Source organism: Diadema antillarum, unplaced genomic scaffold, assembly GCF_040938485.1.
Source record: "Diadema antillarum isolate AM-2024a unplaced genomic scaffold, OU_Dant_1.0 scf00000037, whole genome shotgun sequence".
Lineage (NCBI taxonomy): Eukaryota > Metazoa > Echinodermata > Echinoidea > Diadematoida > Diadematidae > Diadema > Diadema antillarum.
The window spans coordinates 1532543-1770767 of NW_027270926.1; the positions used below are offsets into that span (position 1 = coordinate 1532543).

General features: G+C 39.2%; 7 protein-coding genes across 7 annotated transcripts; 5 read left to right on the forward strand and 2 right to left on the reverse strand.

Moving 5' to 3' along the window:
• Positions 1–12121: 12121 nt before the first annotated feature.
• Positions 12122–20362, reverse strand: LOC139709094 (sodium/nucleoside cotransporter 2-like). The gene is given in 11 exon segments (XM_071621059.1): positions 12122–12252; positions 13201–13381; positions 14922–15098; positions 15542–15592; positions 15594–15711; positions 16201–16457; positions 16799–17014; positions 17200–17391; positions 18647–18788; positions 19558–19835; positions 20270–20362. Coding segments are annotated over 11 exon segments (1836 nt in total).
• Positions 20363–38386: 18024 nt separating this feature from the next.
• LOC139708762 (solute carrier family 28 member 3-like) lies at positions 38387–48260 on the reverse strand. Its single transcript, XM_071620710.1, has 10 exons — positions 48172–48260; positions 45835–46118; positions 43841–43982; positions 42858–43049; positions 42064–42225; positions 41232–41488; positions 40647–40815; positions 40276–40452; positions 39238–39418; positions 38387–38512 (listed from the first exon to the last, which is right to left on the reverse strand). Exons 2-10 carry the CDS (start codon positions 46080–46082, stop codon positions 38439–38441), a joined length of 1602 nt encoding a protein of 533 aa, XP_071476811.1. The 5' UTR covers positions 46083–46118; positions 48172–48260; the 3' UTR covers positions 38387–38438.
• Positions 48261–97688: 49428 nt separating this feature from the next.
• LOC139709115 (fibronectin-like) lies at positions 97689–143482 on the forward strand. Its single transcript, XM_071621079.1, is given in 6 exon segments — positions 97689–97947; positions 98574–98602; positions 98604–98841; positions 141296–141562; positions 142230–142496; positions 143163–143482. Coding segments are annotated over 6 exon segments (1380 nt in total).
• On the forward strand, positions 109973–138564 carry LOC139708680 (fibronectin-like). Its single transcript, XM_071620616.1, has 24 exons — positions 109973–110093; positions 112186–112290; positions 112994–113161; positions 114201–114425; positions 115415–115684; positions 116550–116801; positions 119225–119473; positions 120152–120445; positions 121295–121552; positions 122470–122736; positions 123988–124230; positions 124678–124959; positions 126024–126254; positions 126931–127212; positions 128037–128303; positions 128694–128999; positions 130639–130881; positions 131567–131851; positions 133558–133821; positions 134534–134821; positions 135490–135747; positions 136421–136672; positions 137214–137477; positions 138257–138564. Exons 1-24 carry the CDS (start codon positions 110066–110068, stop codon positions 138562–138564), a joined length of 5889 nt encoding a protein of 1962 aa, XP_071476717.1. The 5' UTR covers positions 109973–110065.
• A 3770-nt stretch (positions 143483–147252) lies between the features above and the next one.
• LOC139709126 (fibronectin-like) lies at positions 147253–175757 on the forward strand. Its single transcript, XM_071621090.1, has 28 exons — positions 147253–147367; positions 148208–148474; positions 149078–149335; positions 149867–149957; positions 150435–150616; positions 151695–151943; positions 152615–152878; positions 154169–154414; positions 155641–155910; positions 156360–156611; positions 156862–157140; positions 157839–158078; positions 158728–159021; positions 159740–159982; positions 161088–161318; positions 162024–162239; positions 162680–162958; positions 164060–164305; positions 164921–165211; positions 165746–166012; positions 167450–167731; positions 168427–168684; positions 169976–170257; positions 171646–171873; positions 172570–172845; positions 174406–174666; positions 174988–175263; positions 175732–175757. The coding sequence occupies exons 1-28, from the start codon at positions 147253–147255 to the stop codon at positions 175755–175757; spliced, it is 6669 nt and encodes a 2222-aa protein (XP_071477191.1).
• Positions 175758–178258: 2501 nt separating this feature from the next.
• On the forward strand, positions 178259–186167 carry LOC139709137 (tenascin-R-like). Its single transcript, XM_071621101.1, has 7 exons — positions 178259–178544; positions 179631–179906; positions 180751–181026; positions 181368–181646; positions 184512–184754; positions 186063–186108; positions 186140–186167. The coding sequence occupies exons 1-7, from the start codon at positions 178259–178261 to the stop codon at positions 186165–186167; spliced, it is 1434 nt and encodes a 477-aa protein (XP_071477202.1).
• Positions 186168–187671: 1504 nt separating this feature from the next.
• LOC139709147 (receptor-type tyrosine-protein phosphatase eta-like) lies at positions 187672–226558 on the forward strand. Its single transcript, XM_071621109.1, has 36 exons — positions 187672–187966; positions 189455–189709; positions 190739–190820; positions 191962–192179; positions 192704–192973; positions 193873–194142; positions 194760–195032; positions 196500–196766; positions 197271–197355; positions 198434–198624; positions 199141–199431; positions 200651–200744; positions 201631–201791; positions 203048–203305; positions 205062–205352; positions 206256–206519; positions 207015–207158; positions 208570–208713; positions 209588–209866; positions 210899–211047; positions 211422–211551; positions 212216–212358; positions 212956–213124; positions 213737–213880; positions 215128–215353; positions 218842–218912; positions 219552–219645; positions 220569–220862; positions 221324–221405; positions 221964–222054; positions 222640–222707; positions 223245–223379; positions 223909–224031; positions 224969–225117; positions 225796–225940; positions 226476–226558. Exons 1-36 carry the CDS (start codon positions 187672–187674, stop codon positions 226527–226529), a joined length of 6399 nt encoding a protein of 2132 aa, XP_071477210.1. The 3' UTR covers positions 226530–226558.
• The last annotated feature ends 11667 nt before the right edge of the window (positions 226559–238225 follow it).

A 238225-nucleotide genomic window follows, 5' to 3' on the forward strand; every position in this document is an offset into this window, starting at 1 on the left:
ACATTTTATGATGACTCCCTAAATGATGATTAGGATCAAAGTAATCATCAAGTCAACCAATTGTTTTATTAATGAAAGTCCCCTTTCTTACTTCAAACATTGAATCAATACCCAAGATTCTTCCCTAGATCTGAGTGGGACGTTGAAAAGTCCTTGGAACATTTGTAATACTTCCGCTATGTATACGTTAAAAAATACTTCCAAACATACAAAATCAATCAAACAATATTTACCTTAGGCCGATAGAAGTACCATCACGCGTGCGGTAATTTAGTAAAATAATTCACCTGCAGTATACTGCTCAAACGGAAGTCTTGACTGCTTGGGACGGAGGAAGCGAGCGAGAGCTGAGTTAACGTAACTGTCGCTTCCAAAAGTCGAAAATCGTGGGTTGAAGAGCGAGACCTCCAACACTCCTTGACGGGTCTCGGAAGCAGAGAAATCTACTGTCGTTCCCCCACGGTCGCGACATGGAAGAGCTTGAGCGTTTCGCTGGCTGGTCAAGTCGCTCCGCTGGAAGGTGCGCCAAATAACCTCCGACTGTTCACGGCTGGAAGACTACACCTCTGCGCCTCGACTACAGCTATGCGGAATAGCTACGTCGAGTGGTACTCTTCACCACAAACGTCAACGGGTTAATTGCAATAGTAAGCGGAGCTGAGGTGAAGTCATGGATCAGATTTTTATGTCCTCTCTTCATTCCTCCACCTTCTAGGTATCCCCCCCCCCCCTCTCTCTCTTTCTCCCCCTCCATCTCTGTTCTCTTTGCTGACGGTGATTGAGAGTGGAAGTGATACAAAGTGAAGGAAGTCTGCCAGCAGATGTAGAATGGGCAGAGCGAGTACACTGGAATCAGGGAGGTGGAAATACACCCGGTACAGACTTAATATCACATGGTGATTATAAAAGCGTTTTAACCATGTAGCTCCTTGCTTGAACAGATGAACTCAATTTCACTTCCAGTCCACCACTGTTAACCAATAAGAGGACAGTTTATGGAATGTAAAGTTTGCATCGTCTGATATCTATCTGTGATTGAATAATCATTTCTTTGCCTATCTATTTTCCTTTACAGATTTGTTTTGGGTTTTTTTTCGCAACATGGTTGTTACATTGTATGTTCTCTCATATTTAAGGTGTGCTTAAATCGATTAAGAATTTCTTGATAATAACATTCTTACATTACACCTAATGTTTGTGATACAAGTTAGAGGAAATAATGAATAACACGGTGACACATGCAACCACTGGATAAAAATGTAACAACCTATCTTGATTACCCAGAAAATCGACGTTTGACATGTTTGATAGTCCCATTATACACTCGACTGTATAATGGGAATGTAGGGGCCTACACACAATATAATGTGCATGCGTGCACGCAAGCTTTTTATTGTGCAGTTTGCACAAGAACTTATAGAACTTATCGAAGTTGGTTTTACCCCTTCACCAAATCTCAACATTAATCAATTTATTGAAAAATTCGCTTAGAAACCTAAAATTTTGTATAATATTGATGAGTAAAGACACTTTCTATTATCAAATTAAATACCAACTAACACTGCAAATAACATAAAGTCTGATCCTTTATCGAAGCTACTATACGTAAAACAATGCCCACGGTCATCTATACGTTTGAGATCGGCATTATTCTTCAAGACATCCTGCAAGAAATTAAAAGGACATGAAAGTAGGTTCTATTATTAATCTTGGACACATTGAAATAGATTTAAAGTAAATGAAAGAAACAAAAAGAAAAGGAAAAAACAGAAGCTGTGTTTACCAGTGTTTTACTCGATGATCATGCAGAAAGGTAATTGATTACCGCATCTACTCTCCTAATCCGACCCCCTCTCCTACCATGTAAGAAGTAATTCTCAGGCTCCGCAAGTCCTTCTGCCACTGACAGATGGAGTAATTGGACAGGTGTACACTTGACGCGTGACGTCACTAATGTCATCTGCAAATGGGAAGAGATTTATTACGCTTTGTGGCGCGCGGCACGCCGATGACGGCGTCGGACAAAAGCGCGCGGGAAAAACAACAACGACAACATACTACAATGAAGTGGGAGTACAAGTTAATGTAAGTCTTTGGCCGTCTGCCCCCTCCTCTCTCTCCCCCCCCCCCCCCCCCCGTCATTTTCTTTCTTCATACTCACTCTTCTTCCAATATCGGCACATTCTGGGTGTGTGTCCTAAACTTCTTTTCGGCTTCTAATACAGGAAGACAAGCATTGTGGAAGAGAAACTATGATTTAACGGGCATGAGCGAAATAAATTCACGTCACACGGGTTGAAAGCGTTCAAAACCAAGACACCTTTGATCAAAAGATTCTGCCCGATCCGGCTGACCGTCTATCTCCTTTACGACGTTTTGTGAATAAGTCCATGCTTTTCCTCCTTCCCTCTTCCTACTCTCTTTCTTACCCTCCCTCTCTCTCTCTCTCTCTTTACCCATCTCTATTTCCTTCAACATCGTTTTCTCTGTGCAATTCTAGTCTTCAACCAAGCCTAGGAATAAACCGAGAATTATGCATCCCAATTTTCTTCCTTCCCATGTTTACAGCTATCAGCTTTGTTTTGATCCCGTTAGTCACCCAGTACATCCATACACCTCTATTGTGCTGCCAATATCCTCTTTTCATCCCCCTCCCCTGCACATGAAAGCGTACATTGCCTGGTGAGCTTTTACTTGCCGTGGAAGATTATGCATTATCTTTCTCCTTTTCTTTCTTTTCCCTCCTAGATCGCTGAGGCTCGTTAACCTTGCCCAGCTTTCTTCCTCTTCATCCACATTCACGCCATCTATCTCCGACGATCGCGCCCCTGAAAAGGAAATTTGAATGTTTAGAACGAGCTTCATCACCACTAATTCTTTGTTTGGTCCGAGTATTAGGCTCGTTTACAGATGGGGGATCACCCCTTTGTATTGAGAAGCGCACGGGAATGGAAGTCTTGGGGAATAACACACACACACACACACACACACACACACACACACACACACACACACAAGGTTGAAAAAAAAGGTTAAAAAAGGAAACCGAAGGGAAGCATTGACCGCCGAAAGTGACATGTCATTAGCAGGAGGAATGAACAATTTGTAACATGGATCGGTCAGTTTGTCAATTAAACCAGGGAGGTGAGAGGTTCACCTCCCTGATTAAACCTCCGCTGCGTCGAATGACAAATGATTGCTATCGTCACCTCGTCTGCGCCCCAACACTCGAGTATGTGTTTCAGAAAGTGAATAGAGAAAGAGATAGACAGAAAGATAGATAGATAGATAGATAGATAGATAGATAGATAGGCCAATGGGAAAATATATTACAAGACGTAAAAGCTGAAAATTGTGCTCGTCATCTCCCCTGAAGCTTCCATACATTTTGCTTTAGGATTATTACATGTTACAATGCAGTAATTGCAGTGGAATTTTGTCGACTATAATAGAGCTCATTTTAGTTTCCTATTGTGAGTCAAGTTGTCAATTACATGTAAGAGCATGCATGTCTTTTTGAATTTCCAATAAACAATTAAGTCTGAATATTTGAAAGCCTATCTTAAAGGGATAGTGCAGTTTCGGTTGAGATGGGGCGTCAGGTTTCCAACGTTTTTTTATGATGATTTTTTGAGATACAGTGTAGTGATAAGATCATTCATGAAATATGGAAAGGCAAATAAGAGAAATTCAACGTTTATTTTATGAAAATGTGTTTTGAAATGGCTGAGATATCCAAAACAAAGCGATAATCATAAAAAGGTGGGACCCACCTTTTAATTAAGATTGCTTTGTTTTACTTTTTTGAGATCTCAGCCATTCCAAACCCGATTTTCATCAAATAAACTTTGAATTCCTCTCAGAATAATTGTATGCTCTAGTAGATCATTTCATAAAGTGATTTCTAATTAAAGTAACTCACAAAAAGTTAAAAGCTGAATCCTCACCTCAACCAAAACTATACCGTCCCTTTAAGATAACAGAGGGACTCCTTGAGACGCTCAGATCAAATCCAGATGATAAAGAACTATTTCAAGAGTTTGATCGCGAAATAAGTTACCTCTTTTCTTGTTAATGGTGAGATATTAAAGCTGCTAAAAACAGATATTAAGAAATATAAGAACTTTTTACTCATAGCTATATTTTTTACTCATAAGTTCACGAATATTCCTTGTTATGTAACAAGTGAGGTATGGCCGGAAAGGTTTAATTTTCGTCTGTCTGATCAAGGACTTACTTTAAAATGTTTAAAAATGACGCTTAACTTTTTTTTCGATCAAACTCTTCATTTCTCAGTATCCAATGTCATGTATTTCAAACTAAAATTTGCCAATTTTACAAGTGCAATATCGCCTTTTCAGTCCAAATTTGTGATGGGGCCTGAAAAACAGAGAGCAAATGATTATGTCAGTGACTTTGCAATCTAATCCGTTACCTCCGACATGTATCAATCCCTATATACTGGTGTACGCGACACCCGTTACCAGTGGGTTAAAATCCACAATATAACCTCATTGTTAAAGGGATTGTACGTGTATAGTACAATATCGATGGGGATGGATATTTAGATTTTAGAGGTCCTAGCAAAAGGTGGGAACAACTTTTGATCTAATTTCATTTCATTTATTGTTTCTGCATGGTACGATTAATCAACAAATCACTTTCGAAAACATTGGTTCACCATTAATCATGGCTAACTTTGCACATGAGAAACCAAAATAAAAAAAACCTTCGTGAGAGAAAGCAGACTTATGATAAAAAATTATTAAAAAATCATTACTTTTATCAGGACCACTTTATTTTACTCTGTTTTTCGATACCTGAACCATTTCAAACCGATTTTTATCAAATAAACTTTTGAATCCTCTTCTAATTGTATGCTCTTTGATATATCATGTAAGTGGTTTTTAATTTTCTCGCAAAAAGCTAAAATCTGAATCCCCATCTCAACCAAAACTATACCATCCCTTTAAGCAAACTGTAATACAGTGTACTGGACACTGATGTGAATACACTGTACGTGTAATTATTTGTTAGGGCATGCGTTCAACTCTATTGCACATACCTCGGTATGATGCGCGTTTATGCTCGAGTTAGGGTTGACTTCAGAACAAGAGAGGATTTGACACTTTCATTTCATTACTTTAAGACTTTATTTGTTTTTTTTATGACTTATTTTTAAAAACGGTGTGGTTCTCTCGGGTTATAACATCTGGCAGCGTAATGGCTGAAGACATTATCAGGACATGTAGAATTAAAACAAAAACAAAAACAGTCAAACAAACTTTGTCGGCAAAACAACTTTGGCAAGTAAAATTGATTCCACCGAGAGAAGCAGGCAAACAAATTCACTCTTTTTTAGAGCTACTAGCAATAACAATAACAACAACAACAATAACAAATCACTCAATATATGACATCAACATGGCAACTGTGAATGACAATTCTCAATTCAACAAAATCTGCATTACATTTTTTGTTGTAACAACATCATGGAAACAATCAAGAATAGCAGTCCTGATTAGAAAAGATGGCAATATGATTTTTCGTCAAGAATTTTAGTCTAACATAATCTTTGTAATATACCATACCGTATGTCTAAAAAAAATACAACAGGACCTTCCTCAACGATAACTTTTTTAGACAGTAAATCGAAAATACAAAGAACATCTGATTGGCGTCAGTGGTCAAAGAGAAATGAGGAACTAGAGTTCTGTCCATTGTGTTCACACATTAAAGGGGTATTCCAGGCGATATTCATAATTTCACAAATAGTACATAAATCGACAGCTCTATGTATAGATTTGTGGAATTTATTGTGGTCCTTGAGCAGAGAAACAATACTCTGAAAAATCTTAAACAAATTACACTGAACAGTGTTGATGATATACTGTAGAAGTCTCACATATTTCAGAAATGTAGCAGTGTAATTCCATTACAATACCACTTGCTTAACAAGGTCACTTGTGTCGAATTTATGCATACCGTCTTCTTTTGTTCTGCTTCCTTGAGCCCCAACTCATGCATTCTTATGGCGAGGCTGCCATGTCATCATCCTTGTTCATTGCCATTTGTTGTAAATTTTGAAAACATTCTTATTCCTCAACCCAATCATTATAAATTCTGAAATTCTGTACTCGATATGACTAATGTATAGTTGTTCAAATGGAAAAGTCTGAAAAATCATCCGGAGTTCTCCTTTAATATGCATTTCCCAGAGCGTCCAAGTGCTAAACTTGGAAGAAACAGACCCATGACATGCTTTACAACGATCCACATTTCTCTGTGACCACTGAACCAAATTGAATGGGGTTGTCTGCGAAATATAGGTAAGATGTTACATTTTTAGATCCTAAAATAGCATTCAGACAGTTTAATCATATTGAAAGTTATCAATGCGGAAATCCGATTGTAATTTCTTTTTGGACATACTGTTGGACATACAATGTGTACCAACCAAATAAATACATACTTAGCGACAGCAGAGAAACGAATATAGATGCGCAAAACAGGAAACAGACACTAATGAATTCGTAACAAGTCACCATACAGCTGTATTACTTTATGAAAGTCGCAGACAGCTGAAAAGAAAAACCCAGCGAAGTTTAGGTTTTCTAGAGAGTAATCTTGATTAAACTAAAATACATGTATGAAATTTGTATTTGTTAGGTAATCTAAAGTTAATAATAATCTTTGCAACCTCTGGTCCATATGTCAAAGTCTAGAAGAATGCTAAAATGGTTAAATAATTATGTGGATTTCCTTATCTTTTGCCATTGCATTTTTTGTTCCTTAGTGCTGTCATCCATTACCAAATCAATAATTACATGTATAACATTATTCTATCAAATAATAATAACGATAAAAATACCATAAAATACTGATTCAGTATCAAGAACTTACACAGAAGCTCAAATGGCGGATTTCATTACACCGAGAGAGATTGACGAAGGTGGCTAACCGCAAAAAGGTACATCATAGGGTATAATCAGAAGTGATACAACCGTACTGAAATAAAATAAATTTTTGAATGCTCAGTTTGAAACTAACATATAAAGGAAACCAAAACCCAAAGAAAAATGTGGATTAAGTGAAAGCGGCAACATTAGTAGAACACATCTGTAAAAGTTTAGGAAAAACCGGACAATCGATGCAAAAGTTTTCAAAGTTTTGGTGTTGGAACCGATGGATGAGGACGGAGGTTATGATGTCATGTGTGGACAACAATATAAAGAAAATATAAGGGAATTCCACCAAAATTAAATTTTCTAGCAATATGAAAGAGCACTTGACTAACCGCTTTCAGAAAGCAGGGGGAATAATTGCTACCCTTAACATATTGTATGTCAGTATCAAGTTGATGGAATGTGTAATTTTCACGAAAAATGATTTTTTTTTAACTTCATGACATTGACACTCAAGTTTTGATATGTGAATCCAGTCAAAGCTGTGAAAGCCACTGATTTTCTTTTTAAATCTCCTACAAAATATGAATTTCATATTTTTTCAGTGTACAATAATACACAAGTGACAAATCACACAAACAAAATCAGGCCCGTAGCCAGGGGGGGGGGGGGGGGGGGGGTGCGTCGGGTGCGTACGCACCCCCCAAAATTAGGTCCACTTTTTCATAATAACGGTTTTTAGCAATTCACAAAATAACAATCCAAATAAATATAAAGACACATTATATGCTACGTAAATGTGGAAGAGTACGTTTAACAATGTTAAAAATAATTGTACGAAACTCTTTTGTTGTATGAACCATCGGATCGTCCCCATGCACACAAACGCAAATGTTATGTATCAATTTGTGCGAGCTATATTGGCACTGCATGCCATGGCCCTTGGCGCGTGTGACCGGTGTTTTCTTTTTCCACTGGCCGCCCGAGTACGTGCGATTCGTGGATGACATTGAGGATTTTTTTCACAGGAACAGAGGTAAGTGGATGAAAATCTAATAGCCTCAAGTTTACATATATGATAAAAATTAAAGAAATTTCCTCGAAATTACTATAATCGAAAACCTGAGACATTTTATATCTACGTCTCACAAAGATATAGTACATGTATATACATGTTGGCATGATAATGCCTGGGGATAGATTATTATGTCAACTATTTTCCATTATGAATGCATGCTCCAATCAAATTGTGAAAAGGTGGTCATGAATTAGCATTTCTTACGAACGATCAGGAGAGACAAAACAAAATGAAAGGCCTGTCTTACTCCAGTTCTCGTGTAACACTCATTGGGCCATTATGCATGCCTAACGAATTATAATAGCTGCTTTTTCTAGCCCTTTTGCTAGTACCAACATTCGAGAAAAGATCATCTATCAAATAACTGTACGATCTCCGTGCATAATCTAATGCTTTTAAACACACACTTATTCATATTTTTCATAAAAACACAGGTAATGAGCCGGATTGGGTTAAAATTCTCACTTACAGCTTTGTAGAAGTCTGAGTCAACAGTATCACACAGTACTTCAAGACGTATTAGTACAAACGATTTCTTGAGCCTGCACCGTTTCAGGCTCTGTTCTGGATACGGCGGTAGAAACTCAGTCTTTTTTGTTGTTTATTTTATCATTATTTACTAATCTCTTTTCTAACTTACAGGTAGCGGATTTCTTTGCAGGCCGAATTCGGAAATGTACTGTTGATTATTACTTATACATTTTCTCATGTTGTGACAGTTCTATTGGTTCTCATTTTAAAGTGAGCCAAAACCTAAGAACATTTTCACTTATAATTTCCAAAGAGTATTATGCAGGCACGCAAACTCATTTTAGTTGTATTTCATTTAAATGTAATGGGTAAGAGGGTATGAGAGAGAATGGAAAGTGCTGAGCTATGAAGTAAAATGGTAAAGTAAAAAGTTTGTCAGATAGTATTACAAAAGCCTGAATATTGCAAGAGCTCCGGAGTAAAAACAGTCAGTGAAAAACCCTATGTATGATAACATCGTGAGAGCGTTAGACTGCATTGTGACGCATCGTTATCTAATTTACATTCTTTATTGATATATTTTCATAAATATCTCAGGTAATGAGTCGGATTGGATTACAATTCTCACTTACAGCTTTGTAGAAGTCTGAGTCAACAGTATCACACAGTACTTCAAGACGTATTATAGTACAAACGATTTCTTGAGCCTGCACCGTTTCAAGCTCTGTTCTGGATACGGCGGTAGAAACTCATTCTTTTTTGTTGTTTATTTTATCATTATTTACTAATCTCTTTTCTAACTTACAGGTAGCGGATTTCTTTGCAGGCCAAATTCAGAAATGTACTGTTGATTATTACTTATACATTTTCTCATGTTGTGACAGTTCTATTGGTTCTCATTTTAAAGTGAGCCAAAACCTAAGAACATTTTCACTTATAATTTCCAAAGAGTATTATGCAGGCACGCAAACTCATTTTAGTTGTATTTCATTTAAATGTAATGGGTAAGAGGGTATGAGAGAGAATGGAAAGTGCTGAGCTATGAAGTAAAATGGTAAATAGGAAAACATCTGAGCACTAAGCCTGAGGTCTGAATATTTAATAAATAAGAAATAACCATTCCAGTATGTATCTTAGTGTGCACAGTAAGACAGATCAAATCAAATAGGAAAACATCTGAGCACTAAGCCTGAGGTCTGAATTTGCACTCAACTTCTTCCAATGGCTAACGGATGTTTAATTTTTGAATTTCACTGACCTCCAAATTTCACAAAGAAAACCTTCTTAGCATGATGGTTAATATGACATTTGACTGATATTGGAGATGTTTGCGAATCGGATCTACTACCTTTGATATTATTAAATCTAAAATGATTATTTGAAATTTCGGAAATGCTGGAAATATCCTACCACAAGGAGGCAAAATATAAATGGTTCACATTTACAACTCATTTTGTTTTAAAAATTTTCTTATTTATTTTCGTTTTTGACAAACTCGCATACCAACGGCTGATATACTGTATAGTAAAGTCAATGTTTCATCTTCCAAACAGCATCCAATGGGATGGAAAACTCCAACTGAAAGTCTGAAAGGTGGACACCGTGACCATACTCGCTAAAGAAAACGCGTAATAGGGGTCGTTTTTTCTCACGGATTAGATGGAAAGTGTGATGTACGAGCGTATATAATCAAAGGGTATCAAAAAGGCCGAAATTTGGGAAAATGGTATATTGTTCAATCATGACTTCTTTAGGGTGCAGGAAACATTTAAGGAATACAGGGGAAACTCGGTATAACGAACACTGCTATAACGAGATATCGGTTATAACGAGGAAATTTTCTCGGTCCCAAATTTCCTTCCACACAAGTCTATGTAAAATGCTACTCTTATAGCGAGATCGGCTATAACGAAATAACTGCTATAACGAGATAAATTTTGTGACTTCCAAACAAAGAAAAACATAGTAAATCAAACCTGCTATAGCGAGGTAAAGCAAAATGCCTTCGGTAAAGCTATACTTCGCCTGTGCTATCATCTTCCGAGATTGTAAAGCTTGATGCGCCAAAAACTGTCTTGTACACACATAATCATTTTCTTCAATGCACTCCAGCTAGCACTGCATGTTGTACGTGTGAAGTGTGTGTGTGCACGCACACGTATGCAGAAAGTGTGGTGGGACGGCCATGTATACATGACATCATCATGACGTTTAGCGGGTGTGAGGCAATCTGACGCTGTGATTGGCCTTCTACTTAGGGAATTCCCCGTCTTCACACACACGCAGTCATAGTATACAGAACGTGTCACATACACACACAGCATTGTGCAGACCATATTCAAGCTTTCCACACAACACACACCATACGATAACCATGCACATACCAATCCACAGACGATCTTGATACAATCGCAAGCTATATAAATTTACAAATTCAAACATCTACAATTAATAAGAAACACATTCTTGATATTGGATTTCCTTGGCAAAAACATCTTCTTACCCATAAAGGTGAGTAATTCCCTCACACACAATATCAAGTTTTCAGTATTGATTGAAATATGATGGGCAGCCCCACATGTGCAAATTAATGTCATTATTTTATGCCTTCTTTTATGCCTACCCGGTACTGATATGAGATATCGGCTATAACGAGGAAAATGACTCGGTCCCGACCATCTCGTTATATCGAGTTTCCACTGTACTTGTTTTAAGGCCCGAAAAATCATATGATCATTACTCGTTTAGGGGCCATTTTGAAAGTCCATGTATGAGCATGGTGTCCACCTTTTAATTGTCACTATGTAGATACCCCTCCCGGGACAGTATCAAAGGACCGTTTTGTTAATTAACGCAATCCCCCCTTCCTTTAAAAATCCTGGCTTCAGGCCTGCTAACGCGGGTATACAATAGAAAAAATAAAAGTTGGAACAACACCAGGAAAATCACTATTCTCAAATTTTGCGGCGCGCTACGCGCGCAGAGTCTCGAACACAATTAAACTTTGCAAACTTCGTGGCAAAATGAGTTTTTTACTATTTAAACAGTCAAAATCCACAATTTGCGGCGCGCTTCGCGCGCAAATTCTATACAACTTTTGTAGTTCGGTCGTCCAAAGAATAATATAATATATATATATATATATTATATATAATAATTGTGTGTGTGTGTGTGTGTGTGTGTGTGTGTGTGTGTCATCACTGGTATTGGTACCGAAGGTCCGTTTTTTTAGTGACCGCACCCCCTCTTGAAAAATCCTGGCTACGGGCCTGCAAAATGCATCACAGAAGTAGCATGGAAAGCTAAAAGAGTCACATTGCGTTCCATTTTTCTACAAGTAAAAAATGACGGCAAGACAGCAAGAAAACACAAGCAGTTCCCTGACGTGGGTATATGCACTGGCCTCGGCAAGATAAGTAATGAAAGGCACTGTTGTAATTTATTCACAAGACGACATCATGCCCGGGTATTTGAAAGAAGACGCCAAATCTCATACGTCTCATGCGTACAACGTTAAATTCAATATTGCAAGTTACGTGCACAACCCAGCAGTGTCCTTCTCTTCTTCCTTTGTCTTTCTCGTTATTTTATTTATCAGGAGACTTCTCAGCGTATCCTAGGGGAGAAAACCGCCCTTCAAGAATCTCAGTAATGTTCCGATCTGCTATTAATTCATTTCATTTTGGGAGGACGTCCTGCATATCACTATTAGTAGCCCTATAACGTCGTCATCGCTAGTGTCGATGTTTTCGTTCCAGCCGGTGGTCCCGCCCGTTTCGTCTGGTACGTACAAAACGCCTACAATGGGGATAGAAATGAAATTCCACACAATATTAAAGTCGACTTTCAAGAAAGAGAGCAAAATCAGACCAACAAAATGTTAGAGATTTCGTCATAAAATGTACATTAGATGATCAAAATGTTATGAAATTATCGTCACCAACAAAAGTAGTTTTAGCCAGTGTATATGCAAGTTCTTTGAGATGGTGATGTCACAACTGTGCACAAAAATATCATATTATGAATCATGTTGTGGATCAATGATTAACACAGCGACTACAACACTGAGATCATCACTGCTTGTTATTGCAACAAAACATACATTTTGTGTTATGGACATTATATTCCTTTTTTTTTCCCCCATTTACTTCATGCCCAAAAGGAAATTTAGCAGAATGCACATTTCTAGACTTGTGAGGTAATAACGTCACACACCACATTTACACATGTTCTTGCTTTCTTGAAAACGTTTCGTGTACATTTTGTGGCCATGTTGTTTCAGTGCACTTTAAAAACAAGAGTTTGCGTGTTCATAATGTCATGTGCTTTTTTTTCAAATTTATGACGCCTATAACATTCCATTTATTCTAACAAAGCAAAAACTTACAAACAAGTTAACGAAGTAAAGACAGAAGACATGTACTTGCTAAAACATTTAATAGAGTAGTGAACATCAACAGAAGACGTCAGGTCTTTTAACGGTTTATTCCGGGCCAAGGTTGATAATTATAAAAGGATTTTATGGGAAGTAAGACAATGACACTACACATTGCTACAGAAGACCGTGAACATTATACGAGAGAACACGCAAGATACGAATGCATGCATTCCTGAAGCAAGGACATCGATAGTTCTATTACACTTGAAATTCCCCATTCCGAAGTGTTGCCTTTTCATTTCTTTGCATCTATTGCTACCATTTTACTTAACCTCACCACTCATAAGCAGCTTCATTTGTCAATTTACCTGCAATGCACGCCGTCGTGAAACAAGCCGCAGACCCCGCGAAGAGGGCCCTTACAGCCAACGGGGCAAGTAAATGCCTCTTCTTGGGCAATAGTGGGGTAAGAACCCCAAGAACAACGCCGATCGAGGAAATATTGGAGAAACCGCAGAGGGCGTATGTTGCAATTACCTCCGATCGAAGCTAAATCAGAGGCAAATCAAAGACATCATATATACCAGAAAGAATAAAAGAAGAAAGTAATTAATTCACACTCCCGTTAACTATTAAAGCTGGTGTAGAATCAGAACATAAAATTTGGAAGATTTCTTACAATACCAACACATAATGATCATTTTAATCATTCATAATCATTTCAATGTTATCATTCATTGCTGATTTTGCAATATACCACCCTTGCCGAAGGTTAGAACTGTTGAAATGTTAAAAAAAAATGCTTAATGATATGGTTCTATTGACATAATTTCTGCTCTTTTTCGTAAAAAAAAAAAAGTGGAATAGAAAGTGCACAATACTTCGTACAAACCGACGTGAGATTGTATATATACATATGAATACGTTCGCAAGCGAATTCGGTCATATGACTGCCCGCGTGATCACGGTGCCTCGGAACAATATGATGTTAGATTTTAAATCCGCATAGTTTTCTAAGTTCATGTTCCATTTCGTTTGTTTGACTTGATTCTCTTCATTAACGTCAACTCAATTACGGCGGATTGTAATGTAAAGTATCGCAAAATCTAATATTGCCACCTACAGTTCACTCAGTAAGGATGGCGGATAACTTTTAGTCGTCATTTCAAACACGTTCACTCTTTGCTGCCAATGACATGTCTGCACCAATCGTTGTCAATACCTAATCAAAATAATACGTGTATACTTCGGGGGGGGGGGGGCGGGGAAGATATCTCAAGAATTTTCCATTATATTTCCTGATTTGACCTTTGCCTGTGAAAGAAAGGGACCGTCTTGTCTTAATAATACAAGAAAAAAGCGCAACTGACGAATCAAAAATCGATTAAAAAAATCAAGCGTACAATCCTGTCTATTTTCGATATCCTCCCCCAGCCCTCTTCTCTATTAATTTGCTTTGAGTCACACTGGATAAATAAAGTAAACTATTTAGCATAACAGCTTGGCTTTGGCTCTGTTCGCTATATGAGACAAGTGGCTACTGCATGGTTATTATTGCCTTTAATAAATGTCATGGTGAAGTGCTGGCTATACTGTCGCTTAGTGCTTGTTAGGGTATCTCACAATTTTTTTTTAGGTTACTTGTGACATGGTTAATTCTCTGTACGCAAAATCATTTGATATTCACAGCAAAGGTAAGACAGGGAAACACCAACCAATATAAAAGTTCTACTCTGAATTTACTCAAGGTTAAAGGGATGGTATAGTTTTGGTTGAGATGGCTGAGATACTCTAGTACAAAGCAAAACAAAGTGATCCAAATAAAAGTATTTTATTAGAATCATTTTGGTTACTCTATTTTTTTTTTTGGGGGGGGGGTATTTTAGCCATTTCAATATCGATTATAATCAAATGAAATTCTTGAATCGAATGCTCTTTAGTTTTCATATGCACATGATTTCTAATCATGTCGCAAAAAAACCCACCTGAATCCCCATCTAAAAAAAAAAAAAATAAAATAAAAATTGTACCAACCTTTTAAAACGAATAACATTTCGACAAGAGTTGAGAATATGAGTGAAAGTCTTACAGACATGATTGGGCCGGATCCTGTAGCCCTGTTCTCAATGTAGTGGCCCATCTTCTCGTAGGCGACGAGCTCGTTCAAGAGCGTCTTGAGACCGATGAGTTCGGCAACGACTCGGCAATCTCCCCACTCGACTCCCATAACGAGCGCGAGAGGCATAAAGGCGTACGAGCAGATCCACTGACAATGGAAAAAACAATACCCAGAACAAACAAAATCAAATAAACAAACAGACTGGAGGCAATTCACTCAATAAAATTCTCGTGATGAACTTTACAATCTTCCCTGCTGGAAAGAACACAGTGTTCGCGATGTGTTCACAAGGTTGACAACATGATTGTATGTGAAAACGTTTTTTTTTTTCTTTTCTTTTTACAGAGAGTTCAGATAGTAATATTTTGTTTCACATACTGTGAATTGATGATTCGCAATGTTAATTGTATTCACATTTGCTGAAACGCTCGAAAAAAAAAAGCTGCATACAAATGAAAAAGTTCTATTTATAAGCACATTCACAAAACTGACGGTAACAACTTTTGCTACCAGATCGCAGCTCTTGCATTCCGTTGCGTCACATGATTATTCGAGGGCTAGCAGCGTTCCGCGCAGAGCCTTGGATATACCTGTAGTGTCAGTCCTGAAAATCCAACCAGACTCCCGAAATATCCAAGTACCTGCGTTGACGAGCGCCAGCAGCGACAAGAAGGCAATCAGGTTTGCTACAACATTGAACACGACGGGCAGTCCGAGCGTAGCCCCGTTTGCCGCTGCTTCAATGACGTTGCGCTCTTCCCTGATAAGAGCAGTGAGGTAAACAATGTTCGTATGATTAGCTCTTGAAAATTACGTGTAATTTGCGAATTATTCGCACACAAGTACTAGAGTACACCATTCTATCTGGTAGAGTTTACATCATGTTTCCATACGCATATGCTACTTTAAAGGTGGCCTTTTGGGGTATTAATCGATAATTGACATGCACATCAAGAACAAAATAAAAAGAAATAAATAGAGAGACTGTGGGGGGGGGGGGGGTGAAAGGAAGAGAAATATTGGTGTGGAAGACAGGTGCATGAAGAAACTTTCGTGTTTTGGTTTTGACGATATGAAGGATGGGTTTACACTGACGATAAAAGGAAACTTACGATTGCTCACTTTCATATGAAATTTCACAAGAGCCATACGTTCGAAAAAAGAAATGTAAATCACACAGAGGTTTCAGAGAATTAAATGTAATCGCACACTGTATTCGGATGTCACCTAATATTTTTTTTTTATTCACCCTTTTGGTATTTTAACATCATCTTGCGTCACCAGCTTTGATTTCTCCGTCTCCGGGTACATGAGCTTCGCCATAGCTAAGGCGGCTGGGGCCGACATGACCGAGGCCGAAATGAGGTGTCCGGCGTCGACGCCGTAGTGAATGTATGCGCCAAAAACAGCGCCAGCTACTGTGGCCATGGACCCAGTCATGACAGCATGAATTTCAGAACTCGTCATTTGGTTCAGATACGGCTCGACGCAGATGATGGATTCGCTCTGTTGAGAAGGTCCGAAAAAGGATACAAAAGGAATACTATGTAATTTTCAGCATAGGTGATAATGTTACTCGAACAAGAAATGACGACCGTGTACTAGTCAGTATGATGATTGATACGGTCATATCTACTAAGGGTATAGGCCTATTCTTCAGTGTAAGGACTATTCCCACCAGAGGGTGCGAAAGCATAGTCATAACGCGAGCATGATATCTTCGTTTACTGAGCTGACAAGTACATCGTATAATTAAGCTTTATAGATCTATGACGCTAACACTAAGACAACGCTAATTAGACAACACACACACACACACACACACACACACACACACACACACACACAATGGTGTTCTGCATGTACACGAGACAGTTGTGTCCATTGATCATGAACTCACTGTGCCCAGGAAAAATGTTTCCCGCCGCACTCAAAGACTCGACTGCCGTGGTCTTCATTGTCCGCTGCATCAACCAGGCCATTTTCTGAATTATCACCTGCATCACGCCATAGTAGTACAAGATCTTGACGATGCTGCCGAAGTAGAACAGGATTGGCAAGACCTGAAAACGAAATGCGTACAAAAATGGATGAGTTCACGGCGGAATTTATATGAAAATGATTATATGATATAGTCAATGTTGTAAATACACATAAAAACAGACATATTTTCCCAACTTTTATGATAAAGTGGTCCATTACGACTCACGTGTCGAACTTATTGCATCATAATCTTCGTAAAACTCACCCCAAAGGCAAAGTAGTGACGGACGTAATCTTCGCCAAAGACGAACACCGCCCCCGCGTGGGAAAAGCCGTAGACCTGAATGATTATGTCTTTAAGCCACTTAAAGAGCGCCAGACCTGGAGGAGTGCGGAGGACGAAGAGGCCCATCAGAAACTGTAGGACAAGACCCCAGAGCACTGGCCGCCATTTCACCTATAGGAAAGGCACTCAAGGTTTCATCATTAGTGATCAGTTTTGTGCGTTACCCCCCTGAACGATTACCCCACACCCATTCCCTCACTCCAACCCTAATCCTTATCATGCTGCTTATCCTGAACCTACTCCTGAATCTAACCCATATTCTAACCCTAACCCTAACCCTAATTTTCACTCTAACTCTATAACCAACCGGGGAAAGTTGTCCTCGGTGGGTAATCGTCCTGATACCATAGATGCTCTGGTAACCAGAATTGCACTCTTAACTGTACGAGGTGGAGGGATACGTAAATATGCATAATCGAGTTATTTATTATCTTACAACCACCAGTGCAATCAATACTTTTTAAAGGTCCAGTTTACCTTTGGTAGCAGTGATTTTAAAAATGTTTAAGATATCACATTTGATGCATAATTGTAGGTCTGTTGTATCACAAAACATCCTACCATATACAATTTTCACAATAAAGCCTAAAGGAGATATTAGTATTTTTCTCAATAAACCATAACTGTACACGGTTAAGTCTGGAAGGATTTTTATTATAACTATTGTTCATATTTGTGTATCTAACAATACTTAACATCGATTATGCTGGTTCAAATTTTTACAGTCGTTTTTTCTATCCTTAACTCACATTCTAAAACTATTTTAGAGCACCAATGCTGGGCTTTAGTTTCATCTGCAAATGGTAAATTATGCCTTTAAAGGGATGGTACAGTATTGGTGGAGATGAGAATTGGGCTTTTAACTTTTTGCGAGATACCAAGAAAATACTTATGAAATAGTACAGAGCATACCATTTTAAGAGGAATTCAAAGTTTATTTGATGGAAATCCGGGGCCCGTTTCATAAAACTTGTCATCAGTGACAAGTTGTCACAGATGTGACAAGCTACTGAAATCCTTGCATCTGATTGGCTGAGAGCAAATTTGTCATAGAAATGTGGCACTTGTCACTGATGACAAGTATTATGAAACGGGCCCCAGGTTTGGAATGACTGAAACATCTAAGAACAAAGTAAAACAGAGCGATCGTAATAAAATGTGGGTCCCACACTTTATTAGAATCGCTCTGTTTTGGATATCTCAGCCATTTCAAAACTAATTTTCATCAAACAAACATTGAATTCCTCATGGAATTACATGCTCTTTCATATTTCATAAGAGGTTTCTCATTATCTCACCAAAAAAAAAATGTTAGAAATCTGAAATTAGGTCTCAACCAAAACTATACGATCCCTTTAAGGTTCACCTTGTGAGGGCGATGTGACGAGATATAGATGATGGTAACCAAGATGAGTAACCCTGACAGCGACACGAGCTGTATTGGTCGATCTCGTGTCAGGAGGTATAGAACAACAACAAAACCTAGCGATGCCAGAACCATGACGAACCTAGAGGCGAACAAGGAAAATGGAATTTTCATGTGATCATTCACAGGTCTGCCAACATTCCCATAGCAATCAGGGAGATATCTGTGTGTCTTAAATGCATTTCAAGGGGCGAAAATAATTCCCAAATCAAGGAGATTTTAATATTCTCTTATTCAGACATGAACAGATCTTGACATTTTCAGGGAGACTCCTGCAGAATCAGGGAGACTTGGCAGCTGTAGTCCAAGTTGTAATTTTATACTTGATTGTTATGATATTTGTTTGAATCATGAAAATCAATAAGAACATAAATACAAAAAACCCCTCTGCATTCCGAGTTATCGTAATGCGAACCATAACGATAATAATTGATGATAAAATTGCTAGTTATTAATGATTTTATATTCACATCATTATCGATTCCACAGGTCTATAGTCATAATCATGGATATCAAAACTATAGTAAGCCTATCACTGCCCTCATCGTTTAAACACTGTTATTGGCCTGATATTATCAACTGTTACCTTCTCTACAGAATTGCCACCTCCTAGTTTACTTCGGTCTTTCCCTGTCTGTTATCATGACTAATGCAATATTTATGGGGGGGGGGGGGGGTTGTATCAGTTAATAACTTGTGTCATTTTTGTTTTGCTTACTCCTGTAAGTATTAAATTCTACGGAGAAATGCAAACTCAGTTTACCAAGCTTAAGGACTTTTTTTTGGGGGGGGGGGGATACTCTGCACGATTATTTCTTTAACTACTCTAGATAAATGACTACATAATTCACCGTTTGACGAAGCGATGTTGAGTCACGGCGCAAGCCGGTTGCACGCAGCGCTTGTAGAGAAGGTCTCCGAATCTATCCCGGATGAGACGATAGGCATACGCTACGACAGCCAGGCACGTGATGATGAGAAGGGCCGAGGCTTTGTCGAAGTCGCGCAGGCAGGCGAAGATCAGGTACACAATGTAGAGCCCGAGCACGAGGCACGTCAACACTCCCTTGGCAGCTATCTTGTTGGTTTTCAGAAAGGACTTCGCCTTGCGCGTCACGTGGTATATTTTCTAGGGATGCGCAGAATAAAACCAACATATAAACTGAAGCTATCAAGTGATCATTTTAATCCTAGATTTTAATTTCGTTACCCAATACATCGTAGAACCGTATTGATTAGCAGTGTAATTCTAATGTAAGAATGTGAAAACAAATTTGAATATGCTTTCAACACAATTTCAATATGAATTCAAATAATGCTTTTTACACAATCTTAAAGTAAGTTCTCAAATAAAAACAGCAGTTGATATCTACAGATTTTGATCAGTTCTAAAGCACTTTACACACACACACACACACACACACACACAACGCTCTTTTGACGTATAGATCATGAATGAGGCGCTTCAAGAAAACGACAATAAAAAAATAATGTTAAAAAGGAAGGCTAAAGTAGCGAAATATTTTTTGAAGAACAGAAATATTCTCACAGCCCAACATCTACTTTGGAGGTCGTCAACGTCGTCGTTGTCGATATCCTCATCGTCTTCTTGGTCACCATCATTGTTTGCCACCCCTCCTTGTCGGTCGGGATCATCTTTGCTGTGGTCGTTAACCACTTTGAGGGTGATGGTTTCATTTGCGACGTCGTCCTCATGAGCGTAGTCACAGTCGCCACTCTCATTGCACTTTGGAACATCGTTAACGGTTTCCATTTTGATGCAAACTTCGGCTATCCTGAAAAAAAAAAAAACAAATCAGCGTAAAAAAATTCAGGTATAAACGAACTATTACAATGACAGATGACTTGCCTTAATGAGTGCAATTCCGCCCATGATCATACATGTTAGTTTTAATGAGCAGAGCAAAATTTAACAGTAGAAAAGTACAAGTTCCCTCAAACTCACGCCTGATACATCAGAGTTGTAGCATGTCAATGGTGATATCATTAGCGACGAATTGATTATGCAAAGTAGCAGAGATGATGATGCCATAGCATCAAGACTACCATTGACCTGCTCACAAATCTTCACCCCCATTTTTCCCACATGAAATAGAATAATAAAAACGTGTATTCTTCACACCAAATAATTATGTTTCGGTGTGAAGTAGTAAAAGGGGCGAAGGAAGAAAGAAAAGGAGTTGAAAGGTCAATACTGTACCAACACACGCGAGGCACAAGATGGGAGGGCTCATCGAGAAATTTTGTATTGAAAGTGAAACGATTCACGATTTCGACAAGGAGAAAAACAAGAGACCCGGGAGTCTCGCGCTCACCCGAGTATCGCAAATTCACCTTCCACGCATTCTGGCAGACTCTTATACCGCACTACATTGCAAGCTTGAAGGGCGGGGGCATTTGCATATTCCATCACACCGGTAAAAATACCTGTCATGTACACTGTACTTAGAAAGCTTGGCTATGCGGTTTAAAAATCACTTTAATTCTACAGAAAAAAAAAATATTTGTAAATATTCCTTAATTTGGGGGTTGGGGCCCCCTGGGGGTCCCCAAGTGGGGCATGGTGCCCACATTAACGTATTGAGATCCTATCCTCGTAGGGATGCTACCTGCCGAGTTTGGTGAAAATGTATAATGATGTGTTCGAGAAGAAGATGAAAATGTACAATTTAGGCCCCATTTGGCCCCCCCCCCCTTCCCCTGCCAAGGGGGGCACCCCTGATTCCGTCATGAACAAGCCTGTAACTACATTCATCAATGCACTAACTCATATAATAGTATCAACTTAGTTCTTTCACATTTGGTTCTAGAGAAGATTTTTAAAGATCCCTTAACGGGGGGGAGGGGTTGTTGGGGCAGTTGGGGCACCGTGCCCATTTCAACAAACGGGGATCCTATTCCCCTGGGCATGCTATCTACCAAGTTTGATGAAAATCGGTGATGGGGTTTTCAAGAAGAAGATGAAAATGTAAAAAGTTTGCGAACGATGCACCACGGACCACGGACGAAGAGCGATCGCAATAGCTCACTTGAGCCTTTGGCCTAGGTGAGCTAAAAAGGACTTGAAATTAGAGAGTACAAAAATATGAATAATTATGCTATATAAGAGTTTATGAGAAAAATGCCTCAATTTGAATGTAAGAGTATTTAATCTTCAAGCCTCTTATTTAAGAGTCATGGTTATGATGAAAATGAAACTGATCATTATGACAAATTATGCGAAGGACGAGAATGATAAGAAAAGAACACATGTTATGATAAATGTAGTCCCTGCACATCTTTTCAGCACAAAACCCCTTCTCTCCCCCTCATCTTTCCCACCCACACTTTTGGCTCTTTAAATAAAAAGGGGAAAAATGGGAAGGGGTTGGCGGGGAGGGTTGCCCTACCCCCAACCCCGCATCCCCGCACCTGTGTAAAAGCAGTCTCGACCTAGAAGTTACTAGCATACAAGCCGCATCAAGGTGGCTAGAAAAGTACAGTTTCTCATTTACACGTGACATCTGATATAACGTTTAATGATGCTTGTCCCTCGATGACACCTGCGTCAAGAACAACGAATTTTCGTGTATCACTTTCACATCCACCTCCAAAACGTAAACTGGTCATCACAAGATAAGCAGGCGCACCTCACAGTGGGAGGATACCTCACCTCTTTCATTTTTCAATTTCCTCATTTTACCATCTTGGTACCACTGCTTCAAAATATCATCAAGTTTTTGTTTTGTGTGTGTGTGTGAGTGTGTGTGTGTGTTTTTTTTTTTTATTATAGAGATGTTATGGTTTGTTTCAATGGCTAATCTACCACTACCTTATGAAAAACCAGGCACATGTTATGGAATGAGTTTGGTACACAGAATATGTAGTACATTACTCAACAAGTTTTTCTTTTACGTGTAGCTCTCTTTTTCAACAACACAATGATTTAGAAAAAAAAAAAGAGTCCCATTGGATTATGAACCTCCTATTTTTTCTTCCTTTTTCAAATGTATGTTTATATATTTTGTTTATACTGATTTGTTTTGATTTACGATATATGGCAAAAAATTGAATTAAATCGAACTGAGATTGCTTTTGGAGGATTTGAAGTTCAAAATATTCTTCAAACGTATAATTTTTCGTAGCAAAAAAAAAAAATGTACACAATAATAGTCATCGGTAAAATGTAAGACCAAACAATTATTTTTCCAATCAAAATATTGATAAGCAGTATCTCATTTTTTTTTTCGCACAGGGCGCAATTGATTGTTGTTTTTCGTAATTCTTGAATTTGAGTTCATATTTTCTCGAAGTAAAATTACTTTAAAGTGGCCCTTATGTTCATTCAAGGGTTAAAGAGAGATTATGTCTGCGATGATGCGTAGGAACCAATCTTTGCATCTAGTTGTTCACCCGTGTTGTCAGAATTATACATATACACGAAGATTCCACAAATATTCAAACATTATGATTGACATAAGTCATCAACGTATCTTGCGGAAAGAACATAATGACAACGGAGTAGAACAAATCTGTCTCATTATGCTGTCAAAATAAAATGACTTGAAAAATATGCAAATTTTCGATATTTCTTTCTGAGTTTGGGGGATTTAAAGGGACTGTACGGTTATGGTTGAGGTGAGATAGCTTTTAACGTTTTCGGAGGTATTCAGAAACCACTCTATGAGATGTCAAAGAGCATGCAATTCTAAGGGGAATCAAAAGTTTATTTGACGAAAATCGGTTTTGAAATGGCTGAGATATCCAAAAACAAGGTGAAACAAAGAGATCCTAATAAAAGTCGTGGCCTGTCGCCTTTTATCATTATCACATTTTTGGATATCTCAGCCATTTGAAAACCAATTTTCATCAAATATACTTTGAATCCTTCTTAAAATAACATGCTCTTCCATGGTCCATAAGAGGTTTCTCATTATCTCACTTAGGAATGTTATAAACCTGAATCCTCACCTCAACCACTACGGTACAGTCCCTTCAAGGAATACACTAACGATTTCCATCTATGTTTGTTTAGGGTTTTTTTCTGTACAAAATAGGCAGTGAAACTGAAAGTTGCCAATTTGGTTGATGATTCTCCAACTGCACAGATTATCTAGGATTTGATTAATAACACAAAAGCGATCAAAATCTGACCATCAGTTTCAGGGGTGCCTATATCCTATTATCTATCGTTCTAGTGTTTAAATTCCATTCAATCATTATTTTCTTATTGTCATTCTTATTAGTGTGCATATATATAGGGCCTATGGACATTCCAAGTTTGCCCAGTTTGTTATACAAAACCCTTCATCACAGGCATCTCTGATTAAATAATTGTATTTCCCTCGTGGTTTATTCAAAAGCCCTCCCTGGATTGCCTTTATTTTACTTGTTTCGTACCAAAAAAAAAAAAAGTGAAGAACTGCTACTTTTCTTCACAATGCACCAAGTTTGTTGAGATGATCCCGTCATATACAAGTGGGGAAAACCGGACCAAAAAAGCCTAAAATTGAAGGCGATCCCTACAACACTCTCTTTGAAAATACAGTTGTATCAGGGAGGTGGAAGAACTTTCTTCCACCTCCCTGGTTGTATCTTTTATCTCGGAGCGAGCAGGGGAGAGTCCTTGACCACTGACCTATTACATTTATGACCACATCGCTCCAGCCGAGAGCCAAAAGGGTAGTAACCAGTAGTGACTCACAACTTTGCACTGCACACTTCAAGTTTCTGTGCATCGCTGCATAGGCAATGAACTATCACATAATCTGCAAAAATCTTACAGTACAGTTTCCTGTGGACCTGAGTGTAGTACGAAGTAATAGCTCTTAACAAAAACGTAGTTCTACTTCATTATTGTGACATACCATGCACAACCCATATACACACTGAGTGGCTATCGGTAACTCACCTCCAACACTATACTATAAATTTATAGACATGAGAGTTACGCTGGTTCTTTGTCTGTCTGTAAGGGGGAAAGGATTATGTTCTCACCGTTGCTACTTTTCTAGCACATAATTGGCACTAATTCTCAACTACAAAGATGTTAATCTCATCTAGAAGCCCCTTTTCTAGATAACTATATAGGCCTATAACATTTCTTCATTATGCTAATAACGGCTTAATGAATTCCATATCATTTCAATGGTTTTCTGCATTAACTTTATATATACTACACATGCACTTTCACGAACTATTTCACCATATTAGTCAATGATCTCCATGCAGCCCACAGCAGTCACCAGCCTTCAACATACCGACTCATTATTGTAGTTATTCAATTGGAATTGTACATGAAATCAAATACCCGTGTGGGTCTATGGATAGAAACTTCCAACGACGTACCTGAAGGATGAAGGAGAAACAGGCAGAGTTCACGTTTACGAGCATCACGAGGCAACGTGTGTCACACTTTAAGACCGTAACAAATGTGACCTGCTGGTACCTATCTCAAGATGACAGAGCCCCGCGCAGCGAGTGCCGCTGCCTTTTCTGCTGACTGCCCACGAGTTCTTTCTACTGATTTCTTGGAATAAGCAATCACTACTCCTTCCGGTCAAGTTTTCTTTGTACAAAAAAAAAAAGAAAAAAATGGGGGCGGGGTTCCATGGGATCAACACTACCGGAGCGCTCACCTAATGTCGATGTGGGTCCGTGTATGTGATTTAGCGAACTTCAATTTGAATGTATAACTTGAGTCAAGGCATTTATGAAATTAGAGCTGGTCTTTCTCACTTCTCCTTAAACAAGAACGTTTTCGAGGTCTGCGAACGATACCGGGAACAGCGGCGGATCGGGGGGGGGGGGGGGGGGGGGTGGCGCATAGGGCCCTCGCCTCCCTTTAATTTTTCTTAGAATAAAATGAATAAAAAGTAAAAAATGAAAGGGGGCGCGTGCGCCCCCCTTTAATTTTCGATCGTAGTGACAGCAGAATATTGCGCTGAAGCGCCGATGAAACCGGAAGTGGCGGGAGAAATGAAAAAAAAATGTCAGCTGATTAAACCCGAAAGTGGCAACAGAATTGTTTTGCACCCCCACCCCCTTTACGGAATTCTTGCATCCGCCTCTATCTGGGAAATCGGTTTCCTGTGTCCTTTATCTCTGAGGTACATCAGGTTGTACATTTGTGTTAATAGTGTAAAAGTTTCAAAAAGTTTGTTTTCTGTTTTTTTCTTTAATCTGTAATTTTTTTTGGGTATATAGAATACCCCCATTCCACACAGATTTTCTCTCATCGGTCACTCATCGGAAGCAAACTTTTTCGCTTCCGGTCACCAAACACAGGGTATAGGATCGCAGTTCGATGAATCAGACTTGTGTTGGTGAGTGTCAGACATGTCGGGCGATGATCAGATGAGGCAAGATAGTCCGATGAGGATCACGCGCGACATGGCTGACACTCATCTGATAGTCGACCAACCTAGTCGGATTCATCAGACTACGATCCGATACACCGAAGGGTAGCCGGAACCAACAATCTTCGCTTACGATGAATGACCGATGAGCTCTAGAAAAAAAAAATCTCTTTGGAATGGGGTAGAATCTAAAAAGAAAACAATCACACAGGAGTCTACTATTTCAACGCAGTAGAGATAGATACCTTCTTATAAGTACTTTATTCCTATAGATGTTATCATTATTATTATCATTATATTAAAAAAAAGAGAGCACTGTTAGTACTATACTGGTAATCATATTTTACATTACTATTTTAATGACATTGTGTTCTATAAAACAGCATTTTTGCTGAAGTAAGAGTATTATACAGTAACTTTGTTTAGCTAAACGGAGTCAATTTCACAGTATAATCTGGGTTGATATGAAGGATTTCAAGAATAATCGGCTCATGCTTTCTTCTGAAAATTGCGTCGTCATAATAAAGTCTATGATATAAGGAAGCCCAGTGGAATCTAGGTCGTTAGGTATGATATTAAAGGAACATTGCAAATGTTTATAATATTTCCTTTGACTGTATAGGTACACGATAGATTCAGCACGAAAACCCGTGTTGTGAATTGGAAAGGCTTGCAATCCTACCAGGGAGATGGATCCACCTAGGATAGTGTATTGAACAGACACGGTTTACACAAACACAAACGCACATACACACACACACACACACACACACTCACATGCATGTATGTGTGACACAAGTGATGGTATTTGTAGCCTCAGGTACATAACTCGGTTTCTAAAATGAGCATTCGAGTGATTTAAGGCTCAGGAGATCACAAGATAGGGAGGTTTTAGCTTAATAGATTCAAAATGGTTCAGGTTGAAACTGGTTAAAAATCGGTACAGTAAAGGTAAAAACTGCTTGCTGCTTGCATACTGAAAAAATGTTGTAACAGCCAGGTAGCTTACGAAATAATATGTGATATACTTTCGCTTACCCTTTCTGTCAAACGGCCAGGATACTTTCGCAGCTAATTTTCAACTGTATTCTGAAGAACGGAGCCTCACTACGGACATGAAGGAGCAGTACTGTATATAAACAGACTCGCTTTCCCGCGCTTGTTCCCACCAGTCGAGTGTGTACGCCGCGACAGAAAGTGCATCATTAATATCGGCTGGCAAAATCGGCGTGCGTGCGCACTCAACGCAGTATGATTGGGATTCCCCCACCTGCTGTTTGCGATATGGGTGAGCCAACGAGGTCATGTTCAAGCAATATTTCGAAATCATCTTGCTCGACAACGGCAGAGAGTGAAATTCCGCGAGAGGAGGAAGCATCTTCATCCTTCAAAAAAGGAGAAGTCGATTTTTGTTTTTTGCGAGATTCAGAGAGGCGGTGTAGCCTTGCACGTGTGGTTGCTGTAATTTTGTCACGTTCTCATTTTCAAGACGTTTACCGACCCCGGTGACTTCATTGATTCCGGAACCAGCGAGAGCTTTTACGACGTGATGATCAGGAGAGTGTGTCCGCTGGAATTTTTTTTTTATGAATCATACAGGTCTGCTTTCTCTCTTTCTTTCTTTCTTTTTTAATGATACTAAACTTTGTTGCATTGTAATTGTTTGTCACTGTTTTTCTTATGAGCATTTCTTAAAGGACAAGTCCACCTCCATGTGAATTGAGTGAATGCAACAATGTTAGTAGAACACATCAGTGAAAGTTTGGTAAAAATTGCCAGAATTAGTATTTTGCACAGTCCCATTGCTGGATGAGAAGACTACTACGGTGTATGATGTCACATGCGTACAACAATACAACGATATAAAGAAAATATAAAGAGAATTTCACAAAATTTTACATTTTGAAGAAAGTGCGCATTTACTCGACTAGTCACTGACGTATGTTATAAGGGTAATAATTATCCCCCTGCATTCAGAAAGAGGCAATTCAAGCATTCTTCTATTATGGGAAAAAGTGAAGATATGATGAATTTTCCTTATATTTTCACAAGCAGTAGTCTTCTCATCCAGCAGTAACTGAGCAGAAACTTCAAAAATTCATAACTTTTGAACGGATTGTCCCATTCTCCTTAAACTCTCACTGATGTGTTCTACTAATATTGCTGCATTCACTCAATCCACATGTTTAAAAAGGTGGAGTTGTCCTTTAAGGAAAATGAATTCAAGTAAAGCTGAGCTGTATAGTTTTGATGCGGCGATGCGAAACTTAGAAAGAAAAACGTCATTATTAATGTCAATTATCCATATAATCAAATATAACGATGAAATAACGCAGTACTAGTAGATTTCTGGCACAGTAATGTCCATAGACTAATTTGATCGCTTTATACTTGACAATGTATCTCAAAAAACGGATTTGCATATTCAGACCTCATGCTACAAGTAGGACAAGAAACTGCCTTGGAGTTCATTGGTTCGTTGTATAGGCCTAAATTTCGCAAATACATTGTATACAGCTGTACTTCTCTTTCAATTTCACATTATTAGTACAGAGTATCTACAAATAAAGAGATGAACCCAATGATGTCATAGTATCGTCGTTAAAAAGACATTTAGGCCTTTGCGAGTATCACGAATTTCAGTAAGTCCAAATGCTACAATATAATAGTCAAACCTGTCTATAGCGGCCACCCGAGGGAGACGAGAAAAAGTGGCCGTTATAGACAGGTGGTCGTTATAGACAGGTTCTTGAACATGCTTTTTCTATCGGAGAGAATTGTTTTCAGTGGTTGTACATGGCAGATGGCCGCTTTTACAGGTGGTCGCTTTAGACAGGTGGTCGCTGAGACAGGTTTGATCGTATGTCTTTTTTTTTTTCTTTACTGCTCATAGTTGGTATGACCATGCGTTTAGTAATGTAGTAACGTTTGATAACACCCAATAACAGTCGTAAAGAACTCGTTACTGTCACGTGCAAAACGAAAGCTTAATTCCTTGGCCAGCAAATTTGCACTTCACCTCGGTGAGTGGAATGTCGTTTGATCTCATTATTGTTTCAGTTCCCTGACTGAACATCTTTTCTTTTCTTTTTTGGTCAAGTCATAATAATGATAAACTTGGCTATATTTTTCAAATTCATGAAATGTAGTGCAATTTATCAATCAGTTTCAATGAAAACATCTCGACGGAAGAATTTCATGAATTCGAATAATTACGCAGTATCCTCTGCATGCTATAAGGATTACCTCCAAAATCGATAACCATATTCCCCTGCGTAACATAAAAAATAATAAGCAAATTCCAAGACTCCCGTGGATAACCCAGTCTATATTACGATCTATAAACAGGAAAAATAATTTGTTTTATAAATATAGATGTAATCCCACTGAAAAAAATAAGAAAAAATATGTTTCATACAAAAACACACTCACCAAATTATTACGCACGCAGAAGAAAATGTTTTATGTGAATCAGATAAGCAAATACAAAAATGATATTAAAAACACATGGAAAACATTAAAGAATGCTATGAATACATCTAACAATTCATCTAATATTTCTGAAATTCGGTGGGGCAATGCCTCCAGCAACACTCCCGCTGGCATGGCGGAAATTTTCAATGACTTTTTCTCTTCAATTGGAAAAAATCTTTCTCAAAATATTCCTCTTTCTAGTAATCTTTTAATGATTTTTTAGATACACCTAACTCCAAAACTATATTTTTTGACCCAACGTATAAAGAAGAAATAATAAAGATTGTTGCCAATTTGAAAGAAGGAAAAAGTCCTTGCCATGACGGAATTGACAACTATTTGATAAAAAACATAATTCCTCAAATAGTGGATCCCTTAGTACACATCGCTCATCAACTCATCGCTTACAACTGGCCATGTGCCAAATAGCATGAAAATTGCGAAAGTAATTCCTATTTACAAGAAAGGGGAGAAGGATGATGTCAATAACTATAGACCCATATCTCTATTATCTTCTATTTCTAAGATTCTTGAAAGAATAGTTTATATCAGGACAATACGTTTTCTTAAAACCTGCGACATATTCTCAAACTTTCAATTTGGATTCAGGGAAAATCACAGCACAACACACGCACTACTTGCCCTCATCGACAAAGTCACACACGCACTCGACACACTTTCACACACAATAGGTATCTTCTTGTACTTCTCCAAGGCCTTTGACACGATTAACCACGAATACTTCTCGCCAAACTGTCTCATTATGGAATACGTGGAAAGGCCTTTAGTCAGGTCGCTTAATGTCAAAATTTGGGCTTACCGTTACAGAGCGGATAAAAGCACCAACTTTGGAGAGGTGATCCCTTAGGACATAGTCATTGATATTAGAGTAGGAGCCCTCTGGAATTTTTCGATTTTTAGGGTGAAAAAGCTGAATTCTGATATTTCTTTATAATGTAATATAATATACTGTATTGTGTAAGTAACAGTCAGCAGATACAAGCATCATTTTTTTTTTTCACACGGATTCCTTGAGGACTAGTAAACAATATTAGAGTAGGAGCCCTCCGGGATTTTGGTAGAAAAACACTAAAAAGATCAAATTTCAAAATGGCCGACACTTAATTGGCAAAACCTTCACTTTTCATGTGATATGGGAGATACGATGACAATATATTACATTTGTTTTTGTATTTTTGGTTTATATTATATTCTTGTATAATGTAAAGTCTCTGAGCTGCTGGGGGAGGGGTAGGGCAAAATGGGTGGGACCCCCCCCCCCCCTTTGTATAATCAAAATGGTTGTTCGCTTGTTCTTTTGCGTGTTTTTTTTTTTCGTTTTGCTCTATACGCGGGGGATAAAAAACATTAAATTTGGCGCACGGATTCCTTGAGGACTAGGAAACAATATTAGACTAAACACACACACACACACACACACACACAAGATCAAATTTCAAAATGGCCGACACTTATGGCAAACCCTTCACTTTTCATGTGACATTATTTATAGATAGGTGATACAATGACAATATTAGTACATATCTTTATTTTTGGTTTGGCTTAAAACCTGAATTTGGACATTGTGGTAGGAGCATTGTTTATAGTCTTGCGTAATGTAAAGTCTCTGAACGGCTGGGGGAAGGGTAGAGCAAAGGGGGCGGCCCTCAACTTAAAAAGTGGTGGTTCGCTTGTTCTGTTGCATACTTTTTTATCGTCTTGCTTTATACACGGCGGATAAAAGCATCAAATTTGGTGCACGGATTTCTCATAGTAAGAGTCCTGCAATTTTTAAGGAACACACACACACACACACACACACACACACACACACACACGAAATCAAATTCCAAAATAAATCAATTCACAACAGATCTGAGCTCATATGTTATCACATTCCCTTAGTCAGGTTGCTTAATGTCAACATTTGGGCTTACCGTTAGTTAGAGCGGATAAAAGCACCAAATTTGGAAAGGTGATCCCCTATAGGACCTACTCATTGATATTAGAATAGGAGCCCTCCGGAATTTTCGGATTTTTAGCATGAAAATGCTGAATTTTGATATTTCTTTATAATATGATATATATACTGTATTGCGTAAGTAAGGGAATGTGATAACATATAAGTTCAGATCTGTTGTGAATTGATTTATTTGTCATGGAACTGAAAACATAAAACCAAACTTGAGACCACGATTAACATCAAAGTATCTGAAACATGGAATTGGTAGAACTAATTACTGATCAAATATCATATACATATATTATATACTAATCAAATACAATGTATACAGTTTAAACAGACAGAAGATAGTTTCTAAAATAAACAGTTTTCCTACTCAGTGGCGGATCTGGGTGCATGGAGGCGCACCGGGCAAACCCCTTCTATTCTTTGTTAAAACAAAGAAATAAAAAGAAAAAATGGAGAGGGAGGCGTGCGCCCTTTAATTTTGTAAAGGCGCCCCCCCCCCCCCCTCACGGAATTCCTGGATCCACCCCTGCTACTCCCATGATCTGAGACTCATTTTACACTGAAATAATTGTTCAGTGCAGTAAGATTTATTTGTGGATACAGTGCACTCCCGTTATGACGAACGCGGTAAGAATTTTCGTAACAACTAAGTAAAAATCAGGTCCCAAAACTCTCATCTTTTGCCCTTATACCTCTCCCCCAGTATACACAAGAATATGATGCTCTTAACGCAATGTTCAAGCCAAGGTTCTAAAGCAAACCAAAATACAAAAACAAATGTAATATACTGTTATCGTATCACCCATATGACATGAAAAGTGAAGGTTTTGCCAATTAAGTGTCGGCCATTTTGAAATCTAATCTTTTTAGTTTATTTCTACAAAAATCCCGGAGGGCTCCTACTCTAATATATTGTTTAATAGTCCTCAAGGAATCCGTGTGAAAAAAAATGATACTTTTATCCTTTTTATACTTTTATACTTTTCACTAGCGACCTGACTATTACCTACGCAATACAGTATATCATATTATAAAGAAATATCAAAATTCAGCTTTTTCACCCTAAAAATCGAAAAATTCCAAAGAGCTCCTACTCTAATATTGTTTAATAGTCCTAAGGAATCCGTGTGAAATAAAACTATGCTTTTATCGGCCGTGTAATGGTAATCTCACTAAGCAACCTGACTATTACTTACGCAATACAGTATTTATATCATATTATAAAGAAATATCAAAATTAAGCATTTTCACCCTAAAAATCAAAAAATTCCAGAGGGCTCCTTCTCTAATATTGTTTAATAGTCCTAAAGGAATCCGTGCGAAAAAAAAAAATATGCTTCTATCCGGCGTGTAATGGTAATTTCACCAGCCGACCTGACTATTACTTACGCAGAGATATCTTATTATAAAGAAATATCAAAATTCAGCATTTTCATCCTAAAAATCGAAAAATTCCAGAGAGCTCTTACTCTAATATTGTTTAATAGTCCTCAAGGAATCCGTGTGAAAAAAAAATGATGCTTTTATCTGCCGTGTATTGGTATTTTCACTAAGCGACCCGACTATTACTTACGCAATACAGTATATATATCATATTATAAAGAAATATCTAAATTAAGCATTTTCACCCTAAAAATCAAAAAATTCCAAAGGGCTCTTACTCTAATATTGTTTTATAGTCCTAAAGGAATCCGTGTGAAAAAAATTATGCTTTTATCCGTCGTGTAATGGTAATTTCATTAAGCGACCTGACAATTACTTACGCAGTATATATATATTATTATAAAGAAATATCAGAATTTAGCATTTTCACCCTAAAAATCGGAAAATTCCAGAGGGCTCCTACTCTAATATTGTTTAATAGTCCTAAAGGAATCTGTATGCCAAATTTGATGCTTTTATCCGCCGTGTAACGGTAATTTCACTAAGCGACCTGACTACTTGGAGTGGTTCACGAGTTACCTATCAGAAAGATCCCAATTTGTACATGTCAACGGCTTTGACTCTCAAAGTAAAAACAATTGCATCTGGTGTTCCACAAGGGAGTTTATTAGGCCCATTGTTATTCATTATTTATATTAATGATTTTCATAGATCCTCGGAGAAACTATCATTCATATTATTCGCGGATGACTCTAACCTTTTTTTTTTTCTCACCCTGACCCAAACATTTTAATAAGAACAGTCAATGAAGAACTGAAAAAGGTTATACAATGGATATACGCAAATGAATTGTCATTAAATATTCAAAAAACAAAAGTTATGCTTTTTAGTAATTCTTTAGATAGCCTCCCAGGCAAAATAACATTTGATACTACTCCCTCAGAAGAAGTTTCTTCCTTTAAATTTCTTGGTGTTTGCGTCGATAACAAGCTTTCATGGAGGAATCATATTGATAACATATGTAAAATTATATCACGTAACATTGGCGTAATGAATAGATTAAAATATTATCTTCCTTCATCTGCATTATTAACTCTTTATTCTAGTTTGATATTACCTTATTTAAACTACGGGATTCTTGCTTGGGGTAATACATATCAGATGTTACTTGATAAACTTCTTTTACTGCAAAAGAAAGCGCTTAGAATTGTTTTTAATTTACATACCCGAGAACATACAGATGCTTTGTTTTCTGACCATAAAATATTAAAAGTAAATGATTTGTATGTGTTTCAACTTGGCCAGTTTATGTTTAATTACAACAGTAACTTTTTACCTAAAATATTCCATGATTCATTTCAACGAAATAGTCATGTTCATAACTATCCCACGCGACGATCCGACGAATTTCATCTTCCATTAATGAGAACCGCACATGCCCAAAATACATTTCTTTATATCGGACCCAGACTTTGGAATAATTTAGATAATAGTTTAAAAGATTCCCCCAAATTTGTTACATTTAAATACAAACTCAGAAAATATTTACTTTCTACTTATAATCTTAGATAATTTAAATTGTTTTGATTCATGCTTGAGCCTTCACCTGTCCTGATGTCGCAGCACTTGGCGTGTTCTGTGTGCAGACTTCTCTTCTTTCTTCTCTCCTCTTCCTTTCCTGTCTTTTGTTCTTCGTAGACTTGTATTGTTACCGTCTTCTCTCCTCTCGGTACTGTCTCGCGTCTTACAGTGTATACGTGTGGGTAATCGAATGTGTGTACGAACGTGTTGTCCTTGTCATATTTTCCCGGTACACGTGGTTCAGTGAGCAGTGTCCGGGCACTAGCATTGGTATTCTATATTTTTTTCCCAACCGGTGTATCTCAGAATAATTACATGTATATTGTTATAGAATAGTATATAATTTACTCATTATTTGTCTAGCGATCCACGTCCGACAAGCTATGCTTTTTAGTGGATCACTATTTTCCATAATCGAATTTATTTTCCGCTCGCCCACGAAGTATTTATACAGTGTTTTCCTAAATATTGTACATGTTATAAAATAATGTTGTTCTATAATTTGTCTCGTATATATATTACATGAATCTTTTGCAAACGTTTGAACAATATTTCATTACATGTATACTTTGTACTATGTTTTTTTTTTCGATGATTGGAAATAAACTATGATTGAATTGAAATGAATTGAAATTGATTAGAACCAACACTTGCTGTCGGGCGGAAGCTCGGTGGTCTAGTGGAGATGACGCCTGTCTGGAGATCAGGAGGTCGTAGGTTTGAATCCTGTTCGAGTATTATACCCCCATGATTTTTTATCATAGCTACTACTAAAACAATGATCAATTCAGTGTTTATTTACGTCGATGTAGGGCAATTTGCAAATCAACTGGCTTATTTGGATTAACTAATCCAGCGACGACTTATGCTCTTCACAGTTATACACAAACATACACACGCTCATAGTAATCAGACTCAATGCACATATACACCACTCACAGGCACATACACACACACACACACACACACACACACACACACACACAAACACACACTTGTAAACAGGCAATACTAATAACTGCATTGCCCATGTTTCTTATGATGATTCAAACGTAAGCTCTGCTTTATTCATTGTCCTCTGTGATATGCATAAACAACATAACTTTGTAATATAAATCTGGGTAAATATACACACACTATCAACATTTTCATCCAAAGTAAAATATTTATCTCCCTGCCACTTATCAATGTACGCGATAAAATCTATAGGTCTGTTGATATACATTAGTCGTGAAGTACGTTTATTATGTACTGAATAATTATTGTCATTAATGAAATGCCAGTCATACAACTGGACTTCATGAAAATATGGAACAAAATTCCTCTATTTTAATAGTTATAGTTTCTCTCACTATTAGTTTGAGTTGAGAGTACAAAGGTCCAAACATATGCAAATTTCAGTGGGCCTGCATTCTGTTTTGCTTAGACGAGAAAAATATATACATATGGCAGTTATTGTACAGTCGAGTTTATCTTTCGTTCCAAAATATCTAATCGGATGTCGAGCCAGACTGACTTCCTGATATCAAGAATAGCAAAATCCAACACAAATCTACGTGAGCCGAGTAAGCTCATGATGATGGCACCATCTGTACGATGCAATATTGTAGCTTGGACAAAGCGGTAATGATGTCAAATGTCCAACCAAATACCCAACCAAAAACCAACAATAAGCAATACCTATAATACAAATATTAAAGGGGAAGGCTAGTCACTGATCAGTGGGAATAAGTGGGTATGCTTGGAAATGATTGTTCCAATCCTTATGGGATTCATTCAAGAGTTCATTGTATATCTATTGTTGTGTGAAAATGATTTGCTTTAGAATGGTCTCATATTCAAGTAATGTGCAGTTTAATGCTTCCAGGTTAGCGTCCCTGGTCAGTGACGGAGCATTAATCTGCACATTACTTGAATATGAGACCGTTCTGAAGCAAATCATTTTCACACAACAATAGATATACAATGAACTCTTGAATGAATCCCACAAGGATTGGAACAATCATCTCCCAGCATTTCCACTGATTCCCACTGATCAGTTACTAGCCTTCCCCTTTAAGCAAAATTGTAATGATGACGCTACAAGTACAAAAAAAAGTTGCAATATTATTCAGCGCGGATTTAATGATGCAAAAGCAACTTCTACCTTATTTGAGCGAGTCTCTAACATCTACCTGAAAAACACTCTGGAAGTAAGATTTACAACAAAGGATAGTGTATTTAAGTCTCTCTGCAAAGAAAGCATAAGCAGCGCAAGTTGGTGAATGTGAGTGTAAGAAAAAAAAAAAACGAAAGATGAGTGTATACCATCACAAAGGTACTCAAGTCGTTAACATTGCTCAGAAGCATTCTCTTCAACATTATCATTTCGAGAATATAATCGCAATTTTATGTTGTTCTCCATTCATTAGTTTTGAGTGCATGTTCTTTTTTTTTATGAACAATGCATTCTTATTCTTCTCATAGAAATGATATTTCAGGTAACTCACATTTGATTTCTCTCTCTCTCTCTCTCTCTCTCTCTCTCTCTCTCTTACTCTCTGAGCCTTCTCAAATCTTTCTGCTACTCAAATATGCCCGTAGTCATGTTAGTTAAGACTTTCATACAATACTGAAACTTTTTCCGTGACCTATTTACTTTTTACGGCAGTGAAATTATAATGTAGTCAACATTTTAAACTTGTACTTTCGAAAGGTTATAATGTCATATATCGTAGAGCAAGTTAGTGATATGTGTGATGATTAATTCTCACGATTAATCTAACCATGAAAGAGGAGGTTTATCTCTCTGAAAAAAATCGAGTGAAAATATTCACTCTTAAAGGAGTGAATACAAAAAAGAGTGAAATTAGAGTGAAATTGGAGTGAATTTTGAGTGAAAATGTTCATTTTCACTCGTTTTAGAGTTACGTTAGGGATCACTCCAAAATCTTCGAATGATCCCTGAGGTCACTCCAAAATGTGGTCAACATCCTCCTCCGACCAGCTATGGATAAGTTATTCGAGTCCTATGTATATACAAGATATTATGCATTTCAAATACGTATAATTTGCATTCAATATCATATTTGCTTCTATTAAGGAACACCTTGTGCAAGCTTTTGGCTTGTCGGGAACAACCTTTGTTATTAAGTATTGTTTGATTTACTAGTAACTGCATTTCAATTTGAACATTAAAGGTGCACTGACTCGGGATTCAAGAGGGCGCTATTGATGATCTCCGCAATTTTCATTACGAAGATCGACGATGTAAAGTAAGGTAACCGAGATGGGTTAACTACCAATCAAAGAGAATAGCTATAGCCAGCAAAATGTGTCTCTAAAAGATCGGTATGTTGTCCAATCAAGAGACAAACTAAGGTTGACACTTTGTATTCCGATTACATTGTATTCGATTCATTCTGATCATTCCGACCAAACTTCACAACTCCATTAGAACGTGCGGAACCCTTACGTCGCGATAAAGAAGACTCATGCAACAGCGCCCTTGTTTCCTGATGTGATGATTATAAATTGTGTGTTCAAACTAATGATGTAAGAATTGAAACTCCAGTCTGCACTAGAGAGTCCAGTCTGAACTCCTAACTTCCTTTTATGTCCAATCAGTTACTGACCGTTGAGCTTAAGGAAAAATATTAGATCCTTATCTTAGTGCTATTATGTTATAAGCAGGTTTGTTATTTTGTGATTTATGACACGTTTGTGGTTTGAGTACACTGTGGTCCATTTCTAATCGAAGTGCCCTACCCTGTTTTCAGTGCAGTGGCTTTAACCTTGACCTTCATAGATCTTAGTGTCTGTAGCCACTTCCTTTGGTTGATGAGGAACAGTGAGGGAGTTTCCCTTATCCGTTGGCTACACGTAGCCAGCCGGTTACACGTAGCCAGGAGTAATTGGCAAACATAGATGTTTCCCCATTACTCATTGGGATCATCCACTTCCAATCCTCTTCCTGTTTGCGTGTTCAGTATAAAGTCGTGACTTCTGGAATTGAGGTCGAGTTTGTCGGTAACACCTCCTCTGGAACATAAAGTATGCCTGTAAATACAAAGAGATGGAAGTTCTAATTGAAGTCGTGAACAACTGTCACCTCCATCCTCCTCCTTCACTGGTAGGACTGGACGGTTTCAAATTATGCAAAACGTCCTGATAAATTAAAGAAACACAAGTTGGTCGGAGACGATTCACAAAGTGAGTTTGCGCTGCTGATCAACACGATGTGTTTCAATTCCTTCCTCCCGCAGGAAACTGCAATTGCGGATAGTACGGTAGCTAGCACCAAGGACTGAAGGAGGTACCTCACTTGCTGGCACCTTGACAGGATTATTTAATTATACTCGTCCTCTATGCCTTCACAAGCCTAATACATTTGTACAGACAGCAATATCTTACGTTACATCTCAAAGCTTTCGAAAAGCCTACAACTGCTGTTATACAAAGCCAAACGCAGTCCCACAGCAAGAAAGGAATGGCAAAGAATTAGCTGTCTTCAAATAACCAATATTGCTTCCAGATTCCCTAATCTCTGGTAGAAAAAGCTGAGGATCTAAGCACATTGTGCTGATCGTAAAGTATCACTCTATTGTTTCTTAGGAGAAACTAAAGTGCATGGCCATGTCGTAAATTCATAGAACATGTCCTTTTTGTTGTTAGTCGAGATTTGTACAAATAAGTGTTGTGTCTCCCTTGGTATGTATTGGGTGCTTGATAGATAGTCGTTACCTATGTGGTACTTGGTACACTCCTATACCAGATGTAATTACCTGCAATGCAAGCTGTCATAAAGCAGGCCACCGTGCCAGCAACAAGGGCCCTAATGGCCACTGCAGTCATGTCCTTCTTCCTCTCAGGGGCCATTGGAATGAGTCCTCCGAGGACAATGCCTATGGAACCAATATTTGCGAATCCGCACAGTGCGTAGGTTGCAATGACCTCAGATCGTTCCTTTCGCGGCGAGGGAAACAAAGGGGAAAAGGAAGGAAAATCGGAGATTAAATCATATTTAGAAAGAAGTCATCATTCGAAATAGAACTTGCAAGACATTTCAAACACGAGCAACATAAAGTCACGCTTTGGATTTTTTTTTAGCTGTCTTCGCAATGATGAAGGAAAGGAGCAAGAAAATCAACAGGAGGCAAGAATATTCCTCAGACCTTTGTCCGTTATAAATTTGTATCATTAAAAAGGCGTCATCACGTTTTTTCAACCTGCAAACACAAGCGGAAAGAAAAGCCATAATTCCTCATCCCAATCTTCCCTTAAAAAAAAAAAAAAAAAACGGTTCCCAAGGCAAGGCATTCACTCGATAGAGCTTGAAAATTGTCATCATGGTTTCGTACCAATAATTATTGTATTTTGTGTTACATTTCACATATGAATTCATGCTTTCATGCCTTAATATTGGAGCATTGTATAATAAACTACTTAGGGCTGATCAACATCAGAAAAGATAAATCACTACTGTCATCAGGAAGCTCCATATCCCAATATCTTTATGAGAACTATTCTTACTACTCTTAAGAACTATCAAGTCGTACTTTTTGATCTGTGTAGATATTCTAACAATGGTTGTTTAGAATTATGTTTTATTCTTCAGAAGCACACTACACACTTCAAAATGATAACAATGATTCAAATAGCGATGGTGAAACGACTGCAGTTTCTTGCTTGTTTGCTTGTTTGCTTGTTTGCTTTTGCTTGTGTTTATGAGCATGTATTATTTGCTCGCAGATTCGGGGACGTGTGTTAAACACCTTAGCTTTTTTTCCCCCCCATTTTTCTTTTTTCAGGTCGCCTCCTACCGACAAGGTGGGTCCTGCTCCCGTTTCCCTGTTTTCGATGTACTGGGCCATAACTTCGTAGGCATAGAACTCATTGACGAAGGTCTTGAGGCCAATCAACTCGGCCACTACGTTGCAGTCCGCCCACTCGACCCCCATGATGAACGCCAGGGGCATAAAGACGTACGAGCAGATGAACTGGAATATGACAAACACACAACAAGAGAAGGGGAGAGAAAAAATGAAACTAAGGACGTTCTTATATAACGATGAATGAATATGAACGCAATGAAGAAAATTATTATGCATTTCCATTCACTGTGTATTTGACAGAGTGCATGGAAGTGTAGTCATCATTGCTAAATATCAAACTACTTTCGAATATAATTTACCTCAAAGGTTAGCTGAGGGTATCCGACGAGGCCACCGAAGTAGCCGAGCAGAGCGTTAACGAGAGCAAGAAGGGAGAGGAATGCGATGAGGTTGGCGGCGATGTTCAGGACGAGTGGGATGGCGGCCGAGGCTCCAGATGCGGCTGCTTCAACCACGTTGCGCTCATCTCTGTTTACGAGTTTCAACAAAATATGGGGGAAGAAAGGAAAGAACCAGAGCGAAATGTTACAGGCATACGTATCTATGCTACTCAGTGTTCTCATGGGAAGAAAAATGCTTTATTAGACCATGCATTTTTCTTGTCTCATTCATTTCCGAATAACATATAAATGACGAATAACATATGCACGTGAAGTTATCACAAGATATTTATTGCACTTGTGCGGTAGAGCTTGGAGAAAATTTCTTCCTCTCTATATTTTGTTACAGATGTAACGATATAGTTAAAAACAGAACAATTTATTTTTTGCATGTGTCACATGACTCTCAAAGCAATACGTGGGACAGATTTGTTTACTTAAATCTACGTGGATTGCTGTTGATGTCATTCCCAGAGGATCTAAATTATTTTGTCGTGACATTACCCCTTCGGGAGCTTAACGCCATCTACTGAAGTGTGCTTGGATTGCTCCGTCTCCGGAAAGAAGAGCTTGGAGATGGCCAGAGCTGCCGGGGCGGACATCACGGAAGCCGTGATGAGATGTGTGGCGTCGATGCCGTTGAGGATGTAAGCGCCAAGCGTGCTGCCCGCTACGGTGGCAAAGCCTCCAGTCATGACGGCGTGAAGTTCAGATCTTGTCATGTCTTTCAGATAGGGCTTAATCAAGAGTGGCGCTTCGGTCTGATAGCACGGAAGAAGGTAAATAAAATAACTTTGAACGGGATCAAACGAAGGAGTAGAGAGAAATAGCGAGAGATGAGGGAGGGAGAGGGGAAGGTAGTAAAAAGAAGAAGAACTGAGCAGCGCAAGAGACCAAAGAAGACGTAGACTTTGATCAAACATGTCAAAGTAGAGGCAAAAGTTATCACTCCAGTAGTTGTAGGCAGCAGTGGTGATAATAGTGAAGCTGTTAATTAAGGTCATAATTACACATAAATTGATTATATGCTCCAAAATACCAACTTTTTCTATTTGCATTAATACTTCCTTTTATTCGACACATCAAGACCCTAAGCATTACATCTTCAAATGTTTTCATCCTGATTTTGGCTTATAGTCATAAAGTTATCACAAATGATCGTACGCCTGTGCTTGGTTTGCCTGTCCGGATGTAATGTGTAACTCAGCCATGATTATAATAATGATATGAATAACAATGCTAAGTAATTATCTTTAATTCGTATCCATTTTTCCGTTCTTTGATCGAATTACGTGATAAATCTCATTTGGGGATGCAAGTTGTCGCTACTGGTTACCATGCCAACAAAGATGTTGCCTGCGGCGTTCAGGGACTCGGAGCCCGATGTCTTCATGGTTCGCTCCATGAGCCACGCGACTTTCTGTATCAGGACCTGCATGACGCCCCAGTAGTACAGCACTGAGATGACACTACCGAAGTAGATGATAATCGGCAAAACCTGAAAGAGTCCGCAACGACAGACACAATCACATTGTCAGTTGATTGTGGACAGCCATCACCAAAGGTGCCTTCTCTCTTCTTTCCTTATCCTTTTCCTATCGTTGAAGAGTATGACAAAGCTGGCAACATTTGTATATCCCCTGAATTTTGCAGTCCATTATTTTCTGAAAATATCTGTCAACTACGTTTTATTGAAGTTTGACCACAACAGCTATATACAGTGACGAAGCAATTTAGAAGCCCAAAAATATTTTTATATTCAGATTCATTTCGTGTGTGTGTGTGTGTGTGTGTGTGTGTGTGTGTGTTAAGATTTCCTGCTTGTCATTAAAGCAGATCTTATGGATTGCAAACGGTATAATGCAATTTTGAGATATTTTGCAACTTGAAACTTTTAGAAATTTTAGAAAGCTATATCTCGATTATAAGTATTGCTTTCGTGACCTTAGAAACGATATCGTTAAGATTTGCTGCTCCTCCTTTCAATAACAATAAAAATTTGCTGTCTGCGATGTTCAACCATGCATGGTTGAGATTGGTAAGGCGTGATTAACATCTTTCGATAACTTGCACCCTCGTAGTCGCAATAGAGATTGGTAGAATTAGACTGGCAGTAATATGTTGACTTACCGAGAAGGCGAAGTAATGCTCGGCGTAGTTATCGCCAAAGACAAAGGCGGAACCAGCGGACGAAAAATTTAGAAAAGCGAAGACGACATCACTCAACCATTCAAAGAGGACGAACCCCGGATATGTTCGCAAGATGAACAAACCCAAAAGAAATTGTATAGCGAATCCCCATAACACTGGTCTCCACTTGACCTAAGAAGACAAAGGTAATTGATCCAAAGCAAGAATTAAAAAAAAAAAAACTACAGCGTGGCTGATACAGCTCAAGCTGCTAATGTGGATAAATACCCAAAATAAGTATTAAAAAAAATTGATTATTACTACAATTTACTACTCACGAGGGGACTACATTCTACAAGCTAGGCCTCTTAGCAGTCCCTTCCATTTCTGACTTTTTTTCTTTGTTACGATTCAGTTACTGTTGGCCCATACATTTCTTTATCTAAAAGTATGTTTTGCCTCATTGCAAAAAAATAAATAAATAAATAAATAAATAAATAAAAATAGCGTGCATTTATATCGCACTTGAATATGCAAAAGTCATATTGTACTTTACTTTGTCTGTATGCAAATGTCATATTGTATACTTTCGTCAGAAATGAAATGAAATGAAATGAATGAAGTGAAGTAAATAAAGGACTCCAAATACCCTGTGATACTCATCTCCACTTGCTGGGACTTAGTACTTGTTTGGTAAACAGAAACGAGCCGTAACTTGTATAATATAAGGAAGGGTTCCTCGCTACGTTAATTATCATGGGTGCGATTGTCAAAACAAAAAAATGGGAACCCCTCTTCAAACCTGTCAAACGTTTGATGCAACCAACGCAGCCAATAGACATCTGTTCACAGTCTTCGGAAGAAACAAATATGAAAGTTGCATTATTTTCTGTTTGTGTGTGTTATTACATACTGCTATCTGCTGTCATGATATTCTGGGAGGATATCATTGTTTCTCTAAGAGATCATTCCGAATGACTCACCTTACTTGGATATTTGGAGAAGACGTAGGAGAAGGCGATGAAAAAGATAAGACCGGCAAACGATATCAGATTTTCAATGTTGTCTCGCGTGAGGAAATACAGAGCAACTGCGATTCCCGCCACTAAGATAAGATATATCGGCCTGTGGAAAGAAGGCAAAATGGTGAAACCGCCGTGCTTGTATCATCTTCAAATTTGTGTAATAAATATCGCTCTCTCGAAGAAACTGAAGAAAATGGTGGGCGCATATAGCTTAATCAATACTCTCTTTTTTACTAAGTTTGACCTTGAACTCATTGATTGGGATTCGGTGTTCATAACTTGCATAGTTTAACAACCATTGTGGACTTCTATCTCTCATATCTGACAAACTCTTTGCTGGCGGAATCGAAATTTTGCCTAAGTTTTCAAATGACATTGACATAATTCTCATAACTTCCGTTGAACTCCCCACCTACTTTCCCTACTGACCCCTTACTAACTAATAGGCCAATAGTATTAGTTTTAACCTGGACATTTCCGGTAACAAGCTGATTTTTTCAGGATAGCTCCAGGAATGTGTCTAGAATAACATACTTAAAGTCCTCATAAATCCTCTTTGAGCGTTTTCTGCAATCCAAGATGGCGTTCAAAATGGCCCCATTTCCTTTTCAACCAGGTATCCTAAATACAAAATTTGAATGTCTTAATATATGTTTTGAAGCATGAAGAACTCAATAAAATACGTATTAAGAGATGTTGACGCACACAAGTACCGTAAACCAAGATGGCCTCCAAAATGGCCTCCATTTTCTAAAATTCTTATAATTGTTCAACCAGGTAACTCAAATACAAAATATATATTGAGACACTTAAGTGCGGATCGGGGTTACTGCATGAGTTCCTAGGTATTGAGAAAAACAAGAAATGGCGCCATTTTGGACACAATTTTGGATTTCTGAAAGTGCTTAAGCGCTTTATGTGTGTTTCAGAATCTCTGAAAAAGTATTCTATTTGGTTCCTTGTGACTCAAAACGTATATTTCGACATTTGAAGTGTGTACAGGTGAAATCTACTTGCAAAGTTATGAGGGAAAAAAAGAGGAAATGGCGACCATTTTGGACGCCAATCGGTGGATTAAGGCACTTGCGTGCTTCAACAACTCTTACTTTGTATTTCATTGAGTCATGCTTCAAAACATATATTTAGGCATGAAGGTAATAGAGATGTTTAGGAAATGGCGGCCATTTTGGACGCCATCTTGGATTACGGTACTTGTGTGCGTCAACATCTCTTAACCCTTTCTGTGCCGAATTCTGAAATCCCTTAGTACACAGGCCACCAGGTTCCCGTAGGGAATGGGTTAATATGTATTTTATTGAGTTTTTCATGCTTCATAACATATGATTAGACATTTAGATTGTTGAAAAGTTATAAGAATTTCAGGAAATGGTAGCCATTTTGGACGCCATCTTGGATTGCGGAAACGCTCAAGGAGGATTTATGAGGACTTTAAGTATGTTATTCTACACATATCCTGGACCTATCCTGAAAAAATCAGGTTGTTACCAGAAATGTCCAGGTTTAAGCCTATTTTGACCTAATGCTCTTGGACTCTAAAGCATTGCAGGCATGAAAATGGTGATTGGGCCAGTCGGGAGAATATATCCTTAATATAACAGACTCAACATTACTGATGAATTCAAACCCTTAAAGGGGGACTCCACTTATGCTAGAATTGATTTTATTAACCAAAATAAGTAATAGCGTGGTGATTTCTAGGCAAAATACTTAAAGCGTTGAAAAATCAGAACTTTCATATTTGGTTTAACAAGTTGACATTTCCCCTGTTCTGTTCGTTTGACAGTATTCTTCTTATTGATATTAAACTAGAACGTGGAGTACAGGGAGTTTGGGTTGAGACCCATCCACCTGCCCATCACAGGAGGGATCCCGTCTATTTCATGTTTTTATATGATTAATATCATGTCATGGTACTTGAAACAGAAACATACCACTCGAGATATTTCCACGATTCATCAATCTTCTTCACCGTGGGCTGTATGACGTGCTTGTCGATGTCATCACCCCGCGTGTCTCGTATGAGGATGTAGCAGTAGACGAACACGACCAGGCCGGTGATGATGAGTAAAACGAACACGGCGTCGAAGTCGTAGATGCAGGCGTATATGAGGTAAGCGGTGTAACCCAGGAGAAGTGTGATTAGAATGCAGTATCTCACCAGAGTCCGGTTTGTGGTCATGGAGCCCTGTATGATGTCAGTGTAACCGTAGATGACCTGCAAACAGAGTTAATCTGATGATCAGCGATAGAAACTCAAACGATGATGGACTATTTCCCATGACAACTTCTGGAATAATGATGTTAATATTAATCCAGAAGTTGTCATTTCATAAACATAATGCTTATTAAAAATCATCAGAAATATATATCGAAGCATTTTATTTTATAGACGCACACCTCGAAGACCACAGGTTCACTGTCATCATAGAACTGTGAACGCATCCGTTCAAAAAGATCTTGGATCCGGATCATGATCCGAATCGCCACCAAAAACAACAACAACAACAACTATTCACCTGTTATTTTCATCACATAAAGCAAGACCTGAAACCTCTTAAAGATTCCTTCATAACTTTTTGAGTTACTTTTTGCCTGCAGAACACACACACACACACACACACACACACAAACAAACACACGCACAATCTAACTTAACAAACGCCCGCAAAGACGTAACGGGGCGTAGGTGAGAACAACTCAAAGTGAGGGACAAGTCAAATGAATAAATTTCTTTGAATATCTGTCGTCTCATACCACAAGCTTTCTGGATACGAAAACGAATTTCTCGTACTTACAATCCATTAACACCATACCAAAGATGTGATGTCAGCATTTGCTGACAATTATCACGTAAACGATTCATCGATAAAAGAATGTGTTCGTAAAATTTCAAACAAATATTGTGGACCTGGTACTATTTTATACGCAAAACGTGGGAAAGCGCTGGGTTTTTTTTTTAAATCTATTCTTCCCTGGGTAATGGCAGTTTTCTAGAAGGCCAAGGTGTTAAAATTTAGAGCATTCATTTTGTTTCCTCTGAGGTGAGGTGGCGAAGAAAACGGATACTGTGGGCAATTATTTTCCAATCACTGCATGCATGCTGGCCTGATTACACTTCTCATTATCGTGACACGACCTTTGCTCCCTCGACAATTGCTCCGGTCTTAATTTCTCTATAAAGGACTAAAGGTTATTTTAGCGCTTATGTTGTGAAAAGGTTTTAGGATTTGTATAAAGTTAGGATTAGGATTACGGTTAGTATAATTACTAGGATTATTGATATGAACACTGGCCGAGTTATTTCGGCCCAGCAACGACAACTTCAGTGCGCTGGTTCTCCCTTTTAAATTGAGAATTTCTATATACTTATTGATCAATGTATTTTCACATTATATACATCTAATCTATTTTATTGTAAGCTATTTTATTGTTTGTATTTTGTTTTAATGTTCATGACATTTCTATCTGTATATAACATGAGCAGGGCCCCTTGGTAGAGCAGTTAACCAACTGAAAGGGCTACCCTACTAAAAGAATATTGAAATAAATGAATGAATAAATAATCTTTACTGTACCTGGAATGCAATCAAATTTTACCAAACTAAACCAAATGAACCTCCTCGACGCGTGATGATACGGATTTGCAAAGAACGGAAAAGTCAGTAACAATAGCGAGTGGAAAAATTTCTTTTTATTCCACAACAGAACGGGTGAAGTTTGTTAAGTTTCCGGAGGTTTGTTTATCCGAAAATAAAGTAAGGTTCGTTATTCCGAACTACCTTCGTTCGTTTGTCGGAAAATGAAACACAAGTGAAATAAGGTACGTTATTCAGAAGGTTCGAGTATCCAAAAATAAAATAAGGTTCATTATTCCGAAACACACAAATTCCCAATACCCATATGTTCATTGATCCTAGAATAAAATAGGTTCTTTATATTCCACCATTGTGGAGTTATGTCATTCCGAAGGTTCGTTAATCTAAAAATGAAATAAGGGTCGTAAATCCGGAAATGAAAAGAAGGTGCTACGAACGAACCTTCGCGATTACGAACCTTATTTCATTTTCGAACTAACAAACCTCCGGAACAACGAAACTTCGGAATTACGAAGCGTATAATCGACAGAGCAAGTGATACTACGATACTGTCATTGGCAACGGCAACAAAGCTGCATATACTTAGTCATATTTGTCTCTAATGGTCCGGAGAAGTAAGATTATTGTACATAAGCTGTCGCGTGAGTTCATGCCCCATTGAAATCCACTTACTGCCCAGAAACGGCTTTGGAGATCCTTGTCATTGTTGTTATCGTCGTTGTCGTGTTCACCATCGGTTTCACCATCTTTGACGACACCGTTGATCTATGGGAAACAATTGAAAGCATACATAAGTATACTAATACACAACTAGTGCTAATGTATAACTGTTAGTAAATTTGCTTGTTTCTTTGTTTTATCTGTCTGAACACGGGTAAACAAAACCCATCCCCCCCCAAAAAAAAAAAGAAAAACAACAACAACAACAACAAACAAAAAAACAAACAAACAAAAAAACTCGCTCTCGGTCGTGAGGCTGTTTTTCAGCAAGTCCGTTTAGGCCCACATGTATGCAGAGATGAACAAAGATAACGCAAAAATGAAATTCAACATGGTGACGAATCTAAACCAAAGTGAACGTTCATAAATGGTTTCACTAAACCTGACATTTATTGCCAAATAATGAAACGATAAGACAGTATCTTTTTATAACTACTTCTTAGATACATCCAACTACACTTCACAAATAAACATTTATGTGTTAAACCAGAGTTTTTGATAGTTTGCAATTTAGCCACAAGGCGGTGACAAATTATAATAGAAAATGAATTATGTGGAATCATATCAGGTGATCAGACATCGGGTAATATCACGATTCAACATAATAGAAAGCTAGCAACGTTTACCACGTTACAACGTTGTTGATATCTGTTTATATATATATATATATATATATATATATATATATGGGTTTTAATCTCATTCACTTCTGTTCGTTATTGATCAGTGACTACCAGGAAAGGCTGGTTGACTATCAGGTAAAGTCTGATTGACTATCAGGAAAAGTCTGATTGACTACGGGAAAGACCGTTGACTATCAGGAAAGTCTGATACAGTATTCCATCACGGACAAGGCACAACTACTGGCTGGGATGTCTCTATGGGGGCCGGAGGTGTGAGTTTGCGTCAGTGAAAGACAAGATGAGGTGGGTCTCTGAACCGTTTATCTTCGTGATAGTAAATCGGAGCATGACGTTGGCAATGTAAGTCCATTGAAAAGCTATCAGGGATTCATTTTTGTCATGTTTTTTAACACTGATTTCATCCTTTCATCTTTGGCTGTTCGTGGAGGGAACCAGTCCATGGATGCGTCGTTGCTACGCCAAACGCGCACATACACACTGCGCGGTTACCATGCACTGTGGCAGCAACTACCAGACTAGACGCATTTCATCACAAGCAGGTTAGTTTTGAAATCCGTCCGACCAGGAGCAGACGTATTCCCTTGTGTGTATGTTCTGCTTCAGAAACGGATTTTATTCTAACATCACATCGCATCCTGGTCGCTGATGAAGAATGCGATGACTAACCTGTTTGGTGTCTTGTTTCTAAAACATGCGCTTTCCTCGCCAGGATAAAGCGTTTTAATGCCATATTGGGTTTTAATCTCATATATATATATATATATATATATATACACTTGGTGATTCTATCCTTCTATGAAGAGTGCTCGATATCCTCAAAGGAAGAGCTTTAGACAGAAGTATTGCAACAAGTTCACTCGGTTGACATCAGGTTCATCCGTATTTTATTGCTACTCGGAGTTTCATGCCACCTTCATTTAGGGGCAATCATCAGGCAATGATTAAATACATCCCAGAAATGCATTTGGATTGAATTAACGCATTTTTAGCGCGTGATACCAAAACAAAACAAAAACAAAACAAAACAAACTATACGCGCCTGGACCATAGGGACCAGTGCGCACTTAATCATATCCATTATTACGTATATCGGGCAATGATTAAACCGTTGGACAATGCATCGACACCATAAGCTTGTGCGCTATGACCGTAGTTACCAGCGCATACTGAATCACATTCATTATTACGCAATAATAATAATTACAATTGTTCAATGCATCGGATAGACTTGACGCGCTTTATAGCGCGTGACACAATAACAAAGTAACAAAGTAACAATAGAGGCCAGTGCGTACTGAATCACTTTCATTATTACGTATGAGTAATAGCATCTGGAAATGTGCATTGATGTAAAGAAAGCCCAGGTGTATACATGCATCAAATTAACCAAATATGCGATGAATTATTAAACAAAATTGTTAAGAGTTATTAAACAAATAAATTGCAATGAAGATAGTTCACAATTAGATGCAGAATACGGAAAGATGGATTATTGCGGAAATCCTTCAGTAAACAGGAGGACACGGCGATTTCAATCTAAGACTTGAAATTACAGATGTAGAATTTATTTTCATGGCGGCACTTCGACACAAGTTCTGGTCTCTTGTTGAGTAGCGTTTGCTTACTTGCGTTCATGATAAGAAGCTTCTCGGTGAGACATAGGTCGCACCTCTTTGACTCGCTGGTGTACGGGAAGGCATGGCTGGCGATGGACCATTCGATGGTATACGGTGTGCTGTTCTGGTTCAGGTTCCAGATGAATTTGGAAAGCTCCGTGCTGTTCTTGTACCTTTCGTGCCGGAAGGATTGGAGGTGGTTGTTGTACCTGAGCTTGAAGGGGGGCTCAGTGACGCCGATGTAGGTCATTCTTTCGTCTGGGGTTATGACCTCCGCGTTGTAGATGAGATTGGTTGCAAGGCAATTCCCTTGGAGTGGACAGAGGTCCTTGTTCCGGCAGTTGCACGTTTTCCTGTTAGATTTCTTGACATCTTTCATGGTTTGCGAGTTGTGATTTTTGATGATGCTGCCGACATTCATCTACGACAGCAGTATAAAAGAATCTCTAAGTTTCAACACTTTTACTTTAAAATTAAAGAAAATGCTTATTAATTCTTATATTACTGGGGATTTGCATTCTGAAAGCTCCTAACTGATTTCTCTTGCTGCTAACGCCTTTATTTTGTTTACTTTATTTCATAACCATTATGTTATATCATTCATATGAAAACAACTTCCTGTGTCCTGCATCGACCCCCAATACTCTTCTCCTTTGCCCTTCCCTCTGTCTTCCTGTCCCTTTCTATCTCCTTTTTATCCTTTCCACGTGTATGTAAGAGAGCTGCTTTGTTACTGTGTTATATGTGTGTGCCTTTGAGTGCGTACTCGTTTTGTGTTCTGGTTCCCGTGGATTATGTTAAAATGTCTCGTGTATTACTATTATAAAGCGACTCCGAGGGGACTGCATTCTACAAGCTTGGCTTTTTAGCAGTCCCCTCCATTTCCGACCTTTTCTTTGTTATGATTCAGTCACATTTTGTCCTTGTACTTCTTCTACCAAAATATGTTTTTTGTTTCATGTAAACAAATGACGTGTATTTAAATTTCATTTGGACATGTAAAAGTTACTTTGTACTGACTTTGTGTATATGCAATGTCATATTATATGGTTTGGCCGGAAATGAAATAAAAAATGAAATGAAAAATGAAATGAAATTTGATGCATGTATACACCTGGGCTTTCTTTACATCAATGCACATTTCCAGATGCTATTACTCATACGTAATAATGAAAGTGATTCAGTACGCACTGGCCTCTATTGTTACTTTGTTACTTTGTTATTGTGTCACGCGCTATAAAGCGCGTCAAGTCTATCCGATGCATTGAACAATTGTAATTATTATTATTGCGTAATAATGAATGTGATTCAGTATGCGCTAGTAACTACGGTCATAGCGCACAAGCTTATGGTGTCGATGCATTGTCCAACGGTTTAATCATTGCCCGATATACGTAATAATGGATATGATTGAGTGCGCACTGGTCCCTATGGTCCAGGCGCGTATAGTTTGTTTTGTTTTGTTTTTGTTTTGGTATCACGCGCTAAAAATGCGTTAATTCAATCCAAATGCATTTCTGGGATGTATTTAATCATTGCCTGATGATTGCCCCTAAATGAAGGTGGCATGAAACTCCGAGTAGCAATAAAATACGGATGAACCTGATGTCAACCGAGTGAACTTGTTGCAATACTTATATATATATATATATATATATATATATATATATACATATATAATATGACATGAATAATTAATTACTCATGTCGACCCTGAAGAAGACGTGTGTATGCGTCGAAAATCTGGTTTGAATAAATAGCACTGTTGAACTAAAGTGCATTACTTCCAGTACTTCGTCATCTTTTGTGTACTGGTACCAACACACGGACTACAAACATCATATCATACTAATATAGGCCTATATATCTATATCTATATCTATATATATATATATATATATATATATATATATGTATATATATATATATATACATATATGTATATATGTATATATATATATACAAGTATATATATATACATATATAAAGCGCATGTTTTAGAAACAAGACACCTGTTTGGTGTCTTGTTTCTAAAACATGCGCTTTCCTCGCCAGGATAAAGCGTTTTAATGCCATTTTAGGTTTTAATCTCATACAAGTATATATATATACATAAACATATATATATATACATATTGTAGCGCCCCACGTCTGATTTCAGGCCTGCTAGTATTCAGATACTCCTTACCTTTAAATGCAGCAAGTGTTATTTGTACAGGATGAATACTGATGTAAGCTATGCATGATCACTTACCGTTGACTGTAGATGCATCTATAGGTATTCCCTTAGTGCAGTCGGTGCAGTCGACGTGATGTAGACCTATATAGCTAGTCTTTCTGGCCATCCTTTAGAAATCAATTGTTATATATCTGTAATTTAACCGAATGAGGAGCATCCCTATATAAATTCTTGTAGTTAGATAGCTGGATTTAGGATGAATGGACGGCCCCATGTTGATATGACAAGCGTTAGACGGCAAATGAATACTGTACAGTACTTGAGCACTACGCGCAGCGCGTATTGTTCATTCATGATCGTTTCCGGAATGAAACTCATTTACATACGAGCTGCATTTGGATCCGTCAAACTTACTCTTAAATGTTTAAAATTGTTATCATAATGAAATAGTAGAATTTGAAGAGAGGCAAATGATATCAGTCAACGGCATTTTGTTATGGCTACGGAGATATATGTATGTTTTCCTATGTTAGTGTGTAGTGATTTCAGAATATGAGATTTTAATGTCATAAGTGTACGGTTATGCCGGGATTCGTGTCCGCGGAGAATGTGCACTGAATGAATTGGAATACGTTGTGTTTCTCGGATATTTTCACCTTTTCGGCTTATTATTGATTGCGCGGACAATAAGAAAAAGGATAATGTACATGATATTAATAAAAATTGTATTTTTTTTTCCAATGATGTATATCATACATCAGGTCTAAAGTTATATTTTAAGATAAAGGCAATATTATGTCATTAAAATAGTACGGAATTGGCACGGATTGCCATTTTCGGGCAAGTGCACGCATTCTACGCGGATCGCGATCCGCGTAGTAGGGTGTTTCCTACTACGTCCGCAATAAGCGTATATAAAGGGAAATTTTTAGTGTGAAAATCAGAAGGGGATGGGGTTACCGCCGTGAGCGGTCAAGGTGTAAACAACCCAATAAGCAGTCTGCCGACTGACATAGTCCAATGTAAGGAACAAAGTTAACCGCTGAGAGCGGTCTTTTATAATTATAGTTCAAAGAATAGTTTAGCCCCCATAATAACTTAAGATATAGAAAGACAGGATCTTATAGTATGATGAGTATTCCATAGAGGTAGTTTGATTCTGTATATGATGTAACAGTGGCGATAAATTGGTTTGTAAAGATGAGTTAATAAATTGATGTTTAGTGTTATTTCACTTTGAATTCAAAGACAAATCTCTTCTGACTTTTTATTAGTGTGATTAAGTTACAAACATTCTGGTATACAACCTCTGAAACATCTTACGCATTCAGATTTCCCTTTACTTCAAGATCATATATTTTGATCGAAACGAACTTATTCATTTGGTGGATAGTGCCCCCTGTTATCTTACGAGAATTAGCTTCAAAGATTAGTTAAAGTCTTTCCGCTCGGGACTTAACAATCTTACACGATGAATCCTGACAAACGACAACACAAGACAGAACACGATACAACACTGGCCAAAGATGGTGTAGGCTACACTCTCGAACCCCCAATAATGATGAGCGAGGAGAACAACGGCTTGGACGACGAAGTAGAAGCGGGGGGCCGCCACACGTTTGGTGTCAGGAGTGGGATGAAGATAAAAGGGAAAAAGAGAGAAGATAAACGTGAATCCTCGTCAGAAGAGTCATCCGGTTCACGTTCCTCAAGACGAAGTTCAAAGAAGAAACGAAAAGATATTCAGCAAGAGATTTTGCTCCAACTAGGTCAGCTAACCAAATTGATGGAAGAAATGATGCTCAAGTCATCCGAAAATTCTGACAAAAGAAGAACAAGAAGACGTGCTGGCTCCTCAACTACTACAGAAGAAATGTCAGATCAGTTGCCAAGTACTGACAGTGAGGTCATTTTCAACCAGAAAGGAAACAAGATAACCTCACTTCACTTGCAAAATGCAAGTCCGACAAAACAAAGTAAAGAACACGAAGCAAATCGCCAAACAGGTCAAGAGAGATCTGTCAATGAACTAAGAAGAGACGAATCATTCTACGAAAATAACCAACGCATCAAAGAACTTGAGACACCTTACACTCGAGAAAGCCCTCAGAAGAAAATGCAAGAACAAATCAACCATCGACCGAAGATTATGCCCGACAAATATGACGGAAATTCAGACTGGAAGGAATATGTGTCTCACTTCGACACATGCCGTGAGATTAATGCGTGGTCAGATGATGAAGCGGCAAGATACCTCGCAGCAAGTCTGAGAGGACCCCCTCTACGACTTCTTGAAGAACAAAGAAATGCAAAATGGAGCTATGAAGAAATCAAAAGGAGACTGTCCACAAGATTTTCTTCTGCGAAGCAGGCAGAAAGTTATCTTCTCGAGCTGAGAAACCGCAAACGACGTCAAAATGAATCTCTACAGGAACTCGGAAGAAGTATTCGAGAATTGACAAGCCGGGCATACCCAGACTTCGATACCAAAGGTGTCGACAGATTGGCGAAAATTCATTTCGCTGATGCGATCATCAACCAAGACATAAGAACAGGCATTTTCCACGCAAAGGCTGAAACACTCGATGAAATGATCCAAGCAGCAATCACTACTGAAACATTTCTTCAAACTGAGATGCACCGCAGTGGATGGAAACGAAACACACACAATCGCGTACTAAACTCTGGAACAGAGTCCCCAGCTCAACAAAATATCGAAATGTTGATCAACAAGTCAGTTGACAAAGCAGTCGACCAAGCTGTGAAGAGAATCGAACAAAAACTGGCACAAAGCCCAAGTCAGCCCCGACAGAACAATTCTGAAGTTAGCAGTCACACAACAAAAGCCGATGCCCAGTGTTTCTACTGCAACAAGAAAGGACACTTCAGAAGAGATTGCCGACAGAGAATGATCGACTTTCAGCAGAATAACAGAAATCAAGACAGGCTGCCTCCTCAGCCTCAAGGACGAGAACGTCATGGACAGCTAAACGACCGATGGTCGCCCCACAGGGCCATGGTGCGGCCAGATGGAATAAATTAGATGAGGCCCCCGAAACACATGCTTCTAGTAGTTCAAACAAAACTAGCTATGTTCCCAGTATTGATCCAAGCGTTGAAGGTCTTTTTGTCCCTGCAGTAATTCACGGGAAAGAATACAAATTTCTGGTGGATACCGGAGCTACCGACTCGTATGTGTCTAGAAGAGTGTACGAAAGTATCAGTCAAGACAATAGACCGCCATTAGGAAGTGTAAATAAATCAGCTAAATTAGCTGACGGCTCTCACTTACCGATATATGGTCAAGCTTGTTTTGAGTTAACTATCGGTCCAAATAAGGGTAAGAGGAAAATGTTGGTAGCAGATGTCAGTAATGATGGAATCATTGGTCTAGATAACTTAACAGACATGGGAGCCAAATTAGATCTGAGTACGTTTCAACTAACCACTCACTGGGGAGTGGTCGATTGTAAGAAGGAAGATGGTGAAGCATTCTTCTGCCGTATACAGGCAGTTGAAACAAGCACAATACCAGCTGGTCATGAAATGGTAATTCTTGGTACAATCAAAGAAAGAATCAAACCTGAAACGCTTGGATTAATAGAGTCTGGAACTGCTAGAAATCAGTTGTCAAAGAAAGGATTACTAGTAGCTAGAACACTAATTAGGACGCAAGAAGAATTAGTGCCAGTTAGGATATTTAATCCCTCGAACTCAAACAAGGTCATCCAGAAGAATACCCCCATTGCATCGATGACGCTTGTAGATGAAGATGATGTAAAAGAAGAACTAGAAGATTCTCCACTCAAAGATAGGGAGATACCTGATCATTTGATGGACTTACTTGAAAGAAGTACGGAAGACATACCAAGCCAGTACCACCAAGATGTGGTGAGTTTGCTCATTGAATTTCAAGACGTCTTTTCACAATCAGACAGTGACATTGGAAGAACTGATATTGTTCAGCACAAGATTGACACAGGAACACAGCGACCAATCAAACAGAGACCACGTAAGCATCCACTAGGACAGAGAGATGAAATTAAGAAGCAAGTTCAAGAGTTGTTGAAGAAAGGTCTCATAGAACCAACCGACAGTCCATGGGCTTCAAATATAGTACTGGTAAAGAAGAAAGATGGAACTCAGAGATTCTGTGTCGATTACAGGCAGCTCAACGCAGCTACAGTTAAAGATGCTTACCCCTTACCTCGAATCGACGAAACTTTAGACGCACTGTCTGGAGCACAGTGGTTTTCAACACTAGACCTGGCTAGTGGATACTGGCAAGTAGGACTAGACGAAGATGCTAAAGCAAAGTCAGCGTTCTTAGCAGATAATGGATTGTACACTTGGAATGTAATGCCATTTGGTCTCTGCAACGCCCCCGCAACCTTTGAAAGACTAATGGACAAAGTACTCGCAGGACTGCATTGGGAAACACTTCTGGTCTACTTAGACGATTTGATCATCTTTGGAAAGTCAATACCAGAAGAAATCAGCCGACTGCGACAGGTATTTCACCGACTACGACAAGCAAACTTGAAGTTAAAGCCAAGAAAATGTCACTTATTCAAGACTCAAGTATCCTACCTCGGACACGTGGTGTCAAACGAAGGCGTTTCAACCCAAGAAGAGAAGATAGCAGCAGTCAAATCTTGGCCCACACCTAAGAATGTGAAAGAAGTTAGAAGTTTCTTAGGTCTTGCATCTTACTATAGACGCTTCGTAGAAGGCTTTGCAGGTGTCGCTAAGCCGCTTCATCAACTGACAGAGAAGGGTCGTGCCGGACAGTTCGTATGGAGTCCTGTCTGCCAGGCCGCATTTGATGAACTTAAACGAAGATTGATAACTGCACCGATCCTGGCATACCCTAGTCCCGAAGGAGAGTTCGTCCTGGATACGGATGCCAGCAAGGAAGGAATAGGTGGAGTTCTTTCTCAAGTGCAAGACGGAAAGGAAAGAGTCATTGCGTACGGTAGCAAAGTTCTGAGCAAGGCAGAACGAAATTACTGTGTAACTCGAAGGGAACTTCTAGCTGTAGTCACATATCTCAAACACTTCAAGCAATATCTCTACGGAAGACATGTTAGAGTTCGAACAGATCACGGAGCATTACGTTGGCTCATAAACTTCAAGCAACCAGAAGGTCAACTTGCACGATGGCTCGAGGTAATCGCTGCATATGACATTGAGATAGTCCACCGAGCAGGCAGGAGTCATGGGAACGCAGATGCCCTGTCAAGGAAACCCTGTCGCCAATGTGGAAGAGAATCTGAATGTGTGTTAGATGAGGAACACACAAGTCACACTTGTGTCATTCAGATGACAAATGACACCGAGAAGGCAGAAGTGAGACAAACCCAACTAGAAGATGCAAACATCAGACCAGTATTTGAAGCTGTGGAGAAGGGTACTAGACCAACGAAGGGAGAAGCTTCCTCGTGGTCCTTCAAGAGTAAAGTGTTACTTGAACATTGGGAGCAATTGGAAATTCGACAAGGAATTCTGTATCGGAAATGGGAGTCCGAAGATGGAAGGGAAGTGCGGTGGCGACTGGTGTTGCCGAAAGAGAAAATAGAAGAAGTTCTGAAAGAACTACACGCAGGTTCCTTAGCAGCTCATTTAGGAACGACAAAGACGTTGAAGAGTGTTCAACGGAGATATTACTGGGTAGGGATGAAGGCCGACGTGAGGTCGTTCATACGGAAATGCTCGGCGTGTGCCCGACGCAAAGGCCCAAGTAAGAAGAGAAGAGCACCTCTTCAGCAAAGGCTTAGTGGAAGCCCAATGGAGCGAATTGCGCTCGATATTCTCGGACCGCTCCCAGAAACTGACGACGGAAATAGATATGTGTTAGTCATAGGAGACTACTACACTAAATTTGTCGAAGCTTATGCGATGCCTGATGAAACTGCAAGTACAATTGCGCGGATACTAGTTGAAGAATTTATTTGCAGATACGGGATTCCGATGGAGATTCACACTGATCAGGGAAGACAGTTTGAATCCAAGTTGTTCAAGGAAGTCTGCAAATTGTTGGGAATAAAGAAGACGAGAACCACGCCATTTAACCCGAAGTCTGATGGAATGGTGGAAAGATTTAACAGAACTTTGCTGAACATGCTAGTCACAATGTTGGATCCTGAGAAGCATCAACGTGACTGGGATAGACATGTTCCCTTCGCAACAGCAGCTTATCGAAGTACAGAGCACGAGACGACGAAAGAAAGCCCAAACATGATGATGTTTGGCAGAGAAGTACTTCATCCCTCAGATCTCTCTCTTGACTCGCCAAACCACGACGAAGAGACTGATTATGCCAAAGAACTACGAAGTAGAATGGAAAATATCTACTCGAAAGTAATGTCCAACAACGCAAGAAATCTCAGACGGCAAAAGCGGAACTATGACAAGAGGATAGCTGGAACTTCATACGAACCCGGAGGTTTCGTCTGGTTAAAAAATGATCTAAGGAAGAAAGGTGTCAGTCCTAAGTTATCCTATGGATGGGACGGACCCTACAAAATAGTGACTAAACTATCTGACGTCACGTACAGGCTTCATGCCACCCCTCGTTCTAGACCGAAGATAGTACACTTTGACAGGACAAAACCGTACGATGGACCCATACCCGACGACTGGGTACATGATTTGATAGAGGAACGTGTAACTTCAGGGCAAACATGTGGTTCCCAGGTCCAAGGTTCTAGTGTAGAGGTTGAAGAAGTTCCCCAAATCAATGATGAAACCTGCAGCCCCCCTCGTTATCCGAAAAGACAGAGAAAACCTCCAAAACTACTTCTAATTCTAAGTGAAAGGACTAGGAATGGTTTTGAATTAGAAGTATTCATTATGGCAAACAACTAGAATCCCAAATGGAGTGCGTATTCTCCTGTTACGCTGGATTTGTGTAAATTTTGTTTTCTTTATAGATGCGACCCAAGATGAGCCCACCGAGAGCAATTATGCCGTACTGGAATTGCCGGTATTGCACCTATAAGACGAAGAATCGGGAGGTTATTAGAGCCCATGAATCGTCACGACATGGAGCATTTGAGCCCAGAAGGAGGGTCCGAAGCCCTGCAACGACCGAAGAAAGACCACATCCCGCGCCGTCGAGTTCCAGATTTCCGCCCCCTCCCTTTCACCCCACCGTTCGACGCCACATCAGACGTCTGACTACACCGGACCTCACTAATATGAGGAGAAAGCCCACGAGACCCCTGCCCCCTCATCGACGACCCGTCATCAGATCCCTAAGTCCATCACCCCCACGTGTCGTCGAACGGACATCAACACAGCCCGAAAAGGAGACACCCCCGCCCCGACCAAGTTCCCCCGGTCATTCTCCAACCACCCCTCCCCAAGTCCAACCCATGGAAATGGAAGCCCACGTCGACCCAGCTGTTCCAGAGGAGGACACACTCTCTTTGGCGCCTCCCGAACAGGCAGCAGAATGTACCATAGACGACATTTCCACAGACTCATTCAGCACGGTTAGCACTCAAGCTGGGTCATTTGACCAAGGGACGGACGCGTCTACCCAGACCAAACACGGGGAAGAAGAGGAAAGGATTCAAGATATAATGGACCGCTGTAGGCGTGTGTGCCAGTCATCTGCTCGAGGGTCGGGATATCACCGCCAAGCCGAATCCCACATGTACTACCAAGCGCTGGGATCGGGAGAAGGCATTAGCCGGACAGTGGAGACCCTACACCTGCCGGACGGGAGCTTTTATACCCGATACTCCTATCAAGTTTCTAAAAGGGCGGAAGCGAAGCAAGGGACCTCGCGATCCTAGAGAAGCGACGGAGTGCATGATACCGGCGATGATCTTATTATCGTGTTAAATCTCATGCATATGTTGACTGTCTTAATTCTCTTAATATCTTCCTATTCCTTCTCCATCTTTCTTACTTCTCTCTCTTCAATGAAATCACATCATATATTATCGTGTTAAATCTCATGCATATGTTGACTGTCTTAATTCTCTTAATAGCTTCCTATTCCTTCTCCATCTTTCTTACTTCTCTCTCTTCAATGAAATCGCATCATTAATATTATCGTGTTGAATCTCATGCATATGTTGACTGTCTTAATTCTCTTAATATCTTCCTATTCCTTCTCCATCTTTCTTACTTCTCTCTCTTCAATGAAATCGTATCATATATGAAAACATTGTAACGCCACTGGTTAATGTTTATTGAGTAGGTTCTACTAATTGTAAGTTTCTTGAGTATTGCTCTTTCGTGAAAACAGTTGAAGTTTCATCAAAACGTGTCTTCTTTGTAAGATGGCACACGTGGTTATATTTACGGGCAGACACAGATGCTACTTTTCGCAGCTCCAGTTTGAATGTTGATGATTGCAAGTGCTGATATTGATGATGAATGCATTGGCGGATGCCAATGATGTTGATGATAACACCTGTACATATAATCGTATAAATATTTCTCAATTCAGTGAAGAGAAGCATCTATAGATTCTCGTAAATGCCAGTTACCTTTTTAAATAAATAAGTTCGTTTTGACATTTTCTTAAACTTTTATCGTTGTTATGAATGACCATTTGACGCAAAATTGAGTATACTCGAGAATGTAGAATCTGTTAATATGCATGTTTAAGAAATGCGAGGACGCATTCTTATGGAGGAGGGGGCAGTGTAGCGCCCCACGTCTGATTTCAGGCCTGCTAGTATTCAGATACTCCTTACCTTTAAATGCAGCAAGTGTTATTTGTACAGGATGAATACTGATGTAAGCTATGCATGATCACTTACCGTTGACTGTAGATGCATCTATAGGTATTCCCTTAGTGCAGTCGGTGCAGTCGACGTGATGTAGACCTATATAGCTAGTCTTTCTGGCCATCCTTTAGAAATCAATTGTTATATATCTGTAATTTAACCGAATGAGGAGCATCCCTATATAAATTCTTGTAGTTAGATAGCTGGATTTAGGATGAATGGACGGCCCCATGTTGATATGACAAGCGTTAGACGGCAAATGAATACTGTACAGTACTTGAGCACTACGCGCAGCGCGTATTGTTCATTCATGATCGTTTCCGGAATGAAACTCATTTACATACGAGCTGCATTTGGATCCGTCAAACTTACTCTTAAATGTTTAAAATTGTTATCATAATGAAATAGTAGAATTTGAAGAGAGGCAAATGATATCAGTCAACGGCATTTTGTTATGGCTACGGAGATATATGTATGTTTTCCTATGTTAGTGTGTAGTGATTTCAGAATATGAGATTTTAATGTCATAAGTGTACGGTTATGCCGGGATTCGTGTCCGCGGAGAATGTGCACTGAATGAATTGGAATACGTTGTGTTTCTCGGATATTTTCACCTTTTCGGCTTATTATTGATTGCGCGGACAATAAGAAAAAGGATAATGTACATGATATTAATAAAAATTGTATTTTTTTTCCAATGATGTATATCATACATCAGGTCTAAAGTTATATTTTAAGATAAAGGCAATATTATGTCATTAAAATAGTACGGAATTGGCACGGATTGCCATTTTCGGGCAAGTGCACGCATTCTACGCGGATCGCGATCCGCGTAGTAGGGTGTTTCCTACTACGTCCGCAATAAGCGTATATAAAGGGAAATTTTTAGTGTGAAAATCAGAAGGGGATGGGGTTACCGCCGTGAGCGGTCAAGGTGTAAACAACCCAATAAGCAGTCTGCCGACTGACATAGTCCAATGTAAGGAACAAAGTTAACCGCTGAGAGCGGTCTTTTATAATTATAGTTCAAAGAATAGTTTAGCCCCCATAATAACTTAAGATATAGAAAGACAGGATCTTATAGTATGATGAGTATTCCATAGAGGTAGTTTGATTCTGTATATGATGTAACAGTGGCGATAAATTGGTTTGTAAAGATGAGTTAATAAATTGATGTTTAGTGTTATTTCACTTTGAATTCAAAGACAAATCTCTTCTGACTTTTTATTAGTGTGATTAAGTTACAAACATTCTGGTATACAACCTCTGAAACATCTTACGCATTCAGATTTCCCTTTACTTCAAGATCATATATTTTGATCGAAACGAACTTATTCATTTGGTGGATAGTGCCCCCTGTTATCTTACGAGAATTAGCTTCAAAGATTAGTTAAAGTCTTTCCGCTCGGGACTTAACAATCTTACACGATGAATCCTGACAAACGACAACACAAGACAGAACACGATACAACACTGGCCAAAGATGGTGTAGGCTACACTCTCGAACCCCCAATAATGATGAGCGAGGAGAACAACGGCTTGGACGACGAAGTAGAAGCGGGGGGCCGCCACAATATAAATATATATATATATATATATATATATATATAATACATATAGGGGTGGGAGGTGGAAGAGTGGTGTACATTATATTTGTACGAACATTGGGGTTCGAATAAAGGGGTACTTCAATAAAAGGCATTTTCGCATGATTCCTACGTAGTTTTCTCTTTCGCGTCCTGATTCGTCTTCGTCATGATCGCAGGAAAAAAAAAAGAAGATCAAAATGAACAGGATGTCAAACCGCAGGTTGTTTGTTTTGTTCTGTTTTTCCGAGGAAGCTTGTACCAACGCATCAGTCATCACCTCAAAAAAAAAAAAAAAAAAAAAGCCGAGGCGAACATTGTTTGACATCAACGATAGAGCTTACATAGGCGAAAAGCAAACAGACCAAGGGAGAATCAAATATTGTCTGCAAATTTCTTTACTTTTGTAAACTTGATATTGTATGTTGGACCTACCACACACGATCATCTCTGATCATGCTTTTGTGCTTAAACAACTAAGCACACATTGACAAACCCACATACCACACCAGTACAAGTAACTGATGCAATTACACTATAAATCTTATACCTGGAAAGTTATGAAATTTTAGCCTTGTAATTTTTTTCTGACCTGCTTTCATTTTTCCAAAAGAACTACTGTTGTGACATAATCAATCCCAACATGAAGGAGGGACTTATCATTAACGCGAGACTGAAACATACTTCACAATGGAATTTGAGGCAAAAGTAATCAACGTGATTCAGGCATTTTTTTTTTCGCGCGTATTGATAACACAGATTATAAAATGAGTTCAAGAATGTAGCCAATAGGAAGCGCTGAAATGAGTCACGTGTGCTTTGGTTACTCAGTCCCATTGCACTGCGTGTTAAATCCTATTGCCGATCGTCTGTGCGCGCGGAGGCTCCTTTGAATTGCATGCATACGCGCTGTCAATCCTGTAAACAACTTCTAGTACGGACTGCCGGCCGGCCGGCCTTTCTTCCCTTGTGCATAACATGCTTGTGTGGCGTACGTATCATACGTACAGTGTACAGTGCACAGTAGACCAAGCGTTGTGGGACCGGACGCGTACATGGAGTCACTTTGAAGGGCAAATCCAACGATTTACAGAGACTCCAACTCTCCCGTTTTCGACGGGAGATCTCCCGCCGAAAGCCCATTTTTGCACAATCTCCCGTTCTCCCGTTTGAGATTTGATTTCTCCCGCCCTGGCTCTGTGTCTCCCGGTGGAAAGGATTTCTTACTTATTTCTATCGTATGTTGAAAAAACAAGCCTTTGATAGCACCAGAGAACATCTAGAATCCTAGGAACTTCGCGCTTCTCACACATCAACTTGGAGTCTCCCGTTTGCTAGGGGTTTCAGGCGGGAGAATCTCCAGATCAGAAGGCGCTTGGGTTGGAGTCTCTGGATTTAGCAGGTTAATTCTCACGCCGTTTTCAGAGTATGTTGTCTAGTAGGCCTATATGAGGAGTCTATATCAAGTCTTTAAGGTAAAGGGGGCATATTCTATGTAAAATAAGTAAGTTTTCATGCGGGAACTAGTGTCCGGAAACCCAACCCCCATCATACTTGTGCGGGATTTCCGAGTGCGACGTGCGTAAATGTTTGGGACGAACATCTTCGGACGTCTTGACCCCCAAAGGTACGTGAAAAACGCTGAATTTTCGACCCATTTTATAAAACAAATGATGCACAGGATTATTTCGTGGCGTTCGCCTCGTGCATGTTTCACAATTGTAAATACCCTCGAGTGCACTATACGCCTCCACTAACGCACTCTATCCTGTGCATCATTTGTATAACAATTAGCGGGCAGAACTTTACCCGAAAGCGTGCAATGAACCAGCGTACTAATGAAGGACGAGGTTCTAAAGTCTTCAGTAGGGCTATCTGGTGAGATAGCGGGACTGAGGTTTCTGCTTAATGGTGTACATAATGTAACAAACACACCAACATAAAACACACAAAGCATCACTGAAAAACGGATCTGCTTCTGTCGCTATCTCTCCTATTACTTATCGGTCCTGTAGAAGGTTTTTGTTTTATAGGAGTTCTTCGCTGAATTGTCAATATAAAGCTGCTAGCATCGAGTGTAAAGCAGTAAATATCGCAAAGGGCTTTTAAACTTCACATGGCCTTTAATTCCCTATAGTGTACAAAGGGAAGGCTCTTTATAATTCATGATGTAAATTTGGCTGTATTGCATGGTATACAATATTATTGCCCGTGTGTAGACCTACCTGTAATATAATCTGAGATATAGAATCTAGGTATTCATGTTTCATATCACGTGTGACTATCAATCTTAATCACCATCTTGAAATTTTCGCAAATTTGATGAATTTACCGGCATACCGTTTTCCTTCCAATGCTGAAAAAATATATATGTTTTCTGTTTGTATGTTTGTTTGTTTGTTTGTTTTTGTTTTCGCTTTCACCTCAGACAAATTCAATCTAATTAGATTAAATTCAATTACATTTATTCGGAATATTTCTGCATTGAATGTTTATCACAAATAATATACAATCATCTCTTTTTCTAACACAATAAAGCATGCAGTTTGTACATCCGAACGTAATTGAAATTTACGCGTACGATTGGCTGTTAACAGATTGAATGAAAAAGAAAAAGAGAACACGTCGATTGTGAGCTACTCAGGATAGTGAAACAATCTGACTGAATTGTAGTACTTATTGGGAATGTGAACGCAGATAAGCCCATAGCTTGACGATGTGACAGCCTTTAAAGAAAAATCAACAACAAAACATTCATCATGTGTACTTATCCAAAACACAAGGGAAAAAACAGACTGTCAGCTAAAAGGCTAAAGCAAGCTCTTTCAAAATAGTTTCTTAGTATTAGAGGACAAAAGCACTATTATCGTAGTATCGTTATCTTTAAATCAGTCAGTGTCATATACCAAGGGAAAAGCATATCAAAGATAATACTGGCCGAATAGGATATAAGTAGCTAAAATCCTGTCTGTTAATGCTCTGAATGTAAGCATATTCGTAAGCGCATTGCAGCATATAAAACGATATATACATGTATATAATTGCTGTATAACGAGGGGCGTCCTAAGTTTGTAAGCATTCTTTGCCTCATCAGTGCTATCATGCGTTTGAGTGAGAAACAATAGTTTGCCACGGCTGGGAGCAAAGTACAGATAGTGTGTCAATGTTGAGGTAGTGTGTAAATGTTATCCTATACAGAGATTATCCTTATACGGATATCATACTCACCTTTCCGTTTGCCTTGGTGGACCCGTTGGAGGGGAGGGGGGTTATTGCCTTCCCGTTTTGCTGGTGCGATTCTTCCTCAGGCTCGTACGTGCAGTTGATATAAGCTGCATTTTCGTCAGTATCATCCTGTGTGGATTATAAAGAAAGAAGAATCCATACCCATCCACAGACAAAAAAATTCCATCACCATGAGGGGTTGGGGGGGGGGGGGGGAGAGACATTACAGAAATAGTGATTTCTTTTATTTTTCTCTCTTTCACAGATGTACCTGCCTGAGATGAGGGAAAAAAAAACAACACATAAATCAATCATCCGCATGAATGAGAACATTTTTATTTTTTCCTGTTATTTATGAATATGTGCGTGTGTGTGTGTGTGTGTGTGTGTGTGTTATATGGTTGTCCCTGTATCAGGGTTGTCCCTGTTGTTGTTGTCATCGTTCTTTTGATATAATAGAAATTTCATTTCCTGTTTTTTTAGTGTTTGGCTAAATTGCTCACAATTGCATATATGAATTCTGCTTGTTTGTTTTGTAGTTAAAAAGGAATGATCGGATAATTCATTCTATTTCCTCTCTTCTGTTTGATATCTGCCTTAAAATGAATTGAATGATTATTCTTGTTTTATGGATTATGGATTATGTCTCATAACTGCAGGAATATCTACATGATTTATGACAGATGTTATGTAGAATGTGTGTAATTTTTTTTGAATTGTTATATTCTCAAAGGAAATGGAATTAATAAAAAGATCACTGAAAAAAAAATAAGAACATGATGGGGGAGGGGGTGGTGAAGAATATTCTACAAAGACTCATTTCATGTCAATGTTAATTAAAGTGTAATAATTGTCCCAGAAGCTATTCTTAACAAACAAAATCATTACTTTCATTTTTAAAGTATATATGTCTTCTTTGAATGCTGTGTCATGTTTTATTTATAGTTACGTATGTATATACCACTGACATTATTGAACGAAGTTCTTAACCCACACATAACACTCCACCATCCTCAAATACAACTCTACCCTAGCTCGCTCAAATACACGCAAATTATATCCAAAAAAAAAACACCGCCATACAAACATTATGAGTACATTAACATGTTATGAACTTGAATTCCGTACAAGGAAAGTTAAGCCAACTATGATAGGAAAGAATTTGTAAACATTATTGTAGTCAATTATTATGTGAGATTTCTGTGATACTCGATGCTTCCGTTTTCACAGAGCTGTCGCCTTAGCCGTCTTTCTGTTTAGGGTGAAAATTCTCATTCGACCAACTGGGACAGCGGAATTATAATAAAGCTTCTATATTTGCTCTAGACTTATGGCCTATATTTTCATCTGATACAAAATAGTAACTTTCAAACTCTGGACAGAATGATTCTCAACATGTTTTTCGAAGGCGATGACTGAGTTCCTATTTCGTCCTGTTGGTCACCATCTATGTTCTTTGTCCACTCAGCATTATTTTACAGTCAACTAATGGTAGAACCTGCTCCACAGTGTATATATGTACAAGCTATATAACTCGGGTCTTTCCGCTCTGGTCTTGCACATAAATACCTTCAGTTTTGATGATTATAAACTCGTATAGGCCTACTGTCGATGAGGTGGGGGGAACAATGTTTTGAAATAACCAAAACAAAAATTTTGAGGTGAGAAATGTTGAAATCAAAAGGTGTCATGCCTCATCCTACTCTCCCCCTCCCCCAAAGGAGAAAAAAAAATTATCCTTTAATATTGTTCTTTTTTCAAATCGAATTAATTCTTTCTACCTCGCCTATTGCGTTGATGCTTATGTGAGTTGAAATATTGTCCATTATTATATCGCTATTTCAAGTCACAGTGATTTTATGAAGATCAAAATATTTCTATAACATATGTGTATACTCATGCTCATGTATGTACAGGTGTGTATTTACTGCACTATATTGTTGTACAATTGTTTGAATTAGTATTTGTTTCATGCCATTTCACCTACTTGTACAAATCGCCATTGTTACTTCACCATAATTTTGTATCATTTAGATATGGAAATATATGAAATGAAATGAAAATGAAGATGCTGAAAATATGTCTGTACTATATACAGTAACCAGTAACAGTAGTCCTTTTTCCTCAATAAAGCATTGTTACTTTAGTGATACATGTGTCATAATTATTATTTTGTAACACACCAGAAGACACAATGTTATGATTCTTTTGTCTACTTTGACAACTTGACAATTCGATATTTCTCAAAGTTATAAGCAGTATCTTTGAGGATGAAGTATCAAAGTTGTCAATTTTGGTCTTCAGCAAAACTTGTGGCTATTGGAAGTTGTGTCACATATACAAAGTCAAATGAACAATAATTTCGATAAAAACACAGATGAAATTAAACATGGAAAAGAGCTGACCTTCATTTTCTAGAAGAAAATACCATATTTATGATTTATATATGTATATATATATATATATATATATATATATATATATACATAGCAGACGTGTTGTTGAGCAGGCAGGATGTTCAGTGTTGCATAAATGTGCATACACAAACTCACTCTGAGACATGCATGGAGAAACATACTTGAAAACACACACTCACGCCAACACACGAAAACACACAAAGTTTTCATTATTTTTACATTATAGAATGAATACATTAATTGCCATTGTCATCCCTGTGCTTTCCATCTTTAAATATATACGAAGACTATTGGGGTGGGGGGCTCTAAATACCTTGCCATCTGCGTTGCTGTTGCTGAGGTCGGTATTGACGTCTGCTCCTCCGTTGATATCAGTTTGAGTCACTGCGGTATTCTTAGCCTGTGTCGAAAAGGAGAAATATAAAGGACAAATCTTCAATACATACATTATTAACTTTGTTGCAGCTACCGGCCCTCTGTAAAGTTTAGGCTCATATGACATTATTGTCCAAGATGATTTAACCACAGCCACACGTAATCAGTTGCCTCTTTAGGAGAGCTTGAAAATGAGAACTCCATCGAAATTTATATCTTTTATGTCCCAGTTCTTGCGATTATCCTCCGGTCACGGGTTACGTAAATGATCTCCCCCTCATATTATTTGTATCATTGATAAGAATGAGTATACAATTTACCCGAGGTCATTAGGACTTTCTGAACTATAGTGAGCCGTTGTACTGTCATATTCACTACACTACTTGTTTCCAACAGGCTAAAAACTCCTATTCCTTGAGAGCTGTTGCTCACTGAATTCGGTCCCATAATGCATGATTTTGATTTTGCTGAGCTAGATTTCTTTCCCAATATCTTATATTTTTACGCTACGTTTTCCTACTCCTATTCCTTATAAGCTGTTGCTTAGTCAAATTCAATCCCTTTAATGTGTGATTTTGATTCTTGCTGAGCTACATTTCTTTGCCAATATCTTACGTGTTTCACAAACGTATAGTGAACAGGTGCCAAGATTACAAAGACGCCAATAGCCAGTTAGTTATAATGTGCTTCGGTTAGTTTAATCAAGGAGGTACATATTGTGAGTGATATCTCGTAGATTTTTACCGATGTATTATCAAACACCATCACACATTAACACATGAACAAACACGCATACACACCAAATGCAAATTATTTCTGAAAAGGAATCACCCTAATTGGTCAAATTACATTACTTAACTGTTGGACAGAGACATGTACCTGAACATACGAATGATATCAAATGAACCAAACTGCGATGTGGATTCCCTCTCCCCTTTATTAAAACACACACATACACACAAATAGATATAGAGAGAAAAAAAATATTGTTCAATGAAAAGAGAAACTTTAGAAGAATAAAAGGATTTAGTCAACAAAAATATGAGATAAATATCAAAATACACATTTTCTGTACTGTTCAATTGTTTCTATTTATGCGAAATTTTGTTAATTGTTCTTATCTGGAAATACATAACCATAGTCAGAATCACCATACCAAACCCCGTGTTACGCCGTGCAAGCTGTACTATATGCATACGGGCTCTCCATATATCATATATATTACACAAACACTCTCTACACGCCACTAGAATTTATCCATAGCTCAATATTATTCAATCAAGCATATTGCACTCCTTGCAACAGTAATTCATCTACCCCGATGGGTATAGGATACGGGAAGTAGACAGTTAATATGATTTTTTTTTTTTGACAGCAAGGGTGACAGATAATCAGATAGTTGACTAAGAATCGCTTCCCACTGGACAGGAGAGAGAGAGAGAGATATTTAAAAAATGCTTATCACATTAGGTCATATCGCGTCAATCATATCCATTATCAAAACACATTTCCGGTGATGAATGGATACTTGACGTTTGCTTTGTTATGACGGTATATCATGACGAACATTTAGCGATTGCACAGCAGAGAGTCTGATCGCACGAGTACTCTGGGTAAATAAATAACAAGATTATGATGCAAGTTGCCAACCTTTTCGTGATATCGCAAATTGTTTATACTAGTATAGGCTTATAACCATGTGTTTTGCCTGTTTGTTTTTTTACGGGACATTATTTGTCTATCATTCAATAAAAGACAATTTCTATCAAAGATATCTTGTCATCAATGCACACAAAGCTGTGCATGGTACATTATCACATCATGTCACGTATCAACCTATGTTCCTCTCGTATGATATCTGTATTATCAACCCTGGTTTGCATACAAAGCGCTTCAGCTTTTGAAAAAGTTTTTAATCTACCATCCATCAGTCGGGGTTTGAGGTAGACTGCAATACTAATTTCTCACAATGATTATTAAGTAAAATATATTTCTAAGCCACTTTAGACTGTCACATCCGAATCAGATGAATTGTAAAAGCAATCGGCAATGTATAAGAGAGCTCGTGTAAATAGTAGACCAAACCAGCCTCGAGCCAGAAAAGAATTCTTATACCTATTCAATATCCTTCTTGAAATGTGCATTTTAAAGGGACTGTACAGTACTGGTTGAAGTGAGGATTCAGCTTGTAACGTTTTGCGAGATATATAGAAACCACTCTATGAAATATCAAAGGGCATACAATTCTAAGCATTGCTATAAGTGGAATCAAAAGTTTATTTGATGAAAATCGGTTTTGATATGAATAAGATATCTAAAAACAAGGTGAAACAAAGAGATCCTAATAAAAGTCGTGGCCAGTCAATTTTATTAGGATTGCTTTTTTTTGGATATGTCAGCCATTTTCAAGGTCAATTTTCATCAAATAAATGCTGAATCCTTCTTAAAATTACATGCTCTTTCATATTTCATTAGAGGTTTCTCATTATCTCACCAAAAATGTTATAAACCGGAATCTTCACCTCAACCAGTACTGTACAGTTCCTTTAAAACCATATTTTCTTCTCTACAGCTTATATAGCCATACACATTGATGTGGTCCAGATCATTGTAGCTCACCTCATCTAGAAAATTAGAACACGCCATTAGGAAATAGACGAATGACAAATGATCACGTAATATGCACTTTATTGCAACATCCAATCAAGACCATTCTACACATGACCTGAAGCCGTAGGAATATGAACAGATTGAACATGGTGTGAGTTTGGTGTTTTCGTCCATTGAACAAACAAGAGCACAAGAATAGATTAAATTCACTTATGTTTGAACTTTGGACATAGAATTGAGACTTGTTGTTGAGTCTTGCACTCATGATCCTAATCTCGTGTGTTTGGGGACGACGCCCCATGAATGAATGCAGTGTGAAGATGTCTAGATCATGCAATTGATCTGGAGAGTTGGATTTGTTTGTTTCTTCATATTCCCGCCTTTCCTGAAGACATTTTAACCCTTCTCATCAAGCTAGCTCTCCCTCGCTATATAACTACCTGCATACATATATGATTATTATATTTGCTCATAAATAGACATATTTTACATGATAGGTCATCATTTGTCCATACTCATATAAATGACAGCGAGGTGCAGGCAGAAAAAGAAGAATTAACATACTATAGAAAGCTAAAATATTTACTTTTTTTTTTTCATTCATACGGGTTTACATATTATCTTTACTACCAAAGCGACTCGCTCTCCTTCGCTCCGAACATGGTAGATATTTATATAAACATGTATAAATATATATACACGTTATGTTTCGTACATTAACATATTATTTTTTTGGTGTTTAATTGAAATGGGTAAATGAAATGAAACGTTAGATACAGCATCCATTATAGTACACTACTGCTATTTGGTTTTCGTTAGACTATGTTAATAATATTCGTGCGGATTTAGTAGCTTGACTGCATAAAACTTTGTTATTGATTAAACTTAAACTAAACTTGGTGTTTCTGTTTAATCATCATAGTTGTCTTTAAATCACCTTTACAATAAAACGTTTCTTCCCCCTACTCATGCTAATTCACTGCATAAACATGATAAAACAGTTTACTCCAGCGTGAGGGGATAGAGAATGCGATGTGCAGCCATTAGCTCGATGGTCGATGACACCCATTTCATCAAATATTAGATATTTAAGCCTACTATGTCGAACGACTAAATGAAAAAAAGAAACTGATGTGCTTTTAATTGTTTGCTTGGACATCAGTGTCTAAACCGATCTGATTCACAATATACACCACAAAAGTATATCAATATTGTCCATGTCATTATGTACCCGACTGTGTGAAATACTGTTCCTGTCTCATGGGATTTACCACTTCTTTTACAATAAAAAAGAACATCTTTATCAAAGAAAACATAAATAGCCTCATTTGAGTTCGGATTACACGTTGCATAACGTTCATGACGCAAATCTCTCGTTTGAAGAGGCTACACCCCAGTAAATAATGCCAGTGCATATCTTGGCAATCAATGACTTAAAGTCAAAGATATAAAACACCTGTTTCTTGACCCTGGCCTAATCTAAGCATCAGTCATCGCCACAGCGCCACAGGAGGGGGGGGGGGGGCACCGCGAGAGGAGGAGATTGTTTTGGTTTTGGCATGGGCCATGTAGCTCCATGGTGCGTGTGTGTGTGTACGTGTGTGTGTGTGAGTGTAGACATTCAGCGTATGCAGACAGAGCATGCCTGTACTGTAGTGACCGGAACTATTGTCATTCCATTTTGCTCTCCCCTTCTCCCTCCCCCATCTCTCCCCCCTCTCCCTCCCTCTCTCCCCCTCGCTCTCCCCCCCTCTCTCTCTCTCTCTCTCTCTCCCTCTCTCTCTCTTTCTCAATGATCCAGTCAGCAGGCTGATTGTAACCAGGGAGGTAGTCTCACCTCCCCGTTGTAACTCACTGCCAAATAGCACATTGTCAGCACCGGCAAACTGGCAATGCTCTCCTTCTTATTCCTGTATTTTCGTTATTTACGGGTCGATTTTTTTCGTTCGAAATGTAAAATGGATGACCATAGAATTTCTCAATAGAATATAAAATTGAAAACTTTAGAAAGGATAGAGAAAATTGAGTTCACTTTGAATGGTCTGCCACAGGCAGATATCCTTATCATGCTCTTACGTAATACGACAGCTGCTGGAGTCATCAAACCCTGGTTTGGCCTCCAGGTTTGTCACGCCTGAGCAGAAAGTTTATTTGCAATGGACAAGTCCTTCGACTCCCAACTCCCAAACGACAAATATACGCACCCCACTTTGGGTATGCCCCAGTTGGGGACTCGCCTCAAACGAGGGATTGACGGCATGATCGGAAATTTATATTCACTAGACTATCAAAGTTTCTTAGTGATCGTGAGTTAACACTGAATCGTGAGCTGTTAGTATTTTTGTGTTAATAAGCTTTCTACGCAGGCATCTGATATTTTCATACAAAGTGCGTTTGGAATACAATTCTCTCACCTCAGAAGATATATTAATGTAAGCTCTTGTTTGTCGGATGCAGCGTTCTGTCGATTGATGGTTATGTTTGAACATTGATTTCTGTTATGGGTTTGTGCGGCATTAAATTTTTTGTTATTATTATGTTGCGTAACATCGCGTGATGGGTTGAATAAATGACGAAATTTTGCTGTAGGTATACTCACCTTCATTCCGATCTCCTCGCTGTTATCATTTCCTCCGTGGTCGGACATCGCTCACAAATAGATCCCAGATCTGCTTAATAAGATAGAATTCAAACCTCAATGAAGATACGAACGTCTGGTGTCATTTACCACTGTTCCCCGTATGTTGACGTTTATGAGTCCCGACGCCAGGTCCCGCGCTTTAACATTGCCGTGAAAACCGCGCGAAAACACCAAGCTATACCTGAGCAAAATTGATTTGGACGTCTGAAGAAACGTTCAAAATATTTTTAATGTTTCCTGTTCACTTGTTTATAACCTGTGTACCGAGCACGTATCCTCTATAAGCCTAGGAATTACACTGGAATAGCTAGCGGCTGGATAGAAGCTTCAATAAAGCGTAGCGATTCGTAAGAAAATGATTCCTTTGAGTAGGTGGAATTGTTCATTTGAGTTTCTTGTTTATCCGCAGACCATTTGCTTACATCAATTGGTTCTCTGTATTCAGTACACTGTTCTAATAAAACGGAGGATAGAGTGTACAGTCAAGAACTTTTCGTTTACATTTTGACGACTCCTTTTGTTCGGGGACTTCTTCAGCAAAGTACGAAGGTCGGAGCCCAATCCTTTTGACAAAGACTCGACAGGGGCGTATCAGCCTGATCAGGGTGCATCTAAGATTACTGAAGTGTCTCACCTTGCTGTGCAAAGCAAATAAGTTTTGTGCTTCTCCTTCTCCTTATTCTCTTTCTTCTCCTCCTTATAATTCCGTTTTATTCTCACTATTCTCTCTCCTTCTCTTCCTCTTGTTCTCCGTTTTTCTTCTTTCTTAGCTGTTCTTTTCGTCTTCCTCAACTTTTTGTATCTTATTGTTTCGTTCATCTCATCCGCCATGTCCGTCTGTCCCCTTCTCTACACCCTTCTTCTTTTCTACTTCTTCTATGACTTTTTCCTTTTTTTTTCTTCTTCTTCTTCTTCTTTTTCTTCGTCTTCTTCGCCTCCTCCTCCTCCTCCTTCTATTCATCACTTCTTGCTGTCATTCTTGTCTCTTTTCCGGTATAAGTTTTCTTATTTCTTTTGATTTTTTTCGTGTTTATTCTTTATTCGTCTCCAAAATTTTCACATTAAAAAAAAATAGAATCATACCTTACGGGGGTGCGATGTCACATATGAACTCAATAATATACACGGCAGTTTTGTCACAACTTTTTGTCAGTTTCATAATGAATCAGTTCATTAACGTCTTCAAAAACCTGAGTCTCTTTGCACAATTCTATGTCATGATCAATTCCACATTTTTAGAAGCATAGCTTACATGTGACAGTGTCATTATAATACTCTATACGTGCAATAAGAAAAATGTCACAGTACCACTGAGCAGGCAGCAACCCCCACCCCCACCCCCCCCCCCCCCCCACACACACACATAAGCTCTTAAAAGAGAAAACAGGACTTTTCGCGGTGGCTGCCAACAGTCTGACAGATCTGTGTGATGTTTTTTTTGGGGGGGGATGGGGGAGGTCGAATTGTATTTCTTCAAGAAAATGTATTTCTTAAAAAAAACACGCACACACACACACACAGACACGCAAACTAAAGACTGAAAAGGTATAGTGTGACAAGCACGCCTTTATAAGTGCTTACTTCACGTTCAGTTGTTCAAGTTCTTTCTGTAGTGGTTTGTACGAACGTTCGCTATATCACACGTAAGCAGCGGGCTGTGCAGCGCTCCTCTGCTAATGGACGAGTTCACCCAATTATAATGATGTGTGGATTGAATGAATTTAGCAATATTAGTAGATCAATCAGTGAAAGTTTGAGGAAATTGTAAGATCTGTTCAAAAGTTATGAATTTTTAAAGTTTCTATGCAGCCATCCCCAAATAAGGAGACTACTAATGTTTGTGATGTCATGTACGTATATAACAATATAGAGAAAATACAAAGAATATTCTACAAAATTTCATTTCTTAAAAAATCCACACTCCCTCGACTTGTTACTAGAACGTGTTGAGGATAATATTATTCAAACCCTGTTTCATTTTGCTAGAAGTATAAAAATATGTTGATACTTTATCACTCTCCTGCTGTGACGGCACAAAATGTAGTTTTCTCAACCGGCGATCGACGGCGGCACTGAAACCTTAAAAAACGATCACTTTTGAATGGATTGTCCGATTTTCCTCAAACTTTTACTGATGTGTTCTAGTAATATTATCGCATTCACTCAATCCTCACATTAATATCTGGGTGAACTTGTCTAGCAAGTTGAGTTTAAATGCTGATTTCATTACCCTAATTTGTGGTGCACTGTGTATGCGTGCATGTGTCATCGGTGTTATATCAGGTAATTGACAATCTTCGTGTAAAAAAAAAAAAAATCATGATTTATTTCGTTCAAAGATGAATCCCCCTAAGTGCGTAACAGTCAATATAGGACATTGTGTATGTGTGCGTGTGTGTGTTGGGGGGTGGGGTTGTGAGTGTGTGAGTTTGTGTTTTGAATTGTATTTGCATTGTGTTTTTTTTTTTCTCGTTGTAGTTCATGTTACACCCAGATATGCGTTGAATCATGAATGTTTTCATTCATATACATCAAGAAAAAAACAAAAAAGTGTGTGTTTGCAGCTCAGCCAACTATTTAAAGTTGATGATATATATATTTTTTTTTTCAAGCGTGCATGCTAATAACTCGCGAACACGTTTCAGAAGGAAACAGATGAACACATGTAGGCATGGTATAAGTCGTATATTTGTAGTCGCACCGGCGTAAAAGAATGCTGCCTATTTTTACCGAACTTTCAAAGTACAGACTTATAGATCTTTAAGCTACCGAAAAAACTGATAATGTTACGCAATTTAGAATGCATGAAGTATTTTCTTGACCATGAAGAAGTCATTTATTCTCTCGTCTTGATTATACTGACTATCGATAAGGTTAATATAATTCCCCTTATATTCTAAAAGAGAGAAGTTAAATGCTGCCATAAAATGAACCTATTTCAAGATTTCGTTATATTTTCTTTTGTAAGAAAGCCTTCTAAGCTTTGCTTTCTGATGTAATTTTGCTTGACGTAAAGCTGCACTGCCAGTTCATGATTTTTTGTAAGCATCGTCAAACCGAAGATAATAACAACATTAAACTTCTGTCTTTCTATCTAAACCGAAACAGCAGATGGCGCTCTGTGTATTTACAGATTCATTGATGGAGCAGAAAACCCAGATGTATGCGTATAATGTGGGTTGAGTGAATACAGCAATAATAGTAAAACTTACCGGTGAAGGTTGAGGAGAATCGGACAACTTGTCCAAAAGTTATAAGTATGTAAAGTTTCGGTGCCGCCAAAATTGTTGACTCTAGTCGTTGTAGATTACGTCAAAGTAAGAGCAGTGTCAATCAAAAAGAAAAGAATTAGATACTGATTATTGAGATAAGACGATGTTCATAATTTCACATCATTGTAGTACATAAATTGACAGCTCCATGTATAGATATGTGGAGTTAATTTATTGTGGTCCTTGAGCAGAGAAACCAATACTCATAAAAATCTTAAACAAATTACACTGAACAGTGTTGATAACATAGAGCCTCATATATTTCGGAAATGTGGGAATGTAATTCCATCACAATATTTCTTGCTTTACATGCTCAACTGTGTGAAATACACTGTATATGCATGCCATCTTCTCTTGTTCTGCTTCCTTGAGCCCCAACTCAGGCATTCTTATGGTGAGACTGCATGTCATCATCCCTAAAATTTTTCATTGCAATTTGTTTTAAATGTTGACAACATTCTTATTCCTCACCTCAATCACAATAAATTCTAAAACTCTGCACTCAGGATAACTGATTTATATTTTTTCAAATGTAAAAGTCTGGAAATCATCCGGAGGTCTCCTTTAATAAGCAGTGATCAGTGTGGTCTATACTGGTGCGCAAATGCTAATGGCGCCCTCAACAGCTCCCGCAAGTGTTGGGTGACGAAGGCACGTAATGGCAAAGTGTACTATAGTGTACATGACTTATTCTTTCGTATAATAATGGCCTTGTTTATCATATTGCATCGCAGACGTATATTGTAAGATGTTGCACTCTCATGCTAATCAGGCCCCCTCGAAGTGAGAGGTCACCGTTTTGAGCGCATTTCATAAGATAAATGTATATCAACCCCTACAACGACTTTACTGTGTTATTTACAGGCAAAAAAGAATGTGTACGGTACGTAACTACTTAAGTAGGAAACGTAACTCGGGAAAAATCGACTGGACATGAATGATACTTAGGCCTATATAACTACTTGAAGTGTGCATCGTAACTCAGGAAAACTTGGTGAACATGAATGAAATTACATTCGAAACAGAGAAAAAAAACAACAACCCAGGTATCTGTTATCCTTGTACTGACGGGACGTCCTTGCATCGGTCCTTAGGAGATAATAAGCGCTGATATAAGGGGAGGAGGTTATCAAAAGTTGCATGGACATCTCTGTGTAGCTCATCAGTCATTACAGTGTAGATAATTTTTCAGTCTTTTAACCTACCACGACACACTTATGAAGATTTGCATTAGCCTTACACCACCACGGTACATACACATCAACTGATTTCTATTAACGTGAACCATACCATCACGGTACACATTAGATGATTTTATTTCTTCGTAACCACCAAGGTATACACAGTATATTATGATTTCTGTTTGTTGTATAACTTGCATAATAGCTCGTCTTAATAGAACATATATGTTATTAATTCAATGTTTTCGACTTCCTTGTTGCAAGGCCGACAAGACCGCGTGATGTCAGTATCCATGCACAAAATGACACCGAACCATATGAACACGCATGGGAACACAAACTCAATGTCGCAAGATCGGCGTTTGTGTACATTTCGAAGCGGAATCACGTGACCATGATGTAAATCACGATGAATAGACAACTTGGCTTTGTGCACCTTTCTGCGTATGAATGCAAAACACGCTAAAGAACTATGAGCATTGTTTGCTACCCACAGTTGTGGAGAATATTCTGCCATTGTATATTGTGATTTAATACTAGCATGGGCGTAAACCATACCATATTGGAGGTCAGGTCAGAGTATGTGGTGGTGTAACTGATTTTTTTTCTGTTTCATATCGGTTGCTCATTTACTGTAGATAGAAGTACATATTCCTATATTATTGTAATGAAATTAAAGGTGCTTGAATATGTGCTTTTCGTGAGAAACTGACATAGTATTATAGCTGATGAAGGACTACGACAGAAAGCTCAATCAAATTAAAGAGAGAGAGAGAGAGAGGGATTCGTGTAACCATAAAGATAAGTCCCCATGGCCTGAAAATATGCACATGTTCATTAAAAATACGTATGGTAATCAAATGTTCCAAACATTACGTCACTGTCATGACTGTCATTCCATTTTTTTTCTTTGTTGGTTTTAAATTGATAGGCCTATCTTTTTTTGTTTACAAATCATTTCATCTTAGCTCGTCTACGGAAGCAACAATCATCGCAAACCCATATATCCAACAATCAAATTAAGATTTTGTGTGTTCTCTCGAACCAAAAATGTTGATTCAAAACTTTAAATACTTACATATTTTTTCTTTAATGATAGAGGAATCATAAGATTATGGCATAGCAACTCTCCGCACCGGATACGACATAATACATTTTTTTTTGTTTTTTTTTAACAAAATAAAAAGAACGAAACAATCAGACAGAGATAACAAAGACGGTACTTGTCTTGATAATGACGGCTGAGTTTTTTCTTCCACATTCCAAGCATATTTTAAGCGTTATCATATTTTCGGGGGCTGAGCGTGAAAAGCTTGGCAAGTTAAAAAAAAAGAAGAAGAAGAGATATTTGCATGTGTGTTTGTGTGTATGGTGTGTTTGTGTGTGCGTATGTGTGATTTAAATACTTTGATACCAATGGGGTCATGTGTCTGATAAATCTCAAAGGTGGCAACTTCGTCGGGAGCGCCCTTTTGAATGTCTTGTGGAAACCAGACTAATATCTTCATTCTCTATTCCTTCTCTCTTAATACAAATAAAGAATCAATTCTCCTTGTTAGCTTTAGAATCTTCTCCATGACCTTGACGATTTTTTATGGTGATATTTAATAGTATAACAAGGAACTTTACAACTACTGATAATGTGTAGCGTATGGGTAAGGATGCATGTGTCAGGGATGTGAGTGATCCGTACAAGTTCGGTGATGTGACTACTGTTTCTACATTACTCAGATCTAGATTCTCACAATGAGGAAGATAGAGTATTGATCCAAATTATAAAAACGATTCGGGCATTTGCTTAAATGATTCGATCAGTGGGCATACATGTCCTTTGAAAAAACCGAAGGATATCTAAATAAAATTCACGCCCTGTAACAGAGCACAAACCCCACCCAGTGGTCGTGTGTATTTGACATTACATCACGAAACAAACAGTACATGTTTCGCCATGCCCTTCGGCTTTGAAACAAAACCATATCTTTAATTGACAATCAAACTATCATACGAACAGATGATTCTTTCTCTCTTGCTCCTAAGGCCGTTTATACAACTGTCCTGTCGTTCATCTCATCGTTTCTCTCGCGCAATGGTTTGGAAAAATCTCTCTCACCCCCTGCCCTGCTTGGTTTCATACTGTAAACCCTGATGCACCAGTTTCTTAGAGTGGACAATCTATCTGTTTATCTATCTATCTTTCTCGTCTACATCTATTTATCTATCTATACCATCTATCTATCTATCTATTTATCTATCTATCTATCTATCTATCTATCTATCTATCTATCTATCTATCTATTTATCTATCTATCTATCTATCTATCTATCTATCTATCTATCTATTTATCTATCTCTCTATCAATCTATCTCATTTATCTATATGCCTATCTATCTACTCACCTATCTATTGTATTATCTTCCAATCTAGCAATCTAGGAATCTATCTATCTATCTATCTATCTATCTATCTATCTATCTATCTATTCATATATGTACTCACCTACCTATTTATGTATCTTCCACTCTAGAAATCTATATATTTTTAATAATCAATCAATTTATCTATCTATATCTATGTACTCACCTATCTATCTATCTATCTATCTATCTATCTATCTATCTATCTATCTATCTATCTATCTATCTATCTACATCTATCTATCTGTCTGTCTATCCGTTGGTCTCCATCTATCTTTGTCTATCTCTTTCTTCTTCCCTCTATTCTCTTTCTCCGCTGAATATATAGAGTCACTGATTTCCAACGTTGATCATATTTGCATGGTATGTAGGTATTCATTCAGAATCACTTTGAATTCCACCGAATTTATTGAAAAGAAAATATGTTTGGAATGCCATTGGGGTACGCTTCTCTCCTTTTATATTCTTCGATTACGGTTGGGTAAAGATTGTTTGCTGCTATTATTCTGATGACTGAAACTTGTCATGTTCATTTTACTGCTACATGTATATTTCAACCAGCCCCGTGTCGACTTATGCATTACTGTTTTTCCTATTACTATACATGTACTATATGTGCTACCGTTACTACTACTACTACTACTACTACTACTACTGCTACTACTACTACTACTACTACTACTACTACTACTACTACTACTACTGACTACTATTACTACTGCTACTACCACTACTACTACTGCTGCTGCTGCTACTACTACCACTACTACTACTGCTGCTGCTGCAACTACTAGTAGTAGTATACAGTAGTACTATCAGCATTATTTCATTCACTGCTTTGTGATTTTGATTCTTCTGTTTTTGTATTGAGCGCTGCCCCTATATTACAACTAAATGTATTTTGGTTACTGTAATACGAATTCAATGCAGTGATTTTTTTTTTTGCCAAATATTGATCTTCAATAATTTTCTTGACTGTAACTTTTTCGTATTCCTTCTTCAGTTTCAACGTATAAAAGCGGATATAAGTATCAAAGAGTTGGAGAGCCAAAAAAACACACACTGAAGAGATATAAAGAAAGAAAGCGTGTGAAATTCATTTTTATACTGTTTGAGCAAATGTGACTGTCATTACGCCGTTAACATTTCCTATAAATTTTTCGTTATTGTTTTATTTTGTTGCGATGCAGTGAAATCAAGAAGAAGTAGTCTACAGATACCCATAAACACAAATGTGTTGGCACTTGTGAAGAAAAAGACTGGAAAAACGAGAGTGGCTGCGCATTGCAGTTTTTAAAATGAAATATGTTTGAGATGTATTTATGGATCAGGGACAGATTAAGGTTTGATGGTCCGAATGTTACATGTAAAGATCTTTCAGTTTTGCTTTATTAATGCTGATGCATACTTTCTTACTTATGAGGAGTTTTTTCTCACAATTAATGACATAAACACATACGTTACACCCGAATCGGGTTGCTGGTTTTACGGTCGAACTGTGACAATGATATTATAGGCGTAGTCGGTCCCTCCTACCATCTAAAATGCATGCAAAGGGAAAGATTTCACAATTATGAATCACGCTTAGGTGTTTTTTTTTCCTCTCCCTTCTCTCGATTCCAAATACCTTTGCAAATAATGCAGTGAACCATGGCAGAGCTCATTCTGTGCCTCGGGTCAGAAACCTTAGAATATGTATACAAACCGACCGAATATGAAATTATTATCTGCATTTGTCTGACAACAATTGATGGCAAGGCTCAGCATACCTGTTTATTACAGCAGCTGAACTCGTGTACAAGGAGTGAGTGTACACGGCATGTATGAGACTCTACGTGTTACTTGAGCCTCCCGCTTACTCTAGACGGAAGTGCATGCACGGATTTTTGACAATCAATTGAATCCTATTGCACCGCATAGCGCACATGACAATAATACATTTAGTATTCGATGCGCTCAGTTCCGCATGCCTTTGTAATGTTAACTAACAGTAGCAGTAATACATAATCATAGTATGAACGTCAGACACTATCAAAATGGCGGATTTCAGTCCATGCGAGTGATGGTGATGGGGCACAATTAAGGAGATCCCTCGGCATTGTCGATATTGTTATCATCCCGGGTCACAGATTTAGCACAGCAGTGAATTCAATTTCCTCAGCTCAGCATCAAATGTAAAAAGTTTTACAAAATTTTAACAATGTTTCTGGAAATCGCAGGACAGCTATATAGCTGAACCAAGTGACCCAAATTAAGTACAAAACCTTATAAAACGTAGGTATTAAAGTGAAATTTGGTTTTAGAGTGCATTGTCTTAGTTAATTGTCAACGGCATAAACTGGCCACTTCGGAGAAGGAGAGGGAGTTCTGGTATAACAGTTTCTCCAAATGTATAGAAATGTCACATTTTGCATCTCTTAGTGTGATAGAAGGTGATGATCGCCAGTAAATCTTGTACTAAGATAATAATTGTCTACTTGTTTGTTTGTTTTTATCTTGTTCAGTGGCAATTCAGCAATCTCCCATGAGGTGTTCACGCGAGCAAACATACACATACAGATGTATTCTACAGTAAATGACATAACTTATGAAATTCTATTACACTGAGTTTATTGAAAGTCTATAGTCAAATTCCAAAAACCACGGCAGGCACTCCCAAGTTAGTAAAGTTTTATTGGATGTTCTTACTTTGAGAACGGAATGCCGAAATCTGATTCAGCTTATATACTCTATTGTGAAAATATGCTCGCCCATTTTTTTTTTCAATTCCATCAGGAAAAAAAAATCTGAGAATGAACAGAAGTCATGGTTGAACGAAAATAATAATGCAGTTGTATGCCTGGGTGAGCGCTGTGGCTTTGGTAATGGCACGGCCCATCCTGTGGTGTGACTAGAATGTGTTGTCTGGCGCAACTACATCTATTTCTCGTTGCAGTAGTCAGGTGCTTCGGGCCCCACAACTAAGTTTCTGGAGGCCAACACCTACTTTTGAAGAAGCCAATCTGGCATTCGGACTACACTGTGCTCTGGTGCAGTTAACTTCTCGTGGCCTACTAGTAGATAGACGGATTTACAAAAAGGATAAGTTATCAGAAAGAGGGCATTTCGGCTTTCAGACACTTCAGTTTTGAAGTGAGAATATTTTTCACTGGAATATATTTTGACCGTGTTGATACCGCCACGCCCTGCTAAAAATACGTGGTGTGACGACGCAGCGTACGTGTTGTTGGAAGTTGGAGTCCGGTGCGAAGCAGGCAAAATGGCGACCGTGACGAGCATGCCGCCATTTTCTCGTCTTCTCATGATGACAGCCATCATACTCGGACTATCAAAATGCGCAGTAAGTTACATGAAATATCCAGTTAAACGAGGTTTAATAGCAAAACAGATCAGATGCGCTGTAACGTAGAAGTTGTTTAGGAAGTTTTGGACACGGGAGTTAAAAGCACAGCTGGGGAAAACGGAATACTTTAAGCGGATGGGAAAGATTATTTCTATTTATCATTTTACTTCTTGCAATAGTAGATAACATCAGGACAAGGAAAGAAGTGATGTTTGCAAGTTGACAAATCACTGGAAAATATCGAATGGGAAAGAAGATGTTATGGCAGGAGTGCGAATTGCTTCATGAAATGAGAGGAAATTTTAGGTTCGTCTTGGTCTAAATACAAATCGTAGTGTGTGTTTCTTCACTTATCATCTCTCCTTTTTTCTGATACACAATATATATATATATATATATATATATATATATATATATATTCATTGATTTTTACGTTCGTTTCGAGAGCATTTGTCTTAAAGTAAGCATTATTGTTTGGACTATTACTATGATGATGGCACTACACATTCCCTCCACCACATTGTCAATAATCACTTATACCGCGATTTCTATTATCTTTACTAAAAATTATTTCTCATCGCAAACATTGTGTGCCTAGGCTCGTCCTCTGCGATGATATTTATTAACATTTTTACTGGCTATGTATAACAGTGAAAATTTTGTGACATGCATTCCGGCATACATTATTTATCCAGGCACAGACGACTTGCAGCTTACATATTATGACTTATACATACAAGTAACTTCGAAACTTCGCATCTTTAGTGAGAGTAATTGATGGAAGTCCCTCTGAAAGAGCAAATCAAAAATATATTCCATTTACATGATTGTATAAACAAATGCGAGTTACAATGAAAATGTTGAATTTGAGAGAATGAAAATGTATCTGCATTAAGCAAAATCTTGAACGAGTATTACAAGATGTTATGCTGTAAAAAGCCTCTGAAATAAAGCGATGTCATTTCTATTTACCACAGTAAGAGAAGGATGTTAATAATGTACGTCCATGTTGTTAAGTCGACGTAAAACATTGTATCAAATATCAAACTATCGTAATGGCATTGAAGAAATCCTATTGTAAATATATATTGCTTTTCGACGACGCTCAGATTATTCACGTAAACAGAAATACGATTAGGGTTATTATCATAGGCTCATGATACAGTACTCTCCGCATAATCGGGTACGCTCGGGCAGAGCGTTTCTTACCCGATTAAGCGGAGTACCCGATTAACAGATGAACAAATCTCATTCACAATAGACACACAATGTGTATCTACATGCATTGTACACTGCACCAAACACCTCCACTGTATGTTTATAACACGCGTGCTTGCACGGCACATTATACATAACTTACACTTGCTCAGTCACGAGCAATAGACACTCTTTTTATGGACAAATATGTCTTCAGAAAACTTTTTCGTTTGACTATAGACTCCTCGCTAACACGCAGGCATTTTCTGAAATGACCACATCTCTTTGCGTGCACTATATAGTCACGTAGAACGTCCGGGTTACTAAATTTTCGAGAAGTGACTTGGGAAAAGCAAAATTATGGAGCTGGTGCATGGCCTGACTTTCGTTGCAAACTTCTCGTATTGTGAATGTTGTTGCGGAGCAAGGGAGGAGCGCAAGTGTGTTCAACTCCTGTCTGCCTATGCAATTATGATCCATGAGTGCCAGCTGCATTTCTAATGTTCGTTTTCGTGTGGCAAGTCGGTACGGGTACATGTGTTTTCATGACTTGATCAATCACTCCCCAAATGATCGGTCTTCTTTGCAAATTAAACAGAGAATGCGATTTGCCGTGCTTGACACGCATGATTTCTTAAAGTGTTATATCTGCGATAAAATGTGGGTAGAAATTAGATTACATGAAAATTATTCACCCATTTATGCGGAGAGGCAACCCGATTATCAGGTTATTTTAATGTGCATTGGAACTGATTCTGATATTACTACCCAATTAAACGGAGTACCCGTTTAAACGATACCCGATTACGCGGAGAGTACTGTATCTCTACAGCACTATAACATAACATCATGTGATGTCACTGCGAGTATCTCATCGAAGAAAAAATTGAAAGGGAAGTAGGCCTACATACACGTATAAGGTTTATACATGGGATTTGGAGAAACAATTACAACAGATACGTAATGGGGATTTTAACACGAGAGAAATATAAGTATAATGCTCTGCGATAGATGATCTATTGCTTGCATAAGAAAGATTAAATAATCGACTTCTGTGGGATGAATATGGACGACGATGAAACCATATTTGCAGGCAAAAAAAAAAAAATCTTTCTGAGCTAGGTTTATAACACCTTTTTCGAGTTTTTTTCGCTGTGTCATTTAGTGACATTATCCTGGTCAAATCGTCATCATATCACATCATATCATAAGTCCTGCAGCGATACTGCATGTCACCACAGAACAAATTGTCGGTGTTGCCGATAAATCGTGCGGAGAGCAGAATTTATGCCAGTGGACAACTTACTAATATCCTCATTATTATGCTCAAAGTGGTTTCCGTCGACGTTGCCCTGACTAAGTCCCTCTTAATCTAACAATGATTTTTAGATAATCGAACCTATAGCTTTTCCATCCTAGAGCCCGAAAATGGGATGGGGGGGGGGGATCTTGAGGGTTGGTTTGCTTTCCTTTCAATCAGTTGGTATCTTTGGGTAGTGCTGGATCAGGAGTTCCCAAGTCCTTGATTAGAGAATAAACAACTGAAATAGAGAGGAAGATGAACGCAGTGATAAAGAGATGACTAGATGGATGGAATCAGTAATTTTACTTTTAACCTTGATGTATTTCCCATTCATCCCGAAGCTCCAAATTTTAACAACTTTAACAAGTCCTATACCTGTCAATGGAATTATTCTCATTTCTTTGATTAGGTCTTTGACAATAATCCGTACACTTGAAAACCGTAGATCATCGCACACGCAACACACCCCAGGCCAGTAACTGGGGGAGAGAGTTCAAGGGGGGGAGGGTTCGACCAATCCGCATCCTTCCCCTGCTCAGTCGAGGCGCTGCATTTTTATATATTTACTGTACATCATTTTCTCACCTAAAGTTAATTGATCAGTAAGGGTGAAAAAAAATCACACCTTAATTACAGAAATTTCCATAATGTTTCACCGGAATGTGCACCGGTTCAAAATTCCATACGTCACCAATTTCCATTAATCTGGTATTCGATTCCTAAGGACATTTATTCACGTAATAGCCTGCCATCATTTAAGAGATTTTAGAAAACACACTCTTTAACAATTCACACAAAGCCATTCTATCATGATGGTTAGGTTTTTTGTATTGTTCTATTTTGTTGTGTTTGTTTTCCGTCCATGTCTACACTTTGTACTTGTAGATTATTTTGTGCATACTCGTATAGAAGGGTACTAACGTTACAAAGCTTTTTTGACTTTATTCAAGTGCTCTGTGGTTGCTGTTTTTTTCCATTTTCAAAGATATGTATATGTAAGTGATCGATTATCTTTTTTGTACGGAATTGTAGAATTTAATACTGTTGTATTTTTCAATCAGAAAATGAGATGAATAAACGGATTGAATTGAATTGAAAATTGAATTGGATAGTTGAATTTCAGTTTGATTTACCTCAAGATACTTGTCAACTCTAGCTTGAAGGTCGACGGAGCAAAACGTAAATTTCTGATGTTAAATAGACAGTATAGCCCTACATGCAAATTATTTCCCCCACGTTAAGAGGTCTTTACGTGTGATTCATAGAAATATAATACCTTCTACATGAGAAAGTTTAAACAATTTTAATGGAAAGGAGGGAATAAAGAGGCAAACAAAGCACTAATGCACGACATTGTGGAAGTTAAAGTCACGGCATCATGGCGGCCATGTTTGCTGTTCCAGTTAAAAATCTATAAGAGATTACTTCCGGCCTTCTAATCAGGTCATTGGCCTGTACTTTCTCCTACAATGGCACCTCGTCGTTTTGACCCTTTCTGCTCCGTGTCAAATCAGGACGATGGTAATACATGTACGCTGTTTATAGGCGAACATAAATCATAACGTTATGCAGAAAGACTCCGTCGAAAATGACGCCTGGCCATCGCATATTTTGAGCTGCATTCGTTTCATTTTTTTCCCCTATATCTATTTACTCACAATAGATCGGAAGCAACGTTTTTGTCGTTACAGACAAGACAAGCTATAGTCTCAGTCTACTGTGGGATGATATCGGAGGTTCCTCTATTGTGAGGATAACATCCCAGGCCGGAGGTCCGAGTCTGGACTATAGTGTCAACGTACCCACAGGTACATACACAGCAACGCTCGAACACCTGTATCCCGATGAAGGGTATGACATAAATTTGCGTTTTGGAATTGGATCATCTGCTGGCGTGATTTCTCTCGTCATATCGGATACAACCGACGGTAAGAGAATACATCAGTATATTATGTTAAAAAAAAAGAATACATCAGTATTTTGTTAGTCTGTTTTTCATGGCATGTCAATCTATTTCGCACCTGTCCTCCCTTCGCCTCCTCCTTTCTATCTCTTTTCTTCCGGATTTGTGGATAGATGGCTGAGTAAAATTATATTAAACTTGCTGTTTTCAGGAGTAAATCAACTTCATATTTACAGTGCAGTGCATGTAGCTGAGAGTCGACGATTGATTCATAAAAGCAGCAGTATAGACCTATCCTTCCCACATTAGTTAACTCGAAAGTGTCTGCAACGGTCATTCACTATTCCCATTTGCATATTGTGTGCTTATATTTGTACATAATTGCTAGGTGATTTGCCTAAGATTTTGACTTCGATCAAGGTAGCTCAGTGGGGCAAGAATTCGGTTACAGTATGTTATTCTGAAGGTTCGCTTTTCCGGAATTATGTTAATGGAATAAGGTTTGTTATATTTCGGAGATTAATTCATTAAGCCGAAAAGTGGGAAAAGGGGTTTGACATTCAGACATGTCTGATGTTTATCCTATTGAATTATTGTTAGACATGTCTGATGTTTATCCTATCGTTAGACATGTCTGATGTTTATCCTGTTGTTAACAGGAAACGAAGTAAGGTTCGTACTTCCAAAGGTTTTTTTTTTTTTTTTTTTTTTTGTACGCACCTTCTTTTCATGACTGGATTAACAAACTTTTGGAATAATGAACCTTCGAAAAAAACAAATATAACCCTTAAATTCATTATGGTCATGTGCCCTTCTGCTGTCAAATTGTGATCTCTTTATGACGTTAATAATTCCAACCAGCATCAAAGCATTGCAACAGAAAAACAAAAATCTTAAATTTAATATCGAAATGTGGTAAAACTATTGTAATGAAATATTTTACGCGTTCTCAATATGGATATCGTACAAATCATAAATGGTACTTTCAATTATCGTGAAATTCTTACTTTCGTTAGCAAAGTTTTCAAAGTTGTCGATCTTAGACTTCTCCAATACAACGTATAGGCTTTCGATACCATCGGCCACAATATCATCCTTCATAAATTAAGTCATACTTTTTAATCAGACTTGATTCAAAGAACTTAATAACATTAACGCTTCACAATTTCCCTCTGCAGCTTATCAACCTTTGAAATTCCCATTGGAAGTCTTATTGTCCCTCTATTATATTTTTGATATGACATATATATATATATATATATATATATATATATAAATTATATAGATTTTCAAATTCTTCCTATTCGCTTCCGTTTTAAATAATCTGTTAACAATTCATTTTTTTTATTTGTTTGGTAGATGTACAGTGATTTCAGAATAAGATAGATCATCAGAGGGGATCACAGCAAATAAGTTATCATAAAACCCAGGAAAATACAATATCAGTTTGCAGTAATGTATTTGATAATTAATCCAGTAACTTATTTTCCTTAATAACACAAACTGCAGATGAGCAAAATTCACTATAATTTCTAGATTTAATTCTACCCTCGTGAAAACTGCGCATTTTTGGTGAAATAATGGGAAAGCTCTTATGAAATATGAAAGAGCATGTAATTCTATGAGGAATTCAACATTTATTTGATGAAAATTGGTTTTGAAATGGCTGAGATATCCAAAAAGAGCAATTCTAATAAAGTGTGGGACCCACACTTCATTACGATCACTTTGTTTTACTTTATTTTTGGATGTTTCAGTCATTCCAAACCCGATTTTCATCAATTAAACTTTTAATTCCTCTTAAAACGGTATGCTCTGTACTATAAGTGTTTTCTTGGTATCTCGCAAAAAGTTAGAAGCCCAATTCTCCTCTCCACTAATACTGTATCATCCCTTTAATGGCATTTGTTGAAAAAATTCCCGAAATACTTGTATTTTCTGTCAACAAAATCAAAGCTTGTTCCCCTTCACATTCTTTAAACAATTAATGCTATTATCTGATTATGCTCAACATTTTTACGGCATCTCAGGTACGGAGTATTTGCGTGGGGAAACGCATGTTTGTCGCATTTACATCGAGATTTGATTTCCTTTACGAATGAAACTATTCTTCGTATTTGTTTGTCATGTTTCTTCCAGATAACACACTAACTAATACTGTTTTCTGAAAACAATGTTTGTTACATGAATGATCTATCTTTTTAGTTATTTAAGTTGGGCCATTTTTTTAAAATAAATAAAACAATAATTCTTTACCACACGTTTCGATTATGTAGATAAAATCCTTAAATACCTAATCCGTTATAATAGAACGAATGTAATTCACATTTCTTTGATATTTATTTTCTTTTTTCAAATATACCGTTTTTGTTTCAGCGGCCGCATATTCTGGAATCCTCTAAATAACATAAAAACCGCTCCTATGTTTAACAAGTTCAAACAGATATCAAATTCATGTGCTTTTTTCTTTTTAAAGTGAATGAAACCAGATATGGATTGAATGAATGTGGCATGCAATGTTAGTATAGAATTCAAAAGTCATGAATCTTTATAGTTTTAGCGCCATCATCTGTTTCCTTCTTTTGATGCTGCCATATATGTTTAGGATAATACAGTTGTCTTTTGCTGTTGTTGTTTTTTTCTGAATGAGGTATAAGTCGTCGAGTCTTTTATCATTATTTTGCGAGACAAATGAAAATGACAAATTCTTGTTATATTCTCTTAATATCGTCCATGCGTAACGTCAAACAAACTTCATATCCAGCAATGGACAGCGGCACCATAACTTTAAAAACTCATAATTTTTAATCGGATTGTACGTCTTTCCGAAAAAAAAAAATCACTGATGTATATTGCTGCGTTTATTCAATCCACATGCGAATTTGGGTTTCATTCTATAGATTTATTAATTGTCAACTAAGGCTTATCATTGTTGATACAAGTTGGTATGATAAGATTTTTGTTCTATTCATATATAAATTGCCTTTTCCTGACTGGACCCAGTCTTTTCTGGGCTGTGAAGACCATGGACCACTTGTTTCTGTCTTGTCAATTCATTTGATTTAATGTATTTCGTTTGTTCATATTTTGTCTGGTAAGTTTTCGTCCCCCGTCCATTTAACTGCCATAATTTCTTGCAAACTGTATACATGCAGAGAGCGCCTTTTCCTCCGTAGCTAGTATTATTATTATTTTTATAGATATCATCATCATTGATTATTATTATATAAGTGTTTTCTGAGGGTCCCGGCCGTACCGTACAATAGTGGGACCCTCCATTTCCATTCCCATCCTTGTATTATGCATAATTACGTATAAACACCTTAAAGAAACGAATATATGTTGTTACTCATGATCACATTTATTTTGTTAATTTAAGTTTTTTAAATCATAATTCTATTATGCATTGTATCTAATTTTCCCTGTTTATTTAATGGAAATGAAAAATAAAGTTGAAGTTGAATTATTATCATTATCATTATCTATTTGCAATTCAGGGGTTGCTTATATTTTGATTTGACTTATTTTCTTTAAGGGACTGCAATATCAACAAGCTACCTTATTTACCCACCATTAGATAGGTCTACAACTTTAATCAATTCCATATGAGGTAGTTTTAGCGTTACTACCTGTATCACATGCAACGGTTCACTTACAGAACTAAATTAATGCAGTGTATTTGATATATTTTGTATGTTTACAGAACTTTAAATTATTATTATTTATTCGGCATTTGCAAAACAATACAAGTGATAACAGAGAAACAGAATAAACAAACAAAACACAAGAAAACAAAGTGTCAGGCTTTCCCTGTTGAGCTTCCCGAAGGAGCCGGGTTGGAAAAAAGCAATCAAAATCACTATGACCCTTGGGCCTCTCCAACCAACTTAAGGAAGCACATCAGGGAATTGTTGAACATAAAAGAAAAGAAATAATACAATTTTGAATTAAGCGTGTACACCAAGGGATTTTTTCTTCATACAAGCAAAAAATATAATTGTGGCAAATGGGTATTCCTTCCACCCCCCCCCCCGTAAAAAGAAAAGAAAAAAAAATCCAGTATACAAAAAAAAAAAATGTTATCAGAGTACATCTCAACAACAAATATCCCCTCTAACTGCACTGCAGTGTATGAAGCTAGCAAGTATCATCAACATCCCCCAAACCATCTTCAATACACAGTAAATATAAAAATAATTTCAAAACTTTAACTTCATCATTACCCTGAGACTACATAACCCAGCACTTTCTTTAAAATTCCCTTGTGTGGTATTACATACACCACTGTGCAATATACATTATATATCAGACGCCAAAAGTCATAAATACAGTAATATCAAATAATGCAAGGCGTGAATTAAGGCATAAACATCCCCCCAGAAAAAAACTATAAAATTACTAATCAGTTCATGTTATATATGTCTTACACAAAAAATCTGAAACCCACAGACAAAGATATAACTGGGTCGCAAACAAAACTGAATATCAATCAATATTCTGTGTTTTATGGCAACCAAGAGCAATCATGATAAGAAAAACAGCAAAAAAAAAATCACAATTATCAGGTAAAATCAATCATAATCCTCCTTTAGACATGTCCTGCAAATATTTTGCGTTTTCCATTTATGTAACATAATTGAGGAGCGTTTTATTTAACCTCCATGAAAAGAAAGGATACATACATAATATAATGTATATATATATACATACAATGTATACATGATATCAGATATGGAATAACGTGCGTGTGCGTGTACTCTAAACATTAATGTCAGTACAATCTAGAGGTAGTGTTTACTTTTCATTAAAATGATTATGTGGCAGAATTTTCTTATACAAGGTGGCCGAGAAAGAACGGAACACCTAAGATTAATTTCAGCAATATTGTTGCAAATATGTCATTATTTTGCATACTATTGGAAAAACCATATAATTATTTTGATATCACTCTACTGTGACATCCCACATAGTCAAGGCGCTAATTCCTGTAACAGGCTTAATTAAGGAGTTCGTTCAACCCACCCCGCAGAAAAGGTTTGACCAGACAAGGTGGTAGATGGGACCTCTATGAACATCCCCAGGTAGTATGTGGTTCCAAATTGTGATGTCAGTAGAATTTTACTGGCCACTTTTCATCATGATTTGTTGGAACAAACGTAAAAGAGTCTGCGCACGCCAAGACTATTACACGCACCACTAGCACTGCTACAGGCGCCAGTGCCAGTGCTGCGTGTAATAGTCTTAGCGCGCATATACTTTTTCTTCGATAAACAAGGGTTTTGCCTGCAAACTAACTTTTCACGCCAAGCTGGGTTCGGTGTAGTGTAGTTTCTAGCTGTTTTTATTTCGTCTTTTTTTTCAAGAGTTCAAGCAAGCCGAGTGAGAGCGCATACCCGGTGATTGTGACGACCGAATCGCAATCACTGGATGTGTGCTCTCACTCCACTTAGCGCAATATATACAGCGGGCTTCTGCATAATACACAAGCTGCAACTCAGAGAAATAAAGACGAAAAAACGGCTAGAAAGTAAGACTAGGGTCGGTAAACGCTTGTCGCTATATTTGGGGCACTGAAAACGACAAACTCACACAGTTTTTGCATTTATTTCATGAAGAGTTCATCAAAACTGCATAAAACTATATATGTACATGTTGCTAGAGATGTCATCCATACAGTGGGATTCATTGTAAGTTATAATATTGTGCATGGTTACCATGGTAACCGGATGCCTAAAGGTGACTGGTAACCCCCAAAATGCCTCCTGCTGCTGCAAACATTGTTTTTTTTTTTTAATCTTATAGATGCAATAAAAAAACACACACTTTTTTATTGATTTTCATTAAAAAAGTTTTCCTTGTTGCCATGGCAACCAGTATTATCCAATCAGAATTTAGTTGGCAATAGCTTAAAAACTAAAGCCAATAATTTCAAAAAGCTCAATAAGCATGTCCTTCCTTCTGCATAAAGTGTACGACATATATGTGAAGAATATTTTGAAGCATTCTCAAGTTACAGCAAAATTTGTAAGCAAAGGCATAATAAACGGCCATTGAAAGAAAAATATCATTTTCGAATAATAAAATGCATGAAAAAGTTGCATCCGTCGTACTTTCAACACAAATTTGACTTCAAAGCATAGGCAAATGTATATAGTTTTTAATAATGTATGGACACAAATTTCCCTTAAAAATAAGATGAATACAGAAAGCAAAGCCAATATTCTATAGTAGCTCTTTCGAGTATTTACAGAGCGATGGTTATTCAAAACTATCCTGGAAAAGAGCAGAGGAAAGCAATTGATTGTTTATGTTCTGAAAGGAAGTTTATTCAAGAATACCGATAAATTCCTTTCTACAGAAGGAATATACACGTGCGCTGGATTATCCATCAAAGAATTAAGCGTACTTTTGTGTTCGTTAGCTATTGTAATATATATATATATATATATATATATATATATATATATATATATATATATACACTCAGCAAAAAAAGTAAGTTCCCCCCTAACATTTTTGGATATATCTCAAAAAGTATTTTACGGATGTTCATAATTCGAACGGGAATGGATAGGGAATTTCATTACTCGTAACATGAATGGCATATAATTGCCACCAGATATCATTATTGGTGTAAAAAATCGCATTTTATGTCAAAATGCATGGGGAAAAAAGTTGCACTTTAGGCCATAGAGAGCATATTGTATACATTTCCTATGTAAGTTATCAAATGATCTTTTTAAATTGTGTAATTCTCAGGAATTTCTACAGGTACAATGTGCTTCCCTATTAAACAGATGTTATGCATACTTTTTGAACAATAGGCCTTCTCAATATGAAAATATTGGTAGAAGCCATGTGATTTGTAATTCCAATTCAGGTTTATCACATTAATGTGCCTGTGGGCATTTTGCATCATGCCCTCAAGTTGTAGATTAGTTTGCTGAGGGAAATGGCATCGAACGTATGGAGTGGCCTGCAAGATCCCCTGACTGTAATCCAGTAGAGAATCTTTGGGATATCATTAAGTTGAAAGCGAGCAAGAAGTTGAAAGATGACACTTCACTGCAAGAATTTCAGCGCATCTTGCAGAGAGCATAGACCAACATGAGCGGCGCCAAGTACAAACTTTAGTTAACAGTTTGAGGAGGAGATGGCGGCTGGTCATTGCGGGTGGTGGACATATCAATTATCAAATACTTCACTACATGCTCATGAAAAGAAAGAGATAGAGAAATATGCAATAACCCATGCTTAAATGTTCAGAATCATGAGTGATTGTTTGATTATTTGTGTAAAAGTCATTGCAAATCACTAAAGTGCAACGTTTGTTTCCATGCATTTTTCACACCAATAATGATATCTGGTGGCAATGATTTTCCACTCATGTTATGAGTAATAAAATTCTTTATCCATTTTCGTTTGAATTATGAAAATCGGTTGAATACTTTTTGAGATATATCCACAAATGCTAGGGGGGAACTTACTTTTTTTGCTGAGTGTATATATATATATATATCATTCTATGTATATATATATATATAAAGAGAGAGAATGAAATGAAATATCATGATATGTAAATTTTATTCAAAACGTGCAGTAATGAATTAATGCTGAGGAGATAATGAGGGAAAAATCTTGGGCGTCTTTTCCCTTTTTATCCAGACTAATTTTAGAGTGTAGAGCTCATCTTCAATGAGTGATGTGCACGAAAGGCAAAAGAAACAAACCTGTCTAAATTCCAGATATTTTTGGGAGTTACCAATCACCTGTAGGCATCCGGTTACCATGGTAACCATGCACCATATTATACCTTACAATGTATCCCATTGTATTGCTGACATCTCTAGCAACATGCTCATATATAGTTTTAAGGCGTTTCGACGAATCCTTCGTGAAATAAATGCAAAAAACTGTGATAATTTTGTCATTTTCAGTGCCCTAATAGCAACAAGCGTTACCGACCCTAGTCTTAATTTCTAGCTGTTTTTATTTCGCCTTTATTTCTCTGAGTTACAGCTTGTGTATTGTGCAGAAGCTCGCTGTATTGCGCTAAGCCGAGTGAGGGTGCATGCTCAATGATTGCCACAAAAAAACGGTTCGGGCGTCACAATCGCTGGGTATGCACTCTCACTTGGCTTGCTTCAACTCGGAGAAATAAAGACGAAATAAAAACGTCTGGAAACTACACTACACCGACCCCAGCTAAGCGTGAAGAGTTAGTTTGCAGGCAAAAACCGATGTTTGTCGCGGAAAAAGTCTTTGTACGCTAAGACTATAACACGCACCACTGGCATTGGCGCCTGTAGCAGTGCTAGTGCTACGTGTAGTAGTCTTAGTGTGCGCAGACGCTTCCTCGAAGAATATGATCATGTCGCAACTAAAATGGCCTGTAAAATTTCATTGATACCACAATGTGATATCACATACTACCTAGGGGTGTTCCAGAGGGTCCAACCGACCACCCCATGCAGTCAAACCTTTTCTGCGGGGTGGGTTGAACGAAGTCATTTTTTTCTGTGTCGCTGCGCCTGGACTAACAAGGTTGCAGCCTTTTCACCCAGTAACAACGGCACGTAAAATATACCAAAAAATTGTATATATTTTGATAACGTTGTAACGGATATTTCAATATTCCTCGAACTCTCCCGATGTGTCTCACTCATTTTCTACTTTCAGCAAACACGCGGCTATGTTTTAGCGTGCCACAAGAACACTGCATAAAGTTTTCACAGGAAGGACATCCACTACGCAATAACCCAGTAGAATAACCATGCTCCCATGAATACATCTGTTTATTGCTGCAGGTGTGAGCATGACTGTCAACATTCTTACTCCAACACTCATCACGATCGAATATGACGTGCCAGGAAATCTCGGCCAGGGTGAATATATCATTGAAATAGGCCGCAACGATACGTTTATCGCTTCTACCACTGTAAACTCCGGTCCCCTCACGGGTTCTGCGTTCTTCCAAAATTTTCCCAACGCAGCGCCGGGAGATCTGCTTTATGCACAGTATGCTTCTTCCTCCAATCCGGACAATGTACTGAACAGAATTCGCCACCGCATCGGTAAGAAATCTGGTGTTCACAGAATGAATGACCAGTGGATCAACAAACTCGTGAACATTAAGTGAAAAATAATAGCCAACTAATTAAAAATATAACAACATCAACAACAACCTTGTCGTTTGGTGTTTTGTCTTTTTGTTATAAGTTATTCATTCAAATTACCATTCATTCGTCACTTCAGCCTTCTTTTGTTCAAAATCATGTAGATATTTGATGGCTAGAAAAAAAACCTTCTAAATTATACACATTAGATTAAAAGTCCTGTCTCCTCTCTAAATCGGCATTGAAATATTGTCCAATTCTGTGCAGATCTGCTGAACTTGACTAGTTTCATCTAATCTTTTTCGAATGCAGTTTTGCAGTAAAATTTTAGAGCTGCCAACTGAATGTTGACAAGATTATAATTTCTGTAGCAATTACATCGCTTGACCTTAACGGGTTAGCGGTTTATATATATATTATATATCTGTGTGTGTGCATGTTTGTGTGTATGGAGGAACTATGTATGTGTGTGCTTTTGCGTATGTCTTCATTTCTCTAGCGGCATATTATGTATATAATCTTCGTATTGTTAATCTTATCTTCTTGCTGTCGCATTAGTTTGTTTATTTGTTTTTCATGCCTAGCTCCATCGCCTCCCAGGAGTGTCGTCGTTCAGCCCTGCCTCTTTAGACTCTGCCAGCGTTTCTTTCGAATTACCCTCGACGGGTTCGTACGATGGTTTCCGGATCCGGGTCAATGACGTCTTGCGGATGACACTCTCTAGCAGTGAGACCTCGGCAGTGATAGATGGCCTATCGCCGAACACTCCGTACACATTCACCTTGACTTCCTTCATCGGTAGATTTAGTGACGAAGAGGAGAGCACGGTCGAATCAGCAACGATATCTTTAGGTTTGTATAGTGCAGCGATCATCTAAAAAAAGATGATGCAAGATTTCCTTAGAGATGTCCTTTTTTTTTTGTCACCTCCTCTATTTAGGTGTATGTGTTTGTCACCTATGTTACTGCTTCGTGAATACAAGTAAAACTGCCCATACCTATCCCATGTAATTTTCGCGCATCATCTCCCATTTCTCGCCCTGACCTGCTTATAATTTCATTTAATTACTTTTTTTAATAAGAAAAAACTATAAAATTTGCAGCAACCTACAAGCGTTACTAGGCATAACTTTGCTTCGCTGAGGCTGCAGGTCGAGGTGAAATAGAACTGGACAATTAAGGTATACAATTAAGTATTATTTTGGAGTTCTATAGTCCAATGCTAGTACATCAATAGAACATGCACTAACTGTAATAGTAACATAGGCCCCCTTAGGCGAACCTCTTGTATTTTCCGAAGGTCAATAGGCTCTTTATACTAGATCTACTGATCGATTTTCTTCAGATCTAAACTGCAAAAGTTTCTAACCTTTAAATCCACAAAATGAACTCCAAAATCAAAACATCAGCTCTTCAATGCTGAAGCACTCTGAGCACCAAAAAACTTGAAACTGATGCTGGGAACATTGAAATGCAATCCTCTATTTATCAACACAGGATTCACCGTGTTAAGATCAACATGAACTTGAACTATACCGAAATATTCACACGATCACGTGACGCAATCTAACCAATCACAACGCATTTCACACTCGACCTGTTAATAACATAGTATAATTTTGTTCCAAAGATATCACCCAGAAACGGGATTGATTTTTAATATGCAGTTCGGTTGCTAAAAACGTTTCATATATACTAGTGGAGTTCGAAGTCACCGGAAGAACAGATGACGAGTTGGATTTGCTTTGGGGCAATCCGGAAGGAACTTTCGACGGACTACTGATAGAGTACGGCAGCTCAGATGAGACCAGCGTTACCCCGATTGTGTTGTCAGCGAGCGACAGAACGGCAACGATCCCAGTCCTGCGGGGTCGAATCTACAACGTCACCCTCTTTAGAACGAATGGCGGCGTCAAGGGGTCGATCGTTACGGCTGGATTCTTCCCTTCACGTAAGTCTCACACTTGCGGGTAACCCGAAGGAGAGATTTTCAAGCTTTCTGAGATGTATGGTCAACCTTTCAATCGGCGGTGCATTGTCGGGGTCTGGAACAAAATTATAGGAAATCATTAATAACTAGTTTTTATAGATAGCGAATTTCACGCTTACTAAGTATCTCAGTTCGCTTTAGAGACTATTATATTAAAATAAAATGCCCCTTTTTCTACTTAGAATGTTGCACTGCGATTTACATCTGAAGGCCCACCACTTCCATTTTCAATTCATGCTCATCAGCGCCCTGTATAGAAAATAATGATAATGCGACTGATAAGGTTTAATACCCTATCGTGAAAAAGGTTTAATGTATGACTAAACTCTAGAATTCTGAAGGTGGGGTACATGTATACCTATCAAGGTAATCTATGACTACATAATACTGATAATACAAGAGTAGAAAAGTGCGTCATATCCATGTCAATGATACTTCCAGATATAATAATAATAATGATAAGAACTCATTTACCAGAGTAGCCTCATCAGTGTTGCCACTGCTCTATCAGAGGGTTCCTGCCATTATTATTATCCTATGTTACTATAGATACGCATTAATACACTTAGATCGAGAGGGACATGGTACCAAAATCTTGGCGTCAGAGGCAAAGTGGCCATACAGCATTATAACGAATATAATCCCTCTTAATGGTAACATATATCACACACATAAAAAAGGCCCGAATTCACGAAGGTGGTACAAATGAAATCATGGTTTAAACCATGGATAAAAACCATGGAGCGCCAAGTGTCGCACGGAATATTCCGTTACGAAGTTGGTCACTTCGTCGACAAAAATCCAATGACAGTTTCGTTAACGAAATTATCATTTCGTGGAAGAAATGTTCATTTAGTCACAAAATATCGTCATTTCGTTATAAAATCATCATTTCATCGACGAAAAGATTGATTTCGTAACGAAATATACCATGCGACACTTGGCTCCATGGTTTTTGTCCATGGTTTAAACCATGGTTTCATTTGTACCATCTTCGTGAATTCGGGCCATTTGTGTATACCCGTGTTATATCAATAAAATATGACCGTGTATGTATTTAAAGTGTACGTAACTATCTTGATTTACCTCATGTGATGCTTCTGAAAATATGCAGAATTATGTGACAATTATTTACAATTCCAATTTGTTAATCATAGTGCCAAGCCATGTCGACGAAGACACAATGAGGGTCTCCTTTGATGACTCTAACGTCACACTGACGTGGCAGAGCCCCGACGACGGAAGCGTTGACTACTACGAACTAGACACGGAACCAGATGTCGGCTCCTTCAACGTCACTTCCGGAGAGGAATTCACGATCGCATCACTCGATCCGTCCACTACATACACGTTCACCCTCACCTCAGTGTTCCGCAGTCTTCAGTCAACCCAACAGTCTTCAATAACTTTCAAGACGGGTAAATATTAAAAAGCTCAGAGGTAGGATTGCATGCGAGATATTACATATTACAGTATTAAACCATAACATTACTTCTTTCTTCCCCCTCAATTCGCCTACACGCCTATTATAATTAATAGATATTTCATCATATAAGTTCTCATTGCTGTTCATAAAGAAGAAAATAATAGTGTTAGGACTGTCGATTCATAGTGGTGTGCTTAACAATGTGTTCATTTCAAATATTCGCTTTGTATGGTTGAAAAGAAAAAAAAAAGCTGTACCTGTAGTACACTCTGAATGCCTTTTATAGATTTTCCAGGCCAATTTTATTCTTTTGTCATTCAATTTCGGATTATAAGCATTTATTTTCGTTAAATTTGCTCAGGCATTGAAATGCCGTCATGCCGTCATTCTTCGTTCAAATTGACAAATTCGGCAGCCGATTTCGCATTGGCACAGTTAAAAATAATAAATTGCATGCGCATATTTTATCATTTTTCCGCAATGATTGGTATATACAACTGCGTCTCCACCTATCACCAGCTCTTTCCAACTATTCAAAGTCACATAATGAGCAAACAAATTCATGAAAGGAGCATTTAGATTAAACCTGTACGATGTCCATGAAAAAATGCATTAACTTGTACTGATGTTGGTAACTAAGTGAGGATCATACATGTTGATGCAAATATGCTAATTATGTACAATTTAATGATATTCACAAATCATAATGATCGTATTATAAAGATGTAAATCCGAGATAAAGAAAGCCATGTAATGAGATGACGAAATTAGGATTTTATATTGAATTTTCATAACATTAATGACTAGCAAAAGGAAATAATTCTGGACGGTTAAATAATCAAATGGTTATAATAATGATGACAGCTAAGATAAAAGTCACAGTCAATGAAGACTGGACATTATCACTATTGACGGATACGTGCATGATGATATTGAATGCTCATTGTGAAAATCACTTGCTCAAAAACGAAAATGAAAGTGTGTTTCAATGCTTATCGAGTTCATCGCACTCGTAACTTGATACATGAAATTGAATGTTTACACCCAAATTTCAAGTTGTAAGCACTTTGACTGCCTAAAAACGAATTTAAATGCATCAAGAGTGAAATCGTTTGACGAAAGTCACTTCATCGCTTCAAATGTACGAATTTGAATGTACATGATATATAATGAAAGTGAATGATAATTTCACGAAATTGACCGGGAAAACCAAAATTAGGAGATAGAATTTTGATCAGAGTGGTGTATAACCTGTGAATACACTGTCAGGACGGGAGTGATAATATAATGAACCACCCACTTATAATTATTGTATACCTCCTGAACTATAGACCGAGTCGTCTGACTTAACCCATCAAACCGCGAAGTGCCTTGCAAAAAAAAACAAAAAACAAAAAACAAAAAAAAAACATATAGGTCTAGGTCTATACTTCGGAATTTTCTTTCACTCATTAATACTATACTGAAACCACTGGCTCAATTAACTTGCCTCATATTGGAGAAGGTTATACAGTATGTCCAAAAAAAAATACAACGGGGCCCTCCGCAATGATATCTTTAAAAATGGTTCATCAATCTAAATACAAATTCAGGGTATGAAACCATAACTCATTGCCCACATCTTACAGAAAATCCCACTCGAGTTGCTTCAGTGGTCAAAGAGAAATACGGAATTTTGTAGGGGATGTCGGGAATCTCTTCTGTCCAAGTTCTGTCTACTATTAAAAAATTAATCATATTGGGCATTATCAATGCGAATATCTGATTGTATTATTATTATTATTTTTTTTTTTTGGGGGGGGGGACCTTCTTCAGTAAGTCGCCCCAAAAATTACAATCAGATTTTCGAATTGATAACACCAGTATAATGATAAACCTGTCTAAATGCTACTTCAGGGTCTTAAAATATAACATCTTAGCTCTATTTTGCAGAAAACTCCATTCAATTTTGTTAAGCGGTCACAGAGAAATGTGGATTGTTGTAAAACATGTCATGAGTCTGATTCTTCCAATTTTTGCAATTCAATGCTCTTGTGTGTGAATAATAGACAGAATTTGGACAGAAGAGATTCCCGACATCCTCTACAAAATTCCGTATTTCTCTTTGACCACTGAAGCAAATCGAGTGGGATTTTCTGTAAGATGTGGGCAATGAGTTATGGTTTCATACCCTGAATTTGTATTTAGATTGATGAACCATTTTTAAAGATATCATTGCGGAGGGCCCCGTTGTAATTTTTTTTGGGACATACTGTATTATGTGTAAATGCAATTGGTTGAATTCAGTAAATCCCGAAATCAGAAAGAGCACCCTTAACACCAACACAAACTCACGCACTATGCCATCTTTAAATATTGTGTTAAATACACAGCAAATGTGATCTTCAATCAGTAATGAATTAAGCAGTTAAGAGGCCATTTTAATGAATTTCTGCGACATCATCGAAACGTAGCCTAAATGAGAATGGTGACTAGGATTACAAATATTAGCATCATATGGCGAGCATGTAATCACTGACACTCAGTGGCGACAGCAGATTACGGAAATTTTAAATTCGATAGCAATAATCATTTTACATTATGAGTGATACTTTCAAAGAAATGCATATAGGCGCTAGGCAGCCTTCAATTTATAAGCTATATAACTTTCCTTGATATTGTGGCAATGATACGTTTAGTGCATAGTTGCAGGTGTTGAGAGTTCACCTGTATTTACGTCGCTCCCCCCCCCCCCCCCCCCCCCCCCCCGCGCGGGGGCATCCCACGAGACCGACACCCACGAGTCATACGGTCCACGAGACCGACATCAATAAAAGGTCCATGAGTCATACAGCCCACGAGTTATACGGCTCAGGAGTCATACAGCCCATGAGTTCGACACTAAGCACAAAAGGCTCATGAGACCGACACTAGGCAAACACAGCCCACGAGACCGACACTAAACAATAAAGGCTCACGAGACCGACACTAAGCAAAGAAAGCCCACGAGACCGACAGTATAGGCAAAGAAGGCCCACGAGACCGACACTAAGCAAAAAAGGCTCACGAGACCGACACTAAGCAAAGAAAGCCCACGAGACCGACAGTAGGCAAAGAAGGCCCACGAGACCGACAAGATAAACAGCGCCATCTACATGTCAATTACCTGTACAGGGTGTTCCATGAACGGAAAAATAACATACTGGCGGGTGCAATTTCGTCACGCTATCAAGTGAAAGATGGTAACCATCTACATATGAACGACATCAAATATGTATTTCCACATACTTCCAGGGGGGCAGGTCTGTCAGGGAGCGACATTGTTATCAATCAGAATAATAGAATTGCATTCTTCATGCCCTTCCCCCCCCCAAAAAAAAAAAAAGAAAAGGAGAAGACCAAAAAACACATGGTCAAATGAATTGATAAAAGAGGACAAGAACGATGTATGGATTAATTTTAGAGCTTTGATAATGCCACCGTGCTACTTTTAATAGGCTTTCCTAGTTTCTAGCTAGAAGATCGACAGGATGTACTTTTTACCTCTTCTCTTTCTCTATTCACTATTTTCTTAGGCTATATTAGATATTCTACCCCCGTGGTTAGACGTTTTGGAGAAAGATCTATTTGTAATTTTTCTCTGTAACTATAATGTATGTAATTCAACTGATTAAAACGTTTTATATCGCAGGGAATCACCTCGATTTGTGGCTTGTGTTATTCTCCTCCAAAACAGTACATTTTTCGTGAAATACAATGGCTGTTTTCATGGATGCATCTTTTTTTTCCGAATCCGAATCGAATCTGTATATATTATATAGGACCTATATGAGAAATTGTCATTTTTTAATCATTTACTGCCATCACATTTCGTGATATTTTTTTTCCTTGATAATCTGATTCGTCGAGCCAATGCAGATTAACATCATAGTACAACAGTATCTCATAAGATCCCAAAATTCGTGAAGTATAGCTAAAACCACTTATCTCTCATCAATTCAATGTATTGTATTTGCATTAAAAAAATGTATATGCTTTATTTTCTTACTAATTCGTTGACTTGTATTAAATTCTTGTCTGCAGCTCCACCTTCTCATCATGTTATTTAAGTGATGTTAATTTGCCAGTTCTGTGACGAGTTTTCCACAAGCAACCACCTACAAGAATAAAAACGTAATGATTTTGGTAGCCACTTTGTTTATACAGATTACATTGAATTGCACTAACAATTTTTCTTACAAGCCGTTTTTTCTCTATTCAACCCATAAGCATACTCGAATCATGCCGATTTTTACTCTATAAAATGCCTCCCACTAGAATATAATAACAATCACCAAAGGCAGATCTCTTTCTCTCTCTCTCTTTCTCTCTCTTTATTTGGGGGGGGGGGGCTGGGAGTAGGAATTATAAAAGAGGTAAAAGGGTTAATATGCAAACGAGGGTGTCTTGGCATCTTTAGTTAAAGGGATAGTACAATATTGGTGGAGACGAGAATTGGGCTTTGAACTTTTTGCGAGATACCAAGAAAACACTTATGATATAGTACAGAGCATACCATTTTAAGAGGAATTCAAAGTTTATTTGTTGAAAATCGGGTTTGGAATGACTGAAACATCCAAAAACAAAGTAAAACAAAGCGATCGTAATAAAGTGTGGGTCCCACACTTTATTAGAATCGCTCTTTTTTAGATATCTCAGCCATTTCAAAACCAATTTTTATCAAATAAACGTTGAATTCCTCGTAGAATTACATGCTAGTTCATATTTCATAAGAGGTTTCTCATCATCTCACCAAAAAATGTTAGAAACCTGAAATTAGGTCTCAACCAAAACTGTACGATCCCTTTAATGTGGAAAGATCTGTTGCACACTTTTACTGAATTTTGTTTACTTTTTCTCACAAACACACACCCACGCAAACACAACTAAAGATCCTGATCATTTCGGGGGGGGGGGGGCAACTGATGGGGTAACACCCTGGCAACTTTTCTTTTCTATCTCTCATATCTTCCTTACGCCATTATCAGGACACCCTACACAATGTATTGGTCTATAGGTGGCGCTGTTCATCCTGTCGGTCTCGTGGGCCTTCTTTGCTTTGTGTCGGTCTCGTGAACCTCTTTTGCGTAATGTCGGTCTCGTGAGCCTTGTATGCGTAGCGTCGGTCTCGTGGGCCTTTTAAGTGTAGTGTCGGTCTCAAGGGCTTTGTTTGCCTAGTGTCGGTCTCATGAGCCTTTTGTGCGTAGTGTCGGTCTCTTGAGCCGTATAACTCCTGGGCTTATTTTACTTGATGTCGAACTCGTGGGCTTTATTTACTCAGTGTCGAACTCGTGGGCTGTATAACTGGTGGGCTGTATGACTTGTGGGCTGTATGACTCGTGGGCTGTATGACTTGTGAGCTGTATAACTTGTGGGCTGTATGACTCGTGGGTGTCGGTCTCGTGACGTGCACCCCTCCCCGCTCCCCACCCCGGTGGTCAATCAGGCATTGTGCTTGTTCCAGATTCTTAATCGCGGGCTTTTGCAAGGCCTGGTAAGCCATCAAAATTACACCCTATATACCACACGAGGGGCGCTTACCAAATTAATTATTTTTTGAAGCAATGTTGTACTTTTGTTTCACCCGAATAAAAGGAAGCAATCAATGAAAAGAGGGTTTAACATTTTGAAACTTAGATCGATATAATAATTAAGAATTTTGTACAGAGCAGAAAAGAAAAAATGGTACAAGAAGAGTGAGATTGAGATTGGTTGACGCCAAATAGTTTTTCAAAACTTAATAGTTCAACTGTCTTCTGTCAAATTGGAGCTTAAATATCTTTCTAATCTGGACCAGATTGTATTAACAATCTCACACAAAAAAAGGAGAAAATTCTAAATAGAATCCTGATCATTTTTTGCATACACTACATAGGAACTTAGTGTCAGACCTCCAAATTTTGGATAAAAAGTCATTTGTAGCAATGGCTTTATGAAAAACTTTAAAATAAAAAGACTTTAATTGAGTTTCCACAGTACACTTGAAGCTACGAGAATGAATACGAGACCATTCATCTTTATCCAAATTAACATCAAACAAATTATTCCAAAACTGAAGTTTATTCCCAGGCACTTCCACAGACTCTTGTATGGGATATGCAAATTTCGGAATCTTTTTAGCCTGTAGTAATTTTTGTAACACCAAATCATCATGGGTCTCTAATAATGAGAGACCACAAATCCCCAAGGAGTTATACTTCCTCTTGTCTTTGATGGGGATATCAAATTCTAAAACTAAATCAAAAATTCTTTGTAACGGTTGCCACATACTATATCCTGAACGTGAACAGAAAGAATCCCCCTTTTGTACCAGGACGGATAATGAAAATATGGTTTTGTTTAACGGCGGAAGTCCTTGTTAAACCAAAGTAAATCTTGCTTATGCAGTTCTGCCAAATTCATGGTTTTGACGAATTTTGTTTTAAACTTATACCAAGTTCTAAGAGACTCTGCAAGTTGCAATTCATTTTTTTTTTCAAAAAGCCTCCAGGGCGAAGGCCCTATAAAGAGAATATCAGTATCTTCAATAATATCAGGCAGACAAAGTAACTCATCATCTTTCCAAGCCTTAATAACTGAAGTATCCAACAGACGTTTGGTCCACGTTAATTTCTGTGCAAGGGCAAATGAACGTACATCAACCATTTTGACACCACAAGAAGAGAAATCATTGCAAAGGAAGGCGCCTTTAACCCTGTCGTTACCACCACTCCAAATAAACTTAAAGGGGCATTCCGGACGATTTTCATAATTTCACATAATGTAGTACATAAATCAACAGCTACATGTATAGATTTGTGGAATTTATTGTAGTTCTTGAGCAGAGAAAAAGTACTTTCAAAAACCTTAGACAAGTTACACTGAACAAAGATGATAAGTTCACTCGCCGCTGGCTGTCGTCTGCTCAATAAACTGGATGCTGCTGCATGTGTACTAGTGTACAGGGGAAACTCGGTATAACGAACACTGCTATAACGAGATATCGGTTATAACGAGGAAATTTTCTCGGTCCCAAATTTCCTTCCACACAAGTCTATGTAAAATGCTACTCTTATAGCGAGATCGGCTATAACGAAATAACTGCTATAACGAGATAAATTTTGTGACTTCCAAACAAAGAAAAACATAGTAAATCAAACCTGCTATAGCGAGGGAAAGCAAAATGCCTTTGGTAAAGCTTTACTTCGCCTGTGCTATCATCTTCCGAGATTGTAAAGCTTGATGCGCCAAAAACTGTCTTGTACACACATAATCATTTTCTTCAGCGCACTCCAGCTAGCACTGCATGTCGTACGTGCATGTGAAGTGTGTGTGTGCACGCACACTGATACATGCAGAAAATGTGGTGGGACAGCCATATGTATACATGACATCATCATGACGTTTAGCAGGTGTGAGGCAATCTGATGCTGTGATTGGCCTTCTATAACTTAGGGAATTCCCCGTCTTCACACACACGCAGTCATAATGTACATACAGAATGTGTCACATACACACGGCATTGTGCAGACCATATTCAAGCTTTCCACACAACACACACCCATACGATAACCACATACCAATCCACAGACGATCTTGATACAATCGCAAGCTATATAAATTTACACATTCAAACATCTACAATTAATAAGAAACACATTCTTGATATTGGATTTCCTTGGCGAAAAACATCTTCTTACCCATAAAGGTGAGTTATTCCCTCACACACAATATCAAGTTATCAGTATTGATTGACATAATGATGGGTAGTCCCACATGTGCAAATTAATGTCTTTATTTTATGCCTTCTTTTATGCCTACTGATATAACGAGATATCGGCTATAACGAGGAAAATGACTCGGTCCCGACCATCTCGTTATATCGAGTTTCCACTGTACTAGTAAACCACAGACCTCAAAAACAGGAATGCCAAACACGGACCAATGCCACGGCGCGCGCGGTGCGGCGACCCTGCGCCGGCTTGCGCCCGCCCCGCCCGGCCACCGGGGGGTAGGATGATGACCTGGCTCTACTGATGATGCTGCACTAAACTAGGATTTTGGTCGCATAACGAACAAGATTTTTTCAGGCACGGGAAGTTTGAAGCCCAAATCAACGCATCGTCACAAGCAAGATATTGGGCAGCAGGTTTTGTATGACCCAAGCAGCACAGCAGCCATGCAAGGACCCGTGTTTATTTAAAGGACGGAATTCATAGACTTTTGTATATTAATCGAACGTGTGGTCAATTAAACCACTTAGTGACTTACAGTCAGGCCTCAGTGGTTTATGGTTCGGAGGAACCGGTACCCCGCGGGCCCGCTGGCGCTCCTTATGAAGCGTTGGGGCTGGTCGCAGTTAGGTTCGGAGAGACTTGATGCGCATGGGAACGTACAGCCGGATGGGACTGAATTGTGAGGTGGCAGTGGGCTTGCTTGACAAATAATTAACGTTACTGACATTTTGGACGCCGACTTTACACCCACGATGGCCAGTATTGGAACTCTTGGTGTAGAGGACTACACAGTCACAGACAGAAAGATCCGTCTGTCCGAAGGAGTCTTTACTCCTTTAGTTTTATTTACCGTATTTTTTTTTTTAACGTTATCGCCCTTGACTCACAGTCACAGCAAGATACCGCAGTCTTGCCTATTAACGTTAGATGTACGGGGGATGCTCCATAAATTATGGTATGCCGTTGGTTTCCTTATTCAATTTTATTTAATGTTTTCAGAATCCACTTCAAATTTTATCAGAATTTCACACTTTACAGAAAAAAAAAATCATTTGTCCTTACTTATACAACTCTAACGTTAACAAGTTAGGCTAACATAATGTTCTTTCTAATAAAAGTCTCTTGACTCTGACTGAGTCTGAAATGTTCATTCTTCAATGAAAGTTAGCTAGAATATTACTGAAGTCACACACAGCATAATTACCATAATTTAAAGTTGATCTTAAAACTTAAGATTGAAGGAAATTCTTTGTGAAACACCCCCTGCGGCCCTGGGAGGTGTTTTCATAAAGCATAAAGCTGTTCTAAAGCTGGATGCATAAAGGCTCGGTAGTTGCGGGGGTGGGGGGGGGGGGGGGGGGGACACTGTTGGATCGTTCCAGTTGTTCTTAAGTCATTTGTAACTTTTGAGAACATCTTCATGAAACACCGCCCACAATGTCAGGTCTCTGGCTTTCTGGCACATCTCGATCTTTCAGAGTGTTGCAATCAGATGTGGGCTGATTGATAGGTCGTTGTTGCAGCACTCAAAGCTAAATGTCAGTAATGACGATGTCGTGCAGCTGCTCATACAGCGTTGGTAGGATACACTACATTACAACTGTTAGCTTGATGTTCACATGCCTATGAAATTTAAAGTTGTTTGAAAACATTCAGAAAATGGACCATGTTGCACTGATTGTTTTCCAAAGTTACTCCTGTAGAAGACAGAAAAAAAAAATGCTTTGTGTGACAATTGAAGCATGTATCTATTCCATAGCTCAACTCTCAGCAGCATTTATTCTGCTCTTGACAAAAATACACTGTAAGTGAATTGAAGATCAGGGATGTGAGAGTTGAATCACAATTAATTTAATCTAATTTCATAGTTTTTTTTTTCACTTTCCCAAAACCCACTGAACAGACTTTTTGACTATTCAAATGCCAAATTAATTGCAATGTGAATGTTTAGTTTATCAATATAATGTGCACTTCAGACTTTTTATGTAGGCCTATTTGCTTCAGATTTTTTTCAGACTTTTTTATTATTTTTTTTTACAAGTAAGCTGTAGGCCTACTCTCGCACGGCTGCAGGATAAAAAGTAATATCAGGGAGGTGGGAAGAGCCACCTCCCTGGTAGTATAAAAATGGAATCAGTAATATCACATATCAAGTACATGTAAAATGGGTTTTGTAACTCCATGTGATGACATTGCCACAGCTACGTATTGCTACTCTTCTGCTCCATTATTTTATGCATGGCTACTATACATTGTAAACTTGGCATACTGTTTGATACCGGGTACTTGATAGGTTTGATGGACTAGAAAATTATTTGTTATATTGCATGTATGCCCAGTGCTGTGTTGGGTCATCTACAAAAAAAAAAACCAAAAAACAAAAACAAAAACAAAAACAAGCAAACTAAACAAACAAACAAATTAATAACAGATAAATGAATGAATAATTCTCTTAGGTCCCCACAAAAGAGATGAAATATTTTGTCATGTATTTAGTGATGTTGGATCTTGGATACTGGCATACTGTTTGATACCGGGTACCGGTACTTGATAAGTTTGATGGACTAGAAAATTATTTGTTATATTGCATGTATGCCCAGTGCTGTGTTGGGTCATCTATAAAAAAAACAACAAAAAAACAACAAAACAACAAAAAACAAAAACAAGCAAACTAAACAAACAAATGAATAACAGATAAATGAATAAATAATTCTCTTAGGTCCCCACAAAAGAGATGAAATATTTTGTCAAGTATTTAGTGATGTTGGATCTTGGATACTTCAACTTTGAACTGCAATGTACTCCCAATTGTAGCTGCCAAGCGGGGCAAGCTGCACTGACCTGTGAGATAGTATTAGATGTTTGATCTGCTCAAAAAATGAAAAAGATATGCTAGTGTGAATTATTATGATCTGCATTATTTCCTTCCAGGAGATTGGTGAGGTTGGTAGAAAAATGCATGCACTAGATTATATGTAGCTATATAATTAAATATGATTTATATTTTTTTCTATGTTTTCTTTTGATACCGGTCCCTATACCAATAGGACCCATTGATCCAGAGGTTGTTAATGCAACTGGCTACTCTACCAGTGCCCTTGTAATGTGGAGTGCTGTTCCTGCTGCAGACCACTATCTTGTGGAGATAAAAGGTAAGAAACCATGCCCTACAACATTACTCCACAGAATCTATTACAAGACTACACCGAGGAATTCTTGCTTTCAATCTGTTCATCTAGTTATGAAATACTTAGTAGATACAGAATCTATTACAAGACTACACCGAGGAATTCTTGCTTTCAATCTGTTCATCTAGTTATGAAATACTTAGTAGATACAGAATCATAAGGAAATGGTTTGTAATGAATCTGCAGTGTGACTAGCTCACATTGTCTTTACTGTATGTAAGTTTATTTGAGGAGTCTAAAATCCATTGATTTTCCTTGCCAAGAAGTTTTAGAAGGACTTTTATGGAGGCAATTCATGTTTCACTGTTCATTGTGTTTATGAATTCTGGCAATGTGAACATTTCCGATGACACATTCTTGTGATTGGTTGCGTGTTTGAAGAAGAACTCTTGTCTAGATTTGAACTTTAGCGTGCATAAAGTATAGGATCATGCGCTGTGAAATTATTTCATATTTGATTAGTCAGGGAGACACGGGAAGACAATAGCATTTAAAGATTATTGGTGCAATAACAAATGAATTGAAAGTGAACTGCTAGTAACAGGGCGAAGGCCTACATCTGAAAAATAACAGACTCAGTTCTTCAGAATGAGAGTGAGTTTCTGACTTAGAATTTAATTACTATAATAGCATGTAACATTCTCTCCTCTTCCTTCACCTTGGGCAGAGTCTGCAAGATCGGCAAATGCCCTGTTTGCTATGAACTCCACCGATCTCTCGCTTCTTGTGGATTCGCTTGAGTCAGAGACGGCCTATGTCGCTTGTGTCACATCCATTGATGTCGATGGCTCTGATTACCTGGTCGGCTTTGAAAACTGTGCTGCATTCTCAACAAGTGAGTGCCAAGCTATTGATAAATCTGCAATAACCTGAGTGAGAAGATTTGCAAGAAGGGGGAATCTCTTGATGCACCTTGATCACTGAGCATCTGCAGATGGTGTGATTCTTACGGAAATTTCTCCTTACTCTTTGCCTCCCATTGAAACAAACAAAAGATATCTTAGAAATGTTTATGATGAGAAGCGTAAATGTATTAGAATTGACTTAAATCTGGCACTTTTTTAAAGTGATTTTCTCTAAATACATACACATTGGTACAATTCTATTATACCTTATATCATATTAACAGACTAAAAAGATAAATCGTCCATCATGTGGCAATAGGATTGCATATCTTAGCCTTTATGACTTGTTTTTGGTGATTGCTCAAATGGAGAAGGAACTGTTGACATTCATTGGATAGACCATGGACTGTCCTTAATGAGGTCATGGTTTGTATCCTCAGCTACAGTTGTTGTACTCCTAGGTCAGGCACTTTAGGCCTATCCTCTTTGCCCTGTCAGAGGGGGTTTAAAGCCATTGGTCCTGTGGTTGGTTGTTTCTTTAATAATGGTGACATGAAACAAATCCTAATGCAATGTCTGATTAAAATCATTCAATTGTGCAATGACCTTAATTGATGTGGTGATATAGCTATTTCAGTCATACTGACAAGGATACTTTTTATTGAAATGTGTTGAATTACGTGTCTCTCAGAACATGCAGTTGATTTTTTTCAAACATTTCTATCCCGAGAATGCACAGCATCTTTCTTGATAATGCAAAGTAATCTCATGAATGGAAGGCACTGTGAAACATTTTTCAGTTGAGGTACTTTATCTGCATGTCATGAACAAAAACATAATTCTTGTATTACTCTGACTGTTAACCTGTTGAGGAGGGGCTAATTTCGCTGCAACACGCATTTCTCGCAGACACCTGCCCGAGTATACTTGGGACTCGTCTTCAACGGGTTAAATGCACATAAATGTGCTACTGCTGTATCTTTTGTATCAACACTTAGTCTCCATCCTGAACAATTTTCTCAATCTCAGTTGAGCGCTATGCCAGCGTCACCCTGCGAACAACAATGAACATCACGATTGGAAATCTGACTATGGGAGACAGCGTGCGGTACGCACTGGATGGAAGCCCTCTCGACGAAGTGATGAGTGATGCAGGATCTGCAGAACTCTACAGCGGCATCATCCCGGGAACATGCTATGACCTTGAGATTGTAAATTCTGCTAGAGTTGTGGATCGCTTTGAGGAGTGCACAGGTGAGAACATCTCCCATTCAGTCACTTGCATATCTCTTCCTCTGTTTCTTCTCCACTTGGGTCCGTAAAACTGTAGATCATGGAAGGAGAGAATACAACATTCTGAAAAAATCAGCCTGAAACAGTGTGATATTTTGTGATTTAAAATTGACATTGTTTGGAAATTGGCGCAAATGCTGGAGTACTTTCTTTGACAATTAGCACACATGCCTGAAATATAAGTTACTGTATACTGTACATGTACCTACCCCATATTACCTGTTGCTTCACTATCGCCTTCCTGTATCTTGCTACATCTGAGTGAGCTTGCATTTCTACAGCTGGGTCAAGTGTGGATTACGAATTGCTGAAAAAAAAAAGCGTCACAAGTTAAGCCTAGTGCTTGAGCATGTGAAGAGATAAAGTTGTCTTACTTGCATGTTAGGGTTGGGAAGGGATTTGATAAGATTTGTAAAATTGATTTATATAATATGAAATTGGAATTTGCACAGATGTTGACATCAAAAGCATCACTAGATCAAAGTGCTACTAATTAACACCTGCAATGTGGTTTTAGTCCCGAAGTGGGGAGTCAGGTTTATTCGCAAAATAGGCTGTGAAAGTGTTGTTATTTTTGTGAGAGTAGCCTCACCAAGCTTCTCAATAAATCTGCCATCAAATATATTTCATAATGTGAAAAATGTCATGAATTGAAAACATTTCAGTAATAGCTTTCACATGATTTCTTGTGCCTTTCCTATGCTGCAAAGCCTTGCTTGACAAACTTCTGTTTTATGATTGTATATTTCTCACTGCATTCTCATTGCTTCAAGTCAGTTGAGATGACATTCCCATTACTCAACAGATATACCAATTGCACCATTTATAATATACGATTCATAAATGACATCTTGCCATTTCTGTCAGGCCAGTAGTTCTAGCATGTGCTTAGTGTGACTGTAAGTGCTCTGAAGTTTACTACAAGTACTCATTCTGCTTCCTTTTTCTAGTGCCTCAAGAGCCGACTATAGTAAGCCTAATGCGTGTTACACCAACTGACTCTACACTGGAATTACAATTTACGGCTCCTTCCACTGGAGGCTACTCTGGATTTATTGTGCGTTACTGGACTGATAGCTTCACTGCCCCCATGATGGCTGCAAATGCCTCAGAGCCCATCACAATCTCTGGACTCCAGCCATTTACAGTCTACAATGTCACTGTGAGAACCACGTTTATGGGCTTGGAGAGTCCGCCGGCATTGAGGGAAATATCAACAGGTACTGACGAGATGACTGACCTTGTGCAAAGCAGGATAATGTAATATTTGTGTGGATTAGATTACCCAGGGCTGCTCATCGTCAAGAGATGACAGTTGATCTGAAGAGATGTTGCATAGGACCCTTTGGCTTACAATGTATTCATGATCGTACAGAAAACTGCCATGTATCTTTGAAATACAGCCCAGGGCTGCTCAGGAATTCTATCCCCAAAATTCAGCTTGCATATTTGCAATCAGAAGTGTTTTACACAGGCTGGATAACTCACTCCAATATCAGAATGTAATGTACAGTCAATGAAAGGTACTTTTTTTTAAAGGCATAGTTTACCATCTGCAGATGAAACAAATACCCAATATTGGTGCTTTAAAATAGTTCTAAAATGTGAGTTAAGAATAGAAATGACCAATGTAAAAATTTGAATCAGTTGTTAAGTATTGTTAGATATACAAAATGTGAACAAAAGTTATGATAAAAATGTTTTCAGACTAAACCGTCTACAGATATGGTTTATTGCAAAAAATAGTGATATCTCCTTATCTTTTAGGCTTTATTGCAAAAAAAAAAAAAAAAAAATATATATATATATATATATATGGTAGGATGTTCTGTGATACAACAGACCTACACATGTATGCTTCAAATGTGATATCAAGAACATTTTTAAAATCACTGCACAAAAGGTAAACAGGACCTTTAACACTCAGCTAACCAAAAGCTCACTGGGTCTTGTAGGTATTTTTTCCCCAGAGGAAAAAGTACTTCAAAGTCTTACTTGAAGCAATTCATATACCATGGAGTTGTTACATGCTGAGAACTTCTTGGATACTAGAGGTGAACACTGAGATTTTGTTTGTCTCCACAGCACTCAGTCCTGTGTCAAATGTAACTGTGCTAGAAGTGGCATTTAGAGAAATCACCATCAAATGGACGGAGGCCCCTGGGTTTGAGATGTATAATGTGTGGGTTGACCGCAATCTGGTTGAAAGTGTCATCAACTCAACAAATTACACTATCACATCACTGGAGGCTGGCACGCAGTATCTCATTTCTGTGCAGAATGCTGCTGAGGATGATGAACTGAGTAGTGATAACACTACTATCACTGCAATGACAGGTAAAATGTTTGAAATTTTATTTCATTCATAAGGCTGACTGGCACTTCAATATTAACTGTCATGTTGACTTAATCCTGTAGTGTATTCTGTGAGCTTCTCAAGATAAGTGCGTGTGTCTATATTTGTATCATGTGGATGTATCTGAACATAGCAGGGTTCCCGCGGTCATGGAACACCGGGAAAAGTCTTAGAATTTTGACGATGTTTTTCCTGGCCGGGAGAAGTCATGAAAAATGCAAAATTATAAATGGGTAATTCCATGAAGTTGGGGCAGTGTCCATGTACAATATGCATATTTACTAGATTAGTCAGATAGCTTAATATCTCAAATTTCCTGTACACAGTTTCAATTTTAAAAGAAAATTACAAAATGTATCACGATGCTACGCGGTGTCCTTTTTTGTTACATTTGGTGGACACCGCGTAGCATAGTGACATATTGTGTAAATTTTCTTGTAAAAGTAAAACTGTGGAAAGGAAAGTTAAGATATTTAGCTATCTGACTAATCTAGTAATTATGCATATTATATCAAATTTTGGTCAAGCTAATTGCCTTAATTTGTCTTTTAGGACCAGATTTTAACTATCACGATGCTACATGGACACGTCACGATGCTACAGGACACCGTTACATTTTTTAAAGATAACTTCATCAAAATTGAGTCTGAATGGCACAAAATTTCCAGGAAAATGTATGGTCTCAATACAAATGTAAAGCCTATAAACAATATATGTATAGCATAATTAGTATCGAGTTATGCTAAAATGTAACACTTTGTGCCCCAAATATATCCTGGCAAAGTCATGGAAATTGCTAAGTTTGTATAGTATAACTTGCCTTTTAGTGATTTTATGTTATTTTCTTTTTGAGGAAAGCATTTTATTGAATAGAATCAGACCAACTTGTTTGCCAAGGACAATATTTGTGTGGTATACACAACACATTTTACATGGATACTACCAGCCTTTTGACAAGGCCTCATGGCTGAGGAATGAGACTAACACGCCACACCAAGCACTGTGAGGAATGGGTGAACATGACACACAAGGCCTTTAGGAATCTGTTTTTTTTTCCCTGCCACCTCGCGCAACGTACATGACTCGGAGCATGACTTATTCATATATTCATAAGTCGGACCACAGTTGGTATGCTAATAGCGATGTGTCAATGTTGGCAATGCAGGCAGCTACCGCAGGCAGGCAGCGCAGGCTTGATACGGATGAGCAAACCACTGACATGCATACTTATGCATTATTCATAAGATGCAACAAAATTGCAGGTAATGTGGTCGCTGATTGGCTGCTACCTGTTTGGTAGCAGAAATGTGAGAAACAAGGGCCATGGAAGGCTCAAGATAAGAAATTCATGTCAAGTTTCAAAAGGCCTTGAGGCAGTGCCTATTCGTCTGGCGTTCAACCGTTCTCTCATAATTTGTCTCTTTTTCAGCCACGAGGCCTTGCCAAATGGCTAGGATACTACATATATTTGTCTAATCAATTTCCATTTAATTTACGCAGACTACTTATGTTTTCATGAAGTTACTATCTGAAAAAGGGTCCTGGATATTTTGAAATTTTACATGGAAAAGTCAGGGAAAAGTCATGGAATCTAAATTTGACATAGTCTCCCTCTCTGACTTGGACAGTGTCATTAATAAAATGTCTCTCTTTAAACAAAAATAAAATGAAGTAACAATAATGCATAAAAGACAAGAAGTTGTCTCCATGTACAAATAGGCTTCAGTCACCTGACTGGAAAAATAATCTTGGGATGCTGTTTTTAGGTTGTCTGTTTGCATGATATATTACTGTTTTGTACACTGTATAAAGTTACTGTATAATTTGTACATGAAGGGTTTTTCTTATGTTCTGAGATTGATTTCGTTATGTATAGTAAGCATCTTGTTTTTGTTTGTTTTTCATTCGCTATTTCATATGTAAGAGCGCCATGAGCATCATCATTGATGGACTTTCAGCGCTTTATAAGAGGCCACTATTATTATTATTATTATTAAAAGTGGTTATTTTGTGTGACCAATTTTTAACGTTTGGCCAGTTAAGAAGAGTTTCACATGTTTTTAATTCCGCGGAATCAAGACATCAAGTATTGGAACATATGGAAAGCAAAAATATTTGTGTGCTTTTATTTTTGCGCTAGTTTTTGGTTGCGCAAAATGCGCGAAAATTTCAACACTGCGAAAATTTCCACTTTTACAGTACCTTTTTAATACCCACTGCTCTGACTCTTGATTTGCTCTGTTTACTGTAGATCTTTGTTGCATTGGCTTTGTTCCACTGCTTTTATTTGAAACATCCATTGCTAATGAAATAAATTCTTATGTATTTAGAGGAAGACTTAAGTACTGTCCCTCTCTGCAGAATTGCTGTAATTGATTTCATTGTCTTTGTCCTTATCTTGCAGATGATATTGCACCAGGCATTATTCTTGTGTCTGAGTCTGAAGTGACACCTGGAATTTTCACCCTAGATTGGGCAAATTATGGTGACAGAAATTACTTTGTCATTGCCGACCCAAATGTAATTGCCAGCACAGCTCCCACCAAGGACCCCACTGATGAAATATCCTTTTTATCAGGGGGCCAAGAAGTGAACCTCACTGTCATTGACATAGACACCAATGAACTTCTCGCCAGCACAATAATCCGAGTCAGTAAGTACAAGAACAAGCCTTATTCAAGTCAGTGGTCTGTACCAGGTCAAGGATAACCTTCCTGTGGTGTTTACTATTTACTGAAATTGAAGCTTCACTTCTGTAATTACATGCGTACTGATAGATGATTTTTGATAAATTCTTTCTTATTTTGTCTCAGTTGCCCCTAAATTAAATCTTTACATATCTCTGAAACTCAAAGGAATAAGGTAATTTAGCGCTTTTTTAGTATTTGGTAACTGTAGTTTCAAAAATTTTCTTGCAGATGTGGGGATGGGCATGGTGGGGGAGGGTAAGCAAAAAGGAGGTCTCATTTTAACCCGTTGAGGACAAGTCACGAGTATACTAGGGCAGGTGTCTATGGGAAATGTGTGTTACAGCAAAATCAGTCTGTCCTCGACGGGTTAATTTTCTTGAAAATGCTTGGTCCAATATACAAAGATGAGCTAGAGATCTCTGCATCTCTTGACTTTTTTCCTTGTATGATTTCTGAAGTTTGATGTAGGACAGATGACACAGTAGAAATATCCCTTGGTTATATTTGGTTTTCAGTTAACCTCATTATATAATTGGACGATGCTGTTATTTTATTGTCGCATATTCTAGGAAAACATTGTCTTGTATGATTGCCTCCTTTGAAAATCAGAAATTGATAATGCTCATGATTTGTGTCCACAGACCCCGACCCAGTACTGAGTATGAATGTGTCGGACATTGACATCCTGTCAGCAAATGTGTCATGGACGCCACCAAGCACACCACATGATGCGTACGAAATCTACGTCACGAGAATCTCTACCAATAAGAGGGTTCTTGCTGAAACAGTGGAAGATTCCCAATGGGCTGTTGTCATGAATCTCATTCCCATGGAAAACTACAACATCGAAGTCGGCACTGTTTTGTACGCGACAGACTCCTTTCCGCGTCAGCGAAGCTATCCTTCCCAGAATAAACGAGAGGACATATTGACATGTACGTGTACAGGATTTACACAAGAGAAAAGCTTTTTAACATTAAAATAAAATACAGCATGTAAATATAACAATAAGTTCCTGGTGTATAAATGTGTTATGCTGAAATCGTATCACTGACAGATTGAAGTTCCTTTTGTACATGCAACAGGCTGATACCAGCAAAGTTCATGTGGCATAGGGTTTTATTTCTTTGCTAATGCAAGTGAATTTTTATGCTTGATTTTTCTTCCTTTTTGTTTATTTGTTTCTTTCTTGTGATGTTGGATATAATTTGAAGAAATTATTATCTAATTTTTTCTCTCAAGTGTACAGTACATGGTGAGCTGTCATAAATTTCAGTCATGCGGAAAAGCTGTTTTCCTGCAATCTACAGTATGTAATACACAATATTTAGTCTTGCATTTTTACATGAAACAGATGTTGTCTGTGTATTAAAGTGAAGGAATGAGATATTATATGGACACTTACAGAACATGACTGGTGAATTGACCACTTAATTATTTTGTGTGTAGTAAAAATGCTACTGTATATCTGTGTTCACACTGAGATGAACCATTCACTCTATCCGAAGAGATGAAATAATCAGATTCGTAGAGACGATCAAATGCTGAAATGCAAGGAAGTGGTACAACAGGAACATGTGCTGATTTAGATGCGAGAGTATGATGCTATAATAGGTTTCATGAATATTGATTGACTGAGCAACCTAGAAACCATACCTGAACGGAGCAAGGTTATTAAAAATTTGTTTTGATAGTGTTAGATGAGGAAAGGACCTAAGAAAACAACAAATCTGCGTGTCAGAGTTAATGTCCCTGTAATGCTAATTTTGTCTCTTTCACGGCAGTGGGACCAGAACGAGGAGAACTTATAGTGGTAGAGTGTAGCTCGGACTTCATCCAAGTGGCATGGGGACTTGATCCTGATGTAAGCTGTCAGCACGATGCTACAGCTACCTACCTCACAGGAGATGACCAAGTGTCCGCCAGTGATATAGACCCTGTAACTCGCATGGCGTATTTCGTCGGACTAAATTCTGGTTCAAGATACAACATATCTGTCACAACCTGCTCAGACTCTACACTGAGTGTAGAGGCGTACACAGGTGAGGCTTCTTGGATTTATATACAGTGCACTTTAATTTTCCTAGGGCCACAATTTGAAAGGCAAATGTCAAAATGTTATTTCCAGTTTTTATTTTTCAATGCCATATGTTTTAACATTTATCCCATGTCTCTGAATTTTGTGAAATGGAGCTGCAAAGTCAGAGCTGTCAGCATGAACAAGATTGTTGAATTCTTCAAACAAATACAAATTTGCAAAATTCTTTGTGTGTCCAGATTTACTATACAACAGATCCAGTCCAGTGGCATGGTGACAAATGGTATCATTTTCCTTATGACAAGATCTCCTAATCAGTATTTTGCAGACTCACTGAGAAAATATATGTCGGTCAATATTTAAGATGATTATATAACCTGCTTTGATGTAATGTCATGACGATTTTGCAATCTTTAGTCATGGGTTATGTGTTGGCCATCATACTATCATTCTCATCTTATTTTTGAGGGAGGAAGAGCAAAGTTCAGAGGCAGATGACTTACTTTTTTATGTAAAGGCAAAGTATTCAAGAAAATCAAGTTGTTTAATATGAGAGCTGAAAAAGGGGTTGGAGATACAGATTGCAAACACTTGTGTTTATTTATTCATTTACTTATTTGTTTGTTTTGTTTCAGTAGGGTAGCTCTGTCAGTGGCTACAAACGCAGTATTCTCAGTCCCTACACGATAATACTGTACATCACGAAATACATACACCGTAAACACATTAAAGGAAAATAACATAATATACAATTACAGCACACGTACAACATGGCCAGGTAGTTGAGTATTACGGAGGTAGAAAAATACATTTAACTTCATTGCTGTTGTAGTGGTCGACCAGAGAATATGGAACAAAACCTTTGCACACGTAATGATCAGGACAAAAATCATTCATAAATGCCTCCACTTTTCCCCACAGCCCCCCTGGCACCTGCCTCAGTGTTCATTGAGTCCAATTTCACTGCCATCAGTTTGTCGTGGGATGAAGTATCTGGAGACAATATCACGTATGACATTGAGCTGAGCGCTGATGTCTGCGGAGGGATCTCAAGAGAGATCTCCAGCCTCGAAAGCTTGGAGTATGTGTTTACAGATCTGCGACTGGCCACAACTTACACAGTGTCAGTTGTGGCAAAAGCAGGAGACGTAAAAGAGGGTGATCCATGGACAAATGAAACAATGACAAGTAAGTGAATGAAACTTCAATTCTTATTTGATGTTAAAAACAAAAAATATTCCTTCTACCAGCTGTCTACATAAAGTTCATAGTAATGACTTCTGCTCTGAATTTAAAAAAAAAAGAATCATACATTTTCTTTTAGCTCATTTTTGATATCTGAATAGGGCTCAGAATACTTGCTTGTATTCAAGCTACCTTCATGTACAGTGCACATTCTATGAACAATAAGCAAATAGTGTTGAAAACATGAGTTTCTGTGTATGATATAATGGTGAGAATGGGTGGGGCTATCTCTGATGTACATGTGGGTAAATCAGGGAAAATGAACTGATGATTTTTACTATGTACATATGTACAGCTGTACTTGATTTTATATCAGTTCACTCTTGATTTTCACATAGAGATTTCAATCAGTTCTCAGTCAGTGCCGATGTGTGGCCTGACCATGGCAGACCTATAATATTTGGTGATCACCATTTTCATCCCCAATTTCTGCTTTGCAAATTTGATGAGTGAAAGGAAAGTTCCATAGACATAGATATATGTTTGACATAATAAGTGGTGACATGAAAGACACAGATGCAAGCAAAATCGTATACGTGGAATGAGATGACCATTCAGAGGTCAGCAATAAGTCTATCACATTGTTTAAAAGGCCTGATAATAGTTGTTTTGATCACACATGTCTGATGTCTCCTGCCTAGAAGTCTACTTGTCACTTGTTTTTTCAGGAAATATTACCCAAAATATGAGTTTTCATGCATTTGAATTTGAATTCAAAAATGTTTTTCCATGTAAATTGAATAATCAAATTATAAAATATGACCATCATATAACCAAATTCATCCATATAACGGTCACTTTATGTCAGGAGGCTGACTGATGTTCAATAGGTCATAACTTCCACAACGTTTCCAACTATTGCTACAACCGTTTTTCTTCTTCTTCTTCTTCTTCTTCTTCTTCTTTTTTTCAGTGCTTGCTTAGCAGTCACAGACAAAAAATTGAAACCAAAGCTAAAACGTCCAAGCAAAGTCTGCCTCACCCCTCATCCTGTTTGTGCATGTATTCAATGAATGCTAAGAAGATATACGGCACAGAGTTAACAGTAAGAGCAACGACACACACGCATATTTGATAAGTCAGGGAAAACCGTGGCAATGAAATTGTGGCTTCATTTTGAACGGTTTTTTGATAATTCTATCATGATTTGGTGTGTTTTCTTCTTTTTTTTCTCAATCATTACCTCGGGAGCAGACTCCACAGGAGTGATTCCTGGTGAGGTAACCGTCACACAAAGTTCCAAGGAAAATCCTTCTGTCACAGTGGTGTGGCTCAGTGAAGCTCCGGGCTATTCTCTCTTGCTGAATGGTGTGTCGCTTCTCAGTGGTACATGCGCTGATCCCAGCATCCTAGAGTATGTAGCTACTCCATCCTCTGGCCTCAATTTCACCTTGCGTGCTGATGGAGAACCTCCTATTGTTACCTTCTTCACAACATGTAAGTTTTCAGAAACCCTTTTTTGGGCAGTGCTGTATGTATTGCATCATATTGTACAAGATTTTTTTTTTTTTTTTTTTTATAGTCAATTCATGAGAACCTCTCAATATTTGTTTTATAAACCAGTGAGAGTTACAGAGTCATTGTTACAGTGTCTTGTAATGTTTACATATAAATTTAGCAAGGAGTGACAATATTGTGATATCGTGGTGCAGAAAGGACTCAAGATAGTGCAGTTTACTGATAGTACCAGTATTGGTAAAGTTGTTAATACTTATGATGCATTGGAGTTTGTTTAAGACCTCTTGTTCAAGATGATATACATTTGCATGAATTTCCAGCTTGTGTTGCTTTTTGTTCTCAATTAACCGTTCTGCTTGTACAATGCCAAGATTGACTCATTTCTTCCCCCCTTTCCCTTCCCATTTATTCTTTTTTGCCATGTAGATCCTGATCCTGTGGGAGGTCTTCGCATTACTGAGACTCAGCCTACTTCTGCCACAGTAGCATGGAACCCCCCAATGGTTGGGGATGTGGACGGCTTTCTTCTCATGCTCACATCCTATGAGGGTGATGCGCCCGAGCAAGAGGAGTTTAGGGTGGAAGCCACCATGACTTCTTACACTTTCGATGTAAGACCTCTGACAAACTACACCATTAGGGTGCAGTCGCTGCTGTTGACCCCCGAAGAGCTGACCAGTGCGGTGCGATCAGAGGAGATTATGACACGTAATCCAATTTCTGTGTTTTGCAATAGCCTCTGTCTTTCTATCTCTCACTTTCTCTCATATCTATCTTTTCATCTATCTCTCTATCTATCTATCTATCTATCTGTCTATCTATCTATCTATCTATCTATCTATCTATCTATCTATCTATCTAATCTATCTAATCTATCTATCTATCTATCTATCTATCTATCTATCTATCTATCTAATCTATCTAATCTATCTATCTATCTATCTGGTATATTGAATGTGTTCCTTCTATGTGAACAGTGGGTCTAACCAGACTCCGAGATATTTGAAAGTATCAATCATCCAGTGTCATTCAGTCATGCTATGGTACATTTTTATGCCTCCGCCACGAAGTGGTGCCGGAGGCATTATTTATCTGTAGATCAAAGCAAAGTTGTTGAAATACATTATGTACTCTGTATTAGCAGCATAAAGGTCAAAGGTCTAGGGCAATTTATTAAGTTCTATTGCATGGATGTAATGTTTTTGGACAGGCCCATTTCAGACATAGCGCACATCAAGGGTTATACAGTGTACAGTGTATGTCACCATAATTTATAAACCCCGAACTGTTTTCACAACAGCTATACCATGGTAGGTACTCAATCTGGTAATATGACTTTGTACATTTGTATAATGTCATGAACTAGTAGAACAAGAGTTTGTCAGAAAGCTGTTACTGGTTGATTGTGAGAATTGCCAATTGGATGTGATGAAAATTTGATGCGCTACTCATCTTAAAACAAAAGGAAAAGGAAGATATATCAATGTATATCAGCTTTTGTCATTTCATCATTTTTTCCTAGTCTTAATTTCAGAGTGTTCATATTTGCATTTTCTGTCATGTAAGAAACATAGATGCATACAGCGGTGTCACTTGGACTTTGCTGAATAAGAATCTGCAGTTCTCATTGAATGAATGTTAAGTGATAACAGGGCATGTGTTGTCAAGTTGTACCTGAACACAGTTATTTATTCTGACAAATTTCATACAAGTTTTGTACCTGTTTGTTTGTTTGTTTTTTCTCCATCATTTCTTATATTCTGTCTGTGCAGCCTCTTTGAATTCAAGCACAGTGATTGAAATTGCCCGAAATGAAACATCAATCTGGCTTATTCATGGTGGGTCATCTGACAGTACCTTTAACATCACTCCATCCGATGGTGCCCGTACTGTTCCGGGAGACTTCAACCGACTCTCTTTCTTTGATTTGACCCCTGGGCAACCGTATCACGTCCAGATCTTGTCGCAGAATACAGTCATTGCAACATATGAATTTGACCTTGGTAAGGATGATATTACGCTCCTTGCAACAAAGCTTATGATCAGCAGTCAAGTACACTTGTACGTCTAGCTGTTAAAATGACACCTACCTGATACACGTTTGCAAAGTGCATTGTGTACTGTATGTATATATATGACTATGATAAAGTGACCCTATTAATGTATCTGCTACATCATCACTGGGGTGACAAGACCTTGTATCTCAAATTTTGGTTAAAATTCCTTTTTTTGATAGTTAGATAATCAGTTAAGTGATGTCCTGTCCAAATCCTAGCAGACTTACCCCCAAAATGAAGCCGCCATGTCATGTCAAAGGAAAGGCTTTCGTATTTGATATTATGTAATAATATGAACATTTGACATTTTGTAGCTATGAGGTCTTGTTGCCCCAGCGATGATTTATTTTCTGCTGATTTGTCAGACTATTTATGATTTACCTCATTGATAGAAGAGCATGGACACCATCTTGAGTGTGCTTATATATGTGTGCGTGCAACTGCATGCATGTTCGGGTGTTTATTTGTGTGTGTGTGTGTGTGTGTGTGTGTGTGTGTGTGTGTGTGTGTGTCTATTCGTTTGCGCTTGTATATCTGTCAAATGCACTTCGGACAAACTCTTTCGTTCATTACACTTTCCCTCTTAAATCTCTCTATATCTAATGCATCATTCTCCTTGTAGCTCCAACGGATCCTATTGTGGACGTCACCGGTGTCACAGCGACTTCAGTAATGCTGTCCATTTCACCAGGGCCCAGCGTCGTCCAGGAGTACATGGTCAACTACACGTCTCTCTCGGATGACCCATTCAGCTGCGAGACCGTGATGACCGTCAGCGTGACTGAAGAAGAAGCGGCAAACTACACTCTCTCTCTGCTGCATCCGGACCACTCCTACCAGATTTCAGTCAGGGCGGTTTCCAGGACCACTGAGAGTGGGGCCACCATGGTCACAGCCACCACTGGTGAGTGATCTCCATGGATATCATTTCTTTCCCAACTTTTTAAGTGCTGCCCCAATCGAGCGCATACAGACACGTGATAGCATTTCATCTTGCTTATCCGTTTAAATACCAGGGTTAGATCATATCTGGTTTGCGTCAGTATTTTTGGTAGTGGAATAGCACTTGGCTTAAACTAGAATAATGATAACAGGATAAATGAAACATTCTGTTGTGTTTTCTGCAAAGCCACTGTAGAGGAGGCTATTAGTCTTTACATCAAATTTCACACCTTTCCAATGGAATACTCCATACTTGCACATTTCATTAAGCAGTAGTGTATTGTAGTAACTGGAGTCATGAAAGTTTTGTAATTGATTATTTCACTTGAAAAATAAGGTATTCTATGTTTTCACTTAAAAAATAATGAAACAGCAAACCTGCTGCTGAACAACTTGGCTCTGTTGGAATAAACATCAAACAATTGAAAATGAAGTTTTTATTTGTGTTTTGCAAAAGCAGAATTTGTATATTCTTTTTTTTTCCCCAAAAAGGATAGGAGATTTCATAGCAGATTTTTATCTTTCACAGCTCTTTCTGTACTATATCATTAAGAACATTTCAAGTAGGGTCTGTGTCTTCATCTGCTGTTTGCCTCTTCCATGATTTTTTTTTTGAGAATGACGAAATGTGTACAATATCCCTATAAGAAAATGTGCAAGCAGCATTAATCATGAACCACAAAAGAAAATCAAGACTTTTCCGTTTAAGGTCATGTTCTCTGTCTGATGCTATGTAATATTTCTAATTAGTATCAAAGAGATGTTGTGTTTCTCTCTCTCCACTAGATCCTCTTCTTGGCAATGGATTTACTGTGGTAGAAAGGAGTGTGGATTCCATCACACTGGCGTGGACATCAAACTCCTCGTACGATATATCTGTGACTTCCTATTCAGGTGGAGGGACATGGAGCACTGTGCAAGAGTTGTCCTTTACCGACTGCAGCTTTTCAAGAACACGAACATTTAACCTCAGCATGCCAGGAACAACATACGTTGTAACATATCTACCACGTGGAAATGATGTCGGTTCATTCAATATCACTGTCCGCACGGGTAAGTGTTCAGACTTTTTTTTTTGTGATTAGTGGGTTTTTTTTTTCCTGATCTAGTTGCTATGTTCTTTCCAGTACTATATGCTTGCACACAGATTGTTTTACTGCCAAAAGACTGAACAAATATCTTGTTTCAAGCACAATCGGAACAATCTTGAGTTTATGATTCGAGACAACATTCATTGTTTATGTCATTCAGTTACTATGAGTTTGTCCTGGCCCTTGTCTAAAATAAATTTCAAAACACTAATTTGTATCTGTTATGCTGGACAGATGCATTTAAAGCTGTCCATGCTGATGTGAGATTTGTCCAGTCTGACTACCCCTAGACCTTGCTCGTGTCTATAATTTGTTGTCTTTCACATCATTGTTTTCATATTTACAATTCCAGATCCGGGGCCTCCTATGTCACTGATGGTAAACAATGTGACAAGAACAAGTGCTTGGTTGTCATGGCAACGTCCAGCAAGTGGGGAGGTGGACTCATACAAGGTGACGATAGTTTCATTGAATGACAGCCAGTACTTGCCCCCTGGAGATGTGCTAACAGTGAGTCCAAATGGGATCATGAATGGCTATCTACTGGAGGGGCTGATACCATCTGCTGACTATGATGTGAGCGTGGAGTCTGTGCTGGATGCCACAGAGCAGTTTGAAACTCAGGAGAGTAGCGCAGCAAATGTGTCTTTTACCACAGGTGCGTACCGTGTGACTTACCAACCCTCGATATGTCCAGCATTTACACGCAGTCAGCCAATTGAAAGTAACCACCAGGCTCAAATTCCACGAAAGGTCATAGATTAGGCTTCTGTGCAATGTACCAAAATCTGTCATTTGGGTTGACCGACTTGAATTTGTAAAGTTTGTATTATCTTGGAGAGTAATTTTTTCCCGATGTACTGTCAAAATTTGGCAGCTCAAAACCAAGCCAAAATTGAAATATTAGCAGTTTTTCTGGATGATGCATTTTCAGACAGGTGCTGCTTTCACTGTGAAATAGAATGTGTTTTCAGTTGTACTTCTGCACACCACGCCCGAGTGACCTTAATCTGTAAATCCTCTTTCTCCCTTTCCTATGAAGCTGTATCTCATATTAAACTCTCTCTTGTTTCAATCACGTTTTGAATGAGTGAGGATGGTCCAACTTTTACAAGCTCTATATCATTTTAAAATTAAAGCTTACTCTTTAAAACTATGTCAAAAATGGACATTAGCTATGGCCTACTTTTTGTACATTTTGAGCTCGGCAGAGACAAATATTCTTTAATTACAAGATTCAAAGATGTCGTGAATACGTGAGTCAGCGGGAACATATACACCGCAGCATGCTGGGAGCGAAACAGCTGTTGTTTGTGTTGTCGTTTTAAGACCATCACATGACTACTGTGTCCTGTGATGTGATGGTAATTAGGTGCCCTGTCACAAGATGAAACCTACATGCAACTATTGCAATCTGTGAATGATCATATTTATTTGTTTTTGTTTTTTCTAGTTCTAAGTGTCGTGATTCTTTTGTCTGCTTCAGGTATGATCTGAGGACTGCTCCTTTTGTTATTGAAAGGGAGAATAAAGAGTCTTCCATCATAGATATGTATGTAATTTGCAGATGCATATTTACATATGACAGTTTGATACATACTGTATACGCTATATATTTCGCAGGGGTTTTATTTTCGCGAATTTCGCGAGTCGGGAGCTATTCGCGAAATTAACAACACGCGAAAATATTACCTTCCAAAATGAATCCCTTGCCTTGATGATACGAACATTTCAGTACTAGAATACCATGTCACGGCTTACCGAACAGACCAACTGGCTAAGCTTGTTTACGCACGTCCACGTCTACTTACGAATACTGTAGAGAGCCAATCCATTATCGCAAGGGGACCACTCGTCAGAAATCTAGCGCGATGGACTTAACCACTTCAAAAATGTTGAATTCTAACTTACTAGTTCGCAGAGTTTGGCAAGTCTTTTTCATGCAGTGTATAACTAGAAACTAGTCATTCATATGCTAGTAAGTTGAAAATTCACACTTTCTTTGCCACTTCATATTTTCTCTGGTCCCCCAATCGCGAATTTAACCACTCGCGAAAATGTGTGACAGCGGCAATTCGCGAAAATGTGTGTACGCGAGAATTATAGCGTATACAGTATTTATTGGTAAGTTAGGCCATTCCTCATATTTTTTGTGTTTGTTCTGTTTACCCATGGCTTGTCTGTCAAGGTGAACTCTTCACCAGTTACCTGATCTTGTTATCAGGAGCATTGCATTTTATTGCGTATTTAATGTGTTTTGTTGTTTTTTTGTTAATATCTTATCTCTAATGTTTCAGAGGATCCCAGAGAAAATGAGGTCCTTGTAACTATGACAACCAATGACTCGATTGAGTTCCTGCATGGGGTCAACGGAACAAGGTTCACCTACAACATCACGCCATCTGACGGTGTCACAATCTTGCCCGATCCAAATGACCCCTATCGAGTGACTTTCGAAAATCTGCAGCCTGGCCTACTGTATAGCGGCTTTATCGACCCCGGCGATGGCAACATTGTGCCGATTGATGATTTCCGATTGAGTGAGTGCGGCTCCTGATGTGGAGGCAGATTACTGTAAAATTTACTGATGTACCTGGCATGCACAGCACTTGGCTCAATTACAACTGTATTCGTGGAGAAATGCGAGTGGATAGTAATAGAACATAAAATGTGATCAATGACATCTTTAAGCAGTCATGGTGATAGGTGCTCAAGATGCAGTTTTTGTTTTGTCATCTTTCTATGTCACTAGTCTAGTTTTTAGAGCTGCATTCAAGTAGAATTATCTGCCCACTAGGATAGAATATTAACAATGCAAAATACTCTCTTTGACCAGATAATTAATCAAATTTGTTCTACAAAACTTGCTCTCAGGTTTTGTCAGCTTCTTTTAAAACCAAAACATAGTTCTCATATGCCTGCAGAATTGTAGATTATTGGTCTACAATGTACAAAATATGATGCTGTTATAACACAACTTTGGTTGTGTAGTAGCTAAAATGCAAGATATCAGCCAAAGCAATAAGTACATGTACTGCAGATTTTAGTAACTTTCAAGTTCTAGCACACTTACTCCATTTTCTCCATGCCTTTACATAGCAGGGTTAGTTGTATGTGAAAATGTATTGTTTCGCGATGTGTTAGTGTCACAACCTCTAGTTCAGTGTGTATAATATACAAGTGATTTGATATTTGACACAAGATTTTATCAAATTCCATTCGCAGAACCTTCGACTCCAACGTTGACCACCCTGTCAACCAACATGTCACAAATCGAATTGGGTATTGACCCTGGACCAGGGTACCGCGATCGCTTCAACATCTCTTTCCGGAGTGTGGTACCCCGAGAGGAATGCGTGCACGAGGACAGTGTTGTCCTGTCTGCCTCCACAGAAACCTATACCTTTGAAAACCTTGAAGGGGGAACATCCTATGTATTCACTGTCGTCTCAGAAGCTGGACCTCCTGTGCGCACCCACAGCCTTGAAGGCACTCAAGTCGAAAATACGAGTGAGTTTATCTTCTAGATATTCTTGAAAATCCATATGTCTTGTTTGCACAGAGTGAGATGACACAACCTGTGGTACTTGTCTTATACAGTGTACAGCATGATTACACAGATGACGCTGTGGGTGGAACATGTGGTGCTGAGCCTGGCACTTGTGGCACCGATGGTGCCTAACCCTGTGCCAAAGGTGCTGTACCCTATACTAGTGGTGCTACGTGTACATGTATCTCATATGGAGACTGGAGCCTGACACTTCTGGCACTGATGGTGCCTAACCCTGTACAAAAGGTGTTGTACCCGGTTCTTATGGTGCTGCATGTATCATATATGGGGACTGAGCTTGGTACACGTGGCACTGTTGCAGGTGTTTCAATCTGCATGCTGGGGGCTTCATGATGCAGTACTGTACAGTACATAACACTCTTGATTTAATGCATGGTATAGATGTTACCCAGTAGATATGATTTGCTGAATTTGCCACATGATGAATGAATTGCCCATGCACGCATTCACGGACTCACTGTGGAAATTTTCAAATACGGAAAATTTATGCCATGTCATACAGAAAAGTTTGCTATGCAGCCTCTAGTAAATGTAAACAGATGTTTATTAGTAATATCTGAGTGACAGAAATTCTTTGACAAAGAAGAATTCATGAAGTAAAGAATGATAAGAAAAAAAAAGGCAGAATCAGCTTCTACATAGTCTCAATCTGTTGTAGAATAGCATGGAGATGCAAATTTAAGGGGATTCTCAAGAAGAGTGTGTCTTTTGTGTCCAATTTGGTTAGGTGCATACATGTATATGTAAGTATATATATATATATATATATATATATATATATATATATATATATATATATATATCAGGGCTCGACACTAACGGTGGCCCGGTGGCCCAGGGCCACCAAAATTGAAAGTCGGGCCACCAAATTTCAAAAAAGGGCAAATTTGGTGGCCCGCCTCGGGCCACCAAAATTTTTTGAAAAGTATGTCAATTAATTTGTAACTTTTTGCGCCGGAAATTAGCAGTTATATTTGTTTAAAGGATGGATGAAAGGGACTGAATGAGTGCCTGAGAGTGAGTGTTGCGAGTTGTTGAGGTTTATCTATGAGTAGATGTATGTCCAACTTCCAATTCTTACTATGACTGGATAAAACTTAGATATTTGACTCATTAAAAAAACAGGACTTTTAATGTTTTTTATTGTTTTTTTTTCGGGGCCACCAAATTTTTCTCTCGGGCCACCAGAAATTTGAAATTGAGGATTTTGGTGGCCCCATCGGGCCACCAAACAAAAAAGTTAGTGTCAAGCCCTGTATATATATATATATATATATATATAGTATATACATGTACGTGTAATTGCTTTTGAGGAATATATTTTTTTGATTAAAATCCATATATTAACCTGCTTGTTCAACATGTGATGTCAAGATTAGGGAATGTTTTAATTTGCTATGCTGTTGTTGAACTGACCATTGGTATAAAGACAACAAAAAAAGAATCCCCCTCCCCCGAGCATTTTCATCTTTAGATGTATTGGCAATTTTCTGCCTTCTATCCTAATGTGTTGCTTTTTAATTTTTTTCAATGAGAAAAATGTCCAGTTTCAAATACTCCTTTAAATGGTGTCAGAGTTCTGTTTTCATGATCAGATTCCATAAAATAAATGTTGCTTCAACTCTCTCTGTCGTTATTATGGTAGCTGTCATCCCTCAGGATACCTTTACTGTCTTGGACATCACATCTGACAGCGCTAGCCTAGCATGGGTCAATGGTCAGCCAACACCATTCAACATCACCAGGGAACGGAAAGTCGGGAGTCGGTACGTGCCCGATGGGCTCTCCCAATACGGCGACTGCGACATGTCATACGTGTTGGTAGCAGAGCCCCTAGAGTCAGCTACCGAGTATCGCTTCATGTATGTGCCACAATCTGGCAGCCCGTTTGAGGTGGAGATCAGAACGGGTAAGGAAGGGACTACTATTAACTGGAGGGGGGAGGGTGGATGGAGAGGGGGATGAAATGACTCTTTTAGTGAAGGGTCAATTGGGAAGAATGGAGATGAATTGAAATTGACTAAAGGAGGGACAGTTTACCACTCATGTCCCATTAGTGGTAAGGTCTTCATAAATAAGGATTAATTTCAATGCAAAGTGAGGGTAAATTTCAATGCATTTTTTCCTACTTTTTAGACAGAGCAAGGCACAATTCCTATGGCCAATATACCAATTAAGTTGTTCACATTCACTAAAAAAATATAAAAATGCTTTACCCCAGCCACTTAATTCAAGTCACATCAGCTTGTGAAGCCTGAGCTGTGGGAATAAACAAATTTTTAAAAAAGGACATTTTACTGTGAAAATAACTCAAAGTGATTACAATCTACAGCCAACCAGTAGCGTTCACAATATCAGACAGTACAGAGAACCTCAGGTTAAGTATGATTTTTAAAATGCTAGACCTTTTCAGTAATTTTCATTGGAGAATGGTGTACAGTATAATTACATGCACTTAGAATTGTCAGGAAATCGTTTACATGCTGTTCACATAACCTCTTTATGTATGTAAATGTGAGACTCCACCTATTATCCATTGAGTACAATGTAATAATAAATGCATAATAACGATATGCCATCCTGTGAAACTCAAATCTCACTCCTGGATTTCCCCTTTGCAGACCCAGAGTCCATATTCAACTGCTCTGTCGACACCACCGTCTCCAGCTACACCCTCACCTGGACTCCAGCCCCGGGGTCCAGGAACGACGGATATCGGGCGAGGATCACCGACCAAGACGGTGATGTCCAGGAAATGGTTGTACGACCCGATGAGGAGCTGGAAATTTTCAAGAATCGGCTCCTTCCGGGTACGAACTTCACCTTTGTCATCAATGCAGTGCTCGATGCAACTGACACTTTCTCTGCACAGGAGGCCGCTGTGCCCTGCCAGATCGAAGCTTCGACATGTGAGTAAATTTGTTCTGCATTTGAATTGCTTTGTTTTTGCTGCTGATTTGTAGTGTCCCTGTAAAAGATGAAACATTATGTGTGATCATTTTTCTTCCACCAAGCCACTTCTAGTGTATTTTACTTGTTGCTCTGCACACATCCTATTCTCTCACAAAATAAATGCAGTTGGTTTTGTGCTACTAGTGAAGCATAGCATTCATATATATATATATATATATATATATATATATATATATATATATATATATATATATATATATATATATATACCATGCTGCAAAATATTTCACATTTCCAGTATTTGCTGTTTCTAGAATTAATAGTAGAAACAGGGTAAATTTCTTAGAAATCATCCAAAACTTCATATGCATATTTGAGGCCTCATGGAATATCAACCCATGTTTTCTGTTTACTTCCAGTAGGTTTTGTGATGCACAGTCACATTTGATGCAGAGAACGCATTTGATGTAAAGAAGAGCACAGTATATAGATGGGAAGCAAACTTGATATCAATTCATTGATAGGTGGAAAAAAAGGTGTTGAAAAATATGAGAAGTTAATTGTTTTATCTCATATGATTGTGAGCTTTAGAGACATTGAGCAGTACTAGATGGATTTAAGTATGTCCAGTTTTGATAATCTTGTCAAACTCTCTGTTTTGCAGTGCCTCTGTCTGAAGGCGTGGCGATACCGATTTCCGTCAGCACTACAAGCTTCATGCTCATCATCGGTGACGCCAGAAACGTGCCGGGATTCCAGCGTTATGAAATCACCACTGATCCTCCCATTAATTCCGCAGACGTCACAATCGACCAGACTACCAGCATGGCTACTCTCGAAAACTTAACACCAGGGCAGCTGTATAATGTCACAACTCTGGTACTGGGCACTGACCTGGTGAACTTTTTCCTTGAACGAACAGGTACAAGTCAAGGAGTTGCGTTCCGGCAGGGCTTGATACTAACTATTTTCGTTGGTGGCCATTTTGGGCTAACAAAATCATCAAATTTCATTTTTGGTGGCTGAAAAAAAGAGGAAAACATTATAGTAATGAAAACTATTCACTGAACATCAATGTAATACAATAAGCCATGATAATTATTTGAAAACTTGCAAGGTATGAGAAGAATTTTAAATACCACATGTTGCTAAGAAGTAGGATAAAAAAGAATGAAGTGAAATTATTTGATTAAGCATTAATATGTTTAGAAATCATGATAATTATGTGAAAATATGCAGGTATGATGAAGGGTCTCAAATACCACATACTGTGACAGAGTTTATTTAATAGTCTAACCTACAATTTTGTAAATGCAACCTTGAATTGAGGCACATATATGATATTTCCATGACATCACTTAGTAATGAAATTATTGTATTCAACGTACGGGTATACTTACATCTATTTTTAGATGGGTATGATTTGGCTGTGAGTAAAAATATACCTTGCAGAGAAAATTGGGTGGAGTATACCCCTATGTCACTTGCTGATTAGGATGGTGTACTGTTAAAAGATTTTTAAAAAAGAAAATGTGTCATCATTGTTAATTAGTTGCTGCTTTGTTTCCTTCTCTAATATACTTCTACTCTCATAGTTCCTCTGAGTCCAGCTACGGTTTCATCCACCACCACTGCTGCGACTTCTGTCACTGTATCCTGGGCTCGCCCGGTGGGCGTCTTTGATTTCTTCCGCGTTTCTGTCAACCCGACAATGGACACGGAAGAAACTTCTGCTACTCTTACTGATTTGCTGCCAGGCACAAACTACACAGTCAGTGTGGTAACCGTCAGTGGCACAGGTCCATACCAGCAGATTAGCAGCTCCACAGAATTGAATATAACCACCCGTAAGTTATCAGCATCACTGTATTAAAATCAATATCTATCTACTAAAGTATGAATATTATTATTGAAATGTGTGGGAAACAGTTGTAAGCTAGTTTTTGTGTATTTTCTTTTTCTTCTCAAATTACATATTGGGGCACACATTCGTGTTGAAGCCAACTTTATTCTTTGAAATAGTATGGCCCTCATTTCTGTGCCTTGGCCATGTGAAATATGTGTGAGGTGCATCTTACACATAGTACTGGTACTTCATATTATGATTTTTAGTTTGTTTTGAAGTTAATTGACACCACTTGGTATGAATTGAATTGTAATATCCCGTGACATTTTCTGCACAATCCAACGTTTTGCACTTGATATGCAAATCATGATGTAGGGAGAGAGCATGTGTATCATTGTATTGAATAGGTAATTTGTGATGTTCAGTAATCATGTTAGTCTCCATCTAAGGTATTATAGAAAAGATTTATCCAGCTCAATGCTATTAAATAGATGTTTTGTTTTTGTTTTTACGTTTCTTTGTGATTTTTTTTTTATTCACAGAGATGCTGGGACCGAATGAGCTTGAATTCATTAATGTGATGTCGACGTCATTCACTGCTCTGTGGGGAGATTTTGCACAGACGTATTTTGTGGTACTAAGAGATGACAATGACATTCAGGCGGGCGTCAATACCATCAGTGACCAGATGGTGGACATTCCATCAAATGACCTTTCAGCCGGCATCTCTGCAGCCAGTGTCTACAGCCTTGAAGTGTGCAGTTTCCCTACCCTCATGCCTTGTGTTAATGGCCGTGTACGAACGAGTGAGTGTGTGGTGCTTGATTCATTTCCTATGATAATCTGAGAGATTACTACTCATTATTCGCAAGCAGTGTGAAGGAATGCAGAAGAGGTGGAGTAAACATCAAAACGATCGGGTCACTAACTCTTTTAAACAAGAAAATGTGCTCCATGTTCAAATTGATGTTTAAGTGTAAACATGGAGCCAACAGAACAGTGAGTTTCCCTTTTCACGCATCATAGCGGTGATAGTTTTCTCAATGTTGGACCGTCGCAAAATGCCTGAAAGTAGAAAAGTCTGCTAATTTTGGACTTTTTTGTGGTTACTTTTTCAAAGTCATTATAGTCACAGTCCATGAAGTTATGTGAGTCAGATGCGGTATTAATGTCACATCCTGCACAGATCAGTGGTATAGTTGTGAGGTATTTTGTTTAATATCTCAACAAAAGCATCAAATCCTGCGTGTTTCCATGTACTCTGATGGCAATATCATATTGAGACGATTTTATGACATGGAATCACTCTTCCTGTAGCCCATCCCCCCCCCCAAAAAAAAAGGGCTACCAAAATTTAAAATAGATTCATAAACCAATTTTTTCTGCATTCAGCGGCTGGCAATCAGTTTTTCAATGCACAAGTATGCAAAAAGTATGTTACCTAGACGTCCACCTCTCCCACTCCCTCATTTGTCTTACACAAAACGTGCAGATTGTATATTTGTGGATGAATTTATGTTGCTCTAACTCGTTACGAGACCGTATAAGATATATGAATGGCATACACACCTTTCCATGGTCACAGATCCGGAAAGCCCTCAGGAGCCCAGATCGCCCCTCAAGAGCCCGTTTGCCCTGTCCTTTGAATGGGATGCCACCAACACCTCCTTCACGGGGTACCGCGTCTACTATCTGCCCGTGCCCTACCGCAGGGAGCTGGCTCTGACGGTTCCCCGCAACTCCTCCGAGGGCAGGATGTTCAGCCAGGACTGCCTGCGGCCGGACACGGAGTACACCTACGAGCTGGAGACGTATCTAGCGGCCACCAATGAGTTCAGCGTGCAGTCGAGTGATGAGGCTCAGTCAATCACTATCAGAACCAGTGAGTTTTAACGCTCTAAATCCTGCTAGGTCATCATAAATGGCACAGCTAGTCAGTCTTTGTAAATGATAATGATGATAGTATACAAATGATGCACAGGATAGAGTGCGTTTTCGCCTCGTGCATGTTTCACAATTGTAAATACCCTCGAGTGCACTATACGCCTCCACTAACGCCACGAAATAATCCTGTGCATCATTTGTTTTATAAAATGGGTCGAAAATTCGAAAACTAACAGCATTTTTCAGCGTTTTTCACGTACCTTTGTGGGTCAAGACGTCCGAAGATGTTCGTCCCAAACATTTACGCACGTCGCACTCGGAAATCCCGCACATACCGTATAAGTATGATTGGGGGTTGGGTTTCCGGACACTTAAGTTCCCGCATGAAAACTTACTTATTTTACATAGAATATGCACCCTTTTACCTTAAAGACTTGATATAGACTCCTCACATAGGCCTACTAGACAGCATACTCTGAAAATGGCGTGAGAAATAACCTGCTAAATCGTTGGATTTGCCCTTCAAAGTGACTCCATGTACGCGTCCGGTCCCACAACGCTTGGTCTACTGTACACTGTACGTATGATACGTACGCCACATGTTATGCATGCACAAGGGAAGAAAGGCCGGCCGGCCGGCAGTCCGAACTAGAAGTTGTTTACAGGATTGACAGCGCGTATGCATGCAATTCCAAGGAGCCGCCGCGCGCACAGACGATCGGCAATAGGATTTAACACGCAGTGCAATGGGACTGAGTAACCAAAGCACATGTGACTCATTTCAGCGCTTCCTATTGGCTACATTCTTGAACCCATTTTATAATAAAATTTATTAATGGTTCAATATCATTTTTTCAAGGGAAAGTAAAAGCTAAGATAAAGAACAAGTGAAGTAGAAAACAATGAACAAGTACATCCACATAGAACAACAGTAGACAATTATATGTGACCCACTACAACAAAATGATCCTAAAGTCGGGTGAGGTTGATTATTTGAAAATTGCATGACACAATTCCCTAATCTTTCTGCTTTAAAATGATATATAACACATCTTATAAAAATAATCGGCTGTGGAGATATCGATGTTTAAAAGAGAGCATGTCGAGACGTCTGGGAAATCACTGTTTCGAGAAAAGCGCCCTAAAAGTTCTCCTTGCGACGCAATCACGATCAAGCGACACGCAATCACGATCAAGCGACACGCAAGTCAGTATTCACCTCCAGACAATAGAAGGTAAGCCCTAGCAACCCCCGAAATGCTTATTCAAACACAGCGTCAGCGGTCTCCTCACCGACCAATCAGTGACCAGGATGCCAGGAGAAGCGGCTGGGCATAGCGCACCCCGCCAGCACGCACCAGTCAACTGGGCAGTGTACGAGCTTCATGCTTCGGTTAGCGGCAAGCAGCAAACTGACCAATGAGATCACTCTGGTCGTTGTTAGGGGCAGAGCCTGTCTGTAGCGCTCAATCCAAATGTTCGAACCAGTTTCTGCTTCGTTGAAACGCCAAAAAAACATGGCCCAGAAAAACGCTATTTTTTTGGTCTTTCCTTTCATCATTTTGCTTCAAAATTTCCACAGATGATAGAAGACATGTCAGACTCTAATAATATGTCAAATTTAGAAAATCGTAAGTTTTGACCAATTTTGATGCTCTGACTTCAAACTCGATTTTCACGGCTTTGACCGTCCGTGACTTTAGGACCATTTTGTTGTAGCGGGTCACATATGTAACAACAATTAAAACTACTACCACTACTGACACATAATGCACTGCCTGAAAAGGTATGTTTAAGGAGTGACTTAGTAATTGGCGTGTCAGATGCAGGTGGGGAGATTGTTCCATAGTGTAGGGGCAAGCGGAAAGAGAGGCAAGACAGGAAATCTATTGGTGTCCCCCCCCCCCCCCCCCCAGGACTTTATACTGACAAGGTATTCATTTCACCCCTTTCCCATCATGACACTTTTAGTACTTTTGATCCAGTTCTCATGCATTATTCATACCTGCCAAATGTTCTTATTAGTAATGGGAGCATTCCAATTATGTAGGAAAGGAGAAGTTTCATTCAACCTTGAGTCCCTAATTTTGTCAGCACCTGCTAATGGGGAAGTATGGGTAATAGATGAAAGTTCCTACTTTTGCATCATATTCTCCAAGTATTCACATTTATAAGATTGTGGGGTTGACTCAGATGCATTATTTGTGGCTACAAGTACACTATGTTGGATAAGCCTTGGATGTGCATTATTATTGTAAGAAACAATCTGTGTTGAAACCATAGATGCAAAGTTTGGGTCTGTCATCAAATTAGTCTTTGCTGTAGTATTGCTTCTTATTCTCATCTGTTTCTTTTACAGCATTTGTATATGTGATACAGTCAGAAATATCATTATTTTTTTTAAGGTGTCGATTAAGTATGTACATCAGAACATTGTGACGTAACAGAAAGATAAACCCACATGATTACTGCAAAATATCTTTGAATGTCACATTGTAAGTATTTTTCTTGCATAAGTGGTCAGCCCATTCTCAGTTCAGCTGTTTATAGGATATCCACATGACCTGCTGATATTTGAATAGTCATTACATAGTGTTTAATTTTGCTCAAAGAATTCCTTATCTATTGCTTTCAGTTGATGACATATTTGACTCAACACATCTTTTTAGGTTTAAAGAATGGTATCCTTACATATGTTCCACATCTGTGATCTTGCATGCAACATCTTGCTTACGTACAGGGCCGTACTCATCAAACGAGCCTCACATTTTCGACACCACCAACACGTCGCTGACGGTCATCTGGGTGAATGCAGAGACGGACGGCAGGCAGGTGTGTCTCACAGAACTGTGCAGCACTCTGAGCAGTGGCTCGCCCAGCTGTCTTCCAACTAACTCGACGTGTCCCATCTTCTTCACCTTCGATGGGCTGGTTCCGGGCCGTCGTTACGTTGTGTCGGTTGAGCTTAGCAGTGGGGAGACGGAGGACATTCTTTACACCCAGACTGGTAAATCAATGCCTGAAATCCCAGTAACCATGTCTTTCATTTGATGCTGTGCCTTTGCTGTTATCATTTCAACAATTCATTGTCAGTGTTTCATAACAGAGAGTTACAAATTCTCTTTCAATTATCGTCTCTGTTGTTCAGATGTAATTGTTTCAGTTACCAAATTTCAACAACCTCTTCATTCCAGCTGGTTCCCAAATTGCCCTACATCAACATAAATAAGTAACAAAATTAATTAGTGTTTTAATAGTAGTAGCCATGAAAAAAATTGTGGCCATTCATACTCAGACAGGATTCAACCTACGACACCCTTCTTTGCTGAATATTTGGAATATTATTGATGAAAGATGAAATACTTGGTCTTTTTGTTAGGGGTTATTATTGTATCTTTTGTTTAAAATGAAATGCAAAAAGCGTGCAAGCTGCCCGCATTTTTATTTAGTTTATACTTTGGAAGTAATTCACATATTTTGGATTAAATTGTAGGTTCTATAAAATTAGCAAGCAAAAATTCAGCTGTACATTTACCTCCCCCTCCACACACACACACACACACACACACACACAAACAAACAAACAAACACAAAGGAAGTGCTGTACATACACAATGTGGGGTAGCATCTTTTGATGTCAAACCTTGATACCGGTATTCATTGATCTTTTGCAGAGCCAAATCCTCCGGATTTCTTCAACGTGACCTCTTTGGGATCTGACAGAGTGCAGGTCCTTCTTGCCCCACCCAAGGGCGACTTTGACGGCTACATGCTGACATTTTCACCTGACAAGGGCAGCGTCACTCTCTCACCGGAAGAGACAGAGTATACCCTCGATGGCCTTGCTGATGAAGCCACCTACACCGTTGAAGTGGTTACATTCACCAGGAGTGGACTTCTGCGCATTGAGAGCGAGCCAAGGTCCCTCAACGTTACGACCAGTAAGCTTTTTAAATTTTCATAGTTTGAAGTGATTACTCATACCACTTTGGTCAATACAAACAGCAATATCTCTTCATCATAACGATTTTATAACTACTGAAACCCTATTATGTGTACAGCTGTAGTTTAAAGAAAGATCATACGTTGTATCTGATATAATTTCCTTGAGGCTATCCAGACCTGTAGGTGTAGTCAAGGAGAGCTCTCAGTGCGTAATATTTAATTGAGATTTCACTCGTTGCCAATGTTATAATCCTTCAGTGTTAGATTTATTTAATCCTTGAGATAGATGACAGAAGTTGACTCCAGTAAAGATTTCTCAACAGGCAACCAGGTTGATTGAGACTCTTGTAGGATTATCTGTTCAATGAAATTGATCCATTATATCATACAATTTGCCTAAATTTATGCCAAGGCGAGAGAGAATATCCATGGGGCTCCACTGTGTAAACATGAATGAGGGAGTCGTGCAGAGGTTGGCAGTACATGTAATGGTATTAAGCTTAAGATAGTGCAATGCTATCTCGGCAATTAATTGCAGGTGATTATGGAAACTGACATTCAAAAACCACAATCAAGAATGCAAAATGAAATCAGATAACAGCATGTAGCAAAAAGAAAAAAAAAAATGATTTCATTGATTGTCATTATTTGTGTATATGCAGGTCCAGCTGTACTGAGTGCAGCAAACATCATGAGCACAGAGCTAATCCTCACATGGTCCTCGGATGGATTAAATGAGAATGCACTGCAGTACTTCCGACTGGAGTATTCCTCGATGGTCAGTGGCTCACGCACCATCCAAAAGAATACGGACCCAAACAACGACTACTACGCCTTTGCCATAACTGGGCTCATCCCGGGCGATCTCGTGACCATGGTCCTGAGGGCCGAGTTTGGTAGCGGACTAGTTTTTGTCGATGAAATCACGCGACGCACTGGTGAGTCTCCTCATTCTTCCAGACTGGCATTTCGATGTCACTAAATCTTTTCATTGTGTTTTTTATATGTGACCGTGCACCTCAAAACGAACATAAAGTCACACACACTGATTTTGCGCGAGGACTGAAAATAAGTGAAATGGGTCAACCTAGCCGAACTTGACTTTTTCATATTTTCTGAAAGAGCAGGTCTTCTTTTACATTATGGTAAAATTTGGTATCATAAAACGGGCAGGAAAGTGTGTTTTTTAGCAGTTTATCTCGAACATTTTTGGTAGAATAGTGTGATTAGGTGTGTCTTTAGAATCCCTTTTTCATTTCTGAAAAACCTTGTCCACACTCTTCACTTTCAACTCTAATAACTTTTGAAAGGATAGTGCTACTGCCTTGAAAGTTGGCATTAATTATGGACAGAATGTGTTAATGAGGCGTTGTTAATTTCAGTTTAATCTGATAATCCCTTCATTGTTGTTACTGTGGTGGTTTACTTCCTGTTTTTTGTCCCATTCATCACATAGCCAGCACGGTTTGGTAAAGATTAAGCGCTTGAATAGACACTGTACTTCAGAGCCTCTTTTCTCAGTTCACACTTTTCCTGAGTTTGTGCTTTCTTTCCAATATTTAGATAGGTTAGGAGAGTCCATTTGATTTAAGTTATACATCATTATAAAGCTTAAAGTCTGCTCTTTCAGAATATGGTCTTAACTAAAAATTCATGTCTGGCGACTTTTTGTTTGTTTTGAGGTGCAGGGTCACATATACTAATTATGCTATTTATGAATGAAATTAGAATTTGGCTGTAAGTCATTGAATAAAACCCCCAAGCTTCTTTTTTTTTTTTTTAGACTCTTTTGGGGAATATGATTGGATGCACATCGAAAAAAAAAAATCGGTATCAGTTTTGAATTCTTGTGTATTCTATTGTTTTAAAGGGGATGGCTAGTAACTGATGAGTGGGAATCAGTGGGAATGCTGGGGAATGATTGCTCCAATTCTTGTGGGATTCATTTAAGAGTATGTTATACAGTCAAACCTGCCTTAGCGGCCACCTCTCTATAGCGGCCACCTGTCTACAGCGGCCACTGAAAAATCCCCCCGAGAGAAAAGCCATGTTAAAGACCCTGTGTATAGCGGCCACCTGTCTAACGCGGCCAGCGGCCACAAATTTTGTTTCCCGCGGTAGATTTTAACCTGTCTATAGCGGCCAAAAACCCGATGGAGCCGTAGCCGAGCTGATAATTCAGGGTGTTTTTCTGCTTTTTAACCGTGCCAGTCATTTCTGGGCAACATTCAGTGATCGCCACCGTTGCATTCATCACTTATTCAGTCACAATAATGCACTAATTCATGACTGTGCACATGCTACATCTAGTGTACTGTGCAACAATTTCATAAACACCGGCATTGTTCTATGCATGATACACACGTGTGCATACGTACACACATAAATGTACATACATGTATATACAACGATGATACATGTACATGTAGGCAATGCACACAAAGTTGGATTACCTGTCTGTAGCGGCCACCTGTCTATAACGGCCGCTTTTTCCGTATCCCTTGGGTGGCCGCTATAGACAGGTTTGACTGTATATCTATTGTGTGAAAATTATTTGCTTCAGAATGGTCTCATATTCAAGTAAGGTGCAGTTTAATGGTTCCAGGCTAGCATGCCTGTACAATGATGGGGCATTAAACTGCACATTACTTGAATATGAGACCATTCTAAAGCAAATAATTTTCACACAACAATAGATATATAGCATATTCAAGTAATGTGTAGTTTAATGGTTCCAGGCTAGCATGCCTGTACAGTGATGGGGCATTAAACTGCACATTACTTGAATATGAGACCATTCTGAAGCAAATAATTTTCACACAACAATAGATATATAGTGTACTCTTAAATGAATCCCATAAGAATTGGAACAATCATCCCCCAGCATTCCCACTGATTCCCACTGATCAGTTACCAGCCATCCCCTTTAAAAATTTCTTATGTATTTGTTTTTCTTCTTTTCTTTCATTGTTTTCATGATGGAAATTGTAGGTGACACTATTTCAATAATAAATAACATGAAATTAATTAATTTCAATCAGTAAAAGTCAAAATAATGATGCATTTATTAATTTTGGCTTGACACAGTGTTTGCATTGGATTTGTACACAAAATCATACTTTTTAGTAATTTGGATCGGACATGGACTTATGAAATGTTACGTAACTATGGTACCGCACACCCAGGTGTCACAAATTTGGTCTCAAAAGTTGTGCAGGACTTCAATGAAAATAGTCTTGAAACGCTGTGTCGATGGCTTCTCGCTTTCCAGACACAAATTGTGTGAAACGTTAAACCTATGAAAGTACATATTACTCTTCTGCGCTGTAAGAATTTCTGATGAGCTTGAACAACATCCACCCAGTATTTTTGGATATATGCCAGCAAAGTTACATACAATGTAAATAATAGCAGTGTCTGATTGATGCCAAGATAAAAGTAACTGTGTTTTCAATTTTTCAAACATCAAATCTTACTCAACAGAACCTGCCGCTGTTCCTGATGAAACTTTCACGGTCGTGCCTGTCGACGACGTGCCAACATCCCTCAGGGTGAACTGGCGTCCACCTGAAACAGGCCGTTTCCGGGGCTATCGCATTGAATACTCGCCCTCTGATGGGGATCAGATGTCTCCCGTGGAGCTAGGGAGTAGCGAGGAGGAGCTGACTCTAACTGGGCTCCAGTTTGAGCAGACCTACAAGATCACCATCACTGTCATCATGGGGAGAGGGGGGACGTTCCAGGAGAGCGACTCCCGCTCCGTCACACAGAATACAAGTACGTTTCATATTTCTCAGCACCATGCATGTTTCTATACATTGTACTTGTTCATGCTGTAATTGCCAAGTGAACCTTTTAGCACAAACATCAGAGCTTTTTTGTACAGCAGTGCTTTCTTTTATTGCTTCACATTCAATACCCAAATTTGCCTTAGCAGACACAGGCTTGTCAGAAATGTCTGCCCTTGCATTTACAATAAATGAGAGGTGCAGAAAGCAGTGATATAGATCATTCTACAATTTTAGCTTTTACATGTTTGTGAGGGGGCATGGAAAAAAAAAATTGAAACAAAAATCACAGCTATTGTATACTGATTTGTTGTTGACAGCTCACTACTCACACTTGTCCACAAAATTAATCTTTCAGTCTCAGGTTTTAGCCCGAGACAAACAGTGAGCCATGCTATGATTGAATCTAACTGGGTAAAGTTTGATAGATACAACTTGTAATTTTGATTCATGGCAGCAACCATGCTAGCGTGAGGAAAATATCCAGTATGGTCCTTAGTGGCAGCATTATACAATTCTCTGTTCCTCACCTAGGCTGTTTCTCCAGACTACTGTGGGTAGCTCCAGCGGTTTGATCAGTGGTTATGAAAGTCATCACTTCCTGTGATATACAAACTTCATTTCTTTTTCTTTCATACAAGCAAAGCTCTAAAGATTTTATTTCCATTTTGCTCACACCACAAAAGAGAAAACTCTATTAAGGCATGGCTCTTTATACTTTAATGGGATATAGGAACACAAATGCCAATTTTCAGAATAGTTACCTTTGGCAGAAATTCTAGTCACGTCGCCATTGCATTCTCTACTACTTTCGACTCTTGCAGCTATGGGGGCTGAAAATGAGGTCAACATAAGGGACCTTGATTCCACCTCAGTGGAATTTACTTGGTGGGGTGAAGGGGAAGGAAATTTCACGGTGAGTCTCAATGCCTCTGACTGTCCTGGAGCAGCAGTCCCTGCCCCCATGATGAACACATCACGTTACGCCCAATTCTCCGGGCTGACGCCGGGGGCTACCTACACGATCACAGTTGAAGAAGGCACAACTGCTGTCATCACCGATGAGGAATTCATTACCGGTATGTCACTGTACAAATATGATTTCAAATGTTGGTTGTTTTTTTTAAATTTTACCAACCTCCAAAACCAACAAAAACCAACAGTGACTTCAGGTAGGTAATGGGACATTACCAAAGACAATTATCTTTCTTTTGTATATTACTAAGTTTTGTCGTGATTGAGAAATAGTTCAGTCATAATAGTGAAAATATGCTTGTAAAGTGGTGCATGTATATTGTAACAGGAAGCTTCTCCACTGCTTTTGTTTTTCCTCTCTCTCTTTTCCTCCCCAGCCACTTGAATTGTGTTGCTTGTTGCCAATCTTGATGCAATGTTCTTAATCATTGCCTCGCGTGATCCAGAAATAGTCGCTACAATTGTGTGTGTGTGTGTGTGTGTGTGTGTGTGTGTGTGTGTGTGTGTGTGCAGGAAATGTATTGCAACCCATTTGATAGGGGGTCTTGATGTGATCGGCAGTGATAGAATGCATTCTTTGCCAAGGTACCAAGTACTATAGTAGTAGATGTAGCCTTTGAAGCTGTGAGGGTTGTATTCTGATGCCTGCAGATATGCACGAACATGAAATTGAATAAATACAAGACCCATTACGAGACAGTAATGCATTTTTTTTTATTTGAAACCAGTAATCTAAGTCTTCAGTTTTTTATCCCTGTCGACTGCTTGAGCTTTCATTATGGTTTTCCTAAAATCTTGCAAGTCACATGAAGAAATTCCTGAGAAATGAGACCCATATGCAAATGACTGACATTGTTCATCACTCTTTGTGAAGTGTATTTTATTCTGTCACCACAAGTGTGCCTTCATTCCCCCCCACTCGCCTTTTTCTTTGTCAACCACAGTACCGGACAGAGTGAGTGATATTCAGGTGCGCTTCATCAACTCCAGCGCTCTCACCTATTCGTGGACTCCGCCCAGCGGTTGCTACGACCGAATTGAGGTCCGCTACTCGCCCGACACCTGCACCAACCCCTCCCCCATAGTCCTCGAGCAGGCTGAGAGCAGCCACACCCTGACCCTGCTGCAGGCTGACACTGACTACGACATCGCGCTCGTCACCTTGGAGAAGACGGCTCAGAGTGAACCTTTTGACATCAGGCTGCGCACTGGTATGCAAATACTTTAGGCCTACAGCATGTGTGTGTGTGTGTGTGTGTGTACATGCGCACACATTTGTGCGTGCATGTAAGAGTACACTGTCTCAGAAGTTTGGTAAATCTATCTTGATCAAAGCAGTTGCGAAGTGTACTCATTGATTTTGATAATCAGAAAGTAAATTGTATGTACATGTACCTACACAAGATGTGTTTGGAGTTGTTGAAAGCATAGGGCTTACTTAATTAATGAAAAAAAATGAGGTTCTTTGAGAAATTTGTCACCAATCTTTTGCTGTTTTCCTATTGAAAGGCTGTTTGCTTTGTTATAGGGTGTTTTGTTGTAGATGTGCACGTACTTGCACAGTGTATGCATACTTATACATGCACAAAGGATTGTATGTTTCAGGGTTTGAATTTTAAAAGCATCACTGTGCTTGACAGTGCATAGAAACTAGATCGGAGTTCTTGTGGATTCTATTTGGTATCGAGAGTCAATATTCTAGATCCCTGCTAGCCAAGAAATAAGTTAGCAGGATTCCTGCATATTATCATAATGAAAATATGCACATGTACATCGAACTAACCCTATACCCTCGTTGCCTTGTACCATTGCAGCATGTCCTGAGGCAGAAACCCTCAACGTGGGTGAGGTGCGGGCTGACAGCATCGCACTGACTTGGGGGAACACGACGAATCCAGCGGCCACTGCCTTTACCCTCGTGGCCACCCCCGAGGGCATGGCGCCCATCTCGGCCGAGCTGGACCTCTCCGTGCTGGCCTACTCCCTGGAGGGCCTCATGAGCGGCGTCCGCTACACCATCGTCCTGTACATCAATGGCACCGACGTCAGCGACTCTGTAGTGCAGACCACTTGTGAGCCCATTTACCTTCTGCTTTCCTACCCACCCACCAAGACCCATTGAATGTTATGTCTCTGTAAATCTGTCAATAGTGACATATGATATGTCCTTTTGCTGCATTGTATAGGATAGGTATTGTGTTTTGTCAAGCATAACTGAAGACAAACTGCAATTAAGCCTCTTTGAAAATCCAACAGTAACTACAGATACAAATGCTCATGAAGTATTTTTCTCTTTTTTATCCCCATAGAAAACAAAAAGGCAGATTCAAACTTTGTGTCCTAAGTCATCTGTGTTTTTAGACATCATTGTATGCCCATAACACAAATTTATGAGTAGCTTGTATCTTTTAGTAATGAGCTACCAGGGTTTTTTTGTTATTGTTTGAAATTGCACTTGTCTAATTGATAAGCAAGCACCCAAAGTCAGCACGCAGTGCCTGAGCTTTTGATTTTACCATTTCTGATGTCGTGACATTGCTCATGCTTTATTTCATTATGTTTGAATTTAACACCTCCTGGCATCTGACAACGTTCCTCAACAGGTCCCAGTGAAGCCCTGAATTTGACGGTGGCTTTCTTCACCCAGACGTGCCTGTCATTCTACTGGCTTCCAGCCCGAGGAAACTTTGACAGGTATGCAGAGATCAGCATTTTCTCTCGTACGACAACAAGCACATTCAGAATTATCCTTCATGTCATCTGTGTAGGGCATCTTGGCAGCTCAGTCTGTAGCATGTCTGCCTTACAATCAAATAATTTAGGTTTGAGTCCTGGGGAATCTTGCTGAGCTGTGATATGTGCTACATATATGCCATCTAGAAAGAGGCAGAATGCTCCATTTGAGTGAGCAGCAGTTATCTACTTGCATCTTAGCACTTTAGTAAGATGTTCAACAGTTTCAAAAAAATTGCAGAAATGTATGCCGACACGTAGATGTCATGATAAAGGAACAATGGCTTAACCTTTCAATCATTTTTTCCTTTTTTTTTTGGGGGGGGGGGTGGGGTGGGGAGAGGGAAGGGGAATAGAGTACTACAGAGTGGTCTGATTTTTATGTGCATGGCTTTTATTAATCCTTTCCCTTGCTTTTATTTCATACCTCATGTGCAGTTATGAAATCTCAGTCAAGTATGGCAACCCTCCCGTCATAGTCGAGGAAAGGACTATCAGACCAGATGAAGAGCTCAGCCTCCTCATAGAGAATCTAGAGCCCGGCACACTGTACACCATTAGTGTTGTCACCACCGTGGATGGAATACAGGGAGAGCCTGCTGTCTTAACACAGAGAACCAGTGAGTACTATAAAATATGATCATATTTTCGCAGCATGAAAATTTCGCGAATTGGAGCTAACGGCCTTTCTCGCAGCATGAAATTTTCGTGACTTTAGTACCACTGGCATCCAATGCATGTTATGTAGACAAGAACTTTTACGTGCATTTTAATTTTGCGAATGTTGCCGCTCGCGAAATTTGCGAAATTCAAAATGCACGCAAACATTCCTCGTTTTACAGTATTAGAAATGGGTCTTATGTTGTATGTTGCGTTATGAAACTAATCCTTGAGTTACCTATGACAGTTTCATTCCATTAACAGCTGAGGAGGTTACAGATTTATATTATACATGTACATTGCTCTTGTGTGAATTTCTGTTCATTGATTAGAAACTATAGGGCATAGCAGGGGCGGATCTAGGAATTTTGTAAAGGGGGGGGGGTCGCGCAAAGAATATTTTTTGTGCTACTTCAGGGTTTCATCTCATTTTTATCTTTTTTTTTCTATTATTTTAACAAAAAATAAAGAAGGGTATGTACCCGGTGTGCCCCCCTCTGGATCCGCCACTGCATAGCCAAGCTGTAGGGTAGTATGATCCGATTACTGTGAGTTGATGCTGCCATCGTGGCCAAGATTTTGAGGATAGCCCTCTTTTTGTTGGCCCAGACCTAGCCCAGACCTGTGGTATACACAGTCCATGAAATATGACAAGTCATCGCATCTTTGTCCTATTTCTTAACTCTGTTCACACCTCAAACTTGTTGAGGATGGGCTGATTTTGCTACAACACGCACTTCCCATAGACACTTGCCCAAGTATACTCGAGACTCGTCCTCCATGGGTTAATAGAATATGTGAGTGAGTGTTACTGTAATCAAAGTGAAATATTGCTCGATAAGCCTTGATTTTTTTCTCTCCCTCTCTTTGAAAATGCTTGCTATCGTGGAGTAGGGCCTGGAATTTGTTTGAATGATAAAGTTTAAAGGATACAAGAGATTGACTCGTGCTGTAGAATATTGGTCAGCTTGAATATGAATTCTAAATTCTCTGAATGGCAATTTTGTCTTCTCTTTTATGCTTGCCGTGCAACACCAGTTGAAAATGTGGTGATGGTGGAACCTGTAGGTGACACAGGCGTCCTTGTCTCTTGGGATCCCGTGAATAGCGCCCTCTACTACCTCCTCACCAACATCCCACCTCTTCTCAACGATTCCGTGACCAACACCACGGCATTGTCCAAGGAGTTCTCTGGCCTAGCACCGGGCAAGAGATACGCCTTCATCCTCACCGTGCAGCTGGCTAACGGGCGAAGGGAACTCCTGGCCCAGACATCATATACCCTTGGTAAACACTCTCCAGCCTTCTTGAAAGCCAAAACTAAGAAACAAAGCAAAACAAAGCAAAACCACATTACTACTACACCTCCCAAATTAAAGCATGAAACTTCTTTGCATTTGTCTTTAAAGGTTATTTGTAATTTGGCAAAGCAACTTGAATAGTACATTACTGGACTTTGTAAGGTGCAAGACCTACGATAACATTGTTTGCTTGATAATCATGTACAAGAGAGGCACAGATATTCAATTGTCTGTACATAATTTTCATTATAATCCTTATTGTGCACAGACACTTGCCAAATTTTTTCAAGTTTTCTCGCTTAAAACATTCAGTATTCTCTCCCAAATTTGACGTACCGTGTACTTAGAAAGTAATAGTAAGCCCACTTAGGTGTATCACTGTGCCTGAATTGATCTAGAAGGCCGTGGTGACATAGGGGAGATCAGGTGTTCTCTTTGTATTGACAATTAATTTCCAGACATCTCTGTAGACATTTTTCCATGTGGGAAGGAAGGCATTTCAGTGTGGAGGTTAATCAGCCAACAAAACACAGTAACTGTTAAAAACAGGTGTATTTCTTTTCCAACTGACTCAGTTGATGTACAACCTACGTACAGTTGTAGCTGTTATGAACATGCATCTTTTCTACCCCTCCTCCCCCTTTTCACTCTCCGCAGCTCCATCGGGGCTCAATTGCTCAGTTTCTTCTGACAGCATGTTTCCCACCGTCCTGCAGTACAAAATATTTGTAGAGGCGGGCGTCTTTGATTCCTACGAACTGGATATATCGGATCCCACCCCACTGGGAGCTTACACCGGGCCGAGTGCGGCACTAGTGGTCATTGATGCGAAGTTTCCACCCGGCCAAACCTTTGATGCAATGTGTTCAGTCTCAAGTGGAGACGTTGACTCAGAGATACAGACTGTGCAAGGAGCTACAGGTAATATGCAGAGGATGATTCTTGTTCTCCATAAATGTATTCCCCCTCGAATGATATCTCCCTGTAGCCTGACCCATTGAATATTTTACGGTTGTACTTAACCCTAAAAAGACTGGGCTATTTTGGTAGCTCGAAAGACTGGGGGGGGCTCAAAGGCCCCCCCCCCCAAGATCTCGGCCGTGGATCGCGCGATCGCCGCGGAACTTTGCACAATGGTAGTGTGTGATGTAATCTAAAAGATCGTGTTTTTAAATTTTCCAAAATAGACTTCTTTTATTTTATTTTGATTAATTATGATAATTTATGCAAGAAATCAGAATCTTTCATCTAAATCAGTAAATAAAGCTCCAAAAGTGCTCATTTTTGGTATAATTAATCTTTGTGGCATTCTTAGCAAATGTACTTGAAAAAAAATTTGGTATCAAAATTAATTTCTTATTTATTTTATTGTTTCCGAATTTCTTATGTATTTCTTTGTTTTTTCGACCTTTCGTTTTTGTTGTTTTTTGTAACAAAATTTGTCACAGACACTTTTTGAAGCATAATACTCCTAAAACAAACTAATTTTAGCCATTGAGAGTAAAAATAAGCATATTTATATGAACCATGTGAAAAAACTCAATTTGCATTGACTTTGTACACAAAATCACATTTTTTAGCCATTTTTGGCCTCACGTGCATGTACAAAAAGTCATGTAACTTCAGAACCGTACCCCCAGGCGTCACAAATTTGGTGTCAAAATGTGCGGGAAACTTAAAAGAAAAAAGTCATGGAGCATCGCGGCGAGAGCATTACGTGTTGCAGAGTAATCGTGCGAAATGTCGAGGCCTCCGAGCCCCCCCCCAGTGCAGTTAGGGTTAAGCTAATCTAACTTAATCTAACGATTACAATTTTGGTTAATTCTTTGTCTTTTGTTGAATCAGGACAGGGGCAAATGTTAGCTAGATGGAAAACATTGGAAGTGTCTTTCAACTTTTTTTTGTTACATTATATAACATAATAAATGAAACGTGCAGCTGGCAGGGGCACTCATGGTGTAAATTCAGATCAAGCAAATAAAGTAAATTCACAGGCAATATGACTATAATTAGCTTTTTAAGGGGTCTGAAGTTTCATATCTGTGGATGAGAAAATATGTTTTTTTACAGTTATATCGGTATGTATTTTTATCTTGTTACTTTCTGTTATATATGGAATACCACTCCAGACAAAATGAGTAGAGTAGTTTTGATGTGTAGATGTGGAGGCACTGAATACATGCAATTTTACTTCCAATTGTGTCATCGCAGATGCCATAGCTCCAGAAACCCTATACGTGGATGAGATAATGCCAAACTCAGTGAACCTCGTCTGGGCGGATTACACGGATGCAGAGAACTACCTAGTGCGTCTAGGCGATGAGTTCCGCACATCGCAGCAGACGTCGCTGAATCTGACCGGCCTCATGCCCGGCACGCAGTACGAGCCAGAGCTTCTCGTAGAAGTGGCAGGCATGAATGACTTGGTTGAGGTCGATTCTGCCACCGTCATCACGAGTAAGTGATATTGACGTGCATCACCCTGTTGATTGCAAAAGACACAATAATTCAGTGACACTCTTCTGACATTGGCCCTTGTGTGCCTTCTATACTTCTGTTCTGTGCACCTGTGTGTTACCAAGTCTGTCTTCAGAAAATAATGCTATCATGATTGCAGCCCATTGACTTGCCCACTTGTCAAAGACAACATTAACTTCCTTGAAAAAAGAAATATTCCTTGCGAGCTTGCAAATATAAGTGTATTTCTTTTTAATATTACTATTACTACTATAACCACTGTAGTAGTAGCATACTGCTATTAAATATATGTGCTTATACTTTTACAAGTAGTAGTAGTAGGGATAGTATCAGCAGGAATGGAATATGGTACCACTGATTGTTGTGATACTAACACCACTGCCTCACTGTGCCACTGTTGTGGCTGTGTACTACCACATTTAGTAAAGAGTATTTCTCCTGCTACTATTTCTACTACCACTGTTACTACTACAGGTGTACAGCCTTTACATGTACTGTTACTTGTAACACTGCTAGTGCTACTTCTACTATGGCTGTTACTCCTGCTACTATGACTACTACTACTACTACTACTACTACTATTACTACTACTACTACTACTACCACCTCTACTACTACTTCTAGTACTAATGATAATAGTAATGATCATAATACTATACTGCTACATGTAAATTTACTGATATATACACTGTACTACTCCAGCCGTTTTTGTTAGTGCTACTATTACCGAAACTACCACCAATCCTACTCTGTACTTCTGCAACTACATCTGCATTAAGCTCTTTTTTGTAGGTATTGTTTCTACTCTTACCGATGCTGCTCTTACCACCTCTACTGCTTCTTTTATGACTATTACTGTGTTACTGTTACCATATACTACTTCTATTCCTACTACACTGTACAACTATTTTCAATTCTTCTTTTACTTAACACTACTATGCATACTACCATAATGACAGTTGTGCAGAAACTGCTTCATGTTGTACTTTTTGTTGTTGTTGTTGCTAAACCTTTGTGCTACTATGTACACATCTACTGCTGATATTACACAGGAAATGTATTTGTGTAAGTTCCATTGCTACTGGCTTCTTCTGTAGAAGCTACTGCAAATGGCAGCAATACATTCCAGTGATTGGAAATACAATCTCAATGGTGGGATTGTGGATCTGTCACTTTGTATTTTTCTGTCACATTGTTCCCATCAGGACCGGAGCCCGTCAGGTTCTTGGCCATACAGAACACCTCTGACACGGCTGTCACCCTGCTCTGGAACCCACCTCGGTCCAACTTCACGCACTATGAGCTGTTCGTTGCCGGCAAGCGCGAGTTCTACAGCACCGACAAGACAGTGACAGAGTACACCCTGGAGTACGAGCCCAACGTTGAGTTCATCGCCACGCTGTACACCACGGTGATGTACCCGGGAGGAGACCGTGTGATCTACAGCAGTCCGACATCGGTTAATGCCATCATAGGTGCGTGTCAGACGCAAATTTAAAGATGAAATGCAGCAAATATTTCTTATCTTTCCACCATCGTGTTTATCATGTTGCCTCTATGTTCCTAGATAATAATTGCAACCACCATTTAATCAAAACTAAGAAAAGAATTAGACATTGATTCATATTGAACATTGTCACTGCAGCATTTCCGAGGTATGTTTTCCAGGTAAATCAACTGAAGAATTGGTTTGATAGGATCCAACAGATTTAATGAAATGTCTGTAAGAGAGGGACATTTTTGCATGAATTTTTCCAGATGGGTGCTGGGAGATTTGATGAATCTATGACAAATTATAGCCATGGCATTTTTAGGCGGACTCATCAGTAAGCATTTAGGCAGTCTCATCATTAGGAATTTAGGCAGACTCATCAGAAGCAGAAAAATATTGTTCATCATTTGCATTTTATTTGTACATCCATAGATCCCTTGGAGCCCGGCACTATCATGGTAACACAGCTCACGCACACTTCCATTGCTGTCACCTGGGACGAGATAGCTGGCATCACCGACTACATTGTCACTCTCACCGTGGCCAATGGCACCCAGCTTTTTTCAGACATCATCCGCGGCACCCGCATGGCCAACTTCACTGGCCTGCTGCCCGGACGAGAGTACACAGTGCGAGTGGGGCTGCAGTGCGCTGATGATGTTCTGATGCTGAGAAAGTACACCGGTGAGTCTATTATAAATTACAGACAGATGCTAGACAGTGTCGTCCATCTGTAGGGGATCAAAATGTACTAGAAACTTTAACCATGTCTTCAATGTATTTCATGCAAAGATTGCATGGTGACGTAAGTGACTGCAGTGCATTGTGGTGACTGCAGTGCATTGTGCCTGTCATGAATTTGATATCAATTTAGGAAAGGTTTGACATAGGTTCATGTTTTATTTTGTTCCTTGTATTTCATAATCTCACTCAGTCCCACTTCAACCAATCTGTGCTACATTCGCCTACGTGGAGGAGGAATCAGTCACTGTTCAGTGGAGGCGGCCTGCCGGCGATCTTACCGGATATCGCATCACCTTCTCCGATGGCAGCGGTTCTCCGCGGACAGAGTTGGTATACGACAGTGAGTCCCTGGATTTGGAACTACCACTCACAGGTCTGACCGATGGACCTTCAGTCGTCGTCAATATTAGCACCATCGCAGGCGTCGGTCTTAGCCAGAGTGAAAGTAATGCAGTCTCCATCAGTCCAAGTAAGTCACAGCCACTTTTCTTTTTATTCTGAGGATGCCATGAGTGGTATCCTTCCTGTGCATGACACATGACAGCATGAATGATAATACAGAGACACCAACTCCCCCGCTTTTGCAAAATCTCCCATTTTCCCGCTTGAAATGATCTTTCTCTTGTCCAAACACCTTTTCAAAACCTGGAATTAAATTTTCACACATCCAAGGTGATCCAAGGTCTAGTGTCAATGCTGTGATGTGTATGTTATATGAAAGTAAGTTTTATATGACCAAAATATATCATTTGAATTATTGAATTACTACTTACATGTACATGTATTTAGTGCCATTGTACATATATGTTGAAAAGTAAGCCCGAAATATCACAAGAGAGCATCTAGAATCCTAGAGCTTCCAGGACCTTTGACCAGGCCCTGAACCCCGGCCACAAAGGACTTCGCGCTCGTGATGTGCGCAAACACATCAAGTTACATATATAGTCTCTAGTTTGCTAGGGGTTTCAGGTGGAAGAATCTCCAGATCAGAAGATGCTTGAGGTTAGAATTCTCTGGAAAGATGAGATTAAAAAGTTTTCCATTCTAAGAAGTGGTTAAAATTGTCTTTGCACATTGGTTGCTTTATTTGCTGCATACAGTCAAAGTGTGTGTGAAAACATGCTGATATCGTTGGCACAAATTTATTCATTTGACTCTTACCACCAGGCTCACTAGGCAGCTTGTTCAACATCACCAGTCTGACCAACTCCAGCGTTGCCTTTGGCTGGGCTGACTTGTCCGATGGCGCAGAGTACGAGGTCTGTATCCAGCCGGCTGGTGGCAACCGCTCCTGCCTAAACGTCACGGAGCGATACGCCGAATTTACTGGCCTCGTTGCCGGTGCTACCTACACACTGTCCGTTGGATGGGGCTCAGAGTGTGACATCTCACTAACCCTTAACACAGGTACAATTTTTTTCTGCTTTTGAGCCTTTTCTTTACCATGGATGAAGTTAAAATATTGTACTAGATGGCAATGATGTTTGCTTTATGGCAGTGGTCTGGCAAAATATCAGTCAGTAGTCAGAAACAATAGCCATGTCATAGAAAGCTGTTATGTGTGTGTCTTTGCCTTATGCTGCTAGAAACAGGCACTTGTTTTAGTTTTCAGATCCAGGTTACCACTTTATCTGTCCATGAGTCTATGTCACTTCATTGTAATGATAACAATGCATATAATGGCCTTAGGTGTGTCATTGAAAAATAAGGATATTCCATGTAGTAGATTAGGATTTAGATCATGAGGTGAAGAGTGAGAGATGAAAGGTTGATATTCTGTAAAAAAATCTTATTTCTGACAGTAATTCAATGATCCTATAGGGAAATGGGATCAAATCTACCATTATTACAAGCCAGACAGGGTGCTGATCAAGCTCATATTGAGAAATTGCACTTTTTTTCTTTTTAATTGAAACATTTTGATGTAGTATTGTTATAGTTTGTCATATTTTTTTGTTTTTTTAATCACATACTGCATGTTTTTCAAATGCGTGTTATTGGCTACTATTACTATTAAAGTCAGTGACGGTTTTTCGACATGTTTGTCATTTTCCAGTTCCTAATGACCCGATTGACCTGCAACTGACCAACGCCACCTCTTGTGCTGCCGAAATAATGTGGGGCATCCCTGAAGGGGTGTACAATTATTTCGAAGTCACATACACACCCAGTGATGGAGTCAATAGATCTCCAGAGCGTATTTATTCTGCAAACCTAGGGGATAACGCCACCACTGTGATGCACCGATTCGAGGGCCTTTCACCGGATGAAGAGTACAATGTGACTGTCACCATAGTGACGGGGGCCGACGACGTGAGGGGCAATCCCGTAGACATCAGTTTCAGAACTGGTATGCAGATGATTCTTTTTTCTTTCTTTTTTTGGAGGGGGGATGTGAGGGAAGGATGTGGCTTTTCCCTGATTTATGTAAGTTATATAAGGCAGGGCTCGACACTAACGGTGGCCCGGTAGCCCGGGGCCACCAAAAACGCACGTCGGGCCACCAAAATTTCAGAAATGAAGCATTTGGTGGCCTGATCGGGCCACCAAAAAAGGTTAGATGTTTGCCTTTGAGCCACCATAAAATAAAAGTTAGTGTGGAGCCCTGTATAAGGTCCCAGTGTAAACTCCAACCACTTTTGCCATGTAATGTTTTGTTTAATTTCAGATCAGGGAAGTGTAACCTATATATATATTTTTTTTTTTTTTTTCTTGGGTCGAGGGAAGGAGGTGGCTTCTCCCTGATTTATGTAAGTTATATAAGGTTCCAGTGTAGACTCCAACCACTTTTTCCATGTAGTGTTCCGTCAGGAATCTCAGATCAGGGAAGTATAACCTATATTGACCTCGGCCACTTTTAGTTGCGCGTTCTTTCTGCAATCTGCTATGCCTCTTGGCATGTGCAGAATTTACAAATTATACACGTCAGTATTTTTTAGTTTATACACAATGTGACTAAGTCAGGGCAAGCAGATCCTGATAATGGCTGAAATAATCAGGTTCAAAAACACCAGGGCACTTGTTTTAAAGTCTTCATTCAGCAATTATTCTTGTGCTCTCCTGCTCAGAACCATCTGCAACTGGGACTTTTGAAGTCACCATGATCTCCACGGATACCATCATCGTCTCCTGGGGCAACGGGACCCAGGAGTACGTGTACGTCAGCTACAACGGTGAGGACGGCAATGCCACCTGCAGGGACCTGGCCAATGACACCAGCTCCTACACGGTCATGGACCTGTTTCCCGGCGAGAAGTACTACATCTTTTTAGATCAGAGCGGTATATGTGAGACAGTGGAGCAGAACACAAGTGAGTCCACACCTTTTCTCACATGGTCCCATCTCTCCCAATGCCCTTTGTTTGCTCAAGTATACTTATACCCTTCTGTCAGAATTCAATGTCATATCTCTGTCAATAGAAGTTTATTTAACCTGTTCCTTACGGGAACCTGGTATACCAGGTTCCCGTGAGAGCAACTGATATACGGGAACCTGGTATACCAGGTTCCAAATATGAAGACAAGAGTGCCTGCTTTAGTGGCCTAAATTCATGTTTCTTTGATAAAAAGATTAGAGTTTATTCTATCAGCATTTGTTCTCCTTCTGTTTGAAAAATGCATATTTCACAGTATTATGTACCTTTTTCCTGATGTAGTTTTTCGCTTGTTCTGCTGTAAACTCGTACGAACATGTACATAGCGATGAAGGCTGAGATCAGTTAGATATCTGGGTTCGCTGACCCCAGTCACCTCATTCAGGTACCTGGTTTTGTGTAGAACAAAAGATTCTGTGAGCTCATCAGCGCACGCTCTATTCATACCTCGCACCCGATCAATATTTCCATTGTTCACTGGCACATGTAGTAGACTTGCGGAAGGAATGGGTTAATCCTGTCATGCTGATCATATCTTTTTTTTTCTGTTGCCTCTAGGAATGAGAAGATTTCTCATTTGTCTTTAATAGATCAACCCTTTCCCCTCTCATATTCTATTTCCTGGCATTTCGTGCAAGTTGACATTTCTGTTGTCTTTGGTTCTCTTTCTTACTTCCTTCATTGGAAAACTGTACAGATGTTCTTCACTAATATTTGTGCATGTATGCATGTATGTATATCAATATGTTTGTTGCTTTTTCTCCCATATTTCCAGCTTTACACTTAAGATTGATGCTTTGGGGCATTCCCCCCCCACCCCCATATACATGTGTACTATCCCTGCACATATCACTGGAAGGTCAAAATATGTGTGTATCTGTGTGTGTGCGTGTGAAATGCCAAAGACAGAATGGTAGTGCAAAGCAATTTACCCTGAAGTCTGTGTGTGTAGATGCACCGCAAAGCCCTTTGAGAGCAAAACTATGGGACATTCTCACAACATGACTTATTTATTCTCCTGCTTATCTTGTTCATCATCCAGGGCCCCTTCCACCCCTCAATGTCAGCACCGTCTCTCGCAACATCTCAAGCCTTGTCATTGCCTGGACCCCTCCCGGCAGCGATACCGTCTTCGACCAGTACCGTGTCTCGTACGAGCGCGAGGATGGGACAGACGATGGCTGGACCCTGGTAGGATACTATCCGGAGGAGGAGACGCAGGCGTACGTCGAGGACCTGTCCCCAGGAACGGACTACATCTTCTATGCGGCACGCACTAACGTGCATGATCTAGTTTTTGCAAGGGCGAGGCGCGCTGCGCAGCTAAGGGTTTATGACGTAACAGAGGCGTCTATATTGGGAAATTGGGCGATTTTTCAGTGGGTGGAAATCACTGATCCCTCTAGGATAGCAAGATCATTGGTGGAAAGCAACTACTTGGCAGAGGTCTGCGCTCTCAGAGGTCTTTTCTAGTTTTGACTCATGTTTTCATTTTGACTCGTGATTGGATTTCAGTGTATTGGCATGGTAACAATGAATACAGCATTGAGAATTCAAAATTCATGTCGCGGTAGGGTGTACATAGAACACAGAATGATAGAATTTGGGGAATAATATGATTTGAAGACTGATCAATAGTATAAGTGCACAATTGAAATTGAGGACCCTGTACACTAATTCATCAAACAAAAAATTCAATTCCTGCTAAATGATGCAATCTTTAGCATTGTAATTGAGTGAAACGTGTAATTGATGCCATTACTGCTGAAACATTCAGTGATAAAGATCGCTTATAACACTGTCATTTCAATCGATGAACAATATAAAACTGCTTGCAATGTGTGTCGGCTAAGATGTTCGCTAAGTTTACACTGTGCGTGAGAGTGTATTTCTGTGTGTGTTGTCTGTGAGCGTGTGCATGTGTACATTGTAGGTCTGTATCGTAACTCTGTGTGTGTCTGGCTCATTCCTCTCACAGTGTCGGTGACAGGCAGTGTCAAGGTGTTCCACTACAACACCACAACTATTGCCTTCTCCTGGCCCAATGTTACATACGCTAACATCTCTCTCGTGCCAGACGATGGCAGCATTAAGTTGCTGGAAGGTAATATGAGCGCCCTCGCCACAGGGCTGGTCCCCGGCCAGCTATACAACATCTTTGTGTGGACGTTACAACCCGCAGAACAGAGAACAGGTATGTTATGATGTACATTATTGTGAGCTATTTTCATAGTCTATAAGCAAGGCATATTCATGGACAGTGCAATCCCTTTATAATGAATGAGGATATACCAAAATTTTTATTGCAGCAAAGTTAAAATTCAGGTACAGTTGAAATTGTTAGTATTCAGATATCTTGGTATTAAGAGATATTGATTTGTATTACACATGTAACCGAAGTGCTTTGTGTCAGCCCTCTATATTTATTTATTAACATTCATATTTTTCTTCATTAGCCATGTTTATTCAAAGTTTGCAAAACTGTGTGTTTGCTGTTGGATGACTTTGCTGCATTTTCAGTATAAAAAGGTCACATATTACCTTTTGCCATTCATTGTCATTATTACAGCAGAGTGTATATTTCATGCTCCCCACACTACCATGTTTATTTATTTCTTTTTCGTCTGGCACCAGTTCCCCTCCCACCCGCCACCCTATCAATCTGTGAGAACGCCACGACTGTCTTCTCCATCTGCATCATGTTCTCCCCGCCCATGAGGGGCGAGTACGACTCCTTCCAGGTGCTCTACACCACAGACTACGATGACTGGGAAGGGTCCGAGATCATAGACGACATCATGGGCAACACTACCGTCATCGACGATCTCAGCCCGGCCACGAGCTACTGGATCCGGGTCAGGACGCGGAGCGGGATGGAGCTCAGCACGGCAGAGGAAATCCATGCATCCACTTGTGAGTGCTTGCTGGCTTTTATTTATCAATCATCCGTAGAGCATTTTGCATCGTTATTGTGCAACAGTTGCTGCATTGGTTATACATGTCTTGTTTGTGTTGTTTTTCTTCCTATTCTTTCTTCTTCTTGTTTTTTGTAGCAACCTAACATATGAAATGTATGTAGAAATTAAGACGTATGCATGTATTATATTATGTCGAATATGTATTTCAGTTATGTAATTCTATTGTGTTCTATGTGTGTGACTTTTTAATTCACAAAGTGGCTGAAAAACAGCCATCAGGCTCAGCCCAGTACCATGACCAAATAAAATGAAAGCTGAAATCAGTGAAAAAGGTTCAAATTACTTGTTAGACAGCTGTCTCAGCAAGTAGGACAGTGATAAAGTGTAGTAGTGGGAACAGTACTCTGCATGTTTTGTACCTAAGCATTTCATGTTTTAGACACGCCTTGTCCGCTTAATTCTATTCGATCATTCATTGAAAATGGAACTAACTTGAAAGAAAAAGCAGAGTTGCACACAGGTTTCAAATACGAGGGTTTTGTGGTCCACTCCAGAACATAACTGAGAAAAAAAAAAATTAATGAATATAAACATATTTTTAAGAGGGGTTCAATGTCGGGTTTTTTTTTTTTGTATGCAAACAATTGAGTTTTACATGAGACTTTTTGTTGAACTATTGATTGCATCAAGTTCTATGGTTTAATAGCAAAATGTGTACAGAAGAGACTACGTTTTGTACATGTGAAATTTGTATGGAATGATATAGACTGACAACATGAAATTGCTAATAGACTGCCTTTTTTTTCTGTGAAGGCCTCATATATGTAGTACGAACATAATTTCACAATTGGAAGCTGTTTCTGTGCTACAAAACAGAGCAGAATGTTTCTCTGTCAAATAATTCAGGAAAAGCTTCCAGGGAACTTTTTTAACAGTGGTTTGAATAATATTGTAACGTTATGTGATGACAGAGACTTTTGTCTATAAATGTAATCACTTTTTCTTCACTTCTTTGTGCCCTTGAATTCTTCACTCTCTTTCTCCCTATCTCACTCACACACACACACACACACACACACACACACACACACCTCAGTGTCAGTGGAACTGGGCAAGGTAGAGTTCCAGAATGTGACCCACTCGTCCTTCCGAGCGTGGTGGCTGCCCATCACAAACTACACGGGCAACTACACAGCGGTCGTCCAGCCTGGCAATGTCACGGCTGTTGTGTCTGCGGAATCACCATCAACCTACTTGTTTACAGGCTTACCATCTTCTACTGTGTTTGAGGTGCAGGTCCGGACCACCATAGGACTAAACTCAACAGGCAGTGTCAGAACAGGTCAGTATAACTTCATTAGAATATGAAGTTATACTTAGAATCTTATGCCTTTTCTTTTTGATGCCAATCTGTGACTTAATTTTGTTGTAAAGTGCTGTGAAATCAGTCATTGACTGTGTAAGAGCACTATATTCATGTAAATGATCCGATTGTATTGTATTGATTGTATAATTATGTATATTTTATCTCTCGACCACACCCCCTCCCATTTTTGTTTTTCAGAACTACATATGTACCACTTAAACATAGTACACTTCCATCGTGACAACTGAATTGAAGTCTGTTTGCTGTACGACAGTCAATGTTTTTTGAAGCAGATTAAAGACAATGTGCACAAGTTTTAGAGTGAACCAGTTACCACCACTCCCCCCCCCCCCCCATAAAAAGATACCATAAATCTTTGTCTGTATTATAGAAATCTGTAAATAATTGTTTAAAAGATATATAGCTGAGTGTTTCTTGGTTTTGTATTTTTTTTAATGATTTTGCGTGGATTGAGCATGCAATCAAAATGGGTTTGTTTGTACATGCATTTCAACAGCTGTTCTTATTAATCAGAGCTATTGTCTATTGTTGCTAATTTTGTTGATCTGTTTGTTCACATTGACGCTGTAGGACCGGCACCTGTCAGCAACGTGCAGCTTAATGCTACCAGCCCCATCTCGCTCGCCGCTGGGTGGAACCCTCCCGACATCATCACCAGCTTCAACGAGCTCAGGGTGGTCCTTGAGCTTGGGGGCGAGGAGGTGTTGGCCGTCCAGACTCCGGCCAGCGTCACCAACTACTCCTTTGACTGCCTGCAGCCCGACACCGAGTACACTCTGAGGATCACCTCCATCCTCTTGGCAGATGGCCCTTTCGAGGGGCAGGAAACTGAAGCAGATGATCAACCCTCAACAGAGACCGGTAGGTTGCGATGTAAAATCATCCGATTTAAAGAAGTCGTCTCATGGCCTACCGATATCGGTTACAGTGGGTCAAAGACAAGTAGCATCACAGACAGCTTGTTCATTTGTTCGATTGCGTGCATGCGTTTGCATGAATGTTGGAAGAGAAAAGACATTCTTCGTATCGTATCTCGTCATATTGCAAGTCATACTTTTGGGCAGTTAGTCTGTTACTAGTGAACTGCATCTACAAAAGTGATCAGTGATATTTTAGTAATCTGCACGGAAATGTGAGATGCGTACGTTTGTGATTGATGGCGAGGTTGTAGTTGCCTTCATCTCATGGAGTGTGAAGTAAACGATGATTGTATATACATCATTATATTCATATCTTTCTTCATCTTTCCCCGTTTCTTCATGTTTTCTCTCTGTATTTCTATCACTTTCTCTTTCCTGTCTCTTCTTATTGCCTGTCACTTCCACCCCCTTCCTTTTGTTATATCTCTCGCCATCTCTCCCTCTCTTTCTCCATGTCTATTTTTATCTTTATCAGACGAAGCGGAAGACGAAGAACATCCGTATGTCTATGCTACAGGTGCAACTAGCCTCACTCTGCACTGGTCCAAACTTGAATTGCCCGGTCACGGTCTCTGTCTTGTTGAGTACTGCCGCCAGCTCCTGGACAGTCCCCGCTGCGTGGTCAACGGCTCGGACATCTGCAGCTGGGAGGTGGAGTTTGGAGGTTTGGATCCAGGACAGCTCTACCTCCTCTACACCACCATCAACGGCACTCTGACTGAGTTCGACACCGTGCGCACTCGTGAGTATTACCAGACTACGATTGTGAAGTGACACTTTGTTTGTGCATGTATCAGTGTTCATTTGAAGAATTGAGATGAGATATGGATTGTGGCTGAGGTGAAATACAGTGTGAAGACTTGTGGCAGCCAAATATCTGATAGTCTGAAGTAATAATAATAGTAAAAATGATGATAATGATAATAATAATAATAATAATAATGACAATAATAATAATAATGATAATAATAATAATAATAATAATAACAATAATAATAACAATAATAGTAATGATAATGATAATAATAATAATAAAATCTAGTCTTTACATAGTGCATTTCACACTAAATTTTAAGTATCTCAATACGCTTTATAGACTATTATTACCCCAGTTACTGGATATATTATTTCCAACCAGCACTGACAGTGCTCACTCTCCGCTCCCTGGGGAGCATTCCAGCCAGTTGCAGCCATTTTTCAGGCTCCGACATACTGATCAACCAACATAAACTTTTTCATCCTACCAGATACCCATTTACTGTATACTTCTGGATAGAGAGCAGCAATGTGGATAAAGTGCCTCGCTGAAGGGCAAACGTATTGGGCTTTGCATGAGCTTGAACCCACGAGCCCATATCACGCTCATGTGATTCAGAGACAAGCGCTCGTATCTACTCAGCCACGACACCTTCACAGAGGTGTCATGGGAGACTACTGTAGAAGTGGAAATTTTTGCGGTGTTGAAATTTTTGCGATGTTGACATTTTCACGCATTTCGTGCAACCAGAAAATAGTGCGGAAATAAAGCATGTAAATATTTTTGCTCGCCATATGTTCCAGTAGTTGATGTCTCGATTCCACAGAATTATAAACATGCAAAACTCTTCTTAACGGGCCAAGTGCAAAAAATCAGTTGCGCAAAATATCCACTTTTACAGGAGTTGAGACAGGATGAGTCCCGATGGGATCGCTCAATTGGACTGGGCATTGATTTAGATTTGACGAGAGGAAGCGATGTGATCTGCCATGAGGCAAGATGAAGAATGAATTTGACTCGAGATATGGCATAAAGATGAGATATACTGATGTATCTATAATTGAACAGAGTGCATGATTTGCAGTCAGATACTGTATGAAGTACCTATTGTCGTGACTAACTAGCACACAGAAGTTGTTATTTGCTGAACCTGTTTTCAATTGTAATAAATAATCAGTAGGGGAACAGCAGTAGCAAAGAAAGTTAACTTTCAATAACCAATCACAAATGCTGAAGGACCTTGTAGGTTGCATTGTGAATCATTGTGTGACTGACCAGCAGGCAACAGGATGCAGCCAAGGTTTGCATAGAATTATAAATTTGGTGAAGTGAAGGTTGAAGCGAAGTGATACCATTGGTCAATTTTCTGAATGTCACACTACTGCATGTATACCGTGACTCTGCCTTGCTTTTTTCATACAGGGCCTCTTCCACCGGGATCAGTGTCCGTCACTGCTGTCAACTCGCGCCTGATTCAAATCAGGTGGACTCCGCAGCCAAACATCCAGATGGTCAGGATCTCGTACTATGAGACCGAGGGTGCTGGAAATGGGGACACCTTAACAACGCTCAACGATGGAGAGTACGACATCCACCAGCTTGACGCCAGGACGGAGTATACTGTGGAGCTGCAGAGTATTGGTGGGCAAGGGGGTACAGAGAATGCACCAGACAGCAATGTTGTTAGAGCTGTTGCCGAGACGGGTGAGTTGGTGGAATCTTTCATATATTTGAGTGTAATGAGGTATGGCAGTCCAGTTTTTGTCTGCTTGAAAATGCCAAATGCTTGAAGGGTTTCACATATTCCACATATTCCTATAAACATTAACAGCCCAACATTCCACCATCCACATTTGGGATGTGTATAGCTAGCAAAATGACTACTTTGTGGTATATCAATGTGGGTTTAAGTGCATAAAATTTGTGGTTGCAGAATTGTGTGATACCTACTATGTTTGGGTCTATGGGCAGATGCAAAACCTAATTACACCACTGACCAGTTTCCATTATATCTGAACAGTTCCTCTTGTGACGAGATGGTGTTGCTTGTTATTTACCTCACTTTCTTCTTCATCTGTTGCTGCTTATGACTTCTATTAGCATTGTTCGGATTCATCTCCACAAACGAAGAACAAATCTGAGGTTTTCTCAATGAATAATTGTAACTAATTGTGGTAGAGTTTTGGAGACTCTGAGAAATATCAACTCTGCCATCTTGACACTCTTGTTCAACATTTCTTCAGAGGCATATAGCTTGTGAAGAAATGACTCTGCCATCTTGTCACTCATGTTCAACATTTCTTCAGAAGCGTGCTAAAATCCATGAAACTGTCGTCTGACCAGCCCAATTTGTAAACTGGTTAATCAAAGGCCCGACTCATTGTCTTTCGTATGTGCAGCGGAGCGAGTTTTAACAGATCTGTCGGTACGCCCCGACTCCATCACCCTCCTGTGGAACGAGCAGGCCGACCCAGCCGACTTCACGGACTACCTCCTTGAGTGGGGCAGCAACACAGCGATGATCCCTCAGGAGGCGGATTCCACCTACGCATACACCATCTCCGATCTCGTCGCGGGAGAGCTATACACCTTCTCCCTCTACCTCCGGCCTCTTGTGACTTACCCAGCACCACTAGAAGTGGTGACATTACGTACAGGTATGGGGAAAATTTTTGACCTTTTCCACACACAAAAAAGAAGCCCCTTTTAGAGTAAAAAATTTCATTCTGGTCTTTAACCCATTGATGACAAGTCTCGAGTATACTCGGGCAAGTGTCTCGGGGAAATATGTGTTGTAGCAAAATCAGTCCATATTCAGCGGGTTAAAAGTCATATCTCCCACAAGTTACAAATAGTTATTGCATGTGTTCATATTCCATGGCCTTCATGTAACTATTGCTAAAGCATAGCAAAAAGATCATGTATTACACTGTATCTGCTTTACTGAATATTCTGTATTCATATTCAAATTTTGTTGACAAGACCAAAATGGAGGCAGATGTTCACATTTTTATCATGTTTTTGAAAGACGTCGTCAAATTTGTCACCAAATCTTTCAGGTATTCGCTGAAAAGATTCATCTGATTGGAATATCAACTGGTTGAAAGTTCATTTTGTCGCAATCAGTTACCAAATACCTTTGCTTGATGAGACTTTCACCTTCTGGATCTGTAGAAGGATCTGTATCCAGTAGGCAAAAGTCTCATCAAGCAAAGGTAATTTGCAACTGATTGTGACAAAATGAACTTTCAACCAGTCTTTCAGGTATTATCGTGAGGATGATAGACTAATATTATGTTTTTGTACTAGTGGGCACCATCCCCCCCCCCCCCCCCCCCTCCTGTATGGGCCCCCAGGAAACTTCAGTGTCCCCAAATCAGAAAATCTTTTAATCTTCTTCTTTAGAACCAGAAATGCATTGCGTGAATTCACTTGTGAGGGTACATTCAAGTTTGTTTATTGCAGATCCAGAGGTGGGGCCCCCAGTGGGCCAGTACCAAATTAGGGGCTAATTTCACATTACCATGTTCTTAAAAATGCATAGTCAATCAAGGAGACAGACAAAAAGAATGTAGATAGGAAAAGGGATAAATAGATAATAGATACTAGTAGGTTGATAGATAGATGGATAGGTAGAATGATAGATAGGGAAATAGATTAGTAAATGTAGTTTGATATATAGATGGACAGGTAGAAGGATAGATAGGGAAAGACTGATAGATGGATAGGCAGAATAATAGATAGGGAAATAAATGAATAATAGATAGACAGATAGAAGGATATGTAGATAGATGGAAAAATAGATCAGAAGGTCAAACTTTTTTATACATTTTTTTTTTAATGTTTACACAAGGCCAATACAGTAGGTAGGTGAGTATGGCATATAAATGGCAAATATGGCCTTCAACCAATGTTCTGCAATGGTATGATACAACAATTTGTTTTCAGAGCCCAATCCTCCGATGAACTTGCGGGCACAGGATGAGATGCTCTCCTCCTTCCGCTTGGTGTGGGACCTGCCCGCAGAGGGCCTCTACCGCGGTTTCATCGTGGACATCGATCCACGGCCCAGCCTCCAGGACCTCCCTGCCACAGTTGGCGCCGACATCACCAGCTTCACGTTCGAGGGACTGACCCCGGGCACGTCGTACACGGCAGAAGTGACGACCATCATGGGGTTGGAGGGATTAATGCGGACTAGCGAAAGAAAGCCTTTTAAAATCGAAACAGGTTTGTGGTGAACGGTCTTCATTGTATCTAAAATGTCTTTGTCTCTCTGTCAGTCAAACCTAAATACTCTGCAAACCAGTCGTAACTATCCTTTTCTATTTAGGGACATTTAAATTGGGGGGGGGGAGGGAGAGATGGAGGTGATGGCATGTATAAAATCATTATGCTTCTATTCCAAGAGTAATGGAGAAAGTATAATGCAGGGTGTGCCATCCAATGGGTGTCTGTCTGCCTATCTCTTTGTCCTCTCATCTTGATTGTAGCCCAACTTACCTGTTATCAAACAAATTTTGAATGTGATATGATTCAAAGTCAGTCAGTCAAGGGAGAAGGTAGGTAGAGAAGGGAGAACATACATTTGTGTAGTGCATATCAAAAAAATGAAGGATAATCCAACTTCAGACACTACTATTTCATAATTTCAACTATGGAGAGTGCAATGTTGGTTGGGAGGAAAGGGGAACTCTTTTTCTTTCCATTGGTACTTAATGGCATGCATGACTGAGCATGTTAACTTATAAATACAGCAATGACAAGTTGCACTTTTTCCAAGTTTGAGTATTACCACAAACGAACATTGAATGTCTTACTGACATGGATAAGATCTTTCACTGAGAGAACAAATGAACAAGCTTGTCTGCATGAACTGCAATTCAGGGTTTCTCTTACCATTTGTAGTTCATAACCTTCAACATGGCCTCCTGTCCAATAGCCTGGTCCCTCTGTCAAAAGGCCAACCCACAAAGTCCATTTTTTCCTGTTCATATTAAAGGCATGGTCTGTTGCTGCGAGCTAGGTGTATGTCTTTAGTATAAACAGAGAGAAATGGACTGTGTGAGTTTGCCTTTTTTGTAGGAGGGACCAGGTTATTGTACAGGATCGATACTACAAGTGTAAAATTCAACGTTTATATGCAGGCAATTGTTATGCTAGAAGGTATTCTCCAGTGAGACTAAATCTTAATTAAGTTGCAATTGCAAGTGACATTGTGCTGTCTGCTTGGTGGATGTATGAAATAGGAAAGAATAAAGATCACAACCACCAATGATACCATTTATTGAAAGCAACTGAAGATTTGAGGCAAGATCATTGCTCTGAAACATTTTTTTTCTTCAAGTGAAATGAAATACATTGTACAGGGCAGTGGTGGGTATGTACACTGTATCGTTTCCCTTTCCCTGGTAAAGCATTACCGTAGAGCAACTGCTTCTAAGTAATTTATTTTGCAGTGATGATTACCCAGAGCACTTGTGCACAGGTACTAAATATATTACAGTGTAATGCGCCATTCCGTGTAAGCGCCATTCTGTGTAATGATGATGTGGTGTCATAATGGTGATGATGTACGGTTACAACAGGGTTGTCCTCTAATTCAACCCATTTCATAGATTCTGGTCCAGGAGACGATTTGTACCTTGTCAGTATTGGCACAAATGAGGCTGTCGTCGGCTTTTCTCGGCCTATTTCGGACTTTGACTTTGATTGCCCCATGTGTACACGCCAAGCATCCGACAGTCGCCTGAACCTCACCGAACTCGAACCAGGCAGGAAATATGCACTGGAAGTGGAGTTTAACGACACAGCTGTTGTAACAGGAGAGCTGACATTCACCACAAGTGAGAGTTTTTTTTATCTTAGACTCGGTTCAACTAAACACTTTGTCTATGAGGATAACACAGCATTCGAAGATTCACACTTCTTTTTGAAATGTTATTTATTTATTTATTTTTTTTTTTTGGCCACTGCCACTTTTGTGGATCCAGTAGCCAAGTAGAGTCTACGCTGTGCTGGTAGAGATAAAACAGTACTTTTCAGACAACATTTATCAATGCTGGTTGTTTGGCTGATGGCACTGTGTGTTCATGTACCATTCATCTGTAATGCTTTCTTGGTAATGCATACTTTGCATCAGAAAATCGTCATAGTTATTATACCGTAGTTTACCACAAATGTACCAGAGCACACATGATTTTATCTTTATTCGTTTGTTTGTTTGTTTGTTTTTTGCATGGTTTGTTTGAGGGTCTTTGTTTTGAGGAAAATCAGAATTTTACACTTTTTTTTATCCTAGGTGTTTCTGCAGAAACAAATGTGTTATCCATCTTCATGTGGGAATGATAGGATGTGAGGGTTGAGTTTCAAAGGTAGATTTCGCTTTGGGCCAAATGTTCTTTTGGCTTATAGCTGGCTGTGACTGTTACAGATTCTAACTAAAATGTTGTCTTAGGGTAGAAAGCAGCCAGGGAACTTAATTCCAGAGTACAGCCTCCAATGTGTGCCAACTGTCATGACCATTCTTGTCTACCACCCAGTACCCGAAAAACCGAATTTCCTCCGCCTGAGAAGGACTGGTCCGTATTCCATGGAGTGGGAGGTGGACACTTCCCTTGGCGGCCAACTCTATGACCGGCTGCAGGTCAGCTACAGCCCAGAGTCCATGACCACACCCTCGCCCTTTGACATCAGCCGATGCGATGACGGCCTGTTTGTCCTGGAGGGTCTGCAGCCTGACACAGAATACCAAGTCTCGGTGACTGCAATCGCAGGCAATGCGAGAAGTCAGCCCCGCACTGAGTACAGATTCACGAGTTAGTATATTATTTCATCGTTTGGCATTCATATGCACACTTCAGTTCATTTCAGTTCAGTTCATTGTAAATCACCATCAGGTTGACAAAGTTTGCATTACAAAAAAAAAGAAAAAATACATAGTTTCAAATATGACAGTAGCAGAATCATGAGAAATACAACAGTGGGCTTGTTGAAAGTGATTCCTCTACAAAAATATAATGTACATGTAAATAATGTACATGTAATCATTTATGTAGATATAGACGACCTCTGATGCAGAAGTCTCATAAATGTATGTCGTAGAATCAATGGGGAAGTGATAATGGGTCTAAGATTTATATCTGTGAATATTCAGTGGGGACCTGAATTTGATTAGCAGCTGTTGGCATTATGCACACCTATCACACCTCCAGTTCATCTGACCACGTAACTGAGGGTGATGGACTTATCATGTTGCCCTCTGGGGCAGTGTTCTAAAATCCTTTCTAGGAAGAAATTTCTTCCTAAGTCGTGATTTTTTCCGAAGTGGTATTCTGAAAATCTTCCTATTAGAAAGATTTTCAGAATAGTACAGTGTAAGTGTCTTCCTAACATTTTTCCTAAACGTAGGAAGAAACTTTAGAAGATTTTCAGAATACCACCCCTGGTCTTCTACTTTTTGAGATCACATCCATTTTGGTGAATATACATGTTGTCACGTGGGTTTACTCAAATAAGGATAACTTCACACATGCCATGTACAGTTACCTCTCAAGGTTTATTTCCTATAAAATTCGATTCACATACAAAAGATTATTTGACCAGTCCATCCATTTCTATAACAAACTCGTCCTGTCAAATCTCTAAATTCCAAAAATTGACCCAATGTAGGAGTCAGTGTCAAAATCTCACTTTTACTGTTTTAAAACAGCATCAACCCCTTAGAAATTAAACGCATCAGTTGACTCTGTCTTGACTTCAAACCATTCCACTCAGAGGTCACTGACCTAACCTCAACTATCCCCACTTAAGGAAATTCAAACTTAATTCACACTTTGACTTCCCTTGGCTTAAATTCCGTCTCATGTATACAGGTCATATGCAATGCTGTTTCTGTTAAACAAATAGGTTTGGCTTTACCTCTGGTCCACAGCAAGTCCTGAGCTGACTTGACTCTGTGTGACCTCTCTGATTCTGAGTCAATCCAAATTCAATACACCTGTATTACCAAGTCTCTATACTGTGTAGTGTGGACTTCACTACACTGACATACAGGTTTCAATCATTATCATGTTAATTAGTTTCACCATCAATGGCACTTGAGCATGTTCACCATCAATGGCACTACTCATACACAATACAGGTGTTTACTCCTGGTTGCAATCCGATAAACATGTGTTTGACATACTAGTCTCATCAACTTATTAAAGATAAGCAAAACAGAGCAGTGTGGATTTCAAAATTGTCACTTTCACTGTGACACATGTAACCAAAAAGGTCTCTCCTTCTTCAGTTCATGCAATAAACTTTTGTCTGACATTTACAATTGAATTAAAAGATACTCTCACTTGTCACTATCCCACATCCCTTGCGCACAGCCTGCCCTGAGCCCGGAAGGCTGCACCTCGTCAGTGTGGGTACCGATGCGGTCACGGCTGCCTGGGGCGCCAACGATGCCGCAGAGGACTACATGCTGTCAGCACAGTTGAACGGCATCTCGGTGCAATCCCTTTCCCTTCCCATCACCTCGCTGACTGGAACACTCATGGGCCTAGCTCCAACAACATCCTACATACTTCAGCTGTCAGGGACCGTTGGTTCAGTGTCCAACCGACTTGATTCTCTAAACTTTACAACATGTGAGTTCTTGCATAATACAGAACAGAACAAACAAATGTTATTTTTGTTGTTGATGATCGTTATTATTATTGTTTTGTATTTTGCTTCTCATTGGGTTTTTGTTCTTTTTTCATTGTTGTTGTTTTCATGATAAATCACATGCACAAGAACTTTCAAAGGAAATGAACAAAGTCAGGTTTGTGTTGCAAGATCCACTCACAGAAAGAAAGAAAGAAAGATATCTTCAGGTATCTCTCCATTGGTATCAGATGCTCAAAGAGCAAATCATGCATCAACATACATAGATTTTAATCTGAATGTGTTTTCATAAATACCACCAGTGCCGAGTGCTCCCGGAGCCATTTCCTTGGAAGCCTTCACCCAGACCAGGCTAACTTTCAGCTGGGATGCTGCCGCCAACACTTTCGATCGTTATGAGATCTTCCTGGTGGCGAGTGAGTCCACCGCATCCCAGCGTCGCGTCGGGACCATGGGCCCCGCTGAGGAGCGCATGCTTGAGGTCGGCGGACTACAACCCGACACCTTGTACAATATTCAGATCTATGCTGTGGCCGGTGATCAGCGCAGCTTGCCATCAGAGGAGGCCTTCAGGACTGGTGAGTCAGAAGTGACTAGAGCGCAAGTCGGAAATATTGAGTATTTTCACATTTTCAATTTTAGAATGTTCAATATTCAGTGGAGATATTCAATGTTTCCTATATTCTAATATTTAAAAATTTTATATTCAGAGGAAATATTATTTTTTTTTCTAAATTGATAGTGGTTCAAATATTACTCAATAACTTTCTTCAGTTGACTTGTTTTATATTCTTGAAAAAAAAAGGAATGCAGAAATAAAATGAAGTAAAGAAATAAAAGATTAAAAAATGACTACCAAACAGGCCAGTATGTGATGTCAGTGCTTTACTGTAAAAATTTATAGAACATCAAGATTTCGAAGAAGCATATTACTCTACAGAAATCAGTCACTAGGGCCAAGAATTCATCACGATTATCCATGTTTTGTGGGGGTTCAAAACAAATGCACTGAAATCACATTAGATGTCCTTGTCCATTTGATGCAGTGGTTGCAATTGTGTGTCAAAGTTGACCTCAATTTGATGTGTAGACTGTTCATTATGTCATAGAAATTGTGTGTTTTAATAGCTGTTATCTACTTTAAATTTTGATTCCTAAACTGTAGCTGACGAGATCCTGGAATTTGAAGACGATGGGTCTGCAGTGGTAGTAACGTGGGAGGAACGGGCTGATGCCGTGTCCTATGAAGTCATCTACACCACCACCAACCGAGACACTGTGCCCAAGGCACTATCCACTGTGTCTACCTCTGTGCAGCTAAACAACACAATACCTGGTGCCATCTACAGTTTCATGCTAGTTGCTCTTGCTAACGATGACACTGAGACGACAGTTGCCATATCTGACTATGTCAAAGGTAAGTTTGTATTCTTAATTTTTTTTCTTCCCCTCAAACTTTTCCTTAAAAGCTTACCACACATGTACATGAATATTAACAAGTTGTACCAGATTCATATCTTAGCGAAATTCCTCCTTCTGATATTCTGGTATTCAGAATGGAATATTAGAATATAGAATGCTTATATTCAAAGTTCTTATTACATTTTCTTTCAATCAGCACCACTGAAACCTTCCAATGCCTCCTCTGTCATTCACGTTGGGACCACTACAGCCGTGATTAGGCTTCAAGCGGGTGAGGGAATATTTGACGACTATGTCGTCACGGTCTCCTCCCCGACTGACAGCTGCGATGCCCGACAGCCGGTCTTCACGTTGCCCCGCGAGGCCTGCCCGGAGATACATCTTTTTGACCTGTTTCCCAACACGCCGTACACCGCCTTGATTGTCACAAGAACCGGGGAGAGCACATTCAGTCTGGATAGTAATAATATTAGTAAGTAGCTGGCAAAGTGAGTGTTAGTGCACTAGTCTTCCAGAACCCATCCATGTCATGGGAAAATCTAGAAATTTGTCTCTTTTTTGGTCTCCAGTATTAAATGGCAAGTCAGTTTAAATCATGTGGAGGAAAAAATGCTAAGATGTAACAGTTTTCAGCATCAGCCAGACATTGGTGCTTCATGAGACCCGTGTTTATTATTCAAGCTGATCGTGGTAACTCTTTTTGTTTGTTTGTTTGTTTTAATCTGTGAGTAAGAGTTACACGTAACTGTATGCACATAATTTCACTTCAAATCCCAGCGGAATTCAGTCAACAGTGCCTCCCATGATAAGATATTTTATCATCTGGATGCAAAAAGTGTGAGCGCAGGACATAAACAAACAGGTCAGCGTGCACTTCCTGTACAAGTTTTTCTACTGTGCAATTCTCTGAGGATTTCTCTAGCAATGTGGCATTCGTGTATGCGCTCACAGAGAGAGAGAGATTTTGTGTGTTAAAAAATCATGAGAGGCACAGTTATTCAGATGATTTCAGCTAGGGCATTTGAAAGGTCTGGTATTGGTCATACATGAGCCCCATGTGGCGTCATGTAATGGAAGTACAACTGATGAGTATCTCTTCTTGGGCAAATGTTTGTTAAAGGTGTACTGTAAAAGTGGAAATTTTCACGATGTTGAAATTTTCATGCATTTTGAACAACCAAAAGCTGACGTGAGAATAAAAGCGTGTGAATACTTTTGCTTGCCAGATGTTCCAGTAGTTGAAGTCTTGATTCAGCAGAATTAAAAACATGCAAAACTTTTCTTTCCAAGGGCAAAAAATTAGTCGCACGAAAATATCCACTTTTACAACTTTACGTGTACATGTGGTTCCGTAAGATACTTCAAGGTTTGTTTGTTTGTTGTTCTTATTTCATCACGGGGTTAAAAGCCCTCAATCAGCCAAGAGGCTGTTTTTCAGAGAGGCCATGAACAAAGTATTTGACATAAGCAGAACAAATCAAAGATACAGAACAAAACAAAATCAAATAAAACATAGAGGGAATACGAATATCAAAAAAGAAGAAAACAAACAAAACGAAACAAAGACTAAACATACTCTAAAATCCATATTAATATACTTTAGAAGTGGAAATTTTCATGGTGTTGAAATTTTCGCGCAGAAACTAGCGCTAAAATAAAAGCATGCGAATATTTTTGCTTGCCATATGTTCCTGTGCGTGATGTCTTGATTACGTGGAATTAAAAACACGCAAAACTCTTCTTACCCGGCCAAGCGCGAAAAATTAGTTGTGCGGAAATATCCACTTTTACAGTACTCAGTAACAAAATAACAACAATCATCTGAGGTGTTTATCTTTATTCAAGTTAAAAACACATTTCAATGTGAACTATGAGTACATGTATGAAAATTTACGACTGAATCAAGAGCATTTCTAAAAGAAGTCAGACCGTCTAATATTCTAATATTTTCGGGGAGATCATTGAAAATACTTATGCAAGTATAAATACATCCGTGTTTCAAAAAATTTGTCTTAGGTTTTTCGGTTTGAGGATATTGCATGCATTTCTTAGATAATGTGCATTCTGTTTTACTGTAATTTTTTCACAAAGAAATGATGGCAACATCGATGTTGTATTATATGCATGTGACTCTCCACAGAGAGGAGCTTTATGACAGGGGACCTCCCCACAAATGAGATCTCCATCAACACGGTGGGGACCAACTCAATCGAGATCATCTGGAACGGCACCACAGATGTGGACCAGTACCTCGTCTACTATTACCAGGAAGATGAATCCGTGATGGTGGCGGAAGTCCCCCTCAGCAGGAACCTGAACCACCGGCTGACACTGAGTGGCCTGGAGTCTGGCGCCAACTACATCATCAATCTGGTTGGCCTCGATGAGAACCTGCAGGAGATTATGGGAGCAAATTTTATGGCTGAGCAGTATACAAGTGAGTGCCTGTTTGTTTTTATTGATGTAGAGAGAAGATTTGTTTGATATATTTTGGGGGAAGGAGGGGGGAGGAGAGGAGGTTGGGTTATTTTTCCTCCCCTTCAGGTGCCTAGCGAGATTTCAATAATTACTCAGATGGAAATTCTCAATATTTTCAACATCTGAAACAATTGACAATCTTAGCTTTGTACAAAGAACCGTGGCATTTCTTCTGCCCCATCATGAAAGTGTGCAGTACAGAGTAGTTTATCAATTATGGCCTTGGCAAGAACTTCAAAATAGATGGGAAGTGTCGGTACTAATACATTTCCATACTAAATGCAAGATACAAGATAGATTATGCAATATTGTGAATGTAAATGGTCAATATTAAGTTGTGTCAATATCTGTAGGTCACAATGTTTTTGAATGGATTGTTGTGTAGTCCTCTGATGAAAAATGGAGAGAGCAGTTACAACAATTACATGTAACTCTTTACATTGTATATGCCATGGTGTAAAATCCCTTTGTGCCACATCATTCTTAGACTGCAACATATAGTCATGCCTTGGGGAAACAGGTTGTTTTTCAGGTCTATATAACTTTGTTAGATTTCTGTTTATACCTCGGACATGTATTGAGCATAGTTGTAGAGAAAATGCCAAGCTTTGCTTTGACGTAAATTGTATGACAAATCTATTACAGTGGGGTTTTTTTTTAATGGCCAGAAGCTCCATAATTGTGAAGGCTTGATTCTTCACACAATTGTGACAGAAACCTGGAATTAATTTGTAAATCAGTAGGAAATACACTGTACCACTTGATAGTCAATCACCACCATACATTAAATGCAAGCTAGATGTGACAGGAATGGAATCATGAGAAATGCTTTCATTGTACTGTGGCATTTGCAGATTTGTCAATCGGTTTAGGCAAGTTTGTGCTTTTGAGCAGAATATGCAAACTTGGCATGCCGTTGACTAAGTCAGGGTTGGGAACGTGGCACATAAAGAGTTAGTAGGCAGGTGTAAAACCTTTTCCAGAGCATTTGTCTCACAAACTGTGTGTCTTTACCCTGCCCCCTTGCCCCGGCCCCGCTCCCCAGGGCCCAACCCAGTCAGCAACCTCCTCCTGGACCCACAGGGCAACATGGTCAACGTCACGTGGACCGCACCTTCCACCACTTTCGACGGCTTCCGGGTCTGCTGGTATTCTCTCAATGAGACACGGGAGGAAGACCTGGACCCCAGTGAGAGGAACTACCTGTGGGAGGTCCCCTACCCAGATGAAGAGTTTGTCATCTCCGTGGCAACGTATGTCGAGGAGGAGGAGGATGGTGATGTCCTACTCAGCGAGAAGATGACAGACTTCATAACACTGAGTGAGTAAGATGCCTACCATCACAGAGAGACAGACAGACAGACAGAGCTCCCAAATAGATATTCAATATTTTGTTGAATTATTCTTTCATTATTCTGTTTTCAAAACTATTTACCCTTGACACACACACCAAAAAAATGTAGGTAAAAGTAATTCTTCGTATTCTGTAAAAGACAATTTTGTCGCAACAAATGAGCTCAGCAGTGCAGCAGCAGCATAATATCAGCGCTCATGACACACACTTCACCAGTGATCTCATTGTCACATGTACAGACAACTGCGCCACACTCGGCAAGTTCATGGATTAAGATGATCTTCATCTGAAACACTGTTAAAAACAAATAACATATTTTGAAAACAAACATAATATTGTCAAATGTTTATTATCATTATTATTATAATTATGGTAAAAGAAAATCTAAACAGGGCTGAATTGGCATTAGGGGTCATTGTCACCGACTGCTAAATTTTGACTGTCATGATGACGGTTTGCAAATAAACACAAGATGACCCCATACAACGTTGTACCTCCGGGTACCATGTGGTGCATCATATGCTGAGTCTGTGCTCAATCTGATTCTCAGTCTGGCTCCCAAGGCTTTTTCTACAACTTATCAATGCTGATATCACCTTTCAAAGGATATTTTACCCTGGAAGAAATATATTGTCTTTGTTGTTATTGAAGGAATCTAGTAAAGCAGAACAACATGCATCTTATGGTTAACCCATTAGTCGCTGAAATATGCAAAACTGCCCGCCATATTACTTCCTAAAATGCCTGAAACCGCCTGTCTGTTTTTGTCATTGTAATTAATTGTTTGAAACATTTTAAATGCTCAATGCAGCTCAGACATCTCCGCTGGAGTTTGGTGAGATCACTCCTTACCGCATCCCCGTCTCTTGGGACATGATTCCGGGCATCTCAGAGTACGTCCTCTCCTACGAGCCTGCCGACGGGGACGAACCCGCCTCGCAGATAATCAACCAGCCAGTCGCATCGAGCAACGGCCTCTCTCGCATGTATGCAACTAACTTTACCGGCCTGACCCCAGGTCGAACGTACGTCTTCACCCTCGAGTGGCCATTGGCTTTCCGTGTCCCTACAGCCGCCAGAACAACAGGTGTGTAGGAGTGTGTCTTTGTTGACTGTCCGCCTGTCAGAAATATCATGATTATGATGGTGATGATGTGATTTAAAGTAATTTATTTTGAATTGTCAGATGTGGTATCTGAGTCTCTGTGTAACTAATTGAGTGTGGACATTTGAGCGCATAGGGGCTCATAGGCATCAGTGGATAATTAATGGAGGAAAATTGATTATTCATGCAAGAACTTTTCCGTGCCTTCAACTGTTATATGTGAGAATTTGCAGAGTAGCTGTTTATTTCTCTCACTTAGGCATAATTAATGACATTTTCTTCCTTTTTTTTTTTTGTCTGTGTGTGTATGTGTATTTTGGCAGTCCCACTGCCTGTGTTCAATGCGAGCCTCAGCAACGTCACCTCCTGCTCTCTGATGATCACATGGTGCCTACCAGACGGGGACTTTGACAATGTTTCCATCAGCGTGGAGCCCACTGCCGACGTCTCAGTCACAAACGTCAGCGGGATGGGAGGAGCATGCCGCCAACAGCAGGTGGTCGAACTCCGGCAGCTGCAGCCGATGACGAGCTACAATGTGACGGCCGAGGTGGTCAGTGGAGACGCAAGGAGCGAGGCGGTGATGGTCTACGCAGTCTCAGGTCTGTCAAGTGTGGTTTTTGCCTGTGGATGTTTGTGAGTTTGAGTGTTAGTGTGTCTTCCTGTTGATTGATATTACCATCTGTGTGTACATGTGTGTCAGAGACTCCAACCCCAGCACCTTCTGATCTGGAGATTCTCCCGCCTGAAACCCCTAGCAAACAGGAGACTCCAAGTTGAAGTGCGCGAAGCACGAAATTCCTTGCAACTGGGGTGTAGTCTAGGGTTCTAGATGCTCTCTCGTGCTATCTTAGGCTTATTTTTCATCATACGATATGGCAATAAGTAAGAAATCCTTTCCAACGGGAGACACAGAGCCAGGGCAGGAGAAATCAAATCTCAAGCAGGAGAACAGGAAATTTTGCAAAAATGGGCTTTTGGCGGGAGATCTCCCGTCGAAAGCGGGAGAGTTGGAGTCTCTGGTGTGTGTGTGTGTGTGTGTGTGTGTGTGTGTGTGTGTGTGTAATTGTGTGAGTGCCATGGCCAGTGTGGGGTCATGTTCAGTACTGTGTTTTCAAACCTGAGCTGTAATTGTACACACCAACCTGTAGATGAGATTGTGGTTTCTGAATAGATCAATCCTGCAGATGGAATACTCACATGTCCGTCTGTGTGAAAGAGCAAAAGTGCCAGGCAGTGTAAAGAATGGACTATTCTGTTTTTTTGGTTGTCATATTCCACGATGTGGTGCCTCAGTGATAGCAAAATTGTGGACTTTTTCCTGTTTGATTCATAGAGATCGTGTATTGCAAACTTGTTTGTTTCTTTGCATCAGATACAAATCAGTCTTGATCTTGTGATGAAAATGATAAAATGCTGGTCAATTTTCCTCAGAGTATTGCAGCAGGATGCAATTGGAAGTGAGGCGAAAGATATCTAGGAGCATAAACTGCCTCACTCTGTAAACATAGAGGTGAGACTAAGGGATCCAAAATAGTATCCTTCCCTTTTCTGCAACATAAATGTTCAACATGACCTGCAAGATTCTCTTGCTTCAATCAGCTTTGCTGCAGTCTCTCCAGTCACCCTCAAACTTGAGTCACAGATGCCCTCAGGTGTTAGGTCATAAAAAGGTACAGCTGTATATTGTCCAGAGTTATGTGCTGAGGTCAAAGGTTGAAGGTCACTTGTTGAAGTTAGTGTGCATGACTGTCTGTATTTTCTCTTTTTAAATGTCGGTTAGAGATGAACGTGGTTGTCTCCATATGTCATATGATGTCGAGACACCCAAGTTCATGTCTAACCAACTTTCCCTGCCAAATTCTTAAGACAAATAATTTTGCATTCCCCTTTTGTCCATATGTGACCTCAGTGGGGTCAAAGGTGCTCTCAGAGGATCTATTCTTATAGTGATGTCCATGGTAGCATGCTGATGAGGTCGTAGACCAGTGAAGCTCAAATGTTCAGGTTTATCTGCAACTTTCTCTTTCTGTTTTGGGTCTTGTGCATGAATTTTCGAGACCGTGACGAAGTATGACCAAGCTTCTGTGATAGGTGCAGAATGTAAACTTACAATACATGTTACACTGTATTTGCAAATATGACTGTTCTAAGATTTGGTCATACATATCATGTACGGAGGTGCATGCATTGTGTAAGTGTGTGTGTGTGAAGGTGTCACATGTCTATAGCAAATGTCATCATGTACGGTCGACTTTTCATTTCTAGCTTGCTTAGCTGTCGACATGAAGACATTTTCCTCTATCTCGCCAAACCCTCTGCCAGTACCTCAATTATTAATGAATATGATGTTGTGTCATCGAAATGGGCATTTCCTTAAGCATCATTTTTAAACCGTTTAGTTTACAATGTATGACTGGCAACTTTTTCTCTTCTTGAAAGTACACACTGCTTTGTGTTGTTCATTCAGCCATTAAGTAAAAATCCATCAAGGTGTGCCAAGTGTCACAAATAGGCGGACAACATCTGGTAGGCCTACAGTATACTTACATTGTATCTGTAATGATTAGATATGTTATAGATAGAAAGCATGCTGCTCTCAAACCATGTTTAAAATAAAAAGGACATTGCTTCAAGTTAACTTTTTATAGGGAGCCAGGAAAAGGTCTTAATCTTTGTAGACATGGTCCCTACACTGTTTGTAGTCTATTCATATGCACTGAAACAATTCTCACCAGTAATATGTGACCGTGCACCTCAAAACGAACATAAAGTCGCACACACTGATTTTGCGTGAGGACTGAAAATAAGTGAAATGGGTCAGCCTAGACGAACTTGAATTTTTCATATTTTCTGAAAGAGCGGGTCTCCTTTTACATTATGCTAAAATTTGGTATCATAAAACGGGTAGGAAAGTGTGTTTTTAAGCAGTTTATCTCAAACATTTTTGGTAGAATATTGCGATTAGGTGTGTCTTTAGAATCCCTTTTTCATTTCTGAAAAACCTTGTCCACACTCTTCACTTTCAACTCTAATAACTTTTGAAAGGATAGTGCTACTGCTTTGAAAGCTGGCATTAATTATGGACAGAATGTTTTAATGAGGCATGCTTAATTTCAGTTTAATCTGATAATCCCATCATTGTTGTTACTCTGGTGGTTTACTTCCTGTTTTTTTGTCCCATTCATTGCACAGCCAGGACGGTTTAGTAAAGATTAAGCGCTTGAATAGACACTGTACTTCAGAGCCTCTTTTCTCAGTTCACACTTTTCCTGAGTTTGTGCTTTCTTTCCAATATTTAGATAGGTTAGGAGAGTCCATTTGATTTGAGTTATACATCATTTTAAAGCTTAAAGTCTGCTCTTTCAGAATATGGTCTTAATTAAAAATTCATGTCTGGCGACTTTTTGTTTGTTTTGAGGTGCAGAGTCACATATAATCTTTCTCTTCATTTTGATGGAATGCAGAGACCCGAGGCGGAAATATTGATGTCCTTTATGTCAGCACTTCCATGGTGAATATTTCCTGGTCCCCAGTGGTGGGGACAGACACATTCTTTGTGGACATCATGGGGCCGTCCAACAACATGACCAGGAATGTCACTGGAGTCCGACAGCTGTCCATCGCAGACCTGGAACCGGGAACGCAGTACACGATTACCGTCCGCTGGGACTTTGTGTGTGACTTGCCCTCAATCCAGCCTTACACAAGTAAGTTTCATGAACACTTTGTCCATTTGCCGACTGTATATTCGCAGGAGGAGTGGCAATGAAGATGTGGCTCATGAGGAAATTATGGTTATTTTCCATGTGGCTTGTTGGATATGTTGTGTCAGCAATGTGAAAGTGATTGCAGAAAGAATAGCCATGAATTGAGCAATGACAGTCATGCAGGAAAATGCTAAAAACTTGTTCTGATTTTAATGATTACAAACAGTAGATAACTCTCATTTTCACTGCATTGCATTGAGGAAGTGAGGTTTGAACAAAGACTGGTGTTTGGAAGTGCAGTGTCCATGTTGATAATCTGTGCAATACATTACCATGTACTGGATTTATGGACTTTGAGCTACAATACAAAATATGTGTCTGTGACAAAGTTGATTATCATACACTGTATTTGTAGTTAAGCTTTTCTGCGCAATTGTGAACATCATTCCAACAGTGACAAATTTCTCTCATTTTTCGTACTCCCACTGGAGTTTCTTAGACAATATAGTCATTCTGTTACAAGCTGTGATCAGAGAACGGAAATTCTTTCTTAACTCTTTGTGTGCCATGGTGTAAACTCCCTGTGGTGTGCCATGGTGTAAACTCCCTGTGGTGTGCCATGGTGTAAACTCCCTGTGGTGTGCCATGGTGTAAACTCCCTGTGGTGTGCCATGGTGTAAACTCCCTGTGGTGTGCCATGGTGTAAACTCCCTGTGGTGTGCCATGGTGTAAACTCCCTGTGGTGTGCCATGGTGTAAACTCCCTGTGGTGTGCCATGGTGTAAACTCCCTGTGGTGTTCCATGGTGTAGACTCCCTGTGGTGTGCCATGGTGTAAACTCCCTGTGGTGTGCCATGGTGTAAACTCCCTGTGGTGTGCCATGGTGTAAACTCCTTGTGTGCCACATTATTCTGAGATTGCAATGCATGAGTGTGATTTAAAAAATGTTCTGTTTGTCAAAGTGATCTGATGTTCTATAAGAGGTCGTATGTTAGAAATGCGGTACAGGAAAGTTTTAGAGAAAACTGCAAGCTTTGCTGTAATGTAAATGTGACAACAATTAAAGGTGTGGCTATCGTGATGCTTTCAATGCACTGTGACATGTTGTGGTCATCAATCCGTATGTGCACTGTTGTGTGTATGAGCATATTATAATATGTAAAGTAGCAGGCATGCCGTTGGCAGAGTTGGTGCGTGCAAACATGGCTCACATACAAATGTAGTGTTCAGAGAGGAATAAGGAGCCGCTTGCAGTATAATGATGACAGGAATCTCAAATCTTTTTGTTCTGCCTCTTTTTCGTTCTCAGTACCTTTCCCCCCTCAGAACATCACCTTTGAAGATGCGACTGTCGGGTCCATTACTGTCTCCTGGTCAGATCCCCAGGAGGGGGCATGGAACGAGTTTATGGTGACCTACGCGGCTGGCAGCGACATTCCTTCCCAGATATTACCAAACCCTGTCGGAAACATGGTCACAATTGACGATTTGGCTCAGAACACAGCGTATGTGATCACTGTCCGTGCTATAGCTGGTGATCGAGAGAGCGAAGCCATTACGCTATCCGCCAGAACAAGTACGTAGAGCACAAACATTTTGTTTATCGTGTCTTGTATCATCCTGTGCTTGGCCATGGGATATGGGAAAAAAAAAAACGAACAAAAACAAATTTGAAGATATTGAGTGTACATTGCAGGTGACATTGCAAAGACAAGCCGTTAAAAGGATGCTAATTTGTAGGGACTTTGATACAGAGCATTTCTCTGTCTTTCTCTCCCTCTTTCTTTCTTTCTTTCTCTCTCTCCTTCTGTACATGTGTATTCATGATGTGCTCTATTTTCTAGAATCAGGCTTTCAAAATCATTTGATATGTTAAAATGAACTTTTAATTGAGGAATTTTTCCATTAATTTGCCAAATATTTCTGAGGCTGTAAATTTGTCAGTGCTTATATATTCATAGCAGAAGATGTAGATTCCTAATCCTCTTCTTCCATCTCACCTCATATCTGCACAAGGTTATTCAATGAAATCTTTTCAGGTATACATGTATCTCTCCTAGGAATCCTTCTTTGACTTTTAAATTTTATGAATGATGTATTAGTAAGACATTTTCAAAAAATCAATTTGTGTCTTCAATCATTGCTTGCGTTATATCATGTTTGTTTGAATGTTATTTTGTCATTCATATTTAAATCAGGGGCCCAGGAGTCTGAGGAGTTGGCTGTGATTGGTCAGTCCCCGACAAGCCTCAACTTCACCTGGGGAAACACAACTAACCCCGCTGTTTCGGGATTCATCCTGAGAATATACGATGGTGCTTCATTAGCGATGTCTTCTGTGGAAGTTGGACTGGACACGCTGGAGGCAAGCTTCAGTGGTCTCACTCCTGGCACCTATTACCGCATCGAGCTGACCATCTTCCTGCCGGGTGTCATTAACAAAGTCGTCGATTCTATAAATGCCACCACGAGTAAGAACAGATTGTAGGATTCTCTGTTCAGTGATGTTGTTGTGGTTGGGAGGGTTGGGATTGGAAGGAAGTCTTTGTGTACCTGAGCCTTCTTTCTTTTATATTATCTTCATGTTTCCAAAGCATTTATTTATCATTTCATATATTTCCTTTGTGTAAGTTGTCAGTGATGTTTTCATTCTTTATTCTGCATCATTAAAATATCACAGAGTGAGAAGCAACAGAAATTGTCTGAACAAACTAATCTTTGTCAATCAAGTGACTTCACAGCTTCAGGCCATGGACATTCCGTGTCAAAGAGATGACTACAAACGCTTCTCAGATGGTGCACTTATCAATTTTCAATTCTATGCATGTTACAACGTAGTGATAGTTGCATTTTTTTTTCTACACTCTTTTCCTCTCGGTGAGATCTCACATTGATGACATATTTTTGTGCTTCCCTGAATGAACTCTAAACTGACAGTTCCGGCCGTTCCCGGCGAAGTGCGGTGCACATACAGCACTCAGTCCCTGATCAGGTTCTACTGGAACGAGACGCAGGAGGGCAACTTTGACGGCTACGAGATCAGCATCATGACCAGCAGCGAGACGGAACCCAGCGTTCTCGAAAACAGGGATGCGCAGGAGGAGACAAGGATGACTGCAGACTTCCTCGATGCCAACACGGACTACACCATCCAGGTGCGGAGCACACGGAGAGATCTACGCAGCGAACCATCAACTGAAATTTGCCCCACTGGTACGTACATCCTGTACATCCTGTCTTCAAGCCAAGAAGATCTGATATATATATATATATATATATATATATATATATATATATATATATATATATATATATATATATATATATTATATATATATGTATATTTATATATACATATAAATATATATATATATATATATATGTGACACTGCACCTCAAAACAAACAAAAAGTCGCCAGACATGAATTTTAAGTTAAGACCATATTCTGAAAGAGCAGACTTTAAGCTTTAAAATGATGTATAACTCAAATCAAATGGACTCTCCTAACCTATCTAAATATTGGAAAGAAAGCACAAACTCAGGAAAAGTGTGAACCGAGAAAAGAGGCTCTGAAGTACAGTGTCTATTCAAGCGCTTAATCTTTACCAAACCGTGCTGGCTGTGCAATGAATGGGACAAAAAACAGGAAGTAAACCGCCAGAGTAACAACAATGAAGGGATTATAAGATTAAACTGAAATTAAGCATGCCTCATTAACACATTCTGTCCATAATTGATGCCAACTTTCAAAGCAGTAGCACTATCCTTTCAAAAGTTATTAGAATTGAAGGTGAAGAGTGTGGACAAGGTTTTTCAGAAATGAAAAAGGGATTCTAAAGACACACCTAATCACACTATTCTACAAAAAATGTTCGAGATAAACTGCTAAAAAAACACACTTTCCTGCCCGTTTTATGATCCCAAATTTTAGCATAATGTAAAAGAAGACCCGCTCTTTCAGAAAATATGAAAAAGTCAAGTTCGGCTAGGTTTACCCATTTCACTTATTTTCAGTCCTCACGCAAAATCAGTGTATGCGACTTTATGTTCGTTTTGAGGTGCACGGTCACATATATATATATATATATATATATACATACATATAGAATGTCACTGTCATTCATTTGCATTTGCATATATATATATATATATATATATATATATATATATATATATATATATATATATATATATATATAAAACTTCATGATTTCTCTTTTTTTTATATGTTGGAACTACCAAACCTGAATTGGTCTAGATTTTTTTTTTCACCGTTGTCTTCATACATGTACAGTTTTACCACACAATTGTCAAGTACAAGCCCACATCAACACAAATGTTGAGGAGGAAGAAACTTAATTATTCAATGGAAAGATCATCTTGTAGCTTGTACCAGATAAGGTACACCTTTATTCTGCTGTAGGAGAGCACTAGCTAGCAAATGAATGACAGTGACATTCTATATCGAGCTTGCGTTATGATGTTTGCTACAAGAAGAATGTACATTGTATGTGCAGAGCTTGTTTATTTGGACTTTTAATAGAAACAATTGCTAACAGGCACCTAATGTTACATGAACATAATATGCTGCAAGTATTATTACCATGTATTGGAGGCAGTCCATTCAGAGATTTAATCTGCATGACCCCCCCCCCCCCCCCTCCTCTTCCTCCCCTTCTGCTCTTGCATTCAAACACCAGACCCAGAAGAAATAACCTTGACTGACTCGGGAGAGGGATCACTGGTCCTTCGGTGGACGACCACGGCTTATAGCGAATTTGAGGTGGAGTACGACCCCGAAGAGGGTCAGCCACCATCCCCAGCGCAGACCACACCACAAGTGCCCCGGGAGCTCTCCTTCACCAGCCTCACACCGGGCACCGTCTACCGCTTCACCCTCTTCGGCCTCTCTGGGGAAAACCGGACAGAGATCACAGGAATCACTCACACTTTGCGTAAGCTTGCTGATGCCTTGATCGCTTAAGTTTAATTTTGCCTCCGCCACAAAGACTGGGTTATCCATCTGTCCGTCTGTCTATCCAGCTGTAATCCATAATCAATGTTTGGATCAGTCTAACTTAAGAACCATTTTAGGTATCCTAATGATTCTTGGCATATGTATGTATGAGTGGACAAAGTTGTGCCTATCAACTTTTAGGCACATATGCAGAAGGTCAAAGGTTAAGGTAATATTCTTTTAAAAATTCACTCTTTCCTCCATGTCTTTGCAATGCCTTTAGATATTTATGTGAAATTTGGTGTATTTTTTTATTGCCAGATAAAGATTCTCTGGCGACAGTTTTTGGGCATGAGGTCAAGGTCCAAGGGTCAAGTGAAAATGCTAGAATTTTGCCTTTCTGCCCCATGTTTTGGAACTTAGAGTCTGCTCTTTCAGAATCTGCTCTTAACTAAAATCCCATGTCTGGCGACTTTTTGTTGGTTTTGTGATGCAGGGTCACAAATGTGTTCAACACCTCCATGGCAAACATACCATTGAAGTTTATTGCGAATTATGTGAAACTGTCATCTCACATTGTCAATACGTAAACTGTACCTATTGGAAGAAACATGCGTTATGGTGAAGGCATGTCCAGTTGCCATAGGAACATTTCTAGTCAGTCGTGGTCTTATCAAAATAATGCCTTCTTACAGTCATGCTAGGTACAAATTGTAGCAATGAGTATGTTTCAAATTCATATGCAACATATGACTTGAGTATGTCTGAATGAAGCGGCTGTGAAAACTCCCTCAAAAGATAGTAATCCAAACAACTTGGAATTGGCAGAGAATTGTGAATTCAGAATTCTCTGTGTGCTCTCATTCAAGATCTTTACATGTGGATATCTTCAAAGCTTGGTTTGAAAGCAGTAGGATTGAATTCGATGGTGATATGACTGTAATGTACATGGATGCAATGAACTGTCGTAACTACTGTGGGTTTTTGTGTGCCTCACACATGTAAGTCATTCATTTCTGATTCACAGCACCCGTGGCACCGACTGTCACCGTTCAAGCGCAATCGCCTGTCACAATTGTCATCATCATTGTAATTCCACCCAGAGGAAGGTAAGGCAGAAGGTCTCCAATCTCCGACTGGCATTTCAGGCTGAAAGACTTAGGAGCTATAACTTTTGTTCCCTCTGTCCCTCCGCCCCTCCCCTCCCCCCCCCCCCCCCCTCCATTGCTCAAAGCTTTATACTTGTGCAAGCATATAAACCACCACAACAACACAGTTTTATTTTTTGTTATTTCTATTAAAAGCTGAAACCTACATTTTGCAGAGCCAGTTGGACAGCATATGACAGGAAAAAAATAAAAATACTTCACAGTATTACCCAAATCCAATTCCTTCTATCCACAACTGCTAGAATATTTCTATTGTATCATATTATGTTTTACCTGTCTCTCTACAGTCATAGCACACTATATGTTTGTTTTACATGTTACTAAACTCAATGAGCATGCACAAAATCTAGTTTTCTTTTCTTTCATTGTATATGTGGAACCTGCAGTGCAAATTCAATCTGTGAGAGGGAGATGAGAGAATCAACTGATTTGTTGTTTCAGAGGCTAAAGACAAATAGAGATCGTCTTACAGTGCTATACTCTGTGCTGAGTATATTCTGGTCAGGGACTAATAGATCAGAGCACACTACATGTAGGCACCCTTGTCTGTGAAGAAAGAAGTGTTATTCACATTATTGTCTACCCATCTTGGGGAGAAGTAGCAGCTTTAGGGGTAGTATTCAAAGAGCCTGAGAGTTACATATTCCAATCTTGACTGTGCAGGGAACAGCACATTAAAAGATAAGAGACAACAACAAAAACAGTTTCTTTCACTGGTGTGATAATGAAGGCTAACACACTTGGGGTTGGCAATGTGCCCCTTGAGCTACAAATGAAAAGAATTATGGCATGATTTACTGTGATGAAGATTGCTTAGAATGAGAAAGATCCATAAAGATCAGTTTCAAGGTGAACAGAAGAGAGACAAGATATCTTTTTTATGATGTACGTAGTGTGACATGGAGCAGCTACTCTCATAGTATTTGAAAGTTGGAAGGAAAAAAAAAAATTGTCGGAATTCCTTCTTAATTCATTCAGTACCAAATCTGGGTGCAGCATGCATCTAATGTAAAGGAAATTACCACATCTTGCAGGCAGCGGCTTAACAAGGAGTTCTGTCACTCTTTGTCCTCCTTTGCAGATTTGCATTCTTCTTACTGAGTATCAGGAGGCGGGCACAGCCTCAGGGCAGCGGCACGTTTCTGCCGGGCGAGGGAGATTTCATCCGCCCAGCAGATGCCTGCCCTGAGTTTGTCTTCACTGACCTGGAGCCAGGCACGGATTATACCATCACTGTGTCATCGGTGGCAGCAGACGGAACGACGGAGAGCTCATCAGTTTCAGTGGATGGGACAACTGGTAACAATCCTTCTTTTCACACACATCCCCCCTCCAATTTTTTTCTTTCACACCCGCCAAGTACTCATACATAAAGTACATTCATAAACACATTATTTTCAAGGCAATTAACCCTGTTTTTTCATTAGTCTGAATGCAAAATTTAAATCAAGTTTCTTCCAAATGTGGTGATTTTTTCTTTTTTTAATGAAACCATGTTAGGCCAATCACAAGCTCAACCCATTGAGGATGAGCTGATTTTGCTGTAACATGCATTTCCCATGGATTTCTGCCAGAGTGCACTTGTGAGGAGTATTCAACAGGTTAGGGTGTTTGACCATCTTGTGTTGCTCAAAACTAGTGACACGTTCACGATATAAATGGTGAATAGACCTCCTAAACTTTGTAGAAGAGATTTAGCCTAGCTCGACTTGTATCCTCTGCTGCTGTGGTGGGTGCATACTTGGCTTAATTCTACTGCTGTTGTCTTTATTTTCATTACTAACATGATTTGTCATCATTCTCATTATTTGCAAACATTGCAGACCCATTGGTAAGCTCACAGATTTCCTTCGTGGAAGTCACAACTTCCTCGGTTCGTTTTGTATGGGGGGCGGTGACGGACGAGGATTTCGGTGCCTACATCTTGGATCTACGGGAGGGCACCAGTGGCAGCACGAGCGTCGCGACGGCGACCGTCTTCAGCAACGCCACGCGGCTTGAGCACACCTTCTCTGGTCTCAATCCCGGCAACCAATATCGGGTGGATCTGATCGTCAACAGCATGATCAGGCGATCGGCTCTCACTTTCACAAGTGAGTACAGTCACTGCCCTTGGGGGGCCCATTTTCAAAAATCACTTTCCAATAATTGCAACTGACAGTAATTGCAGTTATTGTATGGTCGACTGGCCTTTGCCCAGCACAACCACCATTTGGACTGCAATTATTCTAAGTTGCAATTACTGCTAAAGTTCTTCAGAACGACGCAGTATTTCAACTTGGTTTCTTTTTCTGATCGCCACTGACCTGTACATGTAATTAACTTAAGATCAATTAAAAAGCAGTTTTTGCCTGGTAGGTACTCCATAGGAAGGTGAACTAGTTCATGATGTGAGAAGATTTGTGTGCAATATACCCTTCCTTTGGATTAATGGGATGTGATGGTCAGCTACAATGAAAAGGCCAGCTGGAAGCAAGACATGTTTTCTGAGTATTCATGGACATGTACAAATGTGTACTTGCAATTTTGGCAAGACACATTTGCACAATGGCAAACATCTACTCCTACAACTCCTGACCACTGTGTAGTATCTGAGGAAGACCTACTTGATGTCAGTCAGGTGTAGGTCTGTCCTCACCTCACCTTAGTGTCGTCATTAATCCAGATTTGAATCGTGATTAATTTCTTCCACTGCTAACTCTTACATGTACTAGGTAGAAGCTGTTATTTTTGCAAGGGTTTAATTTTTGCAAATTTCACGAATCACAGTTTGATCGGGAATCTAACAACACACAAAAATGTCTTGATGCGCTTGGGTGATAGTGCATTTACATTAGTGTCAGCGCCAGTTTGCGTAAACGACATCTCGCGAAAATGTATATGACCTCTTCATTCATGAAAATATCTGTACCCGGAAATATAACAGCATATACAGTAACTTGATCTGTTCCTCCTAATTTTTGCCTACACAACGCAAACAACTCCATCACAGGCCCGAACCCGCCCACGGCTGTTGACATCTTCAACATCAACACCACGAGCATGACGGTCAGCTGGTCAGCGCCAAGTAACATCTTCGACGGGTTCCAGCTCTGCTGGGCCTACAGCAGGACAGAATCCGTGGAGCTCGGCCGCGACGTGAGGGAGAGGGTGCTCTCCGGACTGCAACCCAACCGCGCCTACCTCGTATCCCTGGCAGCAGTCGTAGGAACTGGTTCAAGCCAGATGGTCAGTGAGAAGATCACAAGGACAGTCATGCTAGGTGAGTAATGCATTCTTTCAATGTATGCCTTCCTCCCATTTCATTCTGTTAAGATTATTTTCTCATTGGTGTCTGATTGTTACAGATGCACCGCCAATGCTGACTATTCCATGAACTATCAGATGTCAACAGTCGATATGACTTCTTCTTTTCTTTCTTTACCTCCCTGTCAGGTGATGTGTCTGAAATGCACATGACATTGTTTGCAAGCTGTTCAAGTTCTACATACCTATGTACAGCTGTATTAAAAGAAATTACATTGTATGTACAGTGCACTCCCGTTATGACGCACACGGTTATAACGAAATTACGGTTTCAACGAAATAAAAATCCTGGCAGCAGAATTGTTGGCTCCATGCTTTTTTATTGTTTATTCATTCAGTTATAACGAAATTTCGATATAACAAAAGAAAACTGCTGGTCCCGAGGACTTCTTTATAATGGGAGTCCACTGTACTTGAAAGCAACCACAAACGCAAAAAAGAATAATAATGAAAGTAAATAAATCATCAAATGTGTGTTGATGCCCATACATATAGCCAATAAGATTGTACTCTTTGTTGACATAAAGTCAGCCGATGATTATTGGTCCTTCTCTTCCTTTTTTTTTTCTTTAGCTGCCCCTGTGACTCTGAATGCCAGTGTCACAAGTTTCAACTCGACATCGATCTCCATTGCTTGGGATGCTGATGTGGTGGTCGATGACGCCACAGGGTTCCGCATCCGTGCTGAGGCATCCAATGGAAGCACACTGCCTGATGTTGACGTTGGAAAGGAGGAGAGGGAATTCACGCTCACAGATCTCGTGCCTGGGTACCGCTATGCCATCTCCATTACCCTGCTGGGTTCGTCAAGGGCTTCGGAGGGTGCCAGCGTGGAACAGTACACAGGTACGTGGCATTGTAGGTCGAAGGCCAGGTGAAAACACCTTTCCATATGCAATTACATGTAGTATACAAATGAAAAGTTTATTTGCACAAAAAAAAAAATGAGGCCATTTTTCATGAAAATCAATCAATGTACATGTATGCTACACCATGTATGATTCAATTATATGTTATTGTGGGACCACATCTGCAGGTAAAATCAGTTTATGACAAAATGCAATGTACAGTAACTCGAATAATTTCTGTCTAAACATCAATGTTTTGTTGCACAAGCTGATAATTGCCATCCTTGTTTGTTCGCAAAAACCAATCAACACATCATAGATGTATCAGGTGATTTCAAGATGTCTGCCTCCATATAACACTTTGTTTTGCATGCTATGGTAGGCTTATGCATACACATTTCTGACACAGTAAGAAATGTGATTTGCACAATGTGCATGCCAAATTTTTTTATTATTGCTCAAAAATGACGAAGTCACAAAGTTCAGTCAGCAAAAACTATGCCATGAATTATTGCCATAATATGTCATTTACCATGGCAATGCAGTTTCCAATACATTCAAGAAGAAATAAAATGTCCTGCACATCTTCACCCTGAAACCAATGTGTTTGCTAAACTTCTTCAGCATCACCCCAAAACTGAGGAAGTAATTCGATTTGCACGTTTTGCCAAGCACTGTTTCTCTACCGCAAACAAACTCTTCAGATCTTCGTGTTGAAGCTTGACATTTCTGACCCTCCAATGTAGATATTTCTGTACTGATTTCTTACTGAATGATATCAGTTTGAAACTCTAGTGTCTGTTTTGAAACAATCAGTCTTGACAAGAAGAAGAAGGGCAAATATGTTTTGTGTCTAAGGATGAGACCTTTTGGTGCTCCATTATGTATGACTTTCCCAATTTGTTTCAATGAACTATTTGACAATGATTATGATCAGTTATGATCACACAGCCACGATCAACCTGGGAAAACAATGCGGAGTTGAAGTTCTCGAAGTTTTGCCAGTGTGACCCGGAAACTCCCTGCAAAGTTCTTGCGAAACTTCCAACTCAAACTAGGGAAATTTCCTTCACCCGCCACAAATTTTCTTAATAAAATTGTTGCTGTCTGGATGCATGCAACTGAAATTTCAGAGTTTATGTCACATGACCAATCCATTGCAGTGCCTCCAAAGCATGTAGTTACTGGGATGTACATGTGTGCATTGTTACATCACAATCATTAGCTGTCAGACTGCGCATGCTTTCTTCTATGTTGCGCATGCACATCAGTGATCCAAACTTTGAGAAGTGGAGCTTCCAAGAAGTTTTGGTGGCTGTGTGAACGGACAAGCAGATTTCATGAAGACTTCTCGAGGTTAAACTTTGCAATGTTTTGTAAATGTGAATGCAGCTACAATGTACATTGTATTGAGTTTGCCATCACATGATTCCGTCCTTACACTGTACACCATGTTAACCTGCAGAGCCAGAAAGTGTGTCGGAGATACGCATCAGACCCGCCCAGCCCTACCCCACCCTGACTTGGGACCGTCCGACAGGCAACGTGTCCAGCTATCTCCTGGAGATTGATTCCTGCCGGGACCCCGAGAGCATCACTGACCTCTCACCGATGGTGACGGTCAACTTTACGTGTCCAGACCCCGGCTCTCGGACCTGGATGATACGTCTAACCTCTCGGGCTGGTTACGGAATGGAACAAACAAAGAGTGAAGTGCTGGAAATTGATGCTAGTGAGTGCAGGCCCAGTGTTTCTCCCAATTATACAGTAATGTTGCTGTGGTTTATATTCACCTGCTTACAGTTTTGGGACGCATTGAGTGATGTGATAACTGTCAATGCAATTCTTGCATGGATTTATACAATGTATGTGCTCACTTTCAAATATCCAGTATGTGACCAGTATGACTACCGTAGCATGATATCCCTTTTTTTTAATGTGATTTCTACCAGAAAAAGTAACCATTTTACCAGTTATGAAAGATTTCAGAATGCTTGGTTAGTGAGATAATACACAGGAAAGTTTGTTGAACTCTGTAGTACATGTAGTATCAAGGGTAGCAGGTGACTTTATTGTGCCAATAAAGCAAAGAGACTTGTTGAAGAATTGTCTGTCTGTTCTGAATGCATTTTTACCATTCAAAATTTTAAAATGTGTATTCGTTTGTATAAAACAATGTCATTCTTTGCATTGCAAGCAATTAAATTGGTGCTCATGATGAATCGTGTTGTCACAGGTACCGCTGATACCACACTCTCCATTCTGGATCGTGGTGTTGATTCCATCAAGGTGATGTTTGAAGCCATGGCAGAGCTTGAAAAGTAAATTCACTTTAATATTTCTCTCCTTTTTTTGGGGGGGGGGGGGGGGGGGGGGGCAGGAGGGAGAGGGGAATCGGTGCCAGCTAGCATTTAGTCCCGTCTCAATTTGTGTCTGCAGAATGTATCAGACAAGACTGGAGAAGACATGGTTTCATCTTACACTCTTAGTTTAATAAGTTTACTTTATCAAAGAATTTATATTGTTGTACTATAAGTGCGTCATTCCAGTCCGCTCTGATGAGTTTGATATCATTTTTGTGTGTATTATATTAAGTAATGTAAATTATTGTAGAGTTTGTAGTTATGTTGAATGATATGCAAGATTATGTTTCGATATGATTATCATATGTGTAAGGCGCTTAGAAACCATGTATTAAGCGCGGTAAAAATGCTAATTATTATTATTATTATTATTATTTAATGAAGTAAAATTTTGCAAACAGAATCATTAATGGTAGCAATGTTATAAGAGGTAGATGTGTTATGGTAAATATATGGGATTTTGATGTTCTCTGTGGTCACGTGATACAGTGATACCAGTTGCACCCACATATTCAAAAGACCTGCCCGCAAATCGTCCTTAAACTTCCTACTTTCGACATGAAATCCCAAAGAATAAATTGTGCCCGTCGCATCAAGGTATTGTCTGTTATGATCACCTGGCAATAATGACTTTTAGGAGGAATACATTAGAGGTAATAGATTGGAGTCCCAAACATATTAGTCTGTAATTTTGGTCTTCTGTGACATAGTATTGTACAAATTTGATGCTGTCAAATGTTAATGTGAAGCTATCTTATATCCAAGTCCATAAACAGAAATCCAGAAGTTCAAATTAAGTTGAGCTTGCAAATTGTTTGACCCAAGCTATGTAATTCATGGGAGGGTTTGGATTTTGTTGTGTCTCCTGTCATGTACGTAAATCAAAACCAGTAACAACAAGGTCATTATAGGTAATAACCTTCTACAGTGGTGTTCACACATGCTGACATGGTGTGAACGTGCCCAGCAAGACATGCCCAAACCAGGTATCACATGTCACTCTTGAATGGTCCTTGTTCACACTTCACTTCGGCAGCGTGACTGTTGGCTTGCTGGATTGGACCGCTACAACAGCTGAACAGGTCTTCACGTGTAATGACAACGCGTCCTGCGCAGCCAATCACACCTTCTCTCAGCTCGTTTCTGGCTCACTCTACACGATCTACGCCCAGCCGAATTTCGTCTCAAATATTCTTGGAATTCCCATCACCACAGAGGCTTACACAAGTAAGGGACATTCAACAAGCATTTGCATATGTTGAAGTTTGGACCTACGTCTGTTCCGTGCTTGTAATTTCTATTAACGCCATGAAGGCTTTTAATTGATATACAAAACAAGTAAGGACTACTGTAAAACATGATATATTCGCGGCATGAATTTTTCGCGAATTGGAGCCGACGGCCTTTTTTGCGGCATGAAATTTTCGCGAACTGCCACTGGCACTCAATGCATATAGTGTAGACAAGAACTTTCGCGCGCATTTTAATTTCGCGAATCTTGGTGCTCGCGAAATTCGCGAAATTAAAATGCACGCGAAAATTCCTCGTTTTACAGTATTCAACATGTTTGCAATAATGATTTCATGATCAGCTTTCATATTTCTTTATGTGTGCAATTAAATATTGGTATCATTCAATAGTAGCATGTTTGACCTTGTGTTATGTTTTGTTATTTTTTTCAGTCTTTTGTCTGTGACTAAGCCACTTGAATGCAAAGATTTTTTTTTTTTTATATCCTTGCAGTCCCTGAGTCTGCTGTTGATCTGATGGTCACTGCCATTGGTCAAGACTACATCACCGTGACCTGGCAGAATCCTGCTGGACAGGTCGGTGACTACAATGTCACGTACGTCCCCGACAACACGACAAACGCACCGAGGTTCCAACTGGTCGAGGTGACCAGCCAGAGCGCCCTCAACGAGCTGTCGTTGACTGGCCTTGATGCGGACGTAGAGTACGTGATCACCGTTATATCGCTGCTTGAGGTGGCCGAGGGAGTGGTGGTGATGGGTGATCCTGTGGATGTTCAAGCTGGTAGGTGGACTCTACAAAGAGTGAAGCAATCTCATAATCCTCATTACGTCTGCCAAGGGAGGAGGTTATGTTCTCATTACCATTTGTTTGTTTGTCCGTGTGCAAAATAGCTCAAAACGTTGTGAATGGATTTGAATGAAACTTGCAGGAAAAGTTGAAAGTGGCACAAGGAACAGATGATTAAATTTTGGCAGTGATTCAGAAATCTTTATGGATTTGATGAATAATTTTCAATATTTTGGCAGGTTGGGTCAATGAACTTGGTAATTCAAACTGCATGTTTTTTAGGTTTTTATACACGCACTTAAGTGCGGGATGTTGTTTCTGCTAGGATGACGCGGCCCGTGCAGCCAAAGGTTGATGACATAACAAAAGGCCTCTATATTGGGAGAGTGGGCTACTTTCAGCATGCATATAGTGGAAATCACTGGTTTCTATGAAAGAACTATATCAGTGGTGGAAAACCTGCTTGGTGGAATTCTGCACTCTCAGAGTGCTCTTCTAGTTTATCTTGATTCTGGCCTTGTGGTGGTCAGCAACAGCCAAAACTTCCAACCAGCCATCACAAACTCATGGCAGTTACAGTTGTACAATGAATGTTATATGTACTGCACCGAAACCTCAACTTTTGTCGCAGATACATAATTTCCAATATGACAGAGTGACTGCGATGCTTCAGGCTGGGAAAATCCATGGTGTCCCACTTTATGTACTAGTTGGCACATGTTTTTCAATCCTGTGTGTCTTACTCTGCATTTATGCCATATATGTGAGTGCATGCACTCAGGCTCTGCTGCGGAAATTTGCCTATCACTGATCAGGAAATTATGATGAGGTAAACTGTACATGTGATAACTGCTGCCTCCAAGACAGCTACTGATCTTGCTTTTCATCTGCAGCTAATCATATATCAATGCTGTATTGTAGTCCAGGACCAGTAAAAATCACTGTCGGACCAGTAATTTTTCTGGAGATGGACCAGTAAAAAGTGAAAAAACTGGGTACCTACTGGTCCAACAGACAGGTTGGACCAGTACAAATTTTTTTTTTTTTAAAAATGGGTTAGCGTGCAGCCCTGGCTGTAGGCATGATGCAATGTGCTCTGAAAACTTTGTTACACATTTGTGTGCACTCACACACGCATGTAAAGTTTGTTGATAGTACATCCATTCGTATTGACCTTTAAATGAATACATTGCACATCTTTATCCCCATCCAGTGACCGGACTACAGGGTGGTTTCAACATCACAGACGTTGAAACAGACTCGATCAGCATCGAGTACGAGCTTGTGGTTCATGACCATGTTGACGAGTAAGAGATCATTTGCAGCATCATTTTTAGTGCTAAGTGTGATACAGTAAGAGCTTCTCACAGTTGACCCTGTTGTTTTGTTTTTTAATGACACACTTTCACCAGCCTCATGTGTTGAATGCAGAGAAAAACCAAAGTGAAAAAAAAGAAAATGGATCTAAAAAAAATGTTAAAAAACGTACTTACATTATATGTTAATTTCATTCTTCCATAACTGTAAGATTTTGATAGAAATAGGGTTACTGTCCATATCAGCCAAAAGTTAATCTTTTTTTTCCAGGCTGACTGGAAAATTGGCCCATAGGACTCTTTGTTAATGCTGTCATGCAGGACCACATGTAACTTTTCAATGACGCAGGGCCACAATATATGTAACTTTTCAATGACGCATGCCATTAATCACCAGCAAATTTCCAATATTCTCATTGTTGGCCGTGTTTCAGGAGGTTACACTTAGATCAATTGTGTGCAGTTACAATGTACCCTCTTGCTGTGTAGATTACTTTAAGAAACAGAAAAGAAGCAAGTTACAATGAGTTGAAAATGCCCTAGCATTATATGTGTAAGATGCCAGCTACCACTTTTACAATATGCCATTGTATGATACACAAAAAATATGTGTGTTCAAAGAGAAAAATTGTATGATTATCTATAAGTACATCTATGTACAAGTATTGTATTGAACATACAACTTGTAAAGAACCTCCAAAGAGGTGTATACTGTTGATCCGCATAAATACACTCATCCAAAGGAGATGCCCAAAGACTTCTCAACTCTATCAGAGCCAGCTTCAAGACTTTCGTGTACTATGGCAGAGACATTTTCATATGGTCGAGATAAAGAGGGTTTATCTCCAAATACTTCTCCTTTCTTTCTGTCATTCAGGTACGTGATCGCTTACAATGGATCTGGAATAGAGATGAACGTGACTAGACAGTTGAATGACGCAAACATGTATGAGATAACGGACCTCACTCCTGGCACTGAATATACCATCAGTGTGCGTCCCGTGTCACCACAGGAGTACTACAGCTCAGTCACATGTTGTGATGGCTAATTAGTTATTCCTTCTCAGTGGCAGATCTAGAGGGGGTGCAAGGGGCACACGCCCCCCTTTATTTATTGTAAAAAACAAAGTAAACAAAAAGGAAAAAAATTGTCTGTGTATTTGTGTTCTTGTGTGTAGTTGAAGGAATGTTTGTCATATGAAGTACTGTTTCGTTTTTCCATCTACATGTATACACACACATACATGTAAATATGCAGAGAAAGCGAATCTGAACTGCCCCATTGAAAGTGATGCTGCATCAATATTTGCAGTAACTACTGTGTTACGTGGATATCGATATGAAATACAGTTGTAGAAGGTGGTAAGTCACGTGCAGAGAGTTAAAGATGCGTTGAGGATGTGCAATCATTGATAAATGAAAGTCAATTTGTTTTTCCATAGCTTATTATAGAAACAGGACCGTCATTCCACTCTTTGTCCAATTTGCTAATTGTTATCATTATCCATTAAAAGTACCATCGCACATTGTCTCTATCAGCCGTGCAATTTTGTTCGAGCAAAAATTGATGCCACATATGGCTGATGCCACCAATTTCCATTGACTCAAAGTTTTAGTGCCATTGCACATCTCTGATCTGATGTCAAAATAAACATTTACCTCACGCACTCAACAATTTCAAGTGTGCTTTAACAGAGGCCAGTATTTTGTCATTCAATTTTGTAACAATGCCAACCAATCAGTTTCGCTTATGTATGTACACGTACAGGTTTAGCAGACTGGGACAGTGCTACTCAGTTGCCTTTCAAGGAAAATGGTTGTCATTTCTATGCTAAATTCAAGGATCTGTGTGCACAGCATCTGATGATGTCTGAGGTGTTGTACAAAACAAATAGAGCTCCTCTATATCACCTCTTGCAAAATTTTGTATTATCGCATTTGTGACTATATTCACTACTGTATACATGAACATTCCTTAATGTTTTTATTTTCATGAATTACGCCCGGCGGGTGCTATTTGCACATTTAAAAACACACGAAAATATTAACTCTGATCCCGACATGAATATGACATACACGCATACATTTCTGTGATCAGTACTGTACTCCACAATCGCATATGTAACCACTCGCCAAATTGTCTGGTAGTCGATCCCAATTTGCAAAAATTTAGACCCGTCAAATAAGTGGCGTATACAGTATTTTCATATTTTGTTACCTTTTTGCTGAGTAGAGATTCATTAATGAGACCTCAAGATTTCTTCATGCAACCCTGACCACTGTTTTACCCACAGTTCCCCTACCCCCATCAAACTTCCGCTTCCCTCACATCAAGTCTGACAGCATCCGAGTTGCGTGGAACCCACCAGCAGAGGGCGATGTGGACATGTACAATCTGACCTCGGATCCTCTTATTGATGGCCTGCCTATCATGCTCCGATCGTCGGTATCAGAGCGACTTTTCAATGGCCTCTCGCCGCTGACAAACTACTCCTTTACCATATCAAGCCTCCTAGGGTCCCTGGAAAGCAGTGTGGTCACCATCCGTACCAGTAAGGCATAGAGATGGCTAGAAATCCATAGTAACTTGATAAGGGTCTGAGCACAAGTTATGGTCCCTTTGACTACAAGCCATCCCCCCCCCCCCCCCTCTAGAATGTCCACAAAAATTTGATTTGTCACCGAGAGTTTTGATGTCAAAACATATATGCCATAAATGATGCAACTTCCGAGTCCATCCTCTATTTCATTTCACGAAAGATTTATCAAGAGGCAAACCTCTGCGTGTATGTAGAGACGGCTGTCATACATCTCAAGTGGGGGCCAGATTTATCAGTAATAACCATCCATATTGCACATGTCAACTGTACACACATAGATTGAAAAGGACTCCAACATGTCACTCATCACTGTATTCATGAGATACATATGATAGCACAGAATCCAATCACTGGGCAATATTTTCTTGGCGGGAGATATTATAGCTTATGATGGTAGCAACAACATTGGAAATGAGACATGCGAATAGGCAGTTAAATGTCCACATGTATTATTTGAATTACATCCACAGTAAGTCCTTCAGGTTCTAGTTTGGCAATGCTTAGAAATTTAAACATTATATCTGTAGCAGTGTTCTGTTCGCACAGGCTCAAATTCAAACAGGTAGTCTTACTCTTGTCCATGGTCATGCACAATCATTTTATGGCTTCAAACTTTTTGTACGCCACGGACTAGATTTAAAACTACCTTCTTTTGTGTATTTTCGGCCAAAAAAGTTAATATCAAATTATTTGGTTGTTGCTCTAGTAAACCCTTTCTCTGCCAATGACTCAAGTGTGCACAGATTTCACCCACATTCAGACAATCTGTATGGACAAGATATTCATGTGGCATGCAGGGAGTTAAGCATGGATCTTTGATTTGCAGGCAGCTGTTATCCCATTACAGAGAGGAGATTACAGTAAAAGACTCCTGCTGTTATTATTAGTGTGGAATGCTTCATGCATCAGTACTTATGTACCATTCAAAATGCTCCTGTACATGTATGAATTCACATTTGAGCAGTTTACCTGTTGGACTATTGAGAGAACTTTATGCTTTTGGGTAAAAAAAAAAGAAAGAAGGAGAAATAAAGTATTTCATGTGTGAAATAAGTTTTTGTTACAGGTGTAGTTTCACAATCTCCATTGTTGCTCATGCTGAATTTCAGAATACAATTTTTATCCATTTTTATTTCATTATCTTACTACTTTGCACATCTTACTTTTTGTTTCATCAAAGTAAGTCATTTTTGAAACTGATAACATATTTTGTTTGTTTGTTTTTTCCATCAGAAGTAATTTATATTTGTAACTTGTGCAAAAATATGAAAGAAAATATGGATGGTGGAAATGCTGTTTATAAGAAGCATTACTTTCATTGTTAGTACTAAGGCACTTTAGCATACTATTTTTTTGGCTGATTCATTGTGCAGCTGGCATTTCTTTGTAGGATTAAGCACTATGAATAGACCCCATACTGCAGAACCTCTTTTCTCACTATACTCTTCCAGAATGTGTGTTTTCTTTGAAAAATGTAGACAGGTTAGAAGAGTCCATTTAAATTGAGATACACATCATTTTAAAACATATTAAGTCCTGCTCATTCGGAATCTGCCCTGAACTAAAAATCATGTATCTGGCAACATTTTGTTCGTTTTGTAATGCAAGGTCACAAATATCTCAACTTAATTAGACTGGAGTTAAACTTGTCTTGCGATCAAACACTGTGTGGACGTCTGACGGAGACTGCCCTGTTTTCTCTCATTAGGAACTCCCCGTCAGTCCCTCAATTTAGAGGTCGAGCCCAGCGACAGCACCACAAATTTCTTCCTCACGTGGAGTGACCTCGACGAGGGCAACTTTACCTCCTTCTGCCTGGAGTACACGCCCTACGCGCCGGGCAACTTCCCGGACAATGGCGACAGCGAGGTGTTGCGCAGCACGCGACGACACGAATTTTACCGCCTATCTCCCGGCGAGGAGTACACTGTCACCGTTACCACCTGCATCAGTTCTATCCCCACGGGTGATGGAGAGGAGAGGATTATGTACAGATTGCGTAAGACCAAGAGATTCAATAGCTTATTGCATCACTGTTACAGACTCCTTGCTTCCCCACCCTAAAAAAAAGGAAGAAAAACATGAATATTTTGTTCTAGAGCTTGTATTTCTGGGTGTGTGTGTGTGTGTATGGGTGCATATGTGAAGTGTAAGACAGAAAAAAAAAGAGTAAAATAAAGAAGTATTGAGGTATAGAAATATTCTATTTACTGGTACTACATTTATTCATTCAGTCAAGATGGAAATTTAATGTGTTCAAAGTGAAAGGTTCATCCAGCAGATTTAGACTAACACAATATTACTAATAAATGTGGTGTTCTTTTACTTGTGATGAATATCGAGATCTTCCGAAAAATATCCCAACCCAGATGATAATGATAAATCATCTTATTCTATGGCTATGAGATATGAATAGCAAACAAGAAGCGTGATCACAAGGAAGTAACTCTGCAGATGCAGGAAAAACTTTTCAAGTACACACATGTGTCATGAAGGTGTGAGTCTTCTTTCTTGGAGACCAATGGGCAACTATACATTCTTCGTATTTGCTGTTCACTAGCAGTGTAATGAGTTGTGCAAACTTGGCATCTAAACCCTTGCATACAACACCAAATGAGATATTTATCCCCGCTGTGCAGGGCTTGACATAAGCGATAGCCCAGGGCCACTAAAAATCAAAGTCAGGCCACCAAATGTTCAAAGAGACCTTTTTTTTTATGGCCCGATTGGGCTACTGAAATTCAAAATGAATTTTTATATTTCCTGTTATTTCAAGCCAGGACATACCTTTTTGTGCCCACCGCTATTTCTGTTCTTTAAGATTTAAAGGCCCAAACGGGCCATCAGTGAGAGAAAAAGTTAGTGTCGAGCCCTGACTGTGCATCCGACATCTCCCCAACAGCTCCAGCACCAGCTACCGGAATCCGGGTGGCTGAGGACACCTTGTCTACCACCTCGGTGACACTTGAGTGGGACGAACCAGACGGCATCCGCGACAGGTATGAGTTTGCTCTCGACCCATCCACTGAAGGCAATTTTGATGACATGGACGCTGATCATTCGGTGACCATCAGCAATCTGGCTCCAGGAAAGCGGTACGTGGTCGACGTCACTGCCATAAGCGGCAACAGGAATAGCTCGACTACTCAGTTCACCTTCCACACGTGTGAGTAACTCTATCATGGTTTATAAGCCATGAATTTCAGGCTCCTATCTCCAGTTTGTTTAAAGCAATATCACAATTGAGATTAAATCCTGGTTTGAATTTGGAATACATACTTTCAGGGTTTTATGTTGGGAAGATAATTGTACATGTTACTGAGACGTGTTTGAGGTAATAACATATAGTGTGTAATTTGCGTTTGTTAAGAGTAGTGTATGTGATATGATTGTACAACTGTACTTTCGCAAGATAATTCTAAAGAGGGAGCAAGTTTTTCAACTGTTATTTTCTGTTGGAAGCTCTCTCTAATACGAATGAGATGTGTGTAGCAAACAATTTGTCACAACGTTTATCAGGCCTCTGCCGATCCCAATTTTATTTTGGATAACATGCCTCTCTCAAGGCAGCATGCATTACAGTTATGGTGGCACGCAGTGAGCATTATGTCACTGAAAGTGGTGGTTGATGCATGCCATTATCTCCCCATCCCCTTTACAGTGCCCGATGCTCCACAAAACCTCGTTGTTTCTGATGTTAGCACAACAACGGCTGAACTTTCATGGAGTGATCCTATACAGGAAAACATACCAATTGTGAGGTACGTCCTCGACATTGAGCCAGGAGCGTCGGATTATCCCGTTGGTGAGTACATCATTGGATGAAATTGTGTTGTGAAGTCTTTGCTTTCATCCCCTGAAAAATTGCATTCTCTGGTAACAATAATTTGATCTATTATCCTTGCTGTGTGTTTCTCCAAGAGAGATGAAATATTTTCCGTAGATTATGACATTTATGTGTACCTATATTATTTCTTTAAAGGCTTAACAAGTGGGATATGTGTTTAAGTGTCTGTGGAGAAGAGTAACTGAGATATACATGTAAAAGGAGTGAACTAATTTTTGTTAGGGTATTTTAAAGGGATCGTACAGTTTTGGTTGAGACCTAATTTCGGGTTTCTAACATTTTTTGGTGAAATAATGAGAAACCTCTTATGAAATATGAAAGAGCATGTAATTCTATGAGGAATTTAATGTTTATTTGCTGAAAATTGGCTTTGAAATGGCTGAGATATCCAAAAAAGAGCAATTCCAATGAAGTGTGGGACCCACACTTTATTACGAACGCTTTATTTTACTTTGTTTTTGGATGTTTCAGTCATTCAAAATCTGATTTTCATCAAATAAACTTTGAATTCCTCTTAAAATGGTATGCTCTGTACTATATCAAAAGTGTTTTCTTGGTATCTTGCAAAAAGTTATAAGCCCGATTCTCATCTCCACCAATACTGTACCATCCCTGGCTTGGCTCATATGACATCACCTAGATATATCACTGTCCAGCACCTTCAAATCACTAGATACCTCCTAGCTAGGCCTTCTATGCTTCGTGCTATATCATTTACTGCACGCACAGCTGGATCGGCATTTGTCAGATAATTCGTGCTAACTGGCCCTGCTTCCACACCTGCAAAGACCAAGTTTCTAATGCCTGTATGATACACTAATTACATATTCTCTCTTTGCAAAAATTTAGCTAAACACAAACACAAAGCTTGCCTGAAATTTTTATTCAACTTGTGCATCGTGGAAGAATACTTACCTCTGTAAATATTCTGACAAACTTTGGACAGCCCAGACTGGGAAATGCCTAGCTCACTGATCTGTTACATAATGGTAGCATTTTATTTTCATTTATTTCATTATCGTTTTTTATGGTAGTACATGTAGATTAAGCTAATAGGAATGGATTGAAAATAGACTATGAACCTCTTTTCCCATTTTCTTATAATCATTTGTCTGTTTTATTTGTATCTGTATTCAGACAGAGAAAGTTTCCTGCTTTTCTTAAGTAAATGTTGATGTTTACAGAGTATGTGTATGTTCAAAATTGTCTACATACATAGCAACTTATCTTTCTTCCTTAGACATTTATTCGTTTACTTTTTCTGTTTCTAATTTACAGATTGCAACCTGTTTGTTTACAGCAGTCTTCGGACAGAGCAACTTTTCTTTCTTTCTCATATAATCAGTTGTTTGCTTGTGATTTTCTTCAGACATTAATCCGTCGGCCACATCGCGTTCGCTGACTGGTCTGACACCAGGGGCATCCTACACCGCCACCCTAGCCTCAGTCGTCGAACGCGAGGATGACTCACCTCTGACAGGCGCTCCAGAATCGTCCACACCTTTCCTTATGAGTAAGCTCCAAGCATAGCATGATTTATAATGGTTGAGCCCATCAGCAAGTTACGGGGTCATGAGAGCCAATTACACTCTGGCTCGTCTGTCAAAAAAAAAAAGGATAACAAGAAGGAACAAAACACCGATGTGAATTGAAACTGACAGTTTGTTCAAAGAAGTGGACCTTTTTCTTTTCTACATATTGTTTTGAGGTTGGGTATAGGAAATAGCTTTGAAAACATGTGATTCATTCAGAATTAGAACCAACACCGATAAACAGATATTTGAATTTATGCAACAACATGCTAATAAAAAGACAAGAAGTTTGCAAAGAAAAACACACACAAAAAAGGGCAAATAAGAAATTATATGATGGTTTGAAGGCTGTTCAAGTGAGAATCTTTCACTGGTGGTAGTTCGTTGTAATCAAATCCCAACATTGAATGTTTATGCAGTCTTTACCATGTGTAACACCAATTTTTTGTTTGACACCTAGAAAGTACTATATACCTGTTAATGTATCATTTTAAGCAGGAAAGAGGCAGATTCACTGCAGTGTGATACCTGTTGTCATAATACTGCCATCTGAAAAAAACTATCAAACAAAAAAACAAAAAGGGAAACTGGTCAACAGTCAAAGGGCTGTCTGACTGTCTGGTTATAAATTTCCGAAATCCACATGAAGATAATGACATGGTTATAATTCTAACTTTTCAGGTTTTCTCTTGCTCGCTAATGACAGATAAACTGAAAAAAAGAAGAGAGTGCTTGTCATGCAAGTTTGGTGTAAGATTTGATTTGCACAAGAAGTGAATAAAGCTGCACTAGGCACTGTCTAGATGGTAGCTCACAGTAGCTGTTATTTTTATGAGTGCTCCTTTGTTTTTCCAGTCCCCTCACAGCCCACAGATCTCACGGTTACCATGGTATCCCTGACCGCTATCAGGGTATCCTGGCAACCAAGTGAGGGTGAGGTCGACGCTTACGCCTACAGTTACTCCCCGGGCAGAGAATCGGGTACAACCACCGACACTTTTGTGGATCTGACCAATCTGGGTGTGTCCACAGCCTATGCCTTCCGTGTGAGGGCACAGAGCAACCGCCTTAACAATGATGGGGACATTATAGAAACCAAATTCAGTCAGAACCTCTCTGGAATTGTCAGCACCAGTAAGTTGATATTGTCATGCTTTTGCATGATATTATGAGCTATGAATTTCTTTGTATTTTGTGTGTGTGTGTGTGTGTGTGTGTGTGTGTGTGTGATTGCATTTGTTGTAATTTCTCTGCTTTTTTTTGCTGGCTGTAGACGGTTTGATTTTGCTACAACACGCATTTCCCATAGACACCTGCCTGAGTATACTCGGGACTCATCCTCAACGGGTTAAGTAAAACAAACAAACAAACAAAATAAGGGCGCAATAACAGATGAAGAAATTCCTTTTGTGCATGAGTGCAGCCACATAAATCCAGTAACTTTGAGCAGAGTTGGATAAAATGAAGAAAGGGTTTGAGTTGATACAGTTCAGCGAAAAAAAAAAAAAAAAAATTCTTTATCACTGGACCGCAGCATCTCTCATAGACCATATTCATTTTATGCACGAAATTGCAGAAGTTTTACATTTTTTGACAATTAAAAACAAAAGATATGAATGCATCCCTCTGTATGTCATGATTTTTCAAGAGTGTCATGGTATCACACAGTCATTTATTAAAGCAAATTAAATGTTCCCCCCTTCAATCAGAGGCCAAGGAAATTCTGCGCTGATTAGTCTGTTCTGGTTTGTTTGGTCTATTATGTGCAAACCTATGGGATGTCTGCACAGTTGACATGATAAACACACATGACCGAGATATTCATTGGGATATCTTCTCCTGAATCATCTTAAACTGGCTCTGTTTTACTATACTTTAAGGGCTTTCTGGCTCCTCTATTGATTTAGCAATTGCTATGATTCTACTGATTCCAAATAAAATCTGTTCTATTTGAAGTGAATGCGATGGCATGAATGTATTTGTTGTCCCAACATTTTGAGGTACAAATTTGTGCTGGCTTCATCATTTCTAATATCACCAAATACTGTTAAGTTTGTATTCCTCCATCATCATAATATTCCAAACCTGTGATAGTGTGTGCTACTGTATATACAATGTGCGTGCAGTTGTGTACGTAAGTTGTCAATCTGTCTGATTTTGAAACAGAACCGCCCGTGCCGTCCTCCTTCCAAGTCACCGCGGTGACGGCAACATCAATGACCTGGACGTGGGTTCCCTCCGTTGCGGGAGTTACGTCTTATATCATCGCCATCAAGGACAGCGATGGGGCAACTGTAGGCAACGGGAATATGCAGGTAGGCATGGTGAAAGGGGCCTTTGGGGGGCTTTATTGATTGTTATCTACAATGGCTGGTCATGAGATCATGTCAATGGTAAATGGTAATTAGTTTGAGCTGATATAGGAATTAACTTCATGAATTTTCTGTTTGACATGAAATGAGGAACTTCACCGTAAGTTTCAATTTGATTAGATCCCAAACATTTTGTTTGCTTTCTCTATCATAATCGATAAAGTGAAAGTAAGTAATATTGGTGGCATCATCCGTCTGGTATTTCATAACTTTGAGAATTTGCAGGCATTTGAGGAGACAGTGAAATAACATTTTCCACTGATTTTATGTGTGATTTATCATAATGTATGAATGACTTTTTGTTTCCACCATTCCAGGTCACAGGCACTTCTTACACACAGGACTCCCTCCTGCCATTTTCAGTGTATACAGCTACTATTTTTGCAGAGTTCAATGAAGTGCTGAGCGATGCCCTCAATGCTGCCCCACAAAGAACCCTCGCCTCAAGTAAGTTCTGCGCAGTGTGCCATCCTTTAACAAGTGGTCTTCCATTTTTCCTTAACCCGCTGAGGACAAGTCCCGAGTATACACTGGCTGATGTCTATGGGAAATGCATGTTGTAGCAAAATCAAACTGTCCTCAGTGTGTTAAAGTGTACTAATGTCCTGGAAGTCAAATTTTGTGCCCAGCTAGAATACATAAAAACAGCCAAAATTCGCCTGTGATAGCCCCTGAAAGTATAGATATTTCAATAATTCAGATCATCTCTCTATAACAATTTGGCACTTGTGCTTCACGCATTTAAGTTCTCTCTATAAGCCCAGTTACTGATATTTGCGTGTTCTACCAATACAGGCACGTTTTAACGAATAATATTGAGATATTTTGTTGATCACTTAATAGATGATTGTGCGCAGACATTGCATGTGACTATCGTTCAAGATATATTTGGAAAAAAATATCGATAAAATTGAAAGAATAAGGTGATCACCTCCTCCTCCTCCTTCTTCATGTTACTATCAATGTGGGCATTATACTCTCCAATATGATAATGACAAGGTAGCAGAAAAGGAAAGCCACTGTTTGTAGTTCAGTACAGTACTGCCAGATGAGTTCTAAGATCTTTTTGCAGTACATCTATCAAATCATTCCATCTTCCTCTTCCATCCAGAGCCGGGTGTGGTCACAACTCCTTCCATCGCCCCAACCACACCCGTGGAAGCGGAGGTGGTCTGGTCTCCTCCTACCTCACCCAATGGAGTCATCGCCAACTACACACTTACTGTATTCAGGTCTCCAGAAGTCGGGCAATTGGTACGCAAAAAATGATTATAATCATGATAATGATACACACTTTATCTGCACTCAATCAATGCAAGGTTTCTGTGGCTCTTACTGTATATGCCATATATATTTAGTGAATCTAATCTTTTTTCAAATCGGGACTTCCCGACAATTTCATGAGTGGTTGAATTCGTGATCGGGAGTTGCACTAATCAACAGAGAAATGTATGTGAGCATGCTCAGGATCAGAATAAATATTTCTTGCATGTTCTTAAATTTGCAAATGGCACTCGACTTGCAAAATTTGCTAGAATAAAGAATTCGTGAAATATATAGCCTATACAGAATGATAATGATATGTGAAACCAAAGGTATAGAACTTTTGTAGATGTGGTCCCTAACTGTTGTGAATTTCATTGGGGTGGCTTTTTTGTTTGAGGCTTTTCCTCTCAAGGGCTTCCACCCATTACTGTGTGAGAATTGAGGCTTAAACTTAAGTCCCAGATGATTTCTGGTAGACATGGAAAAAACAAGTTTCAGTAAGGGGTAATCCTAGCCAAGTGTGCAAAACACACACCTCAACGAACACCTCCCTTAATTGTCCCCACATAATCTATGGCATTGCAGGTGCAGCTTAGGCAAATTGCTGTCACCGCTGATGCATCGCTGACGACGTACTCCCAGGCCGTCGGCAGTCTCACCACCGGCAACTACTACGTCTTCTCCGTGGTGGCGACTAACGGCATCGCGTCCAGCGATCAGTCATACTCCATGCGAGTGCTCTTCCCAGAGACCGGTGAGTGTGCAATACAACACTTGTAAATTACGTGTATCTACAGAAATTGCAGATCAAGTTTGCAACTTACCAGTTTATGACTTTTTGATAAGATGGAAGCAGCAACAGTTAATTCAAGATTTGTTATAATCCTTCTACTTCATATAATGTTTGTTATTCTCTGACTGGTTCATATATTGAACAGCATCCTTGGATTTTATTTCTTTATTCATTTCTGCAAATATATGTATATATAATGGCACCTTTCTGATAGATATCTATATAATTAATTTGATAATGTGTGACACACCCATTTAGATGTTTTCAGTGTGTTTGATATGTTACATTAACATCTAAATATTGTAGCACTAACTATGATTAATATCACTACTTGAGACTGAGTATCATGTTGCATGGGTTATTCAGTATGAGATGTTAAATGTACATTGTAGTCTCGCTTCATGTTGTGATGATTAAACCTTGTGTAAGCAATGAATCAATGGGAGTGTAGCTGAAAATATTTCTGCAAAGTGTGAGGTGTGTTAGGAAAAAAAAAAACAAATTGTGAAGCTTTAACTCAAGTGCTCTTGCGAACCCCTGAATTTATGCATCTGTGTTTGATCTCTTACGTAGCTCCACCTGCCCCATCGTCCTCCTCCGCCCCTCAGCTGGTGTCGCGAGGAAACACCATCACTATCTCCTTCCAGAACCCATTCAGCGAGATCTACGGCCCCATCGCCAGGTTTGCCATCATTGTCCAGGAGAGGTCCTTGTCATGTAAGTGACTCTATTGGAAGTAATACTGTATACGCTATAATTTTCGCGTACATAAATTTTCGCGAATTGCCGCTGTCACACATTTTCGCGAGTGGTTAAATTCGCGATTGGGGGACCAGAGAAAATATGAAGTGGCAAAGAAAGTGTGAATTTTCAACTTACTAGCAAATAAGAATGATACTAGTTATACACTGCATGGAAAAGACTTGCCAAACTCTGCGAACTAGTAAGTTAGAATTCAACATTTTTGAAGTGGTTAAGTCCATCGCGCTAGATTTCTGACGAGTGGTCCCCTAGATTTCTGACGAGTGGTCCCCTTGCGATAATGGATTGGCTCTCTACAGTATTCGTAAGTAGACGTGGACGTGCGTAAACAAGCTTAGCCAGTATGGTCTGTTCGGTAAGCCGTGACATGGTATACTAGTACTGAAATGTTCGTATCATCAAGGCAAGGGATTCATTTTGGAAGGTAATATTTTCGCGTGTTGTTAATTTCGCGAATAACTCCCGACTCGCGAAATTCGCGAAAATAAAACCCCCGCGAAATATATAGAGTATACAGTATGTGTGCTAGAAAACGAAGATAAACGTGCATTGCATTTAAGTCACCTTTCTTTTTTTTTTGGGGGGGGGGGGGGTCAGAGTTCATGCTTTAAGGGAGTGACTTAGGTGTTGAGTTTTGTGTCTACCACAAAAAAAGTGATATGATAGTGATAACCAATTTATGTTGTGAAAAAAAAATACACACAGTTAGCATTAGGAGAAGCCTGGATATATCAAATTATGTGTATACATGTAGGAAGATAGAACACTTTCGTGTTCCCTACCAGAAAGACAGTTACCTCGCAGTTTTCTCACGAACTCGTTTGCATTTTTAGTACGTGTAGTTTGTAAAAATTTGATCAAGCTTGATTAGACAGAAAAATTAAAACTACAATTGTAGAAATTGAATACACATTGCTAACTACCAACCCAGGTCGTATCAAGACCTTGAAATTTTGATTAATTTTCTTTCTTGCAATCAGGGTTTCCTTGAAGAAATTGATCCTTGTATTCAGCTTGTATGATAAACCAGTCGGGGGGGGGGGGGGGGGGGGGGGGGGGGGGGAACAGCAAAACAGAATGTTGACTGGAGAACTCTGGCTAGAGACTTGTAATGCTGTAATGGCAGAGAGCCCAAAATTTCAACAGGCTTGATTGCAAAAAATCTCCATGAGAATTCTCTCTCTCTCCACTTCCTTTCCCAGCATTGACCTCCGTGGCCAGGCGTCAAACGTCCAATGAGCTGACCTGGGCCGAAGCGAGAAGGTCACGCCCTGTGCCCCAATACCAAACCACACCCACCGACTACTACCCCTTCAGTAGCAATGCGCAAGAACAAGTGACGTACACCGTAGGGTCAGACGGCTCCTGCGATCCCAATGACCTGACAGAATACTGCAATGGCGCCCTCTATCCAAGCACTGCGTACAGGTATGTGACATTTGTTGTTGTTTTTTCTCTCTTCTCTTCTCTTTTTTTTTCCTCCTGTTGCCCATTTTGAAAACCATGTCAATATACTAGTTTTACAGAAAATGGGAGTTTTTTGTAAGAAATGGGAGTGTGTGGTTAACACCCAGACAATGGTCCTGAACAGTGGACAGGATTTGAATGCTCTACTACATATTCATGAGAAATTCCACTTTCATATACAGCTATAGTCTTTATTCATCCATCCATGTGCTTATTTGTTTATGTGCATACATTTTATTTAAATTACCATGAATACAGACTATCAGTGCCCAGGGCAATCCATCACGAATTATTGTCCCCGCCGAACGAGTTCGAGCAGGGGACTATGAAACGGGCTCCGTACGTGTGTGTGTCCGTGTGTCCGTCCGTCCGTCCGTCCGTCCGTCCGTCCGTCCGTGTGTCCGTGTGTGCGTCCGTGTGTGATCAAAATCTTCAATTTGCTACTTCTCTGTCATTTATGAGCCAATTTTGATTCTGTTTGCTTTATATGATAGCACTACATGGGAGCTTTGAAACTTCTACACAGAATTTCAGTCGTGACCTTTCACCTTGACCTTTGACCTATATTGTACATTTTGCTACAAAATGCTACTCCTTCGCCATTTCTAACCCGATTTCGATTCTGTTTGCTTTATGTGATGGCACTAGGTGAGGGCTTCAAAACTTCCACACAGAATTTTGACCTTTGACTTCTTTGACCTTTGACCTTGATTTTTGACCTGTATTGTACATTTGGCTACAAAATGCTACTCCTTTGCCATTTCTAACCCGATTTCGATTCCGTTTGCTTTATATGATGGCACTAGGTGAGGGCTTCAAAACTTCTACACAGAATTTTGACCTTTGACTTCTTTGACCTTTGACCTTGATTTTTTGACCTATATTGTACATTTTGCTACAAAATGCTACTCCTTCGCCATTTCTAACCCGATTTCGATTCCGTTTGCTTTATATGATGGCACTAGGTGAGGGCTTCAAAACTTCTACACAGAATTTTGACCTTTGACTTCTTTGACCTTTGACCTTGATTTTTTGACCTATATTGTACATTTTGCTACAAAATGCTACTCCTTCGCCATTTCTAACCCGATTTCGATTCCGTTTGCTCTATGTGATGGCACTAGGTGAGGGCTTCAAAACTTCTACACAGAATTTTGACCTTTGACTTCTTTGACCTTTGACCTTGATTTTTGACCTGTATTGTTCATTTTGCTACAAAATGCTACTCCTTCGCCATTTCTAACCCGATTTCACTTCCGTTTGCTTTATGTGATGGCACTAGGTGAGGGCTTCAAAACTTCTACACAGAATTTTGACCTTTGACTTCTTTGACCTTTGACCTTGATTTTTGACCTATATTGTACATTGGCTACAAAATGCTACTCCTTCGCCATTTCTAACCCGATTTCGATTCTGTTTCCTTTATGTGATGGCACTAGGTGAGAGCTTCAAAACTTCTACACAGAATTTTGACCTTTGACTTCTTTGACCTTTGACCTTGATTTTTTACCTATATTGTACATTTTGCTACTAAATGCTACTTCCGGCGGGGACATATATTACGCACCGCGTAATTTCTACTTTTCCTTGTTGATAAAGCATTCATGTGCCTTGGAGCAAGAGTTCAGAAGCCTAGTGATCAGAGTTCTGACAAGGTGGTATTCGCGGTATTCATGTCTATTGTTCAGGGTCATTGTAAGCACACACTCACATAATTATACTATACATCATTGTTTCTTGTGTAAAGTTTAGTTTCTGTACAGAGGGTTCAAATTTGACCAAATTCTGGAACTTAACTTTAAAATTAATCATGGACTTAACGAAACAGATTCATGCTCTCATATTCAAATCATCTCCAACTAAATTGTAGGCTATTCAGCTATTACTCATATCAATGATAGTGTTATCTGATGTATATTTTTGGAACTATTAGTTTGTGAACTATTAAGGATCAAAAGTGGGAAATGTTATTTGTAACACCTAGTGCTTGCTGCAGAGATGACTTTTTATGCCTCCGCCACGAAGTGGTGCCGGAGGCATTATGTTTTCGGGTTGTCCGTCCGTCCGTACGTCCGCTTTCGTTTACACGATAACTTGAGTATTATTTACTGGAATTTTACCAAACTTGGTCCAAGTATGAAGTATGATGGGGCAATTATTTGATTAGATTTTGGGTGAAATCGGCTAAAGGTCAAAGGTCAAGGTCAAATCATGAAATTGTATCCGTTTACGCGATAACTCAAGACTGGGTGGAGCAAATTTCACCAAACTTTGTTGGAGGATGATGTATGATGGGACAATTACTTGATTAGTTTTTCAGTGAAATCGGATAGAGGTCAAAGGTCAAAGATCAAGGTCAAATCCTAAAATTTATCTGTTTAAGTGATAACTCAAAACTGGATGAAGCAGCTTTCACCAAACTTGGTCCAAGGATGATGTATGATGGGAAAATTAGTTGAGTAGATTTTAGTGACATTGGCAAGAGGTCAAAGGTCAAAAGGTCAAGGTCAAATGCTACAAATGTTGCAATTTCCCCCATATCTATGCAATGCCCGAAGGTATTTTCTTGAAACTTGGTGTGGACATGTACTACTGCGTAAAGATTCTCCAGAGAGAGTTTCATGTCATAAGGTCAAAGGTCAAAAGGTCAAAGGTTAGGTGAAAATGTTGCAATATTACTTTTCTCGCAAATGGTTTGATGTATCTTCGTGGAACTTGGTACATATGCATGTACTGTCTGGCAGGGATTATCTAGGGAATTTAGGGGTCATGGGTCAATAGTCAGGGTTCAAAGTCAAGGTCAACTCCTCAAAATTATACTATTTCCCTCATATACTAGTATGTGCAATGCTTGCATTATTAGTTTCAAAACTTAATACATGCATTACCTAATGGAGATTCTGCGGGAAATTTCCAGCCAGAAGGTCAAAGGTCAAAGGTTAAGGGTCAAAGGCCAGGTTTCAATGCCCCCCCCCCAAAAAAAAAAAAAAAATAAAAAATCTATTGTGTACCGTCATCACACTCTTTCTTCGTACCTTGGAAATTACTCAATGCATAAACTTCCCCAAAATTCCCCAAATATGTGTACCTGCACTCTTAGAAAATTATAGCAAACCCAGTTCAAAACATTTCTGACAAACCTGTCATTTCAATATTTTGCCAGTTATGTGAAACTATCATGGATCACACATTGTGAAGACATTGTACTATACGCCTATTGGGAGAATCATGCATTATGGCGGAGGCATCAGTCGCCATGGCGACATTTCTAGTTTTTTTACAATGAATACAATTCACTCCCATCAAAATCAATAATCAAAAGTCTTCAGATTTCCTCCATCAAAATTTCTCGGTGAGGTTACCTGGAGTGCACATAGATTTGATGCATTGACTGTGTATTTCTTCCATACAAATGCAACATGTTTCTTTGGATCTGTTTTTCACTGCAGTTTCATACTGAGGGCGTACGGAGAAGATGGCAAGTTTGCAGACACACCAGCCAGTGATGTGTTCAGAACCCGTAAGTCTTGACATTCTAACATGGCATTCAGTCAGGTTTTTGCACTGATTATTGTATAAGCTGTTATTTTTGCTTCGGTTACTGTATAAGCTGTTATTTTTGCAAGGGTTTGATTTTCAAGAATTTCGCGAATCACCGTTGGACATGAATTTAACAACACGTGAAAATGTTGTTGTGAACTAGGTATTACTATACTGCACGTATGATACCATCTGTGTTTATTCACGTAAACCTCTCACCGAAATGTCTGTGATCTTCTCATTTGCAAAAATATCTGTACATGAAAATAACAGCTTATGCAGTATGTGTATCTTGTATGTTTGCGTGCTGGTTGTAATCATGCTGATAGCTTCTACAATGTACATGATAATGTTTGTACTTTCTCTTTAGCAATGACTGGAAGAAGCTTCCATTGATTGTATTTGCCGTAATCTATTCAAGTTGAGAAGTTTTGTGAATGGGTCAGGTTGGTAAAAAATTTACTTTCATATTGCAGACTGTATCGTGAATGATTTCTCTGAAAGACTGCCCAGTTGATATTTGTGTGTCGATTGTCTGGTGCTGGTGATATTGTCTGTTTTAATCTTTGATGTGAATATCTGGATCTGATCTTGTTTGCATCTCTTTTCCCCCTCCCAGAAACTGATTTTGGAATCTTCTACATACCAGCTATCATCCTTGGGCTCATTGTAGCTGTTCTTCTCATCATTTTCATGGCCATTGGCATGGGATGGTGAGTCTATGTTGAACTTTAGCTCAGAAATAACAATTGATTTTCAATTAAAAATTCAAGTATTGTATTAAAATACACTGGAGATTGTTCTTTATGGTTGTGGGATTTATTTGTCAGGGGTAAAGTTTGTCAAGCATTTTAGAAAAATTGATAGCAGTAGGATATGATATAAGAAGAATCAGAAATAGTAGTAGTAGTAGTAATAGTAGTAGTAGTAATGGTAGTAGTAGTAGTAGTAGCAACTACATTGTAGTAGGAGTAGTAGTAGTAGTAGTAGGAGCAGTAGTAGTAGTAGTAGTAGTAGTAGTAGTAGTAGTAGTAGTAGTAGGAGCAGTAGTTGTAGTAGCAACTAGTAGGAGTAGTAGTAGTAGTAGTAGTAGTAGTAGTAGTAGAAGTAGAAGTATTAGCAGTAGTAGTAGTAGGAGGAGCAGTAGAAGTAGTAGTAGTACTAGTAGTAGTAGGAGCAGTAGTACCGGTACTTGACCAGACAAGTACTATTGCCACTATGACAGTTGCTGCTATTTCTGCTGCTATGAATACTTGAATCTATATCTGTGGCTGCTACTAATACTCATACTACTTTTACTTTCACTACTCCTCTTGTGCTTCTTTGTTGCCATCTTTTGCTTCTTCTTCTTTTTCTGCTCCTTCTTCTTTTCCATTTCCTTCTTCTCCTCCTCCTTCTGTTTCTCCATCTTCATCTCAAGGACATGGGTTTGAACCATGGATTTGAACCCTGAATCTATTCACCCTCTTTACCATGAGAAATCTAAAAGCCGTAGAATCTGTGTATTTGTCAAGTGTACCATTGTCACTTGACAGGATTTATAAGCCATTCCAATCATTCTATCAATGACTAGTGTAGAGGCATGTCAATTTTAATGTAATTACTAACATACTGTAATCCTCTCCTAACTTTGCAGCTGTGGCAGACCAGGAGACGCTCTCTACGATGATGAGAACAGCGTCAGCTATCCACCGGAGTATATGGATAGGTATGGCAACGGTCACAGCAACGGTTACGGCAACGGTTATACCAACGGCCAGATCAAACGGAGGCTGATCGATGTGCCCTACGGCAAGAACGAGTTTGAGATGGAGAGTCCCTTGCGAGGGGAGGAGAATCCCTACACCATGCCACCCCACCCCACCCTCCCACCACAGGCCGCAGTGTCTGCCGACGTCCATCGGCCAGAACCTGAACCCCAACTCACAAAGTACGTTTCTACGGTAGCGGTTATCACCATGTTGTAAGACGCCAGTGCATGCAAATCCGTTCCCCTTTATCTGTGGCGTAAAACTTCGCAAAATGGTTGATGATATTTGTTTATTGTTGTTGTTTTTTGGCTTTATTTTCTGTCATTGTAGACCCTATAGATGTTAAATGTTATCATGCTTTCTAGTTACTTGTCATCTGTGATGAAATTAGGAGATATATCTCCCTCTCATTTAAGGATGTATATTAATCTTTCTTCTTTTTTTTTTTCAATTGAGGAACAGTCTGAAAAGTGGAATAGTATTAAAAAATACTATTTTTTTTAAAAGTAACTAAAGATTCCAAACTTTCATTCCACCACGTTTATTCTGCTGAAGTTACTGCTGTAGATACGATGTAGATCTTGACGGATACATGCTAACTGTCCCCCTATTTTTTTTTTTTTTTTTTGGGTCCTTTCAGCCCTGTAAAGATTGGTTCCTTCGCTCAACATGTTTCCAACCTGTCGGACAAGAACAACTCTGGCTTCAGTGAAGAATACAATGTAAGTTGATCTCCTGCCCCCTTTACCCCTTCCCCCAAAAGAAAAATTATAAATCTACATATCTACAATATTACAGTGCAGAAAATGCCTTCTGGTTGAACTCATTCTGCAGCAACATTATAGGCAAAATGCTGATTATGAACAGATCAATTGTCAAAACCTGCTCTAAATGAAATAAGTAGACATTGCAAGTTTGTATTGCTTGAAACACGTGGATGCAATTTTTATTTTTTATGTACAACTGCTGTGTTGTGATAAACTGAAAGCAGTGTAGCCGTCAAAATAGATATTTGTGTAATCATAAAAGTAACTTTGTTGAGTCGTTTTTCTCTCAAATGCTCCGGCCAGTTTCTGAATTACTATACAGATACATATTACGGGTTTAATCATAATATTTCAGTCACATGGAGGTTGGAACCTCTGTTTCCTCTTGAGATTAAGACTGGAACCATAGATAGAGCTAAAGGATTGAAGTGTCCATCTGACCGTGAAGAGACAGAGCTGTTTCTTTCCACTGTTCTTCTCACAATGTTTGCGCCTGTTTGTTTTTGCAAAAAGAATCTGCTGGCCATCGGAGGCACCAGAGCCATGACGGTCGCACGGCAGGAGAACAACGCCACCAAAAACAGATATCGCAACATCCTTCCATGTAAGTACTTGCCCATCTTGTATTCTCAGTTCCCATTGGCTCCTGCAGGAGCCATTTCAAAGTTGCCAAGTCTATGTTAGAATCTGCTGGGATAGCATAAAAGTGGAGCATCTGTTTCGTCAGTGCAGTCATGTAACTCCTATCAGGCCTTCAGAAAAGAACTCAATTTTTGGATAGCGTGATGTCTTTTAAGAACAAACTGCCTCAAGCTAAACCACAGGCAAGCAGCTCCCTCCTTAACCTTCCCTCAGTCCTCTCCTTCCAACGTCCAAACCCTCTGGTCTTCCATCTTTTCTCCTACCCCATCTGCCTTCCCCCTAAGATTCGCATATTTGTTTGTTTTTCCCCTTGTAATTAAGGCCTTGAACAGTGGAGTGATTTCCTGGGTCAACATGGGTCTCTGATTACTGTATATTGATGCTACCATTATTTGTTTTTATATTACATGTACTTCGCCTTATTAAACCATGATCTCTTCTTGACAATTGTTTTGTGTTTTTACAATTTTCATCTGTACTAAACTTATTTAAGTGATGTACTGAATTTAGCTGACACTTTTCTTTCATTTATTTTTTGTTTCTTCAGTTGACTACACAAGAGTGAAGCTGGCAGGAGTGGTTGGCAATGATTACATCAATGCAAACTTCATCAAGGTGAGTTTATTTGGGGTTGTTGATGCATTGAAGTAAAGTAAAACTCCAAATCATTATGATTCCGCAGTGCTATATAATAGGGAATATAGCATATTTTAAATATTTTCTGCAGTATTCAGGTAAATTCTAAACTACTTATTCATTTCAGAGGGCTCCATCTGGACATTCCTGATGATGGAACTATATACAAAGTAATTACAAACTTTTAACCCGTGTCATATATTAAAACAAATGCGAGGGGGAAGTATATTTACATTGGGACCCTATCATCAATATAAAGCAGCCAAGAGGTAATTTGTTGAATGTGCAGTTACATCAGCAATCTTTCTGATCTCAGCCACTATAGTGTAGATAAAAACCAAAACAGTCGATAGAGATTGCATACCAGGATGATTGTTTGTGTGTTTTTTCGTCACCAAACATTAAAATGTTGTGCAGTGATGCTGTATATCGTTGCTGGATATGACTAATGGATATAAATATACTTTGGGTGTTGATTGCCAAGTACACATATTTCTCTTCTCTGCATGTGGTCAGGATCAGAGTGGTAATAAGAAGTACATCGCCACCCAAGGACCCATGCCGCAGACTATCGAAGACTTCTGGGAGATGGTGTGGGAGAACCAGGCGGGAACCATCGTCATGATGTCAGCACTAGTGGAGGGTGGAAAGGTAAGAAGGAAGAGGGCTGGCAGGTACAGTCAACCTCCCTCATTCGAGTCGAATGATCACCTAAGTCTTAGATCTTCTCAAGTCCTCGTCCCTTTATATTTTATGGATTTTAATCCCTCGTAAGTCGAAGCTATTTTTTCAGTCCAAATAGATTCAACTTAAGCAAGGTTGACTGTAGCACATCCCTCTTTAAGTCAGATAAACTAAACCCTTCGGGGGGGCTGTCAGTAATAACAGTGCCGTTTAAAATCTGACAGTTCCCCCCCCCCCCCCCCCCCCCCAAACTGAAAAAATAAAAGGGGTGAGGAGGATGAGGTGTCAATCAGTTAATTGCAGACTCAAAGTGCATGAAGTGCAAATGCATACATTCCATTTATTTGAAGCTCTGTTTAATTTATGTTCTTGTTCACCCCCACACACACACCCATACCCTTTTTATTTCAGGTTTTCTTGCTTTTTATTTTTAGGAGAATGCTTTTACCAGCATTACATTGTAATCTTTCTTGGCATGTTTTTTTTTTTCTGACAGACCAAGTGTGAGCGTTACTGGCCAGCCAACGAAGAGCCCCTCCAGTACGGCAACACAACAGTGAGCCTGGTCAACAGTAACCAGTCAGATTACTTCATCCAGAGGACTCTCAAGCTGGAGAAGGTAAGAGAAATTCACAACCAGAGAATCGTTCATTTTACCTTTGCCTTTGCACTTCTTTCATCACCTCCATATTTCACCATCTTCTCTTACCACATTCTATCAAAAGCAAGCGTGTATTTTCAATATTTTGTAATAAATACAGTCAAACCTCTCGTAGCGACCACCAGTCTATAGCGGTCCAATGCACAGTAATGACATGAATTGAAATGGACCGATTGACCGATCCATCCATCCATCCATCCATCCATCCATCCATCCATCCATCCATCCATCCATCCATCAATCAATCAATCAATCAATCAATCGATGGATCGATTGATCAATCAATCAATCGATTGATCAATCAATCAATCAATCAATCAATCTGTAACCACACTCTAAATTCTGCAGGTCTATCAGACCAACTCACACTGTCATTGGTAGGCATGAAACTTTGATATAGAATTAGACTTGGACCACGTCTGCCATGGTCAATGACAAATTTGGTGACTGCTCATCAAGATTTGTGAGATGAGAGAGCAATTAAAAGAGAGTCGATCATCATCCCTTGGCATTACTCTCTCTCAAAAAAAAGAAATGTGGCTCAGTCAAAAGTCTGCAAAGCCTATACTTTGTAAAGCTTGCACATGTTCCTCAACAGAGATCAGCACAATTGTAGTCATGATCAATAGTTTTATTGTTTCTTTGTTTGTTTTGTTTTTGTTTGTTTGTTTGTGTGTTTGTTTGTTTGTTGGGGGGTTAGGTACTAGTTTGTTTGTTTGTTTGTTTACCATCAATGATGTCTCATCATAGAGATATGTAGATTCCAGAACTCATTTCCTTTCCCCTCTCCCCCTGCCATTTTGTTTTTTGATGTTTTAGTCACCAATGTATTTGACTTTTTATTTCTATTTATCATTATTTTAATTATTATTATATTTTTTGCATTTGTCTGCAGGAGGGGTCAGAGAGGACTGTGGTCCACTACCAATTCACAGCCTGGACCGACCATGGGGTACCAGAAACCACAGAGCCACTACTGGACCTGATCCGCAAAGTCCAGGCGTCCAGTGCAGAGGACCATGGACCTGTTGTCGTCCACTGCAGGTATGTGATTGCTTAATTTGCTTCTCTTATTCAAAAATATATCTCTCTCTGATCTTTTCTATTCTTTCAAATATGATTACCGGGGGATACGAGTAGTAGCACAGTACAGTAGTTCATGTTTTGTATACACTAAAGCTGTAAGAGTTTAGGGTGTAGATATCAAAGAATAGAAGGACATCATGAAAAAAACTCACAATCTCCATACAGACCTGGTAGCATGGGGATACCATGGAGTGGGAGGCTGCCCCGACTGGGATAAATTTTAGAATCCCTGTAACAGATTGTGTATTTGCTTTATCACTAATCTCTGTGTATGTACACACACAGCTGAAGAATCTCGTCTGGAGTTGACCGTTACCAATAAGTGTATGCTTAGATGCACGTATTGGCTGACCAGTGCTATTTATTATTTTTTTTGTAACGTACCCTGGTGGGCAGTGAATGAATGGGGACACCAATGATGCTACCAAGTCTTGTAATAACTCGTTGAGGATGGACTGACTTTGCTACAACATGCATTTCCCATTGACACCTGCTGGAGTGTACTCAGGACTAGTCTTCGACAGGTTAAGCTTAGAATGGGATATGGGACAGTGACGAGCACATGACACCTGCCAGAGAATCATCAATTATAGTACATTTGTAACTCTCATTAATTTTACGTCCATTCTCATTCAGTGCTGGGGTAGGCCGCACGGGAACATTCATTGCTGCCGACATCCTCGCCCGGAAGATTGAGCGCTCAAACCTCTCGGACTACATTGACGTCTACAACACCGTGGCCACCCTGAGGGAGCAGAGAGCCCTCATGGTCCAGACTCAGGTAAGGTCAAAATTCGTGTGCCCTTTGAGCAACCCTAAAAAATTAGGTTCCTGTCATAAGCTGGTATGTTGTATATTGTAGAGGTAGGTAATTTAGACCTCTTGTCAGAATGATAAAACTGGAAACTTCTTTATGATGGAGGGTGAATACAACACTTTAGATTCCAAATGAATTTATGTGGACCCTGAAAAAATTCCTTCCATTATTCTCTGTATAAAAGGGGAACATATTCTTGAGTGACGTGGGGTCAGTTATTTACTTCTTTTTAAAAAAGATCTGAAGTGTATTACCATAAGATTTCATACACAATGTTAGGAGACACTACTCTTCAACTATGCAAAATTTCTGACGTTTGCAAAAGGGATATATGACCTTTACGCTTGGTGGAAACCTGCAAAGTATCAGTACAGATGAGAAGTTTCAGTCTAAAACTTGTTTGACATATACAGTAAATGCAGTAAACATTATTTGCTAAATATGCTCGACAGAAAATCTAATATAGATCTTGTCTTTTCCCCTCTCTTTTTCTCTTCAGTACCAGTATATCTATCTGCACCGCGTCACACAAGCTGCCATCGAGGGGCAGTAGCAAGGGACAGCGAGATTAACAATGACTAGGGTCCGGCAACAACCAGAGCACATTTTTGATGACTTAACAAATAAAATACTTGACATAGTTTGGTCAACAATATTGCATCATGCATCTCGTTACTGGATCACACAATGAACAATTTGCTTATTGAGTATTTATACAATAATTTATGTTTAACTTTGAAGTATGGGGACATACATGACAGATGAGACGTTTCAGTCTAAAACTTGTTTCCGTTGAATGGAATAAGATTCTTTGAGTCGATGTAATCACACTTGTACAATAAAGATACATCAACTAATCTTGAAGTCAAGGTGTAATCTTTATGCATGTAATTTATATTTGATATACAAGATATTATCTTCAAAGTCTTCCTAGTATTGAGTACATTCCACCCTATGTTGATTATAGATGACTATGTGAGGAATGAATATATTGTATTGCAAAGAAACATAGGGATTCTAATGAATTAAAGTGTGTACAAAGATGATAACCTTTATCAAGGATGTCAGAGAAATTGAAAGTGTAATGTACATATGTAAACGTGCATCCCATAATAAACATGTATGCCCCTCTTTGGAAAGAGCATTTGATATCTATGCAGATTCCTGTGGAAGCCAGGTAGCATTACTCAGTGTGAATCAATGTGTTCTCCAAAGCGCGGCAAACTTACCCAGTGCATTCCCTTTACAACAATCACAGCTCTTCAACTTTGATGCGCATTACTCAGCATGCATTGCATGTATTCTCATCAAAAGAGTTTAATGTGATGTAATCAGTGATTGATGAAGTTGTTGACTTTAACCTGTAGCCATCAAAGTCGGATTTTTCAGGGAGTATGTAATCTATGGAGTCGCCTAAGAAGCCATATATGCATCTTTATCGTGTTCTCATGTGCATATTATTCACACATTTATATTTTTCCAGATGGACAAGTCTTTCATTGTATTGAATGAGCATATGAGTGTCTCATACGTCTTTCATGTGTTAACAATGTAAAAGAGCATGCAAAATATTGTTTTAATGAAAATGTAGCTTATTGTTGATATATTCTGAATGGATTGTATGCGGAGTGAATGCTGTTGAACAGTAACTCTGTCGAATTGGGTGATCATTGTGTCTTTTGTATGCAGAGATATTGTCGTAATCCATGATAATCAATTTTCATTCTCCCATACGCCAATAATATTCATGGAAAGAAAAGTTAACTCTAGCGTCAGCACAGGATCAGTCAAAGAGTACAATCTAATTTGATTAAGAACAGACACTCTTCCACCGCTTTCCATTTAGGTATAGGAAAACATTATATATGAACTGATGAATTGATTTCACTCATGGTACGTTTAATTATGATATGCATTTCATAATGACTTGCATGTGCTTACCCTGTATTTATTTATGTATCCTATTATAATCTCCCATACAAGGTAGTGGTACTGTAGATGTATTTTGTCTGTATTTGATTTGCAAGCTTCTTTGTGGCTTCTGTAAGATAAGAAAGATAATCCAGTCTTTTATGTTTATCAAGAATGGTCAGGTCACAATTGTATTGCCAAGTTGAACAAATAAGAGTGATGGTTAACTGATGTAGTGAGAGCCCCTTTGGTCTGGATTATCCGTCCTACCTGTCTGCATAAATATCTAGTTTAGAAGAAAAAGAAATAGAAAAAACAATTACTCAAGAAGGGGAGATGAGGAGCATAGAAGTCATTTAATGTACGTGCCCTCGTTCCATGGAGCTATGATTGTAGATCAGAACGTTTGCAGCGAACGTAGCAACAGCCAAAATTCTTGCAGCCGATTAGCTGTATAGACCTAATATGTGCTGCCGTGCTTGTAAACATACAAGTGTTGCAAATCCTCTTTGAAACTTGAGTCTAGTATGGAAAAAAGAATATGAAGAAGCTGCAAAACATGTCCACCATCTATGAACAATTGTCGAATTATGATTTAATTATTGTACCTTTTTTGGGTCATTATATGATATATGTACAGTGTAGCCTGACTTGATTTTGAAATACTTTTATTTTTTCACGATTTATTTTATAAGGAATATGATTGAATCACAAAGAAATAAATCTCATTCTGGTAAAGGAGACAATTTTTCTCACGAACGTGTTGTTAATCATGTGAGGTTGGAGATTGTTATGAACATGTGCGGTGTTAATTGGTTTGTATGATAGTGCTGTTACAGCAGCTTTACCTGTGGAGGAGGCAAAGTGTGTGGGTATGTGTGTGTGTGTTTATCTGTATGTATGTGTGTATTTATTTCTGTGTGTCTTAGGGAATCTATACATGTGATGATTTATTGAATCTGCTTGTATTTGGTACTAACAAATTGCATCTTATATGTTCACTCCCAGCAATCAGATATGTTTGAGGGATATGCGTGTAGTTGTGTAGGCCTGTTTTATGTATGACAGATCTTATGGTATAATATAGTTTATGAAGAGGGCAAGGAAGAATATCTGAGAGAAAAGCTCTGTTCTCTTTATATATACTTCCTTGACTAGATAATAATTTTCAAAAAAAGGCTCAAGGGATTCTTCAGACAAAGTTGCATTTTATGAAATGATAGATATGAAGAGAGAACAGAGTCAAACATTTTTTTTTTCATTAAAACGTTCATTATTGTTAAGCATACCAGGAGCTCCTGCAGTGCAAAAGAATATATTAAACTTTAATAGATTCTGCGCTGTATAAATTGATATTATCATTTTCACTTCCAAAGCCAGTGATATGAGAAGAGCAGACAAATGTTGGCTGAACTAACATCAGAAGCTTACCTCACAAGGCCTCATCCAAAGTAAACTGATGTGCATAGCACTCTTCCTTTCCTTGTCTATTTTTCTTAAAATGCCCGAAGGATGCCTTGTTTCAATAATACACCTTTTATAAAAGATAGTAGGAGGCAGGTGATGTAAATATCAATTACCTCAGTTTTTGCTTTACCCCCCCCCCCAAAAAAAAATGATACTAATAATACTAGTAATCCTGCATGTATATGAAGACTTTGAATGCGAAAACAGATTAACGCCATCTTATAATCTTGTAAAAGTAGGTCCTTGTCAAGTATATGGAAAAATTAAATCTTTTCAATCATACTGCACTTGTTACATTAGTGTTACAAGAGATGATATGGAAGATATTATTAAAACTCTCACATTATTTTGATAATACGCATATTCTTTGTTGACAGAAATTGATATGTCTGGGGTTTTTTTACGTTTAAACTCTTTATATCTCCCATTTTGTTGTTTCAGATAACATTATCAATGATTGTCAGTCACTCTGCTGCCGTCAGAGACCCACGGGTCTAGCTAAAAACTAAATAAAACCGTCATAATGACAGTGTTAGTAATATCATAATTCATCGTTTGTTAGGCCACTCAGGCATGATTCTACAGAAAAATGCATTGTAGTGAGAATTATCAAATTACAAAGATTTTGAGAGAGAACCAACTTTGACTTGTCAGGCATGCATAGCCGACGCTCTAATTTTTACAACAAAACTGCTCAACTTCGGATGCTAGGTAATTATCACGATTCATACAACGTCTACGATGAATGTCTGCTGCGCGGGTCTAATCGCAGTGGCAAGAGCAATAAAAGATATGCCTGGGTGCACGGAGCACTGTGTTGTGGTGACAGCGTGCAATCAATCCATTATCTATCTATCGATGTATCTGACAGATAGAGCCATCAATTCATCTGATTTTACGAATATCTGTATATCATAAGTACTCATCTATCTATCAATCCATTTTATATATAGTTTTATCCTATACAGTATAGCCACGTATTCATCTATCTGTCTATTCATCTGTTTATCTCTGTGAATTTCTTTCTTTGTATATCAACACACACACACACACACACACACACACACACATATATATATATATGCATATATATATCACACACACACACAGACTTTTGTTTTGTTTTATGACATTCTTTATTTGAATTTCATTCGATATCAGGCCCATGCACAATGAAATTAATATTTAATTGTTGTTTCATTGAGATTAATATTTCATGTCATTTCATTCACGCACACACCTGTATGTTACAGATTCAAGGTTTCCATCTAATAATGGTGGCTTAAAGATGACCTCTGCGTTAATTCTAACCTCTCACAATGTTTGGAATATTCTTCATGAGACAAACTTAACACAAACTTTTGTTTTAATCGTCAATTTTGATTGTATGATTGATCGGAAATTTAAACATTAAACAAGTTAGAAACATTAACGATAGGCATCGTAAAATGTCATCGTTAAAAGACTTTTCTTTTGGGTTTGTGGGCTTGTGTGATAATACTAAAATGAAATACTCATGAAATCATAAACAGCATAACCTATCTGTTGGGAGTTTCATTACGAATCATCAAATAAATTGATTATGGATTAATCCTGGCGAAAATAATGCAATTCTTTAAAAGCACATTCCCCAAAGATAACTCGACAGTTAAGAGCAAAATTGATAGAATACCGGTTTTCACTTTTGAAATGTGGCAACAAGCCTAGATACTTAAAGGAAAAAATCGAGCTACCTTCACAACAAAACTCAGTACTAGCCGAAAGGTGTAGTGCATTCCTGTGTAGTACCTGGAAAATAACACCAATACAGTGAAGTTTGATTACATTCAAGTAGGGTCTATCTTTTGCTATTTTCATGTGTCTCTAAAGCATCGGAAAGAGTTGTTCGATGACGATTACTTAAAATATCTGTCAATGCTTTTCGAACAGGAAAATAAGAATTTCCATAATCAACGGACTCTCTGAAGAGAAACGCCTTTCAAGAGGGCCACAAAATATATCTTTATCTCTCTCTCTCTCTCTCTCTCTCTCTCTCTCTCTCTCTCTCTCTCTCTATATATATATATATATATATATATATATATATATATATATATAATATACATTTACAATTATAGATATATATGTAATCTTTGTTGAGACCGCCGTTGTATAATTACCGTTTCTTACTAATGATATACATTCTGAGTTTTCTTTTTCTGACCCATCACACGGGACGGCGAGGGTTTATTCATTGCTCCTGACACGGCCATCCATATACTACACTATACTACACTCGGATAAAATCTGGAAAGCTTTGGAACATTTTTGCTATAAAGAACCGAATCTGCCAAAAACTCCCTGAAAGTTATATGGAAATCTTAATATTGCGCCAGAAGTGAGTTGATAAACGCACCCATGATATCCAACAAAGAGATGGGAAATAGAAGAACTATTTGATATAACCTTCATTCCCTATACCTGTCAAGCTCATTACATTGCATTGCAGAGGGAGACTAAGTACAGGCATATCAAAAAAAAAACACCACATATTAAGAACAAAGAACACTAAATTATCAGTATGACGATTTGTACGTTGGTTGACGGTAGACTTGTTAGGACACGGCATTCCCATCTCATTAATCTGATATAAAGATCATGTATGTACCAAATATTATTATGAAAACATGTGAATATTTGAAAGTTTCATAACTTTGTGAGTTTATGCCAAATTTTCATTAAACTTTCATCATGATTCTGTCATCTGATTTTGCCGTAGAAGTTTTTATCGTGGAGGTAAAAACATGTCGTGGAAGGAGAATATTGTTCAAATGCACCAATCAAATTTTTTCCAGATCGTTGCAGTGCCATAACCAAAAAACCAAAAACAAAAACAAAAACAAAAACAAAACAAAACAAAACAAAACAAAACAAAACCCTCGCTGCCCAAAACCTTCAAATATTCTTGCCTCCACCCCCATTCCAACGCCGCCAAAAATAGGAGGAAGTCACACCCCCTGGGAGTGGCACATTCACGTCAAGCAAAAATATCGTGGGTCTGTCAATGCAAAAAAAAAAAGGTCTGTCACATATCACTCGCTAGGTCTGGCAAGCTCTTGACCCCCCCCCCCCCCCCCGTAAAACAAAAACCCAAAGAGGTCTCTCACACCACGTGGGACTGGGACCCTCTTGACACCGCCCCCCCCCCCCCCCCCCCGGCCCCCCATCATCCCCTCATGGGTCTGGCACCCACTTGACTTACCCTAAAGAAGTCTGTCACACCACGTGGGTCTGGGACCATTTTGACACCCCCCGCCCACATCCCGTGGGTCTGGCACCCACTTGACCCCCTCCCCCCCCCCCCAAAAAAAAAATAAATAAATAAATAAATAAATAAAATAAAAACAAAACAAAACAAAACAAAACAAAACAAAACAAAAACAAAACAAAACAAAAAAAAACTCAAAGAGGTCTCTCACACCACGTGGGTCTGGGACCCTCGTGACACCCCCACCCCCCCCCCCGACATCCCATGGGTCTGGCACCCACTTGACCTTCTTCCCCCCCCCCCCCCCCGGTAAAACAAAAACCCAAAGAGGTATGTCACACTTCTATGGGGAAGAGTGGCTTAATTGGAGCATGGAATGCCAAAGCCAGAGGAAGTGCTATCGGCTATACGCATTCAATTGTAATGCTAAAGAGCCGTAACATGAATATGCACATCAGATTGTGAAGAGATACCACTCCTTCTCTAACACCTGCCTGAGTCACCATCTGGATGTGGATAACGTATTTTCTCTAGTCAAGTGAATTCTTCAAGAGCTGAATTTTATTCAAATTAATGCATGCAAACTGTGACCGCCTGTTGCGATGTGAGAAAGCTACTGCGGACATTACAAAGGAGCAAAATATCGACTCCGAGACAAAATTCCTTGTCTTCTTTAGTGCTAACAATACCATGCACAGATTCGTTAGATTTAATATTTCATATTACGCAACCAAAACAGTTAGTGTTTGAAATTAAGCCTGTCAAATGAATCCGGTGAAAAATCGATTTCTATGATTACGTCAGGAATTTTCGGCAACTGTTGCTTTTTGACGCAGGCTGAGGCAAACAGAACAAGAGGCGAGATGTGTAAGCCTAGCTATACTCCCTGCCGTCATGACAAAATCCTTGTCTTCACTAACGTAAGCAAAATTGGCTGTTTTCCCCTAATCTCGACTACCACCGGATCCAAACTGTCAGGAATTATCATTTCTGGTAATTTCAGAAGTTGATTTTCATGCAAATGGACACAGACTCTACGCGACTATTGCTGTGTTGGACCAGCAAGTAGAGCAAAAACAGGTCTACGTCATTCCCTTATGACAAAATCCCTTTTCTCTATTGTTGCGAACAAGTGAATCTTTCGAAAGTTAATAACTCAAGCACAATGTTGGCGCCTATACTGATGTTAGGTCAGGCGACTATATGGCGAACAGAACATAAGTAGATAGTTTATTCTTTTTGTTGTGTCCAGGAATTATGATGTATTCATTGATACTATATAACTTTTAAAGTCACTTGTGTGTATGTACCTATACCCTAAGTTCATTGACATGAGACATGTTTCCTTGTGACCATTTTTCCAGACATGAGGAGTCTGCAATAAACATTTGAAACTAACAAATTAAATCTTTTCGTCCGTTTCGTCAGCATGCTTTCTTAAGTTCCTCTGAGTGACATGTTTGTTTTGTTATAGCTAACACATTCGTTAGCAATTTCGTTACATTTTCCATTATGCAGCCAAAACTATATTATACGTGTGCTTATATGTATTATTCCCTGTCAGATAAACCCTTGCAGTATCGAATGTCATGCAAAATATGTGTGAGGCACTCGGGTGAAACGAATAAAACAGCACGAGCACAACGTATCCTATAGACCAATTCGGTTCGAGTACTAGTTTCTATGGTAATTTCTAACTGGGGGGGGGGGGGACTTCAAGTATGCCTAACAAAAGATAATTTATGCACTGACATAGCAACGCACTTGACTCATTGCATAACCCATTGGAAGTGCTTAAAAATTGTTCTTTTTTGGAAGCCCTCCAGTTATGGCCGCCATTTATAAGTGACAGTGCTCTGAAGTCAGATTCATCTATACCAGGGACGTGCTATTGGGAAGGAGTAGAATCTCTGTCCAATTTATGCAAATTTATGCATAGGTTCTAAAGCATGACAAATGAATATAGCTTTCTTCTGGCCTTGACAACATGCCCCACATTAAGTCGCTCTTTCATAGAGTTTCGATATGGAGACCAAATAAGAGGTTCTTGATTTTGTATTTCAGAGGAAATACTGAAATCCTTTGTGGAACTTTTTGGTCATAAATTATTTTTGTTATCAAAATCTCGGGACTGAAAAATTACTTAGCGGGTACACACTACCAAGCTTTTAGCAACCCTTTTATGCTCCCAGTTTTTTGTCCTTGTCCGTAGCACCAAGTTATTCAAGTTATTTCATGATACCGATACATCTTTTAACAATATAGCATTTTTGTTTTTCAAACACTGCGAGATTTGTATGCAGTCTGGTTTGGGCGATATCTATGTGGTTCATTAGTTTATTACTCATCGATTTTTGTACTGGTGTAATCTTAGTTGGTCAAGACAAATATATCCGTTCTCCGTGTAAAATTTTATGCCTGTGAACTCGGGAACCTACAGTTTTACAAGCTTTATTAAAGCTTTTATGTAGGCCCCATCATATTTCTTATACTTACTAGTGACATTTTCACACGATATGACCATGTGCATTTGTGTCAAGTACATTTTTGAAGTGACCTGCTATGAGCACAATCAAATAGAACACGATCGACACACTCGGAGTTAAGAGAGAGATTGACTTTATTGGAAGAGCTGCATTCAGCCAACGCTCGAGACAGACTGGCCAAAACACTGGACTGCCTGGTCATAAATACATCGGTACATTGCTACTACCAGTATGGTGGTCCACCATGATGTGAGGACACCTGTCTCTTTAATCCCTCCGATATACGAGTGATGTGATATTAAGCCCTCTGGCCGACAGAGCTCAGACACCCTGTCTGGTCCGAGTCTAGCCTGATTACATAATATACTACATTCCTCCCCCCTTAGATTACAACCTCCATTAAAGTGATAACTTGCAACTGCATCAAAATAGAACGAGTTTCTAGGAGCTAGCAAAACTTGGAAAACGTCAGTCTTCAACAGTTATATCATTAACACTGCATTCACATAGCCAAATAACCTGAATAAGGTACTAAATGAAAAACACACACAAAAAAAAACCTCACAAAATATTATCATTATATAGGTATTATCATTCGACCAGGTAAAGAATATGGGGTACATATCCTAGACATTACAAACATGAAACAAAACAAAAATAAACAAAAGAAACATTCAGAACATATTAACAGATAGTGCATGAACAAAGTTTCCTAGGACAACATTCTACATGAGCAGCCATGCACGGACTATTCGCTTATAGGGTGTAAGCGGCCTTATTGTCGTTGTTGTGAATAAGAGCATGACAACACAGGAAATAAACAAGCATTTGACTACGCTTGGTACTAACATTTACATAATGTACAATGGAGTTAGCGTCCTTTGAGACACATGTTCACTTAAGCTATACTCTATCGTCAAATGATGGTGACCCTTTTAAACTGACCTGGAATTAACAATGCCAAAATTAATATACGGAAGAAAGTCAAAACAAAACAAAATTGTCAGACATTTGCCCAAACAAACCAAATAAGGATAGCATCACCTAACAATTGTGTGAATGAACGAAACATACCAAATAATAATGATAATAATCATAGCATCTGAAGAGATGATGAGGGAGAGAATATAACTTCCAAACCATCACACTCACGACATGTATACACACAACGAAACTAAAACCCCAAACTGTGTACAAAAATGTAGTTGCCAATTAAGTACACCTTGACAATAAACTCGCCCAGAATTCCAGAACGAAGGGGTGGGGTTGAAGGCATTGTTCTAATGTTTCAATGTTCCTGACTATGGACGAATAAGTTAAAACAAACATGAACTTGACATGAAATGCCGATTTTCAAGTAAATTTTTCAACATACTCGCTGCATTTGGGATGATACTACCCCGAACTTTTACAGTATAAATGAAGGCATGCCTAGATATTACTCTTCGTTTCTGTGTAGGGATACAGACAACAAAAAACACATAAGGAAAGAAAAAACAACAACAACTCAACTGATATAACACATTGTCATCTACCAAGTTTGTCGGCATTATGGAAATCCATATCGGTCAGGTGGATTCCGCTGCCTGATCGGGTAGGTTTTACGGTTCGGCGCTAACTGGTCTTGCCGTTGGAGCTCGCTGTCGTTCTGCGACATGACCGGGGGTGGTAGCTCCGCTGGTGGGTCGGTCGTCGCGGTCGCGTCTACACTTCCTTGGATATCTAGTCCTTCATCGCTGGTGATGTCGCGTGCGGTATTCGTCAGTCGAGATGTACCGCCACTCGAGGGCGATATCGTAGAATTGTAACGCTTGCGAATGTGGTCCGCGTGACGTTTAATTGCCCGACCGCTGTTGTCGGCGATAGCGACTTCGAATGAAACCGGCCCATTCTGCGAAACGATTTCTCCACTCCACCACTTGGGAGATTTCGAGGTGAAGTTTTTGGCATACACTTTGTCTCCCACAGCAAAGGTACGCGACTTCGAGCTGCTGTCATGCATTAGCTTTTGCTTTTCCTGACGATCATGCACGCGTGACGCGATATCGGGTCTCAAACGATCGAGTGCGGTCGTCAGACGACGACCCATTAGCCTTTCAGCGGGCGAGATTCCTGTCGTCGAGTGTGGAGTTGTGCGATATTGCAGAAGAAATCTCGCGATATTTGTTTCCAGTGAACTATCTCCCGTGCGCTTCATCGCGTCTTTGAATGTGCGAACGGCACGTTCTGCTAGGCCGTTAGACGCTGGGTGATATGGGGCCGACTTCGCGTGTGCGATTCCATTTTTCTTCAAGAAGACGCTGAACTCCGCGCTAGCGAAGGCGGGACCATTGTCGGAGACTACTTTATCTGGCAATCCGTGCGTTGCGAAAAGTAGCCGTAACTTCGCGATTGTCGACGCTGTCGTCGTCGAACCAACTGGGATCACTTCAAGCCATTTGGAGTACGCATCGACCACGATGAGGAAATATTTCCCCATGAACGGCCCAGCGTGGTCAATGTGCAGGCGTGACCATGGACGATTTGGCCACTGCCATGGATGAAGCGGTGTGGGTGCCGGCATTGGCTGATTTTCCTGGCAATTGCTACACGATTTCGATGTACTTTCGATGTCGTGATCCATTTTTGGCCACCACACAAACGCTCTCGCGAAACTTTTCATCCGAGACACGCCTGGATGTCCCGCGTGGAGCGTCTCCAACACTTGCTTCCTTCCCTGCCTAGGAACGATCACACGATTTCCCCAGAGCACACACTCATCTAGCATTGATAGCTCATCGCGGCGCACATGATACGGCTTCATGTCGACATCGACTTCCTCTCGCTGCTCAGGCCAACCGCGCTCTACGTAGGTTAACACGCGAGACAAGACCGGGTCACGGCGCGTCCACTTCCGAATGTCGGCTGTAGTGATGGGCGATGATTCAAGCGTGTCGAGGAGGAGCACTGTTTCCGCCGGCAACGGCACCGTGGGCGGCACATCGGCGAGTGGTAGACGACTGAGAGCATCGGCATTAGCGTGTAATCCTGTCGGTTTGAAACGGAGTGTATACTCATAGCTCGCGAGAGTGAGGGCCCAACGCTGAATGCGAGCTGATGCTTGAGCAGGGATAGGGCGGTCCTCGTTGAACAGGCCGA

Coding starts and splice junctions, on each gene's coding strand:
- LOC139708762 (XM_071620710.1), bottom strand. CDS start 46,082: ATGACCACAAACCGGACTCTGGTGAGATACTGCATTCTAATCACACTT. Junction 42,226..42,857: donor AGCATTACTTCGCCTTCTCG/GTAAGTCAACAT, acceptor GGACTCTTTCAG/GTTTTGCCGATTATCATCTA. Junction 40,453..40,646: donor ACCCTCAGCTAACCTTTGAG/GTAAATTATATT, acceptor GTCATATTCCAG/TTCATCTGCTCGTACGTCTT.
- LOC139708680 (XM_071620616.1), top strand. CDS start 110,066: ATGTACGGGGGATGCTCCATAAATTATG. Junction 114,426..115,414: donor TCGCTTTGAGGAGTGCACAG/GTGAGAACATCT, acceptor TCCTTTTTCTAG/TGCCTCAAGAGCCGACTATA. Junction 127,213..128,036: donor CATGGTCACAGCCACCACTG/GTGAGTGATCTC, acceptor TCTCTCCACTAG/ATCCTCTTCTTGGCAATGGA.
- LOC139709126 (XM_071621090.1), top strand. CDS start 147,253: ATGATGAACACATCACGTTACGCCCAATTCTCCGGGCTGACGCCGGGG. Junction 154,415..155,640: donor TTCTGCCACCGTCATCACGA/GTAAGTGATATT, acceptor TGTTCCCATCAG/GACCGGAGCCCGTCAGGTTC. Junction 168,685..169,975: donor AGTGGTGACATTACGTACAG/GTATGGGGAAAA, acceptor ATTTGTTTTCAG/AGCCCAATCCTCCGATGAAC.
- LOC139709137 (XM_071621101.1), top strand. CDS start 178,259: ATGACAGGGGACCTCCCCACAAATGAGATCTCCATCAACACGGTGGGG. Junction 181,027..181,367: donor TACAGCCGCCAGAACAACAG/GTGTGTAGGAGT, acceptor GTATTTTGGCAG/TCCCACTGCCTGTGTTCAAT. Junction 181,647..184,511: donor GATGGTCTACGCAGTCTCAG/GTCTGTCAAGTG, acceptor GATGGAATGCAG/AGACCCGAGGCGGAAATATT.
- LOC139709147 (XM_071621109.1), top strand. CDS start 187,672: ATGAACTCTAAACTGACAGTTCCGGCCGTTCCCGGCGAAGTGCGGTGC. Junction 196,767..197,270: donor AGTGCTGGAAATTGATGCTA/GTGAGTGCAGGC, acceptor GTGTTGTCACAG/GTACCGCTGATACCACACTC. Junction 221,406..221,963: donor GCTTCAGTGAAGAATACAAT/GTAAGTTGATCT, acceptor TTTTGCAAAAAG/AATCTGCTGGCCATCGGAGG.